Source organism: Thunnus thynnus, chromosome 21 (assembly GCF_963924715.1).
Source record: "Thunnus thynnus chromosome 21, fThuThy2.1, whole genome shotgun sequence".
Lineage (NCBI taxonomy): Eukaryota > Metazoa > Chordata > Actinopteri > Scombriformes > Scombridae > Thunnus > Thunnus thynnus.
In genome coordinates, this window is record NC_089537.1 from 23,202,753 (window position 1) to 23,491,110 (window position 288,358).

General features: G+C 39.7%; 13 protein-coding genes, 3 long non-coding RNA genes and 3 pseudogenes across 19 annotated transcripts; 15 read left to right on the forward strand and 4 right to left on the reverse strand.

The window, feature by feature from the left end:
* The first annotated feature begins 792 nt into the window (after positions 1 to 792).
* On the forward strand, positions 793 to 72,710 carry LOC137173422 (collagen alpha-1(XXI) chain-like). Its single transcript, XM_067578239.1, has 31 exons — positions 793 to 917; positions 1,174 to 1,310; positions 1,617 to 1,736; positions 3,311 to 3,427; positions 3,783 to 3,969; positions 5,005 to 5,170; positions 5,306 to 5,528; positions 7,469 to 7,642; positions 8,683 to 8,760; positions 8,895 to 8,906; positions 9,250 to 9,339; positions 14,840 to 14,893; positions 15,001 to 15,054; positions 15,775 to 15,828; positions 15,921 to 15,974; positions 17,125 to 17,178; positions 17,556 to 17,609; positions 33,378 to 33,422; positions 37,924 to 37,968; positions 38,068 to 38,121; positions 41,566 to 41,619; positions 44,269 to 44,322; positions 53,235 to 53,306; positions 53,820 to 53,855; positions 56,646 to 56,690; positions 60,875 to 60,907; positions 62,234 to 62,389; positions 62,670 to 62,724; positions 64,292 to 64,486; positions 67,071 to 67,148; positions 67,650 to 72,710. The coding sequence occupies exons 1-31, from the start codon at positions 839 to 841 to the stop codon at positions 67,835 to 67,837; spliced, it is 2,817 nt and encodes a 938-aa protein (XP_067434340.1). The 5' UTR covers positions 793 to 838; the 3' UTR covers positions 67,838 to 72,710.
* A 6,983-nt stretch (positions 72,711 to 79,693) lies between these two features.
* LOC137173580 (C-C chemokine receptor type 1-like) lies at positions 79,694 to 83,872 on the forward strand. The gene is made up of 3 exons (XM_067578472.1): positions 79,694 to 79,794; positions 80,145 to 80,347; positions 82,662 to 83,872. Exons 2-3 carry the CDS (start codon positions 80,172 to 80,174, stop codon positions 83,518 to 83,520), a joined length of 1,035 nt encoding a protein of 344 aa, XP_067434573.1. The 5' UTR covers positions 79,694 to 79,794; positions 80,145 to 80,171; the 3' UTR covers positions 83,521 to 83,872.
* A 5,987-nt stretch (positions 83,873 to 89,859) lies between these two features.
* Positions 89,860 to 90,955, forward strand: LOC137173558 (C-C chemokine receptor type 1-like; annotated as a pseudogene).
* A 4,344-nt stretch (positions 90,956 to 95,299) lies between these two features.
* On the forward strand, positions 95,300 to 100,991 carry LOC137173439 (C-C chemokine receptor type 1-like). The gene is made up of 3 exons (XM_067578262.1): positions 95,300 to 95,453; positions 96,015 to 96,214; positions 99,060 to 100,991. The coding sequence occupies exons 2-3, from the start codon at positions 96,042 to 96,044 to the stop codon at positions 99,913 to 99,915; spliced, it is 1,029 nt and encodes a 342-aa protein (XP_067434363.1). The 5' UTR covers positions 95,300 to 95,453; positions 96,015 to 96,041; the 3' UTR covers positions 99,916 to 100,991.
* A 9,379-nt stretch (positions 100,992 to 110,370) lies between these two features.
* Positions 110,371 to 114,759, reverse strand: LOC137173817 (uncharacterized). The gene is made up of 3 exons (XM_067578904.1): positions 114,685 to 114,759; positions 114,225 to 114,458; positions 110,371 to 113,932 (listed from the first exon to the last, which is right to left on the reverse strand). Exons 1-3 carry the CDS (start codon positions 114,757 to 114,759, stop codon positions 111,092 to 111,094), a joined length of 3,150 nt encoding a protein of 1,049 aa, XP_067435005.1. The 3' UTR covers positions 110,371 to 111,091.
* Positions 114,760 to 116,442: 1,683 nt separating this feature from the next.
* On the forward strand, positions 116,443 to 118,314 carry LOC137173818 (C-C chemokine receptor type 3-like; annotated as a pseudogene).
* A 7,260-nt stretch (positions 118,315 to 125,574) lies between these two features.
* LOC137172899 (C-C chemokine receptor type 1-like) lies at positions 125,575 to 166,135 on the forward strand. Of its 4 annotated transcripts, none has more exons than XM_067577493.1 (3): positions 125,575 to 126,386; positions 126,618 to 126,823; positions 129,690 to 132,299. In XM_067577493.1, exons 2-3 carry the CDS (start codon positions 126,618 to 126,620, stop codon positions 130,552 to 130,554), a joined length of 1,071 nt encoding a protein of 356 aa, XP_067433594.1. In that variant the 5' UTR covers positions 125,575 to 126,386; the 3' UTR covers positions 130,555 to 132,299. The 4 variants fall into 4 exon arrangements, with proteins under 4 accessions (XP_067433594.1, XP_067433595.1, XP_067433593.1 ...); XM_067577494.1 differs by lacking the exons at positions 126,618 to 126,823; positions 129,690 to 132,299 and adding exons at positions 156,873 to 157,075; positions 163,840 to 166,135 and having other exon boundaries at positions 125,584 to 126,386; XM_067577492.1 differs by lacking the exons at positions 125,575 to 126,386; positions 126,618 to 126,823; positions 129,690 to 132,299 and adding exons at positions 154,822 to 154,893; positions 156,873 to 157,075; positions 163,840 to 166,135.
* On the forward strand, positions 144,614 to 147,500 carry LOC137173819 (uncharacterized; annotated as a pseudogene).
* Positions 151,385 to 154,711, reverse strand: LOC137172898 (uncharacterized). The gene has a single exon (XM_067577491.1). It carries the CDS (start codon positions 154,239 to 154,241, stop codon positions 151,452 to 151,454), a length of 2,790 nt encoding a protein of 929 aa, XP_067433592.1. The 5' UTR covers positions 154,242 to 154,711; the 3' UTR covers positions 151,385 to 151,451.
* Positions 166,136 to 175,454: 9,319 nt separating the features above from the next.
* Positions 175,455 to 180,397, forward strand: LOC137173561 (C-C chemokine receptor type 1-like). Its single transcript, XM_067578453.1, has 3 exons — positions 175,455 to 176,108; positions 176,371 to 176,573; positions 178,231 to 180,397. The coding sequence occupies exons 2-3, from the start codon at positions 176,398 to 176,400 to the stop codon at positions 179,087 to 179,089; spliced, it is 1,035 nt and encodes a 344-aa protein (XP_067434554.1). The 5' UTR covers positions 175,455 to 176,108; positions 176,371 to 176,397; the 3' UTR covers positions 179,090 to 180,397.
* A 9,377-nt stretch (positions 180,398 to 189,774) lies between these two features.
* Positions 189,775 to 259,561, forward strand: LOC137172900 (C-C chemokine receptor type 1-like). Its single transcript, XM_067577496.1, has 4 exons — positions 189,775 to 190,022; positions 190,289 to 190,527; positions 192,212 to 194,321; positions 258,786 to 259,561. The coding sequence occupies exons 2-3, from the start codon at positions 190,316 to 190,318 to the stop codon at positions 193,077 to 193,079; spliced, it is 1,080 nt and encodes a 359-aa protein (XP_067433597.1). The 5' UTR covers positions 189,775 to 190,022; positions 190,289 to 190,315; the 3' UTR covers positions 193,080 to 194,321; positions 258,786 to 259,561.
* Positions 200,859 to 205,481, forward strand: LOC137172904 (C-C chemokine receptor type 1-like). Its single transcript, XM_067577499.1, has 3 exons — positions 200,859 to 201,176; positions 201,442 to 201,650; positions 203,336 to 205,481. Exons 2-3 carry the CDS (start codon positions 201,469 to 201,471, stop codon positions 204,198 to 204,200), a joined length of 1,047 nt encoding a protein of 348 aa, XP_067433600.1. The 5' UTR covers positions 200,859 to 201,176; positions 201,442 to 201,468; the 3' UTR covers positions 204,201 to 205,481.
* Positions 214,556 to 217,300, reverse strand: LOC137173515 (uncharacterized). Its single transcript, XR_010925194.1, has 3 exons — positions 216,695 to 217,300; positions 214,718 to 215,927; positions 214,556 to 214,606 (listed from the first exon to the last, which is right to left on the reverse strand). It is a non-coding gene; the product is annotated as an uncharacterized lncRNA (long non-coding RNA).
* LOC137173820 (uncharacterized) lies at positions 222,412 to 225,339 on the forward strand. The gene is made up of 2 exons (XM_067578906.1): positions 222,412 to 223,501; positions 223,653 to 225,339. The coding sequence occupies exons 1-2, from the start codon at positions 222,412 to 222,414 to the stop codon at positions 224,981 to 224,983; spliced, it is 2,421 nt and encodes an 806-aa protein (XP_067435007.1). The 3' UTR covers positions 224,984 to 225,339.
* On the forward strand, positions 225,741 to 229,576 carry LOC137173560 (C-C chemokine receptor type 3-like). Its single transcript, XM_067578452.1, has 2 exons — positions 225,741 to 225,795; positions 227,434 to 229,576. Exons 1-2 carry the CDS (start codon positions 225,743 to 225,745, stop codon positions 228,287 to 228,289), a joined length of 909 nt encoding a protein of 302 aa, XP_067434553.1. The 5' UTR covers positions 225,741 to 225,742; the 3' UTR covers positions 228,290 to 229,576.
* Positions 236,612 to 241,142, forward strand: LOC137172901 (C-C chemokine receptor type 1-like). The gene is made up of 3 exons (XM_067577497.1): positions 236,612 to 237,021; positions 237,287 to 237,507; positions 239,146 to 241,142. Exons 2-3 carry the CDS (start codon positions 237,314 to 237,316, stop codon positions 240,008 to 240,010), a joined length of 1,059 nt encoding a protein of 352 aa, XP_067433598.1. The 5' UTR covers positions 236,612 to 237,021; positions 237,287 to 237,313; the 3' UTR covers positions 240,011 to 241,142.
* On the forward strand, positions 252,568 to 258,786 carry LOC137172903 (C-C chemokine receptor type 3-like). The gene is made up of 3 exons (XM_067577498.1): positions 252,568 to 252,612; positions 252,877 to 253,097; positions 255,907 to 258,786. Exons 2-3 carry the CDS (start codon positions 252,904 to 252,906, stop codon positions 256,766 to 256,768), a joined length of 1,056 nt encoding a protein of 351 aa, XP_067433599.1. The 5' UTR covers positions 252,568 to 252,612; positions 252,877 to 252,903; the 3' UTR covers positions 256,769 to 258,786.
* Positions 259,562 to 262,408: 2,847 nt separating the features above from the next.
* On the reverse strand, positions 262,409 to 267,132 carry LOC137172905 (uncharacterized). The gene is made up of 6 exons (XR_010925069.1): positions 266,540 to 267,132; positions 266,286 to 266,353; positions 265,820 to 266,108; positions 265,508 to 265,588; positions 265,023 to 265,235; positions 262,409 to 264,559 (listed from the first exon to the last, which is right to left on the reverse strand). It is a non-coding gene; the product is annotated as an uncharacterized lncRNA (long non-coding RNA).
* Positions 267,133 to 276,047: 8,915 nt separating this feature from the next.
* LOC137173537 (uncharacterized) lies at positions 276,048 to 285,578 on the forward strand. The gene is made up of 3 exons (XR_010925201.1): positions 276,048 to 283,812; positions 283,915 to 284,184; positions 284,700 to 285,578. It is a non-coding gene; the product is annotated as an uncharacterized lncRNA (long non-coding RNA).
* The last annotated feature ends 2,780 nt before the right edge of the window (positions 285,579 to 288,358 follow it).

Consider the following 288,358-nt stretch of genomic DNA (forward strand, 5'->3'; position numbering starts at 1 on the left):
CATTAGTGTAAGATACATTGTCATGCACTTACACGTTGGTCAGTGGGATGTTGTAGCCTGACGATGTGGATAGAGAAAAGATCAAGGGGTCACCTGAATCATTGGGAGTCATCTTCTGGATACAGACACATAATTGTACTGGTACTGATAACCTTGCCAGTAGCTGCCAAGCTATATTTGTCTGGATTTATGAGTGGATGAATAACCGACTGACTGACATGGCCATCATGAGGTGCTGCACCACAAAAAGAGCAAAATATAATCTCCTCTTTTACTTGCAGCTCAACAATAAACTTAAATATCCCAAATCATTCCCTATGTGCTATATAGTGCGCTATATTTACCCATTGCCATTGTATTTGAGTGTCCAAATTCTAAGTGTATAAATTTATGCACTATATAGTGCCTTCAAAAATTCCACAATGGAAATAAAAAAGTAGTGTCTATGGCATGTACATGACTTCCTACTAACAATCCTACAATACCATGCATCACATTTTAAAGATGCAAAAATTAAAAACTAAAAAAATGTTCCAAATAATGTTGATTCATACTTGTTGGAAATATTACTCATAAGGCTCATTACAGAGTAAACTATTGAGTGTCTATTATGTAGGGGGTGATTTTGGACACAGCCATTCATACTTCTGCCAAGAATGTCCTTGCATTATTACCACACAGGTGATCAAAACAGCCTCTATACAGCTCTTAAGCAACACCACACCAAGCATGCCAGCAGTATGAGTGTTAAACCTGTATGATGTATTCAAATCGCTGTTTTCACTGCTGTTTTAGCCAAGTTGGACTGGAACGAGGTGAACCGCCCTCCTAGAGAGCCATGTTGCTGTGGTCCATATGGACTACAATATTACTATTGACCCCGCTGGATGCTGCAGAGGCGGATGATGTCCGAGCAGGTAGAGATGATACAGTTATACCATGAGAGAGCCCAACACACTCTGAGTTGTGAAAAAGTAAATGAAGACACATATTACAAACCAATGGGACTTTTTGGATACAGCTTCTGTTGGTTTGAAATGAAATGTTTCCATAATTTTGATTACAGCAGCATTAAATATTGACCTCTGAGTATGAAATAAAACAGGAAACAGATTTTAGGTTTGTATCTGTTTGAATTTAAGGTAGTTCCTTTTGTGTGTGTGTGTGTGTTAGGCTGCAGCACAGCAGTAAATGACCTGGTCTTTATTGTCGATGGCTCATGGAGTGTTGGCGTCCCTGACTTCGAAACAGCTAAGCAGTGGCTTATCAACATCACCAGCCAGTTTGACATCAGTTCCCACTACACACAGGTAATATAAACCGCATTATACTTAATGCACTGAGCAGGAATTTTAACATACCTACTGTATGCACAAGTGTTACATTCAAACCTCAGTTGTCCTTCCAACTGAGATTGTAATTTCCAGACTCATTACTGACCCCTTTTTATTTTCTCCTGTCAAATTAGTGATGCATGCTGCAGTATCTGTATTAGCTGCCAGTTTCAATAAGAATACAATATATTATGCCAGCATGTGCCCATTCCAAGTGCCACAGATCGTCAATAAATCACCATTACACCTACATTAGTTTTTGGCTTGTTGTGTCTGCTGTAGGTGGCTGTGATCCAGTACAGTGACACTCCCCGTCTGGAGATTCCTCTGGGGAAGCCCCAGGGTGGATCAGAGCTCATCCAGGCCATACGGAGCATCACTTATCTGGGAGGAAACACACAGGCAGGAACCGCATGTTTACTCTGACAACTCTATCAGTCCTAGTTGGCATTGCATATTATCAGAATATACTATATATGTTCAAACTGAATAACTGTACGAGCACATACACACCAATACATGGATTATATATATATATATATATATATATATATATATATATACACATTATAATAGGCTTATTATATTATAATAGGTCATTTTTTTGTGAGTGTTAGATAAGGAGATCAACACAGAGCTAGAGGCAGGGGGTGATTAGCCTAGCTTAGCATAAAGATTGGAAGCAGGGCGAAACAGCTAGCCTAGCTCTGTCCAGTTTTCAGAAAAAACTACCAAGATCTCTAAAATTCACTAATTAACAGTTTAGTAACATGGTGTAGCTATTTCCTGGGCAAAACAGCTGGGCACGGAGTCCTGTCGTCACAGTCAGGTTATGAGGTAATCAGTGAAGATACTTCACAGAAGTAATGGGCGGGTGGATAAGACATAAGATGTTGTTGCAGTACGTCAATTCACCTACAACCACAAATTATCATTTTGATAGCTAGCTGTTTTCCCTGACTGCCAGTCTTTACGATAGACTAATTGCCTCTGGCTCTATAGCTCCATACTTAAAGGGAAACTCCACCAATTTTACACATCAAAGTCTCTTGGGGGGTACTACTGTATATGGGGAAAAAAGTTATATAAAGCCTTTTTGTGGCTCCAGAGGGAGCTGTGTGAAATCTGATAAATTGCCTTGAGAGATGATTGGATTGAGTCAGTGTTGGTTGGGGCTGAAGACTACACATTTGAAAATAAAAAAATCTGGGGGTATGGCGTTACACACAAGTGAGGTTACCAGACCTCTGTAGCCCAATCCTCATCTCTGCTTGAGGCTAGCAGCCCCAGGCTTCATTAGCCATGAGAGTGGTTTTGAAGAAGAAGAAAATGAATAATTGACTGATCAACTATGACACCTACTGTAGGGAATTTCACCCCAGAAGCTATGCAATACTAAGAAACTAAAGTTAACACTTGAGACAAGGCACACATGCTTGCTGAGAGAAGAAGGATGTGATACAACATTAATCAATTAAATTAAACAGTGAATCAAATTAATCTTATTGTAGAAATGAAAGAAAAAGGAGAAACTAAGTATCTGCTGGGATTTTACAGATGGTGGTAAATACATATAAACATGAATACAAATGGCTAACCCACCAGTGGTACCTCTGGCTTGGTTGTCCATTCAAACATAGCTGGCAGTGTTTGCTGGTGGGAAGCTGGTGAGGGTTCATGACCTTGTCACTAGCAACTCCTACTAGTTGATTAGGGCACCTGCTTGGAGCAGGGCAGGGAAAGAACAAAAATACTTTACTCTTAAAACTTAAAACATACTATTAAATATCAATAAAAATCTTCCACTACTTCATTTAAAAACAAAAAAACTCATAAAGTGGAGCAGGGCGAGGCTGGAGAGACACACTACACTTAGCTGTGTCCAGGAGTGCCAATGTTAATTCACCACAGGTGCATGCACAGCAACACCACAAGCACAGATATTCTCAATAAAATTGAAATAGTTTGTTTTGCAGACGGGCAGAGCCATCAAGTTTGCTGTGGACCACGTCTTCTCCTCCTCCCAGCGAGCCAGACAAGTTAAGAACCGCATCGCTGTGGTGGTCACTGATGGCAAATCTCAGGATGACGTGGTAAATATGTTCACTTGCTTGAGTGAAGCATTTTGTGAGATCTTAAATCACAGCGTCAGTGTCAAAGAGTTTCAAACCATGGTATGAAAAAAAAGATAGGAACTAGCTGATCCATAGTGCCTCAACAAGGAGCCACTATTGGCATGGGGCATCGTTTTCATTGTCTTCATTAGTGTCATCATGGAAACAACAAGGGCACAAGGGACAGCGGTTCAAAGTAACTGGCTTTTCCTCATTCCACTGAAAGCTAATAGTTGTTAGTACTGTTTATTATATTGTTTGCTTGCACTAAGCGGAAACCATCTCTCTTAACCATGGGGGGCTGATTTTCCCCACTGGCACCCTGTTTCCTTAGGTGGATGCCAGTATGGATGCACGAGCTGAGGGCATTACATTATTCGCTGTTGGAGTTGGCAGTGAAATCACCACCTCGGAGCTGGTATCCATTGCCAACAGACCATCCTCCACCTATGTCCTCTATGCTGAAGATTACACCACCATTGACCGTATCAGAGACTCCATGGAGCAAAAGCTCTGTGAAGGTCAGAATATCTTCCATATCCTTTTATCTACTTGTCTTGTTCATCAGCTCTCTGCTCAAATCTCTCAAATTTACCTTTTCTACATTGCAATTGACTGAGATGATATTGGAGACATTGTTGACAGCTTGCTAATAAGTAGCAACTGGTATTGGTGCAAGTTTCTTGTCCCATACCCTACCTACCTTATGCCCGCTTAACTGCAGACTCACAAGGAGCCCACAGGGGACAACAATAGTCTCTATTATTATAATTATTATCTTTTTTTTTATTAGCCTCTTTTAGCTTTTTGTTTGTTGGTTTTATGGCACTGCAAAAAAAAGTTCTGATAAACCCTCTAAACTGAACAGCTAACAGAAAGTTAGCAACTAGCTGGTGAAGAAAGTCAAACAACTTCTAGCTAAAGAAGAAAACAAATCGAAAAGGAGAGTGTATTGTGTGAATATTGGACTTACATTTATCAGGATACCAGAACTACTACTCCAAGTGAATGAATGTTTTTTTGCTAATGTAACAATTTGATAAGGCAATAATACAGGGCTATGTGTCTGTCAGATTGTTATGGAGTCCATCAAGGTGGCAAAACAAGAAAACAAAAAAGAACCTTTCAGTTTTTTGTCTGATGTTTTCAAATACCATATAGCTTGTTGAGACAAGGCACACATGCCTCACCGAAAATGGCAATGCAAGCTGGAAGGAAGAGCAGAAGTAAGCAGAAGAAGCAGATGTGGGAACAGAAAAAAACATATGGCACATGTAATTAAGAATTCATAATGGCTGCATTCCACTTTGTTTTCCCTATTCTGATGCCCTAGTGCTGTGCATTATGGCTCACTGTGACACTGAGACACCATTAATGTTATTGTTGTTTTCTTGTGTACATTGGATAGCTAATTTTAAATTCAACAAGTGTGCCATAAAAGGTTAGGTTTGCAACAGTGTAGGCAAAGATGGTGTCTGCCATTGTTGAGTAGTGAGCCAAACGTTCTTGCATATTTAGAAGTCAACTGTCTGAATGAATTACACTTTTCTTTCTAGAGTCTGTGTGTCCAACACGAATCCCGGTGGCATCTCGTGATGAGAAAGGCTTTGAGCTGATGGTGGGCATGAACATTCAGACGAAGGCCAAGAAGATCCCTGGTTCCCTGGTGTCTGAGACAGCCTTCTCCTTTACAGCCTCCACAGACATTACTGAGAATACCAGGTAGCATACTGTTGAAAGAGTGACATAGCCTTCCACATTTTTTGAGTTTTGTGAATGTCACTCTATCCCAGTTAACTACTATTTAAAAATGGATGTCATATCTTGCTACTGTATTTTATTTTATCTTTCCACTAGGGAGATTTTCCCAGAAGGCCTCCCTCCGTCCTATGTATTTGTAGCCACCTTGCGTCTAAAGCGGTCCTCTAGCAAGTTGACCTTTGACCTTTGGAGGGTGCTTTCTAAGGATAAGGAGATCCAAGCTGCAGTGACACTGAGCGAAAAAGACAAAACTGTCACCTTCACAGCCACTAGTATAACAAACATGGACCAGAGAGTCATCTTTAAAGCCGGCTTTCAGGTTGGTGCTATGACAGAATAATGATCACTTGGCTATTTGGCTTTTGGCCAATATTTGTGAAAATGCCCTATGTTACTCTGGCGGTAATATTCAAGAAACACTACTTTACCAGTGCCTCAGCAGGAGATGGCTGCTGAGTCACTACAGCTACAAAGACTTTATTAGCCTAAATGTTGCATGGCATTAAGTTTTGCTATGTTGATTAGCCTAGTTTTGCTGCTAACACCATGTTCATACACAAGCATTGAAAAGTAGCAGGCTGACTTTTTCCTTTTAAAAAACAAAAACAAACAAACCTGAGACCAGGTGTACCTCATTAATTAATTATCAGAGATAATTTGTGAAATGCACTGCCACTCAAAAATTCTGATCTATCATCATCATATGGTGCACTCAAATTTGACCCAAAGGCTTTGCTGAGGCCTCCCTGCGTTGTCCAGAAATATGCCAGAAGAAGGCAGAGCAGAGCGAAAAGATGCAAAGAAACAGAATGAATATAAGCTTTTTACCGTAAAGGACATATTTGGATGTAACTCCTTTGTTATCACCAACATTTTCATTAGTAATTGTAATTTAAATGCATATTTTCATATTTTTTCTCAGTAACTGTGACAGATTACAATTACATTTATTTTGTAATTTAATTACGTAATGCCGTATCATGTAACTAGTTACTCCCCAACACTGGTTCTGCTGCATCGCTGCTGGATGCGTATGTAAAGTTTGCTATTTATTAACACTATAATTCAATGAGCTAAGAAGGTATATGAAGGCTTGTTGCTGTGAGTCTTTCTGCACTGTCCTCACGTGGCCAAAAGTCACTTAATGCAGCTTTAAAGAAGCTCATTTAATTCAGCTGCTTTAACTTGCACCATTATTGATATCCCCCCAATGGTATAGCACCTAAAAAGTTGATTTATTACATAACATAATAAAAACAAATATTACAACAGTTTATATTAGTAATTTTAGAGTGTACTGTGCTGTGGTACCATTTGTTATTTTTCTGCAGTGCTACTGACAGAACATATTGTGTTATTTGTAGAGTCTGTCTCTTCCAATCCTGGGTTTCCCTTCATGTTGCTTGCTGTGAACAAGTCTGACTGAAATGACTCGCAGAGAGCCAAACTAGCAGTTATTTAAACATCAACCCCTGTTCAGTTCAATATGCACTTCAACCGGTGAAGATCTAATGTGATGGAAGCCAGGAGAGAGCTCAAAGAAAATGTTTCCGACTCTAAACCACCAGCTAGTTTCTCCAATGGAAACTAGCTGGTGGATGTGTAGCACTTGGAGCTCATGTCTCTTTGTTCATGGCAGCACAAAGTAATAATACGTCCTGTAGAACATACTAGGGTGTTTTTCCAAAGGCACCCTCCATCCTAACACACACCTAGACTTTAAACTTTAGAGCATTGAACAGGGTTGTAATTATGTTCAGTTTCTGTTTGCACATGTTTGATTTGATTTGGTTTGATGTGGCACAAGTTAGAAGCCTGTGATTTGTCATTTGGAAATGATGGCTGTGGCTCAGTCCCAAAGAAACAATAGCTGCTCTGTTCCTCTCTCCCTCTATATGGTTTGAGCTTTTAAGAAAAGATTATGATGGAAAAAGGAAGGGCTTCTTGGTTGTAATACCTCTCTGGTCACAACTATTTGTGGAGCATTTAGGGAACACACATTTCCGGCCTTACTCACAAAATTAGATTAGATGAAACACATGCACGCATAAGACTGCCAACAGAAGTGGAAGGCTGAGTGAAAGAAGATTTGACAAGTTAATCGTTTTCATATCCACCTTTGCTCACGACTCTAACCTTGAACAATGATGTTTCAGTCTCGTAAATGAACAAGCTTTCAGTAAATGTATATTTATATTTTTAGATAACCTTTAAAGAAACAAACTCATTCATGAAATTCATCTTTGTGCCTTCTTTCAGACTCTGTATGATGGAAAATGGCATCAGCTCAAACTCCTAGTGAGGCCTTACCAGGTCACCGGTTTCCTTGACGATCAACCGATCCAGGAAGTAATGTTGGAGCCAATGGAGCCCATTTACATCAATGGGGAGACACAGGTGGCTAAGAGGCGAGGAACAGACATCACTGTGCCTGTGAGTACAAATCATATCTGTAAATCGTATTTCTGAATGAGAAATCCAAGTACACCATGAGCAATACTTAAAGTCTACAGCCATGCAAGTTGCTAGATGTTTGGTGTTCACCAAAGTCAGTAGGCTTCATCCACTGAGGACCATGAATGTCCTTCATGTCAATCCATCCAAATTGTTAAGATATTTCAGTCTGGACCAAAGAAAACAGGAACAGAAATCTAAAAACAGATGGAAATATTTTCACACCAAGTGCTGATGATCCCCAAGCCCAGCCCACGAAGCAAGGCAAGGCTAGAGAAAATATTAGTGGAGCTGAGAAACTACGATTGTAGGGCTTCAAGCGCAAAGGGCTAGAAGAGGAAACTGAAGCAGAACTTAAAATGTTGTTGGCATGCATGGCATTTGGCTCAACACATTTTAACATGAATGTTTGTTTGAAATAATTTGATATAAACTGTAGAAAAGGAGACTAATTGCACAATATGACTAAAGGCTGAAGGGATCTTTTCCAGTGTCAACCTACAGTATTGGCTACTGGGGGACAAATTAAGTGGGTTGAGCTAATATTTACTGAACTATATATACTCGACTATATATATTCTTTTTGTATCACTTTTTCCTTTTTGTTTCTATGCTGTTTTAAAAATAGTTTGTAAAGTCTGACCGTTGCTTTTGTGCACATGTATGTGCATATGTTGTATGTACCTATTGTGAAGTTACAAAAAAAAAGTTACTAAAATATAGAGTCCTTCTTTTAGAAAATTATGCCTTGTCCCTGCAGTTTATGGCTGAAAAGGACAGGCCTGAATTTGAACTCAAAACCCTCAGTTTCAACATATTTTGGCTGAAGATACAAATGATAGAGATGCCATATGTAGTGCCAGTTTACACTATATATTTATTATCAAAATCAGTAAAACTGTGAGCTGTGTGTTTATTAAAAGCCTGATTTTCACAATTTAACACCAATGAAACAGACATTAGTTTTTCTGATGAAGCATGTCAGAAGTCATCACATTTTTCATGCTCTTTGGATTCAGTTGGACATTCAGAAGCTGCGTCTGTACTGTGATCCTCATCAGAGTGAGAGAGAGACAGCTTGTGAGATCTACTCTGTGGTAAGATCTCTAACCTTTTCTTTACTGCAAAGGTCACATTTTATTTTTCAAATTCTGTACAAGGTTGCATATGTAAGGCTACTGTACACTGATAATAACTTCATCTCTTGTCTTCTTTCTCTTTTGGTACACAGGATGATGAAAGGGTAAGTGTAGGTTGTACGTGTCCCTCACACTATTTTAATCTGACTTTAATTCAGAAAGTTTAGCCACTGAGGTAATGCAAGTGTAACATAACTAACCAATAACATAATAACTAATGAGATATTAAAAAGTGGAAATCATTGTCTACATTCATATCTTGCGCCAAGAAGTTTGACTTAAAACCTTAATGTAAAAATAATTGATACAACTGATAATTGTAATAATCAGTTTTACTTTGACATTAATGACTCTCTCTCTATATAAATGTGTTTTTTCCTATAATAATGAGCAAAGCTTTGAGTGTGTTTTTGTATTGCAGACATCAGTGTGTTTGTGTTTTCTCAGTGTTCTCTGAATCGAACAGCCACAGAGGAGGAGGAAGACTGCAACTGTGTAGTTGGACCACCAGGGCAGCGTGGCCTGCCAGGACGCATGGTAACATACACACACACACACACACACACACACACACACACACAACCACACACACACACACACACACACACAGGACATTTGATATATGACTTGTCTCTTCTTTTGACACCACAGCCTTTAAGCTGCAATCTATAGCCAGTGTACAGCTCTACTATGATGTAACAGACTGGACAATGCTCTGATGTGTGTGTGATCAACCAAAATACATCACAAGCTATTATTACTGTGATAACGCCAAATAGATGAATATGGAATGCACTGTTTGCTCATGTGTGTCTTTAAGTTTTTATGGATAATTGTTTGGTTCTTGTTGCTTTTTTGCTTCAGTAATACATCAGCTCCAATCAGAGTCAACACAATATCTTTATATTGGAGGTTATTACACACATTGGTAGTTATTTCCACACTCATCCACAGCAGTATATACTATACGGAAAGGGAGGAAAGACCACAACACACAAATTGGAGACTAGAAAAGTGCTGAGGAAACTGAGTATTTGATGAGGAATTGGTGCAGTATACCAAAAGTAAAAACGTCTAGACCTCACCTCAGTCCTCTGCTAATGACCCCTAATGAATTCTAGTTATAATGACTCACTTCTAATGACTCACAGTAGCATTTGTTTATCCAGGGAGGTTTTGGAATCTCCAAGTGTTTTTTTGGAGAGCTGCTTAAACATACATTCAAAAAATAGAGTGAAGAATCCTCATACAGTACTGCATGGGCCTAACCATGAGCCACTTTGACTCTGTTCACATTTGGCCATCAGTCTTTCTTTTATGTCATTCCCTATGTCACTTCCCCCATTTTCTGTCATTTTTCTAGTGTCAGATAAATGAAGAAAATTCCCCTAAGAAATAACTGAAATTCAGATGTCAAACCACTGTTAGTCAGTGTTGCTAAGGAGATATAGGCTTTCGGTAGGTTTTGAGTATGTCACTTTACATGGTTTTCTAAAAAAATAAGTTTGGTCAAAGAAAAGCTGACAGACTGTTAGCAATCTTGTTAACTCAGAGAGCTTTATTTTCCCTCGTCAATAACTTTTTGTTGAATTAAATGATGTGCAGCGGTGAGCAAAATGCCAGGAGGATTTAAACGACAGTGGAGAAAAAAATAGAAAGCAGCTCTGGAATCGATTGCGACTGGCTAGCATTAGCCTGATCATCAGCTACAGCAGTTCACCAACTAGCCCTGCAAGTAGTTACTACGTCACTATTATGACCTGGCTCAAGTGGCCACAACAAAAGGGAAAAACACCATGTGAATGTTTAACAAAAGATTATTTATCAAATTAAACAGATTCACTAAATAGTTACAGTTTGGGGTATGAATGTCAGTATCAATGCGCACATCACCGCACAGGATGAGCATTCACGCTAGAGCTCTGTGCATGCGTCATGGCGCAGGCTGGAAAAACCCCTGGATAACTCCGACCACTCTCCTCCAGCTCCCCAGATGCCAGTGGTTTGGAAATAATCACATGAGACTGCGGCACATCGGCCCACACAGCAGCACATCGGCCCACACAGCACTATCAGCCAGGTCATTGCCCAAAATCATAACCACATTGTCAAGTGGCAACACAGCACGCACCCCAACAGGAACAATGCCCTGTAACAGTTCACAATCCAACACAATATAATGGTGTGGGAAAGGAATTAAGCCCAGTTCAGCCCCCTTCATCAGTACCAACTCCCCCATTTCTGTAGTGGGTGAAAAAGGCAAAACTGACTCCACAATAAATCAGTGTTTAGCACCTGTGTCACCCAATACCTTAATTGGAACATGCTTGTCACTACCAACCAATGACATCCACAGCATCAACGATAAACAGCTCAAAACCAGAACCAGTTTGGGGACTCAGGCTAGAACCAGAACTCAAATCCACACACAAGGGTGTATGCTCCAGCATAGCCTAGCTGGAGCATACAACAGCGAATGACGCAAAGGTGAAGATGAATGACGCGGAGGCGGCGGTGAATGATGCTTAGCTCTTGGCTTCAACAGCGGACACTTGTCCTTCCAGTGACCCTCCCCATGGCAGTAATAACACACCCTGGCACTATCAGGTTGTGATGTAAATGTAGACCTATGCAAGGAACCAGGTGAAAATTTTGCACAACCACAGGAGTTACCATAGTTGTCACTTCTATTTTTCCAATCACCCCGAGAGCACCCCTCTGTAATACTAGCCTTATGCATCATCAGCTAATTCAGCTGCTTTAAGCGCGGCGGAAGGCTTCTGTTCATTTATATAAGTGGATATGCATTAAGGGATAGCACTTTTAAACTGGTCCAACACAACCAGCTCACACAGACTGTTAAAAGTATCAACTTTTGCAGCTGAGCACCACCAGTTAAAGTGGGACGCTAAATCAAACAAACTCCACATTTGTTTGCTTATTGCCCTTTAACCAATTCCTGACTCTCTGGTGATATGCTTCAAGGACCAACTTGTATGCTTTAAATACAGCCAATTTTACTGTATCATAATCCAAATCATCCTCAGCACATCAAGCTGAATATGCCTCCTGAGCTCTCCCAGTGAGGACACACTGAAGCATGAGTACTCAGTCTGAATCTGGCCAATTTTTTGCATCTGCAACATGTTCAAAAAGAGTGAAAAAAGTGTCAGGGTCTCGCTTATTAAACTTTGGCACCTAATGCAAATTAGCCACAACATCAACACCACCAATTGCAGAATCAACAGGAGCAGCATCCTATGTACTAGACTGGAGAAAGCTCGCCCAACTTGGACTGCTCTAACTCCAATTTCATTTTCTGTGTTTTGCTGAATTTTCTCCAACTCAAGCTTATCTGATTGCTCAGTTTTCTCCAACTCAAGTTGCGTCTCCAGTTTCACCAACTCAAGCTGCTTCACTCTGTCCTCTTTTAACTGTAACTTCTCTGCTCAAACTGCATAGCTAACAACTCTTTCTGCTGCTCAAAAGTCAAACCAGCAGTTTGCACAACTGCTGACAGACACAGACATTTTAACACACTTCCGTCAAACAGAAAGGACAGAAACTAATTTCCAATCTCCTCCTTACGACTTTTCTCTGCAACATCAATGCCATAATGATCAGACATTTGCACTAACGGCTCCTTTTTACAGCCATTTACAAATGCCACCATAGGCACCTCAAAAAACCCCAACAAGGAAGCCATAATTACAATTTACTGATACAGACAGTAATGTGTTCACTGCCAGACATGCACTTGGGCAAATGACAACCCCTAAAGGAGAATTTCCCCCTAACTGCCTAACCAAAACTTACTAAAACTCACCTGTAGTCTTTGTGGCAGGTATTTATGCAATAAAACCAGTGGACTTGCAAAGCGCCCTGCAAGCAGGCAACCCCTAAAAATCCTGTGGATGTGCTTCCGAGACAGCTGTCTGAAAACAACTGACACAACACAACAAAAAAAACAAACAGACCAAAAAAAAAAAAGGGAAGGGAAAACTCTGGGTACCACTTTACAATAAGACTACCCTTATAAAGGATTTATGAATGTTTTGTAATTAGTTTATTAATTAGGTTGTTAACACTTCAAATCATTAATAAGCTATTATAACAACAGTGTCCTATTGCTTGCCAAATAGTGAGCCCACATTTATCTGTACTGCTAAGCCTCAGATCTCATTGGTTTCTTAGCTTACTTTGTCTTCTCCGTCAGCCAGCTTTTATACCTGTCAGCTTCATCAGACATTTGTTTATGATCATTCAAGTTACTAGCATTTAACCACTCTCAGCATATCTTAATAGTCAAAAAGGTTCATTTGGCATATCATATTATGACATATAAAAATTAACATATCAAATTACCATATTCAGACACTAAGGCTTTGGCAATATTGTCTACCTTGACATTTACAGCATGCTATCAGCTGCCATCCTTGTTATTATAACAGGTGTTGATATGACATATGCTATCAGGTTGTTATGCACGGTGGATATTAAAGTGGTATATTGTGATACTTCATGTTGGTTGGTATCTTCTTTAGGACAGCATTCCAGGTGTTTCACACTTTACAATAAGTCTCCCTGTTGCCAATTAGAAATGGTAGTAGCTCATTAGTAAGATTAATGAGCAGTAAGCAGTAACTTTATCTTGCCAAATAGTGAGCCCACATCAATGTATGAAAACTGTGTTATATTGTTTAGTAATGATTTATAAAGTGATTACAACCTAATAGAAACCATTTATAAATCCTTTATAAGGGTAGTATTATTGTAAAGTGGTACCAAACTCTATATAAATGCCTATCAGGACAGTAATACTTACTTTATGAATGGCACACAACAATCCGACACCAGGTCAGAAACCAATGCCTCCAGAGAGAAAAAACACAGTGTATTTCTCAAAACCAATAAACCAGAGCAAAACTAGAGCTAAACCAAAGCAAAAACAAAGACCAAAACAACCCTGGCCACAAAACAAGCAGCCCAAAGCCAGCACGCAGCTGGACTAAATCACCTCATCAGCTGTGCAGTCACACCATGTGCCTCACTACTACCTGAGGCACAACCAAACTTTCTAACAAAACAACCTAAATGGACAAGCCCCCATTTGTTATGACCAGGCTCAAGTGGCCACAACAAAAGGGAAACACACCATGTCAATGTTTAACAAAAGATAATTTATTGAATCAAATTAAACAAATTAACTAAATAATTACAACATGGGATGTGGATGTCAGTATAATCAGTAGTGCAGTGTGCATGAGTGGAAGATGTGTGTGGGGTTGTTGTGCAGTGCATAAAAGCAAAGACACAGAACTAAAGCAACATAACTAAATCGAAAAGGCGTCTGTGGGGAAGAAGGGAGAGCTGCAGCCAAATGCCAGAGAGTCAGCCAGAGCTGTGCTGCAGCCCAGAATTACATAACATGGGAACACTCTTAGGTGTTCCCAGTTGTGCTAACGATCACCTGCAAATACAAAGCAGACAACCAGATAAATTGCACAACAAACACAGTCCACAACAGATGACACTGCAGGGGTCATCACAGTCACCAAACTTCCGGACCTACCTATTTTGCATGGATGAGTGATTGTCACTTAGTGGTATGACCACTGCTGTAGTTGGTTTGGTATACAGCCAGCATATGTTGGCTAATGTTAGCTAACAGAGATGACATTACTGAGTTAGCGCGCTGACTTGATGACTCTTTTCTACTTGAACTACTGGTACACTATGTGTCAACATTTATTGTTGTTCGGTATTTGGCACTTGTGGTCCCAGTGGCTGCTATTCAACTTAAGTTAGATAGTCATGCTTTAAAGGAAACCAACCTTTTGATCGTCTTCCATCTATGCGTCCCTAGTACATGATTTGTTGTGGTGCTCTATGATATAGATTACTATACTATATTGAGTGAAACTCTGCAAAAATGGAGTATTTAAGATTATGTATTTCAAATGCCTATCTAGTACAGTGTATTAATTGGATTAGAATTTATTTCTTTGTTATGTGACAAAGTGTTTTAATGCTATAGGGTTTCCGTGGGGAGAAAGGGAGAGAAGGACCACCCGGACCTGATGGTAAGCCTGTAAGTACTCACCAGTTCTTCATTACTTCCTTTATTTTCACCACTTCACTCTATTCTCATCAGATTCAGCACATGATGGAATCATTTTATGGTGTCTCTGTCCCCAGGGTAAAGAAGGGAAACCTGGGGAAAATGGCCCTCCTGGATTAAAAGGGGAGAAGGTAAAAATGTGTGCATTATAACACCCTTTGACTAGCCATACTGTAAGTCCCACTTCCTACTTGGATGATACTGATCAACAAAATCCATTCAATTAAACTCTTTTCAGCTCCAGACTTGCAGTGCTCCAAAAAAATACATAATGTCGCCAAAATCATTTTGTACTTCCATTCAACCCCTTCTGAAAAAACTGATATTAATCTTGCTAAACCCAAGAACTACAGGTCCATTTTAGAGTTGCCTTTCTTTTTGAAAGTCTAGAGAAGGTTATCTGCAACCAACTTTTGAAATTTGTGGAGGAAAACAAAGCTCAATGCTTCGAGATCCAGATCATAATATTTTATTCAATAGCCTGAGGAAGTAGGTTGGAATATCTCGTATATCACTCGAATGGTTTTCCTCCTATTTATCTTATGCATGTTTCTTGTATCCATTGCAAAGTATCTGATTGGGCTCCTTTGACAATCCTTGGACCTTTAAGGGTTATGTCTCTTGCTATGCCGACAATATCCATCTTTATGTATTTGTCAAATCTGGCTACTTGATGTAATTGTCTCAAAGAGATCATTTTTTGGATGTTGTCAATATCATAGTTTCCTCCAGATAAATGACAACAAAATTCTTGTCTTTTCCTCTAATCAGACCTTTGATATAACACATCAGCACTGAATTTCTGCTTGTGATTGAATAATTTCAGCTAATGTTTTCCCTCGGCTGGGCAGGGTGAAGATGGCCCAGCAGGACCAAGAGGGGAGCCTGGCCTTAAGGGGGACAAGGTAAGACCTTGAAGAAGAAGTTTTATCAGTGTCATGCCTTTTCAAAATCGTTGCCAGTACTGATGATACCTGATTCTACTGACCTTGCCCAGGGAGAGAGAGGAGAGCCAGGCTTGCTGGGAGAACCAGGACCCCCAGGACTCAAGGTGAGATACAGAATTCAGCAGTGTTTCTGGTAGCTAATGCTAAATTTATCCTGGTTAAACATGAGATTGAGTGAATACTGCACACTGATCAGAGACTTCTTACACTAGTAACTGCAGCTTTTTGTAAAGTGCAATCAGCACTAACCAAACTAATACACAGACTCAGTATACTGTAATTGTTTTGTCTTCTTTGATAGGCTATTGCATCAAATTCCAGGTTAGGCTGAAATAGTTCCAAATGTACAAAGTAGAGTGAGAGTTCTTATGTAATTTTATAATGGAAGTGTGTAGCAGAAAATGATGGCCTTTCCCAGTAGGGGTGAGTTAAGTCATAAGTAGCGTTGATGTTTAAGCCTCTGCATTCTCCATGTATCAGTACGTTCTTTAATGTATTTATTTATATTGTTTATTTATTTACTTCCTCTGGCTTTTGATATAGAGATAATTGCAGGTAACACTGCAACTAAGGTAACTGAACACGAGCAGGTCAGCAGGGGATAATCACATACTGTAGGTCAGTGTGGTTACCCCCTTCTGTTAGGTTGCAGTGGAAATGTAAGTACATATGGCTTGGCAAGGCACACTGCAATTACAGTGGGCTATACTATAGCCAGTGGAAATAGCCATAAACGAAGTCTCTTAGTCCAACATAAAATGTGACTACACCTTGTAGTTGTTCTTGCACAGCCAGTTAATCATTGGGATGACCTCATTGCTGCCAGTTGCATATCTTCATTTGATCTGATGGTACTGTCTTAATAATGACTTCAGGGCAACATTTTTCTGCAGGTCTCTCTGGAAAAGAAAAACTTTTAGAAAGTCATGAATGTAAATATAAATCTTTCATGTGTATGTTCATATATATATATATATATATATACATACATACATGCATACATGTATCCGGAGAAATGTGGCCATTACTACCACACTTGGTGGCACATACAATAAGTAGTTCCGCATCCTGTCCCCTCCATGATCATTACGTACTGTACATGATAGTTATACCGTGGTTGGTAACTCTGGTTAGAACCAGTGGCCTAATTGTTTTCCTAATTTCACCACCAGCATGCAACACACTCACAGTGATCATATTAATCCAATGATGAAGCAACTTTTATATTATTTCATTTTTATTTTTTGTATACAGGGTCTTCTTGGTGAGAGAGGCGAGCCAGGATCTCCAGGAGAAGCTGGATCAGTGGTAAGACCCAGTTCAGTTCAGACATTCACGTGTCTACAACATGTACTAAACCAGCTTAACTGACATGTTAAAGGTGTCAACTCATGAAAATAATACATTATCCCAGACAAAGCAGCCTACACAGCAAATTATTTACAAGTAAATAATTCTACTATAAATAGCAGTGAAGGGAACAGCTCCCCAATTCTGGAGGTTTGGCTCAAGTTGTGCTCCCTGCATGTGTGTGTGCATGTGATTTCCTCTTGTCACGTTGTGTCAGTGGTCTCAACTGCACAGTGTTTGAAGTGAGGGCAAAGACAGATAATTACTGTAATGGTGTTGGATTTGGCTGCTGCTATTCCACAGTTCTTCTCAGACTGTGATTATTGTCCACCCAGGGGGAGCCAGGACTACCAGGCATACGCGGACTGGCTGGGGCACAAGGAGCAAAGGTCAGTGTTCAGGGATCAGGTGGGAGACACACCCCACGTCACTCTAAAGGATAAGCAGTATAGAAAATGAAATGGATGGATAGAACTACAGGGCCTTGCCTTAAACCATTAAAACAGCCTCAGACAAAAAGTACACTGAAGATTGTGTCCACATACTTTTGGCCATGTAAGTGCTTGTGCGCTGTGTGTGTGCTTAAAATTCCCAATTTTTAAAACAGCTTGAAAGAGGAGGAAAGCACACAGACCTGCTCTTTTCATAGACTATCTCAAAATAGCTGAGAATGTTCAACGGTAAATATAAAGCACACATGATTTGCAGTAAACGGGCCAGAAGATGCACAAACTGGTACCTGGAAGAAATGTGATAATTTGATTAACTTTTGGCAAGAGACATGTCTGACAAAACAATAAAGAAAAAAAGCCACAAATAAATCAGCTTTACTGTATAATGTGCAGACGTTTTCCAGGAGTGCCAAGCACAAACTGTAGCTTACTGAGTCGTCAAGATGTCCATTACATACTGTATGTTAAATATATATTAGTTTGTTTTTACACTGGTAAGACAAAGGGAAAGTGAGCGGTTTCCTGTGTGAAAATGGAACAATTTCTAGGCCATCTTCGCCATATTTAACAGAAAAGTAACAGGAAGATGATGAAATAAACGAACATTCATCGGTGTAAAGTCATGCAGTAAATCTGAAAACACTCTCCACTTCTGTCAGTTAATGAAATTAACACCGCTGCAGGAGCACCAGCCACATACAGCATGAAGAATCTCTGCCTGTGGTTACTTAAAGAGAACAAGTGGTTAAATGAAAGGGCACACGCACACATCTGCCAGCATGTGAGCACACCCACCAGCTACAAGTGTGTGATGCTATTTTCAGTCTTCTCTGAACTCCTTTGAGTGTTCTACCAGTTTGACTCGCAGCCACCCTGCTCAGTAATTTTTGACTCTTCCTGTTATCATAATAAACTACTTTTCCCGAGAATCTGGGAGTGTTCTATACCAAGTGGAGGGTGGTGGTGCACAGGGAGCTGAAACAGTGTACAGTTGGTGTCCATGTGTGGATATGTATGGAGGCGTGGGTGTGCATGGGTGTATGTGTTCAGGAAAGATGGTAAACAGCAAACTGTTGAGCTGCTTTTGAAATGTGCTCTAGTAAAACCACCTACTCACTGGTTCCCACTGAGGTTTACCAATCCAACCATTTCCTCTAAGAATTATGTTCATCTGCAATTATTTTACATTTGCTAAATACATCTTAGGAAAAGTGTTATTGTTGCAAGTAAAGAAAACTTTTAAAGAAAAACTTTTACATGAAGACACTTCTGAACATCCACAGAATATAGTGCTGCAACTAATGATTATTTTCATTAATCAATTAGTTGTTTGGTCTATAAAATGTCAGAAAAGTGACTCTTACAATTTCCCAGAGTCAAAGGTGATGTCTTCAGGTGCTGTGTTTTGTCCAACCAATGGTCCAAAACCTAAAAACATTCAGTTTACAATCACGTGTGACAAAGAAAAGCATTAAATCATCACAGAACAGCACATTTTTGGCATTTTTTTTGACTAAATGATTATTCGACTAATCGACTAATTGTTGCAGCTCTGGTAGACTGTCAAAACCTGGTGCCTACATTACCCACAATGCAACTCACAGGTTTGGGTGTGTTATGGTAGTACTAACTAATGTAGCCTGGAGCTGCTACACTCAAACAGAGATGAGGAGCTACAGAGGTCTGGTAGCCTCACTTCTTTCTAACTCCACACGCCCAGATTTCTTTCATTTTCAAACTTGTAGTCTTCAGCCCCAACTGACACTGACTCCAGTGACATCACTTGAAGCAATTTATCAGATTGGGGCCACAAAAGGCAACTTTTTGCACATATGCAGGAGTACTCCCCCACACCTGTAACACACTTTGATGTGTAAAATCCGTGCAACTCCCCTATGTACTGTATGCATACTGTAGCTGTGTGGGTATAGATGATAATCTACTGGATGTGAAAAGTGCAGAGCAGACAGTGAAAGATTGGAAATATTTACAACAGATGATCAGTCATATAAGAGATTTGATGAATGAATATAATAACCAGGTGAGCAGTCTTGTCCTTGTTAAATGAGGAATCTGCCAGAGGAGATTTGTTATACAGAGCGATGGCAGCTGGCAGGAATGACCTCCTATAGCGTTCCATGTCACAGCAGAGCTCATTAAGTCTCCTGCTGAAGGTGCTTCGTTGATTCACTACACATAGTTCAGTCAAAGTTAATGTTCACTTCAAGGATAAAATGTAACATGAACCTGGGCCTTTTTGTTTGCATGTCCTCCATAACCTGACTTTTCCCTACATCATACAGTATTTCGCACTAATTCCTGCATTTGTACTTAATGTTGCCACTGAATGTACTGTACTTAGGGTTGTCAGACTGTATGCATTACAATCTTATTGGTTTTATAAACAAGCGTGGATTACTGAATGGGCACGGACCCAGGGACCCAAGAGGTCAGGAGGCAGGGGCTGATTTAGTGATTTGGGGGCTCTAGGTAAACCTTATTGTTTTCATTTCTGTAATGAGGAATATTATTGGTATTAAGGAGGTTATTAATTACCATGGGTGCAATCATTACCTTGATTTTTCCTCTTCTTCCTTGACGTGATATGCTCACAGGACCAGTGACTCTGCAGCTCCCCTCAGGTCTACAGAGCTTTATAGTGAGTTTCAGCTCATTGTTTATCTGTCCGGCTGCAACTTTACTATTTTGGTTTACTCTCAGTACTCTCATAGTGTCATTTTTGGCCACGGTAGGCAGCTGTTTTCAGACAAAAGCCCTGAAAAGCCACTACCTGCTCAGCACCAAATGGCAAACAGACACAGTTAGCTGTAGACCAGCTGGTGAACATAGTGGAGCATTTAGCAGCTAAAGAGACAGATTTTCCCTCAGGAGTTTGTAGAGAGCAAAAGCAGAGTTAAAAGAGAGTGAATATTGGACTTACATTCAGGTGGACAGAAACATGATTCCAAATGAATGATAATGTTGCTCTGTAACTGCTGAATGTGTAAATAAGCAACTGCTTGCTAACAAGTTCAACATATCAACTTAAAAAGGTGATGACATGTTTGTGTTGTGCTCATTACTTACAAGGACAAAAGGCCCACTTTAAAGGCATTCTGTAAGTTATTGTATAGTATCTACATACAGTAAGAGTTAGAATAGCAATATAATTTCACAAGTGTTATGTCCAACCAATGGTATATCTACAGCTATTCAGGACTGTCTTTGCTTTCAGACGTCCTCACCCAAGGGAAATCATTTCATAATCTGTTCATGTTGATAACATGTTCAGGGTCTTGGTTACTTCCAACTACTAATTGCTGCTAGCTGCATCTTCTTTGATAAATGCATTACCTTCAGATTCAATACATCACAAAAGTGCACTCGCTGGACTGCCAGATGGTTAATTTATTGCCACTTCCTGGAACAAAGTGGCATTGACCTGAACTGAGTTGCCTCACAGATACCGCAAGACCAACAAACAGACAAAATGTCTTCCTGCAACAATGTCAGGGAACACTGAACATCCTAATAGTTAACAGGAATCAGTCTGCTTTAACAGAGGCAGCGACGTGTGCTGTGAGAATGACTAATTGTAGGGCTTGGTGAGTGTAATGTTTTGGTTAAAAGGGCAGAGTTTAAATGATTTTGCCCCCGCCCCCACCAGCATTATCACTCACTGAATATAGTGTAAAGCTTACTGTTTACAGTAAATCTGTGCTATGGTGTCAGGATATCAAAATGCTATGGAGACATTAGAGACAGCGTTAAATTACAAATGAGCTGCACTGATGAGACAGCAGTTGCACCACAGAGATAAGTTACAACATAACTCTAAATAACAACTAAATATTTACACACATGCCCCTAGGGTAGGTGTAAATCATAAAATGTCACAGAGCTCACTAATGGTAAAACAGCACTTTTCCTGCCACACAGCATCATTTTTTCATTAATTGCTGCCATTTTACAACACAGTAATCCAGTAGAGACCTAATTCATTGATATGATATTTCAGTATCAATCCAGTTTATGCGCTACGATGCCAAATGGCTCATGCCAGCTTTCACATAGCTGATGAAACTCACTGCAGTTAGTCAGATCAGCTGACATGAACAGCTAATGTCTCCCCACCAGCGGCTGCAGCAGCAGCTCCAACAACGTCAGTGCAGCTTTCTAAATAGGCTTTATTTGGATAAACTGACCACATATTGGGAGTCTACATGGTTACTTTCTTGCCTGAAAAATATTAAAACTGAAAGTGACATATTAACAATCCTACAACGAAAATTTCAACAGCACTCAGTCTGGCTCCACCATTACTGTGTTCAGTACTTGAGGTTCAGACCGCTACAGTGACTCACTATCGTCCCTGTGGTATAAAGTGATATTACAGGACAGTATGGGCCGGAGCTAGCTGGTTAGCATGCTAACTTCAGTAGATATCTCTGCAACACAATACATATAGTTCTTTGACATTACGTCAGAACTGTTTCTTTCTTCTTTCTTCACATTCTGTTGATAATGTAGTTAATTTGGGAATGTTTTAAACTAAAATTCTGGCCAATTCTTACACATTATACCTTTTAACATCAGCATGTTAGCATTGTCATCGTCAGCATCATTAGCATTTAGTTTAAAGCACTGCTGTGCCTTACAGCATGACGGAAGACTTTTAGTCTTGTTAATATTACAGATATATAAAGACATAATACTGCTGTGTAAGCCCAGTACGGCAGTGTATTGCTGCCACCATGACAAAAAAATATTGCTCAGTTTCTTGTTATACCAGATTATTCCATTTGACATGTTGTAATAACAACAAATCACTATCTTGTTACATCACAAAAGTTTCTCATTATTTTACAAAATGAACGCATATCATTAAGACAAACTGTTCTTGTAATAACATGTTGGTAAGTTGTTCTAACAAGAACATATGTAATTAAAAGCAAGAAAAAGATTCACTCAGTGCCTGAGGAAATGATATTATAGCCTACATTGGCTTAAAATGTGAAAAATTTAGTATCTAGTAATAAAAATAGTAAAAGTAAGTAGTAAAAGTAATAAAAATATGTCATTATAACATGAAATTGTCTCGTTATAATGTGAAAATGACCTCGAAAATAACATGAAAAGAATCGTGTTAAAACAAGAAAAGTTTCTTATTATAACAAGAAATTGAGCAATTTAATTTTGTCATAGTGGCAACAATATGCTGCCGTAGCCTAGCGTTACAATAGTTCCCATGCAATTGCCAACGGGAACACCCACTGATAGTGTTTTTAAAAAAACGCCCAGATGTGATCAAAACTAGCTTTCAGTGTGGTCGACGCCTGAGGAAACATCTCCCGTCAACTGTAAAGAATTTCTGTCCAACCATCCATGACGGCTCCATTGAATGTTAATGAGGCCTAAACTTGGATATACTGTGTAAGGCTTCAAGCTGTCAGCATGGTCTTTAATCACACACAAATAAAACTGCTTTCTTTCAGTGACACAACAACTTCCAAATATTTTGGAATTTGATGTTTCACACTCAAGTGAAGCAAGTTGAAAATTATTAGCTTAGTGGCAGTAGGTCTCTTATTATCAGGCACTGAGCTTTCTACACCCAAATTATGGATTTTCATATGCAGCTGTGTGAGGTTTTCATGCCACACAGAGATAAAGTGCTTCTATATATTCCATTCTATATATCACCTATTTCTTCCCTGTAATTACTAATAGTTCAACACTGCTATGTGCAACATGACTCTTGGAAAGATTTAATGATCAACATGGGATTTTTTTTCTTTCATCTGTTCTTTTAAAAAACCAAGACAGAATTAAATATGTTAACGGAAGTGTGTTATCAAGTCTAAAGAAATAGTCGGATGCTTTAAATTATGTTGCTTAAATAAGCAAACACATGACAATAGTCTCCATCCACAAATAAAAAAGGGAGCCAGTGTGGGTTTAACTGGGGAATATTTTTAACCCCCATGCTTGTAATTAGTAATTGTAGTAGCAAGTTCAGAGACCTCCTAACTACATATGTACGTTATAACTTCTCCATCCTGCAGGCTGTTAGACCTCTAAATCCCTAGTTGCTCACCACAAGTACAGATGTACACAGCCCCTGGGGGTCACATGGTGAAAAAATGAAGACCGATGTGGTAAATCACACACACAGATTATTAAATTGAACTCTCACTTTAGTCTAAAAAGTGTAAGGAGAAAAAGATTTAGTTTGAGAGCATTAAAACACACTAAGCACCATCCTTTTAGCCTGAAATTTTAGAACTTCTCCTAAAATGACCCAGAATATACAAAAACAAATTTTTCCAATTTTTTTCTTTTACATTTTTGTGTAGCTGGTACAAGTTTTTGTGGCCCAAACTTGAGCCAAATTTATTTAGAAATGCAAAAATCACCATTATGGCTGTCAATATGTCCTGTTTTAGGTAATATAGAGTGATTGTGAGTGTTTTTTTTTCAGTAAACAAATAGTGTAAAACCTAAAGAAAGAAACCTAAAGAAAACACTCTCTTTGCTCTCTGAAACAATAATTAAGGATTTATCACCCGTTTATTAATGACTGATAAGGTATTCATGAATGGAAAATAGATCTGTGGTTCAAAATTTGGTATAGACACTAATTATGAGGGGATACTGTGAAGAGTCAGAATATGAACAGTATGCACTTAAAACAGTATAAGTTAAATTTTATAACAGTATGATCCTTCCTGTGATCATTACAATACCTATGTCTAGAAAATTAATCTTTCTTTTGTTTTGGCATCCTGGAGTGATATCATCAAAAAAGACACTGTAGCAGACGGAATTACACTCCTCACTGTTCCAAACGAAGGACACTGGGATGCTGGAAGCATCACAGATACGACACCAGTTTTCACCCTGATTATTCTACAAACAAGAACTTACACCATCAGAGTATTTGGAGAGATACTAAAATTAAATAACTGGCTTTAATTGACATCGTGAGATAGATGCATTTTTCCCATTTCAAAGATTTCCTGTAATAATACCCTCAATGTTCCTCAGACTTGTGAGTCTCCTGGATAATGTAACAATTCTATATGGTAGCTTTATATTATAGCCATTCATTTTTATTATTTCAACTTAGTTTCTGAGAAATCAGATGGCACTTTATTGTGGCAAATGGCTCTAAATAATACAATATCCATTAGCCGCCATTGTTATGGGCATATTGAGCTTTAGGTATCACTGAGGACACTGAGGTCATGTCCAATGTATTTTCGCTGTGAATCCAGTGTTTTAACATCCTTGGGTGAGATTTACATGCTACAGTTTAAAACATACAATGTTTGGGTCTGATCTGAGTATATTTAAATATATTTATTTTTGACTACTTTTAGCACAACAAAATAAATAGATATAAAAAAGATTTAGTATTTCTCCACCAGAATTTTACACATGGCAGCATGGAGAAGGTATAATAGTAATCTGGTACTATTCATATGTCCTAATACAATTATTTAATTTGAGTCTAATTATTTGTTTTTAGCATTTTATAAGCATTTGCTGATTTCCAAAAGAAACTTGCAGAACTGCATAAATTAAATCAATGAAAATGAAAAATCCAAACGATTAAAAAAACTGTAGAGAATTTTAGAGAGGGTGGTGTTGGGGGGACTTCAACTCAGTATTTCTAAACTTCTGGCTATGACAGCATGTGCCACAGCTGCTGAACTTTTACAACGTACAATTAAAATTGATCCAGGATCCAACAGTGAACTAATTATAAACATTTTTTTAATTTTCAGGCTCAGTGATGGGATGTTTTATACCAAAATGCACCTTGGCAGTTGTAGCTCAAAGTTGTAACGTTTGTCCTCACACTTCTGTGAACTTTAATCTTTAACCTTTTTTTTTTTTAGATCAAAGAAGCAGAAATTTTCTAACACAGTTGCTCATCTTTTGTGCTACTGAGTCAACCAGGAGAGTTGTATGCCTGTCCAAGCCTTGAAGTGGTCCAACTGTGAGTCACTTAACATCACCTATAAGAAAATGAACAGGCCTGGATGCCTGACATAACTCCCCTCTATGTATACTCTATAGAATAACTCAAGAACAATACATTATACTGAAGGCATTTAATAGCTGCACCATCACACATTAAGATATTTAATGAGGTGATTAATCAGGGTGATTAGGGAGGCATTGTAGGTGCTGTTTTACTCATGAGACCAATGAGGCACATCCCTTGATACATACTGACCCCCACAACCATTAAACACACACAGAGGATATGCTATTTATAATGGTGAGTGCACAGACATGCTTCCTGGAGTAAAGTGACATCATTTGAGGTTAGAATTAATCAGCTATGCCTGCACTTTCTGACAGTCTGCTTTTTTCTTCTGTTTTTGTTAGGGAGGGTGGACATGTGCTCTAGCTCTTGCCTTTCTGAATGTTTTATAAAGCAGGATGTGGTAAATCACACACACAGATTATTAAATTGAACTCTCACTTTAGATTAAAAAGTGTAAGGAGAAAAAGATTGTAGGGAGGAAAGCAGTATAACAGACACAGAGTAGAAAGTGTCTCAGTCTGCAGATATTTATTTTTTGTTTTATTTCATTTTTTGATGATTTCTCACTTACATCTGGTTGTATCTAGCCATGCAGTTTTCTCTTTACTTGTACTGGTTTTGAGATATCTTTCACCCCAATACAATGGAGAGCAAAGAAGTATTATATTCCAGTAAAAATACCCCTGTTATGTTCACAGTTAACCAATAAGATCATGGATAATCTGCAGAATGTGTATTATAGTGTTAGAAGGGTTCTTTTTTTGGTGAGTAGTAATAATTTGGGTGAACCGACCCTTTAAGCAGCCAGGTCTTGTCACTTCTATGTTGTGTGGAGCAGCGCAATAGCTGTCTAATAAGGAATCTGTATGGTAAAAGAACAGGTTAATATGATCGGTGGGTTTGTTCATCGTCTTCCAAATCTGATGCGGCCAGGCATCCCAAGGAATTATATTATGTGTAGGGAGTTGGAAAGTAAGAATGTGGCTGCCGATGTGCTGGAAGGGTATGTAACAGGTCTAACTTTCATGCAGAAGACCAGACTTTGCATCTTTTCTTATCATCCATAGCTACAATATTTTATATATTAAGTGTTTTATTTGCCTGACCTTACCACCTTAACCATACTTTATATGCCAAAACCCTGATCTTTCCCTGAACTTAACCATAAAGTAGTTGACATTAATAGATATTGTAGAAAGTGAGAATGTAAACCCCCCCCCAAAAAACCCATCTGTATGTTAAAAAAGAAGCTTTAATTGTAATAAAATTCAGAATTTTCAACATTTCCGTCTGGTGATAAGACCTTTCTTGTAGTGTTGTAGGTACGTGTAACAGAGTCAATTATACAGCAGTAATATGTGATATTATAATTACACAAAATATGTAAATAGTTGTAACCTGAGGTGCTACTCCAGGGTCAATATGTGGAATGTTTGAGTACCAGTTTCTGTACCCTGACATTCACTGGCATTCCCCAGTTGTAAGTTTATTTGTTAGCTTAAAATTATTGTGCAGTATGCTAACACATTTCTATGCCATTTAATTTGTGTAGGAGCTCAAGTTAGTTGTCACAATTGATCGGAGGATTTAGTTATTTACTTCTGTTGTCAGAATAAATGGAGATCGCCTACAAAGATATCTTGAACCTCCAAAACATAACGCACACAGTGCCAGATACTACCGGTTACACAGGGAAAAGCAAGGTAAATTTGAAAGGAAATACAACAAGTTAAGAACAGAGACACAAATACAGGATAAGTAAAGGGCAAATGTAAAGGCAAAAAAGAAACAAACAAACCCTGAAACATATTTAGTTTGATCCACTAATCTGTCCATCCAATTTCAGATGCTTATCCATGTCAGGGTTGCTGTGGCAGACTGAGCACAGTAGCCCAGATGTTCCTTTCCCAAACCATGTCTTTTAGCTCCTCTTGGGGGATCCCAAGATTTTCCCAAGCCAGATGGGATATGTAATCACTCCAGCATGTCCTGGGTCCGCCCTGGGGTGTCCTCCCTGTTGAAAAACCTCTAAAGGGAGGTGTCCAGAAAGCATCCTAATCAGATGCTTAAACTACCTCATCTGGCTCTTTTCAAGGTAAAGGAGTGGTGGTTCAACTCAGAGCTCCTTCTAGGTGTCTGAGCTCCTCACCCTATCTTTTAGTCAAGCCACCCTGCTAAGGAAATTCATTTCAGCTGCTTGTATCTTGTACCTTTAGGCTCAGCTCTCTCTTCACCTAGACAGTCTGGTGTGAAGGCCACATTACTGCTAACACTGCACCACAAGACTCGTTGATTTCGAGTTCCATCTTACCCATAATCATGAACAAGAGCCAGAGATACTGGAACTCTTTCACTTGGGGCAGCAATTCACTCCTGACCCAGAGAGAGCAATCTGTTCAGTTTGATCCTTTGTTATAAAAGGATCTAGTCTAACATGGTCTCTGTTGTGTGTTCTTGTATTGTTCTGCTAGCGTCTTTATCTATTATTGACTCTTCTTTCATATCTCCAACCAGAATTCACCCAAGTGCAGCTTTTAGACGTCAAACTGTCACAGTCTGCTCAGCACTTAACAATATTTGGCAGCATACTTACATAAAAGACAGTGTCAGATCAGCCTCTGAGCACTTGTCTATTTTCTCTTGTTCTAGACATCCAGAGAATTTATGTCATCTTGTCATTTATTGGCCAGTGGTGGGCGTCTTGGCTGTATAATTATGAGGTCTGCTGCTCTTATGGTTTTACGTGCGTAGTGCGGGGAGACACTTCAAAAGAAAACAGACGCTGTGAAGAGCTAATTCAGTTGTTTCCTCACTGCCAACATGTAAAGCTCTGTACTTGAAAATATATGTTGGTGGGACCTGGTAACCTCTGTGTCTGCAGAGAGCTCAAACAGAAGGAAAGTGCTTCATACCTCATTGTGTCATACAAGCCCTGCACAGCACTGAAGCGAGACTGCAGTCAGACCAAACATGAATCCAGGTTAAGACCTAGTTTAAGCTCTAGAGTAGGTCCAAAGGGGTGGAAACCAAATCAAGAGCAACTTAATTAATTTAATCAATCAATTAAATCAATCATTTATCAATTTTAAATGAATAAGAACTTGTTCTTATTTATTTGCATGCAACCCACATTGACCAAACCTAAACTACGTTGTAGAATTGATGTGGTTTTGTCCTTTTACAACGTCTCTGCTGTGTCATTTGTGGACAAGTTAACAGGTGACTTCAGAGTCTTGTCATGGTAAACTTTAAACTTTAAACCCCTTTCAGACATACTCCTCTTTAATTTTAAGCGTCTGAGTCACTTTTGCGTAAAAGCAGCAACAGCAATTTGACTAGATTTCATTTCACTGGTGGCATTTCCAGTAACACTCCTGAGATGGCAAGTCTGAACTCTTTAACTCTTTAACTCACTACTATTCTGCAGCCGTTATACCACTTCCTCTTGAACACCAGGTACCAAATATCGTGCAAGCATGTGGTTCTTTCCATAAATGTCCTGTCACGTCTGAATAAAGCCATAAGGAATATTATTGTAACGTCGTTTACGTTTGAATGACAACAAGCCACTGCTTTAACAGATAGAGGATGCCTGCAATGTATTCCATGTTTAAGGAGGGCTTAAGACTATTGATTTTTCCATCTGCGGTGTTACTTCTCAGATGTTTGGTGTCATGATTATCCTAAGACCACAGCTCACTAGTTTTCACCATTTTGAATTTCTGAGCGCAACAGTGAATTCTATGAACATCCCTCTCTGCAGTAAAGTTATGGCCTGTTGCACTTATACACTGAATTTTGGTTTCAGAAAGATCATTACAGATTGAATATTTCTTTTTTGCCATGTTCACATGGTAGTGGTCAAATGGTTGAATAAAAAGTGACAACTCTGCCATACAAAAAGGATCCATCATCATATTGATTTACTTCTTAAAAAAGCAGTGGAGCATGTGAAGTAAAACATGTCTTTCATTGTTTTAAGCAAGTTAACATCTGTAGTGGTTGAGACAGAAAAGCGTGTGAGACCAGACATAAGAGCCTCAGACACGCTATGAATCATAAAGCAGAGAGTGGTGCTATAAAGCCAGCAAATACTGAATTGCATGTTAAAAAAGGAAGCTGTAAGTCTGATGTACTATTTTAAATGTTACATCGGAACATGTTCAGCATACTCCTCAGTCAACATTCAGTCTTGGTGCTGCAGTGTACATATGCTTAAAGATGAGGTCATATCTACACATACTGTACTACAAACTGAGGCCTGATTTAAACCTGACATCCACTGGTGCCAGAATAGAGGAGCCAGCGAGACTTTTTGTCCCTCCACTTTCAGGTGTTATGATAATAAACTGATAACATCTAAGCCAGGTAAGACTACTCTAACATGTTGGACCTGATGACTTGGACATGAACAAAGTGTTAAATAGCTTTGGGATTGATAGGTGCACTCAGTACTTAAATAAGCCTAGGGGACTGAACCTCGCTCTGCTGCGGTGCTGTGGATTTGTATGTTTGTAGTTATACTGGATGTTAAGACTCCAATTATTAGGGCATGAATTTTGATTCTCTTCCGAACCTTATTAAAAAAACATATTGACTGGTTGGTTGGTTGATTGGTTACAACATAATAGTTCTCAGAGTGTCAAACATCAGAGTCTGTATCATCAGGAGCGAGGACGCTCCTTTTGAGTCAAACCTTTTTAGCCACTTGTTGATGGACCAATGTGCTAAAAAAACAAAACAAAAGCCTGCTAGCATTTTGATCTGGAATGCATTTCTTACCATATTTTCGGCAACAGCAGTCTAGACTGAGATTGAAAGGAAGTTGACAACCGATTTTTTGGGCCAATACTGATATGAATATTTGGAGTTTAAGGAATCCTGTAATGATATATCTTGATACGGATCCCTTATACTTGTCATTTTAAAGAATTGTGACTAAAATACAAATGTGTCATGATGACACAGTTTGTAAATGAAAACATAGTTTGGCATTTCTGTACTGCATTTTCTTGTTACTGTACTTATTGGCCAACATATACATCAACACTGATATATTTGCAATATCTGCCGATATGGCAGTCTGCCCGATTTATCAGCCTAGCGCTAGTTAGCGCTATTAACAACCTTCAGTCTTGTGTGACTAGTCTCTTATCTGATATGAAGTCTGAGGTCTGTAATTTATGTGTGATTTGCAATGTTTACCTTTCTTTTGTTACTCAAGCGATGAAGGTTGTGTCATCATGTTATGTGCTGAGGAAAATTGGTGAAATTAAGTCATTTTTCAAGTTGAAGATCTTGTAAAGGTCATTGATGCTTTAATTTGCTCCAGGCCTGATTGTTGTAATCCCCTTTATTCTGGGCTCAGCAGGAGAGAAATCTCCTGTCAGCAGCTCATGTGAAATGCTCCTGCCAGGCAAGATGTATCATCATATTACACTAATCCTCGTTGCCCTTCACCGTTTGCTTCTGAGTTTTGGAAGTGATTTTTAGAGTTTATCACTGGTTTGTAAAGCTTTGCATGGTCAGGCCTCTAGCTTCAGTGTATCTTTGATTTGCTATCACCCTTTGAGTCCCTTTGGCTGTTCCCAAGTCTGCCCTTGTCACTAAGGGCCTCAAAATTCTTCATCCAAAGTGATTCAGATCATTGAACAGCATTTGAAACTTCTTTCATTCACATATTTCCAGTGGTGGATTTGTTTTGGACATTTTTTTTTATAAATTTCCAAAATGGACAATCTGATTGGCATGGTGTGCATTGGTTAGAAAGTAAACATTTAAACTTCTTTCACATCTTTTTTTGTTCTTCACACAACTACTTCCATCACTTCTCTCGTGTACAAACAATCACAACAAAATGAGTGTCTTTCATTCTTATTCTTCCTTATATGTGTGATTCACTGCATTGTAACACACAAGAAAACAACACACACATTCTTAGAGAAGGATTAGGAAGCAGTGGTCATTCAGAACAGGAATAAACACTTGTACTTTTAGACGTGGTTTGGACGACATGTCATATGAACAAGAGTTTGTAGCATACTGAGGGTTCCCAGGCCGTCACTGCTCAGGCATCTCAACTGTGGAACGCCCTGCCTGCGGATTTTGGGTTTGAAAAATTGGTGTCCTCCTTAAAATTCTGGTGGAGTTATTATTTTAAATGTCCTAATTTGTCACTTTGTTTTAAAAATTGCTGCTTAAAGGGATGATCTCAATTTCAAAATTACATACCCTTTCTAGTCCTTAAATTCTTAATTTTAAGGGTTTAGTTGGTGTTTGACTATTTTTCCTGCCAGTTTTAAAGAATACAGAGAAAATATGTATTGTAGTGTAGCCTACCTTTTGTAATCATCATATTCCTTTTGCAGAGTAAACAGACATTGCAGAGGTCTGAAATGAACAGCATGAAATTTTACAAATGAACCACTAGCACATAATATACCAGAATATATTTAATAGCTTGTTTCACATGTTCATTGCCAGAGTCAATGTACCATTACAGTGATACACACTGGAACCAGTTCACTTGCCACTTGCGTAGTTATACGCTGGTGCTGGAGACATAAAACTACAGAGAGGTCTGAAAGGAAAACCAAACAGTAGATTTCGGTGTCTGGTTTGGCGGCTGGTTTAAATTTTATTTGCAGCCGTGTTGTGGCATGAAATGTGTTTGTTTGCTGCTGTTCATTTTTGCTTTAACAAGCTGCCGGCTCACTACTACAGCTCTGACCACAGGACTTGCCACACAAGCTGGTGTCCATGCGTCACTACAGTAGATTAGGTCACAATACTCTGCAGTCCACACTAGTCCTGTAGATTCAAGTGGCGCCAAAGACCTGAGATGTTTTCACTGTGTGTAGTTTACACATGATACAAAAACGTAGACTCCATCATAAAATGTATAAAAATGTGAATTGAAATCTACACTAGAGTGTTCTAAAATATGTATCAAAGAGACAAAACTCAACTTAACTGAAAGTTTTTTTGGCATTTTGGAGAGGTCTGAGATCATATGGGCTTTGCATCTGCAACCTGCATTTATAACTGAGTTTTAAAAAATAAATTAAACTGTTGTGCACCCCTACATCACCTTAGCACTCCTAGCATTTTGCCTAATATGGCCTATGACAGTTCTAGATCCACTTACTAGCTTTTTTCAGAGCTTTCAGCCACATCTCACAGAGCCATTTCCATCAGTGCATGGAAGACCACGAGGTGTGGTTGAATCTTAGCCTATCTAAGATTCAAAGATGTCTCTCCAATGGATCTTTACTAGATCTAATGTCTGTAGAAATGTTATGTTAGCTTTTCAAATTCATAAAAAATAACCAGATTTATATATAATTATATTTACTGGTTTTCATTGCAAGTGGCAGCCTTTTGCCTTTCAAGTGTTCTGTTGTTACATCTGTTAGTTTTCACATTTTGGCAGGCTTTGTGAACCAGAATTCAATATTTTATTTTAGACTGTTTTTGCTGCCTTCTCTGAGCATCATGTTTTATATGACTTCTTCTAATCTTAACCTCTTTTCAGTGGTATCACCAGGAATATGTGACTACGAGATGGTGATCAGATAAAGCACTACAGCTTAAGACTGGTTTACAAAACAACTTGTAGGATACTGACTTGTGTGTTGTGTCCTCAGGGAGATCGGGGGCCGACTGGTGCTGCTGGTGCTCAAGGTGCTCCGGTGAGTTGACACTGATGATATGTTGACGTCATATTATTACAGAAAACCTGCATGAAGCTGTTTTACAATGCAAACATGTCATATGTGTCACCTGTCAAATGGTCATCAATATGCAGTAATTACAGTAACTGTTAGAAAATATGACAAAATCTATGCATTACTACAAGTTATTAGAGCATAACTGACTTAGTTCTCAGTATGACAGCTGCTAATGAATACAGAGGCTGCTTGCAAAACATAATTCCTGTTAACTTGGCATTCTGTGGATATAACAAGCAACTAGTCATTAAGTGGTCCCATAAAGATTTGAAGGAAGGAGTAATCAGGACATAAACATGAGAGCTCAGATTCACTGCTACTTTTACACGCCACTGTGTGCTAGTAAACTCACTGCCCACCCGCACACAAGCACACACACAGTCTCACTGCAGATACACATGTGCACGCACTAGGACAGGAAGGGTATAACTATCCTGAGCTTTTGTGTCTGCACATGGTCAATGAGCAGTCAGTATGATTAAAACTGTTGGAAGAAATGAATTAATCTGGTGTAATTAACGACAAAAAGCATAAGACTTTGCTTCAAATTTTGGAAATTTTTCAACCTATACCACTTACTACTGCTTTCCTTAAACACTGGAAACAGACTGTATTTACCTGTCAAATATAGTTGCAATCCATGCTTTCTATTACATGTTTCTCTTGGAGAGATCCATACTGCAAGTGGAATATTGCGCAAAAAAGTCAGTCAAATATACGATCATCTCTATAAACAGATATGCATCCTCATGTTGCATCTGATGATCCTCCTGACCATCTGTTTTTGCACTTTTATAACTTATAATATTAACTTTCTGTTTTACAAACATGATTTATTTATTTTGTTTCACTCATGTTCCTATTCATCACAGTCCAGGATGAAAGTGTCAGAGGCAGTTTTATTGTTCAGTCTTTGTTCATGTTTTTGTTTCGATTTGTTGCACATGGTCAGCTTTTCATTTCCATATCTGAGGGTTCTGTGAAAGCTGAAGAGTTCTTCTACCACTGGAGAAAGCAAGCACTTATTTCTTACTAGTAGAATATTGTGCTGTATTGTGACTTTATGTAGCCTGATTTATGATTATTACCATTTATGTTGTGGTTAAGTAATCTTGATTTTAATAACAGTAATTATGTCTTAGATTTGTCCGTTATGAATTCCAGGTGTTCCCTGTCTTAAGTTGTGTCCTTGTCACCAGTGGGTGTGTGAGATTGAATATCTGCATTTGAATGCAGAATCTGTAGGCAAGGGACAATATTTTGGGATTGGAAGCGTTCTGGTTTCTGTTTCCGCTCTGGCGACTTCTACAGGAACATGCTGTGGTTGTATGCAGGTAAACAGTCCGTGTGGGGAGCGGAAGAGGCGGAATGCATTGGCCAAAATGTCGTCTGGACCCTGGTTTTAAACTGTTAACTGAGTGTAAACTGGCTACAGACTAAAATCAAACACAGGTTTGTTCATATGTAAAGTCTCCAATGAATACAGCAAGTCATCCAGCTAAAAGACTACTCCTCTGAACAACATAAACAATTGAATGTTATGTTGATGCTCTAAATGTTCACACTTTAATATCCTATGTCTGTAAGTTCCAGCCTGGTAAACTCATCACTGTCACACCCCACAACCACACACTCACACTTTATGGGAGGCAGAGTGTAAAGCAAAGCACACATAAAGATCTACACATACAGTATATGTACTAACTATATATGTTATCTATATCTATATCTATATCTATATCTATATCTATAAATATACACACCTTGTTGTGTAGAGGATATATGTCTTCATAAGTCCACAGTAGCAGCCGACATTGTGTGCTGAGCAGCTACCCACTGCATCCACAAAACAAACCCTCCCTTCCTAATCAAGCTGATGTTTACAAGCAACGCTGGGAAATAAATACTACGAATTCAAGTTTTCTTATTGTAAATCGTTTTACTGTACTACATTGTCCCAAATGTAATTGCCTTGTAACAGAGGCTGCATAAAACTGTCTCCATTTGCATTTCAGAGGGCTTGATTATCACACAAACTCAGACACAAACAGGCAAACAATGCTGACATGTTCTCTTGCCAACATCACTGGCAAGGGAATAATATATAAAACACTCTCCTTGCCTCCTCTGGTTCGTCTGTCATTTTACCCTTCCTTGCTCTGCCCTCTGCTCACCTCAGGGTGAAAGTATAATGGTGTCTCCATAACCAGGATCTGCTAAAGACATCTGTCTGCAGACTTGCGGGTACACTGCTGAGAGATGGATGAGTAAGACAAATGTTGTGATGCTGGGCCCGCTTCACTCTAATGTGTTTGTGAATTTTTTCTTAGGGTAAAATATTTGTTATCGTCCTAATCAGTGTTCATGTTTTTACCAGAATAACTGATGCAGCTCATATTTCACCAGGAGACCTTCACACTCATACCTAAAAAGATCTTGAATCAGTGTTAATAGTTGAGTGTTAATCGCACTGAATCAACATTGAATTTTTTTGATAATTAATTCCACATCTCCTCTTTTTGCAATCTGACAATCATTTAAATCAAATTAGGCTGTCATTAAATATGACATTGGCTAACAGTCAGACAGATTAGGAGAGGACGACAGAGAGTACACAGGAAGTCTTCTTGATGTTAGCACAGAAACAGCCCCGATGTTGTTACTGAAGTAAAGCCACCATGTCAAACAGAGATATACAGTATCTAAACCCCAAGGATTACACTTAATCACATATACACACATAGCAAACCTATCTGCAGTCAAAGCGTGAGTGCAGGTTCACATAAAAAGCACTTTGATCCTCCACCATGATCCATTTGTGTTTGCATGACAGGTGGAGAGCAGCTTTTGCAAAGCCTTTAACCATTCCTAAATCAAAAGCTGACATCCAACAGGTAGTGCGTGACAGGACACAGCATAATGTACCCGTATTCATATTTTGGTAATAAAGTTATATCCATTCCATCCTCCTGGCTTTACAAGACAGTTTCCAAATTATGAGCATCTATTTGCCAAGAAAATAAGACACAGACCTTTTTCGTGATGCACAAAATTGGTACAAGATTTCCATCCACCCATTTGAATGTGGATTTTGAATTTGTGCATGAAAAATTACGAGAACAAACTGAAATTTAAATATGGCAAACAAATCAAATGAATGAATAAACAAATGATTATTTTGTGGAAGCTGCTTTGGCTTTCTTATTTCGTGTAGCAGTGAGAAACAAAAACCATACTTCACAACGGTAGCAGTGTTCAGTCTGTCTACCAGCCTGGTTTTTGCCACACACTTAGTTGTGTTTTTGTTTACAGGAGTGTATATCCTCCGAAAACATGTCTGGGAATGGGGGAGGTGCATATCAATTTTTAATTGGTTGCATTCATTGATTTTTTGAGCCACTGTGGGGCAGAGCAACAAGCTTTAAACATTACATATTGGCACCTTATAAAGCTGATATGGTGGACATATTAGCAAACAGTTGCCTATTTACACATCCACCAGAAACAGAGCAACATTAACATCATTTGGAGTCATATTTCTGGCCAATATATGGCCAATATTCACTCTCCTTTTAGCTCTGTTTTGGTCTCCACCAACTCCTGAGAAAAAATAATTGTCTCTTTAGTTGCTAGATGTTCCACTATGTTCACCATATGAAAGATGCTAAAACCCTCTGTAGAGCTGAGGGGAACTTCAGAGTCAGGTGGTAATTTTCTGTGGGTTTGACACATTACACGCAGTCATTTGATTCATTGTTGATATAATAATATCTATTGCAGCAGCTTTAACCATTCATCGAATCTAATGTGGGCTGACTATTGAGTGGTTTGAAGGAGAGACATTTCCACAGATCATTATAAAAACACTTGGTTTCATGAGTAGTGTTCTGCCATCTGCCTTACTTGCAAGGATAATCATGGAAGAGTAGAGTGACTTGTTTTGTATTTGGTTATGATAGAGCAGTGAAATACTTTGTCCACAGGTGTTAAATGAAGCATTTAGGCATGCAGGTATAAAAGGGTCACAGTTACATGCCTAAAAGACTGCTGCAGCTTGAGTAATTGCAGCTCAGCTTATTCAGGATCTTGGAAACATCAGTTTACAAAACAATCTCCATTCAAGGTCCACTTACTCATTTGTTGTGGAGCTTTTGGCCATATCACAAAGTCTTCATTTAGAAAATTAAGTGAGTACTGTAAGTGGACCTTGAGGGAAGATTGTTTTGTCAATTAGTCAAGCTCAACTTTTAGGCCAACGTTGATTAGAAGTCCTAAAAGTGCTCAGAATAATGGAACATTTGGACATCTAGAGCAACTAAGAAAACTTGATTATGAAGACAGTGTAATAAAGTGGACCTTGTGTTGTTTCAGGTAGATGTAATATTCAACTGACTGAAAGTGACTGAACTGACTGAAAAACATGATGCAACATTACATAATCTTATCAATCTGCTGTCCACAGGGTGTCCAGGGACCTCCTGGCGAAGCAGGCTCAAAGGGACCTAAGGTAAAATCTGACCTGAAAGTAACTTGTCAGTTTTGTTGGTGATTTTAAGCATCACTAGCATCAGTTGTTTATTTTCTGTCTTCTTGAATATCTTTTTAGGGAGAGAATGGGTTGCCTGGGCTGCAAGGACCACCTGGAATAGAGGGATCACTGGTTGGTGTAACATTAACACTTTTTCACTCTGCTTCAACTTGCTGAAATGATTCTTCTCAATCAGCATGCTGCATGACTATACTCTTGACTGTTAGCAGCTCAAGCGGCTGGACACACATGAGGCCTAAACAGACTTAGCAGGTTACTGTTGGATCCATATGTTTAAGCTTTTTTTGTGTGCAGTCTTCACATTTTTAAAAAAATTTTTTGGTGGTGATTGAAATGGACTAGAGGCCATCAGTTATTGTAATTCGGCTTGATCAAGAACAAGGAGCACCACTGCAGACCTGCAGTTTGAGGCCTAATAGTGGTCCTTCAATTCATTCCAGAAAACACATCTAACCATGTTTGCAGGTAGAAAGCTGGCAGGTGTTCATGTTGTCACTGCACTTGTGAAACTGGTGATTGGCTGTGGTTCCTGCACATTGGTTGGCTAGAGGTAAAGTACCCACACATTAAGGCCTCTGAACATTGCCAAATGAAGCGTTTGTCGCATTGTCAGCATCTTTAACCCTCTTTCCAACAGTGGAATTGGGGACTGTTTTTGTAATTTTCTGAAACAGACCATCCAAAAATCATGGCTATTTTACACAGTGATTGGCCAGCATTTGTACGATTCATCCTGTTGAGACCACAAGGACACACAGAAGAAAGGCCAAAGTATACCTTGCAGAGAAAGGGGTTGTTCAGTCAGCCTACATTGTCTTACCATGACGGATCATGTTACTGAACCCAGTTTCAGTCCATCCCTCCTTAGCCCACGTTTAACCCTTGTGGGATCCACATGTTTCAAGTGTATTCCTACCTATGTAACAGATGGGCATGTGTAACAGGGTCCACCTGCACATGTTGCCTTTCACATCTGTCTTTTAGCAATGCAGTCTTATCTCCAAATAGAATAGAATTCCACACATAAACCGGCTCACATTACCTTCACTGCAGTGGGCTCATAATGAGATCATTAATTTAGCCCAGGCACCATATGAGTCCGTTTGATTTATTTAGCAGTGCCATTAAGGCAGTGAGTGGTTGTTAATTTAGAACCAAAGTCAGTTGAGTGTGTGTGGGGTTAAGGCTGGACACACAGTAAGGGCACCCCCCTCTGGTAAACAAGATTACACATGGCCAGATGCAATTAAAGCAGAACACTGACTACGCAGTCTTCTGTAGTGATGACTGGACAGAATGTTTATAGCTTTGCTGCCCTCTTGTGGTCAAAGTAAGACAGTACAGATAGATGAACTGAAGAGGGATCGGACTGAAGCATAAGGTGACAGTGTGTCACAAATTAAATCTGAAAACACATCTGCGTCATATAAACTCATTTAGATGAAAATATTCATTAGATTAATAGTAATTAATAAGATAATAATTAGATTAACCAATCAACATGCCAAATTTGAATATTGGTCAGTATCTTTTTTTAATCCCTGCCTAATATGATATTATCTTAAAGTGTTTCAATTCAAATTTGGTCTCAAGCTTGACGCTGGTGTGTTAAGCTGCAGAGGTCATCTCTCCACGACCACAAGCTTCATCTTTTAGTCTTCCTCTTTCTATTCCTGTCAGAATGGAATACAGCTATGACGTTATGCCTGCAGTGGGCCTCTGACTTATCTCACACACACATACAAACACACACACACACACACACACACACACACACACACACACACACACACACACACACACACACACAGAGTCGAGACAGAGTCGAGACAGAGCTGAGCCTGTGGGTAGGATGAGCCACCCCTTGTATCTAGGCAACCACATACAATCATGTGATAGTAAATATAAATAGAAATCAAACTAATTGTCAGTTGACCCAGTCAACACCAATCACATTTGGCATTTCAAATGTGCCGCCTGCTGGTTTGGCTCTGTGTTGCTTGAAATGATGGATTTCATATCCCTGTGATGTTACAATGACTTTTTCCACGACTGTTGAATTCAGTATTGGATTTGTCTGTCAACTAAAAGGGCTTAAAATGTTCAGGTGCAAATGTCAACTTGAATCATCAAAGCCATGAAAGCTTTGACTTTCAAATTGAGAAATTCTGTCATGGTACTATAGCAACAATATCAAGAAAAAAGGTGCTCACACACTGTTTAGATGCTCCCATAAAAAAAGATTTATTGACATTATGGTCTCTATTCTCATGAAACCAGCTGTGCAGTGCAGATCAAAGTCAAGTGCAGCCTGGTATTTTTGTGGCCAGGCATGCCGGTCCACCCCATTAATGTACATGAGGGGTTCAAAATATTAGGAACTCTTTTCAATATAATGCACTTCAGTACACCACCACCACCCACTACGACCTCAATAATAAAACTAAAGTAGAATTATCACCTTTCTGACAATGTCAAAAAAAAAAGAAAATGTATAAGCATCGTTAAGTAGATTTATGGTAGAGCTGTTGTATTGGATTGCATTAAATTTCACAGGTGTTCCTATTAAAGTGCTCGGGGAGTGCAATTAGTGAGCTAGCTATGGCAGATAAACTCTTTTCAGCTCTTGTCATTTCAGCTGGCAAAATCAAGAAATGAGAATACCTACCTCTGTCTGAAATCAAGGATCCATTGTTTCAAAAAACCATCAAGAATTTCAAGTGGTAGATCTGCCACCGTTCATCATTGTAACCTGCATACAACTGTATATATATGCTTTGGGAGTGTCTACTCAGTGTGTGAGCACATTTTTCCTCTCTTTTTTAAAAATGTGTTTGTTGGCATTTTTGCCCTATTAAATAGTGAAGAGGGACCTTGTGGTTGAGGTAACCCGGGTGCTCACCACATTTTTTCTTGTAATTGTTCTCTCCTTTTTGCCAAAATGCTTTATTTAATATTGGAATGTACATACATGCCTCTATGGAATCTTTGTAACTACTGTACTAGAAACAATTAGTATTTATGGAGCTCTGTAGAACCTGAAAATATACTAATATTATCAAATTCCTGATTAGCATTCACATATTCGGCTTTTATGCTTTTGGTTTTTCATGCTTTTTATTAAAAAGAGACTCATATCACTTTTTTCTCTCTTACAGTCTGACAGATTACTGAACAGTAGATTTTATTTATGTGTTTTTTTCTCTGATGAAGGCATGTGGGAAGATACAGCAACTAACACACAGCTTCAAGCTGGGTTCTTGATACAGCAGAATGCTTTGTTGAATATGCAAACACAGTGTGTGTTTGCGCGCTGCAGTGTGCAAATGTGGATGTGCATGAGTTTGTATATAAATGTGTGTGTGTGAGTGGACCTGAGCCATCTCATTTCTCCCTCAGTGCCTCCTGACTAAGCCGTCACGCACCCTGTCACATTCAGCCCAAAGCACAGTGTCTGTCTCTTTCATCTCACTCTCTCTCTCCCTCTCATTCCCTTCCTCTCTCATCCCACTCCTCTCCTTTTCCCTCTCTCCTCAAATATCTCTCTCTGTCCAGGGAATCCAGGGGCCCCGGGGGCCGCCCGGAGAGATCGGCCGAGATGGTCCCAAGGTCTGTGCGTTGAACGTTATAATTAGTTATTATGCTAATGGCCTGCTGCTCCCCAGCCGCTCGGCTATTCTCAGCCTGTTCTAATGTTGTACCCTCCCTCCCTGTTCTCTTGATGTTCCCGTGGAGAAAACTGCATTTTGCTGAGAGGGAGTCAACTTGTTTGGAATCAAATTGTAGGTGTGTCTGAATATGTGATGAGTTCCATCCTGTCAAGGACAGTTCACATTTTGACTGCTGGTGTGTGTATGCTTGAATTGCTCTCCTTCCAAAAGTTTGACTCTTTGAGACATTCATGCAAACTTGGTTTTGACAGTATTTACTTCATTAGGGTGATATGCACAGATTAAAGGAGTACTCCAGTGATTTGGCACTGCACTTCCATGAAGTTGGTAGACTTCAAAATACAAATTAAAACAAGAATGGTCAACATTTAAACAGCAGAGACTGAGATATTTTGACTTCTAGTCAGCTCCAAAAATTATGAGTAAAATCGCTGCTGTTCTCCTTCAAGGGTTCTGTTTTTTCATCGCAGAGGCTAGCACAAGGGCCACAGTGATACAGTACGTTCATATTTCCATGACCTTGAAATGCACATTGCCTGGCCCTTTGGAATTTATATACTCAGTGCAGCATGCACGGCAAAAAGATGGAAGGAGAGGTGGGAGTGGAGGATGGGAGTTTCATGCATATTGAGGTGAAGATTGGCTTTTTTGAGGTTTTGCTGAGAACTAGGACGCGGTTTGTTCTCAGCAGAATGGCACTTGATAATTTGGCAATTCCATCAGTTAACACAAAATACATGTAAATACTTGACAGAAATGCACAACAACTGCTGAATATTGTTTGATACAATAAATAAACATTTCTAATTAAACCCTTTTAACCTTAGATTGGCATAATGAGAGAGAATGACAGTAAAGCAGCCTGTGTGGTCATCCACACCTGCTTTTACACCTGTATGAAAATCTTCCCCTACAGCTGATTAAAACCATCTGCAGCCTCTAATTGCAGAAGGAACACACACCATGTGTAAAGCACATCACGATTACACATGATGATCTACTGTGGTTACCTTGATTAAATCATGCACAGCCAACATCAGGATGCTGCAAAATAACTACACAAATCTCTGTACTTCTAAACACCTGAAGTGGTAATTACACAAATTAACGCAATGTGTTCACTTCTTAATTATACAGCAATATCTCAAGTTTTCTAGCACTAGCCACCATAAGTTACTGGTCATACCAGCACAAGTAAGGCTGTAGTAGTAAAACTCCTGAATGTACTGAACTCAGCAAAGGTGAGTTTTATTGCTTATGAATTCATAAGAATTGAATAAACAGCGTAAACTATCCACTCAGTTTTTCACCAGTCACATTCTAGCACATGTAATCAAATCTAACTAAATGCATCCTCAGTTTAGTTTTCTTTATTTCACCAGGATAATTCACTTATCATCAATACTACCATTGGGGGAGCCCACTTTAACAGTTCTGTCAGGTATGAGGGGGTGGGGGGTGGGGGTGGGAGGGCAGGGTGACACGGATTATTATTCACTTAACAACAAACTAAAAGCAACTGGCACAAAAACCAGTGGTGGAAACTAGTGTACAAGTATTGTTCTCAAGTACAAATTTACTTAGCATTTTATGCTACTTTATTACTGTTTCTGCACTACTTTTTACTCCAATATATTTATATGACAGATACTAGTTACTTTGAAAATTAAGATTTTACATACAAAATATATCATGAGTTTGGAAAATCTATTGCATTAATATAGATAAAGCTATTCTTGTATATTAATAATTAAATATATAATACTACAATAATAATAATAATAGTTAAAATCAGCTCCATCTCGACTTACTACAACATCAAAATGCTGCTCATGAATTAATAAATTAGTAATAATAATCCAATAATAAAATGTTAAAGTAATATACAATAAATTCTGTTTAATGAGTAATGTTACATTTGATCTATTTGATCCTTGTATACATTTGACTAATAACACAACATTTTGATATTGCAACTTACAGAATACTTCTACCACTTTCAAAATCACATTTGTCCCATTTATTGTACTAAAATGATTGTTTTCAGACTCACTAACTGGACATACAGCTGTAACAGCTATAGAGTGGATCATTTAGTTGCAAAATAAAAATGCGCATTATGCTCTGGACTTTTATTTTCCCCACAAATGCAAGAACAGTATTTGTAATGCTTCACACTCACATATTACCCTCTGATCCTCTCTCTGAACTGACACAACTGTATAATTTCCTTACATTGAAAAGCTGTCTTGCCTCTAAATTTGTTGAGGCCATTTTCACTGTGATTGGCACAGCTGTTTAGCAGGGAAGAGACCAGTAATGTGACTGGCTGAGAGGATAATGATTAATCACCACATACTGTGATTTATATTCCACTTCACTCTACCTCTTTGTGCATGCCGTGCTGCACCTGTATGAATGCAAATAGAACGTACACTCACTGACCTGTGTGCTGGTCTCTGTCATTGTTAGAATAAAGCCCTAAACTTGTGTTAAAGATTAAAATTAGATTTAGGAATAATTGTAGTCAACAGAAGGATTTCAGAGTTAAAGACAACTATAGTGTGTGTATGTGTGTTTTATTTAGGGAAAGTGTGGCGATCCAGGGGTAGCTGGTGCTCTTGGTCCACCAGGCCAAAAGGTGAGTGGAGGAGTGGATTATCCACCAGATTACATTGTTTCTTTTAACCTCTGTCTTCACTTCTTTCTAGCACTGCATCTTCCTTTACTATCTGTTTCTTCACCATTGCCTTTCTTTCTTTCTTTCTTTCTTTCTTTCTTTCTTTCTTTCTTTCTTTCCTCATTTTGATCAAATTGTCTTGCTTCCAGATGCATTATTAATTCTGTTAATAATATTCTGTGATAGGCTCCAGGTTAAGTTGGGATAATCTCCTCCAGTCAACTAAATAAATCAATGTTGTTCTCTGACCTGATGCCATCTGTTGTGGTACCGTAGGGTTTATTTTTTACTTTGTGGACTGCTGTTGTTAGCCTGCTCGCAATGCCAGTTTGTACAGTTTATGTTTACAACTCTATCCACATTATTGCCTGTCCCCCCTTGCTTTTGGCCACACCAAGCAAGTAAATTTAGCCAGGCGGAAAATAGTCTGACTGCAGTTTTCCAACCATTATACATACAACCACGTTGTCAACTCACATGAATTATCTGTAACATATTTACAAGCACTTACAACTATCCAAAATTCTATCATACTAAACTATAGAATGTATCATATAAACAAAACAACTTAAAAAAAACCAAAACAACAATAACCCAAAACTAAGCAAAAACCAAACAAACATAGCAAAACCCAAACTAGATCACCCCTCCCCTCAGTTCTAGTTGGTACCATCCAATAATGCTGATGAGAGCAGCATGGTGATGCAGTGATTAGCACTGTCGCCTCACAACAGCAAGGTTTTGGATTTGAACCTGTCTGCTGACTGGAGCCTTTCCAAATCGCCCTTAGGTGTGACTGTGAGTGTGAATTGTCTATCCCTGTGTCAGCGTCCTATCCAGGGTGTACCCATGGATGTATTATAAGAACTGAATGACAGACTCAAATAATAATAACTTTTATTTATATAGCACCTTTCAAAACAGTTACAAAGTGCTTCAAAAACAATACAAAAAGTCAGAGAATGATAGGAATGATCTGATTTTTGAATCCATTTGAAGTTGATAAAAACAGGTCTGAACTACCTTATTAAAATGATGATTGAAAGTTGAATTGGAATCAAAGATAACATTAATAAATTTCTGGCATTAGGCTTAACGGAAGGTGCTAGGTTAACAAATGTGTCATTGAAATCTGATGTGTCTAATGACCCGAATAAGATTATTTCTGATTTTTGGAGGAAGTTATTAGACATCCAACATTTGATATCATGTAGACAGGCCTTAAAAGAAGTCATACTTCTGGGGGATCCTGGTTTTACAGACACATAAAGTTATGTGCCATCGGCATAGCAATGAAAAGAGATCTTATGATTAATAATGTATTAATCTGCCATGAGGAAGCATGTAAATACAGGATAGAAGAGGACCTAGGACAGAGCCTTGAGGTACTCCGTAGTTCATAGTGGCAGTAAATGATGTGAAGTTACCAAGAGTGACTGTAAACTGTCTATTTGAAAGATAAGAGATGAACCGCTGGAGAGCGGTGTCTGCAGCTCCTAGATTGCTAAATTACAATGTTAATTTAGATAGCAAACTGAGGTACTATGATCTACTGTGTCAAAAGCAGTACTTATGGAAGATCAGGGCAGACCCTTAACCAGCATCATCAGCAAGAAGCATTGATCACCCTAAGCAGAACAGTGTCAGTGCCAGATTGGAACTTTTCAAAAATATCATTTTGGCTCATGTGGGCAGTTAATTGTTTGTATATAATCTTTTCTAAGATCTTTGGCAGAAGTGGGAGTTTGGAGGTTGGTCTGGTATAACTGTTGAGTACATAAGGATCAAAATTCAATTGCATTCAGGATGTTTTCCTGACATCTGGTGCAATCGGCATTCTTATGAATGGGGACCAATCAGACCCTAGTAACTACTGTTGTGCCTGTGTCAGCAGTTGCCTAGGTAAATTATTCTGTACTATTCTAAATAAAAGAATTCTAGATTTCCTTGAAGAACACTCTATCTTGAGTAAAAATCAAATTGGCTTCCTGCCAAAACACTGCACCACTGACCATGTATATAGCCTTCAAACTTTAATGAACAAACATGTACACCAAACAAAAAACGGTAAGAAATTCACTTCTTCAGTTTGCAAGAAAGCCTTCGACTCTATTTGGCATGAATGGCTCTATTATAGACTTTACATTGTGGTGTAGGGGGCAAATGTATGATCTGGTTAAATCAATGTATCTGGTAAATAAGTTTGCTGTTAGAAACAGAGACAGAAAGAAAGAAAGAGAAACAAACTGAATTCTTCACCCAGAGGAGAGGTGTTCGTCAGGGTTGCAATTTAAGTCTGACTTTATTTAATGTGTATATAAACTGAAAAGCCAAAGTAGATTAGAATGTTATCTGTCCCTAAAAAGAGATAAAAAATTGGCAGAATATCTCTCTCCTGTCAGAGACAGAAAGCAGAGACAGATCCTAACCAAGTACAGGCTTAGTGACCACAAACTGGCAGTCGAAAAAGGCCAACACAAAAAATCATGGCAACCAAAAGAGAGAGAATATGTTGTCACTGTTTGACGGGTGAGGTTGAGACAGAGATGCATGTCCTCCTGCAATGTAAAACATTCAATGAAATAAGTAACTTTAACAAGTTCAACTGTAATTTCAATTTCAAGAATTTAATGACCTCTCAAAATTAAAAATACTCCAAGGAGGAGACAGGACATATCTCGCTGCCCAACATGCCACAACCTGAGGGACAGTGAATGACCTAGATACACAGAGCAGAACACAGAACATACATACATACATACATAAGTACATAGATATACTATATATATATAATTAATATATATTGTTCCTAATGTTATGTTAACGTTATTTTGTTTCACTGACTCTTAATGCTTTGGCAATATTATTGTTGTGACATTTATGCCAATAAAGCAAATTTGAATTTGAATCTAGATGACATGAAGAGCAATTAAGCTGACAGACAGTCTCTAGGAGCATCTGGAAAGAGAGCAATTCAAAAGAGGGGAATGAGACTGTAGGTTGGTGGGTAATAGTAAAGTAAACAAATCTGTGGTATAATCTGACTCCTGATTTTTTCAATTTTAGTTGTAAAAAATGTAGAAAAGTTCTCACATTCTTCTGATGAATGATCAGGGAATTAATTATCTTTAGGACCACTGACATCATGTTCAATAGTTTTGAACAATATTCTCAGTAATAATACTGGAAACATTTTCTTGCAGTTTTGATGGTAGAGTTATAATTGGACATTCAATTTTTTAACTGAGGAAGATCAACCTCAAGTCTGCTGTGTTTCCACTTATGTTCCATCGTCCTGCATTCCCTCTTTATTTTGCAAGTATAATCATTTAACCAGGGAGTACCAATTGGACCAGTTTTACTTTTGTTTTTGAGGGAAGTAATTTTGTTAAGAATGCCCACACAGAGTGAATTAAATAGATCTACTAAACTCTCGGATGAATTATGTGCTGTGAGGTTTTTGCACGATTGGTCAAATTCCCTAATAAACATGGCTGAAGTTGAGGAGTTCATTACACGTCTCTTTAAGCAAGTGACTGGGGCATTGGAGAGAGGCAGAAAGGCTGAAAATAACAGTAAGATGATCAGAGACATAAAGCTCTTTACTTGATTGACAGTGCAGGGTCAGTCCGTAAGATAAGACAAAGTCAAGGGTATGGTCTCGATTTTGAGAAGGGCCAGTAACAGATTGGGTTAAGCCAAATGAGTCGCACAAATTTTTAAAGTCTAAGGCCAATGGGTCATTTGCACAACAAACGTGAACATTAAAATCACCCATAATAACAATTTTCTCATATCTGGACATCATAAATGGCAAGAATTCCAAAAAGTCAAAGATGAAGTCAGGTTTATGTTGAGGGGGTGGTAGAGTACTGCACAGACAATTGGTTGCTGTATGTTGTTAATGGAGAATAGTAGATGTTCAAATGACGTAAAATTGCCAAAGTAGATAGGAGAGCATTTAAACTCATTGCCATGAATTACAGCCACACCAGCTCCTTGGCCCAAGGGCCTAGGTTAAGACAAGTGGGAGTAGTTAAGGGGGGTGCCTCCATCAAGGAGGTGGCGTCATTACACTTTAACCATGTCTATGTTAACATGAGAAAATTAAGATCTAAGGAGGAAATAAAATCATGACAGATAAAAAGACTTGTTATTCAGAGATCTGACATTGAGGAGACCACACTTAACATTTACAATCTGATCTGTTGACCCACAAACCATAGTGGGTAAAGTGCAAACTGAGTGTAGAGCATTAAATTTTGCATCTTATTTGCATATCTATCAATAGACCATACATGTCTCTGAGAAATGCAGGCAGGGATGGGAATAGCAGTGCTCTAATCATTCCACAATGAGGAGTTAGTGACAGGCATAACAGCAACTGTATGGGGACTACCTTATAGGTAGGGGGAGCTGGAGGGGGATACTGAATGAGTACAGTATGAGCCCAGGAAGGTACAGTCAGATGGACTCACCTGCAAGTCATGAGGTAAAAGCCTTACAGGGGTGTAAAGTCAGTTCAATGTTGGTTGATAAAAGGTGTGAGCCTTCCTGGGAAGGATGGAGGCCGCCTGAGGCCTATTTAAAAAGGCAGCAAAGTTCTCAAAAAGGGGATATCTCTGTTCATACAGTAACCCTTTGGTCAGATGCGGAGTTGGCGTAGGTGACTGAATTTCACGTCACCAAAACACGGGGGAAAGATGGCACCCATTCACTTGAATGAAAATTGCTTGCCCTGTGCATGAGCCAAAAAAATCTTCTAGCTTCCGTGTTTGCTTCCACATTGTGTGGCCCACTGAATACGTGCAGTAGTGTTTCTGCTTGGCCCATTGAGATGATGTCAAGTACTTTAAAATCACTTTTCTTGGCTCGAGGAAAGTTTTACAAATATAAAACCCTCATGAATTAAAAAATCATAATACAATGAGTAATAATTTACCTTTCTTGCAGTTTAAGGTGTCTTGCCAACAGTTTTATAGACATCTCTTTTATAATTGCGGTCTATGGGGAAAATGCTTTCTGGGCCACAGGGGATTTTTTTGCTGCATTACTATGAGTGGCCACGAGGAAAAATTGTCAGCAAAGCCTTATCCCTCTTAAAATATCCATGTACACATCGCCTGTTATCGGGTATAGATAATGGATGGATGGAAGTCGGGTGGCTCGGGTGGCTGCATTCTCAGGTGCACATCATGATAACATTGCCACTCATCCAGCTGAAGTGGATGTCGAAGAGAGTGGGATTATTAACAGAATCAACAAAACCCTCAACAAAAACAAAATTACAAAACTATGATATGCTAGATCGGTATCAATAAAACATGATATAACATTACAGCATTTACTAAAGCATAAAAGAAAGCCTCAAGGAAAAATACTGTAGGTGTATGTCAATAGTCATGAGAATACAAATGCATTTGTCCAATACTAAGTAATGATGGTGACTGACACCTGTCCGTCAGCCCAGTAGAGTCTGAACAATAATATACCACAGTGTGATGCTAAGTGATGAGCTGTGTGCAGTGTATGATGCATCATAATTAGTATTCAGTACACAAATATACTGCAGATTCCCTGTATGCTTCAAAAGTGGAATCAGTGGAATCAGTGTAAATGTCCTGTACAATATCAATGTGTGAATGTGTGAATTAGCAAAGATAAAAGGAACAATAAAAAACAAATCAAATCAAGCTAAAGAAAAAGGCCATACCAGGTAATGAAAATACCATAAATCTGCAATTATGTTCCAAGAAACAATTATTAATATGACCAATGCTGAGAAAATTGTCCCAGGATTGATACAAAGATGATTATTTTATCTGATTTATTAAAGCAAAAACATACTGCTTCTTTCTTTTTTTGTTCCTCTTCCTTGTGCTGCAGTGTCTCTGAGTCAGAGGAGTTCGTGTTCTCTCCTGCAGTCTTTGTTTTCCTCTCAAAATCAAGTGTCAAGTATAAAGATTAGGGAGCAGGGCTGTAGTACTTGAGTCAGACCTGTTTTTCTATTATCTTGGACTTCACTTCCATCTATGTTATGGCTCAGACTTGTGTCAGTCTCAACCATCAGTTCTTTAGTATCACATGTAACGTTCTGCATGTTTGTTTAAAAGTGCAGATAATTCTTATTCTCCATTGTATGTCTAAGTCATGTAACCATTATTTTTCTATTTTAGATGTGTAGTTTAGTGGACAAATGTGAGGAAAAATATCAATCTTTTGTACTTAGCTTGAAAATTTTGCCAGATGATTTAATTTATATAACTATATTTTTTTTAGTGGTGTAATCACAATTTCAAGGAAAAAAGCAACATTTAGGGAAATTTTCATTATCTCCTGTTCCTTTCATATTTTAAGCTTTTTTTTTTTTAATTCAAAAGGACTTTACTGAGTGATGGAAGTTATATCAGTTGATGCTCACCAAAAACAACAGTGAGACAACAGTAAGAGGAATACTGAATGGGCATGGCTGAGGGTTTTTTTAGTCCTGACTCAATCTCAAAATTGCTCAGTCTTGGACTAGTCTTAGACTCTGAAGTGGTCTTGACTATAGCCCTGTTAGGGTGTAGACATAGATACTGTTTCTGGTCTGTGGGACGTGTGTCAGCTGCCACTATATTGCAGAGGGCATCTGTCTGCTTTACACAGTAGAGAATGTCAGACTGTGCTGTGTTTGGATGTGCTACTGAGAGAAATGGCAAAACCAATGAACGAGGAATAACATTTAATAGGCAAGTAGTTATTTTACAACATTCTACTGTCACGAGCATGCTGAATTTAATATACTGTTGTCACTTTGGAAGATGTATCTAATCTTTGTGAACATATTGTGGAAACACAGGATGGCATTAACAACCTTCATTTTAGCCTCATATCTTTGTTTGTGAGAAACTTTCACAAATTGAGGCAACACCACATAGCAAAAGTCCAAACTCTGCAAATGTAGAGTAACAGTTTAAGAAAACAGCTAGGCCTATGTAAAGTAGTGTTGTTCCACGGTTAGTAACTTGTAGCTTCCATAATGACAGCAGCACAGCACCTATCTGATGATCTCCCTTAAACACTCAAACAAGAAACAGTATTTTTTTACATTGACTGAGCCTTTCATCTCTCTCATAAACAAACATGCAGCCCCCAACTCATCTTTATTCTTTATGGATTAACACATACATATCGATAATGATCAGCAAATAATATAATATATAATAACAACATAACTAAATAATAACATAACTACTTTCTTACTTTTAGTCAAGTTCGACTGTTGTGCCGCCACCACACATAAAGGGCAGTTGATGCTATTTGTGTGGAAAAAAAGGTGACGTTTGATAACAAAAAATGAAACAGAGGCAAAAATGAACCCCGGGAAGAGCAACAAAAATAACTTAAAGCAAAGCAAAGAACAAACAAATAAAATCTGCAGCCTCACAGCAAGCTGCCACCTACTCTCTTCCCTACTCTATCACAACTGACCAGTGACTGGTGTTTTACCTTCTCAGCATCCTCTAACTGGAACGAACCATCTATTCAGGTTACCACAGGGTGAGCTAGACTGATACCACACTTTTGAAACATACAGAACATTGAGATGAAATTTCTCTGTTACTGCTGACGAATCACAATTTGTCACACATGCACTACCATGAATGCACCAAATTACGCAGAATGTAGTTTTACCACAGAACAGTTTTATCCTTCCTATCTCAACATGACAGAGCCTAGTGACTCACTGCTTAGTGCAGCTAATGATGCACACCTGTTGTCACTGACACTGATTAAGCAGATGATCTGCTACCTACATCACAAAACTATAGAACAAAAGGACTGAAGCCCTTCAACAAAATATGACATTGTGAAACAAACCACCAAAAGGAAACCATTCCGTTGTTTGTGTAACATGACTGATAAATTAATAGAAACATTGGACTGAAATTAGTGATTTAACACAAAAACACCAGTAATGTTGGAACCCAGGTCCCAGTGGAAAGGAAGAAGAGCAACCTTTTTCACAAAGATATTAAATGCAAGACTTACATGTAATGGAGTCTTTTACATTGTGGTATTTCTGCTTTTACAGTAAAGAATCTGAATATTTCTTTCACCTCTGTGACTGAGCCTTTATTTTCCAAAAGCATGTACGCGGTTTTGCACCTTTATTCTCCAATCCCACGGAGCCTTCACTCTCAAAATGGCGCTTGGGATTAGCGAGGGCACTGCTAATGCCCCCCCGAGGGGTCGGGGTGTGATGCTGGTGACAGCTTTTGTCTCTCTCTTTGCCAAACCAACCTCATTTTCTGTCTCTTTGCTCTTATCCTGCCAGACAGTTCTTATTTCTCCACATCCTTTTGATTAATGACAGCTACAGTTTTAATGCAGCTTGTTTGTTAAATTTTTGAGCAATTACACCTATAAATGTCAACCATTGTGGCTTTTAAAAAAGAGTCTGAGCTGTGTCTGTTTAATTAAAGGTAACCTTGGTTATTTTTAAGATGCCATCCTTCAAAGCAGATGCTACTTTTTGAGTAAAGGGGAGCTTGAAGACTTTTCACTCCACAATCTTTATAACTCATATTTAACCAGCCTTGATTACTGGTTAAGAGCATTTTCTTTCTCATTGGGAAGTTATCACAGGGTATTGAAAAGACAGTCAAACACACACACACACACAACTGCTCAGGTTTTATATGTTTTTAAATATTCTATTTCAGTACTTTATTTTTATCTGCCAGATACACATTGTCCCAAGTTGGATTCCACACAAAGGCAACCTGAAAGCTTTGGTTTTCTATCCCGTGTGAAATAAATGACCATGTCTGTGACCCCTTTTCGTAAATGCCATCCTGTGAATCCCATACATCCTTTAACCTTTCCAGGGATCAACAGGAGAGCCAGGTTTTCCAGGGCTCCCGGGTGCCATGGGGCTTCCGGGGTTCAAAGGCCATAAGGTGAGAGCCAATTCAACAACATACACATGAACAAAATAAAACGTGGCTTTGTTTGGACTTAATGAAGTCTACAATTGGCAACATAAGCAACACTTCATGAATGATTCATAGCTTTTGCTGTCAAGAGTTTGTACATTTATATGTTGTACACTAGAAATGTTGACAGCTTAACATAATACATGCTTGTTAATGTATTATTCAGGTTCTGTTTAGATGACATGATTAATTTTAATGGCACTGAAGGTTGTCTTTCACACTTCAAAAGCGGTACACTCAGGCGCTTTCATTATACAGTACAAACAATCCTTATTCAGATCCGTCTGATTTACATGCTGTATGTTGTTTTCTGTGTGTTCTTCCACAGGACATTAATGCTATTTTTCTGTTGTTAATTCTTTGTTATAGAGATGTCAAACTGTTTCTTTGTTATAGAGTTGTCAAGCTGTTAGTGTCAAGTCAAAAACCTGAATCAAAGCTGGATGTCTTCTCTAATGTTCAGTGTTGTATTTGTAGGGGGAGCAGGGTGAAAGAGGATCCAAAGGAAACCAGGTATTGTGCTTTTTATTTATTACTTACTGAGCAACACTTGCACCTCATTTTTCACTCTTACAGTATGTTTTCACGACCCAGTGCATGTAGGAGTTATTAGTTCAGTCGTAACTCCTGTCTTAAAACAGAATGTTTATTGAGAATAGATAAAACACAGTTACTTTTCATGCCAACAGTCTTACCAGAGACATCAGAGAGCAGTCCACAGGTGCAATCTGTGAAAGCTGGAATGTGCCACTGTAATTCCTCAGTGCTCAATTATTCATAAATTGATTAAAAGTAAATATATATAGTTTAATATAGTACATATATACTATTTGATATAAATTCGCTTGATATAAGCAGTAGCTATTTCACTTTCTAAACTGCATGAATTCCTATTGATATAAATTATAGATTTACAACGTAAATAAAAGTTTCTGAAATTAAATACTGGATACCTTTACCTTGGAAGTTAAAAGCATAAAATTACACTTGGTTCATTAAGACCATTATTTTTGGTTATTTTGGTATGGCTGTTTCGACTTGTATGTTTACATTACATTGCTTTTTGATTAGATAATGCTCCAGATCAGGTCTGAAATTAAGATTTTGGAAATATCGAGGTACTAGTTGCCATAGACACCAAAAACCCTGCAAATTTAACTTTTTTTAACTGTTTACTTACATTGTCCTGTAAATAATGGTCTAAATGCTGCTTCAAAAATCCTGCACTATGCCAGGAATACAATATTAATCAAAAATAGTAACATTTAAAAAGCCCACTATGTATACTTTGTATTTTGAAATGTCACTCCTCTTCACATTGTTAAAACTGCAAAATTTCCAGTATATATATATATATATATATATATATATATATATATATATATATATATATATATATATATGTACATCATCAATACATCATCAATGACCTCTTCCAGATTATCACATCAAATCCAATTTTGCTTATAAAGCACATGTAAAAACAACCATTGTTGACCAAAGTGATGTACAATAAAATAACATAAATAAAATAACATAACATGGTGACGGCAAAAAAGCAGCAGAGATAACATAACAATACTATCCCATAAGCATACACAAATAAATAAGTAAAGGAACAGTTGGAAAATACAGGAGAGTAAAAAGTGAAACATAAAACCTTAAGGACACTCAAAGGCCTGAGAAAACATGTGGGTCTTAGAACGCATTATAAGTGTCTACAGAGGGGGAACATGTAATTTAAAATGGTAAAATGGTCAAATTTCAAAGTTGGATCAAAAATTACACCAAGATTTCTGGCATGCGCATGCAGTTTAGGCGCCAGGGGCCCTCAGTGATTAACTATACCCCCGATGGAGTTGGAGGGACTAAATAAGACCACTTCGGCCTTACTGTCATTTAACTGAAGACTATATAAAATTTCTGTCAGCTAAAACATTCTAAAAAGGTTGGGTGGTGCTAACCAATATGCCTCTTTCACAGCAGACATTTTAACTTGTCATAGAAGTAAAAGCACAGGTGTTGCTAATAACATTAACGATGGCTTTGTTCTACTCAGGTGTCCCATAGACCATGAGAGTGTGACAGTGAGTTAGTGTGTGTAATACCAGGACCCTGAAACTGAAGCAGCTAAATGGAATCCAGCCATCATTCATTGTATTATTTACACCTGTACCTTTCCTACTATCACATTTCAAAATGTTTTCCATGAAAAGGGCCTATCTAGCAAATCACTACTTTGAACCTAATTATGAAACAGTTGGTCTAACTTTTCCTGCAGGAGTGTTACATGTGCTCTTTCCTAACCAGCCTGTTCAGGGATATGATTTGGAAACATCTGTCTCTAAATTTACAGCAAGTCAAGATGTGTGCAGCAACTATTCTAGTGATTCAGCAATACTGTTTTTTCATTGGCTGCCAAATTTAAATGTTTTATGTCACACTGATTTATGTTAGCCTCTTAGTGGTGATTAGGAAATGTGGGATGTTTAAGTAGGCTTCAATATGTTAGAGTAAATGTAAAAAGCTAATCTAATTTAATCTAATCTAAAGTCATTTTTACAGTCACTTTGAATGCAGTCACTTGCACATAAAAGTTTTGCAATATACACTGCGGTTTACTTTTGGTTTTTTGTTAATGTCATACTGTACAATGTCTTTGGTCGTTCATTACTACAGAAGGGCTGAGGCTTATCCCAGCATGAACACATGAGCACATGAATCCCTCCATGTTGTAGCAACAAGATTCCACCCTGCTCCACTTCTACCTTTGTGAATGCAGCATCAGTCACAAATTGAACAATTGGTCAAAGCATGTGATGAATGCTCTGATTCAATTTCCTCCCTTTACGTGCACTAATGGAGAACAGTGTGGTGGCCCAGAGAAGCAGAGAAAGGAGAGCACAGTGTATCAGTGCTTCAGGATGTGGTTGGAAAGCCACACACGAGATAAAAAGTCAGGTTTCTTAAAGGTCACTGCTAGCCAATTCCTATCCCCTCTCTCTCTGGGTTTCTCTTATTGGCTGCTAGTGGTAATCATGACCTTTTCTCCAATCATACACACACTCTCTCTCTCTCTCTCTCTCTCTCTCTCACACACACACACACACACACACACACACACACACAGAATCAAGACATGGAGCAGCACACACTAATACACACACATACCTAAATCGAAGCATTTGTTGCTGTACACATTCAATCTCACCCTTGCACACACACAACACATGAAGCTGTCCAAGCACGTATGTAAACAAACTGGCACACACCTTGACTTAATCTTGATGTATCTCTTTGCAGGGGGAGCGAGGCAGAGATGGAGATCCAGGGACTCCTGGTGTACCTGTGAGTGTAGTCTCATTCTGCTTCCACTGGGTGGCAGTGAAGCTTATGTTTCCATAGCTTCAGCAGGGTTTAAATATGTGTGTTTGTGTGAATCTGAGTGTGGTCATGGGGACCAAGTGTCCCCACAGGGGCATGAGGATGAGGAAAATCCTCCGCAACAACAATGTCTTGGTCATTCCTGATTTACAAGGAGCTAATTTGGGGTTAGAACTTGAGTTTTTGGTTAAATTGTGAAATAGGTTTAGGTTGGGGTGGGATGATTGTAGAGTCAGGAATAACATTATGATAGGCTATAGGTGATACTAAAGATTTTGAATTAAATTCCTGAACAGATTGAATTATTAATTTAATTACAGAATCAGTATGATGGAATTCATACATAACTCCTTTTGAGATTATTAATTTTGAATAAAGCATGTCTCTAATAAATAAAATAAACATCACTAGATACATGCCACCATAAAACTTTATTTCAAAATAAATTATATTAATAAAGTCTACTAATATAACACCTCCCTGAAGGTGACTTTACAAGGTGCTTTACAAGATTAAAGACAGACAGCATATAAAAACACATGAAAATGCAATAAAAGACCAAATAGAAAAGACTACAAGCAAACAGCAATACAGGATGGAATAAAAGAAAATATAATGGGAAAACAAGACAAAATGGGAAGAGACAACTTAGAAATGAGAGTATAAAACAGCATTGAAACTCCAGACAGTAATACAAAATCAAAAAATCAAATAAGATGCAAACTGTTTAGGAGAGTTGTTCCACAGTCTCAGGGCCCTGATGGCAAAGGCACACTTTGGTGTTTAGGCTCAACCTCAGAACAACCAAGAGGATCATAGTGACACAGTTCAGTTTCTTGGTATAAAGGCAGAGCAGGTTGAATTACAGGCAGTAGGTTATAGAGTGCGGTCACACCATCATTTAAAACTCAGATCAAATTGTATCTTCTCTGTCAGTTGATTTCACCAGGGTGAAGTAAATCTGCACAAATCTTTTGCAACAGGTTCTACTCTGACTTGTGATATGCAATGTTGACCCATAGCAAACCGTACTGACAGTGTCGACATTTGAGGGAACCGTAACAGAGGGCCAAAGACTCCAAAAATGGAGGAAGCTTGTAGCTCATTAGTTGTGTTGAACCATTCACTTTTATCTAACTCTCCTCTGCTGGAGTATAAGCTGCTCCCCAAAAGAAGAAGGTTTGTAGACAGTTATGAGACAGGAGTCAATGGTGGAAACATGTCTCCTGAATCAACTGTTTTAACTTATTGCTACATTAGCAACAGACCCAACGAGCTGGCAAACTAACAGTTAGCATGCTAGCTAGCTAGCTTGGACAGCTATTGTAACCATGTTACTAATAACATTAACAGTGGCTCTTCATTCATTCAACATAATTGATGGTATTAGTTACACCTGTCCTTTTCCCACTGTGACATGTCAAAATGTTGATTGTGAAAAAAGTCTATTATGACTGACGAGCACTAGCACGTTCCCTGTTGGAAACCATTTTCACAGTTTGAAGGACCAAGCATCTAGTATGGAGGATGTTTTTGCTCACATTTAAAAGTCCAGTCCAAATAGAAAATTAAAAGAAATAACATTAAAAAGCTTATTATTTTGCTACAATACTAGGAATAATCAGGCCATAATTAAACTTAAAAAGAAAAAAGAAATTGAAAAAGCAAATTTAAAAGGTAAAATGATCATTTGAAAATGTAAAGTGACAATGAAAAAAATGAAATTTAAAATGCAAATTGTGTGCAATGTGCCAATTTCTGGTGTGACTGAGCCTCAAACATTGGCAGCAGACAGGCAGGTGTTTCAGGAACACAGTACAGGATTCAGGCAAGAGATTGGCGGAAACACAGTGACAGCAAAACAACATTGACCTTATGGCAAATAGTTCAACATTTTGGCATAAATGCTTAATCACCTTTTTGCAAACATTTTTATGAGAAGATTGATAACTTTCTTAGGGTTGTACTGTAAATATGAAGCTAGAGCTAGCAGCAGGTTAGCTTAGCTTAGTAAGACTGGAAACAGCTAGCCCGGCTCTGTCTAAATGTAACAAAATCCACCTATCAGCACCTCTAAAGCTCAGTGTCATGTGTTCTCTACACATACAGCTCTAGTAGCTTGTATGAATAGATAGACTTCTGTTAAAATATAGATGGGAAATATTTTCAAATTGTTGGCAGGGAGGAATGATTTGATCTTGGCAACAAGGTAACATAAAGTTCTATAATCTGAAAAAAGCAGGATTACATAAATGATTTGTTTATACATTTTATCTTCATCAATAATTAGTCATGAACAGACATGATGATATAAATTGTTGTGTGATCCGCAATTTCCAGATTTCAATTTGTAATTTATATTTTTTAGGAACAATGCCAAGTGAATTGCATTTAAGAATCATTTAAAGTATTATTCACTGAGGTATCAATCATATCCCTAGATAGAGATTAGACAATGAATCCAGGTGTGTGTGTGTGTGTGTGTGTGTGCACAGCAATAACTATATTGCATCATGTGGAGACAGAGTTGTGTAGTCTCAACTGTGACACTTGAGACAGATAAAACAATTGTATTTCTCACTATGCAGGTTAATGTTCACACTCTGTAATTCCACTGTATTGAGAGCAGCCCAGCCTCCTTGTGACACACTCTCAAGGCTAAATGCATCAGCAGTGAATCACAAGTGTGTCACTGCTGAAATGAATATGACATATTTTTTGTCTTAAGACAGACTTCCTAATTCTTTCTGGGTAAAATGACTATGGCTCTGCAGTGCAACTTGAGAAAGGGTGTGTTCCGTTTGCCTCCTCCTCTATTGGGAAGTAATGTGGAGTTTAATTTAGAGCACAAAAGCGAGGCTCATGTTGCTTTGCACGTTTTTATTTTGCAAAGACCTGTAGGCTACAATGCAAATGTTGCTAGCAAAGACTACAAATTGCACCAACATTTTTCTAAACCTGGTAGCTGCATCTGAAGGCAAGCATTTGCCAAGCCAATTTTTTGTTCTGTTATTGTAGCCTATAAATGTGAAAATTCTGCAAATTAGCAAAGGATTTTTGTGAGAGATAAAAACATACCACAGAAACAATGATAGAAGAAGCTAGTCTGAAACCTGTTTTCCTGTTATGACATTAAGCCACTTGAGTGAAACTGCTCAACTTTTACCGCAGTGACATTTTCTTGTGTTACCTCTGACGCACAATGAAGCAGTTTATCTGTTAAATGATGTGTTTCCAAACATCTGTTTTCTTATCCAAGTCTCAGCAGCTTGTTAAAGTTGTGTCAAAGAGAATTGGGAACAATTAGCTTTTCCTCCAGTTTGTTTGAAGTACTTAGTTTAGTAGAGTGGAAAACAAATGAGAGCTTCCGTTTCACAGGGTAATCATAATGAGTGAGACTGGTTGTCTCTAGGTTGTCGCGCATGAGCCTCCAAGGACATCTGCCTAAAGTTGAACCTTTCTCAATATCCTCATGTCATGCTACTGGGCTCCTTTTGAATATTTGAATAAGTGTGGTAGCCAATGCCAGCTTGTTTTTTTGGGTTTTATTTACACTGATTGGCACCCTGTTGTGTCCCTAGTGTTTGCAGACTTTGCATCTATGAATAGGGTGTTTGCTAGCAGGGCAGAGCAGAGTTTATGTGCTTTGACCATTAAAGAGTGTGTTATTAAAAAATACTTCCTGATATGACACTGTGTTTCCTTGGACCAAGCTTTTTAGGAGATCTCCAAGCACTATGATGGCTAAAATGAGAATTGGAGAACATATGGATGGAAAAAAGGAAGCATTTGAAGGGAAACGGAACACACTCGGAATTCTCAGATATACGTCCGAGTAAAAAAAGAATTGGTGTTACCACGGGATAGTGCTTTTTAAGGACTAACAGATCCACAGATCTTTCATCACATTATAACAAGTAGAAAAAAGGGTTAGAGAATGCATTGCAATAACCAATCTAAAATGTTTTGTAAGCTTTGTAAGTTTTGACAGAGAGGAAAGCGGTTCTGCATCAGCAATGCAGAGCAGCGAGCATTGCTCCTCTGACATACTGTCTCAGCCTTTGATATGTAAGCAGAAGTTTCTAACTGTCTCTCTCTATTTCTTCCTCTTTTATTTTCCCCCCCACCCTTTTTCTTTCTTCCGTCAGGGCGAAGTGGGACCCAGGGGAAGGAAAGGAGAGGTTTGTCGAATTAGACTTTGCGGTATTAGATATAATCCATTCTGTCTTATTCTGCACCGCAGTGAGAAGCCCTGTCAAGCCTGCACGGCTGCTATAGAAGACTTACAGAGCCAATACCTCCAGGCCTGGGGAAATCTGGCCCCCCGGGCAAAAATATACATCACAAAAGCGCTCTTTTCTAAAGGCGCACACATCTGAAATATCAAACACTTACTGTACTGTCTGCAGAATCACAATTTGTGGGGCTATAGCCTCCCTCAGTTGTGCAAGTGCTGTACGTTTTGTAGGATATCATTTAATACAAGTCCAAACATGCTTTATGATCACTGATACAAAACCATTGTGGGAATAGGAAACTTTGGAACACTGTATGTAGATGTAATTGCTATTCTTGACCATTTGATAAGCATCTCCCCCTGTAGTTATTGTTGATATACTTGTCAAGCTTTCTGTTCCTTCATGGCACATGTGCAGCCACGATAATGGTGACAGACTCAAAATTTCTGAAACAATGGGTCCTTGATTTCAGATAGTACATACAAGTAAACTTCTTCTACCTAGCTGGCAACTGTTGATTTTTGCTGGCTGAAATGAAGATTGCAGAGTTTATTAGCTGTTGCAACTAGCCAATTAAGCTAACATTAGCTCATGAGTTGGTTAAATGCTGTCTGCAGGTTACTTTTTAAATGTGTCTGGCTGACATGTTGTTAAACGAGAATACTACAAAAGGTCTTAAATATGCACTTGCATGGCTACATATGTGATCTAAAAGTCTAAAAGACTGAGGCTGAAACTGCATGTCTCAGACAAGAGGTCAGCATCCTCACCATCTGATGGCTCCATGTAGAGGAATGTAGAGCTAGTTAATTTTGCTATTATAAGGATGATAAGGAAAAATGTAAGATCAGACTGAAATACTACACATTTAATGTGCTAGTTGTGAACAGGGATTATTTTAATGTAACCCATAACCACACAAACAAATCAAGTGGTATTAAAAAGTAGTTAGTCAACAATTACAGCTAAGTTAGAGCAGATAATCATTGTTTAATTCATTCCTTACACTCTTGTTCTTGTGTTTATGGTTTTGGAAAGGCAACACGCCCCACCACCATCCAAACTCTTTGTATACTTACTACTTGCTTGATAGGCCTGCTGTGCGTAGTTGCCGCTGCTAAGCTATGATTGGACAATTGCTGTTCAGGAGAGAGGTTTAGAAAACGGTAAACTAGGAGTGATTTGGTCAAATATTGCAAAATTAGTCCCATTTTATTTTATTTTTTGTGTACTATAATGTGAGATTTTCTGTCCTCTCCGCTTCTTCAGAAAGGATTGACAGGGGATGTGGGCCCCAGGGGGCCTGACGGAAAGAAAGGAGACATGGGCCACATGGGCCATATGGGTGCTGTTGGTCCCAGGGGATTTCCAGGCCAGGATGGATTGCCAGGCCAACCAGGCCAACCAGGATATCCTGGGAAGCCTGTGAGTGAACCACCTCCTGACCACCTCCTCTGAACAGATAAAGCAAAAAAAGAAAGATGGGCTGAAAGTTACAGTCAGTGATTTCAAGCCTGGATAAGGGGAGTTATGTTTGCTAGTAATGGGGGCACAGCTGTCAGTGTGTGTGTGGGCTATTTGAAGACAGAGTGGGGAGAGTTAAGAAGATCCTGTAAATCTGCAGGCATACTCAATCACAGGTTGAGCCTGTTTTCCCAGTCCCAGAGTGGATTCAGCTGAATCAAAGTGTAATTGTGTGTTTCAGGCCAAGCCTCCCTCAGATGAACATCTTCTAAAGCTCTGCTCTGATGTTCTGCGTAGTAAGTATCTGTTTTTATGTCACTTTGCTGAGTATGAAAGCTGAGCTCTGAAAATTCCACCCAGTATATACCAAACACTGCAGTTGTCTTGGGCTTAGAGTTGCACATATTACATAATACCTTAGATTGATTTATGTTGATTATATAACAAACTAGGGTTAAACAGCTTTATCTGGTGGACAAGGAACAGAACAAACATGAGACAGCAACAAATAGACTATAAATCTAAATAAAATATGTAATTGTCCTTTTTACGCTAAAAGCATGCTCACACCAGAAAGTGGTACAGCAAATTGGGTGGTTCTAGCAGCTTGATGATGTAGTGAGTACTCACTGGGCCAGTTGGTGAACCATTCACTGCTCAACCAGTAACATGCTAGCGCTCAGTCACAATAGCTCTGCTCCAGTCCCAGCTTGGTTACTAATGGAACAATAAGTTCACACAGTTTATTAAAAAGACATATTTGTCTCTGACCCTTGTCTCTGTCAGTAAACCATGCGTTTTGTGGCACAGATCTTATTCTGTCAGAGGATGGTTGAATAATATCCAAATTGGATAATACAGTAAAATTTTAAAATTAAACAAAACCACCTGAGCTGTCCATGTCTGCTGTGCACATCCACATCCATTTATAAATTAATCTAGCCCTTAATAAGCTATGGTAGCTCACTGTGTTTTGGATTCTCTGGCTCTGTTTCCTCAAAGGTCAGCACTGTCAAGACAGTTTGCCATTGCACAGTCAATTCATGTGTGAACTCGATGCAAAAGAAACATGCCAGTTTACCTCACCCAAGCAAGCAAATCCAATAATCATCTGTTCACCAATTCCAGTTCATATCACTTCCATTCAAATGAATCGATTTTCCTACTAAATTTCACCATTTGAAATCCTGATGTGACCAGACCTTGATGACTAACAATAGTTGTGATTGTGCTGCTGTAGATGACACATATTTGGACCCCCTCACTTTCCCCAAATGAGCAAAGATAAAGTAAAATAAGAGAATAGAAGAAGAAACAAAAAGCCTTTTTGGCTGATGGTAGAAGGTAGTTTGCCCATTTTGTAATGATGATATGATGATGCTGTGATGATAATGATGATAATTTTATCATATTACAGTAATGCTGTTTCCACAGCAACCCAGCCACTCCTTTAACTGTCCCATCAGACTGCACAGGAGAAATCTGGGATGCATTTGAGGAATTGGAGCATTCTCCAGGATGGCAGACTTTTTCAGCTCATGGGGTGAAGGATGAAGAAGCATAGTTAGCTGAATGGAAAGCACCCATTGGCTCTGTAGCAAACAGGCTCCTGATTGGCCGCTTATTCCAGTGTAGTGGCAACTAATAGGATTAGACTAATAGAATTCAGGAGAGAGAAAAGAGTCTGTTGTAATCAGTGAATTGATGACTATGATTATATTTCTGGGATAAATATATAGTCACTGTTTTGACCATTTCCTTTTTTATGTGCTTCTAATTATTATGTGGTCAGACTCTCTCAGTTTAGACATGATGTTTAAAATATTTATGTATTAATAATCACCTTCTGGCTGTGCCCTGCAGACCAACTCCCAGCATTGCTCCAGTCCCTGGCCCCCCCAGCTAGCTGTGAACCCTGCCACAGCATGAAGGGACCCCCAGGCACGCCAGGAGCACCGGGACCCAAAGGCTCCATGGGAACTCCAGGCTACCCTGGCAGGAGTGGTGCTCCAGGTTACCCAGGACCTCCTGGAATGCGGGGTTCTCTGGGCCTTAAAGGTGATTTAGCCAACAATGTTGAATTTCTTCTGAGGTCAAACATTTCAAAAGATTAATCTCAAGACCTGAGGATGGGTTAATGTTACCTGTAGGCAATGTTCACTCTAAGCCAGTGGTCTACTCCATTATCTGAATCCCAACAAGAATATTCAGTCTTTTTACCCTGATGAAAACAAGACAATAAATAACATCACTACTTCATGAACAAGAGCCAGCACAAAATTTACTGCTGTTTTCATCTACGATTAAAATCAAAACAGTGTCATCGACTTACAAATTGGATGTGTTGATGTTCACTGTACCCCATAAAACAACATCATTAAACAAGTGAACATCAGTAAAAGTCAGCAGAGCAAAAGACAACAAATACTGCATGCAAAAAACCAACTGAACGAGCTGTCTTTGATTTATCACCACTTCAAGACACAGAGTGGCTAATCAGCTGTGAAAGATGCCAAACTGTATCACTCCACTGCTGTATATGATTTTGACTTGTTAGTTCAGGAAAACGGCAACTTGAGAGGTGTCAGGATTGGTTTAAAACACTAAAGGAAGAGACTGAAAGCTGACTGTAAGGAGAAAATGAATGATGCTGTATATACTGTATGTCCGGGAGGAAATTTTATGGAGGTACCCATTCATTCACTATTAAGATTAAGATCCAAATCTGATGTCATGGCCACTGACTGATCAGATGTACTGCATTCACTGATGCCATTTATAGTGAGCCAATTTGATGAAGCTACACGTCAAGATCAGTTTACTTGACGTGAAGTTCTGGTCAGTGTGTGAAAAACAGTGTTAAAAAAATAAATTTCTTCTTAATGACCATTAAACAATAGAGACTGGAGCCGAAGTATCAAAATTGAACAGAATTTATTTTCTTGTACAAGAAGGAGCGTTTCACAATGCAACACACAGGATGAGGTTACAAAGAAAAAGGCTCCCAGTGGAGCGCCTATAACAGGGTTTTATACACCTTAAGTGGGCGTTACAGTTCCTTTCTTAATCTATCAAAATACAGACTTATTTATCTTATTTATCATGTCTGTTTTCAGTTCTCCTGTCCAGGAGCCATCTTGCCCAACTGTCCCCCAGATGATGTCTCACACTTTCTCCAACAAATTTTAATTTCTACATCTTCCTCTTAACAAACATAATACTGAACTTCCTTGAACCTTAGCTGATAAGTCTGCTGATGTTGCAGAGTTGCAGTACAAGACAGGAACAATTCATCATGATCTAGATAAAATAGTAACACTCATACGCAGTGCAATCATAATTTTTATAACAAACAGCTTCATAATGTTTTCTGTGGCTCTGGAGGAGCTTTGACATCAGAGAAAATAACACTGATGACATCACAATGACATCATTAGGGTTATTCAAAGTCTGGTCATGAACACTAGATTTTATCAGAAATCTGATGTCATGGAGATTTAGAAGTCAGAGAGAGTCTACAAAAGATGCTATCAAGTTGCATTATGGGAAGTGTAGGATCCAGCATTTTCAAGCTTATATAAGGACACTAAGTTAGAATATTTCAGCCTCTGTTGCATCAATTTTATCCATTCTGTTTTTTTTTGTTCAACAGTCCCCCCACTTTATGGAAGTGCAATACTAGATCACAAGAGTACCCCTTTAACTTATTTGGTTTTAGATTCTTTGCTTTTATTTCAGTTCACTATTGTGCATGTGTAAGAGAGGGAAGATGATGAATAAGAGGCAAGATTAACTCTACATGTACATGATTCTTGTTCACTGAAATCCACTCTACATACACGCTGAGTTGTAAATGATATTACAGTATGTACAGTAAGTTCCACTAGAGAGCAGGGTGGGGGAAAATTGAACACAGTGTGTTAAGTAACAGAAATGTGGTTTAGACGAACCAAATGACAGAATAATGTCTATTTTCGATGATTGTACTTATGGTCAGTCATCTGGACAGAGAGACACTTTCTTTTTCCTCCAGGAAAATTGCCAGGTCATAGAAAGTGGCACAACATTCACAACTGCATATACGGGTTTTTTGTGTCATCAATGGTTTTGCACTTTTTAAATTAACAAAGGACATTTGCTATGAAGTTTTTAATTGAAAGTTGCTGTGTAAAATGTTGCCATAGTGGACATGAATGATGTCAAAAACTCCAAAAATAAGACCTGTGCTGAAAAAGAAGAAAACAAAAGAAACCTAATTTAAAGCCCCTATGATTAGGATTTTAATAAATCCAGCTTTAATGCCCCATAGTGGTAATATCAAAAACATGCTGTGGCAGTCCACAGCATGCTGAAAGCAACGTTTTTATATAAACAGAGCCTCTACAAACAGAAACTGTTGCATTTAAATTGTACAATTTTATAAAACATTTCTTTATTAGGGCTTTAAGGGTTCATTCTTTCAGTGAAATAAATTGCTGTAGTGTTTACTTGGTATGAAATCCTACAGACTCTTCCACAGAATAGGAATGGACATCGCTGGGTTAGAGGGAACATTGCCTTTAATTTCCTGCAGCTCTGAATCTGGCAGCTCATTTATAGAAACTCTAATGCTGTCTTTAAAGCAGACATATTTTGTCCCTAGGTGACATGGGACCAAGAGGGCTCAAAGGCAGCAATGGAGAAGGTCACACTGGACCTCCAGGTCCACCTGGACAGCCAGGTATGTAAGAAGCACAGCAGCATCAGCCTGTTTTCTGGAGGATCTTCACCCATTAAGCCATTTTGTGGAGTTGCAGCTATTTCAGCAACCTAACCACAGTGTTCTGACATCTGAGCTTTCAGATCTGTGCATGAGTGCATTTTTAACAAAAATGCATCAAGGCTGTTTGTAGTCTTACATTATTAACAAACGTGTGGGTGGACACTGTTTGTACTTAATTTTCAGTGAGTACTTTTAGTGACAGCTTGATAGATGGGGTGAGGGCAATTAACAGACAGTGAGTGCTTTATTTCTCTGTGGAAGCCATAATAGCCTATTAATTCATCATAGAGAATATGAGTAGATGCAGTTTATGATCCAGCATGTGCTATTTTTGGTTCATAAAAGTAATTTAATGTAATCTTTGACTTTTTTCCATACATGAGACAGAAATACCAAAAACAACTGTGTTTTATCTATCTGTATATATTTTTCAATTTTTTTCTTTCCTTACATCTGCAGGGGTTCAGGGTCCTCGTGGCTTTGATGGAATCGGCCATCCAGGCAACCAGGGAATTCCTGGGGAACCAGGACCCCCAGGTGATCCTGGTAAACAGGGCAACCCAGGGCTTCCAGGGATTTGTGATGTTTCCATGTGCTATCAGACCTACAACCTCAGGGAACATTACAGCAAAGGACCCAATGTCTGATGACACAGCAGCATGGGAGAGGCTGCTATTGGTTAAACACTCATGTGTTTTAAGGAAGCGATGTACTGTATCACTGATTTACTGAGATGTGTGTGACTGTATGAGCAGACTGTGTGGAGAACAGCTGCACTGGAGACAGAAATAACCTCATTAGTTGAGTTAACATGGACAGGGCTTTGACTCATGATTATGGAATTCATGATCAAAGGTGGTCAGCAGGCCAGCTTACTGGCTAGCTTACTGATACCAGGTTAACATGGCTACTTTATATTTAAAGTTTGGATAGCAGGTTTAAATAGTGGGCTCCAATCCTGAGTTAGGCAGATTAGCACCAAAATGGTTGTAACTTGGTTGTGTTGGTTATTGTGTTACTAGGAAGAGAGCTAGGATTTGGAATAACATTAAAAATAGCTACCTCCTCTTTTAGCTGAGTTCCTCTTTACATTTCAGTTGAACACATTGCTAACAAGACAGGATGCTAAGAGGCCTAACACCATTAGTCTGATCAAATTTCAACACAAGATTCATGCGCAAAAAACTGATCTTTATACAACAAAATGTATAAAATATATATGAATAAAATAAAAATAAGATATCCTCATGCATTATAATTAAGCCAAATAAGACCATGGGCTTTCTTTTATACTGTGTGTCAGCTAATGTGGGGAAAAAAGGTACTATTATATTTTTCCAGACCATGAGTCCACATGAAAAACTACACATAACTGCGTATTATCGACAAAAGTGAACATGAATTACCACTCATGTTGTGCTTTGAAAAACTGTAGTTACTTTGGCTTCACCAGTTAGAGTTTATATCAACCAGTGAGGTTATTTCTACCTTCAGAGCCGCTCTGCCTCAGAGAAATGATTGTATCTATGAATCATGTGAAAACTGCAGTACATTCCTTGACAATGAATTTGGATATGTCACAATGAAGGAATCAGACACACCATTTTCGCCTGATTATCATGTGAAAGTTTAGCTAACTGTCAAGTTCAGGCAGTTTGATTAAAGATAAAAACCTCACAGTTAGTAGCAGAAATCTTTTCGGACTGATTTAGAAATTAAGTTGAAAGCTAATGCAGACGTCCATCCACCATTCCAACTACAGACCTCTCTCTTTGCCCCACATTATTTTACTGTCAACATGCTTCTAGTGCATCCTACATGTGTTTCTTTCTGGTGGAAGAACATAATTCTATCACCTTTTGTGTATGGAGCACCAGGATTAGTGCTAATCCTAATCCATCACTGTGACAGACAGGGTCTGTTTTCACCCATTATATTTATGTTGTAATGTTTTGCAATATCGTATAGACCTTTATGTACCTCAACTGCAATATAAGAGACAGGCCTTTATTTCTTATTCCCTTGTTTTATAAGTATATCTTTGAATTCTCTGTTGCCAAATCTGCTCCATCTTACTTTGCTGTTAGTCCAAACTCAAAACTTCCTACATGTCTACCTACTGCTCTAAGTTTCTCTCCTCCAACAAAAATACTGTTTTTCTCTATGGTTAGCTACTCTTAGCGAAACACTTTCTACACTGATGTTTAATTAAAATATCAATAGGGCATGATCCACCCAATTTCTGGTAGGCTATTCATCTCTAAACGTCTACAGAAAGTGTTGCGTTTCATCAATGGTAGCTTAACCACGCTTGAAAAAACGTCAAAGTAGAAGTGATCAGAAACAGTGTTGAACAGAAATATTGAAAGTCACAAAGATTTTGAAAATTCTAATTAAATATTGGTAATATGGAACAATCTGTTGAAACAACAGCAATGCACCGCGTTGTGTGTGCTGTGATAATGTGTTAGCAAAGAAAAAGGTTAGGTGGTGTATGATCAGCTGCCTGGGTGGTTGCACACTTTCACACTCCAGCATCAAGCTGGACAGTAGATTTCCTATAGACATTCTTGTAGATTTGCTCACTCAGTTCAGCACCTGCTTTTCCAAACGTGCACTGTTACTTATTATTCACACCTCACTAGTCTTTCAGTCTGCTTGTTTGTTGGACCCACTGTGTGACTAATTTTTTGACCATGCTTTAATGTTGTAAAGTTATATAGTAGACCTACAATGTGAATGGGTGGATTCCATTTTAGCATTATCTGTCAATGCTTTTCAAATTCAGTGAATGATAGAAAATGCTAAGTTGGCACAACTTTTAGCATTTAATGCATTGCTTTTGTTCAGTGAAATTCTAGCAAACCACAGCTGGGCAGACAATTAAGACTTAAGTCTCCATTCTATAATTCATCTAAGGTCTCAGCAGAAGGAATTCAGATAAGCTTGGGTATTCAGTCACTGGAGAAATGACGCTTCAGTGGGAACAAGTCTGTGGAGCCAAATAGAGCAGCTATTTCAGATCCAGGTGTCAGGATTTAGCAACAATAAGCTGCTACAGGCATCATATTGACTGTTAGAGGCAAAAAAAACAATAAGCATTCACCTACAGAAATAAACAGCAAAACATTGTGTTTGCAAGAAGCAGGACAAGATACATTCTTTTTTTTTCTTCAGTTTTTGTTCAGAAGACTGTACTTCTATGGTCACATACAGAAAATATTGGTTGCTTTATGGTCAATGGCTCTTTCTTTCTCGAGAAGAGAGACTTAAAATTCCATGTATGCTGAGGACTGATAAGACAAATATGTTGTGACAAAACTCTGTCTAAGACTTGTAACCTTTCCAAATGCTGTATGGAGTCACAAACGGGTTAGTGCCTCTCTCTGGGGTTCAGACTTCAGGAAGCCAGCTTCCAAACTGTTATTTGTTGCATTCAAACAGGATTTTTTTACCTGTCAGAGTAAGCTTGGCAGGTTTCGACGTATCACTGCTGTAAGAGTAGCGAGCTGTGGTGCACATTCAAGTCATTTGAGTCTTAAAAAGTGCAAAGAATTCAGGTGTGCATTAAGCCAACAGTCCTGCTGGAAGAGTAGTGATTATAGTGAGATGATCCTACTATTTATTGCTATGGTTATTTTTGCAGTGCATTTTTTTTCCTAATTTTTGGTAAAAATATGATTTAACTGATTAAAGATATTACACAACTTTGCTATATGTCCTGAGCCTCTAGCTTTTCAGTTTCATAGTTTGCGACCATTATGTTTTTTAAGTGTTTTAACAACAAAACTAAACTTCTGAGGCCTGCATAGCGGCCCCTAGTTGCTACATTGTTCATCAAATCAGTGTGAAATAATTTGATGAAACAAACATATTGATGATTTTGCTATTCGTAGATACTTTCCAGTAGTGTAAATTTGCCCTAGATACTAGATTTTAAAGGCATGGGGTCATTAAAAGCATAAGTGTCCATCCTCTTTGGACCATGAATGTGCTCAAGAAATGTCATTGGAATATGTACATTAAACGATCAATTATCTTGTGTACAAAGTTAATATCTTGGACTTGGGTGGTGCTGGAGCAAACTTATCTGATGGAAATGTTAGGTGATAACGCTACCCCCTATAAAATAGAGCTCATATACACCTAATTTCCTGCAGATTTTTTGTATCAGTGTATTTCACTTGCTTCTCCTACAACAGCCAAACCATGATTGACGTTTTTATAGTTATGTTCAGGCAAACTCAAAGCACTTGGTTAAGGTTAGAGAGCTGCTAGTGTTGGTTGAATATTAACACTGAAAAAAAAAATAGTAACCTTGATGATATCATCATGTTGCCGTCAGATGCATGATGGGAAATCCAGTATTTTTGACCCATACTAGAGAGTAATACTAGAAAGTTAGAATATCGTGTCCTCTGCTGCTCTGATTATGACCATTCTATTTTTAATCTGACTCTTGTGAGTTCCCCAGCTTTATGGAAACACAATACTTAATTGCTGGTGTACCCCTTTAACCAAGTGTTTTACCAGCCTAAATCTAACAACACATGGGATACATTGACGCAAACTCAAGTCTATTGCTTTGTATACCCAACCATCCACCCTTACCACCTCCTACGACTTCTCTGCGGCATAGGAATGTTGTAAGATAAGAAAAAAAAATTGCCACTGATTACAATCCAGGCAAAATGTATCCCCAAAAAATATTTGGCAAAGCAAATTAGTAGTATATAAAAGGTATTGTGTGGGAGACAGTGTTGTATGAGGTCACAAAAATATTAATGAGGTTGGATATTCATACCAAATCTCCATTCTTGACAGACTTTTGTTTACAAAAGTGTCACATGAACAATAAGTGACAGTTAAGGCTCATAAGGCATTTATCATATGAGAATAGATTTAACAGCAAATCCTCAAATCTAAATGACAAAAGGCCTGTTTGTCAGTGCCTACAGCGTTACACTCACATGCTGTGTACACTCAGCCTCCCACTCCAACCTCCCACCTGAAGCTTTTTGCAGCAGTATGTCATCACACTACTTCCGCTTTTGCTACTGAGGAAGCTTCCGTTTTTCTGCTGAGTACAGTCTCACATTTAATGCCGTGACTGTGAAACCTGTAGCTGTGGTTGTTTTTGACACAGCTTTAATCTGTTATCTTGAAAATCTTTTCTTATATCTGTATCATCAAAAAGGGGCCAACCAGTAACCATCCTCACAGCAAAAACAGTCTGTGCTGTGTCGGTTTATTTTCCAGTGCAGATGGTGACATGATTAGTCACATTTAACAGTGCAGTTTGTCTGTGTTTTAATTTTATTTCAGTATGCAGGGGTTAGAAAAACATCCTCTGTGTTTGTAATATATTCTGACAAACATCCATTTCTAACTTTTTAAAAGTTTATATTATCTGTTATATCCGTAAATGCTGGAAAAATGCAATGTTTACAATGGTATTTTTGTATAAACGTATGATTACATTGCATCATTATTTTTGATGGAAAACTATTTTATATGAAAATAAATATTAATTATGGAACACTGATTTTTCACTGTTCTTCATTGCAGTTTTTCATTATTTCATCATAATTCTGTCAGTACAGATTTTTGGTTAAAACACACAATTTATTCAGGGGAATAAATTATTTCACTTAGAATCATTTACATATATCATTTTAAAGCCAATAACTAAGCAATAAAAATTTAAATATTGTAATGAAAATCATTTTATAACTGAATAAAAACAGCCTCACATGTGGTTTTTATTATCATAAACATTCACATATCAAAAGATCCCCGCAAACAGACAAAAAATTAGAGACCATAGTCAGCACAGCTTACAGACCACATGATTCTAGAGACAGAAATAGAGTAACAGCACTGACCAATCAGACTGACTAATAAAACCTAGGTGTGGTCACACAACCTTGCAACAGATTTCATGTTATTTCTACACACGTATTCCAAGATAACACATGTTCTAACTGGTCTGCTTGTTTTATCAATGTGTTTAGGCCTACAAGGGCATGAGAGAAGGTAAATTACACCAACAAGTGTGCAGCTAAGACACCGCCTGATGCTTTAGGTTTTGCCTGTAGTATGACTTGTTAAAGTTCTCATTCACATGGATTTTTTTGTCTGTGTGTGTGCAACCTTTTTATGAAATGGGAATGTTGATTTTGGCCACAAACACTGTTACTATTCTTGTCATTATAAACATGGCCACACCTGTTAGTGTGCATGCTGGCATTTTCAAATTTACTTACTCATTTTTTCTTTTGTGAATTCACTACATACTCCAAACATGTTTAGAACCAGCACACAGTTTGTGGCTGGGATGTAGGGCAGGATGAACTATCAAGACTCACTTCTGACATATTCAGGTGTTAAGTGTGGATTGCTAACCCATGGTTTACAAGGAAGCTAAAATATTGCTGATATTGCTATAAACGATACAGAATTTGACATTATTATTATTATTATCATTAGCAGTAGTAGTAGTAATAGTAGTAGTAGTTATGTAGGAACCAGCATTTTTGGAGCTTAACCCATATGAGGGATGAACATTTCAGCCTGTTTCTGCTTTGATTATGACCATTTTCTCAGTGTCTTTTGAGTCCCCCCAACTTTATGAAACTGCAATACTAAATCACTGGAGTCCCATTTAAACTCATTGGATTACCTTATTCTTAATTACAAATGTTTCCGATTAGCTTTTGAGTACGTATTGCAGCTGGGCTTTGTCCGATTGGCTATCCGAATGAATAATGTCCATTCAATCAGGTTAGTCAGTTTTTTCAAAGCCTCCACTCATCAGGTTTATCTCAATTTAATTAAAGGAGCTGATGTTTTCAGCCAGTCAGGGTCCACTGATTCAGTCACTACATTCTCTTTTAAATTTTAAATTCTCTGTGCGCCCACACAGGTGTTTTCCACTTATACTGATTAGACGTCTGCATAGGTGAAGTTGGGTGAGGTTATGATGGAATTACATGAGGTCACCAAACTTTACAAATAGCTATCATATGTATGTAAAGTAATATGTCTTTTTTTAACCGTTGAATATTTATCTCAGCATTCTGTACACTCTTCACTTCTTTGCACTGTTTGTATCCTGTTTACAGTTCACAGAAACAGTTTCACCTGTATGTAGACATTCCTTGTGTATATTTCCAAGATCGTTGTGTTGTTATTTTGTGTAAGTACATTGAGAGCCACTAAACCAGTGTCAAATTCCTTGTTTGCATAAACATACCTGGCCAATAAAGATGATTCTGATTCTGATAATGCAAATGATAAAGGTAGGACATCTCCAACCCAAACAGGTAGAACTAAACTAATCAGGTTATTGACAATGCTTGCTCAGTATCTTATAGAAATTACAGAGATGAAACTCAAGCATTATCATTTTATTTATTATTTAATTTTATTATGTCCAGCTGTATTTCTGTGCTGGGAAAAATACCCCAGAGAAGCTGCATTCAGCAGTTTGTACAGTTTGTTTTAAAGGCAGTGCTTGATGGTGATATATAGAAGATACAGTGGGCTATAAACAAAAAGTTATTAAAAATAGATGTTTTCCACAGCAGACATTTGCTATATCTTAATTCCCTTAACTGCGGTGTATTTTCAGCCTTCGTTTCCCCTTAAAATACACTGTTAATCTGCAAATTAATAAAAACCTGCATTCTGTGTTTATACTGTATATCTGCCTAACCACAGTGTGTGAATTAGAGGTTGGACAAATAAATCGATATTGCAACATATATAAGTGATATTTCCACTTGCGATATGTTATCGATACACTAGTGCAAAGTATTGTACATTTTTTTAAACTTTGGTAGCTGAAAAGTGGTAGCTGAACACACTGGTGACGGTCAGATGGACATCAGTTGTAGGTGAGAACGAGGAAGAAATGCAAGCTAAATAACCAGCCATGAGCTGCTGCTGTGTCTGTGCTGGAAAGACAGTCAGCTGGAGCTTTGACAGTCACTAGAAATACATTCATGGCCCTTTGTGAAAGTTTCTGTGTGGTACCTGTGTTGTTAGCTGAGCTAGCAGCTCTACTACAAGAGGCTCTCTGGTGTGTGTGTGTGTCTGTAATGTCAGAATGTAGCTGCTGATGATTGTCATGTTAATGTTTAGCCTACTGTTGTCATTCGTCAGCCCTGGATATCTTGTTAACTCTGAATATAGCACAGTTAGTTATCTGTGGGTTGTGTGCTGTGTTTACTGCCACAGAGAAGGAATAAATCTTTGGGTTATTAGCACAACAACGCCTCTCTGTTGTCTCAGACTTGTTAACTCTACCAGCAGCTGCAAAGGCTGCCGTCATGTATCCTCCCTCAAGTCTCCTCAGGGATCCTTCCTCGCTCCCTGCTCCTCCTCGAGCGTGGAACAATCAAATAAGGGAAACGAGATTTCACTTATCAAAGTAGGAAAAGCACAGGTGGAACTAACAATATTAACAATGGTTCCAGCAGTAAACCTAAATGGAGTTCAGCCATTATTCTTGTCAAAATATACAAAAAAAGTAAATATAAAAATGAAAAACAGGAAAAAACCCATTATGTGTCATAAAACTGCTGTGACACCAGGAAGGGAAATAAACCTTAAAAGTTAAAAGTTCAACTAAAGGATGTGGTGTGAACATCAGCTGCGTTAGTAGTGTTGAAAGTCAGGAGATCACCAGATTATTGTAATGACGCAACTATATAACTACTTTAAATATCAGTAGTGGAAAAACACTAAATACATTTACTCAAATAGGAAGAGGAGAGAAGAAAAAACAAAATTCTGATACACAAATCTGTTATCAGTTGTTGGACTTTTTCTCTAATCTTTGATTTTTGCTGAAATATTGGATCATTTGAACATTTATTGAAATGAAACCATGTGAGAAGTTTAGAGGGAAAAATCATTATTTGGTGGAGCTGTTAACAACTCATAGGCATCTGAAATGTGACCCGACTACACACTGCTTTATGTAAGACGTTAAAAGCCAACAAGGCTTAACAATGTGTTGTATTTTAAAAGCTTGTTATATTATCCATTGTGTCAAATCTTCATCTGAAAAGTAACTAAAGCTGTCAAATAAATGTAGTGGAGTAGAAAGTATAATATAGTACTATCAAATGGAAATACTCAAATAAAGTACAAGTACCTCAAAATTGTACTTCAGTACAGTACTTGAGTAAATGTACTTACTTATATTCCTCCAAAGGATTTAATGTGAGGACATCATGTACTAGTAAGGTGATACATTTGTTAATTGTCCTACAACAAAAATAACAGTAGAGCTCCTGAAATCATGAAAAACTATTTTTGATTTTATTGCACAAGATTTTATACTAAATACTAGAATTTTGAAATCAAATCAACTTTTACTTGCAACAGAATATTTTTACATTGTGGTATTGTTTTACTTAAAGCACTTCTACTACTATCTAAAAACTTTCGATCACAAAAAGTATGTATTAATTTGTGGCTAAAAATATTCCTTCTGTTCAAGTAAAGTGTGCTAAAACACTATAGTGTCTAGCTGTGTTAGGAAATAGAAATTATTGAGCCTTTTTTAAAAATGTAATTATATATTTGTGACCTTTTAAAAAAAAGATTTATGTATTTAGTAGTTAAATATATGTCATGGAGCAGAAGCTTGTGGATTTTACTTTCCATTTTTTCCAAAGTGGAGCTGATAACAGCACAGCACAGAACATGTCTGGACTAAATAAAATTCAATTTGATTTGATTTGATTTCATTTCCTTTAATTTAAAGGTTTTTTTAGGTTATAACCTTTATTTTATGGCATATGGTTACTTCATTTTCAACCAGTTGTGGCGGGTCATAGTGGTCAGGTAGCAGTTTTACCACTGTCAGCTCCTGAGGTCTTAAAGGGAACACACCTGAGGATGGTTACTCATTAGCCAGCCAAGTGGTGAGAATGGACCTTAAAAAACACCAGTAGTCAAGAGACAGGGAGAAGAGAAGGCTGGGGCATTCTGTTCTGAGTTGAAAGTGATAAGTTGACTGTGAGAAAACAGGAGGGAGAGGATTTGTGTTTGCCCCTCACTCCTCTGCTTTCTATTTGCCTGCAGGGAAGCATCACTGCCATGGAGCACCCCTAAGACTAAACCCTGGTCCGGGAAGAATTTCAGTTCTTTCAAGTCCCCTTCACCAACCCTCCCCATTACTCAATAAAGTTATGTTGTGTTTGAGTCTCATTCCTGTGTCGGAGTAGTGATTCACTTGGTTTAAAGCGCCCCAATTACCACTTACTTTCATGTGGCCTCCTGGACATATTCTTGTAGACCTCCGTCTACAACTCAGATTCATCTATAGCTATATATGGATTTGAAAAATTTGAAAAGAGCACCTAAGGGGATTTTTTGCAACTTTTTCCTCTAGGGTAATCACAAATGCATTTTGACAGGAAATCATACAATCATTTCTGAGGTGAATGGAAAGAGCATGTACAGAATCTCAGACATCATCAACACTCAGTTAATCTGAGGTTCAGGAAGAAGTCATGCTCAGGGTAATTTTTTTAATCAGTAAATTGTTATTTTCAGCTGAACTGGTTTTATGTTCCTTCACCTCAACAGTGAAGCTCAAAAACGATCTGAGACAAATGTAGATGTGAATGTTTATTAGAGGGTCTGTCATTTCTAAACTTTTTGTTAAAAACAGCAGCATGATATTAATTTGTCCCCACAGAGATGATTAAAAGCTGAGAAGATTAAACCTGAATGACTCCAAGGTGAGGATCAGGTTTCCTTTCAGCAGCCAGGTGTGTTGAGAACAAGTTTCTATCAGAAGCCAGTGGTGGGAGTGTGTGTGGCACAACCTGATCTCATAGAAATATGTGAAATGACCACAAGCAATGTCAATGGAAAGTCAATTAGGATCCACATGAGGTAAACACATGAATGCCCTGGTTCAAAAATGTCACATGATGGGCAGTGGTTAATGTTGTTTTTTAGTTTAGAACATTTTATTTTATTGTTATTTTTATTGTCATTTGACTGAATTTATTACAGTGCCTGAGTTACAATTGTTGTTCTTTAAAAACATTGTATAGTGTGTGATATAACTGTCATTTTGATATAATGAGGTAGGTTTGAAGGAATAACAGAGCTTCAGCTGTGTCAAATAGATTGTCCCCTTTACTTTACATTATTAAAAATGCAATTATATTCCTCTAATAATGATATCATTATTATTATCTTAAAAAAATAAAATGATGAATTTGTTAAATGTGCTCACCCGTGGCTAATGTGACTTGCTTTATTGGCAATTTGCATAGATTTCAGTTTGATATGATATGATCACATGAATCCAACATTATCTGTGTTAAATAAATATTTGCGGTTGCCTCTACATCGTTGCAAGGCCACTGATTCTTGTAAAACACATGCTGGGATACTTTTTTCAGGTTAAAAGTAGAGTAGCGTTTCACAGGACAATCCTTTCTTTTTCTTTTCTGTGATACATTTGTAGGAAATGTTTAGTGATAGCAACATTTCAGTTAAAAAGAAAAACTGTTGGGGAAATGGGTGCTGTGAATGACGCTGTTGTAGTGATATTGAAATGTATGTTATGCTACATTTACCATGTAAATAATGATAGTGGATGTAATTCAGCAGTCTTTCTTAGAGCTCAGCCTCTATCTGTTTGTACCATCTGCATGCCCTGCTATTACTGAATTGAATACTGGCTTTAATGCCAGCAGTCTTTGAGAATTTACAGTATATGTGCAGCAGTCACACACATACTTTCACATATAAAAGTCAACACATCCTCATAATTAAACAATCACATTGGTCGATTGTACCATCCAATCCAGAGCGACCCATAGGAGCGTTTTCTAATATGCTGCTTTCCAAAACCGTTACAAATCACTGTTAAAAAATAATGACGTTTTATGGTGTGACAACGCTGTGGTTAAGGTCTGGTTAGGTTTGGGCACAAAAACCACTTGGTTAGGGTTAGAGAAAAGGGAAAAAAACACAGGCACTGACCAAATAACAGCCATCAGCCTGTTCACCAAACTCATCCTCCAAAAACTAGAAAAAGTTTTACAGGATAGAACTTGTCCCCTTCACTCCAAATTCAGTCGCAACAGCAACCTGACCCGAGGAAAGAGACTTCTACAAAGAAAACTCAAAACAAATAGATACAAGAACTCTTTTATTCATCAAGCCATCATCTTGTATAACATGCAGGTCTGATTAATAGGTCGCTTAGCTGGTCATTGCACTCTTACACTTTTATATCAAATTTGATTTTACTGATTTTGGATTGACTGTTTTTTTTTTTACGCGATGAGTAACAGCTTGGATTTCATTCGCACTACACCTGGAAGTCTATTTTCTTTCATTTTTGGGAACGTCAATGATTGTGTGTTGTAGTTATTGTTTAGTGATTGACCTACACTCACTGTGCCTGAATGCACACACACATGCACACAGACACACACTTTTCTGGTACTTCCTTCCCCTAGCTGGCTGACTTATCATGGAGTGACTTGAGCTGAGCTGTGAGTCAGACAGTTCTGGTCCTCAGAGTCAGACAACAAGGAGAAGCTCCTCTGCTGGCCAGGCGGTAAGTCAGCTCAGCTCAGCCTGATCCTCATTCCCACAAACATCTGATTTGAGCTCCTTGGAGGTTCTCAGTTAAAGGGATTGTTTTCTAGTTCTCCTTATTTGCATGCTTTACAGAGGCATGTACATAGAATTTAATAGCTCTTATATACTAAGTAAGTATCTTTCCCAAGGACACATCGGCATGTGGACTGGAGGAGCCGGGAATCGAACCGCCGATCTTTCGATTAGTGGAAAACCTGCTCTACCTCCTGAGCCACAGCCGCTACAATATATTTTCAAAAATTTGATAATATTTAGAATTTTAATTTCATACTGACTGCATCGTTGCATGTGTTGTGTTTCTGACAGATTTCCCTGCTAACATTTGAGGAGAAGATGGAATCAACAACTCCTGATTATAACTATACTTATGACGATGATGATGAGAAGCCGGTTGGACCATGTAATCGGGACAGTGACAACTTACTGGGAGCTCAACTGTCCACCATTTACTACTTCATGTTTCTCTTCAGTCTCTTTGGCAACGGGCTGGTACTGGTCATCATCCATCGGTGAGTAGACAAACAAAACTCTCAAATTCAAACAAATTATTGGTTTAGTAGTTTAAAGCAATTTGTTAAAAATACAACTGTAGCAACTGGTACAGATCTGATACATTGTTAGGAGAGTGAACAGTGAGACTGATACTAATGAGATAAAATTATAAACAGTAGTGCTGGATTATAGTCACTTGTGTATGTGTTGGCAGTTTGACTCAAGTATGCAAATGTGGACCCTGCCACTGACAATTAAAACTACTTTATAGACAGGTTACTAAATGTAAATGCATTGAATGGCTGTTGCTCAAAAATGCAGGTCAAAAGCAGCATCAAAAATGGGGTTTGAGTTCATTAAAATCATAAAGATGATAATTTTAAGAAATACAGAATGTAGAAAAAAGTATTATTCTCATCAATTTAGTTAAAGTTCGATACATAATATTTACATGCATTTTAGATGTATGTTTTTACAACTTAGTATTTTAATGCAAGTGAATCACCATTTTAGCCATTTCCTACAGTCACTGATGTAAAGTAGGTAGACAGAATATTTGAACACCCCCAAGTACAATGCTATAAAATTTAACAGCGACACAAACTACAACCTCCAAAATGACCATGAAGTTCAATCAATACCTCTTAAAAATTATAACCTTCATGAAAGTACAATGTAGAGCTGTTGTATTAAATCATACTACAATACAAAATAAATTGGTAACTGAGAGTAAAATGACATACATGTTGATAGATGATTTTATCAATGTTGTAAGATATTTCGGAGGCAGAATAGACAGAGTACATATCAGGTTGGGGCACTGGTTTTAGACCAGTGGGGGGACCGGTGGATTTGAATGGAGATGTCATCAGGTTGACAGAAAGAAAGACAGACTGGGAGAGTATCAGACAATGAAGTAATGTAAGTAGCTTCTTATTCTTGTGCCCACTGGGAGAGGAATATTGTAGCTATTCAGTAGGTAAAGTTCCTCTCTCCAAGACCCCTAAGAATTCCTCTACTCTGTCACTGTCTACACCACTGCTCTCTCTCTACCTTTGTGAGCAAGCCACTGTGAACATATTTCTGATGTTCATGGAAACATAAATGAGATGAACTCCATAAAGTCTCCTTGGGTCTTGGACTGGTCTTGGAACAATGTGATGATAATCAATAAAAAGAGCCAGGTATGACAGTGGAGTGTTTGGGGAAGGCTTGCCGTATATATGTGCAAGTAAGATATTTCAGAGGTTCTCTATTTAAAAATTGAGAGACATGAAATTTGTTATGTTAATCTTATTATGGTAGTGATTAACAACATTGTCTCCTAAAAATTTGATTCATTTTATACTTTTTGTACAAACATAACCTTTGTCTGGATAAACTCAGTTTGGTTAAGATTAGGTGCTAACCAAGAGCCATGCTAGCACATGACATTGTTGATTTTAAGCAAGTATAATGTTTACTATGGCCACCACCTTAATTTACATTGCTAACATGTGCTATTTAGCATTGAACACAAACAACAGCTGAGGATGATGAGAGTGTCATTAGTTTTGAGGTGTTTGGTCAAAAAATGAAGTACTGGTCAAATTGAAATACTAACTTGTTGGCACTAGATTCCCACACACAGACTACTGTATATCTGGGTGGCACTCTCAGGCAGATTCATTTCATGCATTTTCAACTTTGATGCCAAATTTGTCAAGGCACATTACTTATCATATTAAACATCCACATTACTGAGCTGGCTGTGCACATCCTATTTTGAAATGTAGACCAGAGCAGAAGTGTTGCACTCAATCCTGCAAAGCTGCACAATGTGCACAAGTCATCAATACATTATCAATAACAGGCACTGATATACTGAAATGTTCAAACACCCTTCATGGATCAAAACTAATCTCTTAATCTCTATGCAAACCAGTCCTGGAAACAAAGTTAAAAATAGTCTTGACAATTTAAATAAATGCCTGATTACGAAATGTCATTTTCCTGGAGATGTTCTTCTCAAAGGTTCTAGGCAGTACAAGAAGCTAGCTCACTCACCACAAAAACAAAAAACTGAACTGAGAGAATTGTGTAACATTGAATGAGTGAACTTCCTCTATTTCAGGATTTTGCAGTATGACCTGTCAATCAATAGATTTCAAAGCAGTTTATCTAGTTGACACGCTTTACTTAAATTGATGCTAAAGATGTTCAGATTTACTTTACTGCCACCAACCAATCCATAGTTTGGAAGTTATTGCGAAATATTACTGTTAAAAATGCTTGTGTGACCCATAGTCTCTGTTTTTTCTACATTTAACGGTTTAAATGGCTACTTGTTAGGTTTGAGAAGCTGACCACTGTGACCAACATCTTGCTGCTGAACCTAGTGGTGTCCTCCCTGATCTTCATGAGCAGTCTTCCCTTCTTGGGAGTCTACAAGCAGCTCTCCAACTGGATCTTTGGCAAAGTAATGTGCAAGATTGTAGGCAGTGTCTACTACCTGGGTTTCTACAGTTCTGTCCTGTTTCTAACTCTCCTGACATTCGACCGACACCTTGCTGTCGTTTACTCCATGGGTGGGTCACAGGTGAGGAATCAACGCTATGCGCTGCTCTCCTGTGCTGTGGTGTGGCTGGTCAGTGGTCTGGCGTGCATCCCACAGATGATTCTCCACACAACTTTTATTCATCATATGACCAACAAAACACTCTGTCAGGAACATCCTGGTTACTTGACATTTGTTGATGCAGACAAGCTGAGAGATTCTAGATTTTATCTTCAACTTTTCCTTTTCTTGCTCTTTCCTCTGATTGTTATTGTGTACTGCTACATTAGGATTGCTATCACTGTCATATCATCCAAGATAGTTACCAAGTTCAAGACAGTCAGGCTGATATTTATCATTGTCCTGTTGTTTTTTATATGCTGGACCCCATTCAATGTTGTACAACTATTACCTGATGAAGACCTGTCCTGTGAGGAATTACAGAAGAGGGGTTATGCACTTCAAGTCACTCGTGACATTGCCTACATTTACTTCTGCATCAGTCCCATCTTCTATACATTTGTTGGGAGAAAATTCCAGAGCTACTTCAGACAGCTGCTGGTGAAACGCTTCCCAGGGTTAAAGAAGCATATTTCTGTCAGTCAGGTCAGCAGAACTAGTATGTCCACAAAAAGTACACAAAATGAATTATAGGGATGGGGACCCCTTTGTATCTCAGGCCTGCCATGTGTTCAACACACCATGGTTTTATAAGCAACTGAAGGAAGTATGTTAAGGTGGAAAGCAATGACATGAGTAGGGATATCATTTTGCCTATAGCAGAAGTAAAGCCAAAATATAAACCATAACAACATCCATATGTCAGTTAGTTATGTCGCTAATTTCACCTTTCTTAAGCAGGTGAGAACATGTTTTGAAAGTTTGTTGTCCAGCCCAAAACAAAGCTGCTACCTCTTCATCATGACCATGCCATCATGACATATGTAAATGTGGACAGAAGAGGTATGTTTAGCTCAGCTACAGGGAAAGAGATGGATCCCTACAGAAAAGCACACCATTCCTTCTTTGTATATACAGTATTTACAGACTTTTTTCAACTATTTGAGCTTGATTCTCCTGTGATTTTTAAGGTCCTGTGATTTTTAAGGTTTCATCAAGGTTCATTTACAAACTAGTTTGGGAGACCTTCTGTCCTCTAGTGGTCAGAAGTTGATAAATAACACTTTACATTTAAAGTTAATGCCTAAGGGTTGCTGGGTCCTGGTTGTGGTTATGGTTAAATAATCAGCATCTGCCATAATCCCATCTTCTAAGTATTCACACCTGTGCCTGTATATATGTCAGATCACACTTAGTTATGCACCACAGTGCCACAATCATGATTTATTTCATATACACTGTTCCCTCATGATGTTGCAAATTTTGCACCCAATATTACAGTTAACTGCATCACCTTTGTGTGACAGAATGTAAAAGTTGGGCTGTTGAACAAAGTTAAGGATCCATAGTTTCTTAATCCTTACATCGTTGAGCAAATGTTAAAACTCTTTGTAAAGGACTATTGGATGTTATACAAAAAGTGTTTTGCTCTGTATTTTCGCCATACAGCCTAAACTCTCATTTTTAATGGTTATCTGTATCTCTCACAGCTTTTCATGACTTCACTTAATTTGGATCCTCACTAAAATGTCAGTATAGTTTGGAAAAAAAAAAGGCTGATTAAGTATAAGAATTTACATTATGATAAGAGCACTTTGTTGAACACCAGACAGTGGAGCTTTAGCTGCATCCAAATAAAGTCCAAAACAATGAATCAAGCATGTATAATCATTGTCCAGTCATTTTCCATGCCTGTAAGTATATCTGCTCTGATTTTGGTTTGGTTGGTTCAATCTTGTGTTGTTTATGTGTTTTTTTGTGTTTCTAATGCATCATGTCCTTATTAATCATGTTGATGATATTTTAAAGTGATTATTCATTCTTTGTCAAGTTTCATATAAAGCACGTTTTATTTAGAAATAAAACAGTGAAAAAGCAGCACCAAAAAAGGGAGTTAAACATTTAATGGTTTGTTGGTTTTTGTTTGGTTTGTGTGTTCTCTAAATCTAAACTATTTGATTAAATCAACCCTTTTCTTCACGTCACACATATTTCCAGAATATATGTACATACCTTTTCAAAACATCCCTTTTACTGAAAACATTCTTTTCAGAAAGCAACTATCAAGGATTTGAGTAGAAGTTTAAATACAAATACATGTTTCTCATGTCCATGTTCAAAAGAGGACAAGACTGATTACATTGCTGATCTGGACAGTTTCCTCCACATAACCAAGAATTGAAGTTCAGAGCTAAAAATGTTGTCATGAAGAAAATTGGCTCAGGGGAGCAGACCTGGACATATTTTTATCTTCTGCATAAAGCCTAGTGTTGATGTCTCTGTTGAAAGGATTCAGCTAACGTTCATCTTGAGTGAGGTTGAAAAACAGCAGAGGAGGGTTGCTGGTCCAAATCCCCTGACAGAGATCTGAGTGTGGATGAGTAAGTGAGCATCGATCTCCTTTCTCTCTCATTTAAGATGGTTAATGTGCATTTAGAACGACTTTTACTGTGCAAATGCCCCACTAGCTCAGTTCATGCATGTGAACTCACTGAACCTGCCCCACCAACGTGATCTCACAGAAATATGTGAAATGACCACAATGTCTTAACACTGTCTGCCTTAACACATTACATGCCGATACCACTGAAACAATGCCAATGGAAAGTTAATTAGGATCTTTTGTCGTGTTGCCCTGGTTTAACAACATAACACAATGGGCGCTGGTTAATGTTGTTTTCTAGTTTAGAAAACTTTATTTTATTGTTATTTTTATTGTCATTTGACTGAATTTATTATAGTGCCTGAGTTACAATTTTTGTTCTCTAAAAATATATAGAATTCAGTTTGATATGATATGATCGCATGAATCCAACATCATCTGTGTTAAATAAATATTTGTGGTTGCCTCTACATCGTTGAAAGGCTGATTTTTTTTTCAAATGTATTTTCTTTCGTATTATTATTATTATTATTATTATTATTATTATTATTATTATTATTATTATTATTAACAATAAGTGATGGATCAGAAGAAGATCAATATTTATAGATTCAGTCATTACCATGGCAACGTCACAGTACACACGCTGGCATAATAAAGTCTGAAGTTCTGAATCTGAATCTAAAAACTGTCATAAAAAAAGTCCCTTATGCAATTTTCTACAGAAGTACAACAATTGTGCAACTGGCCCGGTCACAAACTGCTATGCTATGTGAAAGCTATCAGATGCGTTGTCACAGCAACAATCTTTCACAACATATCTGTGTTAATCATCACAGTAACACTTGAGCAGAAGTGACATTTTAATTTTACCATGAAATACAGCAGCAAGAATGGCAGTTTCACTTTAATGAATTCAGAGATTATTTCATAAAGGTAAAAATTATATTTCATACATTCAAGATGTTAAGACTTGACAATGGGATTCCAGCTCTTTCTGTATGAAGGCCAGATGGGCATTACTGAGCAGTATTGTCCATATCAGTGACATGATTTAGCACAATGACTGCAGTGAACTCTAAACACGTTTGTTCCCCAGGACACAGATCAGGTAAGAAAAAAGATCCAGAAGATGCAAACTGAGAAAAATAAACCCCATCATGACTTCAAAGGAACCTTTTTTTTTTTTTTTTTCATTTTTGCACTATTTTCAAAATGGTCCTCACACTTGACTCAAAACTCCGCTTGCTGTCCATTTCAGTCTTTGACTGTCAGGTTTGGTGCTGACTTCCTGAAGTCAACAACATTTCTTGATTTTATTAACATTCTACTCAAAAAGGACTCTTTAGAGTATGTGACATGGATGTGAAAAAACCAAGTGTTTTAGTTGCTTAACCACAGTCAGCCCAAACCATGATTTACCTAACTTTAACCATCTGACACTTTTGCCATGTTCAGACTAACACTGTGTTGTGCCTACACAGAAAGTGTATCAGCCATGTTTTTCAATTGTGTGTCTCACGCATGTCTGTCTGACAGAACAGATACGCTTCTATTTTAACAGCTGTCTACACGCGATGAGTAACAGCTTGCATTTCATTCGCACTACACCTGGAAGTTTATTTTCTTTCATTTTCGGGAACGACAATGATTGTGTGTTGTAGTTATTGTTTAGTGATTGACCTACACTCACTGTGCCTGAACACACGCACACAGACACACGCTTTTCTGGTACTCCTTCCCCTTGCTGGCTGACTTATATGGAGTAACTTCAGCTGAGCTGTGAGTCAGACATTTTTGGTTGGAAATTATTGGTTTAGTAGTTTAAGGTTTAAAGCAATTAGAGGTAGCAAATGTACAATTTGTAAACTTGAAAAATACACACAATCCTTACTATATATATTTATATATATATACCCGTGAATTACGGTGTAATTGAAATAGTCTACAAAGAGTAAATTAAAGTTGTAATCCTCACAATTTAGCATCAATTGTGATTTAATACTACAGATCCCAGAATTCTCTAGGGGCAGCAAACACTAGTGAAGCAACTACTTTGTTAAAAATACAATTGTAGCAATTGCTACAGCTCTGATACATTGTTAGGAGAGTGAACAGTGAGGCTGATACTAATGAGATAATTTTATAAACAGTAGTGCTGGATTATAGTCACTTGTGTATGTGTTGGCAGTTTGACTCAAGTGCGCAAATGTTAACCCCGCCACTGACAATTAAAACTACTTTATAGACAGGTTACTAAATGTAAATGCATTGAATGGCTGTTGCTCAAAAATGCAGGTCAAAAGCAGCATCAAAAACTGGGGTTTGAGTTCATTAAAATCATAAAGATGATAATTTTAAGAAATACAGAATGTAGAAAAAAGTATTATTCTCATCAATTTAGTTAAAGTTCGATACATAATATTTACATTTTACAACTTAGTATTTTAATGCAAGTGAATCACCATTTTAGCCATTTCCTACAGTCACTGATGTAAAGTAGGTAGACAGAATATCTGAACACCCCCAAGTACAATGCTATAAAATTTAGCAGCAACACAAACTACAACCTCCAAAATGACCATGAAGTTCAATCAATACCTCTTAAAAAATCATAACCTACATGAATGTAGAGCTGTTGTATTAAATCATACTACAATACATAATAACTGGCAACTGAGAGTAAAATGACATACATGTTGATAGATGATTTTATCAATGTTGTAAGATACTTCGGAGGCAGAATAGACAGAGTACATATCAGGTTGGGGCACTGGTTTTAGACCAGTGGGGGGACCGGTGGATTTGAATGGAGATGTCATCAGGTTGACAGAAAGAAAGACAGACTGGGAGAGTATCAGACAATGAAGTAATGTAAGTAGCTTCTTATTCTTGTGCCCACTGGGAGAGGAATATTGTAGCTATTCAGTAGGTAAAGTTCCTCTCTCCAAGACCCCTAAGAATTCCTCTACTCTGTCACTGTCTACACCACTGCTCTCTCTCTACCTTTGTGAGCAAGCAACTGTGAACATATTTCTGATGTTCATGGAAACACAAATGAGATGAACTCCATAAAGTCTCCTTGGGTCTTGGACTGTAGGAATGTTTATAATACAGTATATTACAGAGAGTTGAAGAGATGTTATGTCAACTGCATGCTGACAAAGGTGAGAGCTCAAGAAAAGTAAAGAACCTATTTCTAATTCGATATCTATGGGACCATTCATAGCTCAGAAATTACAAATGAAATCTCTAAACTAGCCTCATTTTCTTTTATCACAAAGCTTCGTTGAAATTAGTGATGTTTCAGTTTAACATTCTTCTGGATTCAAAAGCCAATTAACAAAAATCAACAGTTTCAGTGCAGTTTTTTCAACCACAGGCAGAATTGGAATAAAATGAAATCAATATCATTATTGGTCCTTGCATTAACCTCTGTAAATGATATACAATCACTTATGATGCACAAAAGCTTAGAAAGAAAAAAAAGTAAGAAAATAGCTCAATAACAACAATGTGATGATAATCAATAAAAAGAGCCAGGTATGATAGTGGAGTGTTTGGGGTAGGCTTGCCATATATATGTGCAAGTAAGATATTTGAGAGGTTCTCTATTTAAAAATTGAGAGACATGACATTTGTTATGTTAATCTTATTATGGTAGTGATTAACAACATTTTCTCCTTTGATTCATTTTATACTTTTGGTAGAAACATAACCTTTGTCTGGATAAACTCAATTTGGTTAAGATTAGGTGCTAACCAAGAGTCATGCTAGCACATGACATTGCTGATGTTAAGCAAGTGTAATGTTTACCATGGTCACCACCTTAATTTACATTGCTAACATGTGCTATTCAGCATTGAACACAAAGAAAGTACTGGTCAAATTGAAATACTAACTTGTTGGCACTAGATTCCCACACACAGACTACTGTATATCTGGGTGGCACTCTCAGGCAGATTCATTTCATGCATTTTCAACTTTGATGCCAAATTTGTCAAGGCACATTACTTATCATATTAAACATCCACATTACTGAGCTGGCTGTGCACATCCTATTTTGAAATGTAGACCAGAGCAGAAATGTTGCACTCAATCCTGCAAAGCTGCACAATGTGTCATTTTCCTGGAGATGTTATTCTCAAAGGTTCTAGGTTATGCAGTGGCATCAAGGTCAAATTTTAGGCAATTACAGGCAGTACAACAAGCTAGCTCGCTCACCACAAAAACAAAAAACTGAACTGAGAGAATTGTGTAACGTTGAATGAGCTGAACTTCCTCTATTTCAGGACTCTGTCAATCAGCAGATTTCAAAGCAGTTTATCTAGTTGTCACACTTCACTAAAATTGATGCTAAAGATGTTCAGATTTACTTCACTGCCACCAACCAAACCACAGTTTGGAAATTATTGTGAAATATTACTGTCAAAAATGCTTGTGTGACTGATAGTCTCTGTTTTTTCTACATTTAACGGTTTAAATGGCTACTTGTTAGGTTTGAGAAGCTGACCACTGTGACCAACATCTTGCTGCTGAACCTAGTGGTGTCCTCCCTGATCTTCATGAGCAGTCTTCCCTTCTTGGGAGGCTACAAGCAGCTCTCCCACTGGATCTTTGGCGAAGTAATGTGCAAGATTGTAGGCAGTGTCTACTACCTGGGTTTCTACAGTTCTGTCCTGTTTCTAACTCTCCTGACATTCGACCGACACCTTGCTGTCGTTTACTCCATGGGTGGGTCACAGGTGAGGAATCAACGCTATGCGCTGCTCTCCTGTGCTGTGGTGTGGCTGGTCAGTGGTCTGGCGTGCATCCCACAGATGATTCTCCACACAACTTTTATTCATCATATGACCAACAAAACACTCTGTCAGGAGCATCCTGTTAGCACAACGTCTATTGATGACAAGCTAAGAGCATCTGGATTTTACCTTCAACTTTTCCTTTTCTTGCTCTTTCCTCTGATTGTTAATGTGTACTGCTACATTAGGATTGCTATCACTGTCATATCATCCAAGATAGTTACCAAGTTAAAGACAGTCAGGCTGATATTTGTCATTGTCCTGTTGTTTTTTATATGCTGGACCCCATTCAATGTTGTAAAACTATTACCTGATGAAGACCTGTCCTGTGAGGAATTACAGAAGAGGGGTTATGCACTTCAAGTCACTCGTGACATTGCCTACATTTACTTCTGCATTAGTCCCATCTTCTATACATTTGTTGGGAGAAAGTTCCAGGACTAATTCAGACAGCTGCTGGTGAAACGCTTCCCAGGGTTAAAGAAGCATATTTCTGTCAGGTCAGCAGAACTAGTATGTCGACAAAAAGTACACAAAATGAATTATAGGGATGGGGACCCCTTTGTATCTCAGGCCTGCCATGTGTTCAACAAACCATGGTTTTATAAGCAACTGAAGGAAGTATGTTAAGGTGGAAAGCGATGACATGAGTAGGGATATCATTTTGCCTATAGCAGAAGTAAAGCCAAAATATAAACCATAACAACATCCATATGTCAGTTAGTTATGTCGCTAATTTCACCTTTCTTAAGCAGGTGAGAACATGTTTTGAAAGTTTGTTGTCCAGCCCAAAACAAAGCTGCTACCTCTTCATCATGACCATGCCATCATGACATATGTAAATGTGGACAGAAGAGGTATGTTTAGCTCAGCTACAGGAAGAGATGGATCCCTACAGAAAAGCACACCATTCCTTCTTTGTATATACAGTATTTACAGACTTTTCGTCAACTATTTGAGCTTGATTCTCCAGTGATTTTTAAGGTTTCATTAAAGTTTTATTAAGGTTTCATCAAGGTTCATTTACAAACTAGTTTGGGAGACCTTCTGTCCTCCAGTGGTCAGAAGTTGATAAATAACACTTTACATTTAAAGTTAATGCCTAAGGGTTGCTGGGTCCTGGTTGTGGTTATGGTTAAATAATCAGCATCTGCCATAATCCCATTTTCTAAGTATTCACACCTGTGCTTGTATATATGTCAGATCACACTTAGTTATGCACCACAGTGCCACAATCATGATTTATTTCATATACACTGTTCCCTCATGATGTTGCAAATTTTGCACCCAATATTACAGTTAACTGCATCACCTTTGTGTGACAGAATGTAAAAGTTGGGCTGTTGAACAAAGTTAAGGATCCATAGTTTCTTAATCCTTACATCGTTGAGCAAATGTTAAAACTCTTTGTAAAGGACTATTGGATGTTATGCAAAAAGTGTTTTGCTCTGTATTTTCGCCATACAGCCTAAACTCTCATTTTTAATGGTTATCTGTATCTCTCACAGCTTTTCATGACTTCACTTAATTTGGATCCTCACTAAAATGTCAGTATAGTTTGAAAAAAAAAGGCTAATTAAGTATAAGAATTTACATTATGATAAGAGCACTTTGTTGAACACCAGACAGTGGAGCTTTAGCTGCATCCAAATAAAGTCCAAAACAATGAATCAAGCATGTATAATCATTTTCCAATCACTTTCCATGCCTGTAAGTATATCTGCTCTGATTTTGGTTTGGTTGGTTCAATCTTGTGTTGTTTATGTGTTTTTTTGTGTTTCTAATGCATCATGTCCTTATTAATCATGTTGATGATATTTTAAAGTGATTATTCATTCTTTGTCAAGTTTCATATAAAGCATGTTTTATTTAGAAATAAAACAGTGAAAAAGCAGCACCAAAAAAGGGAGTTAAACACTTAATGGGTTGTTGGTTTTTGTTTGGTTTGTGTGGTTGTCTAAATCTAATCTATTTGATTAAATCAACCCTTTTAAATCATCAGGCTACATGTTTCTTTTCTTCACATCACACATATTTCCAGAATATATGTACATCCCTTTTCAAAACACCCCTTTTACTGAAAACATTCTTTCCAGAAAGCAACTATCAAGGATTTGAGTAGAAGTTTAAATACATGTTTCTCATGTCCATGTTCAGAAGAGGACAAGACTGATTACATTGCTGATCTGGACAGTTTCCTCCACATAACCAAGAATTGAAGTTCAGAGCTAAAAATGTTGTCATGAAGAAAATTGGCTCAGGGGAGCAGACCTGGACATATTTTTATCTTCTGCATAAAGCCTAGTGTTGATGTCTCTGGTGAAAGGATTCAGCTAACGTTCATCTTGAGTGAGGGTGAAAAACAGCAGAGGAGGGTTGCTGGTCCAAATCCCCTGACAGAGATCTGAGTGTGGATGAGTAAGTGAGCATCGATCTCCTTTCTCTCTCATTTAAGATTGTTAATGTGCATTTAGAACGACTTTTACTGTGCAAATGCCCCACTAGCTCAGTTCATGCATGTGAACTCACTGAACCTGCCCCACCAACGTGATCTCACAGAAATATGTGAAATGACCACAATGTCTTAACACTGTCTGCCTTAACACATTACATGCCGATACCACTGAAACAATGCCAATGGAAAGTTAATTAGGATCTTTTGTTGCATTGCCCTGGTTTAACAACATCACACAATGGGCACTGGTTAATGTTGTTTTCTAGTTTGGAAAACTTTATTTTATTGTTATTTTTATTGTCATTTGACTGAATTTATTATAGTGCCTGAGTTACAATTTTTGTTCTCTAAAAACATATAGAATTCAGTTTGATAGGATATGATCGCATGAATCCAACATCATCTGTGTTAAATAAATATTTGTGGTTGCCTCTACATCGCTGAAAGGCTGATTTTTTTTTTCAAATGTATTTTCTTTCGTATTATTATTATTATTATTATTATTAACAATAAGTGATGGATCAGAAAAAGATCAATATTTATAGATTCAGTCATTACCATGGCAACGTCACAGTACACACATTTCTTATCCATAATCACTGCGCTTTCATAGATGCCCAGAGCAACTGCTCCGGCCGTCCATTGACTCTAATGTTAACCTGACTACGGTGCTATAAGATGTTTTCAACACCAGTCCCACTGGAAAACTGAGGGAGGGAGGACCCGCCGTCTGAATGTATTTTCCCCACTGTCAATTCCCATGTTAAGTCAACACATCCTTATAATTAAACGATCAAATTGATCGATTGTACCATCCAATCCAGAGCGACCCATAGGAGCGTTTTCTAATATGCTGCTTTCCAAAACTGTTACAAATCACTGTTAAAAAATAATGATGTTTCATGGTGTGACAACGCTGTGGTTAAGGTCTAGTTACGTTTGGGCACAAAAACCACTCGATTAGGGTTAGAGAAAAGGGAAAAAAAAACACAGGCACTGACCAAATAACAGCCATCAGCCTGTTCACCAAACTCATCCTCCAAAAACTAGAAAAAGTTTTACAGGATAGAACTTGTCCCCTTCACTCCAAATTCAGTCGCAACAGCAACCTGACCCGAGGAAAGAGACTTCTACAAAGAAAACTCAAAACAAATAGATACAAGAACTCTTTTATTCCTCAAGCCATCAGCTTGTATAACATGCAGGTCTGATTAATAGGTCTGTTAGCTGGGCATTGCACTCTTGCACTTTTATATCAAATTTGATTTTACCGATTTTGGATTGACTGTTTTTGTTTGATTTATATGACTTTACCAACCACAGTTAGCATGATCTGAACAGATCACAGCAGGCCTGGAGTGAGTTTACTTCACAGAAAAAATAACAATTAGGCTAAGGACAGGCGATCCATGGTTGCCTGGCAACAATATAAAAAAAAGGTGCAGAAAGCTGCTCTTTTTTTAAAATTGTAGGCTTCAACAAAAAAGGCAGCGCAGTGTGCCTCGCATTTTGCAACCTACAAAAAGTGCTCTGTCTGATCAAGATCGTATTGGGTATTTTATTGTTTTTACTGTGGATTCTATGGTGCTTTTATGTCTGGAGCATAGAACCAAATTAATTTCCCAACTGGGATTAAAAAGTTGATCTGAATCTAAAAACTGTCATAAAAAAAAGTCTCTTATGCAATTTTCTACAGAGGTACAACAATTGTGCAACTGGCCCGGTCACAAACTGCTATGCTATGTGAAAGCTATCAGATGCGTTGTCACAGTAACAATCTTTCACAACATATCTGTGTTAATCATCACAGTAACACTTGAGCAGAAGTGACATTTTAAATTTACCATGAAATACAGCAGCAAGAATGGCAGTTTCACTTTAATGAATTCAGAGATTATTTCATAAAGGTAAAAATTATATTTCATACATTCAAAATGTTAAGACTTGACAATGGGATTCCAGCTCTTTCTGTATGAAGGCCAGATGGGCATTACTGAGCAGCATTGTCCATATCAGTGACATGATTTAGCACAATGACTGCAATGAACTCTAAACACGTTTGTTCCCCAGGACACAGATCAGGTAAGAAAAAAGATCCAGAAGATGCAAACTGAGAAAAATAAACCCCATCATGACTTCAAAGGAACCTTTTTTTTTTTTTTTCATTTTTGCACTATTTTCAAAATGGTCCTCACACTTGACTCAAAACTCCGCTTGCTGTCCATTTCAGTCTTTGACTGTCAGGTTTGGTGCTGACTTCCTGAAGTCAACAACATTTCTTGATTTTATTAACATTCTACTCAAAAAGGACTCTTTAGAGTATGTGACATGGATGTGAAAAAACCAAGTGTTTTAGTTGCTTAACCACAGTCAGCCCAAACCATGATCTTTACCTAACTTTAACCATCTGACACTTTTGCCATGTTCAGACTAACACTGTGTTGTGCCTACACAGAAGGTATTTCAGCCATGTTTTTCAGTTGTGTGTCTCACGCATGTCTGTCTGACAGAACAGATATGCTTCTATTTTAACAGCTGTCTACACGCGATGAGTAACAGCTTGCATTTCATTCGCACTACACCTGGAAGTTTATTTTCTTTCATTTTCGGGAACGACAATGATTTTGTGTTGTAGTTATTGTTTAGTGATTGACCTACATTCACTGTGCCTGAATGCACACACACACGCACACAGGCACACACTTTTCTGGTACTTCCTTCCCCTTGCTGGCTGACTTATATGGAGTAACTTCAGCTGAGCTGTGAGTCAGACAGTTCTGGTCCTCAGTGTCAGACAACAAGGAGAAGCTCCTCTGCTGGCCAGGCGGTAAGTCAGCTCAGCTCAGCCTGATCCTCATTCCCACAAACATCTGATTTGAGCTCCTTGGAGGATCTCATTTAAAGGGATTGTTTTCTAGTTCTCCTTATTTGCATGCTTTACAGAGGCATGCACACAGAATTTAATAGCTCTTAATAAAATGGTAAATGGACTGTACTTGTATAGTGCCTGTCTAGTCTTCCGACCACTCAAAGTGCTTTTCACACTACGAATCACATTCACCCATTCACACACATTCATACGCTGAATGGGTACAGGGGCTACCATGCAAGGTCCCAACCTGCCCATCAGAGGAAACTAACCATTCACACACATTCATACACTGATGGCACAGTCATCGGGAGCAATTTAGGGTTAAGTATCTTTCCCAAGGACACATCGGCATGTGGACTGGAGGAGCCGGGAATCGAACCGCCGATCTTTCGATTATGGAAAACCTGCTCTACCTCCTGAGCCACAGCCACTACAATACATTTTCAAAAGTTTGATAATATTTAGAATTTTAATTTCATACTGACCGCATCGTTGCATGTGTTGTGTTTCTGACAGATTTCCCTGCTAACATTTGAGGAGAAGATGGAATCAACAACTGAATATAACTATGATTATGAAGATAATGGTGAGAAGCCGGTTGGACCATGTAATCGGGACAGTGAAAACTTACTGGGAGCTCAACTGTCCACCATTTACTACTTCATGTTTCTCTTCAGTCTCTTTGGCAACGGGCTGGTCCTGGTCATCATCCATCGGTGAGTAGACAAACAAAACTCTCAAATTCAAACAAATTATTGGTTTAGTAGTTTAAAGCAATTAGAGGTAGCAAATGTACAATTTGTAAACTTGTAAAATACACACAACCCTTATTATAATTACCTGTGAATTACAAGATAATTGAAAAAGTCCACAAAGAGTAAATTAAAGTTGTAATCCTTACAATTTAGCATCAATTGTGATTTAATACTACATATCCCAGAATTCTGCGGGCAGCAAACACTAGTGAAGCAACTACTTTGTTAAACATACAACAGAAGGGCAACTGCTACAGCTCTGATACACTGTTAGGAGAGTGAACAGTGAGGCTGATACTTATGAGATAAAATTAAAAACAGTAGTGCTGGATTATAGTCACTTGTGTATGTGTTGGCAGTTTGACTCAAGTGCGCAAATGTGGACCCTGCCACTGACAATTAAAACTACTTTATAGACAGGTTACTAAATGTAAATGCATTGAATGGCTGTTGCTCAAAAATGCAGGTCAAAAGCAGCATCAAAAATGGGGTTTGATTTCATTAAAATCATAAAGATTATAACTAAGAAATACAGAATGTAGAAAAAAAGTATTATTCTCGTGAATTTAGTTAAAGTTTGATACATAATGTTTACATGCATTTTAGATGTATGTTTTTACAACTTTGTATTTTTAATGCAAGTGAATCACCATTTCAGCCATTTCCTACAGTCACTGATATAAATAAGTTAGACATAATATCTGAACACCCCCAAGCACAATGCTATAAAATTTAACAGCGACACAAACTACAACCTCTAAAATGACCATGAAGTTCAATCAATACCTCTTAAAAAATCATAACCTTCATGAATGTAGGGCTGTTGTATTAAATCATACTACAGTACATAATAACTGGCAACTGAGAGTAAAATGACATACATGTTGATAGATGATTTTATCAATGTTGTAAGATATTTCGGAGGCAGAATAGACAGAGTACATAACAGGTTGGGGCACTGGTTTTAGACCAAAAAGACAGACTGGGAGAGTATCAGACAATGAAGTAATGTAAGTAGCTTCTTATTCTTGTGCCCATTGAGAGAGGAATATTGTAGCTATTCAGTAGGTAAAGTTCCTCTCTCCAAGACCCCTAAGAATTCCTCTACTCTGTCACTGTCTACACCACTGCTCTCTCTCTACCTTTGTGAGCAAGCAACTGTGAACATATTTCTGATGTTCATGGAAACACAAATGAGATGAACTCTGTAAAGTCTCCTTGGGTCTTGGACTGTAGGAGTGTTTATAATACAGTATTACAGAGAGTTGAAGAGATGTTATGTCAACTGCATGCTGACAAAGGTGAGAGCTCAAGAAAAGTAAAGAACCCATTTCTATTTCTATGGGACCATTCAAAGCTCAGAGATTACAAATGAAATCTCTAAACTAGCCTCATTTTCTTTTGTCACAAAGGTTAGTTGAAATTAGTGATGCTTCAGTTTAACATTCTTCTGGATTCAAAAGCCAATTAACAAAAATCAACAGTTTCAGTGCAGTTTTTTCAACCACAGGCAGAATTGGAATAAAATGAAATCAATATCATTATTGGTCCTTGCATTAACCTCTGTAAATGATATACAATCACTTATGATGCACAAAAGCTTAGAAAGAAAAAAAAGTAAGAAAATAGCTCAATAACAACAATGTGATGATAATCAATAAAAAGAGCCAGGTATGATAGTGGAGTGTTTGGGGTAGGCTTGCCATATATATGTGCAAGTAAGATATTTGAGAGGTTCTCTATTTAAAAATTGAGAGACATGACATTTGTTATGTTAATCTTATTATGGTAGTGATTAACAACATTGTCTCCTAAAAATTTGATTCATTTTATACTTTTGGTAGAAACATAACCTTTGTCTGGATAAACTCAATTTGGTTAAGATTAGGTGCTAACCAAGAGCCATGCTAGCACATGACATTGCTGATGTTAAGCAAGTGTAATGTTTACCATGGTCACCACCTTAATTTACATTGCTAACATGTGCTATTCAGCATTGAACATAAAGAAAGTACTGGTCAAATTGAAATACTAACTTGTTGGCACTAGATTCCCACACACAGACTACTGTATATCTGGGTGGCACTCTCAGGCAGATTCATTTCATGCATTTTCAACTTTGATGCCAAAGTCACTTTACTTATCATATTAAACATCCACATTACTGAGCTGGCTGTGCACATCCTATTTTGAAATGTAGACCAGAGCAGAAGTGTTGCACTCAATCCTGCAAAGCTGCACAATGTGCACAAGTCATCAATACATTATCAATAACAGGCACTGATACACTGCAATGTTCAAACACCCTTCATGGTTAAAAACTAATCTCTTGTAATCTCTTAATCTCTATGCAAACCAGTCCTGGAAACAAAGTTAAAAATAGTCTTGATAATTTAATTAAATGCCTGATTATGAAATGTCATTTTCCTGGAGATGTTCTTCTCAAAGGTTCTAGGTTATGCAGTGGCATCAAGGTAAAATTTAAGGCAATTACAGGCAGTACAAGAAGCTAGCTCGCTCACCACAAAAACAAAAAACTGAACTGAGAGAATTGTGTAACATTGAATGAGTGAACTTCCTCTATTTCAGGATTTTGCAGTATGACCTGTCAATCAATAGATTTCAAAGCAGTTTATCTAGTTGTCACACTTTACTTAAATTGATGCTAAAGATGTTCAGATTTACTTTACTGCCACCAACCAATCCACAGTTTGGAAGTTACTGCGAAATATTACTGTTAAAATGCTTGTGTGACCCATAGTCTCTGTTTTTTCTACATTTAATGGTTTAAATGGCTACTTGTTAGGTTTGAGAAGCTGACCACTGTGACCAACATCTTGCTGCTGAACCTAGTGGTGTCCTCCCTGATCTTCATGAGCAGTCTTCCCTTCTTGGGAGTCTACAAGCAGCTCTCCAACTGGATCTTTGGCAAAGTAATGTGCAAGATTGTAGGCAGTGTCTACTACCTGGGTTTCTACAGTTCTGTCCTGTTTCTAACTCTCCTGACATTCGACCGACACCTTGCTGTCGTTTACTCCGTGCGTGGGTCACAGGTGAGGAATCAACGCTATGCGCTGCTCTCCTGTGCTGTGGTGTGGCTGGTCAGTGGTCTGGCGTGCATCCCACAGATGATTCTCCACACAACTTTTAGTCATCATATGGCCGACAAAACACTCTGTCAGGAACATCCTGGTAACACAACGTCTATTGATGACAACCTAAGAGCATCTGGATTTTACCTTCAACTTTTCCTTTTCTTGCTCTTTCCTCTGATTGTTATTGTGTACTGCTACATTAGGATTGCTATCACTGTCATATCATCCCAGATAGTTACCAAGTTCAAGACAGTCAGGCTGATATTTATCATTGTCCTGTTGTTTTTTATATGCTGGACCCCATTCAATGTTGTACAACTATTACCTGATGAAGGCCTGTCCTGTGAGGAATTACAGAAGAGGGGTTATGCACTTCAAGTCACTCGTGACATTGCCTACATTTACTTCTGCATCAGTCCCATCTTCTATACATTTGTTGGGCGAAAGTTCCAGAGCTACTTCAGACAGCTGCTGGTGAAACGCTTCCCAGGGTTAAAGAAGCATATTTCTGTCAGTCAGGTCAGCAGAACTAGTATGTCCACAAAAAGTACACAAAATGAATTATAGGGATGGGGACCCCTTTGTATCTCAGGCCTGCCATTTTTTCAACAAACCATGGTTTTATAAGCAACTGAAGGAAGTATTTTAAGGTGGAAAGCGATGACATGAGTAGGGATATCATTTTGCCTATAGCAGAAGTAAAGCCAAAATATAAACCATAACAACATCCATATGTCAGTTAGTTATGTTGCTAATTTCACCTTTCTTAAGCAGGTGAGAACATGTTTTGAAAGTTTGTTGTCCAGCCCAAAACAAAGCTGCTACCTCTTCATCATGACCATGCCATCATGACATATGTAAATGTGGACAGAAGAGGTATGTTTAGCTCAGCTACAGGAAGAGATGGATCCCTACAGAAAAGCACACCATTCCTTCTTTGTATATACAGTATTTACAGACTTTTCGTCAACTATTTGAGCTTGATTCTCCAGTGATTTTTAAGGTTTCATTAAAGTTTTATTAAGGTTTCATCAAGGTTCATTTACAAACTAGTTTGGGAGACCTTCTGTCCTCCAGTGGTCAGAAGTTGATAAATAACACTTTACATTTAAAGTTAATGCCTAAGGGTTGCTGGGTCCTGGTTGTGGTTATGGTTAAATAATCAGCATCTGCCATAATCCCATTTTCTAAGTATTCACACCTGTGCTTGTATATATGTCAGATCACACTTAGTTATGCACCACAGTGCCACAATCATGATTTATTTCATATACACTGTTCCCTCATGATGTTGCAAATTTTGCACCCAATATTACAGTTAACTGCATCACCTTTGTGTGACAGAATGTAAAAGTTGGGCTGTTGAACAAAGTTAAGGATCCATAGTTCCTTAATCCTTACATCGTTGAGCAAATGTTAAAACTCTTTGTAAAGGACTATTGGATGTTATGCAAAAAGTGTTTTGCTCTGTATTTTCACCATACAGCCTAAACTCTCATTTTTAATGGTTATCTGTATCTCTCATAGCTTTTCATGACTTCACTTAATTTGGATCCTCACTAAAATGTCAGTATATTTTGAAAAAAAAAAAAAAGGCTGATTAAGTGTAAGAATTTACATTATGATAAGAGCACTTTGTTGAACACCAGACAGTGGAGCTTTAGCTGCATCCAAATAAAGTCCAAAACAATGAATCAAGCATGTATAATCATTGTCCAATCACTTTCCATGCCTGTAAGTATATCTGCTCTGATTTTGGTTTGGTTGGTTCAATCTTGTGTTGTTTATGTGTTTTTTTGTGTTTCTAATGCATCATGTCCTTATTAATCATGTTGATGATATTTTAAAGTGATTATTCATTCTTTGTCAAGTTTCATATAAAGCACTTTTTACTTAGAAATAAAACAGTGAAAAAGCAGCACCAAAAAAGGGAGTTAAACACTTAATGGGTTGTTGGTTTTTGTTTGGTTTGTGTGGTTGTCTAAATCTAAACTATTTGATTAAATCAACCCTTTTAAATCATCAGGCTACATGTTTCTTTTCTTCACATCACACATATTTCCAGAATATATGTACATACCTTTTCAAAACACCCCTTTTACTGAAAACATTCTTTCCAGAAAGCAACTATCAAGGATTTGAGTAGAAGATTAAATACATGTTTCTCATGTCCATGTTCAGAAGAGGACAAGACTGATTACATTGCTGATCTGGACAGTTTTCCCCCACATAACCAAGAATTGAAGTTCAGAGCTAAAAATGTTGTCATGAAGAAAATTGGCTCAGGGGAGCAGACCTGGACATATTTTTATCTTCTTCATAAAGCCTAGCGTCAATATCTGTGGTGAAAGGATTCAGCTAACGTTCATCTTGAGTGAGGGTGAAAAACAGCAGAGGAGGGTTGCTGGTCCAAATCCCCTGACAGAGATCTGAGTGTGGATGAGTAAGTGAGCATCGATCTCCTTTCTCTCTCATTTAAGATGGTTAATGTGCATTTAGAACGACTTTTACTGTGCAAATGCCCCACTAGCTCAGTTCATACTTGTGAACTCACTGAACCTGCCCCACCAACGTGATCTCACAGAAATATGTGAAATGACCACAATGCCTTAACACATTACATGCTGATACCACTGAAACAATGCCAATGGAAAGTTAATTAGGATCTTTTGTTGCGTTGCCCTGGTTCAACAACATCACACAATGGGCACTGGTTAATGTTGTTTTCTAGTTTAGAAAACTTTATTTTATTGTTATTTTTATTGTCATTTGACTGAATTTATTTTGAGCCTTAGTTACAATTTTTGTTCTCTAAAAACATTGTATAGTGTGTGATATAATTATCATTTTGATATGAGGTAGATTTAAGGAATGTCAGAGCTTCAGCTGTGTCAAGTAGATTGCTCCCTTTACGTTATTAAGAAGGCAATTATATTCCTCTTTTATCTTTTTCCCCCTAATACTATTAATTTAAAAAATGATTGTAAACACCACTCCCCCCACATTGGAATGACACATTTGATAAATATGATATGATGACAATGCTCATCCGTGTTTAACGTGACTTTTTGCTCCATGATTTCTGTCATTGTAAACAGAAGGACTGCTTCATTAAATACAAATGTGAAACACATGATACTGTAAAAGTGACATTTTGATCAGGAAATGTAATGCTAGTACCAAACTGGCAGGAGATATGCAAAATCATCTCTTGTTGAATCGCTCAGTCTTTAGTGGTCACTGGCTGGCATGTAACTCAGAATGTGACAGAAATATGAGGATTTATTAAAGTTAAATATATGTCATGGAGCAGAAGCTTATGGATTTGAATTTTACAGTTGGAGCAGTTGATAACAGCACAGCACAGAATATGTCCATTAACACTAGACCAAATTAAATGTTTTTAATAGGTTTTTTATGTTATAGCCTTTATTTTACGGCATATGATGACTACATTTCCCACATATAACGACTTGTGGAGGGTCATCCGGCCCACGCAAGCAAGTCCTTGGTCAGCTCCCTTCTATTCAATGGTGCCAGCTGTCAATAGTGGTCAGGTAGCAGTTTTACCACTGTCAGCTCCTGAGGTCTTAAAGGGAACACAGGAGGAGGAAGGTTACTCATTAGCCAGCCAAGTGGTGAGAATGGACCTTAAAAAACACCAGTAGTCAAGAGACAGGGAGAAGAGAAGGCTGGGACATTCTGTTCTGAGTTGAAAGTGATAAGTTGACTGTGAGAAAACAGGAGGGAGAGGATTTGTGTTTGCCCCTCACTCCTCTGCTTTCTATTTGCCTGCAGGGAAGCAACATTGCCATGGAGCACCCCTAAGACTAAACCCTGGTCCGGGAAGAATTTCAGTTCTTTCAAGTCCCCTTCACCAACCCTCCCCATTACTCAATAAAGTTATGTTGTGTTTGAGTCTCATTCCTGTGTCGGAGTAGTGATTCACTTGGTTTAAAGCTGGTTACAGTTACCTTCTAAAGCACAAATAAACAACCATCAAACATTCAGCAGGTGATTTACTGTGGAAACAGACGCTCATTTGGTGCAATTTGAAGCTGTTTGATATAAACACCATTGCATTATCAGTTAATCTGCCTGAAAGAGAAGAACCAGAGCACACAGGAGAAAAAAAACAGAGGCAGAGGCAATAAAACTAGCCAGCAGGAGCGTAGACAAATTTGATTGGCGGCAGAATCAACCAATGGAAAGCCGTAAACTGCTTCTATGATTCAATTACTGTTTAGTCTCACTGGTGAAGTTTATTAAGTCCATGTCATTTTAGTTGATATGATTTTCAATTTATACATATATATGCAGTTCTTGAGAAATAATAAGCAATCAGCCTGTTCTGAACAGGCACATTTTCAACACACACTGTTTGAAAAAATTGAATTGAAGTTTCCCATGATAATGGGGAAAATGATAAATATGAAGATCAATACTTATAGATTCAGTCATTACCATGGCAACATCACAGTACACACATTTCTTACCCATAATCACTGCACTTTCATAGATGTCCAGGGCAACTGCTCCGGCTGTCCATTGACTCCAATGTTGAGGGGCTGAGAGGCTAGCGGAGTGTTAGCCGCAGCATGACCGGAGGGAAACACAGCCAGCTAGCCTCCCAGTTAATGTTAGCCCCGGCTCTCCATGTGGATCCCACCAGAGCACCAAGCACCGGTTTGTTATTCAGGTTAAAGTGGGAGGAAGCAGCTGAGTGAAGTGGAGCCTGTGAAGGAAACACTGGGACCGTCAGACTGAAACAGTCCGTGGAGGAGCTGCTCTGTTCGGCTTCACAGATAGGAAACACTTTGGCTGACAGGATGTATCACTCTGTTTGAAAAAAACAACAAAACCTTCTTCTTTTTGGTTTATAACGGCGGTTGGCAACCAGCGTATTAGGTGCATTACTGCCACCTTCTGCTCCGGAGTGTGGACCAGAGATTAAATCCTACACATTAATCCTGTCTGTCTAATGAACTCAAAGAAAACTCTACTGCTCCACCCACTTGGCAGGTTCATCAAAGTTTTAATGCTGAGCTCCTGAACTCCAGTCTTCCTAAGTTCTTCCTTCATATATTGTCTTTCTTGATCATACTTAGTACAATCTATGCTTGCATGCATGATAGTCTCCTCATCCAGCTGGAAAAAAATATGTGCATATATCGGTATTGGCATCAGCAATCGGCCACAATGAGTTGGAAATATCGGCATATCGGATATCTGCAAAAAATCCAATATCGTGCATCCCTATTCTTTTTATTTTATCCTTAGTTGTGAAACACCTTGTAAAGTTAGTTTAGATATGAGTGCTGCAAACTATGATTACATTTCTGAGATATCATTGCTGACGATGGTTTACATGTCTATATAATGAATTAATGATATGGACAGTATGAAGAGCTGCACAGCCATGTGTAATGGTAATGCATAATGACAGCTGTTCTGCTGTTGGAGAACTTCACAACACAACTGGTGAAACTGCATTTCTACTTTCTTGTTTGTTTCGCTGACAGCTGTACAGCAGGCAGCGGACTGATATGATAACAGCTGGTTTAGGATGTATATTCATCCATTTATGGCTCATTGTGAGAGTGGAAATGAGGTTTGGGCAAGTGTGCCCAGTTCCTCAATGACTGAGATTTATAAAACAGAATCATGTGTACGCATGGCTTTATAAAACAATGCATGAGGTGCAGCAGTTGTTTTTACTGTGGATTCTGTGGTGCTTTTATGTGTGGAGCACTGGACCAAATGAATTTCCCTGGCTGGGATAATAAAGTTGATCCGAATCTGAATCTAAAAAACTGTCATCAAAAAGTCTCTCAGAAGTACAACAGTTGTTGTGCAACTGGCCCAGTGCCAAACTGCTATATGAAAGTTATCAGATGTGTGTTGTCACAGTAACACTAATCTTTCACCTCATATCTGTGTTGGTCATCACAGTAACACTTACAAGAGTGACATTTTAATTCCACCATGAAATACAGCAGCAAGAAAGACACAATTTCACTTTAATGAATTCAGAGATTATTTCATAAAAGTAAAAATTATATTTCATACATTCAAAATGTAAAGACTTGACAATGGGATTCCAGCTCTTTCTGTATGAAGGTCAGATGGACATTACTGAGCAGTATTGTCCATATCAGTGACATGATTTAGCACAATGACTGCAGTGAACTCCAAACAATTTTGTTCCCCAGGACACAGATCAGGTAAGAAAAAAGATGCAGAAGATGGAGATTGAGAAAAAAAACCCTAATGACTTCAAAGAAACCATTTTTTTTTTTTTTTACATTTTTGCACTATTTTCAAAATGATCTTCACACGTCAGGTTTGGTCCTGACTTCCTGAAGTCAACAACATTTCTTGATTTTTTAACATTTTACTCAAAAAGGACTCTTACGCACAGTAAAAGAATCCACTTTAGACCTGCCTCCCCTCCCTTGTTTTTATTACTCAGTTATTTGTTTATTTAACTTGGACCATACAGATAAGCACATTACACACAGGTAATGCAATACTTTATGAATGAAAACTCTACCTAAGTTCTATTTTTGAAGAATTTGACCATGGTGTCATTTTACCTTTTAAAGTTTTTATAAAATTATTACAGTCTTGATTATAAATTTGGAGGCCTGCACCCTGATAATCACAGAGTAGGATATATATTATAAATTATGGCATGCATATTAGGAGTGGGCCCGAATACAAATATGTTATTCGGCAAAGCACAAATAGTGGGTTCTTTTTTATGAATATTTGTTTCATACAGATATTTTAAAAATTATGACATGTTTGTATAAGCTGCATACTGGACCACGATTGGCTCCAAACTAGTTGTGATGTCATAAATCATGCTCCTAGTTTCAGATGAAACAGTCTTTTAGTGCCAAACTCCTGCCTTTACATCATACTGCACATTGTAGCATAAAAATTTAAGTGAAGGAACAATAAGGAAAAACACATTTTTGGGGGGACTTAAAGCTGACTACAACTGAGTCATCAGAAAATGTATTTACACTATACTATATGTCTAATTTCTTATAGAAACTTCTTTGGAAACAGTTGTGTGTGAAATGTAAGCAGAAGCTGGGTAGAGCACATCCTTTCACAACTGAATGTGAGAAACTAAAAGATTCAAAAAATACATGGCAGGAAATGAGTTTACATCACAAAACCATCCGACTGTGAGAAAACAGCTCAGTGGCAAATACCACAACATACATGTATGTTACTGTGGGTGTAACCTTTACAGATCTGGGCGTTTGGACGAATGATGAATATTCTGATGACATTGTGCAAGTTTTACTAGTTCATCACAAGTGAGATTATCTGTGAGAAACAAATTTCTTCATCTTTATCAGGAAAACGTTGAGACAGAAGCACAGACTGTAATAAACCACACCCAAAGTAGGAGGACATACTAGTATACAAATCAAACATACACTCATAACATTGATAGCATAAGAAGAATAAATCATAGATTTAATGCTGAGGACATGAAAAAATATTTATTTATTATATACTACTATAATCAGAGTGAATTCAGTACTGAGAGACAAAAAGACATCACAAGGAATATTTTAATACAATATGTTTTTGTATTTTGATAAATATTACATTGATGTTTCAAAAAAGACAGTTGTAGGAATATTATACAGATCATTTAGTGTTGCCTCTTTAAACTGTTGTTTCTGTAAAAAAAAAACCTTTAAGAACCTGGATGTATAATGCAATAATAGATAGTGGGCTGCAGGTTTCTAATGGTGAATAAAATGTAATTTTTCATGCAGTCCTGCAGCACACCTCACACTGCATTCCTAAGAATGAGCTATTATACCTATCTGAGATTTTTAAGTATGATAAGTATATAGTTTCATTTGTTAAATTAATCACTTTTTAATATTAGAATTGTGCAAATTAAAAAAAATGTAGTTGATTTTTTGGGGAGACAGAATGTATATATACAGATGGGTGACAAATTAAAGGAAAAACTGGTACAGTTCTGAATGCTTGACCCCTACAGTGAGGGGATCTGGTGACTCTGTTATGCAGCGGGGGGCATTCTGCTGGAAGTTTGGATCCACTTGTTCTGAGTCATCACCTTTATCCTATGATGAAACATTTCTATCCTGATTGGAGTGGTTTCTTCCAGGATGACAATGTCCCAATTCATAGGGCATGAGGAGTCACTGAATGGTTTGATGAGTATGAAAATGATGTGAATCGTATGTTATGGCCTTCACAGTCACCAGATCTAAACCCAATTCAACACCTGTGGGAGATTTTGGACTGAGGTGTTAGATAGTGCTCTCCACCACCATCATCAAAACACCAAATGAGGGAATATCTTTTTGAAGAATGGTGTTCATCCCTCCAGAAGAGTTCAGAGACTTGTAGAATCAATGCCAAGGCTGACGAACACCATTCTCTCTCTCTCTCTCTCTCTCTCTCTCTCTCTCTCTCTATATATATATATATATATATACACACACACACACACACACACACGCGCATGTGTGGACACAGGATGCATTCAGATAAAACTGAAGTTATTGGGCTTGGCCCTAAACACCTTAGAAAGGCACCATCATATCTTGAAGAGCTCATAGTACCGTATTATCCCACTAGAACACTGCGCTCCCAGAATGCAGGCTTACTTGTGGTTCCTACAGTCTTTAAAAGTAGAATGGGAGGCAGAGCTTTCAGCTATCAGGCTCCTCTCTTGTGGAACCATCTTACAGATTCGATCCGGGGTGCAGACACCCTCTCTATGTTTAAGAGTAGGCTTAAAACTTTCCTTTTTGATAAAGCTTGCAGGAAACCCTGGGTTCCAGGCCGAGCCTTCGCGGTCCTTCACAGTCCTGTTGGCATCCTTCCCTGGCTGTTGCTGTTGTTGTTGTTGTTATGATTGTTATTAGAATGCCTCCCCCTTTCCCTCTTTCTTTCTCTCTCTCAACCCAACCGGTCAAAGCAGATGGCCGCCCACCAAGAGCCGGGTTCTGCTTGAGGTTTCTACCGGTTAAAGGGGAGTTTTTCCTTACCGCTGTCGCCAAGTGCTACTCATGGGGGAATTGTTGGGTCTCTGTAAATTAAAGAGTACGGTCTTGACCTGCTCCATGTGAAAAGTGCCCTGAAATTACTTTTGTTGTGATTTGGTGCTATATAAATAAAAATTGATTGATTGATTGATTGATTGATTGATGGAGCTGTTGTGATGCTGCTGCTCTACTAATGTGCTGCTTATGCTACGCCTCCTGTGTAGATGTGGTGTAACATAAGCACTGCATGTAAAAACTCAGCTTCCACTTTCATTTCACCCTTATATTGACCACTGCAATGGGGCTTTTCAATACTCTGCTGTGCTCTCAAGGTCTCAATCTTGTTTGGGACACATCCGGCCTTGTCTTTGTCAGCCAATCCCTGCTCCTTCCAGACCCAGACACACACACACACACACACAGTGCTCCATGCTGTTTAGTACTATACTTTTTTAATGTGTATGATTTTCCATTTCTAGGTAATTTCTAATCGTATACACCTCCAGGTTTATAGGTCATATAGACTGTCACCCTCCTCTTAAGATGACAATGAGGGATGTATCTATATGTACACCATCCACTATCCTGTGGTTTCTTTATGTACCACACAGATGGAGCTAATCATGTCCATCACTGGTTACAATGAATCATCCTTTCAAAGCAGACCCCCACCAAACCTCTTGTGTCTACCCAAGAAGGCTTCTGTGTGTGAACTGTCCTTTTCAGAGTGCTGTTTCAGTGATGGGCTTTCTATAATGGAGTCTGGTTAAGGAGCAACAGTATGACAAGCTACAGAGGCTAATGATGACACTAATGAGGAATGCCAGTCATTGTGAAGGGATGATTTCTTCTTTGTTTCTTGCATTCCCCTGTCTCTCTTCCTCACCCTTCCTCACACTTTCTTGCCCCTCTTTTCATTCTCCCCTCATCTCATCTCACAGTGCTGTCTGGAGTTTTAGCTCCCATAATCGAGCTTGGCGGAATATAGGGTTATTAGAAAAACTGCAGAGAAGTTTGCAATTTTAACAGCCCACAGAGACACACAAATACTCACACTCAGAGTAAAAAAAGAGTATGAAAGGGTTCAAGTGAAAGCAGCCCAACACCAATCTAGACTTTGCTGTCTAAATGTATCCTGATGTTACTGTGGTTCTAACAATCAACTGGCTAATAGGCTTTCAGTCTCCTTCCCATTCTACTTACTGGTGCTGTTTCCTGTGTAAAAGCACTGAGTCAACCACAGTCTGTGGTACTAGATTGCTCTTTGGATATTTTTGGAGTCATTTGTTATTGACAGGGAACATCTAACTCTAAAAGCTTCCAGTAAATGAAACCAGCACAGCACCTAACCATCATTTCACTAACCAAGACCACTCCTTCTAGAATATGGATTTAATGGTTTATTGGGAGTGTGATGGAAGAGCAGGGTGAAAAGGAGGAAGGATAGTTAGAGGGATGGTTGGAGAGGGAAGGATGGATGGGGGAAGGGAGAGGGTCGGGGATGTGACGATGCGGGGGTGAGGGTTGAGGTCGTGGGATGCGGGATGAGGGGGTAGGGGTCGAAGGGATGAGGGTCGAAGGATGGGGAGAAAGAAGAGCAGGCGGGAAAGAGGGGAAGGAGGGAGTGGATAGGAGAGTGATAGATGAAAGGAGGAGAGGCATCGACGTTGGGGAGGTAAGTGGGAACAGGGGGTTGAGACTCAGGGTGGGGGTGCTGTCTCGATGATCTGGCATCTGTACGAGGCCCCCCTGTTCCTGTGTTTGAGCAGAGAAGAGAGGAAAGTTAGCGGGGAGGTCGGGTGGGAGGGACTTGCAAGCTGAGACAAAGGGGAGAGGAGCGGATATGGTGTGTCTAAATACCCTGTGGTGCGGAAATGGGTTGCGTACAAGGCGTGGTCTTTGGTTCCCGAACTTTGTTTATAAGTCTATAAACTTCATTTCACTAACCAAGACCACTCCTTCTAGAATATGGATTTAATGGTTTATTGGGAGTGTGATGGAAGAGCAGGGTGAAAAGGAGGAAGGATAGTTAGAGGGATGGTTGGAGAGGGAAGGATGGATGGGGGAAGGGAGAGGGTCGGGGGTGTGAGGATGCGGGGGTGAGGGTCGAGGTCGTGGGATGCGGGATGAGGGGGTAGGGGTCGAAGGGATGAGGGTCGAGGGATGGGGAGAAAGAAGAGCAGGCGGGAAAGAGGGGAAGGAGGCAGTGGATAGGAGAGTGATAGATGAAAGGAGGAGAGGCGTCGACGTCGGGGAGGTAAGTGGGAACAGGGGGTTGAGACTCAGGGTGGGGGTGCTGTCTCGATGATCTGGCATCTGTACGAGGCCCCCAAAGAGACTTCAACCAGAGAGGCGAGAATGGGATTTCTTAATGTTATCCGGGTCGTGATGGATGTAGGTATGAGAGTGGGACGAGGCTGGGCATGGTGCTCTGGGAATCGATTTAACGAAGAAATTGATTCCACTGAGGTAGGTCTGTATGGTGGAAGACTTGATCTTGAGTTGAGTGTGGGAGAATGTAATGAAGCAGGAGAGGTTAAGAATGTCCGGTGAAGGGAATGGGAGTCCGTGGGAGACGTGAAAGGTTTTGAAGGAATTCCAGCCGGTGAGGTATGGAGATAGTGTTCGAGGGGCGATGCTGTTGATGATGTTGTCCCGTGAAGTGGTGACCAGTTGTTCCAGTTGTGGGTTCAGTTGTAGATTGTGGCTGAAAACGGTGGGACTGGAGTTGGAAGAGGGTTGGAGGCTGGAGCTAGTTGTCTGAATTTCTGAAACATGAAACGAGAGAGTGAATCAGCGATTGCGTTTTTGTGGCCTGGAATGTGGAGTGCTCGGATGATGAACTGGTGCTGGGCTGAAACCAATGTGAGCTTGCGCACGAACTGCATGATGTCCAGATTGTGTGACCGGCCTATGTTGAGGATGTCGACGACGGCACTGTTGTCAGAGTGGATGGCGATGGTCTTTTTGGACCATTCATGCCCCCAAAGAATGGCAGCGATGACAATCGGGTACATTTCCGAAATGGTGGAGGAAGGGGCCAGGGAAGAGAAGTCGGGTGGCCATTCGGCAGAGAACCATCTGCCGCCGTAGTAACCACCGAAGCCGACTGAAGGGGCGGCGTCGGTGTATAGCTGGATGTCGTTGGTGTCTGTAATGTGGACGTCGTAAAAGAAGGAGATGCCGTTCCAGGAAGAGAGGAACTGGTGCCACATTTTTAGTTCCATCTTGCACGCGCTGTCTAGCGTGACGTGGTCGTGGATGGATGGGACGGCGGTGGCTATGGAGAGAAGGTGTGACAAGAAAGATCGGCCCTGAGGGATGATGCGGGTGGCGTAGTTGAAATGGCCCAGCAGAGAGAGTAATTGACGTTTGGTGCATGTGTTGGCCATGAGAAAGTTTTGAATGAGTAGAGAAATGCGGTGGAGTTTCTCAGTAGGCAGAGATGCTTGGAGTGTAATGGAGTTGAGGGTGATGCTGAGGAATTCCAAGGATGTGCTTGGGCCTTCTGTTTTCTCTGGAGACAGGGGAACGCCGAGATCAGTGAATGCGGAAATCATTGTGGTGAGACCGTATGACGGGGGCGAAGACAGTGGCGTGACTGTGAGGAAGTCGTCAAGTAGGTGGATGACGTACGGGAGTTTATAATTGTTGGAAAGAATCCAGCAGAGGGCTTCGGACAATGAGTCGAAAATTTTTGGGCTGCTCTTGCAGCCGAAGGTTAGACGCACGGCAAAATAGTATGCGCCCTTCCAGGAGACCCCGAAGAGGTGCCAGTAGTCGGGGTGGATGGGGAGGACTTTGAAAGCACTTGTGATGTCCGCCTTGGACAACCATGCTCCCTGGCCCGCGAGGCGGATGAGGGAAATGGCGTGGTCTATGGTAGCATATTGCATGGAAAAGTCCAGGCTGGGAATCAGGCTGTTAATGCTTGGAACAGTGGAACCGTGGGGGGACAAGAGGTCGATGATGAGCGTCTTTTTCCCAGAGTACTTCCTGGTTGCCACTCCGATTGGGCTGACTCTGAAAGACGGGAAAGGGGGGCTGGAGAAAGGGCCAATCATGAAGGCGTCATCAACTTCTTTTTGCAGTAGTCTGTCAACTGTGGTGGGTTCAGACAGGGCTGATTGCAAGTTGTTGCATATGTGAGTGGACTCAGGCGTGGCCTGCAGACCCGGATGGAAACTGTAGGTGAAGCCCTGAATGAGGAAGTTGACGAACTGGGTGTCTGGATGGTTTTGTAGGGCGGTGGCTAGGGCGTTGATGTTAACGGGGGTATTGAGATGCTTACACAGCTGTTGCTTTGTCGGGTTGTGTGGGCATGCGGCTCTGGCGTGGGCTCCCCCGCAGAATGAACAAGTGTGGAGGAATTTGCAGCTGGAGGAGCTGCAGCCGAGGTCGTTGAAGTTATTGCAGATCATCCGTCCTCCCTGGTAGAGGACAGGTCTCCCTCTCCTGTCCGTGCCTTTGGGGAGGGGGCCGAGGATGGACGGGTGATCTAAGGCAGGTTTGGGGGTGATGGATGGTGGGGGAGCCGCCGATGGCAAGTAGTGTGGCATGGCTGGGCTTCGCTTGTCTGTTACCGAGGCACGGGGCAGGGGGGCGGAGAGGGTGCATGCTGTGGCGGGATGGGAAGGGGCGCCGCACGTTTCGCAGTGCAGAGAAGCGCGAGCTGCGAAAACTCGGCAGTATAGCTCGTGGTCCAGTGTTCCCCAGTACGTGCCCTGGTTGAACTGTTGGAGGCGACCGGCGGCTTGGGAGGCGAAGAGGATATGATAGGTATAGAAGCCGTTGCCGCCAAAACGCAAGGCCAGGTCGAGAATTAATGACAAGTAATCATCGAGCTCGGACCTGCGGTTGGGGAAGGCTGAACAAATTATGTCTCTATACAATGAGAACGCAAAAGCGAACTCGGCGACTGTGAGGTCCTTGGAGCGAGCAGGAAGTGGCTGTTTAAGTTCCAAGGGGCCGAATGAGGTGAGCAGTTCCCTGGAGATGTGAGGATTAATTGATGTAGGGTGAATGAGTTGAGCGAGATCAATGTAATTACCGGTTAGGATCTGCTGCCTGAGGGTGGGAGACACGGGGGAGGGCCGGGCGGATGCTAGGGGGCGCACTGGTGGCTGGGCGGTGGCCAGGGTGTAGCTGCTGGATGGAGGTGTAGGAGCCAGGAAAAGGCCGAGGCTGGCCGTGTGTAAGGCTGTAGGATAAGGAGGTGCAGGTGCTGTAGTACAGGTAATGCTAGAGTGCGGGTGGTGGGGAGGAGGGGGGTAGGGGAGGAGACAGGGAGGGTGAAAAGAAGAAAGAAGAGGAACAGGTTGGGTGTAACTCGTGGAGCTGCTGGGGCCCGCTGTTGTTTGTGCCGTCTGAGCGGCTGCCGTGGTTGGTGCGGGTGGAGGAGCAGCTGAGATGGCCGGGAGGGAAGGGGCAGCAGAGATAGGAGCCAGAGAGGAGGAAGGGATGCTGGGGTGATGGGATGTATATGCGTGGGATGTAAGTGCGGCTGAAGAGAAAGTAGGAGGAGGAAATGGCTGTGGAGCAGAGAGAGCCTGCATAGGGTTAGAAGCAGACTGTACTGGGGAAGCTGAGGTTGCTGAGGAGGAAGGTGTGCGTGTGGCGGAGCGACGTGCCGTGATGTCACGGATGTCGTCGCGCACGCGACGTCAGGAACCCGGAAGATCGTGGGAAGATAGACGGGAGAGAGTGCTGTCCTGCAGGGAGTTTGTGTATAATTTAAACAGTCTTGCCTTGTTGTCGGTGCGGTGGAAGGGAATGTTATTTTGGCTGAGAAAATGCTTTAAGCGAGCGAAGGTCCACTCGGACATGTTTGGGGCCGAGGAGCGGTCGGTACACCGGTGGCGAGGAGCTCCTCTTGGGCGGGCTCCGGGATCTCGAGCGAGGCTGGGGTGAGCGTCGGGAATAAGTAGCTTCCTTCGGACGCCGAGTACGGGACCTTCCCCTGGAGCCGCTGGGGATCGAGGGCTCTACGATACCGTCGTTGACGGAGGATGAGGGCCGAGAGGCCGGGATGAGGGAAACCGAGGAGCGCAGGCGAGGCTGCCGGAAAGATCGGACGCTGGGGGACTCCGGGACTTCGAACAAGTCCTCGTCCGAAGCGTTGAGGATTTATGCTGGTGTGTCACAGGGTGCTTGCAAGCTGAGACAAAGGGGAGAGGAGCGGATATGGTGTGTCTAAATACCCTGTGGTGCGGAAATGGGTTGCGTACAAGGCGTGGTCTTTGGTTCCCGAACTTTGTTTATAAGTCTATAAACTTCATCTAACCAGCACACACTTGTACATGTGCACACCTGTGCGCTTGAACAGATTTTTCTCTTCAAATGGGAGAGTCTGAAACATCAAGACTAAGTTTTTTATTTATCCATAAAGGTTCCCTTGTGATTGTGGTTGTACAGTGCTGCACAGCAATGGGCTATGAGGTCAAACGCTTTCTTAACTCCACTGTAGGAGGGTGTGACCTCTGAGGAAAACATAGTCTTCCTCAGTCTTCTTTCCCTTGACGTAGCCACCGCACTCTCCTGAGGAAGCAGTGGATGAGAGGGGGATGAAAGGAGGGAAGATGAGGGGAAGAGATAGTGGTAGTAGTAATTAAAGTAAACATGTCCCCTTGGCACTCCATTAGAATCTGCCTGCATTTGATATAAGTGGCCTAATTATGCAAAATGCCAATGGACATTATACAACATGTAATTCCGACCAAGCAATCTGATTGATCAACTAGACACTTAGAACATGCTCAAATCAGCATGACAGCGACCTAGCTGTGCTTAAATGAAAAATGCCTCATCACTAAAAATATTACTCCGTCATTCATTAGAACTACAGACTGTAACGTTGCACTAACAACAGTCACTGCTGGGTAGACGACAGGTGGTTGACTTGCATTGCGGAAATATGTGAACTTGGCAAACTTGTTTTTTTTCTGTTGTCATTTTCAGCTGTAACTGTAACGTTTGAAGATATGTAGTTAAACACTGTGGTCCAACCTATTTGACATTCCTGTTAGTGTCATTGTTAGTGTCTTTTGTTTGTTTTGTTTTGTGGGGGGATCTGTGGTGATAACCCGGAGTGGAGTTCTGGGTGGTCTTCCTTTTATGTTTGTGAAACTGGATTGAACTGAACTGATAAGGGGTTGTGGGGAAAACAAAACAGACTCTTTACCGAGTGGATTGAACTTTGAGACAGTGGGACGAGTTACACATGCACACACCCACACACACACTGTAAAAGCTGAACCCTTCTCCACTCTTAATTGTTACCCAGCATCCCCATACACAGCAAAACTTAGCCATTTTCCCTTCAGTTGAGAGTATATCTTAGGTTCCACTTTGGCATCCTCCATCAGCTGTGCCGGTGTGTCAGTGACACGGCGCTACTAGCTTAAAAATATATGTGAAGTTTGTGGATGTAGTAGACTCTGTCTATGGAAAAATTACACCATCTCGTGTAATATTGCTTAATTGCGTGGTGTAATCATGAAATGTGCCAAGTGAAAAAAAAAGAGAAAACCTTGCATCCTAAGAGTGGAGTGGATTATGGCTTATTTGTGAGTGTTGATGAGTGTTAGTGGGTAGAGAAAGCAGAGAAGAGAGACAAACACACACACACACACACACACACACACACGCACACACACTCAATTAATCAATCAATCAATCAATCAATCTTTATTTGTATAGCACTTGTTATACAAATACAATGTAACGCAAAGTGCTTTACACAATAAAAACAATACAATCCCCCATTTCGGGGTTCTTAAGTTTTTCACTTGTTGACAAGGCTTTAATGCCAGTGCTTGCAGTTTCACATTGAGTTCAGATATCTAAAATACAGTTAAAGAAGGCATCAGGAGACACGGCAATGTCAAGCTGTGTGTCATGAGCATAGCTATGGAAATTGATGCTGTTCCTCCTGATGATATTTCCAAGTGGCAGCATATAAAGATTAAAAGGAGGATGACCTAAAATTGAACACCGCAATTCATTTTATAGCTATTAGATGAACATTCATCAATGCTAACAAAAAATTTGTGCATCACAGTTGAGGAATCAACACTATGCGCTGCTCTCTAGTGTTGTGGTGTGGCTGGTCAGTGGTCTGGCGTGCATCCCACAGATGATTCTCCACACAACTTTTTTATATTCCATCAACAACTAAACATTCTGTCAGGAACATCCTGGTATCTTGACATTTATTGATGTAGAGAAGCTGAGAGATTCTAGATTTTACCTTCAACTTTTCCTTTTCTTGCTCTTTCCTCTGATTGTTATTGTGTACTGCTATGTTAGGATTGCTATCACTGTCATATCATCCAAGATAGTTACCAAGTTCAAGACAGTCAGGCTGATATTTGTCATTGTCCTGTTGTTATATGCTGGACCCCATTCAACATTGTACAACTGATTCATGATGATGACCTGTGAGGAAAAGCAGAGGAGGGGTTATGCACTTCAGGTCACGCGTGACATTGCCCACATTTACTTCTGCATCAGTCCCATCTTCTATACATTTGTTGGGAAAAAGTTCCAGAACTACTTCAGACAGCTGCTGGTGAAACGCTTCCCAGGGTTAAAAAAGCATATTTCTGTCAGTCAGGTCAGCGGAACTAATATGAGTTGACTTTTAGGGATGGGAACCCCTTTGTATCTCAGGCCTGCCATGTGTTCAACAAACCATGGTTTTACAAGCAACTGAAGGAAGTATGTTAATGTGGAAAGCAATGACATAAGTAGGGATATAATTTTGTCTATAGCAGAAGTAAAGCCAAAATATAAACCATAACAACATCCACATGTCAGTTAGCTATGTTGCTAATTTCACCTTTCTTAAGCAGGTGAGAATATGTTTTGAAAGTTTGTTGTCCAGCCCAAAACAAAGCTGCTATCTCCTCATCATGACCATACCACAGGGGAGGCCTTCTCTGCAGGTCCTAACATTTTTGAGAGGTGTAATTTTTAGTTCATTAAATATTACAAATTAGTAATTACAATGTTATTGTTAAAATAATTTAATTAGTTATTAAAATTATGTATGTGATTTTTAAAAATTGTTTTGTTTCGATTTCAGTTACTATCATTACCATAAACCCAGTATGTGGAGCTGGAGCTGGATGTGTCTGCCTCTGCCTGTGCTTCTCCATACAGCTATCTCCCAGGGCCTGCTGTGTCCTTGGTTGCAGGCTCTGCTCATAGAAAGCATACTTGGACAAATATAGAGTGACAACAAAATTAACCAATCAAAATTTGATTTGCGGTGACTGTCATCATATCAACAAATAAGTGCAGGTGTCTTTGTGCCATGGGGCTCGCAGGGCTCACACAGGCAGGCATTGTAGAAAGGAACGAAGGATGGATTTTGTTTTCAAGTGACTGGTGAGTCCTGCTGTATTAATTATCTATAGAGTTGATTAAGTTTGTTGTTGGCAATGCTCGACTTCGCTGCTGTGAGATATATGGCCTAATTTCTATCTTTCAGAAAAATTTTCCTCTATTGTTGGCTGATTGTTGAGCAACATGAGTGAATGTCTACCATTGGAAGACCAGGTAGGCAGTTTTGCTAATGCATGTGTGGGAGAAATAACAAGGTTAGCACAGTTTCAGCTTGTTGAGCCGGTGCTTTGAGTAGATGAGTTGAGTTAACAGGTGTCGGAAGGTGATTTTGTATTGGACTTATTTTTAATGACATAATTTGCATATTTTTTCGATTTTAGTTGTTGGTGATGAATGCACTTTAGCCCCTTTTACACAGCCCGTTCAAAGCGGGAATACTGCGCCTGTAATCCACCTCACTGTTCTGTATAAAAGGTATAGACACGGAATGGGGGGGCAGAGTTGCTCCACCAATAAGCCGGTTATGGAGGTAGTCGCAGAGCCGGATTGACTTTCTGTGTAAAAGGGACAGAAAAGTCTAACTTAACTTTTAACATTATCAAACGAAGAGAAATGTCCTCCACTCGTCCTAGTCACATCTTTCTACTCACTTATGGCAGAGTTTACTGTTCTGATCAGTCTTATCTCCGTCACACCTCTGAATCTGGAACGCCGGCATGCTATGTAAAAGCACACACGGTGGCAGCTTTACGCCGGCTTTGTGTGGTTCACTGTAAAAAAGCAAAGGCGGATCCTCTTTATGGCTATAATGCAGGCTCTCTGTATAAAAGAGGCTTGTTTGTGTGTAACCACTGAAGGCCCAGTGCAAGACCCCATGGTCCACTACTGCCATGCCATCATGACATACGTAAATGTGGACAGAATAGTTATGTTTAGCTCAGCTGTTGGAAGAGATGGATCCCTACAGAAAAGCATGCCGTTCCTTCCTTGTATATATAGTAAAGACTTTTTGTCAACTATTTGAGCTTGATTCTCCAGTGATTTTTAAGGTTTTATTAAGGTTTCATTTAGGTTTCATTAAGGTTCATTTAGAAACTAGTTTGGGAGACCTTCTGTCCTCTAGTGGTCAGAAGTTGATAAATGACACTTTACATTTAAAGTTAATGTGCCAAGGGGTACAGGGTCCTGGTTGTGGTTATGGTTAAATAATCTAATAATCAGCATCTGCCATAATCCTATTTTCTAAATATTAACACCTGTGCCTGTACCTGTGCCTTAACAAAGTGAAGGGCAAGGGACCCATAGTTCCTTTATCCTTACATAGTTGAGCAAATTTTAAAACTCTTCGTAAAGGACTTTTGGATGTTATACAAAAAGTGTCTTGCTCTGTATTTTTGCCATACAGCCTAAACTCTCATTTTTAATGACTATCTGTATCTCTGACAGCTTTTCATGACTATACTTAATTTGGATCCTCACTAAAATGTCAGTATAGTATGTAAAAAAATAAAAAAAAGTTTTAGTCCTCCTCAAGGCTGATTAAGTGTAAGAATTTACGTTATGATAATACACCAGACAGTGGAGCTTTAGCTGCATCCAAATAAAACAATGAATCAAGCATCCATAATCATTGCCCAGTCATTTTCAATGCTTGTAAAAATATCTGCTCTGATTTTTGGTTTGGTTAGTTTAATCTTGTGTTGTTTATGTGTTTTTTTAGTTGTGTTTATAACGAATCATGTCCTTTTACAAAGACAGTTAATGATGTTTTACAGTAATGATTCATTCTTTGTCAAGTTGGTCAAGTTTTATATAAAGCACATTTTACTTGGAAATAAAACAGTGAAAAAAAGGAATTAAAAGCTTAATGGTTTGCTGGGTTTTGTTTGGCTTGTGTGTTTGCCTAAATCTAAACTATTTGATTAAATCAACCCTTTTAAATCATCGGGCTACATGTTTCTTTTCTTCACATCACACATATTTCCAGAATATATGTACATACCTTTTCAAATATGCCTTTTACTGAAAACATTCTTTTCAGAAAGCAACTGTCAGGGATTTGAGTAGAAGTTCAAATACATGTTTCTCATGTCCATGTTCAGAAGAGGACAAGACTGATTACATTGCTGATCTGGGCAGTGTCCCCCACATAACCAAGAATTGAAGTTCAGAGCTAAAAATGTTGTCATGAAGAGAACGATTACAAAAGGATTACAGGGTCACTTCCCCCGCATTACAAAAAAATACTGCTCATGCTTTCTCACTACCAGTTTTAATTTTACTCGTCAAAGTTTTTGACTTTAGTCCAGACTGAAATAACTATTAGCAAGTATTGGATAAGTTGCCATGGAGTTATGTACAAATATTCCTTTTCCCCACATAATGAATCCTACTGACTTTGCTGATCATTGACTTTTCATTTAGCACCAAATACTGGCAAAACTGCTGTCATTCCCATCATCCTCAGTTCAGTCTCCAGCTATCTGTGATCAAATATACTATATTTTAACACATCCAAATTCACAATATAGTTGTTCAAATTTAGAAAGGTTTCTCTTTCTTTTGTCAGATAAATACAGGAAGTAGTGTGAAATTTGATATCAGCACATAACTACTCACCCAACAGTCATAAAGCTGTTGCACTGCAGATAAAATCATTATCTTATGATCAATACATCATCACAGAGAACGTTAGAGGCGAGTGTTCATGATGAATTCACAGAAAACGATTTGTCTTTCAGAGTTGCAATATCCAGAGTTAACATTTGCAAATGCAGATCTCCCAATGTGCTAGGCTGAAGAGATACTGAATGAAGTTCAGTGTCAGTATTTGTACATGCATCTGTGTGCATCACAATCATCCAATATTTGTCACCCTAACAGGTATTTCTAATTAATTCATCGTATCTTTAGGGAGTTACTTTCGTTTGAAGGCCAAATCCTTATCTGCTTTTCCTCCCTGTACTTTCCCTCTCTGTCTACGTCTAATGAGAAGCAAAAATTACAGTGACCAAGTTCCACAGCTCGCCTTGATGGCACCTGTTGGGAAAAAGAGACAGGAAATCTTACAATGTGCTTTTGGGTATAAAGGCAGCATAACATTATCTTAAGACAATAACATACAGGTATAAGTATCCATTTCCCTCCCCCCTTATAACATTCCATGCTAACATTAAATCTTCAATTATCTACCCTGCGTCCTGTGAGCTCCGTCCAACCCAACAATTGGTCAAGTTCAAAGGTTCCTCAAAAGAAAAGACTCCTGACAGAGGTCACAGGCCAAACCTCCCTCCTCCCAATTGACATGAGAACGGTAAAAGACTACTGTGTGTTACTACTCTATTAGTGCCATGAGACTAAAACCTCAAAGGCTTGAAGAGGGAAAAAATCTCTAGAGGTACTCTGACATCTACAGATGTTTCTCATCTCATTTGTGTGCTTTACCGCCGTGTTACCACGGTGCTGAGTAAAAGAGGGGGCTGTACTCGGGCTGCACTAGATGACTGTAGATGCTAGGTGGCAGCAGAATCCTGCTGACAGGATTTTAAGATAATACCCCCTCCAACCACAATGTAGTTGCAATGGCAGAGAGGCGCTGTCCATATTTCCCCTCGATAACTCCGCTGGAAGTGAAGCGACTGCAGAAGAGACTGACCGACTGCAGTGAGCTATCTTTTTGTAGCTTAGTACCACACATATTGGACTTGTGTGTGGCAATCATCAGACATCATCAACACTCAGTTAATCTGAGGTTCCGGAAGAAGTCATGTTCAGGGTAATTTTTGTGATCAGTAAATTGTTATTTTCAGCTGAACTGGTTTTATGTTCCCTCACCTCAACAGTGAAGCTCCAAAACGATCTGAGACAAATGTAGATGTGAATGTTTATTAGACATGTGTGGAGGGTCTGTCATTTTTAAACTTTTTGTTAAAAACAGCAGCATTACAATGATTTGTCCCCACAGAGGTTACAGTCCTGCTTAAAAGCTGAGAAGATTAAACCTGAATGACTCCAAGGTGAGGATTAGGATTCCTTTCAGCGGCCAGGTGTGTTGAGAACAAGTTTCTATCAGAAGCCGATCTCCTAGAAATATGTGAAATGTCCACAACCTCTTAAGATGCATTACATTTATGTACAAATATTCCTTTTCCCTACATAATGAATCCTACTGACTTTGCTGATCCATTGACTTTTCATTTAGTGCCATCAGCTGTTTAAACCAAATACTGGCAACACTGCTGACATTCCCATCATCCTTAGATCAGTCTCCAGCTATCTGTGATCATATATACTGTGTTTTAACACAGCCAAATTCACAATATAGATGTTCAAATTTAGAAAGGTTTCTCTTTCTTTTGTCAGATAAATACAGGAAGTAGTGTGAAATTTGATATTAGCACATAACCACTCACCCAATAGTCATTAATCTGTTGCACTGCAGATAAAATCATTATCTTATGATCACTACATCATCACAGAGAACGTTAGAGGAGAGTGATGTGGAAATTCATGATGAATTCACAGAAAGCGAGTTGTCTTTCAGAGTTGCAATATCCAGAGTTCACATTTGCAAATGCAGATCTCCCAATGTGCTAGGCTGAAGAGATACTGAATGAAGTTCAGTGTCAGTATTTGTTAATGTGTGTCAGTATTTGTTGATGTGTTAAAATTACATGCTGGTACCATGGAAACAATGTCAGTGGAAAGTCAATTAGGATCCTTTGTCGTGGTAAACACATTAATGCCCTGGTTCAACAACGTCACACCATGGACAGTGGTTAATATTGTTTTCTAGTTTAGAAAACTTAATTTGATTGTTATTTTTATTGTCATTTGGCTGAATTTATTATAGTGCCTGAGTTACAATTATTTGTTCTCTAAAAACATTGTACTGTGTGTGATAAAACTGTCATTTTTATGTTTGAAGGAATGCCAGAGCTTCAGCTGTGTCAAATACGGTAGATGCAGTGTTTCCCCTATGTTCATTAGTGTACAGGAACATCTGCACTGAGTATGGGCTGGAATTCCCGAGGTCGGAATGGAAGACACCTCCTAAGGCGGTTGAGAATGACCGTAGTGATAGACGTAGCAATCCCAAGCAACAGCAACATCAGGAAGAAGGAACACGAGAAGCTTAAAAAATAAAAGATGTGGAGAGTAAAGGCAACTGTGGTGCCAGTGGTAATTGGAGTGCTGGGGGCTGTGACCCACAAACTAGGAGAGTGGCTCCAGCAAATTCCAGGTACAACATCTGAGGTCTCTGTCCAGAAGAGTGCAGTCCTAGGAACAGCTAAGACACTGCGCAGAACCCTCAAACTCCCAGGCCTCTGGTAGAGGACCTGAGCTTGAGGAAGACACACCACCACCAGGGTGTAACCTGTACAGATCTGGGCATTTTGAATGAATGATAAATATTCTGATGACATTGTGCAAGTTTTACTACTTCATCACAAGTGACATTATCAGTGAGAAACAATTTTCTTCATCTTTATTAGGAAAACGTTGAGACAGAAGCACAGACTGTAATAAACCACACCCAAAGTAGTAGAACATACTAGTATATAAATCAAACATATACTTATAACTATGATAGCATAGGAAGAATAAATCATAGATTTAATGCTGAAGACACCAAAAAGTATATATTTATTATATACTACTATAATCAGAGTGAATTCAATACTGAGAGACAAAAAGACATCACAAGGAATATTAAACAGAACATTTAGTGTTGCCTCTTTAAACTGTTGTTTCTGTAAAAAGAACCTTTAACAACCTGGATATATATATAAAAAGTGCTATGCAAAGGTTTTAGGCACTAAAATTAAAGTAAGAATGCTTACAAAAATATTGCTATAAATTGTTTTGATTTATCTATTAACTTCTTACAAAGTTGAGTAAACAGCAGAAACCTAAATTAAATCAATATTTTCTGTGAGCAGTTTTGCCTTTAAAACAGTAACAGTTCTCCTCAGTACACTTTAACAGTTTTTCATGGTAACTTGCAGGTAGGTTGTTGTAACCATCCTGGAGAAAGAATGTTCTTCTGTGGATGTATTATTCAGGCCATCTCAGGTGCTTCTTCATGTAATCCCAGATTGACTCCATGATGTTGAGATCAGGGCTCTGTGGGGGCCATACCATACCATCTGTTGCAGGACTCATCATTCTTCTTGTTGCTGAAAATAGTTCTTTATGACTCTAGCTGTATGCTTTGGGTCATTGTCATGTCATGAATAAAATTGGGGCCGATCAGACACCTCCCTGATGGTATGCATAATGGATAAGAATCTAAACATCTAGGGTGCCTAAAATTTTTGCACAGTACTGTATATAAACTTATAGTTGCTCATAAGTGGAGTGTGAGTGTTCTTTTTTAAGAGTGGCTTGATGACGACAGTTTTCAGGGCCTGTGGGAAGACACCTGAGAGAAGAGATGTGTTGACAATCTGTAGAATATCTGAGGCCATGCAATTTGAAACAGTTTTGAAAAGCCTGTAGGCAGAATATCAAGGCCCAAGAGCAGGATTTCAGATGTTGTATAATGTCCTCCAGGTTTTTATGGTTGATCGGATGGAATTGTGTCATACTACTCAAATTGATTTTAAGTGGACACAGGGACAACGCATATCCTGCACCTGATATGGAGGCACTGACTGTTTGTCTTATTTTCTGAATTTTGTCAGTGAAGAATGAGGCAAATTCATTGCAGGCCTTGGTGGATAGAAGTTCAGAGGCTACTGACACAGGAGGATTTGTTAGCCTGTTGACAGTAGCAAATAAGGCACGTGCATTATTATTATTTTTGGCAATGATGTCAGAGAAGAAGGACCACCTTGCATTTCTTAGTTCCAAATTATAAATGTGTATTCTCTCTTTATAGATGTCATAATGAACCTGGAGATTTGTTTTTCGCCACCTGCGTTCAGCTTTTCGACACTCTCTTTTTTCCATTCTGACCAGTGTGGCATTTCTCCATGGAGATCTCTTCTTACCAGAGACAGCCTTCACCTTAGTAGGTGCAATGGCATCAATAACATTTGTAATTTTAGAACTGAAATTATTTACAAGCTCATTGATCGAAACCCAAGAGAGGGCGGGTATGACAGAGAAGGCCTGAATAAATATTTCACTGGTGTTTTCAGTGATATACCATTTTGTGATTACCTCTGTTTGGACATTTGTGTGCATGGAGATAGCACTCTCAAAGAAAACACAGGAATGATCAGAGGGAGCAACATCAGTCACCACAACCTTAGAGATGTTCAGACCCTTAGATTAAGTCCAGGGTGTGCCCCTTGTTGTGTGTGGGCTCCATTACATGCTGAGTCAGTCCATAGTTATCAAGAACATAATACAGTTCTTTAGTCCCTCTGTCCTGGGGGTTATCAACATGGATGTTAAAATCACCATCAATAACTACACAGTCAAAGTCAATACAGACAATAGACAGCAGTTCAGCAAAGTCATAAAAAAAGGTTGCACAGTATTTAGGTGGCCTGTAGATATTTAGAAATAAATAAATAAATAAATAAAATTCAATTAAAAGCCAAGCCAAAAAGATAGGTCTTAAGTTTGCTTTTAAAATATCAACATTCTCTGCAGCCCTCAGGTCATCAGGAAGGCTATTCCAGAGACGTGGACCATAGTAATAAAAGGATGCCTCACTGTGGGTCTTTGTTCTGACTTTAGGGATAATTAAAAGGCTGCTACCAGAAGACCTGAGGGTTCTAGAAGGTTCATAAGATAAAAGCAAATCTGATAAATAGGTCAGACTAAGACTATTAAGAGCTTTATAAACCAATAAAAGGATCTTGAAATCAATTCTGAAACAGACAGGCAGCCAGTGCAGAGACTTTAAAATTGGTGTAATGTGTGCTTGCAGCTGAGTTCTGAAGCAATTGTAGTTGTGATATATTTTTTTTAGGGAGACCAGAAAACAGAGCATTACAATAGTTAACCCTGCATAAAAGCGTGCAGTGGTGTCTCAGTATTAGCTTGAGAGAGGAACGGTTGCACTCTGGCAATGTTTTTTTAAATGATAAAATGCATTCTTAGTGATATTTCTAATGTGGGGTTCAAAACTGAGATCTGAGTCAAAGATGACTCCTAAGTTTTTCACCTGTTGACAGGGCTTTAATGCCGGTCCTTGCAGTTTCACATTGAGTTTCTCTCTCTGAGCTTCAGTGCCAGTGACCGAGACTTCAGTTTTGTCCTGGTTGAGCTGTAAAAAATTCTCTGCCATCCATAATTTGATATTTAGAATACAGTTGAAAAGGGCAAGCTGTGTGTCACCAGCATAGCTATGGAAATTGATGCCTTGCCTCCTGATGATGTTTCCAAGTGGCAACATATAAACTTTAAAAAAAGAAGGACCTAAAATTGAATCTTGTGGAACACCACAAATCATTTTATAGCTATTAGATGAACATTCATTAATACTTACAAAAACCTCTCCATCGGTAAGATAACAAACACACACACACACAGACACAGACACAGACAGAGACACACACACACACACACTGGTACTTCCTTCCCCTAGCTGGCTGACTTATTATTGAGTTGAGCTGTGAGTCAGACAGTTCTGGTCCTCAGAGTCAGACAACAAGGAGAAGCTCCTCTGCTGGCCAGGTGGTAAGTCGTCTCAGCTCAGCCTGATCCTCACTCCCACAAACATCTGATTTGAGCTCCTTGGAGGTTCAGTTAAAGGGATTGTTTTCTAGCTCTCCTTATTTGCATGCTTTACAGAGGCAATTTAATAGCTCTTATAGTTTGGTAATACTACAATTTTAATTTCAAACTGACTGCATCGTTGCATCATATTGTGAATGCTGTGTATGACGGTTGTATTTGTGTTTCTGACAGATGTCCCTGCTAACATTTGAGGAAAAGATGGAATCAACAACTCCTGATTACTACTATTATTACTATGAAGACAATGACAATGGGACGCATGGACCATGTAATAGGGACAGTGAAAACTTACTGGGAGCTCAATTGTCCACCATTTACTACTTCATGTTTTTCTTCAGTCTCTTTGGCAATGGGCTGGTCCTGGTCATCATCCATCGGTGAGTAGACAAACAAAACTCTCAAATTCAAAAAAAATATTGGTTTAGTAGTTTAAAGCAATTAGAGGTAGCAAATGTACAATTTGTAAACTTGTAAAATACACACAACCCTTACTATAATTACCTGTGAATTACAGGATAATTGAAATAGTCTACAAAGAGTAAATTAAAGTTGTAATCCTCACAATTTAGCATCAATTGTGATTTAATACTACATATCCCAGAATTCTGCGGGCAGCAAACACTAGTGAAGCAACTACTTTGTTAAAAATACAACAGAAGATGAACTGCTACAGCTCTGATACATTGTTAGGAGAGTGAACAGTGAGGCTGATACTAATGAGATAAAATTATAAACAGTAGTGCTGGATTATAGTCACTTGTGTATGTGTTGGCAGTTTGACTCAAGTGCAGAAATGTGGACCCTGCCACTGACAATTAAAACTACTTTATAGACAGGTTACTAAATGTAAATGCATTGAATGGCTATTGCTCAAAAATGTCAAAAGCAGCATTAAAAATGGGGTTTCATTAAAATCATAAAGATTATAACTTTATGAAATCCAGAATGTAGAAAAAAGTATTACTCTCATCAATTAAGTTAAAGTTTCATACATAATGTTTACATGCATTTTAGATGTATGTTTTTACAACTTAGTATTTTTAATGCAAGTGAATCACCATTTTAGCCATTTCCTACAGTCACTGATGTAAATTAGGCAGACAGAATATCTGAACACCCCAAAGTACAATGCTATAAAATTTAGCAGCAACACAAACTACAACCTCCAAAATGACCATGAAGTTCAATCAATACCTCTTAAAAATGATAACCTTCATGAAGGTACGATGTAGGGCTGTTGTATTAAATCATACTACAATACATAATAAATTGGCAACTGGGAGTAAAATGACATACATGTTGATAAATGATTTTATCAATGTTGTAAGATATGTGGGAGGCAGAATAGACAGAGTACATAACAGGTTGGGGCACTGGTTTTAGACCAGTGAGGGGGACTGGTGGATTTGACTGGAGATGTCATCAGGTTGACAGAAAAAAAAGACAGACTGGGAGAGTATCAGACAATGAAGGAGTGTAAGGAGCTTCTTATTCTTGTACCCACTGAGAGAGGAATATTGTAGCTATTCAGTAGGTAAAGTTCTTCTTTCCAAGACCCCTAAGAATTCCTCTACTCTGTCTCTGTCTACACCACTGCTCTCTCTCTACCTTTGTGAGCAAGCAATTGTGAAAATATTTCTGATGTTCATGGAAACAAAAATGAGATGAACTCTGTAAAGTCTCCTTGGGCCTTGTACTGTAGAAGTGTTTATAATACAGCATATTACAGAGGGTTGAAGAGATGTTATGTCAACTGCATGCTGACAAGGGTGAGAGCTCAAGAAAAGTAAAGAACCCATTTCTATTTCTATATCTATGGGACCATTCATAGCTCAGAGATTACAAATGAAATCTCTAAACCAGCCTCATTTTCTTTTGTCACAAAGCTTAGTTGAAATCAGTGATGTTTCAGTTTAACATTCTTCTGGATTCAAAAGCCAATTAACAAAAATCAACATTTTCAGTGCAGCTTTTTCAACCACAGGCAGAATCGGAATGAAATGAAATCAATATCACTAATGGTCCTTAATGCATTAACATCTGTAAATGATAGAAAATCGCTTATGATGCACAAAAGCTTAGAAAGAAAAAAAAGTTTTGATAATAGTAAGCAAATAGCTCAATAACAACAATGTGATGATAATTAATAGATAATAAGATATTTGAGAGGTTCTCTACATAAAAGTGTCTGAAATTTGTTATGTTAATCTTATTATGGTAGTGCTTAGCAACATTGTCTCAATGTGATTCATGTCATACTTTTGGTAGAAACATAACCTTTGTCCACTTTGGTTGAGGTTAAGTGCTAACCAAGAGCCATGCTAGCACATGACGTTGCTGATGTTAAGCAAGCATAATGTTCACCATGGTCACCACCTTAATTTACATTGCTAACATGTGCTATTTAGCATTGAACACAAAGAACAGCGGAGGATGATGGGAGTGTCATGAGTTTTGAGGTCAAAAAATGAAGTACTGGTCAAATTGAAATACTAACTTGTTGGCACTAGATTCCCACACACAGACTACTGTATATCTGGGTGGCACTCTCAGGCAGATTCATTTCATGCATTTTCAACTTTGATGCCAAATTTGTTAAGTCACATTACTTTTCACATTAAACATCCACATTACTGAGCTGGTTGTGCATGTCCTATTTTGAAATGTAGACCAGAGCAGAAGTGTTGCACTCAATCCTGCAAAGCTGCACAATGAGCACAAGTCATCAATCCATTATCAATAATAGGCAGTAATACACTGAAATGTTCAAACACCCGTCATGGTTCAAAACTAATCTCTTGTAATCTCTTAATCTCTATGAAAAACAGTCCTGGAAACAAAGTTAAAAATAGCCTTGACAATATAAATAAATGCCTGATTACATGTCAACAAGTTTCTAGGTTATGCAGTGGCATCAAGGTAAAATTTTAGGCAATTACAGGCAGTACAAGAAGCTAGCTCACTTACCACAAAAACAAAAAACTGAACTGAGAGAATTGTGTAACGTTGAAGGAGGAACTTCCTCTATTTCAGGACTCTGCAGTATGACCTGTCAATCAACAGATTTCAAAGCAGTTTATCTACTTGTCACACTTCACTAAAATTAATGCTAAAGATGTTCAGATTTACTTCACTGCCACCAACCAAACCACAGTTTGCAAGTTATTTTGAAATATTACTGTCAAAAATGCTTGTGTGACCCATAGTCTCTGTTTTTTCTACATTTAACGGTTTATTTCTTAGGTTTGAGAGGCTGACCACTGTGACCAACATCTTGCTGCTGAACCTAGTGGTGTCCTCCCTGATCTTCATGAGCAGTCTTCCCTTCTGGGGAATCTACAAGCAGTTCTCTAACTGGATCTTCGGCAAAGTAATGTGCAAGATTGTAGGCAGTGTCTACTACCTGGGCTTCTACAGTTCTGTCCTGTTTCTAACTCTCCTGACCTTTGACCGACACCTTGCTGTCGTTTACTCCTTGCATGTGTCGCAAGTGAGGAATCAACGCTATGCGCTACTCTCCTGTGCTGTGGTGTGGCTGGTCAGTGGTCTGGCGTGCATCCCACAGATGATTCTCCACACAACTTTTACTCATCATATAACCAACAAAACATTCTGTCAGGAACATCCTGGTAACACAACGTCTATTGATGACAAGCTAAGAGCATCTGGATTTTACCTTCAACTTTTCCTTTTCTTGCTCTTTCCTCTGATTGTTATTGTGTACTGCTATGTTAGGATTGTTATCACTGTCATATCATCCAAGATAGTTACCAAGTTCAAGACAGTCAGGCTGATATTTGTCATTGTCTTGTTGTTTTTTATATGCTGGACCCCATTCAATGTTTTACTACTGATTGATGATGAAGACCTGTCCTGTGAGGAAAAGCAGAGGAGGGGTTATGCACTTCAAGTCACTCGTGACATTGCCTACATTTACTTCTGCATCAGTCCCATCTTCTATACATTTGTTGGGAGAAAATTCCAGAGCTACTTCAGACAGCTGCTGGTGAAACGCTTCCCAGGGTTAAAGAAGCATATTTCTTTCAGTCAGGTTAGCAGAACTAGTATGTCGACAAAAATTACACAGAAAAGTATAGAGTTGAGTTGAGTTTTAGGGATGGGGACTCCTTTGTTTCTCAGGCCTGCCATGTGTTGAACAAACCATGGTTTTACAAACAACTGAAGGAAGTATGTTAAGGTGGAAAGCGATGACATGAGTAGGGATATAATTTTGCCTATAGCAGAAGTAAAGCCAAAATATAAACCATAACAACATCCATATGTCAGTTAGCTATGTTGCTAATTTCACCTTTCTTAAGCAGGTGAGAACATGTTTTGAAAGTTTGTTGTCCAGCCCAAAACAAAGCTGCTACCTCTTCATCATGACCATGCCATCATGACATATGTAAATGTTGACAGAATAGTCCACAGGGCTGTGGCTCAGGAGGTAGGGCGGGTCATCCACTAATTGAAAGATTGGCAGTTTGATCCAAGTGTACTTGCAAGATACTGAATCCCAAGTTGCTTCTGATGGCTGATCCATCAGTGTGTGAATGTGTGTGAATGATTAGATTCCCCTGATGGGCAGGTTGGGACCTTGCATGGTGGCCCCTGTACCCATTCAGCATATGAATGTGTGTGAATGGGTGAATGTGACTCGTAGTGTAAAAAGCGCTTTGAGTGGTCGAAAGACTAGAAAGGCGCTATACAAGTACAGTCCATTTACCATTTACCATTTAGCTCACCTACGGGAAGAGATGGATCCCTACAGAAAAGCACATCATTCCTTCTTTGTATGTACAGTAGAAGACATTTTGTCAACTATTTGAGCTTGATTCTCCAGTGATTTTTCAGGTTTTGTTAAGGTTTCATTAAGATTCATTTACAAACTAGATTGGGAGACCTTCTGTCCTCTATTGTTCATAAGTTCATAAATAACACTTTACATTGCTGGTTGTGGTTATGGTTAAATAATCTAATAATCAACATCTGCCATAATCCCATTTTCCAAGTATTCACGCCTGTCCCTGTATATGTGTCAGATCGCGCTTAGTTATGCACCACAGTGCCACAATCATGATTTATTTTACATACACTGTTCTTTCAAATTTTGCACCCAATATTACAGTTAACTGCATCACCTTTGTGTGACAGAATGTAAAAGTTGGGCTGTTGAACAAAGTTAAGGGGGAAGAGATCAATAGTTCCTTGATCCTTACATAGTTGAGCAAATTTTAAAACTCTGTGTAAACTCTATACAAAAAGTGTTTTGCTCTGTGTTTATGCCATACAGCCTAGACTGTCATTTTTAATGGCTATCTGTATCTCTGACAGCTTTTCATGACTTCACTTAATTTGGATCCTCACTAAAATGTCAGTATAGTTTGGAAAAAAAAAAAAAATTTAGAAGTCTGGGTTGTGATTCTTCTCAAGGCTGATTAAGTGGAAGAATTATGATAACAGCACTTTGTTGAACACCAAACAGTGGAGCTTTAGCTGCATCCAAGTAAAGTCCAAAACAATGAATCAAGCATGTATAATCATTGTCCAGTCACTTTCCATGCCTGTAAGTATATCTGCTCTGATTTTTGGTTTGGTTGGTTTAATCTTGTGTTTATGTTTTTTATTATTATTGTGTGTATAATGAATTATGTCCTTTAAAAAGAAAGTCGATATTTTGCATTGATGATTCATTCTTTGTCAAGTTTCACATGAAGAACTTTTTACTTGGAAATAAAACAGTGAAAAAGCAGCACCAAAAAGGGAGTTAAAAGCTTAATGGTTTGTTGGGTTTTGTTTGGCTTGTGTGTGTCTAAATCTAAACTATTTGATTAAATCAACCCTTTTAAATCACCAGGCTACATGTTTCCTTTCTTCGCGTCCCACATATTTCCAGAATATACGTACATACCTTTTCAAAACACCCCTTTTACTGAAAACATTCCTTTAAGAAAGCAACTATCAAGGATTTGAGTAGAAGTTCAAATACATATTTCTCATGTCCATGTTCAGAAGAGGACAAGACCACCTGATTACATTGCTGATCTGGACAGTTTCCCCCACATAACCAAGACTTGAAATTCAGAGCTAAAACTGTTGTCATGAAGAAAATTGGCTCAGGGGAGCAGACCTGGACATATTTTTAACTTCTGCATAAAGCCTAGTGTCAATATCTCTGGTGAAAGGTTTACAAGGTCTCTTCCCCACATTACAAAAAATACTGTAAATCCTTTAGTTTTAATTTAATTCATCAAAACTTTTGGCTTTGGTCCAGACTGAAATAACAACTATCAACAAGTATTGGATAAATTTCCATGAAGTTATGTACAAACATTCCTTTTCCCCACAGAATGAATGACTGGAATGACTTTGGTGATCGGTTGACTTTTCATTGAGAGCCATTAGCAGTTTAAATTAGTTCAATACTTTGGTCTGGATCAAATGCTGGCAAAACTAATGACATTCCCATCATCATCAGTTCAGTCTCCAGCTATCTGTGATAAAATATACTGTGTTTTAATGCAGCCAAATTCACAATATAGTTGTTCAAATTTAGAAAGGTTTCTCTTTCTTTTGTCAGATAACTACAGGAAATAGTGTGAAATTAGATATCAGCACATGTGTACTCAACCAACAGTCATTAAACTGTTGCACTGCAGATAAAATCATTATCTCATGATCACTGTATTGTCACAGAGAAAGTTAGAGGCAAGTGTTGTGGAAATTTATGATGAATTCACAGAAAGCAAGTTGTCTTTCAGTTGCAGTATCCAAAGTTCACATTTGCAAATGCAGATCTCCTAGTTTGCTAGGCTGAAGAGATACTGAATGAGGTTTGGTGTCAGTATTTGTACATATAGCTGTGTGTGTCACAATCATCCCATCAGCTGTTGGTGTTCCAAGTGTAGTTGTGTCTGTTCTCAGCACCTGTAAAGAGGAAGTAGATAGGGACGCTGTGCACTTTGCAGCTGCATCTGCTCTCTCATTTCCTGTTGAGACAGAGTCTATGTTATTTGTGTGCGCCTCACATTTGAATATTGCCAACTGTTTGGGTGACAAGGCTAGTTTACATTAGTATTTTTTAATTGACATTGTGGATGTATGTGATGTGCTGTTGTGCGTAGCTTTGTATTTTGTATGGTTTTTGTGTTTTTTTGGGGGGGGTTTGTGTTTTTGTGTTTTTTTTTGTTGTTGTGCTGTTGTATGTTTTGATTGTGGAATTGTACGGATGCAAATTAGCTTTGAGCTAACTCCGGTGCAGTGCATCTTTAATGTTTAAAACTGCACACTGTCTCAATCAATAAATCAAATCAAATCAAACATCCAGCAAATCTCCCTCCAGTTTGTGATGTGCGACTTTGTTGCACAATGTCCCAAAATCATGGACCACCCTGAAAGCATACTTACTTCCATACAGATAGTGGCTACTCTTTGTGTGCTTCTATTAATCTTCTTTTCTGTGCTTCAATTAATGCTTTTAATTCTGCTGCTTGTGCAGAGAAGTGTGTGGGGTGTGGTTCTGCATTCAGTGTCTCATGTTGTGTTACTACAGCATAACCTGCTCTTTTGATCTATGGATGCTGATCTGTCCACCAACAGCTCCAACTCTGAATTCACCAGTGGTATGTCTTTGAGGTCTGGGTTTTGTGCTGCACATTTCATTTGTTGCCGCCATGCAATCTGTAGTAGGAAGTAGACACAGTACATCGTTTAACAGTATTGTAAGACACTTCCCATAACATTGCATGATATATCAGCCATCTAATTGAAGAAAAGTGAGCAGTTTTTGCTGCAACAGAATAATTGACACAGAATGAAAGAAAATGAAATCAACAACAGAAAAACACCTACTATCTGATGGAACCTGTGATAAGATAGTGTTTGGATTAGGTGTACGTGCATATACTGCTGCGTTCACCGCCTACAGGTCTTTGTACAAATCTGTTAACTCATCTCAGGAAATAATTTGTGTTTTGATTGGTGAGGTTTCACATGAAACAATAATTACTACAATTACTGCTTAAAAACTGGTGTTGTACTCTCTATAGCCTCTGGTTTCAATGGATATTGATCTTTACATGGTCTGTATTCTGATTTGGGTACAGTTTCAATTGGTTTCACATGCTTAATCAGACCAACATCATATTTACTTTTAGCTCAGACAGTTGTAAGAATATCTGTCAGCTCTAGGGAGTCAGCTGTGAATTGAACCATGGTCGTTGTGCTTCTGTGCATCCAACACAGTCTTTCCCACGGACCTAAGTTCTTCCAGTTTCTGACTGATCCTTTTACTAAAGAGATATGTGGAGCTGAATCATGCATTTTGATAAAACAGTGTTTGAGGTCTTCTGGCACTTCCACTCCTGCTGCACACATCCTCTTTACAACACAACCACCTCATACTGAATCTGTCATAATCTCTGTCTTTCCTAACCCACTCTAGCTCAAATGCGTCAGCCTGCTCCTATGAAATGTGTGTAGTGCAGTATGAACTTATTTGTGTTATGTATTGTACTTCCTGTTTCTGTATATGTGTGTTTTCTCAAGCAGCTCTGAGGTTATCTGACGTGGGCTCTGAGGGTTGCAGGTCCAATTGGTACATGTACAGTAGTGTGCCCCCCCTCTGACCTCATCAGTCATTATTAAACAGGTGATTTAACTCTTAATAAAGCTTTCAAAGAGCAGAAGGTTTTACTCTTTGGGTGTTTTACATCACCTAAGCTGAATGAACAGAGAAGGAGAGAGAGAAAAAAAACACAAGAACAGTCTGCTATAAGCACCCCTTTTTTTGTTTTTTGTTAAAAGATAGAGAGTGCAGGTGTTGTATTAAATCAAATCCATTGCTATCATTAAATTTTGAATGTTTTCTTATTGAATTGTTGAAATTTTATTCATTCACCACATGATTAGACACTCTTTCTGATGACACAATGTGCTCAAATCATAAAATACAACATTCAGACTGAAAACGACTTTCCCAGCCACACTGTTACAAATTGCCGTTAGTTTACATCAAAATGTCAATAGTATCATCCTGTTATCAAAGGAACAACAATAAACAGTGATCGGTTATCCGGTAACCTAACTTATAATTATTTCAATATCAAGTCAAGTCAGCTCCATCCATACAGCGCCACGTCACAACAAAAGCAATCTCATGACTCCTCTCATATAGAGCAAGTTAAGACCATACTCTTTAACATGATCATCCTTTTGTAATGTTTTCTTTCTTTTAATATTTTATGAGAGGCACTTTGAGTTGCCTTGCAGTTGAGATGTACTATACAAAAAGACTCGACTCATCCTGCTTTTTCCTCTCTCCCACACCACACACACACACCAGCTCTCACTTCTATCTATGTCAGAACACACTATATTACTATGGTCCACTGTCACCTACAACAGCCACAATAATTTCATTGAATATGAAAAAAGCAAAAATAATTTTGAATGGTGCCTTTTTATGGGTTGAATTTAACCCAGAACATCCAAAGAGTGTGTATCAGCCGCACAAAATTATCAGGCCGAAAGAACACAGTATTCTAAGTGTTTTACTGCTCTCAAATGTAAAAGTGGGTCAGATTTGACTCTGAACAGTAGGCAAAGGCTAAACAGAATTCCAAGATTACCACTCTGCCTGTACTTTCCGACAATAATTGTTTGCTATCACAATTATGTTAGTCCCAGAACAGTTTTTTCTCTTACCAGACAATTCCTCTGAGTGAATTTGCTGCTTTGAGATGTCTTCAGTGACCCATTAGCGGACTCAACACCTGGGATTTTGGTTAAGATGCAGTCGCTTGGAGGGGAGGTTTGGAGCTTGTCAAGGTCCCTGATGTCTGCCATGCACATTTTTTTCCTCAGCGATGAGCTGCCACTGGTTCACATGTTGACATCCCATCCTTGTTGCCAGAGTTGTTGTGGAAATTTAAAGATGAATTCACAGAGAGCAAGTTGTCTTTCACAATTTTATTGCAATAACAAGTTCACATTTGTAGATGCAGATCTACATAGATGAAGAGATGCTGTATGAAGTTTAGTGTTGGTAGTTGTACATACAGCCACACACGTCACAATCATCCCGTATTTGTCATCCTAACAGTTCTTTTTAATTAATTCACCATATCTCTTGGGAGTTTCTTTTGGTCTCTGCTGAGAATTAAGAGTTGAAGGCTGAATCCTTATCTGCCTTTCCTCCCTGGACTATCCCTCTGTGCCTCTGTCTAATGAGCAATAAAGTTACAGTGACTGAGTCCCACATCTCACTTTTGATGGTACCTGTTGGGAACATTTTTGCATGGGAAGCAGAGAAGAAATAGTTTTACAATGTGCTTTTGACTATAAGGCAGTATAGCATAATCTTAAGACAATACGTTTCCGTTTCAGTTACACCTGTGGTTTTCTTTGTCCAAATATGAAAAAAAGTAAATATAAAAATGAAAAACATGAAAAAGCCTACTATATGTCACAAACCTCCTCAAACTGTGTCACCAGGAGTGGACACAAACCAAGGTCAAGTGCCTATCGATATTTTTATTTTTTATTTGACTTTTTACTAAAGGATAAGCATGGGATGTGAAGGTCAGGTGCATTAGTTGTGTAGGAAGTCGGGAGATCACCAAATTATTATAATTGTACAAGTGCTGTAAATACCAGTGGTGGAAAGTAGCTAAATACTTTTACTCAAATATTTGGCATGAGGTGATTAATGGGAGAGTAAAGAAGAAAAACAAAGTTCTGATACACAAATATGTTTTCAGTTTTTGGATTTTTTCTCTAATCTTTGAGATTTTTGTGAAATATTGGATCATTTCTCCATTTATTGAAATGAAACCATGTGAGAAATTTAGAGGGGAAATCACTATTTGGTGGAGCTGTTAACAACTCATAGACATCTGAAATGTGACCCCAACTACACACTGCTTTTTGTAAGACGTCAAAAGCCAAAAAGGTTGGAAACCACTGCTTTCATCTTTTACAATGTGTTGTGTTTTTTATATTATCCATTGTGTCAAATCTTCATCTGAAAAGTAACTAAAGCTGTCAAATAAACGTTGAGTAGAAAGTACAAGATTTCTCTCTGAAATGTAGTGGAGTGGAAGCATAAAGTTACATCAAATGGAAATACTCAAGAAAAGTACAAGTACCTCAAAATTGTACTTCAGTATTGTAGTTGAGTAAATGTACTTAGTTATTTCCCTCCACTGGATTTAATGCAAGGACATAATGTACTAATAAGATGATACATTTGTTAACCCATAACAAAAATAACAGGAGAGCTCCTGAAATCATGAAAAAATATTTTTGATCTTATTGCACAAGATTTTCTTTTTCCTGAGAGGGGCCATTTTGTCTAATGAGTAAGTGTTACCTTCGATACTTTAAGTAAATTTTGCTGGCAATACTAGAATTTTGAAATCAGGACTTTTACCTGTAACAGAAAATGTTTACATTGTGGTATTGTTTTGTCACTTAAAGTACTTCTACTACCACATAAAAACTCTAATACACACTTATCACAATAAGTATGTATTAATCTGTGGGGGACAGTTCCCACTGGGGGCTGGAGACATGTGTCACTAGCCGTTGTCTCCTAACCCCCTGCAAGAAACGTTTCAAGAGGGGGTGGGTGAAGACAGGTCTGTCGCCAAAACCCTCATGACAAGAGGAAACAGCTGCATACACTTTACGCCTCTTGACATGAGGTCGGCGCCCCTGTTCTCCAGACCCAGAATGTGGAGGGCTCTCAGAGACAGGAGCTGTTCTGAGGCCCACACCAACAGGTTCTGTACCATCTTCAACAGGGCTGCAGATCAGACTCCACCCTACCTGTTCGCAACCGCAGGCAACCGTGGTGCAGTTGTCTGTTCTCACCAACGCGTGTCTCCCCTGAACCAGAGTCAGGAAGTGTTGGAGAACCAGGAGCACCGCCTGGAGTTCGAGGTGGTTGATGTTTTGGTTCCCCCCTGAAGGCCACACACCATCTATCGCTCTGCCCCGCCAACAGGATAATGATCCTAAACATACCTTGAAATCCACCATGGACTCCCTCAAGAGATGCAAGCTGAAGGTTTTGGAGTGGCCCTCACAGTCCCCTGACTTAAACATAATTGAAAATCTGTGGGTAGATCTTAAAAGAGCTGTGCATGCGAGACGGCCCAAGAATATTGCAAAACTAAAAGACTTGTGCAAGGAAGAATGGGAGAAAATCCCAAATACATGAACTGAAAGAGTTTTAGCTGGCTACAAAAAGTGTTTACAAGCTGTGATATCTGCCGGAGGGGGTGTTACTAAGTAGAGGAGAACGTGGTAACATGAGCCACTTTTTACATTTGATGATTTTACTGCAAAATAAAACTGTATTTGTTTCAAATAATAGTTACTGTATATACCTCAGGTTGTTGTGTACCCATGGAAATTAAAATAAGTCTAAAATAAATCTAATTATTACGGTTTTAGAACAATGACCCATGAAAAAAGCCAGTCCTATGGCACGACTTATCCCAAGGTAGGGGTAAAATGAGCATGGGGATTGGGTAAATTGAGCGCTCTAGGGGTAAATAGTGCTCCCATTAAATACTGATATAAAACTGACATCAAACTATTTTGAGATAATTTTGAACTTTATTAATGCCATCAATTTAACAAAGGCAAAAACTCATGCTTTTAAGTAAAATGATATCTTTGTGTCCTGTTGTTCAAAATGATACCTAAACATTTTCAGTAAAGATTAAACTATGATCTTTGTGTGTTAGCTACAGAAAGAATGTGTGTGTAAATGCGCTTTTGTGTATACAGACAGGTGACAAATTAAAAGAAAAACTGTGAACTGTACAGTGAGGGGATCTGGGGGCTCTGTTATGTTTTGGGGGGGCATTTTGCTGGTGTGGTTTGGGTCCACTTGTCCCCCTAGTGGGAGGAGTCACTGCAAATCAATACAAAGTTGTTCTGAGTGATCACCTTTATCTTGTGATGAAACATTTCTATCCTGATGGGAGTGGTCTCTTCCAGGATGACAATGGCCCCATCCACAGGGCACGAGCGGTCACTGAATGGTATAATGAGTATGAAAATTATGTGTATCATATGCTATGGCCTTCACAGTCACCAGATCTCAACCCAACTGAACACCTATGGGAGATTTTGGACTAACATGTTAGACAGCACTGTCCACCACCATCATCAAAACACCAAATGAGGGAATATCTTTTTGAAGTATGGCGTTCATCCCTCCAGAAGAGTTCCAGAGACTTACAGAATCAATGCCAAGGTTTATTGAAGCTGTTCTGACGGCCCAACACCTTACTAAGACTCTTTATGTTTGGTTTGGGTCCACTTGTCCCCCTAGTGGGAAGAGTCACTGCAAATCAATACAAAGTTGTTCTGAGTGATCACCTTTATCCTGTGATGAAACATTTCTATCCTGATGGGAGTGGTCTCTTCCAGGATGACAATGCCCCCATCCACAGGGCATGAGGGGTCACTGAATGGTATGATGAGTATGAAAATTATGTGTATCATGTGCTATGGCCTTCACAGTCACCAGATCTCAACCCAACTGAACACCTATGGGAGATTTTGGACTAACATGTTAGACAGCGCTGTCCACCACCATCATCAAAACACCAAATGAGGGAATATCTTTTTGAAGTATGGCGTTCATCCCTCCAGAAGAGTTCCAGAGACTTACAGAATCACTGCCAAGGTGTATTGAAGCTGTTCTGACGGCCCAACACCTTACTAAGACTCTTTATGTTGCTGTAATTTGTCACCTGTCTTGTCATTTGTCTGTATGTACAGCACATTTATGTGTGGATTAAACTTAACATTAGTCAGCAATTAGGTATTTATTCATCAACATTGTAACACTTGTAACAGGGATCAAACATGAACAATGTCTCTAGTCTCTAGAATATCAGAAAATAATTTTGGGGGTTAAATTGAGCCATTGACTCAACTTGCCCCAACATCACTGGCACGTTTTACCCCACAAACTCCATTTTGACAAAACTGTTTCATACAGTGGCTCAGATCTACAATTATGCTGAGTTTATGACCTTGTTTTGTAGCTTACACTTACTTAAATTAACATGTAATAATGTCCAAAACGTATCTATTTTAATTAAGATACAAGACTGATCACTTCAGTAATGCGATGAATTCACTTGGAAGGACAAAAATCTTGTTTTTTGCTCTGTTTTGCTTACCACTCTCTCCATGTCTCTCATGTGGTGTCTCTTACCACATCTCTCCTACTTTCTTAATTTGTGGTCACATGATTACTTTTGTTTATGGTTACCTAGATAAAGTTGATGGCTCATTTTACCCACTGGCTCGATTTACTCCAACTTTTGCAAATGCCACAATGATGTTTTTATTTTTTATTTTTGTTCAATTTATCACAACATGACACAGAAGACACAGCTTAAGAAAATGAATGAAAATCAACATAAATTAAAAGATGAGACATTTGACAGAAAGATGATGACAACCTGAGATATGATTGAACTTGCTGGAAGAGGTCAGCAGTGACCCAGATTGAATGAAGAGAGTGCATAAGAAAGAATATAAAAGAGTAAATAATGGGAAAGATCAAACACCAAAACACTGCCCCAGATATAAAGAATGCTTACCGCAGCTGTTAAGATCTTAGTGATCTTTGAGCTTTAAGGATTGCAGAGTCATCAGGGCACATAAGAAGCATAAGCAGAGGAAGATCACCGGCCCAGTTGTTGGAGGGAAGCTGTTGAGATACCTTGCATAGCTGCTAAGGTAGCAACGCCTATCCTAAGTGAGTGACCTGAATAATGTTTGGAGGAATATTACATCTCAGAAGAACCTGTTCCAAATGATAGATGAACCAAAATTTGGACATGGGATTGTTATCTGGAGTCAGAAAAGTGGGGCATTAGGGTCAGAACAAGGTCTGATTTTTAAATATTTACACATTGATTTAAATGGGCAGAACTGAAAGTCTGTGCGAGCAATGATTACAGAGCAAGTGCCCCCAGCTTTAGAGTGTTTAAGAAAAAGACTTAAGAAATCTGGATGAAAAGTCTGCAAAAGTAACATCTTTCGCTGGATTGAATGAATTCACCACTCCTCAAAAATACATAAAAAGCTAATAGAAAAGAACAATCCAGTAGTGAGTTGAAATGAGGGAAAATATAACCCTGTATCAAGACTGATAGCATTTTATGCAAGATGGAAAGAATAATTGGGAGTCGATTAACAGTGCTAGAGGGGGAAAATTCTGAAATGCCTTTGAGTAACAGTTTAATGGCTGGATTAGAAAATAAACTGGGGAAAGATGGATCGAAGCATCTAGCATCAAACTGAATACCAGCAACCAAACCTCTTATGTAAAGTGACGCACAGACAGGCAATTACAAATAAAAGTGTAAACAGCACTGATTTTAACAGGTTTTAGTGGTAGTTTCATGGAGACACAGAACAAGGCAAAAGTTTTCCAAGCAAAATCATATAATTTCAGAGTTGATGCAGCTAAACCCTTTCTCATATAAAACCTGGCAGATTCCAAATACAACTGCAGGGAAAGTTGTGAGTAAGTAAGAAAGTATTGTTTAGTAGAGGGCTAATGACTCTAGTGGGCGAGTAGCTGGACTGATGGTTTTTTCGTCAGAGGGGGGAACAGGTGTTTCAATTTGGACAGCAAGTGGCAAGATTCATTGTACGGAGGGTCAATCAGCAGAAAGTCGTCAAGGAGGTGAAGAACAGAGGGAACTCGGACTCAATTTAAAAGTATCCAGCAAAGGGCCTCAGAAACTTGATTGAAAATGAAAGGACTGCTTCTGCAGCCAAATGTGAGATGCATGGCGAAATACAGTTTGGATTCCCATTTTAAGCCAAAGAGATGCCACTGCAAGGGATGTATTGAAACAATTTGAAGGCATATGTACTGTCGGCTTTGGAGAGCCATGCACCCTGACCAGCTAGCTTAATAAGCTTGATAGCATTGTCCATGGTATAATGAAGAGAAAAAGGCTTAAGTGGGATAAGATTATTAACGCTAGGATATGACCTGGAGTGAGGAGCTGAAAGATCAAATATGAGTCTTTTCTTTCTGGAGTATTTTCTTGTTGCAACACCTATCGGACTAGTGTGAAACACAGGAAATGGAGAAGAACTAAAAGGCCCAACTAAATAACCTTTATTGAACTCTTTTATTAGTAGCTTGGACACTATGACCAGCTCTTTAAGTGTAGAATGAACATTTTTTGACACATATGAAGAGGTCAAGGATGAGAAAACCCCTACCCAAAACCCTTGAGAAAGACCAGTGAGCAAATGATCAATAAATACAGAATCAGGATAAGTTCTGACGTCAAAGCTGGGACATTTATTGGAGAGGGGGGTGGATTTTTAATAAGTCTTTGCACCGCAACAATGCTGCAGAGGGCGAAACCTGCATGGGCACACTGATTTTGGATGAACATCTTTGCAGTTGCTGCAAATGTGAAGAAGCATGCAGTTGGGGTGAATTCACACATTTTCATTGAAATTGTTACATATAAGCTGATTGTTGAAGAGATTCACCTTGTGGCCACAGCTGTCAGTTTTCTCTCTCACAGGAGGAGGTGGATCAGTCTTAGCTTTATGCTGGGCTCGTGATCTTGGGGGAAAAACGGTGCCAAAGGGCAGAAGGCCTCTGAATGACCCATATTGCCACAAGTGATGCATGACACGGCTTGAGGACCACCCACTAGCATGACCAGCAATTCAGTGTCTAAAACAGACCAGCTCAGTCGGATGTTTGATTGAGAGATGTAGAGAGCGGCTTCGCTAGAGAAACCTTTGTGGTATTGTGGTAGAGGATGTTTTTACCATATCTCAAGGTCACCGGTGAGAGCGAAATAAGTGTCCTGTTCTTGTCTACGCTCAGGGTAAACGGAGCATATCATGTCTCGATATATATGCCAAAAGCTACAACAAATTCACCAATTGACATGTCTCTTGACAATATGTGATTGACAGATTTTATAACAACTGTAAAGTTTTCCCCAGTGGACACCTTGTTTTCCCATTCTGGAGATGGAAGAATTAGACTGATCAGGTTAATATCTTTCCCCTGTAAAATTGTTGCTCTTAGACGAGGAGAGAAATTAGCTCCAGAAGAAACATACAGCCTACCTAGCATGGGAGCAGAGACAGCCCAAGCCAGGGAATGTTGTGGCATGTCTGGGTTGGTTGCAGTGAGAACGAATGCTTGAGGCATGAATCTGCAGGTTTTGAGAGCCAGAGAGTGATGCAGAGGAAGATGATGAAGCTTGGGCATTCTCCAGAAGCTGGAAGCGAGCATCAATAGCTTGTATGGAAGATGCCAGAGATTGCGGTGTAGAAGCGAGGGCATTATCTGATGAAGGAGCAGCAGCTTGATCAGAATGATCATGCAGCCCTCCATGCTTGGCTGGAGGGGCTGCATGATGCCTTTTCACAAATCACCTTGTGAGCCAAGTCATGAAGCTGCGAGAGCTCCAGACCTGGAGGTGGAGAAAAGCCATGGGCTTTTAAGATCTCCAAGATTTCTGCGTCTGATCCTTCTTGGCAAGCAGCAATCCGAATGCTGTGGCGAGCTGCCGATGAGATGGAGGCAGAATCTAAATGATCAGTCTCAAAGACTCCCATTTATGAGTCTGACATCATGGCAAAAGATGACAGCCCAAAGATTAGCAGTAAAGCAAAGCGTAGACTTGCCATAAACCAACAGCACAATCTATGCACGCATAACAGCAGCATGCCAGACTAAGGCTGTATTCAGACCACATCAGGCGGTACGGCGAAAGTGCCAGTTCTCCCATTCATTTGAATGAGGGTAGTGTATTTTGTCTGTGGGCATTTTGGCCACTGTGCGGACTGTGGCCTGCAATAAACCCGTTGTCACTGTGACCGAAGGCTGCGGTGGCCAATCACAGCCAGAAATCAGACAGATCAGAGCTGTAAACTCTGCCATGAGGGAAGACAAAGACATTACTAAGTGAGATGAGGACATTTCTCTTTGTTTGATAAGGTTAAAAGTAAAGGTGTCCTGACTTACTTTAAAAGAGACGAGAGAAGGAGAGAGAGAGAGAAAGAGAGAGAGAGAGAGAGAGCAGCAGTGGTCAAGTGAGCTAGAGAGTGAATGAAGAGAGGGAGCGCTGGTAGCGAGAATGCCAGTGACTCAGATCAATAAAACCTTATTTTCTGACTGTTTCACCACGGGTACGTTCCGGAGCACAAATAAACACACACACACACCCCCACACCTCCGCTCGACCCTCTGGCTGAACACTGCACCACCTGATTTGGTCTGAATAAAGCAGAGAGAAAGAGACATTTTTAAAAAGACAGCAACCAGATGACAGGCTAGCAATGAAAATGTGTCACCGTGCTATTGAATAGAAGTGATCAGCTGGTGACAGCTGAAACTCAAACTATGCCCCCGTGTGTTGACAGCTAGGAAATGATTGAGCATGTGTGAGAAATGGGAATGAAAGGGAGGTATGAGCGGTAAAATTACAACAGGCATACAAAAGATAGTCTTACTGAAAGAACTTTCGCTAAGCTTCATATGGTTTACGTCATTAAAAAGGCAATTATATTCCTCTTTTATCATTATCCCCCTCATAATAATAATTAAAAAACTCATGATAATGATTGTGAAGACCTGCATGTTACTGCATTGGTCATCTTACTGTGTCTTCACCTCTTTTTCCTACAGCACAGCCCACAGAAGCTTCACCCTCTTGCATCCCCCCAACCCTGCCCTATGCCAACCATACTCAGGCAGCAGATTCTCACCGGTAATTACATTGACCTCACCCAACTTATTCAACCAACTTCAACCTCATGTCCCCAGGGAACTGCTCACTTCATTCGGTCTCTTGAAACTTAAACAGGTGCTTCCAGCTCACTCCGAACACCCTGTGGTGGCTGAATTCGCTTTCACATTCTCATTGTATTGAGTCGTCATCTGTTCTGCTTTCCCCAACCGCAGGTCTGAGTTTGACGACTACCTGTTGTTGATCCTCGACCTGGCCTTATGGTTTGGTGGCAACAACTTTTATTCATACCATGTCTTCTTCACCTCTCAAGCTGCAGGACACCTGCAACAGTTCAACCAGGGCATGTACTGAGGACCGCTGGATCCAGAGCTGTACTGCCGAGTCTTTGTAACTCACTTGTCGCTCAATTGAGACCTGTGTAGCACCCCTTCCCATCCCGCCACAGCATGCACCCTCTCTGCTCCTCTGCCCCACATCTCAGCTGTGGAAAAGCAAAGTCCTGCAGTTTTCTGTAGCTTACCCCCAGCAGCTCCTCCGCTGTCCATCACCCCCAAACCAGCCATTGCCCAGCCATCCACCCTTGGCCCTCTCCCCAAAGGCGTGGATAAGAGAGGAATTCCAACCTCTATCAGGGTGGGGGTATGATCTGCAATCACTACAATGACCTGGGATGCAACATCTTCAGCTGCAGATTCCTACACACCTGCTTGTTCTGCAGTGGAGCCCACACCAGATCGACTTGTCCACATAATCCAACCAAGCAAGGCTTGTGTAAGTATCTCAATACCCCCATTAAAATGGATGCTCTAGCCACCGCCTTACAGAACCACCCAGACTGCCAGTTTGTCAACTACAGTCTGACCCTGACACAGTTGACAAACTCTTGCAAAAAGAAGTTGAAGATGCATTTGTGATCGGCCCTTTCTCCAGCCCTCCTTTCCCATCTTTCAGGATTAGTCCAATCGGGCTAGCAACAAGGAAGTATTCCAGGAAAAAGAGGCTCATCATCAACCTCTCATCCCCCCACGGATCCACCATCCCGAGCATCAACAGCCTGATTCCCAGGACGGACTTTTCTCTGCAGTACACCTCAATTGATCATGCCATCTCCCTCATCTGCCTCGCAGGCCAAGGAGCATGGTTGTCCGAGGCGGACATTACAAGCGCTTTCAAGGTCCTTCCTGTCCACCCTGACTATTGGCATCTTTTCTGAGTCCTCTGGAAGGGTGTATACTATTTCGCTGTGTGGCTGACCTTTAGCTGCAAGATTTGCCCAAAAATCTTTGACTCCTTATCCGAGGCTCTCTGCTGGATCCTGTCAAACAGCTACAAACTCCCGTAAATCATTCACCTACTTGATGACTTTCTCACAATTACGCTGCCATCTTCATTCCCATCATACAGTCTCACCACCATGACTTTCGCATTCACCAAACTTGGTGTTCCTCTCTTTCCAGAGAAAACAGAAGGCCCCAGCACATCTCTGGAATTTCTCGGCAGCACCCTTGCTCCTGTTTCACTCCAAGCATCCTTGCCTACTGAGAAACTCCACCGGATTTCATTGCTCACCCCAAATTTTCTTCTGGCCGACATATGCACCAAACGCCAATTACTTTTGCTGCTGGGCCATTTCAACTACACTATCATCCCTCAGGTTGATCCTTCTTGTTGCACCTTCTCTCCATAGGCACCACCATCCCGTCCATTCATGACCATGTCACGCTCAACAATGCATGCAAGATGGAACTGAAATTGTGTTCCTCTCCTCCTGGAACGGTATCACTTTCTTTTACAACGACCATGTCACCAATGCAGACAACATTCAGCTGTATACAGACACAGCCCCTTCAGTTGGTTTTGGCAGCTACTAAAATGGCAGGTGGTTCTCAGCCAAATGGCCGCTCAATTTCTCTTCTCTCACCCCTTCCTCCACCACCTGCAAAATGTACCTGATAGTCATTGCAGTCATTCTTTGGGGTTACGAATGGTCCAAGAGGACCAACGCTATCTACTCCAACAACAGCGCCATCGTCGACATCCTCAAAAAAGGCCGGTCGTAGTGTCTGGACATCATGCTGTTCATGCGTAAGCTCACACTGGTTTTGGCCCAGCACCAGTTCATCCAAGCATACCACATCCCAGGCCACAAAAATGCAGTTGTTGACTCACTCTCTCATTTCAGAAATTCAGAAAATTGGCTCCAGCCTCTGACCCACCTCTGACCCCAGTCCCACCATCCAAACATGCAGCAAGCTGCTCTTTTTTTTTTTAAATCGTAGGCTTCAACAAAAATTGCAGTGCAGAACCTGCAGAACTGCACTTTGTCTGATCGAGGCCATATTGGGTATTCTATTGTTTTTACTGTGGATTCTATGGTGCTTTTATGTCTGAAGCACTGGACCAAATGAATTTCCCTGGCTGGGATAATAAAGTTAATCTAAATCTGATTCTAAAAAACTGTCATTAAAAAAATGCAGTTTCCTACAGAAGTACAACAGTTGTTGTGCAACTGGCCCAGTACTAAACTGCTATGTGAAAGCTGTGTGTGTTCTCACAGTAACAATCTTTCACATTATATCTATATTGATCATCACAGTAACATTTCAGCAGAAGTGACAATTAATTTTACCATGAAATACAACAGGAAGAAAGGCACAGTTTCACTTAAATGAATTCAGAGATTATTTCATAAAAGTAAATATTATATTTCATACATGTAGCATGTCTCGCTGCTACTGTGAGTTCCCTCGGCAGATAACACCAACACAACAGACAAGTCACAGAGAACACCTTTTATTTTCTGCTTCATGCACACACTTCCACATAAATAATAAACATAAAGCCACCATGCGCCTGTGGTTACCCAGCTTCTACTGGCACATGTGGTTCAGTCTCTGGAGTCCCTCAGCCTCACCAAATAATAGTTTTGGCCTTCACCAAACAAATCCTGACAGCCAGCCTGTCTGTTTCTTGGGTGTGCAGCAGCCATCTGAGCTCCAGCACACTACTGCATTTGAGAGGGAGGATACAATTAGTTAACAAGCACCACCGCTCTCCTGAGCCATATCCACACCTCTCTCCTGCAGCTAAACACTGACCACGCCCACCTCAACAATACATTCAAAATGTTAAGACGTGATGGGATTTCAGCTCTTTCTGTATGAAGGTCAGATGGGACTTACTGAGCAGTATTGTTCATGTCAGTGAGCTGATTTAGCACAATGACTGCAATGATCTTCAAACAAGTTTGTTCCCTGGGACACAGATCATGTTAGAAAAAAGATGCAGATGATGGAGATTGAGAAAAAAAAACCCCTCATGACTTCAAAGAAACCCTTTTTTTTCATTTTTGCACTATTTTCAAAATGGTCCTCACACTTGACTCAAAACTTCACTTGCTGCCAATTTGACTGGTTTGGTACTGACTTCCTGAAGTCAACAACATACTTGATTTTATTAAGAAGATATATTAAACATTAAAAGGACTCTCCTTTGTTTTTATTATTCATTTATTTGTTTATTTAACTTGGGCCACACAGATAAGCACATTACATACAGATAATGCAATACTTTATGAATGAAAACTCTACCTAAGTTCTGTTTTTGAAGAATTTGACTATGGTGCCATCTTACCTTTTAAAGTTTTTATAAAATTATTACAGGCTTGATTATTGATTTGGAGGCCTGCCCCCTGCTAATCACAGAGTAGGATATATGTGATAAAATCATGGCATGTGTATACATTTGAGCTGCTTCGAGAGATATACGTGGTCTTACCAAACAAAAACAGTTAGTAGTCTAGACAGTTTCCTTATATGGGTGTTGCGGGTTCGCTTTCAATGATGGCTCAGACGATGAGAAACTTCAGCGTGGTGATTTTTATTCACACCAAGTTCCCCAAACAAGAGTGGCAAAAATATTTACAGTGCAGAAGTGGAAAAACAACAACAAAAAAAAAATTTACACGACAGGTTTCCTACTGGCAGCTCGTCACCCACATTGTTACTTAGCCATGACCAATAACCCAACCAAAAAAAAATGAGCAGAGCTCCCCCTTATATATTCTTAGCCCCTCCCCCGGGCAAACCAATTAACAAATTATAGTATCCTACGTTCAAATTTGACATCACAACAAACATAAATTCAAAAATCAATGATATATTTCGCATAAAGGAAAAATGGCACTAATCGCCCTTCATATAGCTATGGCCAAATACCCCCAAACCAAAATAAACCATAAAATATCAGTCCATACGATGTTGATGGTATAGTCCACGGTCACATGGCCCTCTTAAGCGCGCCACCAAGCGCTATTTATAGTGTGTCCAGGAAGTGCCTCAGTTTGGCCCATGCCCAGAGGCAACCAGAGGCAGCAGCAGCAGGTAAGTGTATGTGTGTGTGTGTGTGTGTGTGTGTCGTGTCAGCGCCGAGTGTGCACCCTCGAACGCCTAGCGTGAAGAAAAGGGTTCGGACAGTGGGGAAAAGTTTGTGGGAGTGCAGGACGGCGGGACACAAGTGCGGGCCTGCAAGGAACAGTTTTAACTGGAGCATGGCTCCGCAGGAACAGTGGGAGTGCTGCGCTGTGCACTCCCGGCACCGGCGCTCTCTCTCCGGCCAAGAGAGAGAGAAACGCACGCTGGTTAGGGCATGACAGAGCGTTCACGGGCGCCCGTCACATTATCCCCCTCCTCCCCTAGGTTGGCGATGTGCGGCAACCTGGAGAGATAATCTGCCACAACATTGGTCTTGCCAGCTCGATGTCTGATCTGGAACTGGAAAGGCTGGAGGGAGAGGTACCAGCGAGTGAGACGGCTGTTATGATCTTTCATGGAGTTCATCCAGGTCAGAGCGCAATGGTCGGTCTCCAAGTCAAATTCCCTCCCCAGCAGGTAGTATCTCAGACTCTCCAGGGCCCATTTTATGGCCAGGCCCTCCTTCTCCACAGTGGAGTACCTGTTTTCATGGGGCAGCAGCTTGCGGCTCAGGTACAGCACCGGTTGTTCTTCCCCAGGATCACCCTGGGCCAGGACTGCCCCCAGTCCCACGGCAGAAGCATCAGTCTGGACCAAGAACCGCTGGCTGAAGTCGGGACTCCTCAGCACTGGAGAAGAGCACAAGCAGGCCTTGAGGGTTTGGAATGCGGTCTTGCAGTCCTCATTCCAGGCGACCGGGTTCCTCTGGTCCTTAGCTGTCAGAGGAGCAGCAATGGTGGCGAACTGCGGGACAAATCTCCTGTACCAGCCAGCCAAGCCCAAGAAGGACCTCACCTCCTTCTTCGTGCGTGGGCGTGGGCAGCCGCGGATGGCCTCGACCTTGTCCACCTGTGGTCGGACCTCGCCTCGTCCCAGCCGGTAGCCCAGGTACTTAGCCTCCTCCTTGGCCCACTGACACTTGGCAGGATTCAGTGTCAGACCCGCCTGCTGGATCTGGCCGAGGACTCGCTCCAGATGACACAGGTGCTGCTCCCAGGTGTCACTGAAGATGACCACATCATCCAGGTAAGCAGCACTGCAGTCCTCGCAACCCTGCAGGACGCGGTCCATCAGTCTCTGGAAAGTGGCAGGTGCACCATGGAGGCCTCAGGGCATCACGGTGAACTGGAAGAGGCCGGCCGGTGTCTGGAAAGCAGTGTAGGGGCGACTGGATGCTTCTAGGGGTACCTGCCAGTAGCCCTTGCAGAGGTCCAGGGTGGTGATGAACCTGGCCCGGCCAATCTTCTCCAGTAGGTCGTCTATCCGGGGCATTGGGTAGGCATCGAACTCCGACATTGCGTTGAGCTTCCTGAAGTCGATGCAGATGCGGAGTGAGCCGTCCTTCTTCACCACGATGACTACCGGGCTGCACCACTCAGATTGCGATGGCTCGATTACCCCCAGACACTGCATCTCCTCCACCTCCTTCAGGAGCTTTGCCACCAGGTGTTGCGGCACTCGATAGGACCTCTGGCGAACCGGCCCCCTGTCTTTCAGGCGGATGACGTGCTCCACCAGGCAAGTCTTCCCTGGGTTAGCAGCAAACAGCTTGGAGACTCGCTGGAACACCTGGCTCAGCTGGCTGCACTGGCTGACAGAGAGATGGTCGAGAGCAGGTTCAGCAGACTGGTTGAGGTCAGCTAGGGTAGACTCCTCCTCCCCTTTGCTGCCCACCTCTGTCACCAACAGGGATGCCACAGGAACTGAACTGGAGCCTCCTTCCACTCCTTCAATAGGTTGACGTGGTAGATCTACTTTGCCTTTTTCTTGTCCGGGTGGTGGATCTCGTAGGTCACAGGGCCCATCTTCCTGAGGACTGTGTATGGGCCCTGCCACTTAGCCAGTAATTTGCTGTTGGAGGATGGCAGGAGGAGCAGGACCTTCTGTCCAGGCTGAAACTCTCTGTGCCTGGCCTGTCGGTCATACCATGCCTTCTGGATCTGCCGGGCCTCACGTAGGTTGACCTCAGCCTCGTCTCGGTACTTTGCCAGCCGGTCTCTCATCTCCAACACAAACTGGACCACACTACGATCACTGGCGCTGGTTGCAGGAGCCTCCCAGGTCTTTAGCAGCAGGTCCAGTGGCCCCTGGACATCCCAGCCGTACAGTAGCTCAAATGGGGAGAAACCAGTGGAAGCTTGAGGGACTTCCCAGTAGGCAAACAGCAGGAAGGGCAACCACTGGTCCCAGTCCCATCCGGTGTCGGCGACGAACTTCTGCAGCATCTTCTTCAGGGTTTGGTTGAACCGTTCGACCAACCCATCAGTCTGCGAGTGGTATGGGGTGGTCTTTATTGCTGCAATGCCCAACTGTTGATGGAAGAGCTGCTGGAGTCTGGAGGTGAAGTTTGTCGCCTGGTCTGTTATGATCTCGTCCGGAACACCAACCCTGGAGAACAGCTGGACAAGACACCGCAGCACAGCAGGGGCAGTGACAGTGCACAAGGGAAAGGCCTCAGGAAACCTTGTGGCATAATCACAGACCACCAGAATGTACTGATGCCCTCTACTGCTTCGCACCAAGGGGCCAACAATGTCCATGGCTATATGCCTAAAAGTGGTGGCGATAATGGGCAGAGGCTGGAGGTAGGCACAGTCTGATTGGCGGACATAGCAGGTTTTCTGGCAGGTGGGACAGGTTCTGCAGAAAGTTTGGACATCTGTATACATGGAGGGCCAATAGAATCTGGAGGCTAGGCGCAGATAGGTTTTGTTGCGACCAAGATGACCAGCCCAAGGCAAGGTGTGTGCCAGGTGCATTATCATTGGTCGACATGACCCAGGAACCACGAGACGCTTGACCCCGTCAGCCAGTGCATACAGGACATCGTTGTCAATGACAAAGCATTCTTTTCCCTCCTTTGCCATATCCAGCCCCCCAACTGCTTTGGTGAACAATGTCTTAAGAGTCCCATCCTCCCTTTGCAAGGCCCACATGTCCCCAGGCACCTTCCATATGTCCTTTGTTAGTCCCTCTTTACAGTCTGGCTGCCTGGTTTTAAGCTCCTTTTCAAAACGCCGCTGGCGGCAAGACTTCCTCGGGCCCTTTGTGCCCCCCTCAAACAAACTGCTGTCCAGGGTTGAAAAGGGTTCTGGATCTGGTCCCTTTGTCTGCCATGGGTCGGACGTCACCCCCGCTCTGGCCTGGGCGCGGGTGATCACCTGACCGGACAAGCCCTTAACCCCGTCACTGTCTTTGGCCTCCACATCCAGCAGCACATCAAGTAGCACCGGTAAGTCCCATCCCAGTATGGCAGCTACAGGCAGCTTTTCCACCACCCCCACAGTCATCAAATAGGGTTGCTCATCCACCACCACAGTCAGATCAGCAGTAGGGTAGGAATGGCTGTCCCCGTGCACGCACAAAATGTCCTCCTGTCTGCTATAGTCCACAATGCCTGTTGGCACTAAATTCCTACGGACCAGCGTCAGAAAGCTATCCGAGTCAACCAGAGCAGTCACAGGTTCACCATTAATGGTAATGTCTTGAACACGCTGCCGCCTTCCCACAGCTCTTCCATCCTCAGCGCGGGGAGTGTAGCATGCACCACTCAGTTTAGCTTTTCTGATGGGGCATAGAGAAGCTTTGTGGCCTGTCTGCTGACAGTAAAAGCAGATGAGCTCCTTACTGGAACTGTGCTGGCTGGGTGCAGGGTGGCGTTCTCCTGGCAGAGGTGGGTTGGCTCTGGCTGCTGGTCTGGGCTGGGAAGAAGGCTGACGACCGGGACCACCTTGGTATGAAGCTGGGCCTCCCCTTCGTGCGTTGATGTACTGTTGCGCTAGCTTGGCCGCAGCTAGTCCATCTGTGGGCTCGTGCTCCTTCACAGAGGTGCGGATGTCTGTAGGGATGACACGTAGAAGCTGCTCCAAAATGATCTGCTCACTGATCTGCTCCTTTGTGTGCTGCACCGGACGAATCCATCGTCGGTAGAGACCCTTTAAGCGGTGGTAGGTCTCTGAAGGGTTCTCCCCGCATGGCAACGCCATGGACCGGAACAGCTGACGATACGTCTCCGGCGAGATGTCAAACTTGGTCAGGAGCGCCGTCTTCAGGTCCGGGTAAGAGTGGGCCCTCTCCTCGTCCATAGCCGTGTAGGCCTCCAGAGCCTTTCCGGTGAGTAGAGGCACCAGGCGACATGCCCACTCACACTCTGGCCAGCTCCATGTTCTAGCAATGCGCTCGAAGCGAAGCAGGTAATTTTCAATGTCCTCTCCTGCCAGGTACTGTGGGATCTTGGGGTCGCCATAGGGTCTTCTATCAGGCCTAGGGGATTCCGCTCCGCTGCTCACCCTGTCCCTTGATCCCTCCATAGGTGAACTGCGGCGTGGCCGAGGGGCTGGTGTCGGTAAGTCCAGCCTTAGGCTCATTTTCGACTCCTCAGATGGCGATGTGGCTCTGGCTGATGCTGGGCTAGGTGCTACCGGCCTCTGCTCTGCCACCGGCTGTCCTTGTTGCAGGGTTGGCATCGAAGCCTGTAGTCCTCTGAGCCCTGCCAGAAACCCCTCCTCTCTTCTCTGCTGTCCCTCCAGGAAGGTTCTCATGACGGCCAGCAGCTCCTCTCCGGCACTTGGAGCTCCCGGAGCTGCCTGCAGGGCTGGAGCAGCAGCTCCCCCTCCGTCCTCCTCCTCTGTGGCCCAGGCTCCCTCATCTGCCGCTTCGTCATGAGCCACTTCTTGCTTATGTGAGCGCAGTCCAGTCCGTTTTCCTTTTTTATTCACACCAAGTTCCCCAAACAAGAGTGGAAAGACCCTAACAACAACAAAAAAAATATTTACACGACAGGTTTCCTACTGGCAGCTCGTCACCCACATTGTTACTTAGCCACGACCAAAAACCCAACCAAAAAAAAATGAGCAGAGCTCCCCCTTATATATTCTTAGCCCCTCCCCCGGGCAAACCAATTAACAAATTATAGTATCCTACGTTCAAATTTGACATCACAACAAACATAAATTCAAAAATCAATGATATATTTCGCATAAAGGAAAAATGGCACTAATCGCCCTTCATATGGCTATGGCCAAATACCCCCAAACCAAAATAAACCATAAAATATCAGTCCATACGATGTTGATGGTATAGTCCACGGTCACATGGCCCTCTTAAGCACGCCACCAAGCGCTATTTATAGTGTGTCCAGGAAGTGCCTCAGTTTGGCCCATGCCCGGAGGCAACCAGAGGCAGCAGCAGCAGGTAAGTGTATGTGTGTGTGTGTGTGTGTGTGTGTGTGTGTGTGTGTGTGTGTGTGTGTCGCGTCAGCACCGAGTGTGCACCCTCGAACGCCTAGCGTGAAGAAAAAAGTTCGGACAGTGGGGAAAAGTTTGTTGGAGTGCAGGACGGCGGGACACAAGTGCGGGCCTGCAAGGAACAGTTTTAACTGGAGCATGGCTCCGCAGGAACAGTGGGAGCGCTGCGCGCTGTGCACTCCCGGCACCGGCGCTCTCTCTCTGGCCAAGAGAGAGAGAAACGCACGCCGGTTAGGGCATGACGGAGCGTTCACGGGCGCCCCGTCACAATGGGCATCACACTTAAGTTGAGAATGCAAAATGACACCTAGATATTTATGGATCCCTCCCAGACATGTTTTAAGACATATAAAAAATACTCTGCTTGAAATATAAGAATCTGTCTGGTATGGTTTTCCCCACAAAACCAGTTCAGTTATCTCATTAAAATTCTTAAAACTATATCTTGTCATTCTCCTTCATTAAAAATCCAGGATTTATGAATATGCAAATATTGTTCATTGTCCATTCTCAGTGTATGTGCACTAGAGCCTTCAGGTTTCCACATCACATTTGTATAAGCTGCATACTAGACCATGATTGGCTCCCAACTGGTTGTGATGTCATAAATCATGCTCCTAGTTTTGAACTCAGATTTAAACTTTCCCCTTTCAACAGTCTTTTAGTGCCAAACTCTTCCTTTACATCATTCTACACATTGTAGCATAAAAATTTAAGTGAAGGATCAATAAGCAAAAACACATTTTTGGGGGGACTTTAAGCTGACTGCAACTGACACATCAGAAAATATAACTGTAATTACAGTATACTACATGTCTCATTTCTTACAGAAACTTCTTTGGAAACAATTATGTGTGAAATGTAAGCAGAAGCTGGGGAGGGCACATCTTTTCACTACTGAATGTGAGAAAGGAATGTGAAAAGAATGTTTGCGACTTGACAGAAGTTTGTGCAGCTATCCTTGTTAGGACCTTGCATAGACTCTATCCATTTTGTACAGCCGAACTCTAACCCTAAACCTGACCAATTCATGCCTAATCCTAACCTTAACCTAACCTCGATTCACACCTTCCCCTAACCTTAAGCAGGACCTCAGAAATGACATTTTGCCAAATTAGGACTGGGCTTTGGTCCCCATGAGGACTACTCGTCCCAATAAGGTCAGTGTTTATACCTCAAACGATCCCAATAAGGATAGAAAAATGAATACACACACACACACACACACACACACATACATTTTTCTGGTACGTCCTCCCCCTTGCTGGCTGACTTATATGGAGTAACTTCAGCTGAGTTGTGAGTCAGACAGTTCTGGTCCTCAGAGTCAGACAACAAGGAGAAGCTCCTCTACTGGCCAGGCGGTAAGTCAGCTCAGCTCACCCTGATCCTCATTCCCACAAACATCTGATTTGAGCTCCTTGGGGGATCTCATTTAAAGGGATTGTTTTCTAGTTCTCCTTATTTGCATGCTTTACAGAGGCATGCACACAGAATTTAATAGCTCTTAATAAAATGGTAAATGGACTGTACTTGTATAGTGCCTGTCTAGTCTTCCGACCACTCAAAGTGCTTTTTACACTACGAATCACATTCACCCATTCACACACATTCATACGCTGAATTGGTACAGGGGCTACCATGCAAGGTCCCAACCTGCCCATCAGAGGAAACTAACCATTCACACACATTCATACACTGATGGCACAGTCATCTGGAGCAATTTAGGGTTAAGTATCTTTCCCAAGGACACATCGGCATGTGGACTGGAGGAGCCAGGAATCGAACCGCCGATCTTTCGATTAGTGGAAAACCTGCTCTACCTCCTGAGCCACAGCCGCTACAATACATTTTCAAAAGTTTGATAATATTTAGAATTTTAATTTCATACTGACCGCATCGTTGCATGTGTTGTGTTTCTGACAGATTTCCCTGCTAACATTTGAGGAGAAGATGGAATCAACAACTTCTGATTATAACTATCCTTATTACGATAAGGATGAGAAGCCGGTTGGACCATGTATTCGGGACAGTGACAACTTACTGGGAGCTCAACTGTCCACCATTTACTACTTCATGTTTCTCTTCAGTCTCTTTGGCAACGGGCTGGTCCTGGTCATCATCCATCGGTGAGTAGACAAACAAAACTCTCAAATTCAAACAAATTATTGGTTTAGTAGTTTAAAGCAATTAGAGGTAGCAAATGTACAATTTGTAAACTTGTAAAATACACACAACCCTTATTATAATTACCTGTGAATTACAAGATAATTGAAAAAGTCCACAAGGAGTAAATTAAAGATGTAATCCTTACAATTTAGCATCAATTGTGATTTAATACTACATATCCCAGAATTCTGCGGGCAGCAAACACTAGGGAAGCAACTACTTTGTTAAACATACAACAGAAGATCAACTGCTACAGCTCTGATACACTGTTAGGAGAGTGAACAGTGAGGCTGATACCAATGAGATAAAATTAAAAACAGTAGTGCTGGATTATAGTTACTTGTGTATGTGTTGGCAGTTTGACTCAAGTACGCAAATGTGGACCCTGCCACTGACAATTAAAACTACTTTATAGACAGGTTACTAAATGTAAATGCAATGAATGGCTGTTGTTCAAAAATGCAGGTCAAAAACAGCATTAAAAATGGGGTTTGATTTCATTAAAATCATAAAGATTATAACTTTAAGAAATACAGAATATAGATAAAAGTATTATTCTCATCAATTAAGTTAAAGTTTGATACATAATGTTTACATGCATTTTTGATGTATGTTTTTACAATTTAGTATTTTTAATGCAAGTGAATCACCATTTTAGCCATTTCCTAAAATCACTGATGTAAATTAGGTAGACAGAATATCTGAACAGCCCCAGGTACAATGCTATAAAATTTAGCAGCAACACAAACTACAACCTCAAAAATGACCATGAAGTTCAATCAATACCTCAATAACCTTCATGAAGGTATAATGTAGGGCTGTTGTATTAATACATACTACAATACATAATAAATTGGTAACAGAGTAAAATGACGTTAGATAATAAATGTTGATAGATGATTTTATCAATGTTGTAAGATATGTGGGAGGCAGAATAGACAGAGTACATAACAGGTTGGGGCACTGGTTTTAGACCAGTGGGGGGACAGGTGGATTTGAGATGTCATCAGGTTGACAGAAAAAAAGACAAACTGGGGGAGTATCAGACAATGAAGTCATGTTAGGAGCTTCTTATTCTTGTGCCCACTGAGAGAGGAATATTGTAGTTATTCAGTAGGTAAAGTTCTTCTCTCCAAGACCCCTAAGAATTCCTCTACTCTGTCTCTGTCTACACCACTGCTCTCTCTCTACCTTTGTGAGCAAGCAACTGTGAACATATTTCTGATGTCCATTTCTATTTCTATTTCTATTTCTATCGGACCATTCATAGCTCAGAGATTACAAATGAAATCTCTAAATTGGCCTCATTTCTTTGGTCACAAAGCTTAGTTGAAATCAGTGATGGTTCAGTTTAACATTCTTCCGAACAGTTTCAGTGCAGCTTTTTCAACCACCGGCAGAACTGGAATGAAATGAAATCAGTATCATTATTGGTTCTTGATGCATTAACCTCTGTAAATGATAGAAAATCACATATGATGCACAAAAGCTTAGAAAGAAAAAAAGATAATAGTAAGCAAATAGCTCAATAACCCCAATGTGATGATGATCAATAAAAAGAGCCAGGTATGACAGTGGAGTGTTTGGGGTAGGCTTGCCATATATATGTGCAAGTAAAATATTTGAGAGGTTCTTGTAGGAACATCTACATTTATTAATAAAAACTCCTCATTTGATCAGGGGCACCACTTCCCGTTATTAGCCTAATTTAACTGTACCGGGAAGAAACACAGAAACAATTTTATCAATCTCACATCTGACATTGTGTGTTAATGATACAAGGATCTAATTCTCTGCTTTAAATGGAAGCCACAGACAACAACATGCTGATAAATTTATATTTAATGAACTAAAATGGTTAACAAGTAAATAAATGAGGTATAACTGCAAACAGATAAATCAATAATCAACCAAAATGAGTGCAATATGTTCTAAATGGCGTATTAGGAGTTATGAATGGTTCGTGTTTAAATGTGAATGAATAATAGCGTAATTACCAGAGATTTATTTTATGGCTGAGTGAGTTTAACTAACCAACTTCTCTAAGAAAAAAACTGGAGAGTTCAACTCAAACGACACCAACTCTTAATCATAGAAGTAGGTGGAGGGCAAGAGAAGTGTTGTTTAGCCCACTGTGCAATGATTGTCCTCAGATGACTCAGCTGGTTACTCAGCTATTGTCTGCAGCATCAGGAATCAGCTGTTCTGCAGTGGAGTTCCCAGCAGGGTGTCCCAGCAGAGTTTCTGCTAGTGAGAGTTGCGGGAGCCTTAAGACACAGTGTTGTTGTAACGAATTCTTCAGGTGATTTGCCAAATCACCACAGGGTTGAACTGTTAGATGAAGACTGATCTGATATGGTTGTCTTCTGGTAGCACAGCGTTGAGGATATCTTGATCCGTAGGGAGCGTGTTGTTTTAATTGAAGTCTCTGACTGACTATACTGACTTTGTTACTAAATAACTCAAAAAATAATCTTGCCCGCCAGAACGAAACTATATTTCAAGATATTAAGCACAAAAGAATTTCAACATAAAGTTTGTTTCACTGAAGTTGCAATACTGCACATAGCTTAAAAGAAAAGAAAGTTAACCTAAGGGATCACATGATATGAAAGAAAAAGTACGGAGAAAGTTAAAATTGCAGGTCTTTAGGGACATGATGTGAGTCTCTTGGAGATACAAAAGTAAAAAGCAAATGAAAAAGAGCCCTGGGCAGAGGCCGACATGCTAGTAGGGGCGAATTTTTGGGTGGAGACAGATATTCTCTGAGAGAAAACATGTGATCTCTCTGAGTTGATTACAAGAGATTAAATTTAAATTAAATCTTACACGTTTCATCATGGTAATTCACATTTAAACATGAATTGCATAGTTCAGTATGTTACTCAAATGTTCAGAGACACACATAATGTAATCACTATCACAATACCTGAGTTGAATCCTCTGATTAGGTTACACAATAAAATTAAAATGCAATATTTGACTATACTTCTAAAAACATGTTCTCATACAAAAGTTAACGATCATCAGTCCAGCTTAATTAAAACATCCTATAATTATTTAACAAACTTACTCCTAATATTAACTAACTAAAAGTTATACAGAGTTTAATAGCAATTTAGTGAATATCATCATCAGGAAACATTATACAGTATTTGCAGAGACCTCTTCTTCAGTGTTCAAAGCGATATAAAAATGTAACCACTGGGTGGCACTGCTGGTACATGTACTGTGTGACTAATTCATCTAAATATGTGCATCTCAACTATACTTTATCACAGAGAATTCAGAGTGAGACCATTTACTTTGTGACTAATAATCCATAGATTACAAGATGGTTATATATTTAGTTAACATTGAATCAGACTTCTGGCTTTAAGGAACACAGAAACTCAAGCCAAGCCTTCTCTTAATTTACAACATGCATCTGAAGTCACACTAGAGTGAAAAACAAAGAGAGGAGGATAAGTGTGTGTGTGTGTGTGTGTGTGTGTGTGTGTGTGTGTGTGTGTGTGTGTGTGTGTGTGTGTGTGTGTAGGCATGGTTAGAAGGAGAGAAAGAGAATTTGATTGTCCCAACTCATCAAAACAGGCTGATGAGGTTAAATTGTGGGAAGACAGTCTCTTTAAAAAGTCCCTTAATCCAGTGTTTCCTGAGACGAATTGATAAAAAAAATGTAGCAATTTTTTAGTTTGTGTCATAAGTTTCACTTGGAATTTATCCCACACAGTTGGTGGGGGTCTCTGGAGGTAGAATGAGAGGGGATGGCTCTGTGAAGAGTCAAAATTGACACCTTAATGTGGAGAAAGGATTCTCAGTTTACCTTTGAAGGCATTTCCAGACCGAAGTTGAATAGACATCTATATCCTTGAGGTTCGAGGTTATCGTTGATTGAGCCCAGACCTTCTCTGGGCTCTTACAGAAATTGGCATAAGAAAAGGAGGGGTGTTTGTTCCCCTACATTCTGAAGTGGCAGATGAGTGTATGAACAAGATGAAGACTACTAGCAAACTTGCCTTCATCGCAAAGTCCAACAGTCTCTGTTGTTCAACCAAAGGAAAGAAAACAAGTCTGTTGGTCATTGAAAAGCAAACTGATGAGAAACTAAAAAAGAATGACAATGCCCACTTAATAGGCACGGTTAAGTTTATTTTTAAATACCATAGTTAATTGTTGTAAATAAAGAGGAACATAGCCCATCTCTCCAGACATTACTTGAACAGACTCTCTATGGGAATGACCTGAAGCACTGACTGCTGTTTATCTTGTGATGCTCCTGTACCAGACAAATGGTGCAATTTCAGTCATTTGGTGTATATTTTACCTGTGAGGTAGTTAGCACTGTGCTTACCAGGATTAAACAAACAAGTTTATTTGTTTATTTTATTGATTCCTTATTTAAGGAAGGGAATCCTACACTTAATGTGAAGCACAGTACTTAAAGGCAAAAATAAATTCATTGAGAATTAAACATTCAACGTTCTCATTAATACTTTAAATTGGGAATGCAGTAATTGAGTATCCGGTTATGTTTGTCTCAAAATAATTAAATGTTATCTGTAACTTATTTAATGATTTGCTTTCTTGAGTATTCAAATATTGTAGCATTTGGTTATTTGTTTGAAAGATCTGTATGCTCTCAAAGGAGTGGTGGCTATTTTGAAACATGTTGAAAATACTAGCTTGTATTTTTTTTTATTGCCCTGCATCCATCCCAGAATCAATTATGGAGAGTGTGCAATCTGCACAACTCGACATTCAGCAGAGATTTGTTGACTTGGACAAGTTCAGACTGAAGTAAATTGAACACTTTACAATTTACATTAGGCCTGTCCATTGATAGCTGTACAAGGTTCTTCATTTCCGGTGTCGGAGAGCATATTTTGCATTCCCTCTCCGATTTCCTAAATTCTCCCTGGAAACTCCGAGCCTACATACCAGATTTTCACCTGCCTTCCATCCCAAATCTGGATGTGCAGGGCCATCTGTTTGAGTTGGAGAGCTTTGTTCAGGCTTTTGTCGAACATGATTAAGTAACCAGCCTGTCTGGACACCTTTCTGATGACAAGTGATTTGAAGTAGGGTGCAGTTCCAAATGTGGCGACGTACGCACACTTTGTTTCCCCACAACTAAATTTGGCTGCTATTCCGCTGTCAGTAAACATAGCTCTGAAAAGCTCACCTGTGTTAGCACACAAGCTGTATGAATGATGTGAGTCCATTGTCTTCAGTGCCCACATAAATTCAGCTGATAGCAGCTGATTGGTTGCTGCAGTGGACTGGTTGTGTATAGTGTGTATATTCAAAGCTTTTTTAATACATTCTATTAATTCCAAACCAACACCACTTCACTCAAGCTGCTTGTCAGATTCACTGCTTCCTCCCATTTTAACCTGGGTGCTCTGGTTGGATACACATGGAGAGCCGGGGCTAACGTTAGCTGAGAGGCTAGTGGGGCATTAGCCGCAGCATGGCCGGAGGGAAGCACAGCTGGCTAGCCTCTGCTAGCCTCCCAGCTAATGTTAGCCCCGGTTCTGCATGTGGATCCAACCAGAGCACTGAGCCCCGGTTTGTTATTCAAGTTAAAGTGGGAAGAAGCAGCCAGTCTGACGGGCAGCTTTGGTGAAGTGGAGCCTGCGGAGGAAGTACTGGGACTGTCAGGGTGAAACAGTCTGAGGAGGGAAGCACAATCAGGCAGCGGAGGAGATGGCAACAAATCTACCTCTCATAATTGGCAGAAATGGCTGATGCCGATATTTCATTTTAGAGCTTTTATCGGCCGATACTGATGACGTGCGGATAATATTGTGTATCCTTAGCAGTAACATAACCTTTGTCTGGATGAATTCACTTTAGTTGAGGTTAAGTGCTAACCAAGTGCCATGCTAGCACATTGCTTATATGCTGATGTTAAGCAAGTATAATGTTTACCATGGTCACCACCTTAATTTACATTGCTAACATGTGCTATTTAGCATTGAACACAACACCACCTTAATTTACATTGCTAACATGTGCTATTTAGCATTGAACACAAAGAACAGCTGAGGATGATGGGAGTGTCATTAGTTTTAAGGTGTTTGGTCAAAAAATGAAGTACTGGTCAAATTGAAATACTAACTTGTTGGCACTAGATTCCCACACAGACTACTATATATCTGGGTGGCAATCTCAGGCAGATTCATTTTATGCATTTTCAACTTACATTATCAATAACAGGCAGTAATACACTGAAATGTTCAAACACCCTTCATGGTTTGAAACAAAATCTCTTGTAAACTTTGAATCTCTATGCAAACCAGTCCTGGAAACAAAGTTAAAGATCGCCTCGACAATTTAAATAAATGCCTGATTGCATGTCATTTTCCTGGAGGTTATGCAGTGGCATCAAGGTAAAATATTAGGCAATTACAGGCAGTACAAGAAGCTAGCTCGCTCACCACAAAAACAAAAAACTGAACTGAGAGAATTGTGTAACGTTGAATGAGTGAACTTCCTCTATTTCAGGACTCTACAATATGACCCGTCAATCAGCAGATTTAAAAGCAGTTTATCTAGTTGTAACACTTCACTAAAATTGATGCTAAAGATGTTCAGATTTACTTCACTGCCACCAACCAATCCACAGTTTGGAAATTATTTTGAAATATTACTGTCAAAAATGCTTGTGTGACCCATAGTCTCTGTTTTTCTACATTTAACGGTTTAAATGGCTACTTCTTAGGTTTGAGAAGCTGACCACTGTGACCAACATCTTGCTGCTGAACCTAGTGGTGTCCTCCCTGATCTTCATGAGCAGTCTTCCCTTCTTGGGAGTCTACAAGCAGCTCTCCTACTGGATCTTTGGCGAAGTAATGTGCAAGATTGTAGGCAGTGTCTACTACCTGGGCTTCTACAGTTCTGTTCTGTTTCTAACTCTCCTGACCTTCGACCGATACCTTGGCGTTGTTTACTGCTTGCATGCGTCACAGGTGAGGAATCAACGCTATGCACTACTCTCCTGTGCTGTGGTGTGGCTGGTCAGTGGTCTGGCGTGCATCCCACAGATGATTCTCCACAAAACTTTTACTCATCATATGACCAACAAAACATTCTGTCAGGAACATCCTGGTAACACAACGTCTATTGATGACAAGCTAAGAGCATCTGGATTTTACCTTCAACTTTTCCTTTTCTTGCTCTTTCCTCTGATTGTTATTGTGTACTGCTATGTTAGGATTGCTATCACTGTCATATCATCCAAGGTAGTTACCAAGTTCAAGACAGTCAGGCTGATATTTGTCATTGTCCTGTTGTTTTTTATATGCTGGACCCCATTCAATGTTGTACAACTAATACCTGAAGTCCCGCTCTGTGAGGAATTAAAGAGGAGGGGTTATGCACTTCAAGTCACGCGTGACATTGCCTACATTTACTTCTGCATCAGTCCCATCTTCTATACATTTGTTGGTAAAAAGTTCCAGAGCTACTTCAGACAGCTGCTGGTGAAATGCTTCCCAGGGTTAAAGAAGCATATTTCTGTCAGTCAGGTTAGCAGAACTAGTATGTCCACAAAAAGTACACCAAATGTTGAGTTGAGTTGAGTTTTAGGGATGGGGACTCCTTTGTGTCTCAGGCCTGCCATGTGTTGAACAAACCATGGTTTTACAAGCAACAGAAAGAAGTATGTTAAGGTGGAAAGCGATGACATGAGTAGGGATATAATTTTGCCTATAGCAGAAGTAAAGCCAAAATATAAACCATAACAACATCCATATGTCAGTTAGCTATGTTGCTAATTTCACCTTTCTTAAGCAGGTGAGAACATGTTTTGAAAGTTTGTTGTCCAGCCCAAAACAATGCTGCTACCTTTTCATCATGCCCATGCCATCATTACATATGTAAATGTGGACAGAAGAGGTATGTTTAGCTCAGCTACAGGAAGAGATGGATCCCTACAGAAAAGCACACCATTCCTTCTTTGTATATACAGTAAAGACTTTTTGTCAACTATTTGAGCTTGATTCTCCAGTGATTTTTAAGGTTTTATTAAGGTTTCATTAAAGTTCATTTACAAACTAGCTTGGGAGACCTTCTGTCCTCTAGTTGTCAGATGTTGATGAACAAAGCTCTGCATTTAAAGTTGAGTAACTCCATCTGCAAGAAGAAATCTAATAATCAACATCTGCCATGATCCTATTTTCTAAGTATTTACACCTGTGCCTGTATATGTGTCAGACCACACTTAGTTATGCACCACAGTGCCACAAACATGATTTTCTTTATATACAGTGTTCTCTCAAATTTTGCACCCAATATTACAGTTAACTGCATCACCTCTGTGTGACAGAATGTAAAAGTTGGGCTGTTGAACAAAGTTAAGGATCCATAGTTCCTTAATCCTTACATAGTTGAGCAAATTTTAAAACTTTTGGATGTGATACAAAAGTGTTTTGCTCTGTATTTTTGCCATACAGCCTAAACTCTCATTTGTAATGACTATCTGTATCTCTGACAGGTTTTCATGACTATACTTAATTTGGATCCTCACTAAAATGTCAGTATAGTGTGTTAAAAAAAAAAAAAAGTTTTAGAGGACTGGTTTGTGTTCTTTTCAAGGCTGATTAACTGTAAGCATTTATATTACGATAAGAACATACAGATTAAATGTATGAAACTAACTCTTTGTTGGAGTGGAGCATTAGCTGCATCCAAATAAAGTGAGCTTTTCCAAAACAGTGAATCAAGCATGCACACTCACTGTCCAGGCATTTTCCATGCTTGTAAATTTATCTGCTCTGATTTTGTCGTTGGTTTAATCTTGCGTTGTTTATGTTTTTTTATAAGTTGTGTGTATAATGAGTCATGTCCTTTAAAAAGAAATTTGATATTTCATATGAAGAACTTTTTACTTGGAAAAAAAACAGTGAAAAAGCAGCAACAAAAAAGGGAGTTAAAAGCTAAATGGTTTGTTGGATTTTGTTTGGCTCGTGTGTTTGTCTAAATCCAAACTATTTGATTAAATCAACCCTTTTAAATCACCGGGCTACATGTTTCCTTTCTTCTCGTCCCACATATTTCCAAAATATATGTACATACCTTTTCAAATATCCCTTTTACTGAAAACATTCTTTTCAGAAAGCAACTGTCAAGGATTTGAGTAGAAGTTCAATTACATGTTTCTCATATCCATGTTCAGAAGAGGACAAGACCACCTGATTACATTGCTGATCTGGACAGTTTTCCCCCACATAACCAAGAATTGAAGTACAGAGCTAAAAATGTTGGACATATTTTTATCTTCTGCATAAAGCCTAGTGTCAATATCTCTGGTGAAAAGATTACAGGGTCACTTCCCTCACATTACAAAAAATACTGTACATGCTTTCTCACTTACTTCTACTTTTACTTTTACTCATCAAAGTTTTTGACTTTGGTCCAGACTGAAATAACAACTATCAACAAGTATTGGATAAATTTCCATGAAATTATGTACAAACATTCCTTTTCCTCACGGAATGAATGACTGGAATGACTTTGATGATCCGTTGACTTTTCATCTAGAGCCATCAGCAGTTTAAATTAGTTCAATACTTTGGTCTGTGTAATGTACTGCACACGGGACACACTTTTCAGATGGAAGACATCTTGTTTTACTGTTGCACAATCGTATGTGTACAGAGCTACGGGTACAGCTTAAGGACAGAACAGATAGCAGCTGCAGAAGGCGAAGCGCTGTATGAACTAGCGCTGTTAAACACAATATATTACAGTCTGGATCAAATACTGGCAAAACTACTGACATTCCCATCATCCTCAGTTCAGTCTCCAGATATTTGTGATCAAATATACTGTGTTTTACCACAGCCAAATTCACAATATAGTTCCTCAACACTGACTTTGACTTTTCTGTCACTGACTTTCCTTCCCTGCCCCTGTCTAACGAGAAGCAAGAATTACAAAAAAAAAAAAAACAGAGCAGAGAGATGAAGTCTTACAAAGTGCTTTTGGCTATAAAGGCAGCATAACATTATCTTAAGACAATAACTTACAGGTATAAGTATCCATTTCACTCCCCCCTTATAGCATTTCATGCTAACATTAAATCTTCAATTATCTACCCTGTGTCCTGTGAGCTCCGTCCAACCCAACCATCAGTCGGGTTCAAAGGATCCTCAAAAGAAATGAAGACTCCTGACAGAGGTCAGAGGCCAAACCTCCCTCCTCCCAATAGACATGAGAATGGTAAAAGACCACTGTGTGTAACTACTCTACTAGCGCCATGAGACAAAAACCTCAAAGGCTTGAAGAGGAAAAAAAATCTCTAGAGGCACTCAAGCATGAATAAACATAAATTAGAGTGACTAGTATGGATAATGCAAACATGATAACAATAATATGTATATATATAATCTGAATCTAAAAAACTGTCATACAAAAGTCTCTCATGCAATGTTCTACAGAAGTACAATAGTTGTTGCGCAACTGGCCCAGTGCCAAACTGCTATGTGAAAGTTATCAGATGTGTGTTGCCACAGTAACAATCTTTCACAACATATCTGTGTTGGTCATCACAGTAACACTTCAGCAGAGGAGTGACATTTTAATTCCACCATGAAATACAGCAGCAAGAAAAGCACAATTTCACTTTAATGAATTCAATGATTATTTCATAAAAGTAAAAATTATATTTCATACATTCAAGATGTTAAGACTTGACAATGGGATTCCAGCTCTTTCTGTATCGAGGTCGGATGGGCCTTATTGAGCAGTATTGTTCATATCAGTGGCCTGATTTAGCACAATGACTGCAATAAACTCCAAACAACTTTGTTCCGTTAAGAAAAAAGATCCAGAAGATGGAGATTGAGGAAAAAAAACCCTCATGACTTCAAAGAAACCATTTTTTTCTTTTTTGCACTATTTTTAAAATGGTCTTCACACTTGACTCAAAACTCTGCTTGCTGCCAATTTCAGTCTTTCACTGTCAGGTTTGGTGCTGACTTCCTGAAGTCAATGACATCTCCTATTGAAAAGTTTTCTGATGACCAGTTTCACAAAGAACTGGAACACAATTGTTTGTAGAGATTGAATTCTGTATTTCGAGTGTGTTAAACCAAAAAAAAAAAAAAAAAAATCTTATCTACCAATCATCCTCGAATTTAGTGCCGTCTGGTAACTCTGTCAATTCTATGTGGGTATCTGTGGACCAAATAGTGCAATACCCCACTTTAAACTAAATTACTGAAATAGCATCTGTGAGTGGGGGTTTTTCAAAACAAGTGAGTGCTTGAGGTTTGTCTAAATTATCAATGTTCACTTTACACAAACCACTGTACACGAGGTGTGTACTAGAGCCCTGTATTGGAGTGTTTTCTTAATCCCGCTCCCGCCCGCTGCTGCTGGATACCTGACCATTACTACCCACTCCCGAAATGTATGTGTCCACTCCCGCCTGCGCCCGCAAACATTCTGACCATTCACTCATTGTGTCTTCTCCTTTACGGCAGGGAAGACACAATATTGTATTGTGTACTATTAATAAAGAGATGCAAACCTAATGGTAATAACATAGCGAAATTGTATTGTGCATATACATTCATACTAGTGCAATAACCAGTTATTCTAGTGCAATAAATATGTCTATTCTAGGGCAGAATTACATTGTATTTATTTATTTTAGCCTACTTATTATTTTAGAACATGTGTTGTTGTCTTTGGTTGTTTTATTTTGTTTTGTTTCCCTGTGTCTTTCAATGCACTGCTGAGGAGTAGTGCTCCTAATGATGACAGCATGTGACTTGATGCAAGCTTACAACTCTTCTGTTACCTCCTAAATGAGCACAAAAGTAGTAATAACCTGTAGTATTGCAATATGCACATATTGTTTTGGTGTTTCTGATCTCAGCTTGTCCAAGTCATCAGGTTGCAGCAGTTGGTGGTGCGCACTCATGAGTGTGTGTGTATGTGTGTGAGGAGGAGCTGTAGCAGATAGTAGTGTCAGGGGGCACCAGGAGGAGCGCAGACTGAGCACTCAGCCCAGCTCTTTGAGAGTTTGCCTGCAGCACTGCCTAAATCCTGGGACCCCCAGTATATTTTTTGACCTCCAGCTCCCGCCAGCAGCAAAGTTAGAACCCCCTGTTCCTGCAAGATTCGCGTTGGGTCCTGCGAGACCTGTGGGATCCCAATCTCAATGCAGTCCTCTACTGTGTACAATTACTTGCAACCCTGTGGCTGACTCATATATATCTATATATTAGTATGTGTCACATTGAAGTTTCTCACAAGGAACAGTCTGCATAAATCTTTCTTCAAAATGCAGTCTTTGAATGCTCACAACGTTGGTTGATCAATAGGTAGATAGTTATCAGTCAGCATGCCAGACTAAAGCAGGGAGAAACAGACATATTTAAAAAGACAGCAACCAGATGACAGGCTAACAATGAAAATGTGTCGCCATGCTATTGGATAGAAGTGATCAGCTGATAACAGCTGAAACTCAAACTACGCCCCTGTGCATTGACAGCTAGGAAATGACTGAGTATGCGTGAGAAATGAGAATGACAGGCAGGTATGAGCAATAAAATTACGCCAGGCATGCAAATGATAGTCTTCCTGACTGAACTTTTGCTAAGTTTCATATGGTTCCCTTTATGTCATTAAAAAGGCAATTATATTCCTCTTTTATCATTTTCCCCCTCATAATAATAATTTAAAAACTCATCTTAATGATTGTGAAGACCACTCTCCCTCCATTATAATGATATGTATATAATTTGTTAAATATGATGACGACAATGCTCACCTGTGGTTAATGTGATGTTTTGCTCAATTGTGAATTTGCATATAATTCAGTATATGATTTGAAATCACATGAATACTAGAGCTCCAACATATGAAGTTTATAGATTTATAAACAAATTGCGGGAACAAAGACCACACCTTGCACACATCCCATTTCCACACTATAGAGTTTTTAGGCACACGTTATGCGTTCCTCTCCCCTTTTGTCTCAGTTTGCCAGCACACTGTGACACACTTGTATCGATCAAATCTTCTAGCTTACCTGAAGCATGGGTCCCGAGTTACTCCTGAACACATCGGACGAGGACTTGTTCGATGTCCTGGAGTCCTCTCCTGGCATCCGATCTTTCCGGCAGCCTCAGTTGCGCTCGTTGGTCTGCATCACACAGGACTCTTGGCCTCTTCCTCCAAGGAACATCACTCGTCCTCGGCACCCATCTCACTCTTGATTGAGATCCCAGAGCCTGCACAACAGGAGAAGCTGCCACAAGCAGTGCTCTCCAAGCCGCCTGCGCAGTGACCACCCCTCGGCTCCAAACTTGTCTGAGTGAACTGTCACTCACTTGAAGCATGTCCTCAGTCTGAGAAACATTCCTTTCCACTGCAACGACAATAACGCAAGACTTTTTCAATTGTACAACTGGAGCACACCACTCCCTCCCATTGATCTTCCCATGCTCTTTTGGGTTCTCAGTGTTGCATCTGTGGTGACGCATGTGATGTTATGGCACGTCATTCTGCCACACGTGCACTTCCTTCTTCAGCCACTTCAGCCCTTTCTGAGGGCCAGGCTGCTTCTACCTCAGCACAGGGTCTCTCTACCCCACAGCCACCACTTCCATCTAATTTTTCTCTAGCTTTACTTACTACCCATACACATACACCCCTCATCCTTTCCTCCTCTCTCCTATCTTTGCCATCCCTTTTTTTCTGCCACCTCAGCTGCTTCCACCCTGATACCAGCTGCAGCAGCCGCACAGACCAAACCAACAACAGCAGCCCTCAGTGGTGTCATCCGCCAAGCCCCATCATTTTGTTCTCTTTCCTCTTTTCCCCCTCCCTACCCCAATCCTTACCTTTTCCCTCTCCACAGCCTGCATGTTACTGCATTGTTCATCGTACTGTGTCTCCACCTCTTTTTCCTGCAGCACCACCAGCAGCTTCACCCTGGCCACCGCTTTACCTCTGGTGCACCCTCTTGCATCCCCCCAACCCTCCCCTGTGCCAACCACACTCAGGCAGCCGCTAATTACGTTGACCTCACCCAGTTTATTCACCCATCTTCAACCTCATGTCCCCGGGGAACCGGCTCCCTCCAAAGACCTTATAGTGGCTGAATTCACTTTCTCATTCTCATTATATTGAGACGTTATCTGTTCTGCTTTCCTCAACCACAGGTCTGAGTTTGACAACTACCATTGATCCTCAACCTGCCCTTGTGGTTCGGTGGCAACAACTTTTATTCACACCATGTCCTTTTCACCTCTCAAGCTGCTGGACCCCTGCAATAGTTCAACCAGGGCATGTACTGGAGATCTGTACTGCTGAGTCTTTGTAACTCGCTCGTTGCTCATTTGCAACCTGTGTGGTGCCCCTTCCCATCCCACCACATGCTCCCTCTCTGCTCCTCTGCCCCACACCTCAGTTGTGGAAAAGCAAAGTCCCACGGTTTTCTGTGGCTTACCACCAGCAGCTACTCCACTGTCCATAACCCCCAAATCAGCCATTGCCCAGCCATCCACCCTTGGCCCTCTCCCCAAAAGTGTGGGTAAGAGAGGAAGATCCAACTTCTACAAGGGCAGGGGGATGATCTGCAATAACTACAATGACCTGGGATGCAACATCTTCAGCTGCAGATTCCTACACACCTGCTTGTTCTGCGTAAGAGCCCACACCAGATCGACTTGTCCAAATAATCTGACTAAGCAAGGCTTGTGTAAGTATCTTAATATCCCCATTAAAATTGATGCTCTAGCCACCGCCTTACAGAACCACCCAGACTGCCAGTTTGTCAACTACAGTCCGACCCTGACACAGTTGACAAACTCCTGCAAAAAGCAGTTGAAGATGCATTCGTGATCAGCCCTATCTCCAGTCCTCCTTTCCCATTTTTCAGGATTAGTTCAATCGGAGTAGCAATGAGGAAGTAGTCTGGGAAAAAGAGGCTCATCATCGACCTCTTGTCCCCCCACAGTTCCACCGTCCCGAGCATCAACAGCCTGATTTCCAGGATGGATTTTTCTATGCAGCCCACTGCAATTGATCATGCCATCTCCCTCATCCGCCTCGCAGGCCAAGGAGTCTGGTTGTCCAAGGCGGACGTTACCAGCTCTTTCAAGGTCCTTCCTATCCACCCTGACTATTGGCATCTTTTCTGAGTCCTTTTGACCTTTAGCTGCAAGTGTAGGCCAAAAATCTTTGACTCCTTATCCGAGGCTCTCTGCTGGGTTCTGTCAAACAACTACAAACTCCTGTAAATCATTCACCTACTTGATGACTTTCTCACAGTTATGCCACCATCTTCACCCCATCATACAGTCTCATCACCATGACTTCCACATTCACCGAACTCAGTGTTCCTCTCTTTCCAGAGAAAACAGAAGGCCCCAGCACATCTCTAGAATTTCTTGGCATCACCCTTGACTCTTTTTCACCCCAAGCATCCGTGCCTACTGAGCTCACACTGGTTTCGGCCCAGCACCAGATAATCATACGAGCATACCACATCCCAGGCCATAACAACTCAGTTGCTGACTCACTCTCTTATTTCTCATTTCAGAAATTCAGACAACTAGCTCCAGCCTGTGACCCTCTTCTGACCCCAGTCCCACCACCCAAATACACAGCAAGCTGCTCTTTTTTTAAGTTGTAGACTTCAACAAAAAAGGCAGTGCAGTGTGCCACGTGTTTTACAACCTGCAAAAATGCTCTATCTGATCAAGGCTGTATTGGGTGTTCTACTGTTTTTACTGTGGATTCTATGGTGCTTTTATGTCTGGAGCACTGGACCAAATGAATTTTCCCGGCTGGGATAATAAAGTTGGTCTGAATCTGAATCTAAAAAACTGTCATAAAAAAGTCTCTTATGCAATTTTCTACAGAAGTACAACAGTTGTTGTGCAACTGGTCCAGTACCTACTGCTATGCTTTGTGAAAGCTATCAGATGTGTGTTGTCATAGTAACAATCTTTCACAACTTATCTATGTTGGTCATCACAGTAACACAATTTCATCAGTGACATGTTAATTCCACAATGAAGTACAGCAGCAAGAAAGGCACAATTTCACTTTAATGAATTCAGAGTAAAAATTATATTTCATACATTCAAAATGTTAAGACTTGACAATGGGATTCCAGCTCTTTCTGTATGAAGGTCAGATGGGCATTACTGAGCAGTATTGTCCATATCAGTGACATGATTTAGCACAATGACTGCAGTGAACTCCAAACAAGTTTGTTCCCCAGGACACAGATCAGGTAAGAAAAAAGATCCAGAAGATGGAGATTGAGAAAAAAAGCCCTCATGACTTCAAAACCCTTTTTTTTTTATTTTTGCACTATTTTCAAAATGGTCTTCACACTTGACTCAAAACTCTGCTTGCTGTCAATTTCAGTCTTTCACTGTCAGGTTTGGTCCTGACTTCCTGAAGTCAACAACGTTTCTTGATTTTATTAACATTTTACTCAAAAGGACTCTTAAGCACAGTAAAAGAATTCACTTTAGACCTGTCTCCCCTCCCTTGTTTTTATTACTCAGTTATTTGTTTATTTAACTTGGACCATACAGATAAGCACATTACATACAGGTAATGCAATACTTTATGAATGAAAACTCTAAGTTCTATTTTTGAAGAATTTGACCATGATGTCATTTTACCTCTTATAGTTTTTATAAAAATATTACAGGTGTGATTATTGATTTGGAGGCCTGCACCCTGATAATCACAGAGTAGGATATATGTGATAAAATCGTGGCATGCGTATACATTTTAGCTGCTTTAAGAGATATACATGGTCTTACCAAACAAAAACAGTTAGTAGTCTAGACAATTTCCTTATATGGGCATCACACTTAAGTTGAGAATGCAAAATGACACCTAGATAATTATAGATCCCCTCCAAACATGTTTTAAGACATATAAAAATACTCTGCTTGAAATATAAGAATCTGTCTGATATGGTTTTTCCAACAAAACCAGTTCAATCATCTTGTTAAAATTCTTAAATCTATATCTTGTCTTTCTCCTTCATTAAAATTCCAGAATTTATGAATATGCAAATATTGTTCATTGTCCATTTTCAGTGTATGTGCACTGGAGGCTTCAGGTTTCACATCACACTTGTATAAGCTGCATACTGGACCATGATTGGCTCCAAACTAGTTGTGATGTCATAAATCATGCTCCTAGTTTTAAACTCAGATTTAAACTTTCCCCTTTCAACAGATGAAACAGCCTTTTAGTGTCAAACCTTCCTTTACATCATACTGCACATTGTAGCATAAAAATTTAAGTGAAGGAACAATAAGGAGAAACACATTTTTGGGGGGACTTTAAGCTGACTACAACTGAGTCATCAGAAAATGTAATTATAGGATACTGTATATCTAATTTCTTATAGAAACTTCTTCAGAAATGACAAAACCATCTGACAGTGTGGAAATAGTTCAATAATGTCACAAGTGACATTATCAGTGAGAAACAAATTTCTTCATCTTTATCAGGAAAACGTTGAGACAGAAGCACAGACTGTAATAAACCACACTCAAAGCAGGATGACATACTAGTATACAAATCAAACATACACTCCTAACATTGAAAAAAGTATATATTTATTATAATAAAAATATAATACAGTATAAAAAAAGTTGAGAGACAAAAAGACATCACAAGGAATATTTGAATACAATATGTTTTTGTATTTTGATAAATATCATAGTAATGTTTCAAAAGAGATAGGTGTAGGAATATTATACAGATCATTTAGTGTTGCCTCTTTAAACTGTTGTTTCTTTAAAAAGAAAAAAAAACCTTTATCAAACTGGATGTATAATGCAATAATAGACAGTGGGCTGCAGGTTTCTAATGGTGAATAAAATGTAATTATCTAGAAAGATTTTTAAGTACAATAAGTGTATGGTTTAATTTGTTAAATCAATCACTTTTTAATATTAGAATTGTGCAAATTAAAAAAAAATGTATTTGATTTTTTGGGGGAGATAGTATTGATTTATATATATAATCTATATTCCTGTAATATTCCTTTGAGATTACTGTTGAACAGCTTTGTTTTCAGGTAAATGTATCAGTGGGGCTGGTGAACTGAGAACTTCATTGATCTGAAATAATATTATGTGTATTAATATCAGTCTGTATCCTTTCAGCCCAGCATCAATAATAATATTAGACCATAAAAGACGAGTCAGCATCTCATGGTTTAATGGATGGATGTGAAAAAACCTGAGTGTAACCAAGTGTTTTAGTTGCTTAACCACAGTCAGCCCAAACCATGATCTTTACCTAACTTTAACCATCTGACACTTTTGCCATGTTCAGACTAACACTGTGTTGTGCCTACACAGAAAGTGTTTCAGCCATGTTTTTCAGTTGTGTGTCTCACGCATGTCTGTCTGACAGAACAGATACGCTTCTATTTTAACAGCTGTCTACACGCGATGAGTAACAGCTCGCATTTCACTCGCACTACACCTGGAAGTCTATTTTCTTTCATTTTTGGTAACTACAATGATTGTGTGTTGTAGTTATTGTGTAGTGATTGACCTACACTCACTGTGACCGAATGCATCCTGAATGTAGACACAGATGGAGCTATTGTGATGCTGCTGCTCTGCTAACGTGCTACATATGCTAAGCGTCCTGTGTAGATGTGGTGTAACATAAGAACTGCATGTAAAAACCCAGCTTCCTCATTCATTTTACCCTTATATTGACCACTGCAATGGGGTTCTTACAACGAACAGTCTTTTCAGTACTCTGCTCTGCTCTCAAGGTCTCAGCCTTGTCTGGGACACATTTGGCCTTGGCTTTGTCAGCCAATCCCTGCTCCTTTCAGACCCAGACACACACACACACACACTTCCTTCCCCTTGCTGGCTGACTTATATGGAGTAACTTCAGCTGAGCTGTGAGTCAGACAGTTCTGGTCCTCAGAATCAGACAACAAGGAGAAGCTCCTCTGCTGGCCAGGTGGTAAGTCAGCTCAGCTCAGCCTGATCCTCATTCCCACAAACATCTGATTTGAGCTCCTTGGAGGATCTCATTTAAAGGGATTGTTTTCTAGTTCTCCTTATTTGCATGCTTTACAGAAGCATGCACACAGAATTTAATAGCTCTTATATACTACTACACATTTTCAAAAGCTTGACAATATTTAGAATTTTCATTTCATACTGACTGCATCATTGCATCATATTGTGAATGCTGTGTATGGTTGCATTTGTGTTTCTGACAGATTTCCCTGCTAACATTTGAGGAGAAGATGGAATCAACAACTCCTAATGATAACTATGACTATGACGATGACAATGTGACGCCGGCTGGACTATGTACTAGTGATGGTGAAAACTTACTGGGAGCTCAATTGTCCACCATTTACTACTTCATGTTTCTCTTCAGTCTCTTTGGCAACGGGCTGGTCCTGGTCATCATCCATCGGTGAGTAGACAAACAAAACTCTCAAATTCAAAAAAAATATTGGTTTAGCATTTTAAAGCAATTAGAGGTAGCAAATGTACAATTTGTAAACTTGTAAAATACACACAACCCTTATTATAATTACCTGTGAATTACAGGATAATTGAAATAGTCTACAAATAGTAAATTAAAGTTGTAATCCTTACAATTTAGCATCAAGTGTGATTTACTACTACTGATCCCAGAATTTTGTGAGCAGCAAACACTAGTGAAGCAACTGCTTTGTTAAAAATACAACAGAAGAACAACTGCTACAGCTCTGATACACTGTTAGGAGAGTGAACAGTGAGGCTGATACTAATGAGATAAAATTAAAAACAGTAGTGCTGGATTATAGTCACTTGTGTATGTGTTGGCAGTTTGACTCAAGTGCGCAAATGTGGACCCTGCCACTGACAATTAAAACTACTTTGTAGACAGGTTACTAAATGTAAATGCATTGAATGGCTCTTGCTCAAAAATGCAGGTCAAAAACAGCATCAAAAATTCCTCTCTGGGCTCTTACAGAAATTGGCACAAGAAAAGGAGGGGTGTTTGTTCCCCTCTTGGTTAAAAGAACATGAAATTTGTTATGTTAATCTTATTATGGTTGTGATTAGCAACAATGTCTCCTAAAAATTTGATTCATATTTTACTTTTGGGAGAAACATAACCTTTGTCTGGATAAATTCACTTTGGTTGATGTTAAGTGCTAACCAAGAGCCATCCAAGCACATGACATTGCTGATGTTAAACAAGTATAATGCTTACCATGGTCACCACCTTAATTTACATTGCTAACATGTGCTATTTAGCATTGAAATTCAAAAAGAACAGCTGAGGATGATGGGAGTGTCATTAGTTTTGAGGTGTTCAGTCAAAAAATGAAGTACTGGTCAAATTGAAATACTAATTTGTTGGCACTAGATTCCCACACAGACTACTGTATATCTGGGTGACACTCTCAGGCAAATTCATTTCATGCATTTTCAACTTTGATGCCAAATTTGTCAACTCACATTACTGAGCTGGCTGTGCACGTCCTATTTTGCAATGTAGAGCAGAATTGTTGCACTCAATCCTGCAAGGCTGCAAAATGTGCACAAGTCATCAATATATTATCAATAACAGGCAGTGATACACTGAGACATTTGAACATCCTTCATGATTCAAAACTAATCTCTTGTAATCTCTTAATCTGTATGCAAACCAGTCCTGGAAACAAAGTTAAAAATAGCCTTGACAATTTAAATAAATGCCTGATTACTAAATGTCATTTTCCTGGGCGTTATGCAGTGGTATCAGGGTAAAATATTAGGCAATTACAGGCAGTACAAGACGCTAGCTTGCTCACTACAAAAACAAAAGACTGAACTGAGAGAATTGTGTGACACTGAACGAGTGAACTTCCTCTATTTCAGGACTCTGCAGTATGACCTGTCAATCAATAGATTTCAAAGCAGTTTATCTAGTTGACACGCTTTACTTAAATTGATGCTAAAGATGTTCAGATTTACTTCACTGCCACCAACCAATCCACAGTTTGGAAATTATTGCAAAATATTACTGTCAAAAATGCTTGTGTGACCCATAGTCTCTGTTTTTTCTATATTTAACGGTTTAAATGGCTACTTCTTAGGTTTGAGAAGCTGACCACTGTGACCAACATCTTGCTGCTGAACCTAGTGGTGTCCTCCCTGATGTTCATGAGCAGTCTTCCCTTCGTGGGAGTCTACAAGCAGCTCTCCAACTGGATCTTTGGCGAAGTAATGTGCAAGATTGTAGGCAGTGTCTACTACCTGGGCCTCTACAGTTCTGTCCTGTTTCTAACCCTCCTGACCTTCGACCGACACCTTGCTGTCGTTTACTCCGTGGGTGGGTCACAGGTGAGGAATCAAAGCTATGCGCTGCTCTCCTGTGCTGTGGTGTGGCTGGTCAGTGGTCTAGCATGCATCCCAAAGATGATTCTCCACACAACTTTTACTCATAATAGTAGCAACAAAACGCTCTGCCAGGAATATCCTCTTAACACGCCTATTGATGACAAGCTAAGAGCATCTGGATTTTACCTTCAACTTTTCCTTTTCTTGCTCTTTCCTCTGATTGTTATTGTGTACTGCTACGTTAGGATTGCTATCACTGTCATATCATCCAAGATAGTTACCAAGTTCAAGACAGTCAGACTGATATTTGTCATTGTCCTGTTGTTTTTTATATGCTGGACCCCATTCAATGTTGTACAACTAATACCTGAAAACCTGTCTTGTGAGGAAAAAAAGAAGAGGGGTTATGCACTTGAAGTCACTCATGACATTGCTTACATTTACTTCTGGATCAGTCCCATCTTCTATACATTTGTTGGTAAAAAGTTCCAGAGCTACTTCAGACAGCTGCTGGTGAAACGCTTCCCAGGGTTAAAGAAGCATATTTCTGTCAGTCAGGTTAGCAGAACTAGTATGTCCACAAAAAGTACACAGAAAAGTATAGAGTTGAGTTGAGTTTTAGGGTTGAGAACTCCTTTGTATCTCAGGACTGCCATGTGTTCAACAAACCATGGTTTTACAGCAACTGCAGGAAGAGAGAGAACATATTTTGAAAGTTTGTTGTCCAGCCCAAAACACAGCTGCTACCTCTTCATCATGCCCATGCCATCAAGAGGTATGTTCAGCTCAGCTACAGGAAGAGATGGATCCCTACAGAAAAGCACACCATTCCTTCTTTGTATATACAATAAAGACTTTTTGTCAACTACGTGAGCTTGATTTTCCTGTGATTTTTAAGGTTTTATTAAGGTTTCATTAAGGTTCATTTACAAACTAGTTTGGGAGACCTTCTGTCCTCTAGTTGTCAGATGTTGATAAACAAAGCTCTGCATTTAAAGTTGAGTAACTCCATTTGTAAGAACAAATCTAATAATCTAACATCTGCCATAACCACATTTTCAAAGTATTCACGCCTGTGCCTGTATATGTGTCAGACCACACTTGGTTATGCACTGCAGTGCCACAATCATGATTTATTTTATACAGTGTTCTCTCAAATTTTGCACCCAATATTACAGTTAACTGCATCACCTCTGTGTGACAGAATGTAAAAGTTGGGCTGCTGAACAAAGTTAAGGGGGAAGGGATCCATAGTTCCTTAATCCTTACATAGTTGAGCAAATTTTAAAACTCTTTGTAAAGGACTTTTGGATGTGATACAAAAGTGTTTTGCTCTGTATTTTCGTCATACAGCCTAAACGCTCATTTGTAATGGCTATCTATATCTCTGACAGCTTTTCATGACTTCACTTAATTTGGATTATTTCTAAAATGTCAGTATAGTGTGTAAAAAAAAAAAAAGTTTAGAAGTCTGGCTTGTGGTTCTTCTCAAGGCTGATTAAGTGTAAGAATTTACATTATGATAACAGCACTTTGTTAAACACCAGACAATGGAGCTTTAGCTGCATCCATCCAAAGTCCAAAACAATGAATCAAGCATGTATAATCATTGTCCAGTCACTTTCCATGCCTGTAAGTATATCTGCTCTGATTTTGGTTTGGTTGGTTTAATCTTGTGTTTATTGGGTTTTTTTTTATTATTGTGTGTATAATGAATTATGTCCTTTAAAAAGACAGTCGATATTTTGCATTGATGATTCATTCTTTGTCAAGTTTCATATGAAGAACTTTTTACTTGGAAATAAAACAGTGAAAAAGCAGCAACAAAAAGGGAGTTAAAAGCTTAATGGTTTGTTGGGTTTTGTTTGGCTTAAGTGTTTGTCTAAATCCGAACTATTTGATTAAATCAACCCTTTTAAATCACCAGGCTACATGTTTCCTTTCTTCACATCACACATTTTTCCAGAATATATGTACATACCTTTTCAAAACACCCCTTTTACTGAAAACATTCTTTTAAGAAAGCAACTGTCAAGGATTTGTGTAGAAGTTCAAATACATGTTTCTCATATCCATGTTCAGAAGAGGACAAGACCACCTGATTACATTGCTGATCTGGACAGTTTTCCCCCACATAACCAAGAATTGAAGTACAGAGCTAAAAATGTTGTTATGAAGAAAACTGGCTCAGGGGAGCAGACCTGGACATATTTTTATCTTCTGCATAAAGCCTAGTGTCAATATCTCTGGTGAAAAGATTACAGGGTCACTTCCCCACATTACAAAAAATACTGTAAATGTTTTCTCACTACTTTTAATTTTAGTTGTCAAAGTTTTTGACTTTGGTCCAGACTGCAATAATTATCAATGAGTACTGGATAAACTGCCAATGAACTTATGTACAAACATTCTTTTTCCCCACAGAATGAGTGACTGGAATGACTTTGGTGATCCGTTGACTTTTCATCTAGAGCCGTCAGCAGTTTACATTTTTAATTTGTTCAACACTTTGGTCTGGATCAAATATTGGCAAAACTACTGACATTCCCATCATCCTCAGTTCAGACACCAGCTATCTGTGATCAAATGTAAATACTATGTTTTAACGCAGCCAACTTAACAATATAATTCAAATTTAGAAAGGTTCCTGTTTCTGTTGTCAGATATTGGAAGTAGTGTGAAATTTGATATCAGCACATAAAGTCTACCTTAACCAACAGTCATCATTAAGCTTTTGCACTGCAGATAAAATCATTATCTCATGATCAATACGTCATCACAGAGAAAGTTAGAGGCGAGTGTCATGGAAATTAAAGATGAATTCACAAAGAGTGAGTTGTCTTTCAGAGTTGCGATATACAGAATATCCACGCCTTAATGCATAGTCCAACTCAAAACATTCAATCATTGTTACATTCTTTTCATCATGTTCTGTTCTCCAAAAGTAATATTGCAAAATGCTGTCTTTGGCTAATATATGCTTAATCGATACATTTTACACACAAATGTCATCATGATTTTGGAGGAGTTCAGTCTGGGATTGAATCACATTGAGTCTTCAACCCATGTACCTTGCGCACAGTAAAGGGCCACCACCATGGAGAAATTACTAGCACTCATGATGCATGGTGGTATGGATTCCATCTTTTGATTATCCTGTGATCAGGGATAATGTCTCTTGTTGATAATGTTTTTTTCCTCTCACAGTGGTGCTTTGTCCTAGCACTCTAGTTTGTGTGTGGAGGATAAGGATGTGTGTGTTTTGAGAATATGTAGGCTATTACTCTGGTGATTTGTCTTACATGGTCCTCCCAGGGGGATAGGGGAAACGGCACCATGTGCGCTGAAGAGAAGAAGGGCTTCCCAGAGTAGTCCCTCCAGCTGTCCCAGGGATTGGCACTGACTGTACCCTTGTTTCCATTTTTTAAGTAATCACCATTGAACCCAAATGTGTCACAATTGTTTGGCTTTGGGGGTGGTGCCTTCTCTGTGTCTCTCCACTGGGTCTGATAGGGTTTTTAATTGTTTGTGTGAATGTGTAGACCAAGTGATTAAGTGCCCTACTTTGAATTCTATCATGTCAGTTTTCCCTGTGAGATCCTCCTCCCTTGCACCAACAGGTTCTGGAAGTTCCCCATGTACGGGTCTATGGTCCAATAAGTTTATAGAACCTATTCCACTATGGTTAAAAGTATGCACAATTAACTGTACTTCACTATCTGTTTTATGCTCAACCATGGTATGTTCTACATTAAACTCTCTTAGCAGAAATAGTCCTGTAAGTTCTTCTTTAAGTACACAGACTTTAAATTCTCCTTGTTCTCCGTTAAAATGTTTTCTGATGACCAGTTTCACGAAGAATTGGAATACAGTTCTTTGCAGAGATTGATCTGTTTCTTAGTGTATTAAACCAAAAAAAAAAAGAAATATCTGCCTTATCTGCCAATCATGCCCAAATTTATTGCCTTCTGGTTGTCCAGTCTATGTGGGGATGTTTGGACCAAATAGTACAATACTCCAATTTAAACTAAGTTACTGAAATAGCATCTGTGAGTGGGGGTTCTTCAAAACAAGTGACTGCTTGAGGTTTGTCTAAATTATCAGTGCTCACTTTACAGAAACCACTGTACACAAGGTGTGTACTAGAGCCCTGCATGGGACTGTTTTCCTAATCCCACTCCCACCCGCTGCTGCTGGATACCTGACCATTATCACTCGCTCCTGCCATTGGTGTGTCCTAATGATGACAGCATGTGACTTGATGCAAGCTTACATCTCTTCTGTTACCTCCTAAATGAACACAAAAGTAGTAATAATCTGCAGTATCGCAATATGCACATATTGTTCGGTGTTTCTGTTCTCTGCTCGTTCAAGTCGGCAGGTCACAGCAGTCAGTGGTGCCTAGTCATGAGTATGTGTGTATGTGTGTGAGGAGGAGCAGTAGCAGGTAGATGTGTCAGTGGGCACCAGGAGGAGCGCAGACTGAGCACTCAGCCCAGCTCTGTGAGAGTTTGCCTGCAGCACTGCCTAAATCCCGGGACCCACAGTATATTTTTTGACCTCCCGCTCCTGCCAGCAGCAAAGTTAGAACTGCCTGTTCCTGCAAGATTCGCGTTGGGTACCGCGAGACCTGTGGGATCCCAATCTCAATCTCGCAGTCCTCTACTGAGTACAATTACTCGCCACCCCATGGGTGACTCATATATTTCAATAGTATGTGTCGCATTCAAGTTTCTCGCAAGGAACAGTTTGCATAGATGACAGGCTAACAATGAAAATGTGTCGCCATGCTATTGGGAAGAAGTGATCAGCTGGTGACAGCTGAAACTCAAACTACGCCCCCATGCATTGACAGCTAGGAAATGATTGAGTGTGCATGATAAATGAGAATGACAGGGAGGTATGAGCGATAAAATTACGCCAGGCATGAGTGAACTTTCTCTAAGCTTCATATGGTTCCCTTTACGTCATTAAAAAGGCAATTATGTTGGGACAGGCAGGAGTGTGTTTGGTTATTAGCAATAATTCATAATTATCGTCGATAGTTATGAATTATGAAATCAAGGTATTGTTAATATTAATCAATAATTCCGACACCAACTGTTGGATCTGTGAGGAGCACAGTTGGTTATGTTATGACCAGCTTGCAGGCCACATCAAAGGAGGGAGACGCACACCCAAACTCAGCAATAATAAACTGAAGTTTATTAAAGTAAATAACAATAATTGCAATGGGGTGTGGAAGTCAGTGTCAGTGGTGGTTGAAAGTGTGTGGATGTGTTGTATAATGTGAGGTGCGTGTTGTCAGTGCAAAACAAAACCAAAAAGGCAACGCAAAAAACAACCACAGCGTGGTGAGTGGAGAAGGGATCAGAGAGAGAGACTGGAATCAGGGCAGGCTTGTTTAAATGCTTTCTGGGGCACTGGTCAGGTGTTCCCAGTTAGTACTCGAATGACATCGGCTCCACCCATCCAAGGACCTGCAAACACAGACACAAACCACAGGACCAAAGGAAACAGAGGCAACAGGCTCTGGGGCCGTCACAGTTATTAACAATAATTAACAATTATCGTAATAATTAATTAATTATAAAATTAATAGAATTATTAATATGTATTAACAGATAGGGGGGAATGTTAATATCTGAGAGATGTCAACATTCCTGGGTGAACAAAGACGGTTGAAGTTCAAGCTCTGGCTCCTTCAATCAGCCACTTTTAACAATATGTTAGACACAATAATGACAAAAGAACTTTTCTTTAAAGATATAACTATTTATTTAACTTAGTAAGGTTAACAAAGTTAACAAATGCTCTGATAAATAAACTACCATTCTAAAATCTAATTCTACCAAGCAAAACACAAACAGCTATGTACAGGGTTGAGCACATGCATGGGAATGCACGTGTGTGTGTGTGTGTCTGAGAGAGAGAGAGAAGATGGCGATGGTGCCTGACGTGATGACGTTGGCGGTCTGCGACGGGGACGTGACTATGGGAGGAAGTCACGTCACACAAGACCCGAATGGCGGATGTACAGCGGTGTCTTGGTTAGACAACAGCAAGATGGCGCCGCCTGGTGGTCGGCGTCCCGCGCTCACCTAATTCCGTGAAAAACACATGTGTCTGGTGGCGGATAAGGAAAGATAGAGCAGTGCTGTATCTAATGTTATCTGACCATCAAATGTGTGTAAAGATGTTGGTGCGTGTATGTGTGTGTGCACGTGTGTGTGTGTGTGTGTTAGTCGCAAGAGAGAGAGAACAAGGAGGGAAAGCGATCGTGAGAGGAAGAGAAGCAGTTCCTTTGTCCACAGACAGCATGTGTACGGATGGCAATCTGTAATGCATGTTTCTGGTTTCTGATCGACAAAGCAACTTACTTACTCACTCACAGTGGAACAAACACAGCAGTAGTCCCGAGCGGGACAAACACAAAACAGTCTAGCGTGGTGAACACAACTAAACAGGCAGCAAACTTAAAATACTCCTAAGAGTAAGCAGGAAAAATGGACTTTGCGGTCCGTCAACTCACACAACAAACAATAGCAATAAAGCTAAAAAGCTAAATGCTAAACAACAGCACTGATGCTGAAAGGAACACACAACTAACACTGCCTCTGCCCAGACTTATGCCTCTTACTCAGTTGCCTCAGAAAGCGAGCACGGTGTGTGTGAAGTCCATCTTTCTGTGGAGCTCTGTCCTCGGCTCGGATGCAGACGGTGGCTGTTCTTGTGCTTTGGCGAATCTCTGGCGAGCTGGCTCTCAGTGGCGTGGCTGAGAAAACAGCAGAGTCGACTCGGTGAAGAAGAGAGGGGCAGAGAAGTTCCACGTCTTCCTGAGGAAACTCCGTTTCTTCCTTCTCTAGGGAATTTGAGGGCACTGGTTGCAGCAGCAGTCTCTCTCAGATCCAGGGATGGTGTTTGGGTGAACACAGGCGAAGTCTCGTCTCGTTTGGTGAGGGTAGTCTTCGGTGAGGGGAAAAACACGTGCGTGGGGTACCCCCTTAAGTCAAGCTGACTCACAGAGGGACAGATGTTACGCTGGCTCAACGACATGGGAAAGGCATGGTCTTCAGGGCACCTTCAGTTTTTAAAGGGGCGGTGATGTCATGGCTGCGTCATCAGCACACTCCGCTGTGCAGGAGCGGCTCCGCCAGTGAGAGACTGTATGTTGACTGTTCCCCGCTGAGGTGTGAAAATCGCAAAGCATTGCTGGAAATGGAGTTTGCAATTGACTCCCGTTGTCTGTAAGCAGCATTTTGGCGCTATTCCTTTGTCTCTGGGGAAACAAAGGAAAAAGCACCTTGTGGTCAGGCCTCAGCAGGTACATGTAGGCCTTCTCTGTGTGACCTTGTGGTTTGAGGCTCAACAATTATATTACTCTTTTATCATTTGTTGCTGTGCTTGTTGGTCTGCATCACACGGGCCTCTTGGCCTCTTCCTCGAGGGACATCACTCACCCCCAACGCCCATCTCACTCTTGATTGAGATCCCTGAGCCCGCACAACAGGAGAAGCTGCCACAAGCAGCGCTCTCCGCGCCGCCTGCGCACTGACTACCCCTTGGCTCCAAACATTTCTGAGTGTACTGTCGCTTGTTTGAAGCACGCCCTATGTCCAAGAAACATTCCTTTCCACTGCAACAACAATGAGGCGAGACTTTTTCAATTGTACAACAACTGCAGCACACCACTCCCTCCCATTGATCTTCCCATGCTCTTTTGGGTTCTCAGTGTTGCATTCATGGTGACGCCTGTGACGTCATGGCACCGCCACACATGCACCTCCTCCTTCAGCTACTTCAGCTACTACTACTGTAAAGACCGAGCCAACACAGCAGCCCTCAGTGGTGCCATCCGCCATGCCCCATCATTTTGTTCTCTTTCCTCTTTTCCCCCTCCCTACCCCAATCCCTACCCTTTCCCTCTCCAGAGCCTGCACGTTACTGCATTGTTCATCATACTGTGTCTGCACCTCTTTTTCCTACAGCGCCACCCACAGCAGCTTCACCCTGGCCACCGCTTTACCTCTGGTGCACCCTCTTGCATCCCCCCAACCCTCCCCTGTGCCAACCACACTCAGGCAGGTGGTAATTACATTGACCTCACCCAGTTTATTCACTCATCTTCAACCTCGTGTCCCCAGGGAACCGGCTCCCTCCAAAGACCTTATAGTGGTTGAATTCACTTTCTCATTCTCATTGTATTGAGATGTCATCTGTTCTGCTTTCCTCAACCGCAGGTCTGAGTTTGACAACTACCATTGATCCTCAACCTGGCCTTGTGGTTCGGTGGCAAAAAAGGCAGTGCAGTGTGCCTCGTGTTTTGCAACCTGCAAAAAGTGCCCTGTCTGATCAAGGCTGTATTGGGTGTTCTACTGCTTATACTGTGGATTCTATGGTGCTTTTATGTCTGGAGCACTGGACCAAATGAATTTTCCCGGCTGGGATAATAAAGTTGGTCTGAATCTGTATCTAAAAAAAAGATCATAAAAAAGTCTCTTATGCAATATTCTACAGAAGTACAACAGTTGTTGTGCAACTGGTCCAGTGCCCACTGCTATGCTTTGTGAAAGCTATCAGATGTGTGTTGTCATAGTAACAATCTTTCACAACTTATTTATGTTGGTCATCACAGTAACAAAACTTCATCAAGAGGATGACATGTCAATTCCACAGTGAAATACAGCAGCAAGAAAGGCACAATTTCACTTTAATGAATTCAGAGTAAAAATTATATTTCATACATTCAAAATGTTAAGACTTGACAATGGGATTTCAGCTCTTTCTGTATGAAGGTCAGATGGGCATTATTGAGCAGTATTGTCCATATCAGTGACATGATTTAGCACAATGACTGCAGTGAACTCCAAACAAGTTTGTTCCCCAGGACACAGATCAGGTAAGAAAAAAGATCCAGAAGATGGAGATTACGAAAAAAAGCCCTCATGACTTCAAAGAAACCCTTTTTTTTCATTTTTGCACTATTTTCAAAATGGTCTTCACTCTTGATTCAAAACTCTGCTTGCTGTCAATTTCAGACTTTCACTGTCAGGTTTGGTCCTGACTTCCTGAAGTCAACAACATTTCTTGATTTTATTAACATTTTACTCAAAAAGGACTCTTAAGCACAGTAAAAGAATTCACTTTAGACCTGTCTCCCCTCCCTTGTTTTTATTACTCAGTTATTTGTTTATTTAACTTGGACCATACAGATAAGCACATTACATACGGGTAATGCAATACTTTATGAATGAAAACTCTACCTAAGTTCTATTTTTGAAGAATTTGACCATGGTGTCATTTTACCTTTTATAGTTTTTATAAAAATGATTACAGGCTTGATTATTGATTTGGAGGCCTGCACCCTGATAACCACAGAGTAGGATATATGTGATAAAATCGTGGCATGCGTATACATTTTAGCTGCTTCAAGAGATATACATGGTCTTACCAAACAAAAACAGTTAGTAGTCTAGACAATTTCCTTATATGGGCATCACACTTAAGTTGAGAATGCAAAATGACACCTAGATATTTATGGATCCCTCCAGACATGTTTTAAGACATATAAAAAATACTCTGCTTGAAATAAAAGAATCTGTCTGATATGGTTTTTCCAACAAAACCAGTTCAATTATCTTGTTAAAATTCTTAAATCTATATCTTGTCTTTCTCCTTCATTAAAATTCCAGAATTTATGAACATGCAAATATTGTTCATTGTCCATTTTCAGTGTATGTGCACTGGAGGCTTCAGGTTTCACATCACACTTGTATAAGCTGCATACTGGACCATGATTGGCTCCAAACTAGTTGTGATGTCATAAATCATGCTCCTAGTTTTAAACTCAGATTTAAACTTTCCCCTTTCAACAGATGAAACAGCCTTTTAGTGTCAAACCTTCCTTTACATCATACTGCACATTGTAGCATAAAAATTTAAGTGAAGGAACAATAAGGAGAAACACATTTTTGGGGGGACTTTAAGCTGACTACAACTGAGTCATCAGAAAATGTAATTATAGGATACTGTATATCTAATTTCTTATAGAAACTTCTTCAGAAATGACAAAACCATCTGACAGTGTGGAAATAGTTCAATAATGTCACAAGTGACATTATCAGTGAAAAACAAATTTCTTCATCTTTATCAGGAAAACGTTGAGACAGAAGCACAGACTGTAATAAACCACACCCAAAGCAGGATGACATACTAGTATACAAATCAAACATACACTCCTAACATTGAAAAAAGTTTATATTTATTATAATAAAAATATAATACAGTATAAAAAAAGTTGTCAGAATGAATTCGGTACTGTTGTTTCTTTAAAAAGAAAAAAAAAACCTTTATCAAACTGGATGTGTAATGCAATAATAGACAGTAGGCTGCAGGTTTCTAATGGTGAATAAAATGTAATTTTTCATGCCGTCCTGCTGGATCATCTGAAAAGTTTTTTAAGTACAATAAGTGTATGGTTTAATTTGTTAAATCAATCACTTTTTAATATTAGAATTGTGCAAATTAAAAAAAAAAATGTATTTGATTTTTTGGGGGAGATAGTATTGATTTATATATATAATCTATATTCCTGTAATATTCCTTTGAGATTACTGTTGAACAGCTTTGTTTTCAGGTAAATGTATCAGTGGGGCTGGTGAACTGAGAACTTCATTGATCTGAAATAATATTATGTGTATTAATATCAGTCTGTATCCTTTCAGCCCAGCATCAGTAATAATATTAGACCATAAAAGACGAGTCAGCATCTCATGGTTTAATGGATGGATGTGAAAAAACCTGAGTGTAACCAAGTGTTTTAGTTGCTTAACCACAGTCAGCCCAAACCATGATCTTTACCTAACTTTAACCATCTGACACTTTTGCCATGTTCAGACTAACACTGTGTTGTGCCTACACAGAAAGTGTTTCAGCCATGTTTTTCAGTTGTGTGTCTCACGCATGTCTGTCTGACAGAACAGATACGCTTCTATTTTAACAGCTGTCTACACGCGATAAGTAACAGCTCGCATTTCACTCACACTACACCTGGAAGTCTATTTTCTTTCATTTTTGGTAACTACAATGATTGTGTGTTGTAGTTATTGTGTAGTGATTGACCTACACTCACTGTGACCGAATGCATCCTGAATGTAGACACAGATGGAGCTATTGTGATGCTGCTGCTCTGCTAACGTGCTACATAAGCTAAGCGTCCTGTGTAGATGTGGTGTAACATAAGAACTGCATGTAAAAACCCAGCTTCCTCATTCATTTTACCCTTATATTGACCACTGCAATGGGGTTCTTACAACGAACAGTCTTTTCAGTACTCTGCTCTGCTCTCAAGGTCTCAGCCTTGTCTGGGACACATTTGGCCTTGGCTTTGTCAGCCAATCCCTGCTCCTTTCAGACCCAGACACACACACACACACTTCCTTCCCCTTGCTGGCTGACTTATATGGAGTAACTTCAGCTGAGCTGTGAGTCAGACAGTTCTGGTCCTCAGAATCAGACAACAAGGAGAAGCTCCTCTGCTGGCCAGGTGGTAAGTCAGCTCAGCTCAGCCTGATCCTCATTCCCACAAACATCTGATTTGAGCTCCTTGGAGGATCTCATTTAAAGGGATTGTTTTCTAGTTCTCCTTATTTGCATGCTTTACAGAAGCATGCACACAGAATTCAATAGCTCTTATATACTACTACAAATTTTCAAAAGCTTGACAATATTTAGAATTTTCATTTCATACTGACTGCATCATTGCATCATATTGTGAATGCTGTGTATGATGGTTTGCATTTGTGTTTCTGACAGATATCACTGCTAACATTTGAGGAGAAGATGGAATCAACAACTTCTAATTATATACACGATAATTACGATACCAATGACTCAACAACATATGTGTATGATGATCCTGATGATGAGCTACCTGGTGGACTATGTAGTAGCGATGGTGAAAACTTACTGGGAGCTCAATTGTCCACCATTTACTACTTCATGTTTCTCTTCAGTCTCTTTGGCAACGGGCTGGTCCTGGTCATCATCCATCGGTGAGTAGACAAACAAAACTCTCAAATTCAAAAAAAATATTGGTTTAGCATTTTAAAGCAATCAGAGGTAGCAAATGTACAATTTGTAAACTTGTAAAATACACACAACCCTTATTATAATTACCTGTGAATTACAGGATAATTGAAATAGTCTACAAATAGTAAATTAAAGTTGTAATCCTTACAATTTAGCATCAAGTGTGATTTACTACTACTGATCCCAGAATTTTGTGAGCAGCAAACACTAGTGAAGCAACTACTTTGTTAAAAATACAACAGAAGAACAACTGCTACAGCTCTGATACACTGTTAGGAGAGTGAACAGTGAGGCTGATACTGATGAGATAAAATTAAAAACAGTAGTGCTGGATTATAGTCACTTGTGTATGTGTTGGCAGTTTGACTCAAGTGCGCAAATGTGGATCCCGGCACTGACAATTAAAACTACTTTGTAGACAGGTTACTAAATGTAAATGCATTGAATGGCTCTTGCTCAAAAATGCAGGTCAAAAACAGCATCAAAAACTCTTCTCTGGGCTCTTACAGAAATTGGCACAAGAAAAGGAGGGGTGTTTGTTCCCCTCTTGGTTAAAAGAACATGAAATTTGTTATGTTAATCTTATTATGGTAGTGATTAGCAACAATGTCTCCTAAAAATTTGATTCATATTTTACTTTTGGGAGAAACATAACCTTTGTCTGGATAAATTCACTTTGGTTGATGTTAAGTGCTAACCAAGAGCCATGCTAGCACATGACATTGCTGATGTTAAACAAGTATAATGCTTACCATGGTCACCACGTTAATTTACATTTCTAACATGTGCTATTTAGCATTGAAGACAAAGAACAGCTGAGGATGATGGGAGTGTCATTAGTTTTGAGGTGTTCAGTCAAAAAATGAAGTACCGGTCAAATTGAAATACTAACTTGTTGGCACTAGATTCCCACACAGACTACTGTATATCTGGGTGGCACTCTCAGGCAGATTCATTTCATGCATTTTCAACTTTGATGCCAAATTTGTCAAGTCACATTACTTATCACATTAAACATCCACATTACTTAGCTGGGTGTGCACATCCTATTTTGCTATGTAGACCAGAGCAGAAGTGTTGCACTCAATCCTGCAAGGCTGCACAATGTGCACAAGTCATCAATATATTATCAATAACAGGCAGTGATACAATGAAACACTCGAACATCCTTCATGATTCAAAACTAATCTCTTGTAATCTCTTAATCTCTATGCAAACCAGTCCTGGAAAGAAAGTTAAAAATAGCCTTGAAAATTTAATTAAATGCCTGATTATGAAATGTCATTTTCCTGGGCGTTATGCAGTGGTATCAGGGTAAAATATTAGGCAATTACAGGCAGTACAAGAAGCTAGCTTGCTCACCACAAAAACAAAAGACTGAACTGAGAGAACTGTGTAACATTGAATGAGTGAACTTCCTCTATTTCAGGACTCTACAGTATGACCTGTCAATCAATGGATTTCAAAGCAGTTTATCTAGTTGACACGCTTTACTTAAATTGATGCTAAAGATGTTCAGATTTACTTCACTGCCACCAACCAATCCACAGTTTGGAGATTATTGCAAAATATTACTGTCAAAAATGCTTGTGTGACCCATAGTCTCTGTTTTTTCTACATTTAACGGTTTAATTGGCCACTTCTTAGGTTTGAGAAGCTGACCACTGTGACCAACATCTTGCTGCTGAACCTAGTGGTGTCCTCCCTGATGTTCATGAGCAGTCTTCCCTTCGTGGGAGTCTACAAGCAGCTCTCCTACTGGATCTTTGGCGAAGTAATGTGCAAGATTGTAGGCAGTGTCTACTACCTGGGCTTCTACAGTTCTGTCCTGTTTCTAACTCTCCTGACCTTCGACCGACACCTTTCAGTTGTTTACTCCTTGCATGCGTCGCAAGTGAGGAATCAACGCTATGCGCTGCTCTCCTGTGCTGTGGTGTGGCTGGTCAGTGGTCTGGCGTGCATCCCAAAGATGATTCTCCACACAACTTTTATTCATCATTTGACCAACAAAACATTCTGTCAGGAATATCCTCTTAACACGCCTATTGATGACAAGCTAAGAGCATCTGGATTTTACCTTCAACTTTTCCTTTTCTTGCTCTTTCCTCTGATTGTTATTGTGTACTGCTACGTTAGGATTGCTATCACTGTCATATCATCCAAGATAGTTACCAAGTTCAAGACAGTCAGGCTGATATTTGTCATTGTCCTGTTGTTTTTTATATGCTGGACCCCATTTAACATTGTAGAACTGATTCATGATGATGATGATGACCTGTCCTGTGATGAAAAGAAGAAGAGGGGTTATGCACGTGAAGTCACTCATGACATTGCTTACATTTACTTCTGCATCAGTCCCATCTTCTATACATTTGTTGGTAAAAAGTTCCAGAGCTACTTCAGACAGCTGCTGGTGAAACGCTTCCCAGGGTTAAAGAAGCATATTTCTGTCAGTCAGGTCAGCAGAACCAATATGTCCACAAAAAGTACACAGAAAAGTATAGAGTTGAGTTGAGTTTTAGGGTTGAGAACTCCTTTGTATCTCAGGACTGCCATGTGTTCAACAAACCATGGTTTTACAGCAACTGAAGGAAGAGAGAGAACATGTTTCAAAAGTTTGTTGTCCAGCACAAAACAAAGCTGCTACCTCTTCATCATGCCCATGCCATCATGACATATGTAAATGTGGACAGAAGAGGTATGTTTAGCTCAGCTACAGGAAGAGATGGATCCTTACAGAAAAGCGCACCATATCTTCTTTGAATATACAGTGAAGACTTTTTGTCAATTATGTGAGCTTGATTTTCCTGTGATTTTTAAGGTTTTATTAAGGTTTCATTAAGGTTCATTTACAAACTAGTTTGGGAGACCTTCTGTCCTCTAGTTGTCAGATGTTGATAAACAAAGCTCTGCATTTAAAGTTGAGTAACTCCATTTGTAAGAACAAATCTAATAATCTAACATCTGCCATAACCCCATTTTCTAAGTATTCACGCCTGTGCCTGTATATGTGTCAGACCACGCTTAGTTATGCACTGCAGTGCCACAATCATGATTTATTTTATACAGTGTTCTCTCAAATTTTGCACCCAGTATTACAGTTAACTGCATCACCTCTGAGTGACAGAATGTAAAAGTTGGGCTGCTGAACAAAGTTAAGGGGGAAGGGATCTATAGTTCCTTAATCCTTACATAGTTGAGCAAATGTTAAAACTCTTTGTAAAGGACTTTTGGATGTGATACAAAAGTGTTTTGCTCTGTATTTTCGCCATACAGCCTAAACTCTCATTTGTAATGGCTATCTGTATCTCTGACAGCTTTTTATGACTTCACTTAAATTGGATTATTTCTAAAATGTCAGTATAGTGTGTAAAAAAAAAAAAGTTTAGAAGTCTGGCTTATGGTTCTTCTCAAGGCTGATTAAGTGTAAGAATTTACATTATGATAAGAGCACTTTGTTGAACACCAGACAGTGGAGCTTTAGCTGCATCCATCCAAAGTCCAAAACAATGAATCAAGCATGTATAATCATTGTCCAGTCATTTTCCATGCCTGTAAGTATATCTGCTCTGATTTTTGGTTTGGTTGGTTTAATCTTGTGTTTATGGGTTTTTTTTTTATTATTGTGTGTATAATGAATTATGTCCTTTAAAAAGAAATTTGATATTTTACATTGATGATTCATTCTTTGTCAAGTTTCATATGAAGAACTTTTTACTTGGAAATAAAACAGTGAAAAAGCAGCACCAAAAAGGGAGTTAAAAGCTTAATGGTTTGTTGGGTTTTGTTTGGCTTGTGTGTTTGTCTAAATCCGAACTATTTGATTAAATCAACCCTTTTAAATCACCAGGCTACATGTTTCCTTTCTTCACGCCCCCCATATTTCCAGAATATACGTACATACCTTTTCAAAACACCCCTTTTACTGAAAACATTCTTTTAAGAAAGCAACTGTCAAGGATTTGTGTAGAAGTTCAAATACATGTTTCTCATGTCCATGTTCAGAAGAGGACAAGACCACCTGATTACATTGCTGATCTGGACAGTTTCCCCCACATAACCAAGAATTGAAGTACAGAGCTAAAAATGTTGTTATGAAGAAAACTGGCTCAGGGGAGCAGACCTGGACATATTTTTATCTTCTGCATAAAGCCTAGTGTCAATATCTCTGGTGAAAGGATTACAGGGTCACTTCCCCACATTACAAAAAATACTGTAAATGTTTTCTCACTACTTTTAATTTTACTAGCTTCTTAGTACTGGATAAACTGCCAATGAACTTATGTACAAACATTCTTTTTCCCCACAGAATGAATGACTGAAATGACTTTGGTGATCCGTTGACTTTTCATCTAGAGCCATCAGCAGTTTACATTTTTAATTTGTTCAACACTTTGGTCTGGATCAAATACTGGCAAAACTACTGACATTCCCATCATCCTCAGTTCAGAAACCAGCTATCTGTGATCAAATGTAAATACTATGTTTTAACACAGCCAACTTAACAATATAATTCAAATTTAGAAAGGTTCCTGTTTCTGTTGTCAGATATTGGAAGTAGTGTGAAATTTGATATCAGCACATAAAGTCTACCTTAACCAACAGTCATCATTAAGCTGTTGCACTGCAGATAAAATCATTATCTCATGATCAATACGTCATCACAGAGAAAGTTAGAGGCGAGTGTCATGGAAATTAAAAATGAATTCACAAAGAGCAGAAATAGTACATTAAGTTCTTCTTTAAGTACACAGACTTTAAATTATCCTTGTTCCCTGTTAAAATGTTTTCTAATGACCAGTTTCACGAAGAATTGGAATACAGTTCTTTGCAGAGATTGATCTGCTTCTTAGTGTGTTAAACCAAAAAAAAAAAAGAAATATCTGCCTTATCTGCCAATCATCCCCAAATTTAGTGCCTTCTGGTTGTCAATTCTATGTGGGGATGTTTGGACCAAATAGTACAATACTCCAATTTAAACTATTTAAAAATTTACTGAAATAGCATCTGTGAGTGGGGGTTCTTCAAAACAAGTGACTGCTTGAGGTTTGTCTAAATTATCAGTGCTCACTTTACAGAAACCACTGTACACAAGGTGTGTACTAGAGCCCTGCATGGGACTGTTTTCCTAATCCCACTCCCACCCGCTGCTACTGGATACCTGACCATTATCACTCGCTCCTGCCATAAGTGTGTCCACTCCCGCCTGCGCCTGCAAATATTCTGACCATTCACTCATTGTGTCTTCTCCCGTACTGCAGGGAAGCCACATTATTTTACTGTGTACTATTAATAGAGATGCAAACCTGTTGGTAATAATGTAGAGAAACTGCGTTCTAGTGAATATACATTCATATTAGTGCAATAACCAGTTATTCTAGTGCAATTAATATGCCTGTTCTATGGCAGAATTACATTGTATTTATTTCTTTTAACCTACTTATTATTTTAGAACATGTGTTGTTGTCATTGGTTGTTTTATTTTGTTTCATTTCTCTGTGTCTTTTAATGCACTGATGAGGAGTAGTGCTAATGATGATGGTATGTGACCTGATGCAAGCTTACAACTCTTCTGTTCCCTCCTAAATGAACACAAAAGTAGTAATAACCTGCAGTATCGCAATATGCACATATTGTTCGGTGTTTCTGTTCTCAGCTCATTCAAGTTGGCAGGTCACAGCAGTCAGTGGTGCCTAGTCATGAGTATGTGTGTATGTGTGTGAGGAGGAGTGGTAGCAGGTAGATGTGTCAGTGGGCACCAGGAGGAGCGCAGACTGAGCACTCAGCCCAGCTCTGTGAGAGTTTGCCTGCAGCACTGCCTAAATCCCGGGACCCGCAGTATATTTTTTGACCTCCAGCTCCTGCCAGCAGCAAAGTTAGAACTGCCTGTTCCTGCAAGATTCGCGTTGGGTACCGCGAGACCTGTGGGATCCCAATCTCAATGCAGTCCTCTACTGAGTACAATTACTCGCAACCCCATGGGTGACTCATATATTTCATTAGTATGTGTCGCATTCAAGTTTCTCACAAGGAACAGTTTGCATAGATGACAGGCTAACAATGAAAATGTGTCGCCATGCTATTAGGTAGAAGTGATCAGCTGGTGACAGCTGAAACTCAAACTACGCCCCCATGCATTGACAGCTAGGAAATGATTGAGTGTGCATGATAAATGAGAATGACAGGGAGGTATGAGCGATAAAATTACGCCAGGCATGAGTGAACTTTCTCTAAGCTTCATATGGTTCCCTTTACGTCATTAAAAAGGCAATTATGTTGGGACAGGCAGGAGTGTGTTTGGTTATTAGCAATAATTCATAATTATCGTCGATAATTATGAATTATGAAATCAAGGTATTGTTAAAATTAATCAATAATTCCGACGCCAACTGTTGGATCTGTGAGGAGCACAGTTGGTTATTAACAATAATTAACAATTATCGTAATGATTAATTAATTATAAAATTAATCAAATCATTCATATGTATTAACAGATAGGAGGCACCACCCGGAAACCGGGACCAATAACCAAACAAGGTAGTGTCATGAAAGTTCACCTAGAATGTTAATATCTGAGAGATGTCAACATTCCTGGGTGAACAAAGACGGTTGAAGTTCAAGCTCTGGCTCCTTCAATCAGCCACTTTTAACAATATGTTAGACACAATAATGACAAAAGAACTTTTCTTTAAAGATATAACTATTTATTTAACTTAGCAAGGTTAACAAAGTTAACAAATGCTCTGATCAATAAACTACCATTCTAAAATCTAATTCTACCAAGCAAAACACAAACAGCTATGTACAGGGTTGAGCACATGCATGGGAATGCACGTGTGTGTGTGTGTGTGTGTGTGTGTGTGTGTGTGTGTGTGTGTGTGTTTGTTTGTGTCTGAGAGAGAGAGAAGATGGTGATGGTGCCTGACGTGATGACGTTGGCGGTCTGCGACAGGGATGTGACTATGGGAGGAAGTCACGTCACACAAGACCCGAATGGCGGATCATCTCAATCTCATCTTCAACCTCATGTCCCCCGGGGAACCGGCTCCCTCCAAAGACCTTATAGTGGTTGAATTCACTTTCTCATTCTCATTGTATTGAGATGTCATCTGTTCTGCTTTCCTCAACCGCAGGTCTGAGTTTGACAACTACCATTGATCCTCAACCTGGCCTTGTGGTTCGGCGGCAACAACTTTTATTCACACCATGTCCTTTTCAACTCTCAAGCTGCCAGACCCCTGCAATAGCTCAACCAGGGCACGTACTGGAGATAGTTGGATCCCAAACTATACTGCCGAGTCTTTGTAACCCGCTCGTTGCTCATTTGCAACCTGTGTGGTGCCCCTTCCCATCCCACCACATGCACCCTCTCTGCTCCTCTGCCCCACACCTCAGCTGTGGAAAAGCAAAGTCCCATTGTTTTCTGTGGCTTACCACCAGCAGCTCCTCCACTGTCCATCACCCCCAAATCATCCATTGCCCAGCCATCCACCCTTGGCTCTCTCCCCAAAAGTGTGGATAAGAGAGGAAGACCCAACCTCTGCAAGGGTAGGGGGATGATCTGCAATTGATCATGCCATCTCCCTCATCTGCCTCGCAGGCCAAGGAGTCTGGTTGTCCAAGGCGGACGTTACCAGCTCTTTCAAGGTCCTTCCTATCCACCCTGAATATTGGCATCTTTTCTGAGTCCTCTGGAGGGGCGCATACTATTTTGCTGTGTTTTTGACCTTTAGCTGCAAGTGTAGCCCAAAAATCTTTAACTCCTTATCTGAGGCTCTCTGCTGGGTTCTGTCGAACAACTACAAACCCCCGTAAATCATTCACCTACTTGATGACTTTCTCACAGTTATGCAGCTGCTCTTTTTTTAAGTTGTAGACTTCAACAAAAAAGGCAGTGCGGTGTGCTACGTGTTTTACAACCTGCAAAAAGTGCTCTATCTGATCAAGGCTGTATTGGGTGTTCTACTGCTTTTACTGTGGATTCTGTGGTGCTTTTATGTCTGGAGCACTGGACCAAATGAATTTTCCCAGCTGAGATAATAAAGTTGGTCTGAATCTGTATCTAAAAAACTGTCATAAAAAAGTCTCTTACGCAATTTTCTACAGAAGTACAACAGTTGTTGTGCAACTGGTCCAGTACCTTCTGCTATGCTTTGTGAAAGCTATCAGATGTGTGTTGTCATAGTAACAATCTTTCACAACTTATTTATGTTGGTCATCACAGTAACAAAACTTCATCAGGAGGGTGACATGTCAATTCCACAATGAAATACAGCAGCAAGAAAGGCACAATTTCACTTTAATGAATTCAGAGTAAAAATTATATTTCATACATTCAAAATGTTAAGACTTGACAATGGGATTCCAGCTCTTTCTGTATGAAGGTCAGATGAGCATTACTGAGCAGTATTGTCCATATCAGTGACATGATTTAGCACAATGACTGCAGTGAACTCCAAACTAGTTTGTTCCCCAGGACACAGATCAGGTAAGAAAAAGATCCAGAAGATGGAGATTGAGAAAAAAAGCACTATTTTCAAAATGGTCTTCACTCTTGATTCAAAACTCTGCTTGCTGTCAATTTCAGACTTTCACTGTTAGGTTTGGTCCTGACTTCCTGAAGTCAACAGCATTTCTTGATTTTATCAACATTTTACTCAAAAAGGACTCTTAAGCACAGTAAAAGAATTCACTTTAGACCTGCCTCCCCTCCCTTGTTTTTATTACTCAGTTATTTGTTTATTTAACTTGGACCATACAGATAAGCACATTACATACGGGTAATGCAATACTTTATGAATGAAAACTCTACCTAAGTTCTATTTTTGAAGAATTTGACCATGGTGTCATTTTACCTTTTATAGTTTTTATAAAAATGATTACAGCCTTGATTATTGATTTGGAGGCCTGCACCCTGATAACCACAGAGTAGGATATATGTGATAAAATCGTGGCATGTGTATACATTTTAGCTGCTTCAAGAGATATACATGGTCTCACCAAACAAAAACAGTTAGTAGTCTAGACAATTTCCTTATATGGGCATCACACTTAAGTTGAGAATGCAAAATGACACCTAGATATTTATGGATCCCTCCAGACATGTTTTAAGACATATAAAAAATACTCTGCTTGAAATAAAAGAATCTGTCTGATATGGTTTTTCCAACAAAACCAGTTCAATTATCTTGTTAAAATTCTTAAATCTATATCTTGTCTTTCTCCTTCATTAAAATTCCAGAATTTATGAACATGCAAATATTGTTCATTGTCTATTTTCAGTGTATGTGCACTGGAGGCTTCAGGTTTCACATCACACTTGTATAAGCTGCATACTGGACCATGATTGGCTCCAAACTAGTTGTGATGTCATAAATCATGCTCCTAGTTTTAAACTCAGATTTAAACTTTCCCCTTTCAACAGATGAAACAGCCTTTTAGTGTCAAACCTTCCTTTACATCATACTGCACATTGTAGCATAAAAATTTAAGTGAAGGAACAATAAGGAAAAACACATTTTTGGGGGGACTTTAAGCTGACTACAACTGAGTCATCAGAAAATGTAATTATAGGATACTGTATTTCTAATTTCTAATCACTTTTTAATATTAGAATTGTGCAAATTTAAAAAAAATCTATTTGATTTTTTGGGGGAGATAGTATTGATTTATATATATAATCTATATTCCTGTAATATTCCTTTGAGATTACTGTTGAACAGCTTTGTTTTCAGGTAAATGTATCAGTGGGGCTGGTGAACTGAGAACTTCATTGATCTGAAATATTATTATGTGTATTAAGATCAGTCTGTATCCTTTCAGCCCAGCATCAGTAATAATGTTAGACCATAAAAGACGAGTCAGCATCTCATGGTTTAATGGATGGATGTGAAAAAACCTGAGTGTAACCAAGTGTTTTAGTTGCTTAACCACAGTCAGCCCAAACCATGATCTTTACCTAACTTTCACGTATGTCTGTCTGACAGAACAGGTACGCTTCTATTTTAACAGCTGTCTACACGCGATAAGTAACAGCTTGCATTTCACTCGCACTACACCTGGAAGTCTATTTTCTTTCATTTTTGGTAACTGCAATGGTTGTGTGTTGTAGTTATTGTGTAGTGATTGACCTACACTCACTGTGCCTGAATGCATCCTGAATGTAGACACAGATGGAACTGTTGTGATGCTGCTGCTCTGCTAACGTGCTGCATACACTAAGCGTCCTGTGTAGATGTGGTGTAACATAAGAACTGCGTGTAAAAAGTCAACTTCCTCATTCATTTCACCCTTATATTGACCACTGCAATGGGGTTCTTACACAGAACAGTCTTTTCAGTACTCTGCTCTGCTCTCAAGGTCTCAACCATGTCTGGGACACATTTGGCCTTGTCTTTGTCAGCCAATCCGTGCTCCTTCAAGACCCAGACACACACACGCACACACACACATACACACACACACACACACACACACACACACACACACTTTTCTGGTACTTCCTTCCCCTTGCTGGCTGACTTATATGGAGTAACTTCAGCTGAGCTGTGAGTCAGACAGTTCTGGTCCTCAGGGTCAGACAACAAGGAGAAGCTCCTCTGCTGGCCAGGTGGTAAGTCAGCTCAGCTCAGCCTGATCCTCATTCCCACAAACATCTGATTTGAGCTCCTTGGAGGATCTCATTTAAAGGGATTGTTTTCTAGTTCTCCTTATTTGCATGCTTTACAGAAGAATGCACACAGAATTTAATAGCTCTTATATACTACTACACATTTTCAAAAGCTTGACAATATTTAGAATTTTCATTTCATACTGACTGCATCATTGCATCATATTGTGAATGCTGTGTATGATGGTTGCATTTGTGTTTCTGACAGATTTCACTGCTAACATTTGAGGAGAAGATGGAATCAACAACTCCTGATTATAACTATAACTATACTGATTACGATGACAATGTGACAGTGGAAGAACCATGTAGTAGTGATGGTGAAAACTTACTGGGAGGTCAATTGTCCACCATTTACTACTTCATGTTTCTCTTCAGTCTCTTTGGCAACGGGCTGGTCCTGGTCATCATCCATCGGTGAGTAGACAAACAAAACTCTCAAATTCAAAAAAAAATATTGGTTTAGCATTTTAAAGCTATTAGAGGTAGAAAATGCACAATTTGTAAACTTGTAAAATACACACAACCCTTATTATAATTATCTGTGAATTACAGGATAATTGAAATAGTCTACAAAGAGTAAATTAAAGTTGTAATCCTTACAATTTAGCATCAAGTGTGATTTACTACTACAGATCCCAGAATTTTGTGAGCAGCAAACACTAGTGAAGCAACTACTTTGTTAAAAATACAACAGAAGAACAACTGCTACAGCTCTGATACACTGTTAGGAGAGTGAACAGTGAGGCTGATACTAATGAGATAAAATTAAAAACAGTAGTGCTGGATTATAGTCACTTGTGTATGTGTTGGCAGTTTGACTCAAGTGCGCAAATGTGGATCCCGCCACTGAAAATTAAAACTACTTTGTAGACAGGTTACTAAATGTAAATGCATTGAATGGCTCTTGCTCAAAAATGCAGGTCAAAAACAGCATCAAAAATTCTTCTCTGGGCTCTTACAGAAATTGGCACAAGAAAAGGAGGGGTGTTTGTTCCCCTCTTGGTTAAAAGAACATGAAATTTGTTATGTTAATCTTATTATGGTTGTGATTAGCAACAATGTCTCCTAAAAATTTGATTCATATTTTACTTTTGGGAGAAACATCACCTTTGTCTGGATAAATTCACTTTGGTTGATGTTAAGTGCTAACCAAGAGCCATGCAAGCACATGACATTGCTGATGTTAAACAAGTATAATGCTTACCATGGTCACCACCTTAATTTACATTTCTAACAAGTGCTATTTAGCATTGAACACAAAGAACAGCTGAGGATGATGGGAGTGTCATTAGTTTTGAGGTGTTCAGTCAAAAAATGAAGTACCGGTCAAATTGAAATACTAACTTGTTGGCACTAGATTCCCACACAGACTACTGTATATCTGGGTGGCACTCTCAGGCAGATTCATTTCATGCATTTTCAACTTTGATGCCAAATTTGTCAAGTCACATTACTTATCACATTAAACATCCACATTACTGAGCTGGCTGTGCACATCCTATTTTGCTATGTAGACCAGAGCAGAAGTGTTGCACTCAATCCTGCAAGGCTGCACAATGTGCACAAGTCATCAATATATTATCAATAACAGGCAGTGATACACTGAAACACTCGAACATCCGTCATGATTCAAAACTAATCTCTTGTAATCTCTTAATCTCTATGCAAACCAGTCCTGGAAAGAAAGTTAAAAATAGCCTTGACAATTTAAATAAATGCCTGATTACGAAATGTCATTTTCCTGGGCATTATGCAGTGGTATCAGGGTAAAATATTAGGCAATTACAGGCAGTACAAGAAGCTAGCTTGCTCACCACAAAAACAAAAGACTGAACTGAGAGAATTGTGTAACATTGAACGAGTGAACTTCCTCTATTTCAGGACTCTACGGTATGACCTGTCAATCATTGGATTTCAAAGCAGTTTATCTAGTTGACACGCTTTACTTAAATTGATGCTAAAGATGTTCAGATTTACTTCACTGACACCAACCAATCCACAGTTTGGAGATTATTGCAAAATATTACTGTCAAAAAAGCTTGTGTGACCCATAGTCTCTGTTTTTTCTACATTTAACGGTTTAATTGGCCACTTCTTAGGTTTGAGAAGCTGACCACTGTGACCAACATCTTGCTGCTGAACCTAGTGGTGTCCTCCCTGATGTTCATGAGCAGTCTTCCCTTCGTGGGAGTCTACAAGCAGCTCTCCTACTGGATCTTTGGCGAAGTAATGTGCAAGATTGTAGGCAGTGTCTACTACCTGGGCCTCTACAGTTCTGTTCTGTTTCTAACTCTCCTGACCTTCGACCGACACCTTTCAGTCGTTTACTCCTTGCATGCGTCGCAAGTGAGGAATCAACGCTATGCGCTGCTCTCCTGTGCTGTGGTGTGGCTGGTCAGTGGTCTGGCGTGCATCCCACAGATGATTCTCCACAGAACTTTTACTCATAATATGACCAACAAAACATTCTGTCAGGAACATCCTAGTAACTTGACATTTGTTGATGCAGACAAGCTGAGAGATTCTACATTTTACCTTCAACTTTTCCTTTTCTTGCTTTTTCCTCTGATTGTTATTGTGTACTGCTACGTTAGGATTGCTATCACTGTCATATCATCCAAGATAGTTACCAAGTTCAAGACAGTCAGGCTGATATTTGTCATTGTCCTGTTGTTTTTTATATGCTGGACCCCATTCAATGTTGTACAACTAATACCTGAAAACGGGTCCTGTGATGAAAAGAAGAAGAGGGGTTATGCACTTCAAGTCACGCGTGACATTGCGTACATTTACTTCTGCATCAGTCCCATCTTCTATACATTTGTTGGTAAAAAGTTCCAGAGCTACTTTAGACAGCTGCTGGTGAAACGCTTCCCAGGGTTAAAGAAGCATATTTCTGTCAGTCAGGTCAGCAGAACCAATATGTCCACAAAAAGTACACAGAAAAGCATAGAGTTGAGTTGAGTTTTAGGGTTGAGAACTCCTTTGTATCTCAGGACTGCCATGTGTTCAACAAACCATGGTTTTACAGCAACTGAAGGAAGAGAGAGAACATGTTTCAAAAGTTTGTTGTCCAGCACAAAACAAAGCTGCTACCTCTTCATCATGCCCATGCCATCATGACATATGTAAATGTGGACAGAAGAGGTATGTTTAGCTCAGCTACAGGAAGAGATGGATCCCTACAGAAAAGCGCACCATATCTTCTTTGAATATACAGTAAAGACTTTTTGTCAATTATGTGAGCTTGATTTTCCTGTGATTTTTAAGGTTTTATTAAGGTTTCATTAAGGTTAATTTACAAACTAGTTTGGGAGACCTTCTGTCCTCTAGTTGTCAGATGCTGATAAACAAAGCTCTGCATTTAAAGTTGAGTAACTCCATTTGTAAGAACAAATCTAATAATCTAACATCTGCCATAACCCCATTTTCAAAGTATTCACGCCTGTGCCTTTATATGTGTCAGACCACACTTAGTTATGCACTGCAGTGCCACAATCATGATTTATTTTATACAGTGTTCTCTCAAATTTTGCACCCAATATTACAGTTAACTGCATCACCTCTGTGTGACAGAATGTAAAAGTTGGGCTGCTGAACAAAGTTAAGGGGGAAGGGATCCATAGTTCCTTAATCCTTACATAGTTGAGCAAATGTTAAAACTCTTTGTAAAGGACTTTTGGATGTGATACAAAAGTGTTTTGCTCTGTATTTTCGCCATACAGCCTAAACTCTCATTTGTAATGGCTATCTGTGTCTCTGACAGCTTTTTATGACTTCACTTAAATTGGATTATTTCTAAAATGTCAGTATAGTGTGTAAAAAAAAAAAGTTTAGAAGTCTGGCTTATGGTTCTTCTCAAGGCTGATTAAGTGTAAGAATTTACATTATGATAAGAGCACTTTGTTGAACACCAGACAGTGGAGCTTTAGCTACATCCATCCAAAGTCCAAAACAATGAATCAAGCATGTATAATCATTGTCCAGTCATTTTCCATGCCTGTAAGTATATCTGCTCTGATTTTTGGTTTGGTTGGTTTAATCTTGTGTTTATGGGTTTTTTTTTTATTATTGTGTGTATAATGAATTATGTCCTTTAAAAAGAGAGTCGATATTTTACATTGATGATTCATTCTTTGTCAAGTTTCATATGAAGAACTTTTTACTTGGAAATAAAACAGTGAAAAAGCAGCAACAAAAAGAGAGTTAAACACTTAATGGTTTGTTGGGTTTTGTTTGGCTTGTGTGTGTCTAAATCCAAACTATTTGATTAAATCAACCCTTTTAAATCACCAGGCTACATGTTTCCTTTCTTCACGCCCCCCATATTTCCAGAATATACGTACATACCTTTTCAAAACACCCCTTTTACTGAAAACATTCTTTTAAGAAAGCAACTGTCAAGGATTTGTGTAGAAGTTCAAATACATGTTTCTCATGTCCATGTTCAGAAGAGGACAAGACCACCTGATTACATTGCTGATCTGGACAGTTTTCCCCCACATAACCAAGAATTGAAGTACAGAGCTAAAAATGTTGTTATGAAGAAAACTGGCTCAGGGGAGCAGACCTGGCCATATTTTTATCTTCTGCATAAAGCCTAGTGTCAATATCTCTGGTGAAAAGATTACAGGGTCACTTCCCCACATTACAAAAAATACTGTAAATGTTTTCTCACTACTTTTAATTTTACTTGTCAAAGTTTTTGACTTTGGTCCAGACTGCAATAATTATCAATGAGTACTGGATAAACTGTCAATGAACTTATGTACAAACATTCTTTTTCCCCACAGAATGAATGACTGGAATGACTTTGGTGATCCGTTGACTTTTCATCTAGAGCCGTCAGCAGTTTACATTTTTAATTTGTTCAACACTTTGGTCTGGATCAAATACTGGCAAAACTACTGACATTCCCATCATCCTCAGTTCAGACACCAGCTATCTGTGATCAAATGTAAATACTATGTTTTAACGCAGCCAACTTAACAATATAATTCAAATTTAGAAAGGTTCCTGTTTCTGTTGTCAGATATTGGAAGTAGTGTGAAATTTGATATCAGCACATAAAGTCTAACTTAACCAACAGTAATTATTAAGCTGTTGCACTGCAGATAAAATCATTATCTCATGATCAATACGTCATCACAGAGAAAGTTAGAGGCGAGTGTCATGGAAATTAAAGATGAATTCACAAAGAGCAGAAATAATCCTGTAAGTTCTTCAAGTACACAGACTTTAAATTATCCTTGTTCCCTGTTAAAATGTTTTCTAATGACCAGTTTCACGAAGAATTGGAATACAGTTCTTTGCAGAGATTGATCTGCTTCTTAGTGTGTTAAACCAAAAAAAAAAAAAAGAAATATCTGCCTTATCTGCCAATCATGCCCAAATTTAGTGCCTTCTGGTTGTCAATTCTATGTGGGGATGTTTGGACCAAATAGTACAATACTCCAATTTAAACTAATTTACTGAAATAGCATCTGTGAGTGGGGGTTCTTCAAAACAAGTGACTGCTTGAGGTTTGTCTAAATTCTCAGTGCTCACTTTACAGAAACCACTGTACACAAGGTGTGTACTAGAGCCCTGCATGGGACTGTTTTCCTAATCCCACTCCCGCCCGCTGCTACTGGATACCTGACCATTATCACTCGCTCCTGCCATAAGTGTGTCCACTCCCGCCTGCTCCTGCAAATATTCTGACCATTCACTCATTGTGTCTTCTCCCGTACTGCAGGGAAGCCACATTATTTTACTGTGTACTATTAATAGAGATGCAAACCTGTTGGTAATAATGTAGAGAAACTGCGTTCTAGTGAATATACATTCATATTAGTGCAATAACCAGTTATTCTAGTGCAATTAATATGCCTGTTCTATGGCAGAATTACATTGTATTTATTTCTTTTAACCTACTTATTATTTTAGAACATGTGTTGTTGTCATTGGTTGTTTTATTTTGTTTCATTTCTCTGTGTCATTTAATGCACTGATGAGGAGTAGTGCTAATGATGATGGTATGTGACCTGATGCAAGCTTACAACTCTTCTGTTCCCTCCTAAATGAACACAAAAGTAGTAATAACCTGCAGTATCGCAATATGCACATATTGTTCGGTGTTTCTGTTCTCAGCTCGTTTAAGTCGGCAGGTCACAGCAGTCAGTGGTGCCTAGTCATGAGTATGTGTGTATGTGTGTGAGGAGGAGTGGTAGCAGGTAGATGTGTCAGTGGGCACCAGGAGGAGCGCAGACTGAGCACTCAGCCCAGCTCTATGAGAGTTTGCCTGCAGCACTGCCTAAATCCCGGGACCCGCAGTATATTTTTTGACCTCCCGCTCCCGCCAGCAGCAAAGTTACAACTGCCTGTTCCTGCAAGATTCGCGTTGGGTACCGCGAGACCTGTGGGATCCCAATCTCAATGCAGTCCTCTACTGAGTACAATTACTCGCAACCCCATGGGTGACTCATATATTTCATTAGTATGTGTCGCATTCAAGTTTCTCACAAGGAACAGTTTGCATAGATGACAGGCTAACAATGAAAATGTGTCGCCATGCTATTAGGTAGAAGTGATCAGCTGGTGACAGCTGAAACTCAAACTACGCCCCCATGCATTGACAGCTAGGAAATGATTGAGTGTGCATGATAAATGAGAATGACAGGGAGGTATGAGCGATAAAATTACGCCAGGCATGAGTGAACTTTCTCTAAGCTTCATATGGTTCCCTTTGCGTCATTAAAAAGGCAATTATGTTGGGACAGGCAGGAGTGTGTTTGGTTATTAGCAATAATTCATAATTATCATTGATAATTATGAATTATGAAATCAAGGTATTGTTAAAATTAATCAATAATTCCGACACCAACTGTTGGATCTGTGAGGAGCACAGTTGGTTATTAACAATAATTAACAATTATCGTAATGATTAATTAATTATAAAATTAATAAAATCATTCATATGTATTAACAGATAGGGGGCACCACCCGGAAACTGGGACCAATAACCAAACAAGGTAGTGTCATGAAAGTTCACCTAGAATGTTAATATCTGAGAGATGTCAACATTCAAGGGTGAACAAAGAAGGTTGAAGTTCAAGCTCTGGCTCCTTCAATCAGCCACTTTTAACAATATGTTAGACACAATAATGACAAAAGAACTTTTCTTTAAAGATATAACTATTTATTTAACTTAGCAAGGTTAACAAAGTTAACAAATGCTCTGATAAATAAACTACCATTCTAAAATCTAATTCTACCAAGCAAAACACAAACAGCTATGTACAGGGTTGAGCACATGCATGGGAATGCATGTGTGTGTGTGTGTGTGTGTGTGTGTGTGTGTTTGTTTGTGTCTGAGAGAGAGAGGAGATGGCGATGGTGCCTGAGGTGATGACGTTGGCGGTCTGCGACAGGGATGTGACTATGGGAGGAAGTCACGTCACACAAGACCCGAATGGCGGATCATCTCAATCTCATCTTCAACCTCATGTCCCCAGGGAACCGGCTCCCTCCAAAGACCTTATAGTGGTTGAATTCACTTTCTCATTCTCATTGTATTGAGATGTCATCTGTTCTGCTTTCCTCAACCGCAGGTCTGAGTTTGACAACTACCATTGATCCTCAACCTGGCCTTGTGGTTCGGCGGCAACAACTTTTATTCACACCATGTCCTTTTCAACTCTCAAGCTGCCAGACCCCTGCAATAGCTCAACCAGGGCACGTACTGGAGATAGTTGGATCCCAAACTGTACTGCCGAGTCTTTGTAACCCGCTCGTTGCTCATTTGCAACCTGTGTGGTGCCCCTTCCCATCCCACCACATGCACCCTCTCTGCTCCTCTGCCCCACACCTCAGCTGTGGAAAAGCAAAGTCCCACTGTTTTCTGTGGCTTACCACCAGCAGCTCCTCCACTGTCCATCACCCCCAAATCAGCCATTGCCCAGCCATCCACCCTTGGCTCTCTCTCCAAAAGTGTGGATAAGAGAGGAAGACCCAACCTCTGCAAGGGCAGGGGGATGATCTGCAATTGATCATGCCATCTCCCTCATCCGCCTCGCAGGCCAAGGAGTCTGGTTGTCCAAGGCGGATGTTACCAGCTCTTTCAAGGTCCTTCCTATCCACCCTGAATATTGGCATCTTTTCTGAGTCCTCTGGAGGGGCGCATACTATTTTGCTGTGTTTTTGACCTTTAGCTGCAAGTGTAGCCCAAAAATCTTTAACTCCTTATCTGAGGCTCTCTGCTGGGTTCTGTCGAACAACTACAAACCCCCGTAAATCATTCACCTACTTGATGACTTTCTCACACTTATGCAGCTGCTCTTTTTTTAAGTTGTAGACTTCAACAAAAAAGGCAGTGCGATGTGCTACGTGTTTTACAACCTGCAAAAAGTGCTCTATCTGATCAAGGCTGTATTGGGTGTTCTACTGCTTTTACTGTGGATTCTGTGGTGCTTTTATGTCTGGAGCACTGAACCAAATGAATTTTCCCGGCTGAGATAATAAAGTTGGTCTGAATCTGTATCTAAAAAACAGTCATAAAAAAGTCTCTTACGCAATTTTCTACAGAAGTACAACAGTTGTTGTGCAACTGGTCCAGTACCTTCTGCTATGCTTTGTGAAAGCTATCAGATGTGTGTTGTCATAGTAACAATCTTTCACAACTTATTTATGTTGGTCATCACAGTAACAAAACTTCATCAGGAGGGTGACATGTCAATTCCACAATGAAATACAGCAGCAAGAAAGGCACAATTTCACTTTAATGAATTCAGAGTAAAAATTATATTTCATACATTCAAAATGTTAAGACTTGACAATGGGATTCCAGCTCTTTCTGTATGAAGGTCAGATGGGCATTACTGAGCAGTATTGTCCATATCAGTGACATGATTTAGCACAATGACTGCAGTGAACTCCAAACTAGTTTGTTCCCCAGGACACAGATCAGGTAAGAAAAAGATCCAGAAGATGGAGATTGAGAAAAAAAGCCCTCATGACTTCAAAAAAACCCTTTTTTTTTCATTTTTGCACTATTTTCAAAATGGTCTTCACTCTTGATTCAATTTCAGACTTTCACTGTCAGGTTTGGTCCTGACTTCCTGAAGTCAACAACATTTCCCCATTTTATTAACATTTTACTCAAAAAGGACTCTTATGCACAGTAAAAGAATTCACTTTAGACCTGCCTCCCCTCCCTTGTTTTTATTACTCAGTTATTTGTTTATTTAACTTGGACCATACAGATAAGCACATTACATACAGGTAATGCAATACTTTATGAATGAAAACTCTACCTAAGTTCTATTTTTGAAGAATTTGACCATGGTGTCATTTTACCTTTTATAGTTTTTATAAAAATGATTACAGGCTTGATTATTGATTTGGAGGCCTGCACCCTGATAACCACAGAGTAGGATATATGTGATAAAATCATGGCATGTGTATACATTTTAGCTGCTTCAAGAGATATACATGGTCTTACCAAACAAAAACAGTTAGTAGTCTAGACAATTTCCTTATATGGGCATCACACTTAAGTTGAGAATGCAAAATGACATCTAGATATTTATGGATCCCTCCAGACATGTTTTAAGACATATAAAAAATACTCTGCTTGAAATAAAAGAATCTGTCTGATATGGTTTTTCCAACAAAACCAGTTCAATTATCTTGTTAAAATTCTTAAATCTATATCTTGTCTTTCTCCTTCATTAAAATTCCAGAATTTATGAATATGCAAATATTGTTCATTGTCCATTTTCAGTGTATGTGCACTGGAGGCTTCAGGTTTCACATCACACTTGTATAAGCTGCATACTGGACCATGATTGGCTCCAAACTAGTTGTGATGTCATAAATCATGCTCCTAGTTTTAAACTCAGATTTAAACTTTCCCCTTTCAACAGATGAAACAGCCTTTTAGTGTCAAACCTTCCTTTACATCATACTGCACATTGTAGCATAAAAATTTAAGTGAAGGAACAATAAGGAGAAACACATTTTTGGGGGGACTTTAAGCTGACTACAACTGAGTCATCAGAAAATGTAATTATAGGATACTGTATATCTAATTTCTTATAGAAACTTCTTCAGAAATGACAAAACCATCTGACAGTGTGGAAATAGTTCAATAATGTCACAAGTGACATTATCAGTGAGAAACAAATTTCTTCATCTTTATCAGGAAAACATTGAGACAGAGGCACAGACTGTAATAAACCACACCCAAAGCAGGATGACATACTAGTATACAAATCAAGCATACACTCCTAACATTGAAAAAAGTATATATTTATTATAATAAAAATATAATACAGTATAAAAAAAGTTGTCAGAATGAATTTGGTACTGAGAGACAAAAAGACATCACAAGGAATATTTGAATACAATATGTTTTTGTATTTTGATGAATATCATAGTGATGTTTCAAACAAGATAGGTGTAGGAATATTATACAGATCATTTAGTGTTGCCTCTTTAAACTGTTGTTTCTTTAAAAAGAAAAAAAAAACCTTTATCAAACTGGATGTGTAATGCAATAATAGACAGTGGGCTGCAGGTTTCTAATGGTGAATAAAATGTAATTTTTCATGCCGTCCTGCTGGATTATCTGAAAAGTTTTTTAAGTACAATAAGTGTATGGTTTAATTTGTTAAATCAATCACTTTTTAATATTAGAATTGTGCAAATTAAAAAAAAAAATCTATTTGATTTTTTGGGGGAGATAGTATTGATTTATATATATAATCTATATTCCTGTAATATTCCTTTGAGATTACTGTTGAACAGCTTTGTTTTCAGGTAAATGTATAAGTGGGGCTGGTGAACTGAGAACTTCATTGATCTGAAATATGATTATGTGTATTAAGATCAGTCTGTATCCTTTCAGCCCAGCATCAGTAATAATGTTTGACCATAAAAGACGAGTCAGCATCTCATGGTTTAATGGATGGATGTGAAAAAACCTGAGTGTAACCAAGTGTTTTAGTTGCTTAACCACAGTCAGCCCAAACCATGATCTTTACCTAACTTTAACCATCTGACACTTTTGCCATGTTCAGACTAACACTGTGTTGTGCCTACACAGAAAGTGTTTCAGCCATGTTTTTCAGTTGTGTGTCTCACGCATGTCTGTCTGACAGAACAGATACGCTTCTATTTTAACAGCTGTCTACATGCGATAAGTAACAGCTCGCATTTCACTCGCACTACACCTGGAAGTCTATTTTCTTTCATTTTTGGTAACTGCAATGGTTGTGTGTTGTAGTTATTGTGTAGTGATTGACCAACACTCACTGTGCCTGAATGCATCCTGAATGTAGACACAGATGGAGCTGTTGTGATGCTGCTGCTCTGCTAACGTGCTGCATACACTAAGCGTCCTGTGTAGATGTGGTGTAACATAAGAACTGCATGTAAAAACTCAGCTTCCTCATTCATTTCATCCATATATTGACCACTGCAATGGGGTTCTTACAACGAACAGTCTTTTCAGTACTGTGCTCTGCTCTCAAGGTCTCAACCTTGTCTGGGACACATTTGGCCTTGTCTTTGTCAGCCAATCCCTGCTCCTTCCAGACCCAGACACACACGCACACACACACACACACACACACACACACACACACACTTTTCTGGTACTTCCTTCCCCTTGCTGGCTGACTTATATGGAGTAACTTCAGCTGAGCTGTGAGACAGACAATTCTGGTCCTCAGGGTCAGACAACAAGGAGAAGCTCCTCTGCTGGCCAGGTGGTAAGTCAGCTCAGCTCAGCCTGATCCTCATTCCCACAAACATCTGATTTGAGCTCCTTGGAGGATCTCATTTAAAGGGATTGTTTTCTAGTTCTCCTTATTTGCATGCTTTACAGAAGCATGCACACAGAATTTAATAGCTCTTATATAATACTACACATTTTCAAAAGCTTGACAATATTTAGAATTTTCATTTCATACTGACTGCATCATTGCATCATATTGTGAATGCTGTGTATGATGGTTGCATTTGTGTTTCTGACAGATTTCCCTGCTAACTATTGAGGAGAAGATGGAATCAACAACTCTTAATAATATCAGTACCTATGACTATGACGATGACAATGTGACAGTGGAAGAACCATGTAGTAGTGATGGTGAAAACTTACTGGGAGCTCAATTGTCCACCACTTAATGAAGTTTATAGACTTATAAACAAAGTTCGGGAACCAAAGACCACGCCTTGTACGCAACCCATTTCCGCACCACAGGGTATTTAGACACACCATATCCGCTCCTCTCCCCTTTGTCTCAGCTTGCAAGCACCCTGTGACACACCAGCATAAACTTAAAATTTCTTACTCACATCATGGACCTCGAACTGCTCCTCAACGCTTCGGACGAGGACTTGTTCGAAGTCCCGGAGTCCCCCGGCGTCCGATCATTCCGGCAGCCTCGCCTGCGCTCCTCGGTTTCCCTCATCCCGGCCTCTCGGCCCTCATCCTCCGTCGACAACGGTATCGTAGAGCCCTCGATCCCCAGCGGCTCCAGGGGAAGGTCCCGTACTCGGCGTCCGAAGGAAGCTACTTATTCCCGACGCTCACCCCAGCCTCGCTCGAGATCCCGGAGCCCGCCCAAGAGGAGCTCCTCGCCACCGGCGTACCGACCGCTCCTCGGCCCCAAACATGTCCGAGTGGACCGTTGCTCGCTTAAAGCATTTCCTCAGCCAAAATAACATTCCCTTCCACCGCACCGACAACAAGGCAAGACTGTTTAAATTATACACAAACTCCCTGCAGGACAGCACTCTCTCCCGTCTATCTTCCCACGATCTTCCGGGTTCCCGACGTCGCGCGCGCGATGACGTCCGTGACGTCACGGCACGTCGCTCCGCCACACGCACACCTTCCTCCTCAGCAACCTCAGCCTCCCCAGTACAGTCTGCTTCTAACCCTATGCAGGCTCTCTCTGCTCCACAGCCATTTCCTCCTCCTACTTTCTCTTCAGCCGCACTTACATCCCACGCATATACATCCCATCACCCCAGCATCCCTTCCTCCTCTCTGGCTCCTATCTCTGCTGCTCCTTCCCTCCCGGCCATCTCAGCTGCTCCTCCACCCGCACCAACCACGGCAGCCGCTCAGACAGCACAAACAACAGCGGGCCCCAGCAGCTCCACGAGTTACACCCAACCTGTTCCTCCTCTTTCTTCTTTTCACCCTCCCTGTCTCCTCCCCTACCCCCCTCCTCCCCACCACCCGCACTCTAGCATTACCTGTACTACAGCACCTGCACCTCCTTATCCTACAGTTTAATTCCCTCGAAGCACAGGCAAACACAAGTGGCTTTCTTGCAACTGGTTTATTTGTAGCTTTCTCTCCAAATCCACCGTGAAAACTACAGACACATACACACACGGTATAAAGACAAAGTTAGCGAAAATAAAAGCCTTTACAGCATGTGGAAAACAGCTCATCAAAGCAAAATAAAGACAAAAACAAGAATTACCTCGTTGGCTGCGTTCTGCAAATAAGGGAATTATCCTTGGTCCTTGAAGGGTCCTTAAACATTTCACAACCACTTAAATAGGTTGATATTTAGCATGTATCTTAGCGGGGGCACATGTGCATCTTTCCTGCTCATTTCTCCCTTCTCCCGTACGTCAGAACGGCACAACTGGCTTTTCTAAATAAAAGTGGCTGTTTCACAATAAAAGCTATCTTCTTAAAATAATACAAAACATCAAAGATAACTGAAATATATTGCAAATGATTCAATGTATTCCAAAAGACAATACTGACAGTACAAATTACAAACAACAGTTACACTCCCACCAAATCACACAAATCTTCAAGTGGGATTTCTCTAAATACAATACTGTTTTCAAATGAACACTTCAATTTCTCAATAACACATTTCTTGTTATTGACCATCTGACATGGAGTTTCAGTCAAAATAATAACACTTCAATCTGCTTCAAGCAGTGTAACAACCTTTTGTATAGGTCTTTCAAGTAACACTGGTTTAGTTGTTGATTTCCCCTTTTTGTCAAATGTAGTATCACTAACCAGCAACTTCAGTTTTCTCACTCTATCATCTAACCCTGGGTAAACTTCTGTGATTCTGGCTAGCTTCCATTCATTGCGTGGTGCCAGATCATCTTGCAGAAGGACAATGTCGTTCACCTTCATGTTCCTTCTGTTCTTATGCCACTTTTGCCTCGATTGTAGGTTCAGAAGATATTCTTTCCTCCATCGAGTCCAAAACTCATTGGCCAAATACTGTACCTTGTGCCACCTCTTTTGAAGATAAAGATCCTCTTTGACAAATTGTCCAGGTGGGGGTAGAATGACCGCAGACTTCATTGTGAGGATATGGTTCGGAGTTAAAGGTTCAGGTCCAGATGGGTCATTCAAATGTTCAGCGGTGAGTGGTCTGCTATTAATGATAGCCATAACCTCATACATGAATGTCCGTAGGGAGGTACTGTCAAGCCTTTGTGCTGACTGGTCAAGAATAGCAGTAAGAACGCTCCTTATGGTCCTTATCTGCCTCTCCCAGACGCCACCCATGTGACTCGCCGCTGGAGGGTTCATGAGAAATTCACATCCAAAACTCTTTGTTCTTTCTTGATCCATTCCTTTCATGAGTTCTGTAAACTCTCTCCTTGCACCGACAAAATTAGTGCCTTGGTCACATCTTAGTTGACGCACGTTTCCTCTTATGGCAATGAATGCTCTCAAAGCATTAATAAATGCATCGGTTGTCATGTCATCCAGCATCTCTATGTGTATGGCTCTTGAACATAGACAGGTAAGTAAAAGACCATATTTTTTGAGCTCTTTTCTTCCCTCTTTAACGTAGATCGGACCAAAACAGTCGATGCCGGCGTAGGTAAAGGGTGGAGTAGTTTCCATTCTGTCTTGTGGTAAATCGCTCATCCTTTGTTCTTCAGTCGGTCTCCTGTACTTTCTGCACTTGACACATTTGAAAATGTGCGACGAGACTGCACTGCTGCATCCCAGGATCCACCATCCATTAGCTCGCAGTTCATTCATCGTCATTCCACGTCCTTGATGCTGTATCTTTTCGTGAAAGTGTTTGATAAGTAGAGAGGATATATGGCTATTCTTCGGTAGAAGTGCCGGATGCTTCACGTGTGGGTGTAATGTGGCTCGACTCAGACGTCCTCCCACTCTTAGGATGCCTTCTTCATCCAGGAATGGACTCAACTTATACAACTTACTATCTTTGGTCTTGACAGTCACATTCCCTAGTTTCAAGCATTTTATTAAGTCTGAGAATGCCTCTTCTTGCACTAGCTTGACCACTGCCAGTTCTGCTTCTTTCCTTTCTTCCAAGCTTGTACATTCGTTGGTTCTTTGTTGCACACCTTTGTATTCCCTGATCTGCCTTTTCAGTCTAGCAACTGCATTTACCACCCTTGACCAATCAGAGAACTTCTTGAAGTGATCCAATAATCACCTTTCTTCCTTTGCCCTAGTGTTACACACAAAAGCCTTGCGGAGTTCAGGATCATCTTCCTTGATATCTCCCACCTTGCATCGTCTGTGAGGTAGTTCCTTTTGCCACAGAAACTTTGGTCCTATGAACCAGTTAGAGTTCCTGAGCTGCTGTGCAGTCAAACCTCGAGAGGCATGATCTGCAGGATTGTTCTCAGAGGCAACATAAGCCCATTGTTCAGGCTTTGTACTTAACTTGATTCTTTGTATGCGGTTGGCTACAAACACCTGAAACCTTCTGGCATCGTTGTTTATGTAGCCGAGAACAACTGTAGAATCTGTCCAGAAGAACTCCTGCAGATCTTGAATGTCTAGTTCCTTCTGAAGCTTGTCGCTGGTTTGAACTGCAACAACTGCAGCTGACAGTTCCAATCTAGGTATAGTTGTAACCTTGGTTGGTGAAACTCTTGACTTACCCATTACCAAACAACAGTGAACTTCATCGGATAGATTAATAGCTCGGAGGTAAGTACATGCACCATAGCCGGAGACGCTTGCGTCAGCAAAATGGTGAAGTTCATACCTTTTGACACTGCCGAAACTTGAAGGTAAGAAGCATCTTTTGATTTCCATTTCGGCCAGGTTGGGTAGATCTCTGAGCCAGGACTCCCACTGAGGTCTTAAACGTTCTGGAAGATCTTCATCCCATCCAAGTTTCTCTCTACACATTTCCTGGAGTATTTGTTTCCCCAAAAGGACGAAGGGTGCCATGAACCCTAGGGGATCATACACAGAAGCAACTGTAGACAGTACGCCTCTTCTTGTCAATGGATTGGGTTTCACTTGAACTCTGAATTTGAATGAGTCTGATGTGATGCACCACTCCACTCCGAGAGCTCTCTCCATATGTGGTGAACTCAAGGCCATGTCCAGATCTTTGACTGCTGCACGTTCTTCCTCTGGGATGGTTGCCATCACGTTCTCACTATTAGATACAAACTTGTGGAGTCTTAATTTGCCAGTAAAGCAAAGTTCTCTTGAGTCTTTGATAAGCTTGATGGCTTCCTTCTCAGTTTGAACGCTTGTTAGACCGTCATCTACATAAAAATTCCTCTGAATGAAGCATATGGCGGCGTCGCTGAACCGACCTTCCCCTTGTGCTGCCAGATGTTTTAGGCCGAAGTTGGCACAGCCAGGAGACGAGGCTGCTCCAAACAAGTGGACCTTCATGCGGTAGATGGATGGTGTGGTTTCTACATTGCCATTCTCCCACCATAGAAACCTCAAATAATCCTGATCTTCCTTTTCGACGTGAAACTGGTGGAACATTCTTTCCACATCGCACATGACTGCAATGTAACCTTTTCGGAAGCGGCATAGGACACCCACCAATGTATTTGTTAAGTCAGGACCAGTGAGCAGATGGTCGTTGAGGGATGTCTCTTGGTACTTGGCAGAACAGTCAAATACTACGCGTATTTTGCCTGGTTTCTGTGGATGATAGATTCCATGATGTGGAATGTACCAAACTGGACTATTGTCAATTTCATCCTCAGGGACCTTCTCTGCATCTCCACGTGATATGATGTCATCCATGAACTTGACATAGTCTTTATAGTATCTTTGATCTTTCTTTAGTCTCCTTTCAAGACAGTTCAGACGGTGTATTGCGCACGTCTTGTTGTTCGGTAGTTTCGGTCTTTCCTCCTTGAACGGCAAAGGCATTTCGTAGTGACCATTGTCCTTTTGTGTAATATTCCCTCTCAACTTGGAAAGAAACTTCAAGTCCTCTTGAGACACAGGATCATTTTCTCCAGCTCTTTCAGAGAAGTCTGATTCCAGGATGTTTATGACGTCTGAAGGAATAATTTCCTTTACTTTGTTTCGACTCACATAGTGTACTTCAGTCTTGAGATTGACCGACGGCTCAACACCTGGTGTCACTTGTCTTACTACTATGCGATGGCTGATCCCAATTGTGTCACCGTAGTCTAGACAGGGATTGCCGTGGCCAACAATACTCCATCCAAGGTCCGTGAGCTGTGCATAAGGCTGATTTTCTTTGCCAGACACAACTTCTCTTGGAAGTAAAGCTTGTGAGCAGTTGTATCCAATGAGCAAACCTACTTCACAGTCCTGTAAAGGTGCAATTTCTCCTTGAAGGTGCTCTAGATGAGACCAAGCTTTTGCAGTTTCATCTGTTGGGATGTGAGTTCTGTTGGCTGGAATAAAATCCCGTGTGTAGACTGGTGGTAAGGAGATCTTCTTATCAGTGTAAAAGCCTCTGACTTGTAAGTTGTCTACCCTTTGGGAGCTTACTAACGTGGTTCTTGAGGTCATAGTAGAAAGCTTGAGCTTGACTTGTCGTTTGTTTACTTCCAAAGTTTCAGCTACTTCACTCAGAATGAAGGTTGTGTCACTTTGAGAATCCAAAAGTGCGTACACAAGAACTTCTTGGGCTGCCTGAGATGTGGATGAAAGCCAAACAGGAATTATTGCGGCTGTTTGTGTGTTAGCTTCCTCCAGTATCACTCTGTTTGAAGTAGCAGCTGTGGTTGTTCCTCTGGGTTGTGTAGATTGAGGTCGTTCTTGGTGTTTTTCTTGACTTGTACTCGGCTTTTCTTGACTTTGAGTTTGCTTGGCTTGTAGTGGGTTTTGTTCTTCTTTAGGTCGCACTGCATGCAAGCAAGTAGGATGCCGCTTATGGCACACATCACAAACACTCCTACTGTTGCAACTCTTTGAGTGATGACCAGACTTGAGACAGCCGAAGCATAACCTTTCAGTTTGAACAAACTTGATTCTGTCTGGAACTGGTTTCTCCATGAACTTTCTGCATTTGTGCAAGGTGTGCCCACTTTTCTGACAGAAAATACAAGACATGTTAGTTCTTTCATTTGAATTTGTAGTAAGAGTCTTTGCTCCTAAGCTTTGACGTCTTTGGTATTTTGTTTTTTCTGCATCAGTTTGTTTCAGTGACTGCAATGATGTAACAGGATTACAGGCGATTTTTGCTTCTCTTGTCAGAAATTTAACAAATTGACTGAAGGAGGGGAATTGGTTACTGTTTTCTTGGACTTCAATAACTTTCCGGTTCCATCTCGCTGTTAGCCAGTCTGGTAACTTTGACAAAATTTTCCTGTTTTCATTACAGTCATTCAAGATTTCCAATGCTTTGATGTGGACCATGGCAGCCTCGCAACTGCGGAGAAAATCAACAAACTCTCTGAGCTCAAAACTGTCCTTAGACCCTATCCTAGGCCATGCTTGAAGCTTGTCTCTGTACGATTTTGCAATCGTGAATGGATTTCCATATCTCTCCTCCAAAATCTCCCATGCAGCAACATAGGCAGATTCAGTACCGAGTAGGAAATATCCATCAAGTGCTTTCTTAGCTTGTCCACTTACATATCTACGCAGGTAGTATATCTTCTCTTTGTCTTGAATGTTTTTCTGGTCAATCAGTGTTTCAAAGGAGAGTTTCCAATCGTTGTATTTCAATGGATCCCCAGTGAATACTGACGGCTCTGGAACTGGAATCCTGTTCGCACTTAAAGCACCTGCCAGCACCCTAACAAGCTCTGCTGTACTGTCATTTGAGGAGGTGGTTCCAGCCTGGGGTATGAAAGGTACATACAGCGGTTGAGGAGTTGTTGGAGCTGAAGCTTGATTATCTTCTTCCTTCTCTTGTTTTACAGTGTCCTTTTTCTCTGCTACAGCCTTCACCTGATCATACACCTGTATTCTTGCTTGTGCGGCATTGAGACCTTTCATTGCCTCTAACTGCAGTATCTTTCTCCTCTTTTCTTCCAGAGTCCTTTGTAGAGCTGCATGCTCTTCTTCCCGTTTAGCTTTAATTTTAGCTTCTTCTTCTTCCCGTTCTAAACGACGCTTGATGGCTGCTGCCTCTTCATCTGCTATCTTTCTTTTAGCTTCTGCTTCTAAGCGCTGTATTTCCAATTGTTCCTTTTCTTGCTCTTGTAGCACTTTCAGAACTGCTTGGCTTGCAGCAGCTTCAGCAGCAGCTTCTTGGCGCTTAACAGAAGATTGGCTTGAATGCTCTGAGGTGCCTCTCAAGATAGAAATGACAGAACCTGATTTACTGATGCTTGAGTCGAAGAGAGAGCCTGCTTCTGGCCACTCTTGCTCTCGTTCTGGAATCTTTCCGCCCAGCCGACTTGAGGCTCTGGATACAATGAACTTTGAAATCTCCACACACCGATCCACTCTTCGACGTGTGTCCTGACCTGGAGGTGAGACTTTGCGTAGTTCATCATAAATACGCTGGACATCTGCAGAAAGCCCTATGACATCACCAATGATATCTTGAAGCAGATCATCAGATAAAGGCTCTGTTGATTGTGATAATGGCTGCTTAGCAGATTTAACGTGTGTTCTCCACTTGTCATATATGTAGTCAAACTTTTGTTGAAGCCCTTTAATTTTTCCTTCTTGCATTTCTTTACCCTTTTCTGTAAGAGTTTTAATTCTCTGACTTCGCCTGGGTTGGTGAGCTTCCTCTTGGTGGCTTTCAGCATCACCTACTTCTCCATCTTCAGGTTGATCGTGGGAATTTGCTCTGTCTCTAAGACTGTCCCCTATCTGAATTGTAGACTCTTTTGGCTTTGACATTGTCAAATCACTAATCGAATTTTGCAAAACAATAGCAGTTACGTTGTTTACAAATAGTAATTAACGTAGTAAACAAACTTTCCCATCAACTTTAAACACTCACTCAAATGTAAATGTCAATAATAGATAAATAAATGCTTGATACTTCAAAAGTGCACTTTAGAACTTAAAGGTGTGCAAAATGACGTAATTGGACCTTAAATATCACTAGTGAAATACACACAATATATGCAAATCACATAAAACACTCAGAAAACTTACATTTCAATGGCAGTTAGTGTTCACTTCTTATTTCACAAAATTAACTTAAATTGCAAGCAAAAAATGTTTGCCCTTTAACTTTAGTATCTCTGGAATAATAAACTTGAGTTAAATTACGTGATAACAAACACTGACAAAAACACTCTTCTTAAATAACTCTTAACTTATTAGTGTCCAAGCCCTTTGCTACTTCTTCTTGAAACTTCACTCTTTAAGCTGCGTGGGTCTTACTTCTTTATGTGCTTTTTAACGCTGTTTTTTGGCTCATCTGTTGCTCCATGAATGACTGCTCCATGCGCTGCAGACAGGCTGAATGAAGCCAGTCCTTTGAACTTGCCGCGTTGTTAATTGATGCTCACTCGCGCTGATGGACAGTTCGAGTTTTCACTTTAATTCCCTCGAAGCACAGGCAAACACAAGTGGCTTTCTTGCAACTGGTTTATTTGTAGCTTTCTCTCCAAATCCACCGTGAAAACTACAGACACATACACACACGGTATAAAGACAAAGTTAGCGAAAATAAAAGCCTTTACAGCATGTGGAAAACAGCTCATCAAAGCAAAATAAAGACAAAAACAAGAATTACCTCGTTGGCTGCGTTCTGCAAATAAGGGAATTATCCTTGGTCCTTGAAGGGTCCTTAAACATTTCACAACCACTTAAATAGGTTGATATTTAGCATGTATCTTAGCGGGGGCACATGTGCATCTTTCCTGCTCATTTCTCCCTTCTCCCGTACGTCAGAACGGCACAACTGGCTTTTCTAAATAAAAGTGGCTGTTTCACAATAAAAGCTATCTTCTTAAAATAATACAAAACATCAAAGATAACTGAAATATATTGCAAATGATTCAATGTATTCCAAAAGACAATACTGACAGTACAAATTACAAACAACAGTTACATACAGCCTTACACACGGCCAGCCTCGGCCTTTTCCTGGCTCCCACACCTCCATCCAGCAGCTACACCCTGGCCACCGCCCAGCCACCAGTGCGCCCCCTAGCATCCGCCCGGCCCTCCCCCGTGTCTCCCACCCTCAGGCAGCAGATCCTAACTGGTAATTACATTGATCTCGCTCAACTCATTCACCCTACATCAATTAATCCTCACATCTCCAGGGAACTGCTCACCTCATTCGGCCCCTTGGAACTTAAACAGCCACTTCCTGCTCGCTCCAAGGACCTCACAGTCGCCGAGTTCGCTTTTGCGTTCTCATTGTATAGAGACATTATTTGTTCAGCCTTCCCCAACCGCAGGTCCGAGCTTGATGATTACTTGTCATTAATTCTCGACCTGGCCTTGCGTTTCGGCGGCAACGGTTTCTATACCTATCATATCCTCTTTGCCTCCCAAGCCGCCGGTCGCCTCCAACAGTTCAACCAGGGCAGGTACTGGGGAACACTGGACCACGAGCTATACTGCCGAGTTTTCGCAGCTCGTGCTTCTCTGCACTGCGAAACGTGCGGCGCCCCTTCCCATCCCGCCACAGCATGCACCCTCTCCGCCCCCCTGCCCCGTGCCTCGGTAACAGACAAGCGAAGCCCAGCCATGCCACACTACTTGCCATCGGCGGCTCCCCCACCATCCATCACCCCCAAACCTGCCTTAGATCACCCGTCCATCCTCGGCCCCCTCCCCAAAGGCACGGACAGGAGAGGGAGACCTGTCCTCTACCAGGGAGGACGGATGATCTGCAATAACTTCAACGAACTCGGCTGCAGCTCCTCCAGCTGCAAATTCCTCCACACTTGTTCATTCTGCGGGGGAGCCCACGCCAGAGCCGCATGCCCACACAACCCGACAAAGCAACAGCTGTGTAAGCATCTCAATACCCCCGTTAACATCAACGCCCTAGCCACCGCCCTACAAAACCATCCAGACACCCAGTTCGTAAACTTCCTCATTCAGGGCTTCACCTACAGTTTCCATCCGGGTCTGCAGGCCACGCCTGAGTCCACTCACATATGCAACAACTTGCAATCAGCCCTGTCTGAACCCACCACAGTTGACAGACTACTGCAAAAAGAAGTTCATGACGCCTTCATGATTGGCCCTTTCTCCAGCCCCCCTTTCCCGTCTTTCAGTCAGCCCAATCGGAGTGGCAACCAGGAAGTACTCTGGGAAAAAGACGCTCATCATCGACCTCTCGTCCCCCCACGGTTCCACTGTTCCAAGCATTAACAGCCTGATTCCCAGCCTGGACTTTTCCATGCAATACGCTACCATAGACCACGCCATTTCCCTCATCCGCCTTGCGGGCCAGGGAGCATGGTTGTCCAAGGCGGACATCACAAGTGCTTTCAAAGTCCTCCCCATCCACCCCGACTACTGGCACCTCTTCGGGGTCTCCTGGAAGGGCGCATACTATTTTGCCGTGCGTCTAACCTTCGGCTGCAAGAGCAGCCCAAAAATTTTCGACTCATTGTCCGAAGCCCTCTGCTGGATTCTTTCCAACAATTATAAACTCCCGTACGTCATCCACCTACTTGACGACTTCCTCACGGTCACGCCACTGTCTTCGCCCCCGTCATACGGTCTCACCACAATGATTTCCGCATTCACTGATCTCGGCGTTCCCCTGTCTCCAGAGAAAACAGAAGGCCCAAGCACATCCTTGGAATTCCTCAGCATCACCCTCAACTCCATTACACTCCAAGCATCTCTGCCTACTGAGAAACTCCACCGCATTTCTCTACTCATTCAAAACTTTCTCATGGCCAACACATGCACCAAACGTCAATTACTCTCTCTGCTGGGCCATTCCAACTACGCCACCCGCATCATCCCTCAGGGCCGATCTTTCTTGTCACACCTTCTCTCCATAGCCACCGCCGTCCCATCCATCCACGACCACGTCACGCTAGACAGCGCGTGCAAGATGGAACTAAAAATGTGGCACCAGTTCCTCTCTTCCTGGAACGGCATCTCCTTCTTTTACGACGTCCACATTACAGACACCAACGACATCCAGCTATACACCGACGCCGCCCCTTCAGTCGGCTTCGGTGGTTACTACGGCGGCAGATGGTTCTCTGCCGAATGGCCACCCGACTTCTCTTCCCTGGCCCCTTACTCCACCATTTTGGAAATGTACCCGATTGTCATCGCTGCCATTCTTTGGGGGCATGAATGGTCCAAAAAGGCCATCGCCATCCACTCTGACAACAGCGCCGTCGTCGACATCCCCAACATAGGCCGGTCACACAATCTGGACATCATGCAGTTCGTGCGCAAGCTCACATTGGTTTCAGCCCAGCACCAGTTCATCATCCGAGCACTCCACATTCCAGGCCACAAAAACGCAATCGCTGATTCACTCTCTCGTTTCATGTTTCAGAAATTCAGACAACTAGCTCCAGCCTCCAACCCTCTTCCAACTCCAGTCCCACTGTTTTCAGCCACAATCTACAACTGAACCCACAACTGGAACAACTGGTCACCACTTCACGGGACAACATCATCAACAGCGTCGCCCCTCGAACACTATCTCCATACCTCACCGGCTGGAATTCCTTCAAAACCTTTCACGTCTCCCACGGACTCCCATTCCCTTCACCGGACATTCTTAACCTCTCCTGCTTCATTACATTCTCCCACACTCAACTCAAGATCAAGTCTTCCACCATACAGACCTACCTCAGTGGAATCAATTTCTTCGTTAAATCGATTCCCGGAGCACCATGCCCAGCCTCGTCCCACTCTCATACCTACATCCATCACGACCCGGATAACATTAAGAAATCCCATTCTCGCCTCTCTGGTGGAAGTCTCTTTGGGGGCCTCGTACAGATGCCAGATCATCGAGACCGCAACCCCACCCTGAGTCTCAACCCCCTGTTCCCACTTATCTCCCCGACGTCGACGCCTCTCCTCCTTTCATCTATCACTCTCCTATCCACTGCCTCCTTCCCCTCTTTCCCGCCTGCTCTTCTTTCTCCCCATCCCTCGACCCTCATCCCTTCGACCCCTACCCCCTCATCCCGCATCCCACGACCTCGACCCTCACCCCCGCATCCTCACACCCCCGACCCTCTCCCTTCCCCCATCCATCCTTCCCTCTCCAACCATCCCTCTAACTATCCTTCCTCCTTTTCACCCTGCTCTTCCATCACACTCCCAATAAACCATTAAATCTATATTCTAGAAGGAGTGGTCTTGGTTAGTGAACTACTTCATGTTTCTCTTCAGTCTCTTTGGCAACGGGCTGGTCCTGGTCATCATCCATCGGTGAGTAGACAAACAAAACTCTCAAATTCGAAAAAAATGTTGGTTTAGCATTTTAAAGCAATTAGAGGTAGCAAATGTACAATTTGTAAACTTGTAAAATACACACAACCCTTATTATAATTACCTGTGAATTACAGGATAATTGAAATAGTCTACAAAGAGTAAATTAAAGTTGTAATCCTCACAATTTAGCATCAAGTGTGATTTACTACTACTGATCCCAGAATTTTGTGAGCAGCAAACACTAGTGAAGCAACTACTTTGTTAAAAATACAACAGAAGAACAACTGCTACAGCTCTGATACACTGTTAGGAGAGTGAACAGTGAGGCTGACACTAATGAGATAAAATTAAAAACAGTCGTGCTGGATTATAGTCACTTGTGTATGTGTTGGCAGTTTGACTCAAGTGCGCAAATGTGGACCCCGCCACTGACAATTAAAACTACTTTGTAGACAGGTTACTAAATGTAAATGCATTGAATGGCTCTTGCTCAAAAATGCAGGTCAAAAGCAGCATCAAAAATTTTTCTCTGGGCTCTTACAGAAATTGGCACAAGAAAAGGAGGGTTCTTTGTTCCCCTCTTGGTTAAAGGAACATGAAATTTGTTATGTTAATCTTATTATGGTTGTGATTAGCAACAATGTCTCCTAAAAATTTGATTCATATTTTACTTTTGGGAGAAACATAACCTTTGTCTGGATAAATTCACTTTGGTTGATGTTAAGTGCTAACCAAGAGCCATGCTAGCACATGACATTGCTGATGTTAAACAAGTAAAATGCTTACCATGGTCACTACCTTAATTTACATTTCTAACATGTGCTATTTAGCATTGAACACAAAGAACAGCTGAGGATGATGGGAGTGTCATTAGTTTTGAGGTGTTTGGTCAAAAAAATGAAGTACCGGTTAAATTGAAATACTAACTTGTTGGCACTAGATTCCCACACAGACTACTGTATATCTGGGTGGCACTCTCAGGCAGATTCATTTCATGCATTTTCAACTTTGATGCCAAATTTGTCAACTCACATTACTGAGCTGGCTGTGCCCGTCCTATTTTGCAATGTAGACCAGAGCAGAAGTGTTGCACTCAATCCTGCAAAGCTGCACAATGTGCACAAGTCATCAATATATTATCAATAACAGGCAGTGGTACACTGAAACATTCGAACATCCTTCATGATTCAAAACTAATGTCTTGTAATCTCTTAATTTCAAAGTTAAAAATGGCCTTGACAATTCAAATAAATGCCTGATTACGAAATGTCATTTTCCTGGAGGTTATGCAGTGGTGTCAGGGTAAAATATTAGGCAATTAAAGGCAGTACAAGAAGCTAGCTTGCACACCACAAAAACAAAAGACTGAACTGAGAGAATTGTGTAACATTGAACGAGTGAACTTCCTCTATTTCAGGACTCTACAGTATGACCTGTCAATTAATGGATTTCAAAGCAGTTTATCTAGTTGACACACTTCACTAAAATTGATGCTAAAGATGTTCAGATTTACTTCACTGCCACCAACCAATCCACAGTTTGGAAATTATTGTGAAATATTACTGTCAAAAATGCTTGTGTGACCTATAGTCTCTGTTTTTTCTATATTTAACATTTTTAATGGCCACTTCTTAGGTTTGAGAAGCTGACCACTGTGACCAACATCTTGCTGCTCAACCTAGTGGTGTCCTCCCTGATGTTCATGAGCAGCCTTCCCTTCGTGGGAGTCTACAAGCAGCTCTCCTACTGGATCTTTGGCGAAGTAATGTGCAAGATTGTAGGCAGTGTCTACTACCTGGGCCTCTACAGTTCTGTTCTGTTTCTAACTCTCCTGACCTTCGACCGACACCTTTCAGTTGTTTACTCCTTGCATGCGTCGCAAGTGAGGAATCAACGCTATGCGCTGCTCTCCTGTGCTGTGGTGTGGCTGGTCAGTGGTCTAGCGTGCATCCCACAGATGATTCTCCACAAATCTTTTACTTATATCAACAAAACGCTCTGCCAGGAATATCCTCTTAACACAACGTCTATTGATGACAAGCTAAGAGCATCTGGATTTTACCTTCAACTTTTCCTTTTCTTTCTTTTTCCTCTGATTGTTATTGTGTACTGCTACGTTAGGATTGCTATCACTGTCATATCATCCAAGATAGTTACCAAGTTCAAGACAGTCAGGCTGATATTTGTCATTGTCCTGTTGTTTTTTATATGCTGGACCCCATTCAATGTTGTACAACTAATACCTGAAAACAAGTCCTGTGATGAAAAGAAGAAGAGGGGTTATGCACGTGAAGTCACTCATGACATTGCTTACATTTACTTCTGCATCAGTCCCATCTTCTATACATTTGTTGGTAAAAAGTTCCAGAGCTACTTCAGACAGCTGCTGGTGAAACGCTTCCCAGGGTTAAAGAAGCATATTTCTGTCAGTCAGGTCAGCAGAACCAATATGTCCACAAAAAGTACACAGAAAAGCATAGAGTTGAGTTGAGTTTTAGGGTTGAGAACTCCTTTGTATCTCAGGACTGCCATGTGTTCAACAAACCATGGTTTTACAGCAACTGAAGGAAGAGAGAGAACATGTTTCAAAAGTTGAAACAAAGCTGCTACCTCTTCATCATGCCCATGCCATCATGACATATGTAAATGTGGACAGAAGAGGTATGTTTAGCTCAGCTACAGGAAGAGATGGATCCCTACAGAAAAGCGCACCATATCTTCTTTGAATATACAGTAAAGACTTTTTGTCAATTATGTGAGCTTGATTTTCCTGTGATTTTTAAGGTTTTATTAAGGTTTCATTAAGGTTCATTTACAAACTAGTTTGGGAGACCTTCTGTCCTCTAGTTGTCAGATGTTGATAAACAAAGCTCTGCATTTAAAGTTGAGTAACTCCATTTGTAAGAACAAATCTAATAATCTAACATCTGCCATAACCCCATTTTCTAAGTATTCACGCCTGTGCCTGTATATGTGTCAGACCACACTTAGTTATGCACTGCAGTGCCACAATCATGATTTATTTTATACAGTGTTCTCTCAAATTTTGCACCCAATATTACAGTTAACTGCATCACCTCTGTGTGACAGAATGTAAAAGTTGGGCTGCTGAACAAAGTTAAGGGGGAAGGGATCCATAGTTCCTTAATCCTTACATAGTTGAGCAAATGTTAAAACTCTTTGTAAAGGACTTTTGGATGTGATACAAAAGTGTTTTGCTCTGTATTTTCGCCATACAGCCTAAACTCTCATTTGTAATGGCTATCTGTGTCTCTGACAGCTTCTCATTACTTCACTTAATTTGGATTATTTCTAAAATGTCAGTATAGTGTGTAAAAAAAAAAAAGTTTAGAAGTCTGGCTTATGGTTCTTCTCAAGGCTGATTAAGTGTAAGAATTTACATTATGATAAGAGCACTTTGTTGAACACCAGACAGTGGAGCTTTAGCTGCATCCATCCAAAGTCCAAAACAATGAATCAAGCATGTATAATCATTGTCCAGTCATTTTCCATGCCTGTAAGTATATCTGCTCTGATTTTTGGTTTGGTTGGTTTAATCTTGTGTTTATGGGTTTTTTTTTTATTATTGTGTGTATAATGAATTATGTCCTTTAAAAAGAAATTTGATATTTTACATTGATGATTCATTCTTTGTCAAGTTTCATATGAAGAACTTTTTACTTGGAAATAAAACAGTGAAAAAGCAGCAACAAAAAGGGAGTTGAAAGCTTAATGGTTTGTTGGGTTTTGTTTGGCTTGTGTGTTTGTCTAAATCCGAACTATTTGATTAAATCAACCCTTTTAAATCACCAGGCTACATGTTTCCTTTCTTCACGCCCCCCATATTTCCAGAATATACGTACATACCTTTTCAAAACACCCCTTTTACTGAAAACATTCTTTTAAGAAAGCAACTGTCAAGGATTTGTGTAGAAGTTCAAATACATGTTTCTCATGTCCATGTTCAGAAGAGGACAAGACCACCTGATTACATTGCTGATCTGGACAGTTTTCCCCCACATAACCAAGAATTGAAGTACAGAGCTAAAAATGTTGTTATGAAGAAAACTGGCTCAGGGGAGCAGACCTGGACATATTTTTATCTTCTGCATAAAGCCTAGTGTCAATATCTCAGGTGAAAGGATTACAGGATCACTTCCCCACATTACAAAAAATACTGTAAATGCTTTCTCACTTACTTCTACTTTTAATTTCACTTGTCAAAGTTTTTGACTTTGGTCCAGACTGCAATAACTATCAATGAGTACTGGATAAACTGCCAATGAACTTATGTACAAACATTCTTTTTCCCCACAGAATGAATGACTGAAATGACTTTGGTGATCCGTTGACTTTTCATCTAGAGCCATCAGCAGTTTACATTTTTAATTTGTTCAACACTTTGGTCTGGATCAAATACTGGCAAAACTACTGACATTCCCATCATTCTCAGTTCAGACACCAGCTATCTGTGATCAAATGTAAATACTATGTTTTAACGCAGCCAACTTAACAATATAATTCAAATTTAGAAAGGTTCCTGTTTCTGTTGTCAGATATTGGAAGTAGTGTGAAATTTGATATCAGCACATAAAGTCTACCTTAACCAACAGTCATTATTAAGCTGTTGCACTGCAGATAAAATCATTATCTCATGATCAATACGTCATCACAGAGAAAGTTAGAGGCGAGTGTCATGGAAATTAAAGATGAATTCACAAAGAGCAGAAATAATCCTGTAAGTTCTTCAAGTACACAGACTTTAAATTATCCTTGTTCCCTGTTAAAATGTTTTCTAATGACCAGTTTCACGAAGAATTGGAATACAGTTCTTTGCAGAGATTGATCTGCTTCTTAGTGTGTTAAACCAAAAAAAAAAAAAAAGAAATATATGCCTTATCTGCCCATCATCCCCAAATTTAGTGCCTTCTGGTTGTCAATTCTATGTGGGGATGTTTGGACCGAATAGTACAATACTCCAATTTAAACTAATTTACTGAAATAGCATCTGTGAGTGGGGGTTCTTCAAAACAAGTGACTGCTTGAGGTTTGTCTAAATTATCAGTGCTCACTTTACAGAAACCACTGTACACAAGGTTTCTACTAGAGCCCTGCATGGGACTGTTTTCCTAATCCCACTCCCGCCCGCTGCTGCTGGATACCTGACCATTATCACTCGCTCCTGCCATAAGTGTGTCCACTCCCGCCTGCTCCTGCAAATATTCTGACCATTCACTCATTGTGTCTTCTCCCGTACTGCAGGGAAGCCACATTATTTTACTGTGTACTATTAATAGAGATGCAAACCTGTTGGTAATAATGTAGCGAAACTGCGTTCTAGTGAATATACATTCATATTAGTGCAATAACCAGTTATTCTAGTGCAATTAATATGCCTGTTCTATGGCAGAATTACATTGTATTTATTTCTTTTAACCTACTTATTATTTTAGAACATGTGTTGTTGTCATTGGTTGTTTTATTTTGTTTCATTTTTCTGTGTCTTTTAATGCACTGATGAGGAGTAGTGCTAATGATGATGGTATGTGACCTGATGCAAGCTTACAACTCTTCTGTTCCCTCCTAAATGAACACAAAAGTAGTAATAACCTGCAGTATCGCAATATGCACATATTGTTCGGTGTTTCTGTTCTCAGTTCGTTCAAGTTGGCAGGTCACAGCAGTCAGTGGTGCCTAGTCATGAGTATGTGTGTATGTGTGTGAGGAGGAGTGGTAGCAGGTAGATGTGTCAGTGGGCACCAGGAGGAGCGCAGACTGAGCACTCAGCCCAGCTCTGTGAGAGTTTGCCTGCAGCACTGCCTAAATCCCGGGACCCGCAGTATATTTTTTGACCTCCCGCTCCCGCCAGCAGCAAAGTTACAACTGCCTGTTCCTGCAAGATTCGCGTTGGGTACCGCGAGACCTGTGGGATCCCAATCTCAATGCGGTCCTCTACTGAGTACAATTACTCGCAACCCCATGGGTGACTCATATATTTCATTAGTATGTGTCGCATTCAAGTTTCTCACAAGGAACAGTTTGCATAGATGACAGGCTAACAATGAAAATGTGTCGCCACGCTATTGGGTAGAAGTAATCAGCTGGTGACACCTGAAACTCAAATCATGCATTGACAGCTAGGAAATGATTGAGTGTGCATGATAAATGAGAATGACAGGGAGGTATGAGCGATAAAATTACGCCAGGCATGAGTGAACTTTCGCTAAGCTTCATATGGTTCCCTTTGCGTCATTAAAAAGGCAATGTTGGGACAGGCAGGAGTGTGTTTGGTTATTAGCAATAATTCATAATTATCGTTGATAATTATGAATTATGAAATCAAGGTATTGTTAAAATTAATCAATAATTCCGACACCAACTGTTGGATCTGTGAGGAGCACAGTTGGTTATTAACAATAATTAACAATTATCGTAATGATTAATTAATTATAAAATTAATAAAATCATTCATATGTATTAACAGATAGGGGGCACCACCCGGAAACTGGGACCAATAACCAAACAAGGTAGTGTCATGAAAGTTCACCTAGAATGTTAATATCTGAGAGATGTCAACATTCCTGGGTGAACAAAGACGGTTGAAGTTCAAGCTCTGGCTCCTTCAATCAGCCACTTTTAACAATATGTTAGACACAATAATGACAAAAGAACTTTTCTTTAAAGATATAACTATTTATTTAACTTAGCAAGGTTAACAAAGTTAACAAATGCTCTGATAAATAAACTACCATTCTAAAATCTAATTCTACCAAGCAAAACACAAACAGCTATGTACAGGGTTGAGCACATGCATGGGAATGCATGTGTGTGTGTGTGTGTCTGTGTGTGTGTGTGTGTGTGTGTGTTTGTTTGTGTCTGAGAGAGAGAGAAGATGGCGATGGTGCCTGACGTGATGATGTTGGCGGTCTGCGACAGGGATGTGACTATGGGAGGAAGTCACGTCACACAAGACCCGAATGGCGGATCATCTCAATCTCATCTTCAACCTCATGTCCCCAGGGAACCGGCTCCCTCCAAAGACCTTATAGTGGTTGAATTCACTTTCTCATTCTCATTGTATTGAGATGTCATCTGTTCTGCTTTCCTCAACCGCAGGTCTGAGTTTGACAACTACCATTGATCCTCAACCTGGCCTTGTGGTTCGGCGGCAACAACTTTTATTCACACCATGTCCTTTTCAACTCTCAAGCTGCCAGACCCCTGCAATAGCTCAACCAGGGCACGTACTGGAGATAGTTGGATCCCAAACTATACTGCCGAGTCTTTGTAACCCGCTCGTTGCTCATTTGCAACCTGTGTGGTGCCCCTTCCCATCCCACCACATGCACCCTCTCTGCTCCTCTGCCCCACACCTCAGCTGTGGAAAAGCAAAGTCCCACTGTTTTCTGTGGCTTACCACCAGCAGCTCCTCCACTGTCCATTACCCCCAAATCATCCATTGCCCAGCCATCCACCCTTGGCTCTCTCCCCAAAAGTGTGGATAAGAGAGGAAGACCCAACCTCTGCACGGGCAGGGGGATGATCTGCAATTGATCATGCCATCTCCCTCATCTGCCTCGCAGGCCAAGGAGTCTGGTTGTCCAAGGCGGACGTTACCAGCTCTTTCAAGGTCCTTCCTATCCACCCTGAATATTGGCATCTTTTCTGAGTCCTCTGGAGGGGCGCATACTATTTTGCTGTGTTTTTGACCTTTAGCTGCAAGTGTAGCCCAAAAATCTTTAACTCCTTATCTGAGGCTCTCTGCTGGGTTCTGTCGAACAACTACAAACCCCAGTGAATCATTCACCCACTTGATGACTTTCTCACAGTTATGCAGCTGCTCTTTTTTTAAGTTGTAGACTTCAACAAAAAAGGCAGTGCGGTGTGCCACGTGTTTTACAACCTGCAAAAAGCGCTCTATCTGATCAAGGCTGTATTGGGTGTTCTACTGCTTTTACTGTGGATTCTATGGTGCTTTTATGTCTGGAGCACTGGACAAAATGAATTTTTCCGGCTGAGACAATAAAGTTGGTCTGAATCTGTATCTAAAAAACTGTCATAAAAAAGTCTCTTACACAATTTTCTACAGAAGTACAACAGTTGTTGTGCAACTGGTCCAGTACCTTCTGCTATGCTTTGTGAAAGCTATCAGATGTGTGTTGTCATAGTAACAATCTTTCACAACTTATTTATGTTGGTCATCACAGTAACAAAACTTCATCAGGAGGGTGACATGTCAATTCCACAATGAAATACAGCAGCAAGAAAGGCACAATTTCACTTTAATGAATTCAGAGTAAAAATTATATTTCATACATTCAAAATGTTAAGACTTGACAATGGGATTCCAGCTCTTTCTGTATGAAGGTCAGATGGGCATTACTGAGCAGTATTGTCCATATCAGTGACATGATTTAGCACAATGACTGCAGTGAACTCCAAACTAGTTTGTTCCCCAGGACACAGATCAGGTAAGAAAAAGATCCAGAAGATGGAGATTGAGAAAAAAAGCCCTCATGACTTCAAAAAACCCCTTTTTTTTTTCATTTTTGCACTATTTTCAAAATGGTCTTCACTCTTGATTCAAAACTCTGCTTGCTGTCAATTTCAGACTTTCACTGTCAGGTTTGGTCCTGACTTCCTGAAGTCAACAACATTTCTTGATTTTATTAACATTTTACTCAAAAAGGACTCTTAAGCACAGTAAAAGAATCCACTTTAGACCTGCCTCCCCTCCCTTGTTTTTATTACTCAGTTATTTGTTTATTTAACTTGGACCATACAGATAAGCACATTACATACAGGTAATGCAATACTTTATGAATGAAAACTCTAAGTTCTATTTTTGAAGAATTTGACCATGGTGTCATTTTACCTCTTATAGTTTTTATAAAAATATTACAGGTGTGATTATTGATTTGGAGGCCTGCACCCTGATAATCACAGAGTAGGATATATGTGATAAAATCGTGGCATGCGTATACATTTTAGCTGCTTTAAGAGATATACATGGTCTTACCAAACAAAAACAGTTAGTAGTCTAGACAATTTCCTTATATGGGCATCACACTTAAGTTGAGAATGCAAAATGACATCTAGATATTTATGGATCCCTCCAGACATGTTTTAAGACATATAAAAAATACTCTGCTTGAAATAAAAGAATCTGTCTGATATGGTTTTTCCAACAAAACCAGTTCAATTATCTTGTTAAAATTCTTAAATCTATATCTTGTCTTTCTCCTTCATTAAAATTCCAGAATTTATGAACATGCAAATATTGTTCATTGTTCATTTTCAGTGTATGTGCACTGGAGGCTTCAGGTTTCACATCACACTTGTATAAGCTGCATACTGGACCATGATTGGCTCCAAACTAGTTGTGATGTCATAAATCATGCTCCTAGTTTTAAACTCAGATTTAAACTTTCCCCTTTCAACAGATGAAACAGCCTTTTAGTGTCAAACCTTCCTTTACATCATACTGCACATTGTAGCATAAAAATTTAAGTGAAGGAACAATAAGGAAAAACACATTTTTGGGGGGACTTTAAGCTGACTACAACTGAGTCATCAGAAAATGTAATTATAGGATACTGTATATCTAATTTCTCATAGAAACTTCTTCAGAAATGACAAAACCATCTGACAGTGTGGAAATAGTTCAATAATGTCACAAGTGACATTTTCAGTGAGAAACAAATTTCTTCATCTTTATCAGGAAAACGTTGAGACAGAAGCACAGACTGTAATAAACCACACCCAAAGCAGGAGGACATACTAGTATACAAATCAAACACACATACACTCCTAACATTGAAAAAAGTTTATATTTATTATAATAAAAATATAATACAGTATAAAAAAAGTTGTCAGAATGAATTTGGTACTGAGAGACAAAAAGACATCACAAGGAATATTTGAATACAATATGTTTTTGTATTTTAATAAATATCATAGTGATGTGTCAAAAGAGATAGGTGTAGGAATATTATACAGATCATTTAGTGTTGCCTCTTTAAACTGTTCTTTCTTTAAAAAGACAAAAAACCTTTAGCAAACTGGATGTATAATGCAATAATAGACAGTGGGCTGCAGGTTTCTAATTAAATAAATGTAATTTTTCATGCCGTCCTGCTGGATTATCTAAAAAGATTTTTAAGTACAATAAGTGTATGGTTTAATTTGTTAAATCAATCACTTTTTAATATTAGAATTGTGCAAATTAAAAAAAAAAATCTATTTGATTTTTTGGGGGAGATAGTATTGATTTATATATATAATCTATATTCCTGTAATATTCCTTTGAGATTACTGTTGAACAGCTTTGTTTTCAGGTAAATGTATCAGTGGGGCTGGTGAACTGAGAACTTCATTGATCTGAAATAATATTATGTGTATTAATATCAGTCTGTATCCTTTCAGCCCAGCATCAGTAATAATGTTAGACCATAAAAGACGAGTCAGCATCTCATGGTTTAATGGATGGATGTGAAAAAACCCGAGTGTAACCAAGTGTTTTAGTTGCTTAACCACAGTCAGCCCAAACCATGATCTTTACCTAACTTTCACGTATGTCTGTCTGACAGAACAGGTACGCTTCTATTTTAACAGCTGTCTACACGCGATAAGTAACAGCTTGCATTTCACTCGCACTACACCTGGAAGTCTATTTTCTTTCATTTTTGGTAACTGCAATGGTTGTGTGTTGTAGTTATTGTGTAGTGATTGACCTACACTCACTGTGCCTGAATGCATCCTGAATGTAGACACAGATGGAACTGTTGTGATGCTGCTGCTCTGCTAACGTGCTGCATACACTAAGCGTCCTGTGTAGATGTGGTGTAACATAAGAACTGCATGTAAAAACTCAACTTCCTCATTCATTTCACCCTTATATTGACCACTGCAATGGGGTTCTTACACAGAACAGTCTTTTCAGTACTCTGCTCTGCTCTCAAGGTCTCAACCTTGTCTGGGACACATTTGGCCTTGTCTTTGTCAGCCAATCCCTGCTCCTTCCAGACACACACGCGCACACACACACACACACACACACACACACACACACACACACACACACACACACACACACACACTTTTCTGGTACTTCCTTCCCCTTGCTGGCTGACTTATATGGAGTAACTTCAGCTGAGCTGTGAGTCAGACAGTTCTGGTCCTCAGTGTCAGACAACAAGGAGAAGCTCCTCTGCTGGCCAGGTGGTAAGTCAGCTCAGCTCAGCCTAATTCTCATTCCCACAAACATCTGATTTGAGCTCCTTGGAGGATCTCATTTAAAGGGATTGTTTTCTAGTTCTCCTTATTTGCATGCTTTACAGAAGCATGCACACAGAATTTAATAGCTCTTATATAATACTACACATTTTCAAAAGCTTGACAATATTTAGAATTTTCATTTCATACTGACTGCATCATTGCATCATATTGTGAATGCTGTGTATGATAGTTGCATTTGTGTTCCTGACAGATTTCCCTGCTAACATTTGAGGAGAAGATGGAATCAACAACTCCTAATAATATATACGATTATTACAATACCAATGACTCTGACAGTTACAATTCGACGCCGGTTGGACTATGTACTAGTGATGGTGAAAACTTACTGGGAGCTCAATTGTCCACCATTTACTACTTCATGTTTCTCTTCAGTCTCTTTGGCAACGGGCTGGTCCTGGTCATCATCCATCGGTGAGTAGACAAACAAAACTCTCAAATTCAGAAAAAATATTGGTTTAGCATTTTAAAGCAATTAGAGGTAGAAAATGTACAATTTTTAAACTTGTAAAATACACACAACCCTTATTATAATTACCTGTGAATTACAGGATAATTGAAATAGTCTACAAAGAGTAAATTAAAGTTGTAATCCTTACAATTTAGCATCAAGTGTGATTTACTACTACTGATCCCAGAATTTTGTGAGCAGCAAACACTAGTGAAGCAACTACTTTGTTAAAAATACAACAGAAGAACAACTGCTACAGCTCTGATACACTGTTAGGAGAGTGAACAGTGAGGCTGATACTAATGAGATAAAATTAAAAACAGTAGTGCTGGATTATAGTCACTAGTGTATGTGTTGGCAGTTTGACTCAAGTGCGCAAATGTGGACCCCGGCACTGACAATTAAAACTACTTTGTAGACAGGTTACTAAATGTAAATGCATTGAATGGCTCTTGCTCAAAAATGCAGGTCAAAAACAGCATCAAAAATTCTTCTCTGGGCTCTTACAGAAATTGGCACAAGAAAAGGAGGGTTCTTTGTTCCCCCCTTGGTTAAAAGAACATGAAATTTGTTATGTTAATCTTATTATGGTTGTGATTAGCAACAATGTCTCCTAAAAATTTGATTCATATTTTACTTTTGGGAGAAACATAACCTTTGTCTGGATAAATTCACTTTGGTTGATGTTAAGTGCTAACCAAGAGCCATGCTAGCACATGACATTGCTGATGTTAAACAAGTATAATGCCTACCATGGTAACCACCTTAATTTACATTTCTAACATGTGCTATTTAGCATTGAACACAAAGAACAGCTGAGGATGATGGGAGTGTCATTAGTTTTGAGGTGTTTGGTCAAAAAAACGAAGTACCGGTCACATTGAAATACTAACTTGTTGGCACTAGATTCCCACACAGACTACTGTATATCTGGGTGGCACTCTCAGGCAGATTCATTTCATGCATTTTCAACCTTGATGCCAAATTTGTCAACTCACATTACTGAGCTGGCTGTGCACATCCTATTTTGCAATGTAGACCAGAGCAGAAGTGTTGCACTCAATCCTGCAAGGCTGCACAATGTGCACAAGTCATCAATATATTATCAATAACAGGCACTGATACACTGAAACATTCGAACATCCTTCATGATTCAAAACTAATGTCTTGCAATCTCTTAATTTCAAAGTTAAAAATGGCCTTGACAATTCAAATAAATGCCTGATTACGAAATGTCATTTTCCTGGAGGTTATGCAGTGGTGTCAGGGTAAAATATTAGGCAATTACAGGCAGTACAAGAAGCTAGCTTGCACACCACAAAAACAAAAGACTGAACTGAGATAATTGTGTAACATTGAATGAGTGAGCTTCCTCTATTTCAGGACTCTACAGTATGACCTGTCAATTAATAGATTTCAAAGCAGTTTATCTAGTTGACACGCTTTACTTAAATTGATGCTAAAGATGTTCAGATTTACTTCACTGCCACCAACCAATCCACAGTTTGGAAATTTTTGCAAAATATTACTGTCAAAAATGCTTGTGTGACCCATAGTCTCTGTTTTTTCTATATTTAACGGTTTAATTGGCCACTTCTTAGGTTTGAGAAGCTGACCACTGTGACCAACATCTTGCTGCTCAACCTAGTGGTGTCCTCCCTGATGTTCATGAGCAGTCTTCCCTTCGTGGGAGTCTACAAGCAGCTCTCCTACTGGATCTTTGGCGAAGTAATGTGCAAGATTGTAGGCAGTGTCTACTACCTGGGCCTCTACAGTTCTGTTCTGTTTCTAACTCTCCTGACCTTCGACCGACACCTTGCTGTCGTTTACTCGTTGCGTGCGTCGCAAGTGAGGAATCAACGCTATGCGCTGCTCTCCTGTGCTGTGGTGTGGCTGGTCAGTGGTCTGGCGTGCATCCCAAAGATGATTCTCCACAAAACTTTTTCTACTCTCATCGACAATAAAATGTTCTGTCAGGAACATCCTAGTAACTTGACATTTGTTGATGCAGACAAGCTGAGAGATTCTACATTTTACCTTCAACTTTTCCTTTTCTTGCTTTTTCCTCTGATTGTTATTGTGTACTGCTACGTTAGGATTGCTATCACTGTCATATCATCCAAGATAGTTACCAGGTTCAAGACAGTCAGGCTGATATTTATCATTGTCCTGTTGTTTTTTATATGCTGGACCCCATTCAATGTTGTACAACTAATACCTGAAAACAAGTCCTGTGATGAAAAGAAGAAGAGGGGTTATGCACGTGAAGTCACTCATGACATTGCTTACATTTACTTCTGCATCAGTCCCATCTTCTATACATTTGTTGGTAAAAAGTTCCAGAGCTACTTCAGACAGCTGCTGGTGAAACGCTTCCCAGGGTTAAAGAAGCATATTTCTGTCAGTCAGGTCAGCAGAACCAATATGTCCACAAAAAGTACACAGAAAAGCATAGAGTTGAGTTGAGTTTTAGGGTTTGGAACTCCTTTGTATCTCAGGACTGCCATGTGCTCAACAAACCATGGTTTTACAGCAACTGAAGGAAGAGAGAGAACATGTTTTGAAAGTTTGTTGTCCAGCACAAAACAAAGCTGCTACCTCATCATCATGCACATGTTATCAAGACATATGTAAATGTGGACATAAGAGGTATGTTTAGCTCAGCTACAGGAAGAGATGGATCCTTACAGAAAAGCACGCAATTCCTTCTTTGTATATACAGTAAAGACTTTATGTCAATTATGTGAGCTTGATTTTCCTGTGAGTTTTAAGGTTTTATTAAGGTTTCATTAAGGTTCATTTACAAACTAGTTTGGGAGACCTTCTGTCCTCTAGTTGTCAGATGTTGATAAACAAAGCTCTGCATTTAAAGTTGAGTAACTCCATTTGTAAGAAGAAATCTAATGATCAACATCTGCCATAATCCCCCAAGTATTCACGCCTGTGCCTGTATATGTGTCAGACCACACTTGGTTATGCACCACAGTGCCACAATCATGATTTATTTTATACACTGTTCTCTCAAATTTTGCACCCAATATTACAGTTAACTGCATCACCTCTGTGTGACAGAATGTAAAAGTTGGGCTGCTGAACAAAGTTAAGGGGGAAGAGATCAATAGTTCCTTAATCCTTACATAGTTGAGCAAATGTTAAAACTCTTTGTAAAGGACTTTTGGATGTGATACAAAAGTGCTGTGCTCTGTATTTTCACCATACAGCCTAAACTCTCATTTGTAATGGCTATCTGTATCTCTGACAGCTTTTCATGACTTCACTTAAATTGGATTATTTCTAAAATGTCAGTATAGTGTGTAAAAAAAAAGTTTAGAGGTCTGGCTTGTAGTTCTTCTCAAGGCTGATTAAGTGTAAGAATTTAAGTTATGATAAGAGCACTTTGTTGAACACCAGACAGTGGAACTTTAGCTGCATCCAAATAAAGTCCAAAACAATGAATCAAGCATGTATAATCATTGTCCAGTCACTTTCCATGCCTGTAAGTATATCTGCTCTGATTTTTGTTTGGTTGGTTTAATCTTGTGTTTATGGGTTTTTTTTATTATTGTGTGTATAATGAATTATGTCCTATAAAAAGAGAGTCGATATTTTACATTGATGATTCATTCTTTGTCAAGCTTCATATGAAGAACTTTTTACTTGGAAATAAAACAGTGAAAAAGCAGCAACAAAAAGGGAGTTAAAAGCTTAATGGTTTGTTGGGTTTTGTTTGGTTTGTGTGTGTCTAAATCCAAACTATTTGATTAAATCAACCCTTTTAAATCACCAGGCTACATGTTTCCTTTCTTCATGTCCCCCATATTTCCAAAATATATGTACATACCTTTTCAAAACACCCCTTTTACTGAAAACATTCCTTTAAGAAAGCAACTGTCAAGGATTTGTGTGGAAGTTCAAATACATGTTTCTCATGTCCATGTTCAGAAGAGGACAAGACCACCTGATTACATTGCTGATCTGGACAGTTTTCCCCCACATAACCAAGAATTGAAGTACAGAGCTAAAAATGTTGTTATGAAGAAAACTGGCTCAGGGGAGCAGACCTGGACATATTTTTATCTTCTGCATAAAGCCTAGTGTCAATATCTCTGGTGAAAGGATTACAGGATCACTTCCCCACATTACAAAAAATACTGTAAATGCTTTCTCACTTACTTCTACTTTTAATTTTACTTGTCAAAGTTTTTGACTTTGGTCCAGACTGCAATAACTATCAATGAGTACTGGATAAACTGTCAATGAACTTATGTACAAACATTCTTTTTCCCCACAGAATGAATGACTGGAATGACTTTGGTGATCCGTTGACTTTTCATCTAGAGCCGTCAGCAGTTTACATTTTTAATTTGTTCAACACTTTGGTCTGGATCAAATACTGGCAAAACTACTGACATTCCCATCATCCTCAGTTCAGACACCAGCTATCTGTGATCAAATGTAAATACTATGTTTTAACGCAGCCAACTTAACAATATAATTCAAATTTAGAAAGGTTCCTGTTTCTGTTGTCAGATATTGGAAGCAGTGTGAAATTTGATATCAGCACATGAAGCCTACCTTAACCAACAGTCATTATTAAGCTGTTGCACTGCAGATAAAATCATTATCTCATGATCAATATGTCATCACAGAGAAAGTTAGAGATGAGTGTCATGGAAATTAAAGATGAATTCACAAAGAGTGAGTTGTCTTTCAGAGTTGCGATATACAGAATATCCACGCCTTAATGCATAGTCCAACTCAAAACATTCAATCATTGTTACATTCTTTTCATCATGTTCTGTTCTCCAAAAGTAATATTGCAAAATGCTGTCTTTGGCTAATATATGCTTAATCGATACATTTTACACACAAATGTCATCATGATTCTGGAGGAGTTCAGTCTGGGATTGAATCATATTGTAGAGTCTTCAACCCATGTACTTTGCGCCCAGTAAAGGGCCACCACCATGGAGAAATTACTAGCACTCATGATGCATGGTGGTATGGATTCCATCTTTTGATTATCCTGTGATCAGGGATAATGTTCTTCAGAAGAAGTGACTGCTTGAGGTTTGTCTAAATTATCAATGTTTATTTTACACAAAACACTGCACTGTACACGAGGTGTGTACTAAAGCCCTGCATGGGACTGTTTTCCTAATCCCGCTCCCGCCCGCTGCTGCTAGATACCTGACCATTACCACTCGCTCCTGCAATAAGTGTGTCCACACCTGCCTGCGCCCGCAAACTTTCTGACCATTCACTCGTTGTGTCTTCTCCCGTACTGCAGGGAAGACACATTATTTTACTCTTTTAATAAAGAGATGCATACTTGTTGGTAATAACATAGCGAAATTGTGAAATATACATTCATACTAGTGCAATAACCAGTTATTCTAGTGCCATAAATATGCCTGTTCTATGGCAGAATTACATTGTATTCATTTATTTTAGTCTACTTATTATTTTAGAATGTGTTGTTGTCTTTGGTTGATTTATTTTGTTTAGTTTCCCTGTGTCTTTTAATGCACTGATCAGGAGTAGTGCTCCTAATGATGATGGCATGCGATTTGATGCATACAACTTACATGCTTACAACTCTGTTACCTCCTAAATGAGTACAAGAAGTAATAACCTGCAGTATCGCAATATGCACACATTGTTTGGTGTTTCTGTTCTCTGTACTGTAGCAGATAGTAGTGTCAGGGGGCACCAGGAGGAGTGCAGACTGAGCACTCGGCCCGGCTCTGTGAGAGTTTGCCTGCATTGCCTAAATCCCGGGACCTGCAGTATATTTTTTGACCGCTCACTCCCGCCCACAGCAAACCACCTGTTCCCGCAAGATTGCATTGGGTCCTGCGAGACCTGTGGGATCCCAATCCCAATGCAGTTCTCTACTGAGTACAATTACTTGCAACCTGTAAGGGATATGGAGACCTCACTCTGTCAGGTGTCATAACCTGGCTCCAAGGGTTATGATTCTTGCTTTGGGTGCGAGAGGTCCTGGGTTCATGTCCTGGACGAGCCCTCAGTATGTCATAACCCGGCTCCTAGACCATGACAAATATGGGAATGGACACAGCGGATGGCAGTAAAGTACAGATATTTCTTATAATAAAGTAAACAACTGAAGAAATAATTGCAAATATGGAGTATGTCAGTCAATAACATCAGTAATGTAGGTGTGAATGTGTGAACAATGAAGTGTAAGGTGCTGTGGAGTAAAAACAAAACTAGAATGAAATGAAAAACAAAAGCCTGCGGCTGCTGGCTGAGATGCATCAAGGTGAGAAAGAGAGTCTGAACAATGCTGGGAGTTGGCCTTTTATGCTATAGCAGCATTAGGCACAGGTGCTCTGAATTCGATTGGCTGCCACACCCACATTCTCCCAGATACCTTATAACAATAATTCATTGCCACACCAGCATCATTTCACTTAAGGTAGGTTAGGCAGGGGCCATCACACAGGGGCTTGAACGAGTGAGGTTGCTTCAGCTGCTGTGGTCGTAAACAGCAGGTGAGAAGTCATCACTTCTCTGACATATGGCCTCCGTTGACTCTCAGTAGGTTTTTAAACCTCAGAGAGAGCGGCCTTCACCTTCAATTACCTCTCTTGCTCATCTGTGAGGGGTGTGGGATTTTCTTCCTCTCTCCTTGGGCCTCTGTCTCAAGTGGCAGCACCTTTACCCATTTACAGTGGCTGGCAGGCACCCACACTGCTCTCTTTGCAACCTGCTGAGGTGGTGGTGAGGAGAACCTGGTATGGTCCTTGCCACCTGGTCTGGTTCCAACATGAATGCCATTTTCTCTCTCTACTGCCCCTCCACTTTGTGAGTGGCAGGCACAGTGTTGTTTTAGGTCAATTCCCAAATATTCAGATAGTAAAATGATTGCTTTGTTCAAAAATGTGTGCCTGAAAATTATTGTCTTATCAACACCTTTGCTACAGCACTATTGTTTTTGACATCTTTCACAGAAACATTTTGAGTAATTGGAGAAGCCTTTCGTGTCTGATGGAGGATCACATTGTTGGTGTCTTTGGTCCCCACTCTTGTTGGGGGTGGTAACTCAAGAACCTTGGGTGGTGTGCCAGGACCTTTCTGGGGTTGTGGTCTTCTTCTCCTTGAGGGCTGGTTTGTGGTTGAAGATGTCATAACGGGGCCGCATGTAGGTGAGAATCCCATGTATCTTTTTTGAGACGCTGCACAGACTGGTTAGAAGCCCTCCCTGACCTATTGCTGCTACTACTGCTATTGCTTTCTGTTTCTTTTATTTACCTCTTCCTACCGTAGCATAAATGTTTTCCAATCTCCAGTAAAAGGACTGAACTTCTTTCTTTATTTGACCTCTCTTCTGCTTTCTTTTATCTTGCTCTTCCTTTTTCTCCATATTCTTTTTTAATTTTTTCCAGCTGTCTTGGGCTGAAACTCCTGAGGGGAAGCCAAATTCTGAGACCTTAAGTTGACTACAGCTTTGTTCACCATATATCTTCAGCATATATTGAACTATGGGTGAGACATTACACATTTCACATCACTTGGTTCTTTTTCCTGTTAACTATTTTTGGTACCAATCTCTCAGTGGTCTGATTGTAATTACTCTGTAATTATCAAGAAGTCATCTCTTCTATGCAGACCTCGTCCCTTTTCCTGGTTTTGAACCACCTCATCACTCATTAATAAACAGGTGATTTAATCCTTACTAAAGTTTACGGAAAGCAGAATGTTTTACTCTTTGGGTGTTTTACAGCACCTAAGCTGAATGAACAGAGACGGAGAGAAAGAAAAAAAACTTTGCTGCTTGTAGCAGTGCCTGTGTCTGTGAGAGGAAAGAGGAAGAGGGAAAAAAAACTCTGCTGCAGCTCTTCTGTGTATTAAATCAAATCCATTGATATTCATTCAATTTTGAATTTTTTCTTATTAAGATGTTGAAATTTTATTCATTCACCACATAATTAGACACTCTTTCTGATGACACGATGTGCTCAAATCAAAAAATGAAACATTCAGACTGAAAATGACTTTCCCAGCCTCACTGTTATAATTCCAGACGTCTTGTGCCCACCAAACAACATCAGAGAAAAGCTGATTTTTTTTTTATGTGAACATTGCATTTTTCCGTATTTTTCACGTCTCAGACCTTAATCAGCTCATTAGGCCTGAGGCATGTCAACAGTTCTCATTTGGAAATGTCAGCTGGTGCCAATGTCAGAGCTTTACAAATACTCTGACTCTTCAAATCTTGCATGAACACTCAGCAACCATGGGTTCCTCTAAGCAAGTATGTAAGACTCTGAAAATGAAAGTTATTGATGTCCACAATGCAGGGGAAGGCTACAAGAAGATAAGTGTTGTCAGCTTGCAGTTTCCACAGTGCAAAATGTAATTAAGAGATGGCAGTTTAGGGGAACCGTGGATGTCAAGATGATATCTGGAAGACCAAGAAAACTCTTGGAGACACCTGCTTGTATGCTGGTCAGAAAGGCAAATCAAAACCCCTGCTGGACTGCAAAAAACCTGCAGGAAGATTTAGCAGACTCAGGAGTGGTTGTGCACCGTTCCACTGTGCAGTGATGCTCGCACAAACAAGACCTCCATGGAAGAGTCAGTAAAAGAAAACCTTATCGGTGTCCTCATCATAAAATCATACATATGCAACGGACCATCTGCAGAAGCCTGATGCATTTCAGAAACAAGTACTGTTGTAGGATAATGAACCCAGGAATTTAAGAGGAAACATTTAATTCTTTCAAAAACATTATGATTCCTTTTGGCCTAACAATCTGTCTGTGTGGGTGCAGAAGCACACACACACGGACCCAGTGACCTCTGACCTAAAGGCATAAAGATGTCAAGGAAACATTGGACAGGACTAAAAATCCAGCCTTCTCACCACCAGTTATGGAGAGAAAATGAACAGTTTTGGATATTAAATTGGACTTTGTTTTTCTTCTCAGATACAAACAGACTGCTCAACCTGGATGGGCCATCCTCCCTTCTTATGCTAGCTCCCATGTCTTAAGTAAATTTTGAGAGAACCTGCTTTCCTTTGAGTGGCTCTCCTTCTCTCTTTTATTTTATATACAATAAAACATCTGAATTGGTCAAGAATGCCACCAAAAATGTGTAAAATTATGTATCTAGACTTATCTAACAAATGTTAACTTTTGATGTGTTTAAAATAATTTAATTTGGTTTATTATGGGAATTCAAACTCTGCTTCAAAATGTGCAAATTGTAAGTCACACATATTATTGCATTTGATTTATTTGATATAATGTATTATGTGAAAGTGCATCTTTTAGCTATGGTTCGATTGCTAGGATAATGCTTTCTTAATAGGTTTAATTACAGATTGGCAAATAAAGGTTTATTGATTTTATTCTGTATTTTATTTGGTTAATCAACATTACATTTTCTAAGTGTTGTCACTGTTTCATGATGTGTTGATAACATTGATGACAGAATGAGTGAGTATTCAATATACAAGCGTGTAATTTTCAGATATCTGATATGATTTAAATTATTTCCCTTTAAAGTTAGAGGCCAGTTTTCTTCTTCCCTTTCTCACACAAAGGATTTAATTAGTAATCCATGTGGTCCCTCAAAAGAGCGCCAAGGATCCTTTTTTCAAAAACACGCCTCCTAGCTATAAGAAGTTTTACAATTCTTTGTCTGACCCCTTCTTCTTCGCCTCTTTTAGTTTTTAGTCCTTTTTTGTGATGAGAGCTGAGAGCTCCAGAAAGAGACTCAATTAAGAGGCAAAAGACTTAGTGAACCAAAGTTGCTTCACTGAACCTACTGCAATGATTCTCATCTGACTGTTTCGCCTTGCTTGGTGCCTCATCATCGGCCTTTCATCACCAAGGAAATAGTGGGAAAACCATGTTGTAGTTAGATTCTTGGCCCCTCATTGCATTTGACTTGTTTTTGATAACATTAATTCATTAATTCATTAATTTTGTCAGCAGTAACTTAATTTAATTTACCCATTCATTCATGCATCCATTTATTCATTCATTTTAGTTGTTATATGTGTATATGTTTAGTGTTTCCCATTCATCTCTATTCCTTGGTAGTTATAAAAATAACTTGATTTATAGCCAAGTCGTTGTCAATTTGTCTGACCCTTTATATCAGAGATGGAGGTCACTATATTCAGAGTTCATGACTTTAAGATATAAGACTGATTACAATAATTATTTTCCCTCCTAATTAATTCATTATTGATTAATTAAACAATGGAGGTGGTGTCCCTATTGACCTAACTTAAATTCATAATATTAATTTTAAGTGTAGTGTTATTCCTACAGTGTGGACAGCTGAAGTTAAAATTGAACTCTTTGGCCACAATCAGCAAAGGTATGTTTAGAGTGGAAAAAAGAGCAGCATTTCATGAAAAGAACACCTTGCCAACTGTTAAGCGTGGGGGAGGAGCTATCCTGCTTTGGGGTTTTGTTGCAGCCACTGGCACAGGAAACATTGTGTGGTTGGAGGGAAGAATGGATTCCACGAAATACCAGCAAATCCTGGAAGCAAACATCACACCGTCTGTAAAAAAGCTGATGCTGAAAAGAGGATGACTTTTACAACAGGATAATGATCCTAAACGTACCTCGAGCATGTATAGGAGCAACTGCCAGAGCAACCCCAGAGCAACTGCTCCAGCTGTCTATTGACTCCAATGTTAACCCAACCGTGGTGCTATAAGATGCTTTGAACATCAGTCCCATTGGAGATGCGAGTGTGAGAGGACCTGCCCTCCGGAAGTATTTTCCCCACTGTCAATTCCCATGTTTCCCATCTTTTAATGATATTCTTAACATTTGTCAACACAAAGAACTTTCTGAAATTGATAATGGATATTATTAAAGTAGTTAGTATTTTGATTCACCTCATGTTTGACACTATTAATTTCTTGCCTAGAAAAATATTTGGTGACATAATAACAGTATTACCTGCTTCTTCAATTGCAACTGATTCTGCACTATCACCACGGATTCATGCAAAACACATGCTGGGATACTTGTCAACCCCAAGTTCACATGTCAGCTCCCAAAGTATGTAATCAAATAATGGTCATAATTATTTAATGTGTTGAGTATTTAGCTTGTACTTAGTTCACTGTGATTATAAGGCAATGCAAATGTCCAAATGCATATTTTCAAGTTCAGGGGGGCTGCTTTATTTACCCAGAATAAAACAGTAATGTAGCTTTCTGTCAGAAAATGTCAGCTAGCGTTATCAAAGTAGCAGCATCAGCTATTTGAACTTTTCAAGCTGAAAGTAAACCAAGAATGGAGACATGTACCATAATGGCATATAGACATGAACACTAGCCCACTCTTTAGTGTTTACAATTTTGTGGACAGTTTAGCTTCTGTGGGATTACAGAAGCTTTGTTGTAAATGTGAGGATAGTATGAGGTTTATATTGGCTTGCTTACTAAGATAAAGTTAGCATTAGCTATTAGCTTAGGTAAGGTTAATGGTAACAGTAAGCCAGTAAATTTGCAGGAAGTTGACTATATTTTTTGTGCTGTGATTGGTTTGCATTTTAATCTTATTCTGTTTCTTGGCACAGGTAGAGCTGATGTTGAATTCAGTGAGCAGTGGACAGGAGCATAGCAGGGGCTATGTGCCGTGCAGAGGGTGTTGATGATCCTGGTGCTGAGGATCCTGCTCAGTGTGTTGGTCAGATATGCGGGAAAATACCCACAGCTGTGGAGAGGAGATGCTACAACCAATGAGCAGAGACAATTCCAACGCTGCTGCATATGGAGGTTCACAGGAGGGAATGTTGCACAGAGGATCAGATATAAAGAATGACACTCAGGTCATAGTTGACCTGTCAGACACAGCAGAGGATAACAGACAGTATTGGCATGGCAGTGTGGAACTCTTGGTCCAGGTCACACACTGTCACAGAATGCACAGTTTCATCTGTATGAGTATGTATTTTTATTTGCTATGTAATATCTCTTGTGCTATTGTTTCTTTTACAATTAAGTGACTACAGTGAATTGTTTCTGAACAAATACTTGTTTGTTACATCATTGTACCACAAACTATTTTTTACTAGACCCTCACTTTTAATGGCATGGACAAATCAATTAACTGTTAATTATGACACAAAATTAACAAGCTACACAAAATGAATTATGACTTTTTACAGGAAAAAATACAATTAAAAATCTCAAAGAATCCACAGATGGAATCCTTACATGCCAAGAAAAAAAAAAGAAAAGTTTCTGTTTGGAAACATTAATAATACACAGATGTCGCCTATATTGTTTTGAGATACTTTGTTACTTTTCTGTTTTTTTCTCCATAAAGTGAGCAAACTGAGACTTCAAATTTGGACAGGCTATTACACTGGAATAGCCCAGTAGACTCGTTTTCACTGGAACTACTTTCTACCAAAGAAATTGTCCTATTCTACTCGACTGCATCTTCTTCATCAAGATTCAAACCTAAGAAACAAAAGAGGTTGTTTGTCAGTGCCTATAAAAGGCTGTTACCAGTGATTATTTCCATTATCAATTACTTTGACAAATTGCTCAAACCTGTAATGTAAGTAATGTAGAAAATCTTCACATTTTAGAAGCAAGCAAGCACTCACTAGAGAACCACATGTGTATTAATATGTGGATTAAAAAACAAAAGCACTATTTCGTCCTTTCTGAAACGTTTGCTTAAACTAGTTATTTAGTTGTGACACACCTTGTAAAGTTGGTTAAGATATGAGTGCTGCAAAGTATGATTACACTTGGTTAGGGTTAGAGAAAAGGGAAAAAAACACAGGCACTGACCAAATAACAGCCATCAGCCTGTTCACCAAACTCATCCTCCAAAAACTAGAAAAAGTTTTACAGGATAGAACTTTTCCCCTTCACTCCAAATTCAGTCGCAACAGCAACCTGACCCGAGGAAAGAGACTTCAACAAAGAAAACTCAAAACAAATAGATACAAGAACTCTATTATTCCTCAAGCCATCAGCTTGTATAACATGCAGGTCTGATTAATAGGTCTCTTAGCTGGTCATTGCACACTTGCACTTTTATATCAAATTTGATTTTACTGATTTTGGATTGACTGTTTTTGTTTGATTTATATGACTTTACCAACCACAGTTAGCATGATCTGAACAGAACACAGCAGGCCTGGAGTGAGTTTACTTCACAGAAAAAATAACAATTAGGCTAAGGACAGGCGATCCACAACAATATAAAAAAAGGTGCAGAAAGCTGCTCTTTGCAGTGCACCTAGCATTTTGGCCGTATTGAGTATTCTATTGTTTTTACTGTGGATTCTATGGTGCTTTTATGTCTGGAGCATAGAACCAAATTAATTTCCCAACTGGGATTAAAAAGTTGATCTGAATCTAAAAACTGTCATATAAAAAAGTCTCTTATGCAATTTTCTACAGAAGTACAACAGCTGTGCAACTGGCCTAGTACCAAAGTGCTATGTGAAAGCTATCAGATGCGTTGTCACAGTAACAATCTTTCACAACATATCTGTGTTGGTCATCACAGTAACACTTCAGTAGAAGAGTGACAATACAGCAGCAAGAAAGGCACAGTTTCACTTTAATGAATTCAGAGATTATTTCATAAAGGTAAAAATTATATTTCATACATTCAAAATGTTAAGACTTGACAATAGGATTCCAGCTCTTTCTGTATGAAGGTCAGATGGGCATTACTGAGCAGTATTGTCCATATCAGTGACTTGATTTAGCACAATGACTCCAATGAACTCTAAACACGTTTGTTCCCCGGGACACAGATCAGCTAAGAAAAAAGATCCAGAAGATGGAAACTGAGAAAATTAACCCCATCATGACTTCAAAGGAACCTTTTTTTTTTTTTTTTTTTTTTTCATTTTTGCACTTTTTTCAAAATGGTCTTCACACTTAACTCAAAACTCTGCTTGCTGTCAATTTCAGTCTTTGACTGTCAGGTTTGGTGCTGACTTCCTGAAGTCAACAACATTTCTTAATTTTATTAACATTTTACTCAAAAAGGACGCTTTAGCACAGTAAAAGAATCCACTTTAGACCTGCCTCCCCTCCCTTGTTTTTATTATTCAAGGTTTCTGCCAGTGTAATGCAAGCCCAGCGGCCCACCAGGCCTAAGCATTGGCAATTTTAAAAAAAATGTATTTTAAGATATTTTCTAAACTAAAATGTATTATACAAGTAGTGTAGCTCCTTTAAGGAGTAGCTCAGTGCGTAGCATGTGTGTGGTCGAGAGAGAGAGAGTGTGTGTGACAGTAAGGCTGCAGCTACACTGGAGCAACCTGCCTACAATCTGAGAGCAGGCTGAGCAGGCAGAGAGTGGGACAGTTTCTGCCAAACGCAAGCATCGAGAACCAAGACCTGGTGATTTTTCATGAAATCATGCTGGATTACAGAATACACCTCACACTGCATTCATAAGAATGAACTATTATACCTATCTAAAAAGATTTTTAAGTACAATAAGTATATAGTTAGTATGTATACAGTATATAAGTATATAGCTGTCTACCAGCTTTGTGTTCAGGTAAATGTATCAATGGGACTGGTGAACTGAGAACTTCATTGATCTGAAATAACATTATGTGTATTAATATCAGTCTGCAGCCTTTCAGTCCAGCATCATTAGGAATATTAGACCATATTAGACGAGTCAGCATCTCATGGTTTGATGGATGGATGTGAAAAAACCAAGTGTTTTAGTTGCTTAACCACAGTCAGCCCAAACCATGATCTTTACCTAACTTTAACCATCTGACACTTTTGCCATGTTCAGACTAACACTGTGTTGCGCCTACACAGAAAGTGTTTCAGCCATGTTTTTCAATTGTGTGTCTCACGCATGTCTGTCTGACAGAACAGATATGCTTCTATTTTAACAGCTGTCTACACGTGACAAGGCATATGTCCCCAATTGGACAAGCCGTACCAAATTACAACACACTTTTCTGGTACGTCCTTCCCCTAGCTGGCTGACTTATAATGGAGTGACTTGAGCTGAGCTGTGAGTCAGACAACAAGGAGAAGCTCCTCTGCTGGCCAGGCGGTAAGTCAGTTCAGCTCAGCCTGATCCTCATTCCCACAAACATCGGATTTGAGTTCCTTGGAGGTTCTCAGTTAAAGGGATTGTTTTCTAGCTCTCCTTATTTCCATGCCTTATAGAAGCATATATGCAGAATTGAATAGCTCTTATATACTACTATATATTTTCAAAAGATTGATAATTTTACAATTTCAATTTCATACTGACTGCATTGTTGCATCATGTTGTGAATGCTGTGTATGACGGTTGCATTTGTGTTTCTGACAGATTTCCCTGCTAACGTTTGAGGAGAAGATGGAATCAACAACTCCTCCTTATTTAAACTTAATCTATTGCTTTGGCGAGTATGAGTATGACAATGAGCCACTGGCTGGACTATGTAGTAGTGATGGTGAAAACTTACTGGGAGCTCAACTGTCCACCATTTACTACTTCATGTTTCTCTTCAGTCTCTTTGGCAATGGGCTGGTCCTGGTCATCATCCATCGGTGAGTAGACAAACAAAACTCTTAAATTCAAACAAATTATCGGTTAAGCAGTTTAAAGCAATTAGAGGTAGCAAATGTACAATTTGTAAACTTGTAAAATACACACAATCCTTACTATATATATTTATATATATATATCTGTGAATTACAGTGTAATTGAAATAGTCTACAAAGAGTAAATGAAAGTTGTAATCTTTACAGTTTAACATCAATTGTGATTTAATACTACAGATCCTAGAATTCTGGGAAATCAGACACCAGCCATTTTTCCATTAACCTAACGTCCTCAATTTTGCAAAATGTTTTTACGCTTGCTTGAGGTGGATTTTGGAAATGCTGAAAAAGAGTTTATGTGCAAATTGGGTGATGGAAATTTATTTGTCAAATAAATAATGACGTAGCAAATGTTTTACTCACATGATCAGCTGTTTCTGCTCTCGGCGTCTTCCGGCCTCTCCAGATAGCATGATGTATGTTTAATACTAGCTGACATGAAAGAACAATGACAACTTGCCCAATTGAAACAAATTCCTGAAGACCTCACTCCATTTTTCTCTCGCTAAGGCAATATAACTATTTTTTTTGGTTTCTGCTTGGCAACCTCTACTGGCAACCTTTACAACCATTACTGGCAGATTATTTAAGCATATACCTCCATTTACTGATGAAACTACGTGTTGTGTAACCTAGTTTATTTGCTTCAAACCAGTTGATAGAAACGCACTTAATTCGTATTTTCCTTTTTGCGACATTTCAAAAGTTCGCTTAAAATTATCTTGCGAATCTAATGGAAACATGGCTAATGAAATCATGGTAGGAGCTCCTTATTTTTGTGCCCACTGAGAGAGGAATACTGTAGCTATTCAGTAGGTAAAGTTCCTCTCTCTAAGACCCCTAAGAATTCCTCTACTCTGTCACTGTCTACACCACTGCTCTCTCTACCTTTGTGAGCAAGCAACTGTGAAAATATGTACGATGTTCATGGAAACACAAATGAGATGGTATCCGAAAAGTCTCCTTGGGTCTTGGACTGTAAGAGTGTTTATAATACAGCATATTACAGAGGGTCGAAGAGATGTTATGTCAACTGCATGCTGACAAAGGTGAGAGCTCAAGAGAAGTAAAGAGCCAATTTCTATTTCTATTTCTATGTCTATTGGACCATTCATAGCTCAGAGATTACAAATGAAATCTCTAAACCAGCCTCATTTCCTTTTATCACAAAGCGTAGTTGATTTCTGTTGATGGTTCAAAAGCCAATCGACAAAAATCAACAGTTTCAGTGCAGCTTTTTCAAGCACAGGCAGAATTGGAATGAAATGAAATCAATATCAATAATGGTCCTTGATGCATTAACCTCTGTAAATGATAGACAATCGCATATGATACACAAAATCTTAGAAAGACAGAAAGTTTTGACAACAGTAAGCAAATAGCTCAATAACAAGTGATGATAATCAACACACCGTGGGCTGATTTCTATGTGAAGGCACCAGGTCACTTCCATGGAAGTGATGTTTTTGTACACTCAGAGAGCCTTGCCTCTCTCCTGCTAACGTTAACAAACAACCGGCATGACAACACAACAAAAACGGTGCTATCCGTCAAACCTCTGTCAACCACAACACATTTCACAATAAAACACCCCCGCAATGACAAATCGCCCACTCCTGAGCACGAGCAGCTAAAATATTATTTCCTGAACAAATGAGCAGAAAACAAGTTCCAGAGTGATAGCAGAACATGGCTTACCCCTTTTTGTTTTTCCTGTTGGTAGTCCAGGGGTCGTGATAATCACACTTTTCACAACTAAACCGCAGCGTGTTGGTCCCCAGCCAAAGCCAAAACTGAATGGGAGTGAGAGATGCTTTGCTGAATCATGGTGCACAACATTAGAGATCTTTTATTTAATTATGAGAAGTGTATGGGAGGAAATATACATCATCTGCAATAGTCTTGCCCTGCAAGCACACAGGGGCGAGCACCAGGATATTGACCACAGCTTATTTACCAGCCACAGGTGTCACTGATGAGAGGGAATTTCTGATTCTTACATATAGAACCTTTAAAGGAACATGAAATTTGTTGTTAATCTTGTAATGGTAGTGATAGCAAGATTGTGTCTGAAAAATTTGATTTATTTTATACTGTTTGGCAGAAACATAACCTTTGTCTGGATAAATTCACTTTGGTTGAGGTTAGACCTAACCAAGAGGCATGCTTACGATGACATTGCTTACATGCTGATGTTAAGCAAGTATAATGTTAACTATGGTCACCACCTTAATTTAGCATGTTAACATGTGCTATTTTGCATTAATGACAGTGTCATTAGTTCTGAGGTGTTTGGTCAAAAAATGAAGTACTGGTCAAATTGAAATACTTGTTGGCACTAGATTCCTTTACAGACTACTGTATATCTGGGTGGCACTCTCAGGCAGATTCATTTCATGTATTTTCAACTTTGATGGCAAATTTGTCAACTCACATTACTTATCACATTAAACGTCCACATGTTGCACTCAATCCTGCACAGCTGCACAATGTGCACAAAAAACTGAACTGAGAGAATTGTGTAACATTGAATGAGTGAACTTCCTCTATTTCAGGACTCTACAGTATGACCTGTCACTCAGCAGATTTCAAAGCAGTTTATCTAGTTGTCACACTTCACTAAAATTGATGCTAAAGATGTTCAGATTTACTTCACTGCCACCAACCAATCCACAGTTTGGAAGTTATTGCAAAATATTACTGTCAAAAATGCTTGTGTGACCCATAGTCTCTGTTTTAAATGGCCACTTCTTAGGTTTGAGAAGCTGACCACTGTGACCAACATCTTGCTGCTGAACCTAGTGGTGTCCTCCCTGATCTTCGTGAGCAGCCTTCCCTTCTTGGGAGTCTACAAGCAGCTCTCCCACTGGATCTTTGGCGAAGTAATGTGTAAGATTGTAGGCAGTGTCTACTACCTGGGCTTCTACAGTTCTGTCCTGTTTCTAACTCTCCTAACCTTCGACCGACACCTTGCTGTCGTTTACTCCTTGCATGTGTCGCAAGTGAGGAATCAACGCTATGCGCTGCTCTCCTGTGCTGTGGTGTGGCTGGTCAGTGGTCTGGCATGCATCCCAAAGATGATTCTCCACACAACTTTTTCTACTCTCATCAACAATAAAACGTTCTGTCAGGAATATCCTCTTAACACAACGCCTATTGATGACAAGCTAAGAGCATCTGGATTTTACCTTCAACTTTTCCTTTTCTTGCTCTTTCCTCTGATTGTTATTGTGTACTGCTATGTTAGGATTGCTATCATTGTCGTATCATCCAAGACAGTTACCAAGTTCAAGACAGTCAGGCTGATATTTGTCATTGTCCTGTTGTTTTTTATATGCTGGACCCCATTCAATGTTTTACTACTGATTGATGATGAAGACCTGACCTGTAAGGAAAAGCAGAGGAGGGGTTATGCACTTCAAGTCACTCGTGACATTGCCCACATTTACTTCTGCATCAGTCCCATCTTCTATACATTTGTTGGGAGAAAATTCCAGAACTACTTCAGACAGCTGCTGGTGAAACGCTTCCCAGGGTTAAAGAAGCATATTTCTTTCAGTCCGGTCAGCAGAACTAGTATGTCCACGAACAGTACACCATATGTTGAGTTGAGTTGAGTTTTAGGGATAGGGACCCCTTTGTATCTCAGGCCTGCCATGTGTTGAACAAACCATGGTTTTACAAGCAACAGAAGGAAGTATGTTAAGGTGGAAAGCGATGACATGAGTAGGGATATCATTTTGCCTATTTCAGAAGTAAAGCCGAAATATAAACCATAACAACATCCATATGTCAGTTAGTTATGTTGCTAATTTCACCTTTCTTAAGCAGGTGAGAACATGTTTTGAAAGTTTGTTGTCCAGCCCAAAACAAAGCTGCTACCTCTTCATCATGACCATGCCATCATGACATATGTAAATGTGGACAGAAGAGGTATGTTTAGCTCAGCTATGGGAAGAGATGGATCCCTACAGAAAAGCACACCATTCCTTCTTTGTATATACAGTATTTACAGACTTTTTGTCAACTATTTGAGCTTGATTCTCCAGTGATTTTTAAGGTTTTCTTAAGGTTTCATTAAGGTTAATTTACAAACTAGTTTGGGAGACCTTCTGTCCTCTAGTGTTCATAAGTTTATAAATAACACTTAGATTTAAAGTGAATGTTCTAAGGGTTACTGGGTTCTGGTTGTGGTTATGGTTAACCATAAAAATAATCTAATAATCAGCATCTGCACAGTATTCACGCCTGTGCCTGTATATGTGTCAGACCACACTTAGTTATGCACCACAGTGCCACAATCATGATTTATTTTGTATACACTGTTCTTTCAAATTTTGCACCCAATATTACAGTTAACTGCATCACCTCTGTGTGACAGAATGTAAAAGTTGGGCTGTTGAACAAAGTTAAGGATCCATAGTTCCTTAATCCTTACATAGTTGAGCAAATGTTAAAACTCTTTGTAAAGGACTTTTGGATGTTATAGAACATTTTGAAGAAAAAAAAAGGCTGATTAAGTGTAAGAATTGGCATTATGATAAGAGCACTATTTTGAACACCAGACAGTGGAGCTTTCGCTGCATCCAAATAAAGTCCAAATTTGAGAGGAAGGAAAAAAAGTCCCGCTGTAAAGAATGAATAGCAGTTTTAGCACAAAGTAATGCTTCCTTTTTTTTTGCAAGTGGGAGGAAAGAGGAAGTGGAGTCTTGAGCAACAGAAATTCAGCAGATGGGATGGGGGATGTGAGTGATAGCTCAATGTTGAAACACCTTTTTCACCAGTAGCCAGGCAGGTGACAGAAATGATTAAGAATATAAAAATATGTGCACACACTCATCCAGTAGGGCCAATAAGAGAGCTACATTAGCTGCAGAGTGAGTCTGCAGTGTTTACAGACTATAAAAAAGGACAATACTTTGTACATACACAACAGTCCTGATACAGCTCAAAAAAAGGAATTCTGTGCAGTTTGGTACAAATGGAAAAAAGTTGAGTTTAGTTGGTAAGGACACACTCAATATTATATATATGTATATAATGTGCTGTAACTGGGACCAGAGAGCGACTCTCTTCTGTGATGTAATATGATGCGTTGTTGAAAAAAAAAAAGTTAATTTCAAGGCCGATGCTCAAAATGCTAACTTTTTAGACTTAATTTCGGCTTTTATGTCTTATTAAATTAATGAAATCATAAATTAACCTTTCACAGGATAACTTTCATGATACATGAACTATAAATCCAGTATATATATATAAAAAAAGAGATGCTCTTTAAGTCTATAGGAGTTCATAAAATCCACTACTTTTGTTGTGCAACATCCTCTGGCACATACAATTTTCTATGAGATGTGCCATATTCTTTGTGTGGAACACATAAAGATGGCTGGCAGTGCAACGCAGGCAAAAAACAAAAGTGGAAGTTAGTGAACTGTGACCCGGAGAGGTTGCAAAATCACAGTTGAGCCCTGTATTGTCATTCCCTCACCAAACATACTGTATGTTCCTAGCTCCATGATTCAGGGATCAGCAGATGAAGGGAAGGAGCTCACCACATTAGTTTTTGGGTTTTCTCAACTGTATGATCCTTGTCCTCGCCACGTGGATACCATGTGATACCAACAGCATAATTAGGAATTAGAAATAATAATGTCAACAATGTGCAAAATGTTTGCTATTGAGACTTTTAGCACTATTATAAAGTGAATACACCCAAAGAACCTGCAACAGCAGCCAAAGATGCACTGAAATCTGGTGGGGGGAAATAGTAATATCTCTTCTGTCTCAATGTGGCCCATGAGGTGTTATTCTGTATCACGAAAAAGTCGGTGAGGGTGTGTTGAAAATGATGTTGAAGTTACTGTCTGTTTTGTGTAATCGTTTTTTTTGGTATGTCTTGATATATTAATCTCTGTGTTTCAATGTTTCAGTTTTTATTATAACTTATACTGTATGAAATTTTAAATATGAATAATTGTAAAAGGAAAACAAAACAAAATAAATACAATGATCCAACCTTTCAAAGTCATGGTTGTCCGCAGAAAAAGTAGCGTTACTACACTAATTTTTACTTCTACTTTTTACTTTGTTCAGAGGGAGACTGCACAACAATTGTGAAAAACCTCAGACACACAAAAATGAAAATATATGAAAGTGTACAAAAGAAGCTTGAGTATTTATGACCCTTTAACAAAGGCCCAGGACGACATCATTTAACATCAGGTGACAGTTTACAGCCTAACAGGCTTACAAACAACCAGCCAGGCAGCTCCCCCAGTATACAGTCAGACAGCTCCACCAGTGGCCTGCAGCCAGCACCTACAGCCATCAGTCTGTCAGTCAGCTCACCAGGCAGCTCATGAGCTTGTCAGCTGGCCAGCAAACCAGAACTGCAGGCAGCCAACCAGTAAGGCAGCTCCCCCAGCAGCGTGAGCTCTCCAAGCAGCTAATCAGCCAGTCAGCTCTCCCTGCAGCAGTTACTGTAATAGTGAGGCCACAGCCAGATCTCACCAGTGTTAATTTTTGTCAACAAAAATTTTGACAATAAGTATTTGTTTAAGGTCTTTTATTTCATGGCTAAATTGTTACAACAATAAAAATGAAAATATATTGACAACAAAAATTGCGGCGAAATCTCTGTTCATTATGCCCTGATGAGTAGAGGCGACACGAAATAGCTCACTTAGTTTGGGCAGACAATCTAGATAATAGTAGTCATCTCAAAGTACTAGTTTCGTGTTTCTCTCTCTCTCTCTCTCACACACACACACACACACACACACACACCGTCCTAAATGTCTTATTAATTCATTGATTTTAAACCAACTACAATTTTCAGTGAGTGACTAAGCCTAAGACTAAATTTAAAATTCTTGTCAAAATTAACCCTGGAGGTTACATCCTGGTCTCAAGCAAACCATCCTGATAAGGCATTTTTCCTTATTTAAGGAGTTCTCATCCTCCAAGACATTAAAGTCAATTATGAGACAGAGAAGCAAGCTAATGAGTAGATTTCTAATTGTTGCTAATTCTGGGTTATTTGTATAATCTGTTTGTACAATCCTGATATGGTCAAGTGACCCACTAATATGAACTTGAAAATAAAACAGACTTAAGAGTGAAACACTAACAACAAAGCTGATGCATTCATCTCACCACTTTTTTCATGCAATTTAATTTGTTTCCTTGTAACTTACTGTATTAACCAAAGATCCTGTCATGTCTTGACTAACGGAGGTCAGAGTAGATGGACTGGACTGCTGACAGAAAGAAGATAAAAGTGCAGATATTTCCAGCTTTAGGATGCTGATCATGAACTGCTATGTCCCCTCTTCGAGACCTTTGTTGAAACTCTCACTGCCTTGTTGGGGACTGCCCATTATTCCGAAACCCAAATAATCCGAAAAATGTCCCATTGGACCGAAAGCCCATTAGTCCATCCATTAGACCAGTTATCCCAAAAGCAAAAGCCCACTGCTCCAAAGGCCCATTGCTCCGAAAATACACACTCTGGAATTGTTGGACTCTAGTGACTGCAGTGGTAGGTACCAGATCAGCTTAGCCTGCCAGATTGGCTCGGGGTCCTAGCTGTGTGTTCTGCAGAGTAGTGATGACATACTTCCTTGTAGTCTTTGTTTGTTAGCTAACATTAGCTGGCTAACTAATCTAATTTCAGAATATTGTCCTTTACAAAATTCCATGAAGTATGTTTGTTTGTTTGGAGTTAGTGTGTGTCTTGTTATGGAGAATTTATCCGTTTTTTGGGTTCTAGCATACATGCTACAGGTAAACATTCACGGATGGAAGAATTATTGTTCCACATGTCGGCGTAAGTGTATTATTAAACTGTTTTGACAGTAATGGTTTGGGTCGTAGCATATTCTTCATATGACTGCGTGCATCGAACCATAAGGTCTGTACTGAGACAGTTCGGGGTTTGTGGGAAAGACTCTTAATTAGAATATTGTATTAAGAGACAGGTGGTAGATTTGAATGCTGACAAAAGAGGGCAAACTACTGGTTTGTCACAGTTTTGCAGCATTTTTGCCTTACTGAATTCCATTTGTGGGTTGCACATGGAATTTGTTGTACTTTTTCTAATAAATAGTGGAGTAGCCCATGTCCCAGACTGCAGCAGTACATTTATGCCCAGCACAGAATTAAATAAAGAATTAAAAAAATAAAAAGATCTTATGTATAGATGGATCACTGTCTACATTAAATAGATCAAACATATTAAAAATCTACATTAAAAATATCTATCTGGTATTATTGCTCCATTAAACAGATCTTGGTTCCCCGTTACACAGGTGATACTCCTAAATCATAACACATGACTTTGTATGACATGACTTTGAAAGATGATTTATGATTTCTTATAACCCATAAACAGACAATAACTCGGTGAACATGATTTAACATAATGCAGTATTAATTTTACCTCCATGTAAGGTAAATAAACTTGATGTTTCCCAGATAATGATCATCTTCGATTTCTACTGAGTGAAACATGACACCAAATTCAACAGAAGACCTCAGTAATAATGAAAAAGTCTTTTTTGTCAGGTAACAGACATTATCAGTGTCTGATAACCAATAATGAGGCACTGCCATTATTTATGGATAGGCGTTCAGATTAGGCTACCTCTGTTGTCTTTTGCCTCTCATATCTTAGAGTATTTTGACATGCTTGTTAAAAAATTGGTGTGACAACGCTGTGGTTAAGGTCTGGTTAGGTTTAGGCACAAAAACCACTTGTTTAGGGTTAGAGAAAGATCATGGTTTGGGTTAAAATGATCACTTCAATGTCAAAATACACTAATATATTCAGAGCAAAAAACTTCAGGGTATTCAGGTGTATTTTTGGAGCAATGGGCCTTCGGAGCGGTGGGCTTTTGTTTTCAGGATAACGTGCCATCAAACTAATGGGCTTTCGGTCCAGTGGGACATTTTTCAGACTATTGGGGTTTAAGAACAATGGGCTGGCCAGTTGTCCTAAACAGAGAGTGGAGAAATGTATGGCTGCTATACTCTATCTTTTCTCTAAAAGCTTAGTTAACGATTAATCACCCATTTATTAATGACTAAGCTATTTATGAATGAAAAAAAGATTTGTGGATCAGAAATTCAGCATAGAGACTAATTATGAGTGGATACTGTGAAGGGTCAGAATATAATAATAATACAGTATGTAAAGGTTAAATGTGTCATCTGTGATGATTTCAGCATTACAATAATCCTTTAAAACATTGATATTGTTGAAGTAGCCTATCAGTTATGTTCAATCGGATTAGCAGTGCTTCCCACAGAATTAGGAATTAGTCTATCTGTGGCGGTAGCTGGGCAGCAGGCGGGTGACGCTCCACCCATATGAGGTGCTCCGCTACCATTTTGACAGTGTTGTGTTAAGAAGATAGACTAACTTGCAGGGTTTCTGTCATTGTATTGCAAGTTGACCCCCCTGCCAGGCTTAAGCATCAGGGAATTTTAAAAAAAAAAAAAAATTTTAATATGTTTTCTAAACTAAAATGTGTTATACAAGTAGCGTAACTATTTTAAGGACTAGCTCAGTGTACGACTAGGGAGAGAGAGAGAGGGAGAGTGTGTGTGTGGCTGTGCTGACACCAGACACGGGGACCAGACAGAGGATGACCGCTGCTTAGAGCCAGAACCAGAGCAACCCACCTGCCATCTATAGAGAGACATACCGAGAGCAGGCTAAGAGCAAGAGGCTTTCTGCCGAAAACAAGCAGTGAGACCCGGGAAGACATGTGAAAAGCTTCTTGCTAACAGTTACAGCCGGAATTTACACTAGACTTTTTAAAAATGGCCAATATGAGCGTTAATATTCCAGAATTCTGGCCATACAGAACAACTACCGGACAAATGTTTAAATAGCCATAGCTTACATTTAAACAGCAACAAAACACAAACGCTATGATCCAACTAATATATTTTAGTCAGCAGAATGAACTCTTTACAAATTTACAAACTGAACATATAGGCTACAACAGTAAAATAAAACAAATAGCCTTGCTGTTATTAATTTGATGCAGCCATGCAGGCAGCCTGCAGCTGCAGCTCCGCCATCACCTCCACCGGCCCTGGTCTCCCCAAGCCCATCTCTCACCAGGGCCGGGGAAAATTAAACCAGCTGCATCGTGTTTGCACTCCACATCTGCAGATTCATCCACGCATGAACCAAACATTCAAAAATATGCTTCGTGACAGTTTTAAGAAGGTGGTGAAAAAGTTAGTTTTGAGCCCTGTAAGTTACTATACCTGTCATGCACCCTGCTATAAGTTAAACGATTGCCTAAATTTCCTCAGTCACCATCGTTCTTTTCTAATATTTACACATTTCTCCCAGCCTCACTGGGGCCATGGAAATGTTAAACCTACTACTGATCAATAACATGTTATTTAACTGTAGACCTCTGGGCTGATCTGTCAGTTTCACTGTGCCAATGCTGGTTGTAACGTTACCTGAGAGAAAACGGTAAGACTTTTCAGAGTCATGTTAACTGCTATCGAGCCAGATAGCAGGGCTGTTGCTGGAGTGAGCACCGGCTTTTGAATCTCATGCCACGCTTACATCTGACTAAACACTCCACTGAATCTCTCAGTGTCTTAACAGCAGAGGCAAGGCCAGTTTATTTGTATAGCACATTTCAACAACATGGTAATTCAAAGTGCTTTACCTAGAGCATGAAAGGCATCAAGACAGAATATAAAAGCAACACAAGTAAAAAGACATTTAAATACAATTTAAAAAGTGTTAAATTTGGAAATAAAGAGAGGCTAAAAAGAGAAAAGCAGGAGAACAGAAGTTACAGTACAGTGTAAAATATTGACCCTCAAAATTGGTTTAATAGTTAATTTAATTTAATAAGTTATTTATAATACATTTTTGTGAGAATTTTTCTTTTTCTTATGATCGTCAACAGGGCAGGTGTGTTTTGTGCTCATGTTGAGTGCAGTCTGCTGCAGCAGGGGGGAAAGACTCCTCATCTTGGAGTTTGTAGATAAACTTGAGGAAGACATGAGTGTGTGTGAGCTGCTGTACCTCATCAGTTGGGCCTTAGGGACTGGACTCCAGACCCATTCCTGGTGGCTGACGTCACAAACAAAGTCCTCCAGTGTCAGGAGGCTCTGCAGGCTGGAGTTGACATAACAGCTCTGACCAAGATTAGAAAAGCTGACACACAAACACAACGAGTCAAAACACACGTCAACATCATCAATTCTTCACTGACCAATCACAAACCTTCTACTAGAGATATTTCAGCTTGATCTGATGCATTCATGTCTTGTTATAACTGTAGTTCTTATTCAGATTTACTCGCCCAAAGCAGTCGATGGTGCTCCCCCAGACACCATCTCTGAAACCAACATGACTCCCTTTGGTGCTACAAAAACACAAACACACATGGTCATTAAACATGCCAAGTGGCTGTGAGACCTTCACATTTGATCTTAGCCTCATAAAGATGTCTTTATCAGTTAGCCAACTCTTCCAACAAGCTACATACAGAATACTTTAACCCTTCTCTCTTTAAGTCTTCTTAATCCAAACAAAGATGAGCTTTAAGATTCATTCTTAACAATGGGAAAAAATTGATTTTAAAGTCTTCAGACTTTCTATTTATCATGACCTCTGACAGTCTCAAGCAAAAACATGATGCTGTTCAAGGCTGTTTAATTCAGCAATATAATGGAAAAAAACATCTATACTTTTGATTACAATCAGCTGTTTTCAGAGAGCTCTTACGTGATTAAAAGAAAACTAAATGGCCTTTAAAGCTGAGCTTTTGTAATCTAAGATATTGATTTGGAGTATCATTAGTACATGAGGAGGTGGGTTTTAACTACCTGTTGAACTGTTCCTTGAGCAACTGGATTGCCTGCTCCATCAATGCGTGGAAGTTGGTATACAACAGGTAATCTATATTTATCTCTGCTTTCCCTCCAAAGAATCTGAGGGACTCTTCTAAAGCTATGTTGAACGCCACCACCTCATCCTTGTGGGAGATTGAGCTTGACTGTTGCTGCTCGTTTGTCTCTTCTGGTGTTGGAGAGCTGCAGCTGGAAGGATTGAAACAGATTGTTTATTTTATTCATTATTAGCACTTAAGTGACAGAAAGACCCCAAAGAACTGCACTTCTTTCTTCTCTTCTTCATCGCTATTGGCAGCTGGAGCGACCTGACGTCTTTCTTTGTTGGATGATTAGAAAACTCTCATGGTTCAATACTGCATACACAGACTAATAAACTATATTCGTTTTGTTTGGTGTTCTCATTTGGACTGGTTGCTATATGGTTAATGTTGAGTTCTGGCTCATTCTGTGAAACATACCTTGCGGCATCTGAACCACTTCTCTTCTTGGACTTTGGTTTGTGCTCCGTAGCCTCGGCCTTTAAGTTGGTGTCACAAGTGCTAAAGAGAAATAAATAATATGAATAAATCATAGAAAATACATTCATGTAGTGGGACAATATTGTTTTACTTTCTATCCATTGTCACTAATCATCTGATTTATCTTGTGACCCATCAGAGGGGTCCTGAGCCCCAGGTTGGGAACCAGTGTTACAATACTAAGAAAAATCCCTCACTAAACTAAAAGAGAGTAAAAAAAACCTAAAAAATATTCAGGATGAGGTTTCTTACCTTTCCTTTCCTTCTACATCCTCCTCCCAATTGGTTTCCTTCTTCTGTAGAGTAAAAAGAAAAAATAACAATATGAGTAAACTATGTCAAACAGTTTTTATGGTTACTTACAACTAAAAAGTCTAAATATAAATGTTACAGTCTACTAAAATGAGCTTAACATGAAGCTCTGACACTTTCTGTCAAATGTATCTCAGGGTGACTGAAGAGCCGATTCCTCCATGGAACCTTCTTGCTCTTTTTCTGTTTTCTAGACTTAGCTGAGACTGGAGCAGTGGTGACAGCAACACTGTAGGTAAAAAGAAACACACACAGTTGTTTGTAGAATCAATTGTAGCCATGAATAAATCATAAATCATTTGCAAGAATTGCAAATGAAAACTAAATAAGGTAGCCTATGAAACTGACTGTAGAAATGAAGGAATAGTTAGGGCAATGGTAAAATAACAGTTATGAATTTACTTACTTCCCATGACAACTGGGGTGCTGTTGGCTCTCATGTGCAACAATATCTTCTGCAGGTTTTTGACTTTTCTGCTCAGAAAAAAAGAAAAATAAGTTGAATATTAACAGAAAAATAATGTGCATTCATAGCTGATATAAATTAAATTCACCAACAGTATCTACAAGACATTTGACTCTCAAAGGCTGAAAAATGTCTACTTCCACAAGGTCACATGAATATTACAGTATTTACAGTAGTTCATCTGTGAAACATACCTTCTTCTGAAAACAATGCAGTCCAAACATTGTTGTAACTCTTTCGATCACTATTATAACTGGAGGTTAACCTGTAATTGCTTGTATATTTCAGCAGGTGAAGTGATCTTTCAGTTAAGACTTTGAAAAAAAGTAATTCTAGAATGTGACTCTGTCTCACTGTATGTAATAATGTATACTGTAATTTATGCAGATATGTAAGTAAGTAGTAAACACTGTATATACTATAATTCCCCCACTAGCTAGCTAGAAGCATTTAGATCCTTGAACATTAACGTTACTAAAGCAAAATTACCAATACCGCAATAGAAATAGAAATAAACCTCATTCAAAAATATTCTTTAAAGAAACAATAACATTTCAGGAATGTCTTTCTGTCTGCATGTCCAGTGCAGGATGTGTGTAGCTTAGCTTAGCTTACTTAGCTACTGTAGAAGCAGGTGGAAAGTGCTAGCTTAGCTCATGTCCCAAACACAGAGTTGTGAGTTTCTGACAGTCTCTCCATCAGTAAAGCAGTGTGTGTGTTCTTATGCGTAGTGCCTATGCATTAACCAATGACAAAGACACAGAACAGAATAGCACTGCTTCCCTTTATGATTCTTCTGTTACTGTACAAATTGTATTATAACAGCTCAACCTCTCACTCTTTTCCCACAAGAGAAAAAGAAGAAAGAAATAGAAGATTTAAAAGAAATTTAAGTATTTGCCAAAAAATGTTGTAAAACTTTGCTCTCCATGGAGATGGGCCAGAAGAAAAAGATCTCTCTGGCTTCACCTTCATGCTGTGTTTCATTTTTACTTTTTAATAGAAGTGTCAAGAAGCTCTCAGGGGTCCTCCACTTGTGGGGAATGAGAATTAATTGGAGGATTAGAGCTACATGCACCCTGCAACCTGTCTTGACTTATAACATGGCTTTAGGGTCTGCAGTACTGCTTCTTCTGACTGCTGACTGTGTGTGTGAGTGTGTGTGTGTGTGAGAGAGAGAGAGAGGGAGAGAGCATTCATTACTCCCTGTGTATTTGTGAGAATTAGCAGTCCTTTGTTTTGTATGGCTTTCCCTGTGTTCACATAACTGTGACATCAGTGTTGCAGTTTTATGTGTGTATTTTTCTGTGATAGTTACTGTCAATATTCACAGCATCCAAAGGATGGAAGGAAAGAGGGAAGATGACAATGATGACGACAACAATTTGAATGAACCTCATAAACGTAACAGCAAACTGCTGTGAAGTTTACTGAGCACATGGTTTATCCTCCACTCCCCACAGGAGCCATATAAAGTATCCAATGTGGTAATTGTTAAAGGGGACATATTATGCACATTTCCAGGTCTATATTTTTAATCTGGGAATCTACCAGAATATCTTTGCATGATTTACAGTTCAAAAAATGCCTTTTTTATCTTATACTGGTCCTTTATGCAGCTCCTCAATTCAGGCTCTGTCTTAAACAGGCCAGTTTAGCTCCTGTCCCCCTCCCGATGAGCCCACTCTGTTCTGATTGGCAAACACTAAATGATGATTATGATTTACATTAGAAATAATGTTTTCTAGCAGCTTTGGAAACTAGCACAATGGGGAAAGCAATGTATTCAACCATGTTTTAACTAAAACATACATTAATTAATCCATATTATTACGCTGCAGGAGTAGTTTGATACTATTTAAGCTTACTGGGAGTGTATATTTTGATAGATTTTGGGCAGATTATCACTTTTAAGATTAAAGGATTTAAAGTTTTACTAACATTTGCAGCCATTTTTAAACAAGTAACGGTAACCACTCTTGAGGCACAAAGGAACATGTCACCCAGTGCAGCTGTGTAGCTCATTGACATGTTTTTAATAGTTTTTGGCCAACAATTGAGGTCTACAGCACAAGGAATACGATATATCAGACTTTAGATACACACACAATACTTACAAGTAGGATGAGTTCATTGTTGGCTCTGCACATGAGATTTGTTGACAATAAGAAAAATATTTAAAATCACCAGCCTAATCCTTTAAATGTCATTCAAGCTTCCATTTAGCTGAGGAGACTAAAAATAACAGCAGATGAAAACATCAGAACTGTGATGAGGAGACAATAACAGTATTAACACATTAATACATTAAACAAACATAAATGTATTTTCATCGTGTTTTCCACATGGTTTTCCATCATTTGAGGTTTGAGTAGTGTTTTTTAATTACATCATCTGGTTGTACTCATAGATATATACACATAGATGCCACATTCGGCTCATTGTATTTACACGTCAAAGCCATATTGGTGTGTGGTAGTTACCCCGGTAAATGCATACAAGTCTGTTATGGGAAGAGGTCTGTCTGTGCTTACAGCAATCATAACTCAATTTTCCAGCAGTTTGGGTTGTCACAAAATAAAAGTAATTTATATGTAATACAGAGTACTTTGTGCTTGGACTCTGGTGACTCCTGTATGTGCATGTGGCTATATCCAGGTTTGCTATCAATAAAAAATAATAATAATACATTCAAGCTACAAATTCACTTCACTCATAAATTTGCAATAGAAAGTCCAACAGCAGAGATTCACTTAATGTTGCTTAAAGTGAGGACAGTATATTAAATTCTACATGTTGGTGACAGTAGAGTGTTGTGTAATGACTACTCACCCATGATATTGTTCCTTGTGCCTTAGTTTTGGCATTTCTTTCCTTAGAACATTGAAATGCATCACAAATGTCTGGTATTCTCCACTGCAGAGAGCAGCTAGAAAACCAATATGGTGATGGCTGAGACGCATCCCACAGCCTGGAATGTGGCATCTACAGTATGTGTATATATCTATGGTTGTGCAACCCTTTCCCACAATGGTTTAATGGCAGCGACTGGAGAATTGGTACCACCAACGGAAAACACATGGAAAACTTGGCCAGTGACAAATCTTTGAACTGAATTGAAACGAATTGAACAGCTCTAAAAATCTATTTCATGGTCATAAACATCCAAAAGAGGAGGCAGGGAGGCAAAATGGAAATCAAATAGGTTAGGGTCACTGGGGGAGGTCCAGCCAGCATGCACAGTGTGGTGAGCTCAAACTTTGGACTTCCAGAGAGTCTGATCTGGTACAGACTTCATCAGACTTTGTTTACTCATAACACAGCAATATGGGTGTAACGTATGGAAATTCTTTCTTTGATGCATTTGCTTTTTGCTGTGTGAGGCAAACAAATTGCCAATGTGAATTCCACTCAGAATAGTTCAGAAAAATAACTGATAAAACTGTGATGGATTGCCCTTTAGCATTACTGTGATACAGAGCTCACTGAGTTTGACATCTCATCTGGCTTACAGGTTTCTGTAGCAAGCTGTTAAAAGTCTCCTGTAAAAATATGTATCTACTTTGTATCTACTAAATCATTACTGAAGATACAAGCAAAAATAGTCCCCTAACAGGAAATTGAGTAAGTCATCTTCTGTCCAGGCCAGGTTGTGTTATGACAAAAGCTTTAGCAGAATCTGTCTGTCTGTGTTTGCATGCTTGTTTCTTTGTCTCTGGCATATCGTCCAGGGAGAGGGAAAGATTTGTCATCTTTTGAAATGAGTTTGTGTTGACTTACTTCTCCACTTCTCCTCTATTACTCTCAGTGCATCAACTCCACGCAGTCAGTCATTTGTGCTCCTTGAACATGAAATGGAAAACACTTTGTGTTCGTACTGAAATTATTTCAGACCTTGCCAGTTTTTCTGTTGACTCTGTGAAGTAAACAGTCCCGTTTTCTCACTCCTGCTGTTTATGGAAGTTACCTTGAAATTCTGTTCTTTCTAATGACTGATTTCATAGAATATGGAGGGTGCATGTTTAACACTTGACTGGAACTTGCAGGGAACTGTAAAGACGGTATACTGGCCTTTATATAGCATTATTAAAATCATGACACCAAAGTTCTTGTACACCAGTTTTACCAGTAAATGAAATACATTACAATACAATGAAATGATGAGGGGGATTGGGAGTCTGAATGGGGGTGAAGGGGATGGGGAGGTGGCAATTGGTGGGGTGGTTGGGATGGTTTGGGGGTAGGGATGAAAGGGACAAGGGGTTTAGGAAGGGAGAAAGCATATTACTCCTCTCTCTTTTCTCTCTCCCTCCTCTCCCTCTTCACTTTCTTCTCCCTCTCCTCCTTCTCTTTCCTCTCCTTCTTCACCCTCGTCTCTGTTTCTTTCTGTACCTTCTCTTCCGTCATTCTCATTTTTGCTTTCTCCTTGTCTATTTTCCCAACCAGCTCCTGAAAATACAGAGACAGCACATTATTCAGTATTTTCTGTGTCCGAAGGTTAAATCTGAAACAAACTGTTGTCATTGAATCCAACAGGTTATTGTTCAAATCAGAATGATCAGCTGATGTGATGTACCTGAAGCTCAGTGTTTTGTTGAGTCAGTAGCTTGAGCTCTTCCCCCATTCGGCTTGTCTCATGGCGCCACTCGTCTTTTGTTGGCTTTTTCTCTGCAGCTCCTGCTCTTTCTCTGAGCTTGCCTACTTCTCTGCCATCTCCATTGTGAGCTGATCTTCCAGTGTGGTATTGTGGTGATCAGATCAGGTGACCTCCTCCTGTTGAACAACAGCTTTCCCATACAGCATTCAGTTCAGTCACTGTCTTGTGGAAGGAAAATTTCAGCTCTGTGTTTTTCTTCCACTAGGCTTTTGAGATCCTGTCATTCTCCTTCTTTCAGAATGCAGTCACTCAGTCATACTCTTCCAGTGCTTTTTGACCTTCTTGATCTCTAGTTTCTGGAGATGCAGCGTTTTCTTCAAGAAGCGGATTTCCTCCTCCTTTTCTTTCATTTTCCCTGCGCTGAGAGTCAAACTGCTATTGTCTGTCTTTTGTGGCCTTCGCCATGCCTTCCATATCTTTTCTGGCCAGAAACAAAGTTGCAACCAAATGGCCCTTGTCATCTAATAGTTTCTGATATTTCTGCTCCCAGCTAACCACTTTGCTGGCTATCTGCTCCTTCAGAGCAGCATTTCCTGTGGCCAGCTGCTTGTTTTCTTCTTTGGAGTCCAAAAGGGCTTGCTGCAGGGCCTGGGAGTGCACTGGTATTCCTGAATCATTTCAGCTGGGCTGTCATGGTCTGGACACATTGTTGAGCAGAGTCCAAGTGTCTGAAGGACAGAAATGTACATGCAAGTAAAAAATACTGTCCCATCTTAACTTTGTAAACTCCTTTGTCCAAGCTTTAGACAAAAGATGAAGAAATAAGAAAACCTGGGATGCCCAAATAAGTAGATAGCACTTTTAAAAAGTTTGCTTAAAGCCATTTGCTGCTGGAGAATTCTCACCTCATCTCTTGAGATGTTGCTTTTCTCCACGACGGCTTAACATGGCAGCACTGGAGTTGAAGTATTATAGTTTACGTAGTATTTGTTCTGTAGTTTCTTTAGTCGATTTGCTGTTGCCAACAAGAGATGTTTCTCAGTTGGAGTCCAGGTTACAACTTTATTCTCATATTATTACAACTTTTTTCTCATTAAATTAGACTTTATCTTGAAATACAACAATTTTTTCTAAAAATTACCACTTTATTCTTGTAGCATTGCGATTTCTTTCTCAAAACATTTAGGGCGAAGTCCACAAAAGGATTACGTGGCTTTTGCGGCCACTAAACCTTTGCAAGGTTGCTAGGCTAATAAGCCTCACTGCAAAAACTGTTTAATTCAAAAAGACCAGCACTGATTGTCACGCACAATTAGGTTGGAGTTATTAGCGTCTTCAGAGAGTTGGTGTTAACTGCACACTCACTCACTTCTCACTCACTCTCTCTATCTTCAAATCTCCAAGCTTGTGAGGCTTGAATGATATTGAATTGATATTGAATGATATTAAGGGCAAAATCTACAGTCAGACATTGGGGGGCGGAGGCTCAAGTAGGGTATCTCGGATTTAAAAATAAAATAAAAATAACAGCACTGATATCAGGATTCGTCCATAAGGGCTGCTTTGTTACAAGCAATTCCACCATATAAACCTGGAATGTGTGTGTGTCAGCTGACCTGTAGGTGTGTAGCAAAACACAAAATGTTGATTAGCGTCAGATCCTGAGCGATCTGGTGTTAATGAAGATACTGCTCCCGCATGCATAAATGTGCACAGCCTCTTTCTCAGTGTGGGGATGCTGTGTGAGGCTGCAGCCAGCTGTGGGAAACAAACAGAACATCAGTTTGTTTCTTCAAAATCCTGGATACATTCAGTGACACCTGAACAACATGATTGTAAGATTCAGACATTAATCTAACACATTTCAGACCAGCCTGAGTCACATCAATAGCTATATTTTGACATTTGACATTTCAGTAGATTACGTCATAGATGCAAAATACTAGAGAAGTAAAAGAAACAAAATACATGAAAGTTGGTTTGTGATTGTGGAGAGCTCTGTGTGTGCACATCTTTGCTAATTAAAGACACGCAATTTGAGGCTTTTGTGCACTCTGCAGTTTTCATTACGGACCAATCTGTGTGCTGAAATGTGGAGAAAAGCCTGATACACTGGAAAGTGCTCTGCTCTCTCAAACAGAAGCAAAACAAGGGCAAATATCACTCAGCTGTAAAACTTTATGGACGTGTTTGTGCCGGTATATCATTAGCACAAAATCTTTTGTGAACAGGACCTTACAACGGGGCTGATTGTGGTTGCAAATGCTACTCAATTCATGGTGCTGTTAGCAGGCACTATCCATTCTTTGTGGATTTGGCCTTTAGACTTTATTCTTGAAATCTCAGGTTTTGTTTTTTGTCAAAGTGGCCCTAATCCTCCACTGTAGGAAAGCACTGTCAGATGAAATAATAATTTAGCTGAGAATTATTAGTATTTCTAGAACATCTGGGTGCCTAGTGGTTGGGATGGATAAGTTCAATATAGATGCCACTCTTATAAAATCAAACTCCAACTTTATTGTACCTGAGGGGAAATTTGTCACTGCATCAGGTGAACTCACACACTACAGAACAATCTCCCTCTTGTCAACATCAACATGTCTCCTGGGGTGTATTCCAGAAAGTAGGTTTAGTGAAAGCTCTGATTTTGAGGGGAGACTCTGGGTTTTCAGTTCCAGATCTAACTTAAACTCTGGGTTCAGTTACCATGGTAAATGACTATGAATCTAACCTGCTGGCTGGCAGGTTTTCTTCAACAAACCCTGAGTTTCTGTCTGTCTCCTCTCTTACAGAGCCAGACACACTGTTTCATCTCTGCATTCATTCATTCAGTCCGTATCAAAGTGCGTACTGAAGTGCATTCATTAGTGGAGGTTTACTGTCTGTCAGAATCAAAATCCTGGTTGGATGTTAGTTTGTTACTCAAGGACTTTCTAAAGTTACTGCTTATATGCACATCAGTCATGTCTTTGAACAGCAGTTTTTGCCTTCACATTCAAATATTACACAGCGTGAATTCAGCCTCAGCTCAGAATCAAACCTCTGCATGTCCTTCTGTTATAACACTGAGACTCTGTGCACACAAGACAGCTGTTAGTTTGTTAGAGCAGCTCCTGCACTGAAATCTTTATTGCACATAATGTGTAATCTGAGTTTTAAATCTGTAAAAAATCGGTATGAAGCCTCAGACGTGGGATCAGTGAATACTTTGATTTGATCGGTCGCACTGAAGGAACATCAGTCCTATAATATTGGAGATTATATGTTAATATTTCTGAGTGAGCAGGATCAAGCAGCATCACTGAATGCTGTTGAGCCAAGATACAAATAGATGTCTAAAATTTTAAAATCTAATGTGTTTTAACCTTGATGCCTTTTAAGTGCAAATCACCAAACACATTATTTCTGGTTCAGATTGTGAGCTTACAGTCATGTCTCTGTGTCTTTGATATATATGTTTTTTAAATCTTTAACTATATTTTTCATCTTCAGTTGCTGCCTCCTGTGTTTTGTCCCTGTCAGATTAAATCTGAAAAAAATATTTAAAATGTGATGTAGCTGCAGCCTGATACACAGTCAGATTCCACATTATGGTCATTAAGGAAATGTAAGTCTGGAAAATGATAAAAATTAATGGACAACATTGAATAAAACTTCATTGTGTTAACTTACTGACACTTTCCTGCTCTGACTCAGGCTCTGTTTTTAAAGATAAATGTGTACCTACTGCTTACACATGCAGGGTGTTGAACTTGTTTTCTGGAATGGGCCCCTGAAACACAGTGAACCTTTCAGCCTCTTCTCATCTAGCCAGATATAGATCTTCTGTGTGTAAAAAGCTAAAAAAAATAAAATTCCTCCTCTCCTCCCTCACAGCCACTCTCACAATTTTAACATTTCAGAGAGAATCTGTAGCACTTCCTCTTCATCCAACTGTACACAACAGTCAGGACACTCAATTTACTCAAAATGTAAGAACCATACTCAGCGATCACAATATTTTATTTTAAATTTAAATATAGAAAACATTTTGATCAACCACCCAAAAGGAAATTAATACATACAACACCTTGTAAAGTCATAAAACTAGACAGAATAAAGCAATTCAAAAGTGTGCTTTTAGTATATTTGACATAAATGAAGGTTTAAACCTGCTGTACTTACAAACATTAAGGATAATCACTCTGATAATTCTGTTTTCATTTATGGTAGCTATTTAACATACAATAATTAGTAAAAGAAATTTAAAAATACAGACAAATACAGTAGTTTGAAGGAGGATTGATATCAGTTTGGTCTGTACATTCAGTGGACAGACTGGTCCTGTACCTGCTAGCTTGGTGTGGGGGCTGGAGCTGAGGGGACGCAGTTAGCTGCCACCAAAAAATTACAAATACGACTCCAGGTAACTCTAAAGTTCTCTTATTTACATGTTGCGTCTTCTCCACTGACTTGCTAACATTAGCCACTGGCAAGGCTACATTCAAGAATCAGCTGGTTTATTTAAGAGCTGGAGGGTTTAAGAACAATACAGCTTCACTGAGAGGACGGGAAGCTGTAAGCTGGCTGCTTGTTAAACCACAATGTCTCCTTTTCTTTTTCTACACATGTTAAACACAGAAGATGGAACATGTGGCTGCGGAGGATTTGTAGTAATATAACTAATTACCATTGCTGTTGAGTAGTTAGTAAAGTAATTACTTTACAATGACCAATATGTAATGTGTAAATTATTACATTTTTCAAGTAACTTGCATAACACCAGTAACAACAAATATGACACAGGTCATTAGTTGGACTAGGTGTCAAGATAGCTGCAATGGTTACTGGTGAGTTGTGCCCTGCTGCCATCCATTCAAAATACAAAAAAACAAGACAAAACAGTGTTGCTGTGTGGTGCCTGCTGACTGCATGTTAAGGATGTAGTGGCCAAACTCGTGTGTATTGAATGAAACAAGGACAGTGCATCATTTTGCTTATAAATTCATTTTTTTTAATATATGAGAATGGATGTGCTGTTTCAAGAACTATATAGTCTTTCTATAAATGTAGCCAGTCCTGTATTGCTATCTACTTTTGATGTTTATGTCTCTATATTTAAATGTGTCGCTCACTCAAAACTTTACTGAAAAACTCTCTCTAACTGGAGTGTAAAAAATAACACAATATGAATTCTTGAGGTGTGTCACAGTGTTGAATGTTTCATGAGGCTTTGACAACAGTGGCAGCCTTGAGAGGCCATATGAGCTACAGTATGAGGTCAGACTAGAAACCAATACCTCAAACCCATACCTCACTGGATACATTAACAAACCAAAACAGACACTTTAACCCCACTAAATCATCTTTTGCAACTTCAACAAGAACACGCCTCAACATGATGTACATGGTTTATAAGTGTAACTCACATAAAATTACCAGTAGTTATTTCGCGCAATCCCACAACTGGTCACTAGAAGGAGCTATAGTGCATAGTGGTGCTATCGATTCAGACTGTATTGTAGAGAGCTAGAGGCAAAACAACAGAGAAAGAGACAACACACAGCTGCTGCTGAGATAAACGTGTAGAGAGAAATCTTAAGAGTTACATGAGCTCCAGGAGTTTCTGAAGACATTTTGGATTTAATTTCCTTTTTTATTGTTTTGTTGATTGTGGGGTCGAAGGATTATTTTGATGTTGGTGTACCTGCTTTTGGATTTAATCCGTGAATCTCCAGTGAGTTGACGTACTAAGTTAGCATAGTAAGGTAGCGGTTAGCCAAGTGTAAACGACCATTTTGTGTTATTGTTTTAGATCACTGCATTCATTTTTGTTATGTTCTTTACCTTATGAGTACCACAAACCAATCGGAGATGTTTATATAAGAGTGAAGAAATGGTTTTTGAGATTTATTTTCAAGTTTTAATATACCAAACTTGATAAATCACTACAATAACCATCTCAATCAATTCCTCATACCAAAAATTATATAGAAAAATGGGGTCATTTGTCTCTGTATGATGTCTTGTTCAAAAGTTATGTCAATTTTCAATTTCCGCCAGAAATCCAAGATGACCACAAAGCTGGCCGCAGATCCATGGGTCAATATTTCGAGTTGGGAACATGAAAATTTGTTTACTAGACACCTTGAGGCTTACAAAAAACTAAGTTAGAAAAATATATCAGTGGGGTGCATGGGAACCCCCCCCCCCTTCCTACCAGACTAAAAGGAGGATGTAAACATGAGCAGTCTTTGACTAGTGACACCGCAAACGCCATTTTGTTTTCCTTCATGTAGTAACGAGGCAGGTTATGACATTAAGTCAAGTGGCAACCTCTGGGCTGTAAAATGAAGCCAATGCTGAAGTGCCAAAACCTGCAATTCCATGAATGGCCACTTGAGGCTGGCTCCAAAAGCGAGTCAATCCCCATAGACCCCCATGTTCAAATGCCCAACTTTACAGCAGAAATAAACATGTTTACAGCCTGGTACAAAAAACAGTTTAGGTCTCTATAGCTAATTTCCCCTTTCATGACAACTGTATGGGGGGTGATTTTTTTTATAACTCACCCGTTTAAATGCTATTAAGCCATAAAGTTATGCATAATTAAGGACGTGGCCGCTTTGAGTGACAAGTCGCTAGCCGATGGTGGCTTGTTTCAGCAACCAGGCTTCATTTGGCCCACCTCAACTGTACGGGGGGTGAATTTATTAAAAAATCGCCCATTTTTCATATTTTTAAGATTTGTTTTTTTTTCTGTGTGCTGTTTAAATACAGTTGATTAACTAATTAATTGAGTCAAGCCACTCATACAGAGAAAGAGTAAGAGAAATATGGTTACTTAAAGTAACAAAATTATTGAACAATAGTGATGAGATATATTTTCCCTGCTGTGTGCAGTTGTTGTTTTTTTTGTTTTTTTTTGAGTTTGAGGTCGTTCCCAAGGAGGAGGTCCGGTTTTGCGAGTCAGGATCCATACCAGGGGCAGAGAGAGTATCCGGCCTGCTTTCTCAACATACCTGGAATGACAACAACCTTACCCCTGGACAGATAAGCATATGAGATCTCAACATACACACTACCTGGGTAGCAACAACAATATACACACACAAACACACCTGTACTGAGGAGAACTGAAAAGAACTGTGGATGACTGTTTGAACTCTTTCTACAGACTGATAAACAAAAGGACTAAAACAACAGCATTTCTGCTGTAAGAGAGAATTTGATTTGAAAGTTTATTTTCTTGTTTTTTTTGTTGTGTTGTAATACATTTTTATTATTTTCTTTAACCTCTACCTAGTTGTGTCACTCGCTCCTAAGTCGAAACCTAGATGGCCTAAGTGTCGTAAAGGATCATAGTTGACTATATATTCATGAGTAGCTGAGTACACAGTGTTACATAAGGCAGTCCTATTCCTCCAATCGAAGAAAGAACTGGGTTCACAGCTCAGTGGATGCAGATATGCTTAATTCATTAATGTGCTTTAATTGAGTCAGTGCATTGTCCATTTGGATTACTGGTTCATTAGAAATAAGCTAATAATAAATATTATACAGCCGAGCCAGATGATTGGATTGTCATCTAGGCCTGTTATAGCGACACTATTTACCACGTACCAGGCGAAAATAGCCTGGCTGTGTAATCACATTATTGCATATTATACCAAAACAGGTCTTAAAGTTAATGGGATTTACGTTAGGAATGATACGTGTTATCGTTTGTATTTTTTCCCCATGCAAAAACCTGTTCACTAATTTATATGTTAATTGTCTTCTTAAATATGGTTAATAATTGACATGTGCTCATATTTGCTCACAATTTGATAATTAATTGTCCTTGTGTGTATACATGGACAATTAGTTATGGAGTTATGACATGTTAATTTGAGCATGAAGTCCCTGGAACACCAGAACCCATCTAATGGTTGAATGCACCCACTCTTCTTGTTTTGCTAATTCCATGCCACTACAAAAGTAAACCTGAGGTGTAAAAAAGTGTCACATAGAGCCACAGCAAGTACAGAGGACATTCTGTATATGTCATTAGCAGTTTCCTCAATTGCAGTTGAGGTTAACACAGTTTGGTTTCTGGCTGCCTGAATACTGCTGAATTTACCACTGTGCAGGATTTGGTTTCTCCATCTGATCACTGATAATAAAAAACAAGAGCCAATTCTTTATGATGAGCACACGTCATCATTACATCATTTACCATCTTTTTTGTTTCTTTTCATTGACCAGCCTCTAGTTTACTTGAGTTAACAATGCATCTACATGCATGGCAGAGAACGATCAGACCTAGATAAGGTGTTTATATACTGCGGTATCCTTCTTGCCGTGAGGTAACAGTACAAACCACTGTTCGCTTTTTTAGGAACATGCTTCACACATTGCTTGACACAATTTCCTCCATTGAAATACTTACTATGGTATTGACATTTCACTCTGTATCCCACCATGGTGAATTAGGTTACACTTGTGATAGCCCCTGCCTAACCTACCTTAAGTATATTGCTTGCTAATGCTGGTGCGGTAATGAATTGTAATATTCTTGTGTCCATAAAGGTATCTGGGAGAATGTGGGTGTGGCAGCCAGCCGAATTCAGAGCACCTGTGCCTAATGCTGCTATAGCATAAAAGGCCAACTCCCAGCATTGTTCGGGCTCTCTCTCTCACCTTGACGCATCCCAGCCAGCAGCCACAGGCTTTTGTTTTTCATTTGATTCTAATTTTGTTTTTACTCCATAACACCCTACACTTCATTATTCACACATCCACACCTACATTACTGATACTACTAACTGACACACTCCATATTTTTAATTATTTCTTCAGTTGTTTACTTTATTATAATGAATCTCTTTAATTTACTGCCATCCGTTGTGTCCATTACCACATTTGCAATGGCCTAGGAGCCGGGTTATGACACACTATTGACTATTGGAAGCATATGTGATGTGCAGATAGTCACTTGCCCATCTGTGGATGGTCAATTAAAAGAGTACTTCGACATTTTGGGAAATATACTTATTTGTTTTCTTGCAGCAAGTTAGATGAGAAGAGTGATGCCACTCTCATGTCTGTCTGCTAAATATTAAGCAACCAGAAGGCAGTTAACTTAGCTTAGCATAAAGACTAGAAGCAGCGGGAAACAGCTAGCCTGACTCTGGACAAAGGTGACAAAATCCACCTGCCAGCACCTCTTAAGTTTACTTATTAATATGTTACATCTGGTTTATTTATCTGTACAAAAACACAACTATAGTAGCTAAGCCAACTGTCTCCTGGCTCCAACTTCACATTTATTGTACAGATGTACAAGTGGCATCAATCTCATCTCAAATTAAGCTCAAGATGTGATAAATAAAGCAATTCAAAATGTACAGCCAATATTGTGAATTTACTTTCACATCACTGACAGAAAAATGTCCAGAAGAGTAGGTCTATGATTGCTCAATGTTAATAAAAGCACAATGCAAAATTCAGTATAAAAAAATAAAATAAATAAAGACAGTGGAGATGTCACACTGTATTCCATCTTCTGTTGGATTTTACTAACAGAAAAGGTACAGTTTCCATAGTAACACCTTAGTCAAAACAGTGCTCCCCATTCATTCATTATCTGAACAACACTTAACAGAAAATAGCAGAAAGTTGCACCATTAGAGTTTCTCACTTTTTCAGAGAACATGAATCAGAGTTCTTCCCATAATGACAGACATGAATATTTAACATCTCAAAGATGGAAGAAAGAACCGCAACTAAAAGCTGTTTATATTCTGTGAAAAAAGCTGTGAAAGCCGGAATAAAACTTGCTACTCATTTGCAATATCACTTTTCACTCATCTCTGGATCTTCATGGCATATACTGTGTATGGAGCAAAAGTAGTAAAACAAAAGTTGGAAAACAAATAGCAGAATGCCATTTTAACCAAAGATTGTTAGATGATTATAAGTTTAATTTTTCAACTGCACTGAGAGCTTGTCATAATTAGAGGCTGAAAGGAACCCGTGAAAGATTAATTTTACCATTATACTATTACACAAGATAAATGACCTAAATGACTTCCTTCACAAAGTGATTACTGGGTTATGACAGATTATTGCAAGAGCTGTAAATATTAACATGTTGGTTATTCCCTAATGACTACACACTTTGGCTGGCAAATTAGTCCTCACTGCTACAGTAAAGGCCATTTTACTTTAAAAATGGACAAAATGTTTATGTGAGTGTCTTGTTCCTGTGGGTTTTACTGTTGTGGCATTAATACCACTGAAGAACACCCTTGATTGCAATGTGGTTTAACTGTAAAACAAATATCGTCAAGTTCTTTTGAAAGATGTTGCAATGATCAGAATAGCATTGACTACTAAATGCAACAAAAGAAAATGTTATAATAGTTAGGTTATATCTGTGCCTTTTCAGTAATTGTAGAAGTTACTGCAAATGATTTACACATTTACATGTGTGGATCACCTTATGAAAACATTAAATTTACTGAATGGTAGAACTTTTATATACTGTATTATCATTCATTGAATCTTGACTATTTTTTCAGTTTAGTTTATTAATTTGCAAAATACCATAGTGTAGTTGAGTACAAAAGGATTGTGCTTGTGAGATTAAAAAAACCCCAAAAGGGGATTATTAAGTCACCAAAAAAAGAAAAAAACATCTAAAATCAAAGTTAGTTAAAGATACATACTGTACATATGTCAGTTGCTAATTACAAGCATAGCATATTGTACCACTGCTAGAAAAGATACTAGGAGAAAGAAACAAGGCCACAACAAACAAATTACTTAACAAAGTAGTTTGGCTCACCAAATAAACTCTAAGCCTAAATTTAAAGCTTTGTGAGGGAGGAAGATTGTGTTGCTCCCCTGTATCTGACAGGGGGAGAAAGACAGAATTGACAGAGTTGTTCTAAATCTTGGAAGATGCAAATGATTTACAAGTTTGGCGCTACATGTGTGGATCACAGAATTTGTCCAAAAAAAAAAAAAAAAGAATAATAAGGGTACCAAATCAGGCAGATATTTGTATTGAAAATAGAAAGAATTGAAATCACTAAAAAGCTGGGCTGAATGTTCCATCTGACGACTAAGTCAACAAGTCTGACAAATCTTTATTGTAAAGAAATGTAGTTTTAACTTCAGGAGTAGAACCACACCTCAACCACACCTCTAATCATCTGCCAAGCCTACTTATATTGGGTCAACCTATCCTACCCTGTTTAACTCAGATTGTCTCGAGATCAGACAGACCGTGCTTCTTGCCTGAACGCTTGATACAAGAACTTCAATTTAAACAAAGACACAACTTAAAAATTGTCTACTTACCATGGATCCAGAACTGCGGATCTACCCAACCGATTCAGACACCAATATGTATGACGATCAGTTTGACACCGGTACACCAGACTCGCAGCAACCAGACCGCAGCCAAACACCCCAGCGAAGTCGCTTGCGTTCGGTGGTTAGCGTACCTCAGTCCTGCCGGCGTATCCATTCAAGCTCCACCAATGAGATCTCTTGGACTCCAACCTCGGAGGCCCGCAAATGTGAGGCCTCCTCTCCTCCTTCAGCGAAGGCTGGACGCCACGGGCATGGTCCTAAGAGCCAGCTCCAACTCTCTCCTCATCGGCAGCTATCCCCATTGCGCAGGCTTCCAGCTCCCAGCTCTCCACCATGGCGCACCCGTAGTACACCCTCATCTGCAAGGCGGCAGTCTTCAATGTTACCTGTGAGGTAAAGGCATCCCATTTCACTGCAACGCAAACAAGGCCACACTTTTCCGACTGTATTCAGCCTCCATCAATGCAGCAACAGACTCCATACTTGCCACGCTTCCGGCTTCTTCACCTGAGCCACCAACTGCCAGTGTCGTCAGGAGTGACGTCCCAGGGCCTTCACTGCCTCAGCCACAGCCTGCGTCATCAGCCCCCTCTGGTGGGGGCCAGGTTGTATGTCTCCCTGTGCCTGCTCTCTCTGTTTCTGATTTCTCCCAGATGATATCAGCTTTCTTTTCATCCCTGTCTTCACAGGCTTCACAAAATCTCCGTGCACATGCATCCTTTCATCCCATCATCCCTTCCTCTCCCCTTCCTTCAGCCGTTCTTAGCAACACGGCTTCTGCTCCTCCCTTTTCTTCCATAGCCAACACAGCAGTAGGAGGGCTCCATTCACCGACTCAAGGGGTCCCATTACAGGCTACCCGAGCTGATGTTCTTCAGCCTCCTCCTTCACTTCCAACTGGTCTAACCTTTACCCATCTCCACCCTGTCTCTTTCTCAACATCCATTTGTTTTTTCTCAATGTGCTACCAATTTCAACCTTTCCACAGCAGCACCAACTGTCCAGCCAGCTTCATCAGTTTATCGCCTTTCTCCTGTCTCTCCTGCACCGCGCCAACAGATTCTCTCCAGTAGTTAGATTTAAGCCATCCTTAAGCAATCCTCCATCAACATTAGCCAGCTCAGGGAAATACAGACAAACTTCGGCACTGTGCAACTTCGCAACCCACTACCCCCGCAGTCTAAAGACTTAACTCCCACAGAATTTGCTCTTGCTTTTTCTCTTTACCGTCATATTATCTGTTCAGCATTTCCCACACGGAGAGCTGAGTTAGATGATTATCTATCATCTATTGTGCTCGACATGGCCTTTTTTGTTTTGGAAGGACAAGGTTTTACAGCTACCACGTGCACTTCACTAAACAGGCAGCTGGCTGAGGAGAAAACATCAAGGCCTGGCACTTCCATTGAGTTCTGAGGCATCGCCCTGGACTCAATTTCCTTCAAGGCATGTCTGCCCTCAGAGAAATACAGCGCATCTCTCTGCTCCTGTCATTACCCTCTGGCAGACAGATTCACCAAACGCCAGGTATTTGCCCTCCTTAGCCATCTTAATTATGCCATCCATATAATTCCTCAATTCCTCTTGTCCATCCTTTCGTCTAAGGCTGCTGTCGTTCCCTCTCTCCAGGATAGGGTCGTTATGGACGATGCCTGCAAGATGGAAATGCGCATGTGGCTAAATTTCCCATCTTCTTGGAATGGCATTTCCTTCTTCTTGGCCGTCTGCTTCTCTGACAGAGGGAAGAGAGGCAGGGGTGCCAGCTGAGCAAGTGCTTTCTGCATTACACAGCCTCCGTGGCCGGCTGGATGAAGGAGCTTGAGCCGCTATCATCCCAGCGTCATGGAGGGCCGGAGAGGTGGAAGAAGGGAGGGTGGAGGATTGTGCTCTTTGGAAAATGTAATTTGTTTTTTCATTCTCAACACAATACACACACAGCGAACATGAGCAGTGGTGGGAGGGTGTGGTGAACTCCACCGGCACATCCATCAATCTGACTTTTCTATGTTGCATGTTTTTCCCGTTTTCAAGTCGAAAAGCCCTAAAATACATGTAGTACACTCAGACACTGAACAGCACAAGCCATTACAACAGGATACAATAAGATAAGTTGCACAGTGAAAATTGAGGTCAAATTACACATCAGAGTTAAGCACCAGGTGCACTGAGGAAACTCTATCAAAATAATCCCACAATTCTTTTCATGAGCATGATGTCTATAAATAATGGTTTTGTTACAGAACAAAATTGATGTCAACTGATCGAAATTGGTATTTCTGAAATGAGACTGATGCTGGTAAAATTTATGAGATGGCACAGAAATGTGAAAGTAAAATCATTTTGGGCTGCAAATATTGTAAACACAAGTTTTGGAAAAATTACATTCTTAGATGCTGTTTTTGCAATATTTTTAGGGTTGCAGCAGAAAAGCAAAGCCTGAAAGTGAGACAACAAATGACAGAGCAACCTGAAAAAGACATGGGAGGCACAACAGAAGCTCAGACAAACAGAGGAGGCAAAACACAAGCTGAAATGGTTATCACAAGATTGGGAAAGAATTAAACAACACAGCAACCCTATTCATGTTACTTCATCAGGTTGATGCAAGCTGTCGTTTATGAAAGACAATGTGTGCGTGTGTGTGTGTGCAGGCCCTATGGATCTCAGTTGTTATGTTGTCAACGCACAGCATTTTTAACCCTCACTCTGCTAACTCTGTAATCATACAACTGTCTTGAGTTGTCTGATGAGATGAGCACTTGCAAGTCATAAACATGAGAATCATTCCCATCCATGTCTATTTCAGCAACCTGTTGTACTTGAACCTCAGTTGTTTTGTTCATGCAAGAACAAAACAGCTTCACAAATCCACTCTCGACATTTTTGCAACAATAGATCTACAGTGACATTGTTCTTCTAAGGATATTGTACGAAATGCTAAACATGATAGGATACCATCAAAGGAAAACTGTGATATAACTTGTTTTCTTAGGATAGAGCTATTTAGCTTTATTAAATTACACTAATAAAGTGTTTTGCCCTGATCTGTTATTACATCAGGGACACAGTCAAGATGTTAAGAGATGGAGCTGAGGTTAGGTAATCCTTAATTTATTTCATCACTATCATCATCATGCCCTCAGAGACACCAGTAGAGATCTGGTGCAGGGCACAAAAATTGCCAGAAACAGCCATGTGTATGTATACATGTTTGATGTTTTATATTTTATATTTGTACCACCTGTTAGCTAAAATAATTTAAAAAAAGCAGTATTGTGTTACACTCACCTCCAGTGGATATTAAATACTCAAATAGAAATTCAATACAGCTTGAGGCTGTAAAATAGTATTAAAAACATAAAAAAAACTTTGTTTCATTTGTTTAACTTTCTGTAAGTGGAAGAGTTTAGGTTTTCAAATGTTCAGTGAGGTGGATGCATTTATATTTGTATACGTCTGGGTAAACGGCATCCTTAAGAGGTTCAGACTATCATATTTAATCTCTTTTCTTCTCAACCATATTAAGTGCATTTACTCTGCCCTTTTATGTGGAATAATTGGTATTTGGACATAATCTGGATGCTCAATATGTATGAAATGGCCGAGCATGAAATACAGGGCCAGCAATTAAGGATGCTTTCATTCTATTTTAGCCACAAAACCATATTTATGTATGGTGCAGTGCATTCTTTCATTTTGGCATTAAAAATTCTCTCTGTCAATTGTAATGGATGCCACTGAATACACAATGGTGGTAAGTGGATTTATGGCAGCAACAGTATAAGGAGAGGATCCATTGACTGGAGCTCAGTGGGAGATCATGTCTCAGGGTTAAAGAGGCTTCACCCACTAAGACTAGAAAACCAAACGCAACACAGTTGGATGGGCAGGATGTGTGGAAGGCTGTCAGGGCATTACTGTACAGCAACACTACAGAGTGAGTAGCACAGGCTCTGGATAAACTGATGCAGGATAGAAGACAGGAAGACTGTATCAAGTGCTCTCAGGCTCTCTTTTCAGCCTAATGTTGATTGAGTCAGTCTCAGAGCCAGTTGAGAACCTCAGCTCTGTCTTGCAAAGCCCCCAACAGGTAAAGGCAGCACATCCAGTACAATGGGGATATTAAACATGCTGCGAACAGACACAAGTTCTGCTGTCCTTTGGCCAGAACTCTGACAGACGAAGGAGCCTGGTTTTGTGTTTATAGCTGTTCTGAGCTGCCACACTGGAAGGCAGATTGAAAAGCCAGCTGTCACAGGGAGAAGGGAGATGCGATATGGTTTCAATAGGAGGATAATGCCTTACATTTTCAGACAGTCTCTCCTGGAGGGCATTCATAGTGTTGCACTTGACTGTACACATGAAAAATAGGTCTGGGTGAAAAATTCACATAAGATGAATTTGATTTGATAAGATGATTCACATAAGTGTTGCAATTCTTATCTTCTACGATCCTGAATCGATTCATAGGTGCCAAAAAGTCAATGTTGTAGTATTGTTGCAGGACACAGTGCAGCACGAGTTCAGTGCGCATACACTAGAGTAATCTTGTAGTTCATCTTCAAAATATGCAAGAGTACGACATGTAATGATTTAATAATTAGCTTTGCAAGACAAAGGTAAAGCTATTTTGTGAATTCTTTGTACCCAACCACCCTGAGACTACTGTTAGTGGAGTGGAGCACCAAACTAACAGCGCTAACAAGTCCAGCTAACCAACACACACTGCAGCACTTTACAAACTTTAAACAACTGGAGTGGGGTTTTTAAAAACAGAAGTGACCAACTTCTGTTTTTTAAAAAAGCATTGGACCAGAAGTTGTGGTCAGTGATGACAGTTTTGTTTATTTTTTTCTCATACAGAAAGAAGGCTGTAAAATGATTCCAAATGAATGCAGTTAACTTCTCTTAGAAAATAAATTAAACGCTGTGCACTCCCACACACTTTTCTCTTTTTTCAGTTTGACAGACAGTGACCTTCATCAAGCCATCTAACTTAACTGTCATTTGTGTTTCATATTGCATTTCAGCAGACTAGAAAAAGACAAGAGTGAGTGGTTTGGTGTACAGTGCACGGATTGAGAATAGATTCTGAAACAAATCGTGTCACCAAGAATTTGAATCGAATCTGAGATTCCCAAAGATTTCCACCCCGATGAAAAGTGTCAGAAATAGTTAGTTAAAACCATGGTTCCTTTCTTACCTCCTCATAGCTGGCCAGTCACTGTGTGAAGTAGGTATGAATTGTCAGTTACAGATATTGTCAGACACAGCCCTTTCAATTCTGACATAGGGAAAGTGTGGGGGAAGGGGTTTCCGAAACTCTCCATCTGACAAGCAGTTCTGATGAAGCATACTGGCAGCTTCGGAAAGACAAATATAGCTGCCAACACTGCACTTAGCTTTGTGACAGCTGGATAATTTTTTCAGATAAATCTATGAGTCCACAGAGAAGCTACTACTGTCTGCTGCAGAGCCAGAGGAGTGCTCTCAGCAGGAGCCTCACAGCTCACTTTGACAAAGATTGTGACACTTTGCACTTTCCTGATGTCACTTCAGAGATTATTAAAATTAAAGGAATCACAGAGCAAGATATAAGTCTGACTTAGACAAATATGCCAACTTTACAGTGAAGTTAAGACTCACCTGTTCCCTGTTGTTCCTGCGTCAGCTGTGAACCAAGTTCAGCAACTGTAGACCCTAAATAAATAGGTAATGTGTTCATAATGAAAATCAGGAGAAGAAAAGACACTTTCATCATGTCCTAGAGTTTTTCTGTGTAAGTAAGTAAAATAATCTCAAAGCAGCACTAATCAATATTTTATATATTTTTATGGTATACATAATAAGACTTGTAGGTCATTGTGATAGAGAATTATCATTAACCCTGCAGTTCCCCATAGCTCAACAGTTTTAGTGTCTTTCAGCTCATTGTTTTGATTCTACAACCAAGAACTTAACAGTTTTGGTTCAGTCTTACCGCTCTCATCCACGTCATACTCTAATAAACCCTGCAACTAACAAACTACCTGCCAAACACCAATTAAATGGCATGTAGACAAAATTAGCATTG

Excerpts from the sequence above, each read along its gene's own strand:
- LOC137173422 (XM_067578239.1), top strand. The coding sequence starts at position 839 with ATGTTGCTGTGGTCCATATGGACTACAATATTACTATTGACCCCGCTG. Across the intron at positions 53,856-56,645 it reads GAGGATCCAAAGGAAACCAG|GGGGAGCGAGGCAGAGATGG; the intron begins GTATTGTGCTTT and ends ATCTCTTTGCAG. Across the intron at positions 62,725-64,291 it reads CTGCTCTGATGTTCTGCGTA|ACCAACTCCCAGCATTGCTC; the intron begins GTAAGTATCTGT and ends TGTGCCCTGCAG.
- LOC137173580 (XM_067578472.1), top strand. The coding sequence starts at position 80,172 with ATGGAATCAACAACTCCTGATTATAACTATACTTATGACGATGATGAT. Across the intron at positions 80,348-82,661 it reads GTACTGGTCATCATCCATCG|GTTTGAGAAGCTGACCACTG; the intron begins GTGAGTAGACAA and ends GCTACTTGTTAG.
- LOC137173439 (XM_067578262.1), top strand. The coding sequence starts at position 96,042 with ATGGAATCAACAACTGAATATAACTATGATTATGAAGATAATGGTGAG. Across the intron at positions 96,215-99,059 it reads GTCCTGGTCATCATCCATCG|GTTTGAGAAGCTGACCACTG; the intron begins GTGAGTAGACAA and ends GCTACTTGTTAG.
- LOC137173817 (XM_067578904.1), bottom strand. The coding sequence starts at position 114,759 with ATGTTTCAGACTCTCCCATTTGAAGAGAAAAATCTGTTCAAGCGCACA. Across the intron at positions 114,459-114,684 it reads ACATGTACAAGTGTGTGCTG|CCTCGCCTGCGCTCCTCGGT; the intron begins GTTAGATGAAGT and ends TCTTTCCGGCAG. Across the intron at positions 113,933-114,224 it reads CGCTCCTCGGCCCCAAACAT|CCATTTCCTCCTCCTACTTT; the intron begins GTCCGAGTGGAC and ends TCTGCTCCACAG.
- LOC137172898 (XM_067577491.1), bottom strand. The coding sequence starts at position 154,241 with ATGAGAACCTTCCTGGAGGGACAGCAGAGAAGAGAGGAGGGGTTTCTG.
- LOC137172899 (XM_067577492.1), top strand. The coding sequence starts at position 154,861 with ATGCCCGGAGGCAACCAGAGGCAGCAGCAGCAG. Across the intron at positions 154,894-156,872 it reads ACCAGAGGCAGCAGCAGCAG|ATTTCCCTGCTAACATTTGA; the intron begins GTAAGTGTATGT and ends TGTTTCTGACAG. Across the intron at positions 157,076-163,839 it reads GTCCTGGTCATCATCCATCG|GTTTGAGAAGCTGACCACTG; the intron begins GTGAGTAGACAA and ends GCTACTTCTTAG.
- LOC137173561 (XM_067578453.1), top strand. The coding sequence starts at position 176,398 with ATGGAATCAACAACTCCTAATGATAACTATGACTATGACGATGACAAT. Across the intron at positions 176,574-178,230 it reads GTCCTGGTCATCATCCATCG|GTTTGAGAAGCTGACCACTG; the intron begins GTGAGTAGACAA and ends GCTACTTCTTAG.
- LOC137172900 (XM_067577496.1), top strand. The coding sequence starts at position 190,316 with ATGGAATCAACAACTTCTAATTATATACACGATAATTACGATACCAAT. Across the intron at positions 190,528-192,211 it reads GTCCTGGTCATCATCCATCG|GTTTGAGAAGCTGACCACTG; the intron begins GTGAGTAGACAA and ends GCCACTTCTTAG.
- LOC137172904 (XM_067577499.1), top strand. The coding sequence starts at position 201,469 with ATGGAATCAACAACTCCTGATTATAACTATAACTATACTGATTACGAT. Across the intron at positions 201,651-203,335 it reads GTCCTGGTCATCATCCATCG|GTTTGAGAAGCTGACCACTG; the intron begins GTGAGTAGACAA and ends GCCACTTCTTAG.
- LOC137173820 (XM_067578906.1), top strand. The coding sequence starts at position 222,412 with ATGATTCAATGTATTCCAAAAGACAATACTGACAGTACAAATTACAAA. Across the intron at positions 223,502-223,652 it reads CACCTACAGTTTCCATCCGG|TCAGCCCAATCGGAGTGGCA; the intron begins GTCTGCAGGCCA and ends CCCGTCTTTCAG.
- LOC137173560 (XM_067578452.1), top strand. The coding sequence starts at position 225,743 with ATGTTTCTCTTCAGTCTCTTTGGCAACGGGCTGGTCCTGGTCATCATC. Across the intron at positions 225,796-227,433 it reads GTCCTGGTCATCATCCATCG|GTTTGAGAAGCTGACCACTG; the intron begins GTGAGTAGACAA and ends GCCACTTCTTAG.
- LOC137172901 (XM_067577497.1), top strand. The coding sequence starts at position 237,314 with ATGGAATCAACAACTCCTAATAATATATACGATTATTACAATACCAAT. Across the intron at positions 237,508-239,145 it reads GTCCTGGTCATCATCCATCG|GTTTGAGAAGCTGACCACTG; the intron begins GTGAGTAGACAA and ends GCCACTTCTTAG.
- LOC137172903 (XM_067577498.1), top strand. The coding sequence starts at position 252,904 with ATGGAATCAACAACTCCTCCTTATTTAAACTTAATCTATTGCTTTGGC. Across the intron at positions 253,098-255,906 it reads GTCCTGGTCATCATCCATCG|GTTTGAGAAGCTGACCACTG; the intron begins GTGAGTAGACAA and ends GCCACTTCTTAG.